This window comes from Marmota monax, unplaced genomic scaffold, assembly GCF_021218885.2.
Source record: "Marmota monax isolate L192 unplaced genomic scaffold, Marmota_monax_Labrador192_F-V1.1 WCK01_AAM20220418_F8-fsc00067, whole genome shotgun sequence".
NCBI classification, from domain to species: domain Eukaryota; kingdom Metazoa; phylum Chordata; class Mammalia; order Rodentia; family Sciuridae; genus Marmota; species Marmota monax.
Window position 1 is genome coordinate 943,462 of NW_026695065.1, and position 288,358 is coordinate 1,231,819.

Here is a 288,358-nt window from a genome sequence, read left to right on the forward strand (position 1 = left end):
AACAATTGAAAAACCAATAATACTTTTTTGTATATTTATTTAGCCAGTCTGTATCTTTAATTTGGAGAATTTGTTTATTTACATTCAAGGTTGGTATATGTATGCAATGACATCTGCTATCATTTTGTTATATTTCTTGTTTTCTTTCAGTTTTGCTTATTCTATTCTTCCTCTCCTGTTCAAGTTTGTGATTTGGTAGTTTATTGCATTTATAAGATTTGATTATTTTTTCTTTCTCTTGTATGTCTACTTTTCCATGGGTTTTACATTTTAATGTTTTTTTTAATGTATTTAATTCAATGTGTTAATTATCTTTCTTTTCTTTTTTAGATGCAAGACTCCCATAAGTATTTAAACATCTTTTGTAAATACGATCTGGTGGTGATGGATTTCCTCGTTTTTGCCTGTCTTGAAAAGTTTTTATTTCTTCCGAATATATGAAGGTTAACTTTACTAATTATAATATTCTTGTTTTAAAGTTATTTTTCAGAACTTGTAATATATCATTCTATTTATTCATGGCCTATAATGTTTCTTCTGAGAAATATTATGGTTAGTATAATAGAGATTACCTTAAATGTGCATTTAACATATTGGGATCTGCAAGTTCAGAAGCAGCACAGGGGCAGAACCATGTTGCTTATTCCTGGAACTGTAAGCAATACTCACAAAAACATATCATGAGGGGAGGAAAGCAGGAACATAGTGGGCACCCTTCTTTAGTCCTGCCATTGTTGTGGGCCCATACGTGGTTGTCCATACCATTGGTTACAGATCAGTCTTGGCAAATGAAAATTCATGTTATTAAGCCCATGCATAACTTTCATTGTAGACATTATGGTCTCTTTGTTCATTATTCCTTCAAATGAAGACAGGCATGTCTTGGAAAATGAAATGAATTTTATTTACATAATGAATCATCTTACCCAATAGGCTATTAAAATATACCTCTACTAGTCACTCTTTGTTGAGTGTGCACATAGGGCCCACATATCATCAATATTTTTAACTATTCAGAGATATCATCCCTCATACACATGCCTCATCCATGATACTACTTATCATTAATTTTCCAATCATATTCATTGTAATCCCTGACTGTCAAGCCAAACTAGTTGACACAGTAAATTATTTTATATATAAAAATGCATATGACTATTTATTCCTTCAAGCAAAGTGAAAAAACAGATTCATTGATCAGAATTTTTCCTAAGGGAATATTTGCCTTTCCAATGTTCTTCAGTGATGTTTCAGAAAAGGACTTTAGTTTTGCAGTTGTCTACTTTTAGATCATAATTCCATATTATGTGGAACCATTAGTAAAATAGGCCTAACTCTTCCTTTCCTCAGTCAACTGACATATACAACCTATATCCTGGTCTGTACAAGATATAGGTACAGTCCCAGAGATAGTCAATACATCATACTTGGAGACTCTGATGGTTAATCTGAGTTGTTAACTTCATGGGATTAAGAGATGGTTAAATGTAAAAGCCTTCTAGGAATCTCAGTGAGGGTATTTTAGGAATGGTTGGCATGTAGGAAAGTGAACTGAAGTGGAGACCCACTCCAAGTATGGGCAGCACAGTCTGATAAATTGAGACTTGGATGTAACAAAAAGTTAGAAGAACAAGGAAGCAGAAACACAAATAACTTCAATTCTTCCTGAGTGAGTTATTGATTGCTGCTGCCATCACCTTAGGACTTCAGATCCCAGGTCCTCACTCTTCCAAAATGGTCAGTGATTCTCCACTGGAAACTCCAGGGTCTGTCCAAGCCTTTGGTCCCATAATAGATGTTTCATCAATGATACCTCTTTTTCTGAGTCTTCAATTTCTTGGACTGAGAAGCTACTGGTTCCTCCAGCTCTACAGCCCACAGAGGGCCATTATAGGGCCATTATATCTATATCTATATCTATATCTATATCTATATCTATATCTATATATATATATATATATATATATATATATATATATATATATCCTGTTGTTTCTGTTCCTCTAGAGAACCCTAATACAGATTTTGGTACCAGAAATGTTTCTACAAAAGTAGAATTATAAACATGAATTTACTTATTTGGTGTTATGGTTCCCAGAGTTGACTGTCCAAATAGGTTAGGCTTAAAGTCACTAAAGTCTTTCATTCTCATATTATCAAGAGCTCTGACAATCCATGGTGTGAACTGTTTAAAGAGATTCATAAAATAAATACATTTGAAGCTACTAATTTGCCAACTGTAAAAAGAAGTTTTGTGATTGTATATATGATATTCTTGAACATTTCTGGAAAATTAAGAAATATGATGATGTTGACTAGTTGTTTCTGGCTTCATTGTACAAAGTAACAAAGGAGAAGGATGAGCTTGCAAATTTAGTTTTTAAGCTGCAGACACTCATTACCCATCTAAAAGCTTCTAAGTGTGCTCTGAGTAGAATTATCTTTTTTTTAGTCATATGAATGAAGTTGCTGAAAACCAAACACAAATCCTCACACTGCACTTGAGTTAAGATGCCAGTCAACTCCCAGCATTAAAAGTTGTCTGTAGTTAAAGTTACAGCACTGCTTGGAAAAAAAATGGGATCCTCTAAATTTTGATAGAGATTTGGGAGGTCTCTAAGGAGGATAGGGATTTTGAATTTCTAAATTCTACTGAATATATTTTTTTCAGAAGGTGTTAAGTCCTGAGCTTTAGGCATCCCTACTCTCATGATCTGTGGTAGTGAACTCTCCATCTCCCCTGGGGGAAACTAATCCCCTTTGCCTATGACAATGGTAAACATCTTTCATGATTCAATTGCTCAGAATGAATCTAAGAATTATGCTATACATGTCTCCACTTGTCTGGGAAGGGAGATTCCTTTAGTAGCATAGGAGCGCTACGGTAACTTCTGACTTTTTACTGACCCAAGTTCCCACATAAACATGGAATCAACCTGTAGATGAAGCCCTCCTAAATAGGAAGGTCAGTATGACAATTCCAGATAGGAACAACTAAGGCCAAAATCTTGACCATTTGACATGAAGGAGTAAACACTTGATTGGCAAAGGTTGCTGAAGGAGGACCAAAGTTTTCAAGTCAACCATAAAAGAGTAATAAATTCGGAGACAGCATTGTCTCCTTTGTCATTCCCTGCTTGGAAATGGCACATTTTCCCTTGAGAATGCTCTATTCTTAAGCCTCACTTTGCTTTTACTTTACTTTCACCTCACTTTCACTTAAAATAAAGTTCTTTTGCATGGATTTTGGTGTGTAATTTTAAATTTTCTTTCTTCAGAACACAAGAACCAAGGTTTAGACTTTGAGCTCTCTGCTTTTCTGTGACACCTTAAATAAAGGGAAGGCCAGGTACCCTTGAGGAAGGGCCCTGGTACTACCAAAATATTTTACTATTAGTTTTCTCCCATTCGTCCCCAAAGGCACCCAAGGCCTTTTACCAGGGTAGCTGCATTGAGGAAAAGTCAATGATCAGAACGTTCAGGTATTACTAGACACAGGGTCTAAATTGACATTGTTTTCAGGAGATCCAAAACATTATTGTGGCCCTCCAATGGGGCTAATGAAGGTCAGATGATCAATTGAGTTTTGGCCAGTGTCTGACTCATACCATTGTGAGTCAGTGTGACCCCAAACTTATCCTGTGATTATTTATTTTCTTAGTCCCAAAATGTGTAATTGGGATAGATATAACTTGGTAAAACAACAACATTGGTTCCCTAATCTGTGAAGTGAGGGCTATTATGGTGGAAAATACCAAATAAAAGCCTCTGAAAACCCTATAATTGAGAAAATAGTAAATCAAAAGAAATGCCATATCTCTGGCAGGATTTCACAGATTAGTGTCACTGTCAAGGTCATGAAGGATGCAGGGGTGGTGATTGCCAAAATATTCCCATTGAATTCTCCTATTTGGCCTGTGCAGAAGATGATTGGATCCTGCTGTTGATTATCATGAGCTTAATAAGGTGGTGATTCCAATTTAAGTTGCTATATCAGATGTTTTCTATTTGTTTTGTTTAAGTAGATTAACACATCTTCTGGTACCTGGTATGTAGTTATTGGTCTGGCAAATATTTTTTTTTCTCCATCCCTGTCTATAAGGACCACCAGAAGCAATTTGCTTTTAGCTGGCAATACCAGCAATATAACTTCACTTTCCTTCCTCAGGGGTATATCAGCTCTCCAGCCCTGTGTCATAATTTAATTCACGAGATCTTGATCATCTTTCTCCTCCACCAGGTATTAATTATACTGGTCTATTCTGTGATGAAATTATGTTGATTTGATATTCTGATCAAGAAGTTAGAAGCTACTCTAAACTTGCTAATGTAACATTTGAATATCAGATGATGGAAAATAAACCCCACTAAAATCCAAGGGTTTTCAATGTCAGTAAAATTTCTAGGAGTCCAGTGCTGTGGGGCCTGCCAAGATAAGACTTCTAAGGTAAAGGATAAGTTGTTGCAACTGTTCCCTCCTATGAACAACAACAAAAAATAGCACAAAATCTGGTTGGCCTATTTGGATTTTGCAGGTAGCACATTTCTCACTTGGGTGTGTTACTCAGGCCCATCTACTAAATGACTCAAAAAGCTTTTTTCCTTTTTTTAATGTGGGGCACAGAATGGAAGAAAACTCTATAAAAGGTCCTGGCTTTTTCTGCACTTTGGGATATATGACCTGGCAGATGCAATGATACTTTGATGTGTCAACAGCATATAGGGGTGCTGTCTGGAGATTTTAGCAGGCATCATAGGTGAATCACACAGCAGACCATTGAGATTTTGGAGTAAGACCTTGCCATCATGTGCAGACAACTATTCTCCTCTTGAGAAGCAGCTTTGGGCCTGTTAATGGGCCTTAGTGGGAATTGAATGCTTGACCATGGGCCACCAAGTTGTTATGCAACCTGAGCTTCCCACCATGAAGTGGGTATTTTCTGACCCACCAAACCATAAAGTTGTATGTGCAACAGCACTCTATCATCAAGTAGAAATGGCACATACCCAATCAGGCCTTGTACCAGAAGGCATAAGTAGTTTGTATGAAGAAGTAGCCTAAATTCTCATAGTTCCTACTCTTCCTGCAGTGACTTCTGTCCCTCAGCATGAACCTATAACCTCATGGTATGTACCTTATAATCAACTGACAGAGGAAGAGAAGTCTAGTACCTACTTTACATATGATTTTGTACAATATGTAGGTATCATCCAGAAGTGGAAATCTGTAGCACTAATGCACCTTTCTGGAACAACCTTGAAGTATATTAGTGAAAAGAATTATTCACAAAGGATAGAACTTCAGGTAGTGTAACTGGTTGTACATTTTTCCTGGAAGGAAAAACGGTCAGATATACCACTCTATACAGATATTTGGGCTGTAGCCAGTGAATGGCTGGTCAGAGACATGGAGAGAACATAACTGGAAAACTAGTTGCAAAGACATAATTGGTTAACTGGTGGCAAAGACATATGAGTATAGACCTCTCTGAATGGGCAGAAAATGTGAAGACATTTGTGTCTCATGTCAATGCTCACCAAAAGGTGACCTCAACAGAGGAGGACCTTAATAATCAAGCAGATAGGATTACCCAGTATGTGGATAGCAGTCAACTTCTTTCCCCAGCACCCCGCCCCCTCCCGTCATTGCTCAATGGGCTCATGAACAAAGTGGTCATGGTGACAGGGATTGTGGTTATGCATTGGTTCAGTAACATGGAATTTCACTCATGAAGACTAACCTAGCTACAACCACTGCTGAGTGCCTAATTTTCCAGCAGCAGACATGAACCCTAGCACTTTATATGGCATCACTCCCCAGGGAGATCAGTCAGTGAACTGGAGGTGGTTGATTGTATTAACCTACTCCCATCAGGGAAGGGACAGTAGTTTTCCTTATTGGAATGGACATTATTCTGGGTATGAATTTGCCTTCCCTGCACATAATATTTCAGTCAAAACTACCATCCATGGACTTACAGAATGCCTTTTCCATCATCATGGTATTCTTCACAACATTGCTTTTGACCAGGAATTCACTTCATAGCCAAAGCAGTGTGATAATGGGCTCATGCTCAGGGATTCACTGTCTTACCATGTTCCGCACCATCCTGAATCAGCTGGCCTGATAGAATGGTGGAATGGACTTTTAAAGATGCAGTTGTAGTGCTAGGTAAGTGGCAATACCTTGCACAGTTGGGGAAAAATTTTCCAGAAGATTGTATATACTCTAAATCAGCATTCATTATATGTATTTTCTCTCTTATCGCTAGGATTCATGGGTCCAGGAATCAAGAGATGGACATGGGAATATTACCACTCACCATTACCCTACGACCCACTAGAAAAAAATTGCTTCTTGTTACCACAACCTTATACTCTGCTGGCCTATAAGTCTTAGTTCCAGAGGGAGGAAAGCTTCTACCAGGTGGTACAACACTTATTTCATTAAACATGAAGTTAAGGGTTTCCCTACTTAGCTACTTTGGGCTCCTCATGCCTCTGAGTTCACAGGCTAAGAAGGGACTTATGTTGTTGGCAGGGGTGATTGATCTACATTACCAAGGAGAGACTGGACTTTACTCCACAATGGAGGTTAGGAAGCATATTCCTGGAGTGCAGGAAATCCCTTAGGGTGTCTCTTGGTATTACCATATCCTGCTATTCAGGTCAATGGGAAAATACAAAAATCCAATCCAGGTTAGATGACAAGTGTCTCAAACCCTTGAGGGATGAAAGTGTAGTTCATCCCTCCAAGTAAAGACTCCAAACCCACTGAGGTGCTTTCTGAGGATACAGGAATACAGAACGGGAGGCAAAGAAAGTAGTTATAAATACAATCTATGGCCACGTGACCAGTTGTAGAAACAAGGATTGTAATTGCCATTAATATTTCTTTCCTATTTTTAAGAATATGTTTTTTTTTCACATTTATACATGTATTAAGTGGAAATGTTTGTTACTCTCCTGTTATTTATTTATCATGTAATATAATGTTGATTTACTTAACATCAGTACTTAAAGGAATATTAAATCTACATTAGAGTATTTAAGTTGTGAGACATCAGAAGGGCAAGAATCACTCAAAAAAAATAATTGGTTTTGTTTTTCTTCCTGTTCTCAGGAAGGGACTAGTGAGTTTTTGGTTGTACAAAGGATAGTTATATCATGGTAGGTGGAATGATGGCCCTAATATTTATTTATTTGGAGATTAAGTGTGATGTAAAAAGTTGTATTTGGTATCAGATTGAGAAGTGGTGGATTTGTGAAGGTCATTCTTAATTGATAACTTAATGAGATTAAGAGATGCCTAAGATTAAGAGGCTTCTAGGTGTCTTAATGAGGGTCTTTCTAGGAAAGATTGGAATGTGAGAAAGGGAACTGAAGTGGAGACCACTGTAGGTTTGGGTAATAATGTCCAATAGGTTGGATATAGGAACAAAAATTTGGAAGGACAAGAAAGCAGCAGCAAATGCAAGCTGTATTCTTCTCTAACAGGTTCTTGATTGCTGTTATAATTTCCTGAGGACATCAGACTCCAGCACCTTTACTCTTCCAAAGCAGTCTCTACTCAGTGATTTCCAGGGAGTTCCAAGGCCTGCAGTCTGGAACTGGGACCACATCATTGATACCTCTTGTTCTGAGATTTTGTATTCTTGGACAGAAAAGCTAATGATTCCTCCGGGTAGCCATCATGGGACTTTTCAGTTTCTGGACATGTAAACCAATTTAATGTTGATTTTGTTCCCCTAGAAAACCCAGGTTCCATTGACACTTGGAATACATTTCATGTAATGTACTGGCCTCTTTAGGCCCTGTATATCCTGATCATGTAATGTAATAATTTAATTTAATTATATAATATAAATGATCATTCCATAATTTTATTGATATAACTCCTTTATAAGTTTATTAAACTTATAACTCTCACATGTTGTTTTAATCAATTTTAAATTTGGATTCCACATTTGTTTTAGTAGATAGAAGTGCAATTAATTTTATCATGTTGATATTGTACCTGGCACATTTGTTGAAATACTTTACATCTATAAACATGTATAAAAATTATAAATTTTTATTAGGATGCATTAATTATAGAATGGTGAATTTTCACATTTGTATATTCAGATAACATAATTTTATCAGTTTAACTAATTCTTCCTCTCACTCTTCTGTCTGTCCTGCTGCTACCCTGCTACTCTACCTCCATGGTCTTCCTTCTACTATTATAACATCTTTTTTTCCCTATTTTTTGCTTAGCTTCTATACTTGAGACAAAACTTGTCTTTCTGAGTTTGACTTAATTTGATTAACAAGATGCTCTTGGGACCCATCAATTTTTCTGAAAATGGCATCATTTTTCTTTGTGGCTGCACACAACACTATTTTGTATATATAGCACATTCTCTACTCATTTGTCTGTTTATGGATATTTAACCTAATTCCACAATTTAACTATTTTGAACTGTGCTGAAAAAGAACATGGATATGCATGTATCTCTAAATTATGGTGACTTTTATTTCTTTTGGATAAATATGAGGTTATGTGGTAGTTCAGTTTTTACTTTTTTTTTAATGCTCCATACAGATGTCCTTAGTGGCTGTACTAATTTACATTCTCACCATCAATGTATAAAGGTTCCCTTTTCCATGCATACTCACCAGCATTTACTTCTATTTGTGTTCTTGATGATTGCAATTTTGACTGCAGATGGATGATTAATGTAGCTTTTTAAATAAATTTTTAAATTGTAGTTGAACATAATACTTTTATTTTAACTATTTTATTTTTTATGTGGTGCTGAGGATCGAACCCAGTGCATTGCATGTGCTAGGCAAGCACTCTACCACTGAGCCACACCCTAGCCCTTAACGTAGTTTTGATCTGCATTTATCTGATGGACAAATATTTTGAACTTTTTTATGTAATTGTTGGTCATTTGTACTTTTTTTAAGTATTTAGCTCATGCATTTGATATGGTAGAATTTTTTGAGCTCTTCATATATTCTGGATATTAATTCTCTGTCAGAAGAGGATCTGGAAAATATTTTTTCCCCATTATATAGGCTGTCTCTTAACTCTGTTGTTTCCTTTCCTGTGAAGAAGACTTAAGATTTTATATCATTCTAATCATCAATTCTTGGTTTTATTTCCTAAAGTAAAGGAATCCTATTCATAAAACCATAGCCTGTACCTATATGTGAGAATGTTTCCTTTATGTTTTCTTCCAGAATTTGCAGTTCTTTTTCTTTGTTTATTTTCTTATAACGAGGTCTTCCATATACATTGAGTTGACTTTTGTATAGGCTTAGAGATAGGAATGTACTTTTATTCTTCTAACTATGAATACCCAGATATCTCATCACCTTTATTAAAAAGGCTGTCTTTCCTCCAATGCATTTTTGAAAGCTTTGTCAATAATCACATGACATAAGCTTTAATTAATATACTCTAACTGATAACCATGCACATGCAAATGGACAGACTTTTTTTTCCCTATCATGGGCTGGTTTATGTAGTTGCTTGTTTCCTTACTATACTGTAATGTCTAAACTATACATTTTCATAATACAAAAAAAATGACAGCAGATATTCTTGCCAAGTTCCTGATCTTCAGAAAACATTCATCCATTTACTTTTTAGTAAACTAACTATGGTTTTATTGTATTTTTTAAATTTTTTTTGAGAGATAATTTTTTAAATATTTATATTTTAGTTTTTGGTGGACACAACATCTTTGTATGTGGTACTGAGAATCAAACCCGGGCCTCACACATGCCAGCCGAGCGTGCTACCACTTGAGCCACACCCCCAGCCCAATTGTATATATTTTCAATATAATTAAATATATTTCTTTATGTTTAGAGATTGCTGAGAATTTCTATAATAAACAAGGTCATGTAAAATGCTATTTCTGAATAACTTGATATTGTTAGCTGCAGGGCAAGATGAATAAATGTTAGCTTCAGGGTGGGCAGAACACTCAATCCCTACCCATCTGGTTCCTTACCATTTGTTTCCCTCAAAGCTGAACACCCAGCCCCCACAGGTCTGGTGCAATGGAAACCCACATCTGGCCCCTGCCCATTCTGCCTGAAGGCAGAAGATGACACCTTTAGCCATTACTGTATGATCCAATTATTGTATGCCAACAAGGCAGCTTGCAGACCCAGAGACCCTGTTAGATTTAAACTGCACCGCAAATGGGATATAAGATCTTTTCCTGTAAGACAACCCCCTCGCTTACCCCCTCCTCCCTCTCTCTCTCTCTCTCTCTCTCTCTCTCTCTCTCTCTCTCTCTCTCTCTCTCTCTCTCTCTCTTCCTTCCCTATCAATCAGAAATAGTTGAGATAAAGATCTCTTGGTCACTTCGAATGGTTGTCACTTTCCTTTCAGATATGATCTCCAGATTTTATTTCTTTGACATTGCTATGATGGATCACACACAAATTTCAATATAGACTCAGTCTTGTAAATCAGGAAATCATGGTGCATAATTCTCTTTATACTTTATGCTTTGCTGTATTCAATTTATACTTTGTTGTATTGAGTTTGTTGGGGTATGTTATATATAAATTTATGGGGTATTGGTGTGGAGAATATTTGTTTATTTGATTTGTTTTGAGATGTTTAATTTTAGATTAGAATAACATCTGCTTAATTAAATTAGTTGTGACTTTTTCTCTTCTCATCTATATTTTGTGTAAAATTCTATTTGAAACACGTTTGAAAAAAGTTTCTAGTTACACAAACAAGAAATAACTTTTTCATATTCTAATTGAAAATTCAATATTTTAATTGGTATAAGATTATTTATATTTTGCATATTTTTGTTTGAGATTTTATAATCTGTAGGTCTTGAGTATGTCACTTCATTTTATTTTATTTTAAGTTGTTCTTCCATTTTCGAATTTACATATATGACATCAGAGTCTACTATTATCAACATATTGCTAGCTGTAGTAAAACCCGAGCATTATATTCATTTAGGTTACTTTACCTAAATGGTTTTATTTTCTTAAATATCATGCTATAATATGTGCTTTAATGATGAAATATGATTTAAAGATTCATGAGAAGGGTAGTCTATTATATTCGTTTCTGTTATTCTCATTTCCAATTCTTCTTAACTTTTTCATGTTCTAAGCCTTTCTCTCACATTATTTTGTTTCTGTCTACAGAATTTCTTTTAGCAATTTTTAAGTGTAAATTCACTACTAACAAATTATCTTCATTTTATTCATCTAAATTATTTTATTTCCTCATACATTGCAAATTTAATTCAGGGACAATTTACCATTGAGTCACACCCCCAGCAATTATTTTATGTTGAGACAGGGTCTCATAAGTTGCCAAGGGCTTTGCTAAGATTCTAAGGCTGGCCTCTAACTTGTGATCCTCCTGCCTCAGGCTCATGAATTGCTAGAATTAGAGGTATACACCACCTCACCCAGCTCCCTCCTGAAAAAAAAGATATATATATATATAATTTTATACCAGGGATTGAACCCAGAGGCACTAAACCACTAAGCCAAATCTCCAGCTCTTTTTTATTATTTTATTTTTATTTTTGAAAAAAAGTTTCAGTAAGTTTTTTAGGGCCTTGCAAAGTTGCTGAGATTGGCTTTGAACTCATAGTCTTTTGCCTCAGCCTCCTGAGTAGATGGGATTATAGGGTCGTGTCACTGAGCCCAGATGAAGTATATTTCTACAGGAAATAAAATTCATTTCATTTTCATGAACTGTGAAAAATACTACTCTACTTCCTTCTAGACTTCATAATTTCAGGTCATAAATCTAGTACCATAAAATTTGTGTTCTCCTAGAAGTTTTACTGTCTTCAGTTACTTTCAAGATTTTTTTTTTGTCTTTTATTTCTGAAAATTTTGTATAAATTTATTTGTGGTTATCCTACTTGGAGTTTGGTCAATTTCTTAGATATGTAGAATTAGGACTATTCCTCACTTGTGGACTTTTCAGCCATTATTTCATTGACTATATTCCTAACATGACTTTCTTCTTTTTCTTGGATTCCAATGGTTTCTCCATTATCTTTGTTGTTATTATCCCATAGCTCAATAATATTCTGTCTAGTTTTGCAGTCTATTTTATCCAATTCACTCACTTAATACTTTTTCATTATAACTTTTGTTTTGAATTTATACAGGTTGTGTTTGTGTGTATATATGTACTGTATAATCATTTTATGAAATCTATTATTTTGTGTGTTTTTATAACTTATTTATAGGCTGAGAGTTTCCATTCTACAATTCTTTCAAATTTTAACTGCCTTTTAACACATTTTTAAAATTTATATTTTATTGGATCTCTTAATTATGCATGGCAGTCAAATCCATTTTGATAAAATATTATAAGCATAGTAAAGTAGGGGGATGGCAAAAGGACAGTGAGGATAGGTAATGGGTCAGGAAGATGGGGCTGATTCAAGAGGGAATACAATTCTAATACCTCCAGAGAACTTCTGTCTTCTCCAACCTGTTGCCAAGGTGGCCTGATTCCAGGGAATTAGTTTTTCCTCCCTTCAAGGAGATGCTAGTGAGTGTCCCTCAACTGCTCCTTTCCTGTCAGTATCCCTGGAAGGCACCTTTCCCACATTTGACCCAACTTTTGGTAACATAGATGATAAGAAGAGGAGGGAGCATGAGACAACATGAAATCTAAAATGTATAAAACCAGGAGGACACCCACACTCCCTTGGGCATCAATTGGACCCTTCTTCTTCAGAGGAGCCTCAGTCCCTCTATCTCTGTTGTATCCTTTAAATAAACACTTTTTGCTTTCTCCTTGGCTTTTCTTGGATTTTCAGTCTTCCAAACTGGGGGAAAAGTACTCACCTCAACAGCAATATCAACAGGCTATATCTTATTCTAATTAGAAACCTATTCTTGTGGGTGGACACCATGGTGGGGTTCACAGGAAAATTATGTTATATTTCTTCTACTGTCTTCTACTGTCTTTTCTATTCCTAATCCTCACCCTTTCCAGCATGTGTTCCCCACCATCCTCAGTAAGGTATGCTACAACTTTATAATATAGCCATGAACTGCATAAAGACATTCCAGACAACAGGCTAAATTTAACATTGAAGGTCCCATAAGGTTAAAATGGAGATGAAATTTCCTATTGCCTATTAAACATACAGCTAAAGAAGAGGCAGGAGGAAAGGAAACTGCAGGGGGAAAAGGTTATAAAAATCCATAGTGAAGTTTAGCAGAAGCTTTTGCAAACCTAAGGGTTTGTATGCTTCTTGAATAATTGATTAAACTGTGTAATGTCTTTTTCCCCAATTTTCTTATTTCTGAGTTCTTCTGTTTGAAATGAATAGACCTATTCCAAGTTAACTATTTCAGTTAGTGTTAATAGAGTATACTTCCCCATACCATAATTTTAAACCCATTTTAATTTAAATGTGTTTTTAGATAATATATAAGTATTTTTTATCCACTCTGACAAGCACTTATCTAGCATTTGATAATTCTCATTTAGTTTCATTGATGTAATTCTATTAAAAGCTACTATATATATAACTGTTCCGTATTCAATGCATTTGTTTCTACTTTTGTTTCTCACATTTTATTCTACTCTGGTTTTGAAACTTCTAATTTATTCCATCATGTCACCCTACTGGCATATAGCATATCATTCATATTTAGAATGTCACTTATTTATATTTAAAATATTTTAATTTTTTCCATAGAGTTTATAAGGCTGACACATTTTGATATAATTTATGCCCACCTTCAAATAATTATATAGTGCATTATTAAGGTATATACAACTGCTTCCTTATGTCTCTGTGAATCTATGCAAATTTATGTGATTTATCCATGTGCCATCATCACTACTATTGCTTTTAACAGTTGTCTTTCATACCATTAAAATTAAGAGGTTTTAACTTATCATTATTCTTCTTTTCCATACACTTTTTTCTTTATGTAGAGTTCTAGCTTCTGATCTATATATTTTTCTTTTGATCTATATATTTTATTACTTCTGAGTGAAGAACTCCTTTTATCATTTTTATAGTGTCTATGCTTAATACTGGCTGTAGGATATACATCAATTACTTCAAATGCATCTAATGTCCTTGTTGTGTCTCTCTTTGCTTTGGATATCTTTTTCTATTGATTCTCAGACAAAGTCTATATCTTGTTCTATTTCAGTTGTAATGCACTGTTGCCATACTAGAGTATTATAGATGTCACAAGAAAATGTAAAGAAGGAAAATAATTATAGAATATGACTAAATATGAATCTATTAATAAGCCTGTGTCTCCAGTTTGTAGTTTTAACAAGATTTCCCCCCCTACACCAGGATGATAGCATTTTCCAGTGTCCCTTACTGTTTAGTATGGCTTCATCATTCTTAATCTCTTTTCATGATGTCTTGTCATTTATCATTGTACATGATACCTCAGATGAAACAGGAGAGAGCTGGAGTGAGATTTAAATCACCTGCCTCAACTAGAATGAAGCTTCAGAGCCACTCTCTGGTGTCATTCTTTTTCAAAAATTGCAGAAACTTGCTATTGAAAAGAAAATTGAAAATCTTTACAACAGATACACGTTCCCCGCTCCTACCAAGTCTAGGAGGGGAATTTTCCACAGATTCTTTGCATTACAACCTGTTGGATTTCCTGGAATGAATATTCATTTTTAAAAAAGGGGATTTCTGCTACTGTTTCCAAGTACTTTTTCAGTCTCATGTTCCCACTTGCCCTAAAGAAATTCATTAAAATTATTATTTAAGTGTTCCTATAGTTTACAGAGTCCAGTGGTTTCTCATCCAGGTAAGCATATCTTAATTGCTTTGTCTCTGTATGAGTCTACCTCTTCAGATTTTATAGAATTTATTTGGCTACATTGTTATTACTTTGATGGGTTCAAGAACCATCACTTATTTTTAGTTGGGCTTGTTCTTGCTGAAAAGTGAGACCAAAACTTCCTAAGTTATATATATATATATATATATATATATATATATATATATATATATATATATATATATATGTATGTCATGGGCTCTCTCTTCCAGCAACAAGGTTCAAGGAACACGGTAGAGGAGTGTGGCTGCAGAATAGCTAATCAAGACCTCCAGAGACCAAGCTAGAAGCAGGTCTGATTTTATTGCACAGTTACCATGTTTATATACTCAGGCAGTAGCTAAGCAGATTACAGGCAGTCACCAATACAATTATTGGCCAACTATCCTTTCAGTGACCAATGGATGAGCAGGCCATGGAGCAAGTGCAGGAACTGTAACACACGGCCTCAGGACTGTGCCTAAGGTGTAAGCAGTTTGCTGCTCACATGTTCACATGCCTAGCATGGGGGAGTGGTTTGCCACTCAGACGCCCTTAATGTATGCCATGTATGCAGTACTCCATGCACTTGTCCCCACATATGTGAGATTTGAATTAAATACATATGTTTATTTATATATATATATATATATATATATATATATATATATATATGATTATGGATCATATATAATTATAATATAAATTTATAAATTCAAATAAAATTATATATAAATAAATGTTTGTGAGTAAAATTCAAATTTAATAGTAACTATAAAATGTATATGGGAAAATAGTGGTTGAATACTAAATAACAGTAGTTTTAAAATTCAGCTCTATAGTCTTTATAAGAATCACAACAAAAATTAGAAAATTTTTAAAATGTAAATGAAAAAAGCATAAAAAACAAAATCACAGAAAAGTAATGCAGAATATAACTTGAATGTTTACTCTAATTAACCGTAGCCATCTATATAACATTCCAAATTTAGTAAGCACAATAGTGAGAAACATGTTCTTTTTTTTTTTTTTTTTTTTTTTTTTAGAGAGAGAGAGAGAGAATTTTAATATTTATTTTTTAGTTTTTGGCGGAACAACATCTTTGTTTGTATGTGGTGCTGAGGATCGAACCCGGGCCGCACACATGCCAGGCAAGCGTGCTACCGCTTGAGCCACATCCCCAGCCCCCGAGAAACATGTTCTTATGGTTGAGAAAAATATATATGTGAAAGAGGTATCAATTATTGCATCTGTTTTTAAATTATCTAGTTAAACATAATGCATTTTATGGAAAGTATATGTATAGGAGGTGAGTTACTTATTATAACACATCAATGATTATTGATTAGAGGTTCATAAACCTATAAAACATGTTACAAATATTTTAATAGATATTTAAAATAAATTCAAAATATGCTCATCCAGTTCTTAGGAGATTACTTTATACTGGATTTATATTAGTATATATGAAATTTAGTAGATAGTATTAAAGAAAATATATAGTGTTAATTCACGTGTGTGTGTTTATACATGTGTATATCTGTGAAAGGGTTTGTTTTTCTTGGAGACATGCCTAGAAACTTTTCTATGAATTATATATTGCATAATGTTGGATTTTCAAAAAAGACATTTTATGATTTTATGATAAAATAACATAGTCACACATCTTGATTTTTTTCCTAAAACAGGCCAGGCAATGATTACAGACTAAGCAATTAATCTTTGTGACTGTCATAATTGTATCTGTCTGTTTATGCAATATTCTGTATCTGTTAATTATAAAAGAGCTACAGCAAAAGGAGAAAATTTTTAACCAGCTTCTTCTTTCAATGATACACAATATTTAGCAAGAAGATTTTATTAATAGTGTGAGCATATGCAGAAAAATTGAGGATTATTATCTGTTGTTTGCACAGGAAATTATTATAGAAAGAAAATATATCCTTCATCCCTTTGAAAAGGCATATTTAAAAATGGATTTTGCATAAAGGAACTCATATGACATAACTTCTTCAGAGTAAAGAAGAGCATATATTTGACCTTTGCAGTAAATATCACCATGTCCTAGGTGAGCACACAAATGGAGAATAACAAAGATAAAGGAATGAAGCCATTTATTTGTGATGGGATATATTTGGATTTTTTTGACAAGTCAAATTATATAGCTCAAAAGGTCTCCAATTTTCAAAAAAAAACCTTTGATAAAGATTATATATATATATATATATATATATATATATATATATATATATATATATATATACATACATATATATATATATATATATATATAGTACTTTGTGAATTAATTAATTTATTTTACTGTGGTAGATTAAAATTGCAGCTCACCAAAATTGTTTTCTTTCTCTCATGTATATGCAGATAGCTTAGATTTATCTGTTTCTTTGAAGTTAAGTAATAAAATCATAAAATAAAATTAAGATCAATGGGGGCTGGGGTTGTGGCTTATCGGTAGAGTGCTTGCCTAACACGTGTGATGCCTTGGGTTCCATCCTCAGTACCACATAAAAATAAATAAGTAAAATAAAGGTATTGTGTCCAACTACAAACTAAAAAATAAATATTTAAAAAAAATTTAGACCAATGGAATGTAGCAAGAAATGATGTGTACAACTTCCAGATAAATAAAAGACTCCATTAAAAACAGTCGTAGTTTCCTTCACTTATTATTCATCCTTCCACAAGTGGGTTCTTGACTTCCAGAATAGCCTTGGAGGCCATATATTAATAATGGCAGAAAATTCTAATTATTATTTCCTGAATGATAGAAAAAAGGCCCTGTCAATATCAAATAATCAGATATTATTTGAGCCAAAAATAAATTTCTTATTTAATAAGTGATCAAATTTTCATGTACATTTGTTTTGTGTAGAATAAGAGAGCTAATAGTTCCATAGTTGGTATATTATATTTATTAATATAAAATCTAAATTTGATAGTCACCAGATTTGTTATTTTAATGCTATTTTCCCTAGCTAAAGACTTGGAAATGCAGTCTGGACTCAGATATTTAAAAGGACTATTCAGATTGTGGAGAATACATAATATACTCATAGAATTTTTCTCCAAAATAAACTTCAGAGTAATAATAAATATGTATTGAGTACGTACTATATTTCAGCTTTGGATTTGCGCATGTTGCATATTTAACCCGTGAGTTCATTCCCCAGTACACTCTCCCACCAAAAAAGAAGCATATTTCTCTTATTATTCTAACACTATCAATTTAGTGTTTGTACTGCTTACTTATTTTAAAATTATTTACAGTAATTAATGTTTTCTTTATGGACATGTGTCATTTAAGCATTTGATTGTTCATGCAGTAAATATATATTATTGATTTGAAATTACATATTGTATCAATAGTGAGTAATGTATGTGATTAAACAGTGTCAATGCAATGTCAATAAGCTTTTAATGTCAAGTACGTAAAACATATTACCACAGCAAGCACAGTATGATTGCTTTTATAGTTGGAAATACATGCTGATTAAATGTATTAAAGACTTTTTTGATCTTTATAAATCCATTATGATATATCAAAAAATTAATTTGTTAAATTTCATTTTAAAGACAATATAATATAATATAATGCCTAACAGGATTAACACTGACCAACCTGACATTGCTCCTCTAATATCCTGTTTCCTTCCAAATCTTCTATGTACATTCCATTTTCAGAAAAGTTAACTTGAAACCATTTTGTCAAAACATGTGGGGCATGCAGTTGCTAGTTTTCTTAATTAGGAGGGAGAATACAGAAAGAAGAGAAGCAGCAGCAGTGGATTAAAAGATGTCCAGTATAGATTTGGATGGGAAAAAACAAAACAAAACATATGTGTCAAAAAATAGGAAGAAGCATTTATAATTTTACAGAAAATTAAGCTTTTAAAAACCTACCACAAAACTAAAAATCTTTGGAAAAAAACTTATTTAATTATATTTAAAAATATAAACACAATAAAGTCTAAAATATAAGAAGCTGGAAAAAATGAGAAAGTGGTACAAAGTATTTGGAATTAATACTGTCAAAGTCTACTTTCCTTAATAAAAAATAATCCACAAATAATTGATAAAGAAGTTTTAATAACCAATGAGAAAAATGCATGAAATTCTAAAAATAAAATTGCAACGAATCAAGAAAAGTATATTTATTTATTTATTTTTAAATTTTTAGTTGTAGATGGACACAATACCTTTATTTATTTTTACGTGGTGCTGAGGATTGAACCCAGTGTCTCATACATGCTAGGAAAGTGCTTTACCACTGAGCCACAGCCCCAGCCCAAGAAAATTATATTTAAAACCAAAATAATAAAACAATTAATTTTGCTGAAAGACTATTCTCCCTCTTTTAGTCTATGAACTTGAAAATGCAAATAAGCTTTCAATGACAAATTTCACTTTTAGGAACTTTCCCCACAAATGTACATGCCTATATTATTAATGACACCCTTGTGCTAAGTCATGTATTTCAGCATGATTTATAATTTTTAAAAATAGTTTGAAAAATTAGAAATAAAATGTTGGGTTATAGCAATCAAGCAAGTATCCAAGAACAACATCACAGCAAAATGAACAAAAACTCAAAATGGTGAAAATTCCATTGCATTTTCATTCCCCAGTCCCCCACCTCTCCCTGAGCACAGGTTGAGGGAAAACTGCTTATTCCCCAATTTTTCCCTCAGGAAAGAATGAAATCAGTAAAACTTGTTTGCTCATTAGTTCATTTTGGTCATAAGTTTGAGAAACTTAGGAAAAAAAAATGCATCGATTATTTGAAAACACCAAACCACACATTACTATGATCCACACAATACTGAAAAACATAATTTGAATGGCTTAAAACTATTAAGGAAATTCAGTCCATAGTTAAAAACTTCCAAAAAAGAAATTCAAGATGTTGATGACTTCACTGGATTTTTTTTTTTTTTTGTAGTTTAAGGTATTATATTTTTAGAGATGTCACCTTTGGAATTAAAAGTATTAGATTCATTTAAGAAATTGTTTTGTTTTACAACACAGGTAGTTTTTAAAACTTCTGTCTTTAAAATGTTCCCCTTTATAAAATATTTTAATTCATGAGGATGAAGGAGCTGAATTATTTTAGGATTTGTAATTGGTGCTTTTATGTTCAGTTTAGTCAGGTAAGAAAAGGTTGATAAGAGAAATGTTTTATGAAATCAAAGTAATAAAATTACTAACTGAGATCATCCCTTTCAATAAAAATAAAGATTAAAGCAAATAACATGTAAAAGGACAATATAATCAAACTATACTCAGAAGACCCTATGCTTGGTAAAAGAAATACATAATATAAAAACAAATAACTCCTCTACCATTTTCTCCAACACTTATTATTTGCCTGTCACTGTGCCTTATGCTTTACAAGCATGATTCCTAATCCTAAATAAAAACATTCTTAGGCAGATGGCTAAAGCTGTTTTTCTTGTTGTTGTGTTTGTTTGTTTAAACAGAAGTAAATGAAGCTTACTGAAGCTCCATGACTCATCCATGGCCGAGTAGCTTTTAAGTGTCAGAAGTGGGATTAGAATCCAAGTTTTCCTTCCATACCATACAGCAGTTACTGTATAAAAAATAGCTTACTAACCTGCACATATTATGTTAGCCAAATGCAGACCTAAAACCTCAGAATGGCCTAATATTCTTATACAGCAATATCTATCTTTGTGATATTAATAAATAACAAAAAAATCCTTTGTGTTCTTACCTGGAGTCTGAAAAACAGCTTTATCACTGTAGAGGTCACAGTGCTGACAAAATTCAACATGATGAAGAAGACTGCATAGATACAGGAAACAAAGCTAGGCAGCCCTTCCACACAGCTGTTAAGTTCTTGCAATGACTTAATTTTAAGTCAATGTCTCTTCATGCTGTACATATTCCCCAATGTCTGCTTGAAGAAATACCGCAATCACTATGGGGTTTTCTTTCCTGCAGTCTTGTGTAGACTTTGACGCTACAGCAAAACCCAAAGGAATTTTTGCCATGGAGTACACCACCACTTCCTGGTATTGAGAAGTGTTTTCAGTGATTTAATCCAGACCATATTTGAACACACAGTTTCTGTACAGAAGGACTGCTCTACTCTGAGCTTTATTCATACTTTATACTTGGTATAGGGTGCAAATACAGGTAATCCAGAGGTGTAATGTATGAATGGAACTTGTGGGTATTAGTGAATTTTTGAAAGCAGGTCCCAGGGATACCAGCTTGTCCCCTGAGATACTGGTGGCCAGCTTCAAAATCTTTTCACTAATGTAGTACACCTGGCTGTTGTGTAGCCTGAAAGAGTAGGTTCTATCTGGCCTGAGGACCAATAGCTGAAGATTCTCCTGGATGTATTTGGCTATCTTCTCAAATGTTACATGGGTCTCCACCTCAATCAAAGGCCGCATTTTCCCACCAAGTTGAAACACTGAATCCTTGTGCCTCAGTAGCCAGAAGTGGAAGTCAACTTCAATGGAAAAATTTAAAAAAATATTTAAGGAACAATAAACAATAATCTTACCTAATCTCATTTAGAGTAAAAGAGGCAGGAGAAGTTCATGAATCACTTTTGTTAAACCAATGCGCTTATACCCAAATCAAACAAAAGAAGCAATACTATATATATATATATATATATATATATATATATATATATATATATATATATACATACATACAAATATATATATATATCCCATATTTCTAAAGATGTTCAAAATAAATGAAAAACATATGTCTATGAATTTGAAGATTCAATATTGTAATGATATTCACTGTCCCCAAACTTATCCCATCAAAATACCAGTAAGGTGGGACTGCAAATTGGTGCAACCACTATGGAAAACAGTATGGAGATTCCATAGAAAACTTGGAATGGAATCACCATGTGACCCAGCTATCCCACTCCTCAGTTTATACCCAAAGGACTTAAAAATCGGCACACTACAATGATGGGTTCACATCAGTGTTGATAACAGCTCAATTCACAATAACCAAGCTATGGAACCAACCTAGGTGTTCTTCAACAGGGAAACGGATAAAGAAAATGTGATATATATATATATATATATATATATATATATATATATATATATATATATATATATATATATATTCATTCAATGGAATATTACTCAGCATAAAGAAAATTAAATTATGGCATTTGATGGAAAATGGATAAGCCAGTCCCCAAAACACAAAGGCTGGATATTCTGATATGTGGATGCTAGCCTACAACAGGAGATGGTGGGGAGGGGAAGAATAGAAGTTTATCAAATTAAATAAACAAAGGGTAATTAAGGGAAGGGAGGGGGTGGGAAATAAGAAAGACAGTAGAATGAATAGGACATGACTTTCCTAATCTTGTATATGAATATACAACCAGGGTAACTCCATATCATGTACAACCACAAGAATAGGATCCTAATTAGAATATGTTATACTCCATGTATGTATAATATGCCAAAATACACTCTATTGTGTATATCAAAAAAGAACAAATAGTTTTAAAAATCATGATATGAACCTAAAAATACAAAAATTAAAAACATGCAAAATGGAGCTGGGCATGGTGGTGCGTACATGTAATCCCAGAAGTTTGGGAGGCTGAGACAGGAGGATTACAAGTTCAAAACTAGCCTCAGCAACATAGTGACACCTTAAAGCAAATTACTGAGACTCTGTCTCAAAATAAATCAAAAAGTGCTGGGGATATAACTCAGTGGTTAAGCACTACTGGGTTCAAACCCTGACACCAAAATAATAATAATAATAATAATAATAATAATAATAATAATAATAATAAGAAGAAGAAGAAGAAGAAGAAGAAGAAGGAATAGAATTTAACTACAATTGTACATATGGAAAAATTACTTTGTAGAATGAAACTTTCAGAAATACCACTTGTAAGGTCAAAGAGATCAGTAAGATCTGTGCACACATTACTTTAGACTGTCCACATTGAAGTCTCATCTCTGCTACTTGCCAATATGGTGTTGGCTGAATTACTCATATCCATAATAAGTTATAACAAATCCTAACTCAAATCACTAAAAACATTAAATATAATACTTTACAAAAAAACAATGTACTTCTTAGTACATACCAAGAACCCAATAAATGTTATTTTATTATGAAAAACCTAAGTTTTTTTTAGACATTGATAATTCTAAAGTTCATATGTAAAGTCACATATCCTAAAACAGCTATGACATTCTTGACAGATAAGAATAACATTAGAGGGATCTTCTTATTCGAGAATAAGGCATACTATATAACTATAGGAATACAAAGAGTATTATTAACAGAGGTATAAATAGAAAAACCAATTAATTCCCTTATAAAGATAGATAACTATTTTTTTTTAACACAGGTAGAAAAGAATGTAATGGAAAACAGCCATCCTCCAAATTGTTGTAGAATATTTGCCAATAATCTAGGTTAAAGAATAAAAAAAGAAAGAAATGACTTATGTGGTATGCATTATACCAAAATGTATGAGTAATAAATTAAAGATTTATATATATACTTTAAAGTTATGAAATTATTAGAAAACCATGAAAAAATCTCTAGGAAATAGGAGCTAAGAAAATAGTTCTTTTCGTTTGTTGTTTTTAGATATATATTACAGTAGGGTGTATTATGATATTTTATACATACATGGGATGCAAACCATAACAATACTGATCCCATTCTTATGGTTGAACATGCTGTGGAGTTACACTGGTCATGTATTCATATATGAGCATAGGAAAGTTATGTCTGATTCATTCTATTACCTTTCCTATTTCCATCCTCCTCCCTTCTATTTATGCCTCATAGACTAATTCAATTAACTTCTATAATTCCCCTCCTCACTCTCCCTTGTTATGGGTTAGCATGTATATATCAAGAAAAGATTTGATCTCTCTCTCTTTTTTTTGGCGGGGTAACTGGTTTATTTCACTTAGTATGATATTTTCCTGTTCCATCCATTTACCAGCAAATGCCATAATTTCATTCTTCTTTATGGCCAAGTAATATTCCATTGTGTATATAAACCACTTTTTCTTTATCCATTCTTCTGTTGAAGGACACCAAGGTTGGTTCCACAGCTTAATTATTGTGAGTTTAACTGCTATAAACATTGATGTGGCTGAATCACTGTAATATACTGATTTTAAGTCCTTTGGGTATAAGCCCAGGAGTGAAATACCTGGGTAAAATGGTGGTTCCCTTCCAAAATTGCTGAGGAATCTCCCTACTGTTTACCATAGTGGTTGCACCAATTTCCAGTCCCACCAGCAGTTTATGATTAAATCTTTTTCCCCACATCCTTACCAACATTTATTGTTACTTGTCTTTTTTATACTTGCCATTCATACTGAAGTAAGATGGAATCTCAGTGCAGTTTTAATTTTCATTTCTCAAATTGCTAGAAATGTTCATATATTTTTTGAAATTCATATTTATTCTTCTATGAAGTGCCTGCTCAGTTCCTTTGCTCATTTATTGATTGAGTTATTTGGTTTTATTTTATAAAGTTTTTTGAGTTCTTTGTATATACTGGAAATTAATACTTTATCTGAAGTGCAGGTGGAAAAGATTTTTCTCCTATTCTATATGATCTCTCTTCATTTTCTTGATTATTTCCTTTGCTGTGAAGAAGATTTTTAGTTTGACGCCATCCCAGTTATTGATTCTTAATTTTACTTCTTGTGCATTAGGGGTCTTCATTAGCAATTAGGAAAATAAAAATTTAAACAATAATATACATTTAGTTATTTATAAGAATGACTAAAATTAAGAAAAATTACTGACTACAAGAAACACTGGGGAATATACAGAGAAAATATAATCCTTATGAAGTGTTGAAGTGAATGTAAAATGTCACAGCCACTTTAAGAAAAATATTTGTTTTCTATAAAATTAAACAACATTTATTTCAACCAAGAAATACTGGTCAGGAAGTTGGTTTTTGTGATGCCATTGCCTAGTTTTGGTATATGTGCTATGATTTAAAAATAGTGATTCACGAACTTCTCTTACCTCTTTTATACACAAATGGAGATTGCATAGAATTGTTGTTCATTGTTCCTTAAGTAGTTTTTACAGATTTTCCAAGGAAGTCATCTACATCTTGAAATTCTTTTTTGGAAGTTTGTAACCATGAAGTGAATTTCCTCAACAGTTTTAGACTATTCAAATTATGGTTTTCAATATTGTGTGTATTATAGTAATAATCAATAAATTACAAAATACCTAAGGAATGAAATAAAAATGAAAATACAAAAAATGAAATTATATTTCAATAAAGATAAAAACTGAAAAGAAAGACAAAAATTCCTTTAAATGGGAGAATCAGTAAATCAAGGTAAAGATTCAGTTGAAAACATTACCAAAAGATTCCACTACAGAGAAGACAGTTTCCTCTTTTAAAAGACAACATATATAATATTGAAAAGAGTTAGCAATTAAGAAAATATGATGAGATCATGACCAGAATATTTGAGATAACCTAGCATTAGAAGATAAACTCTAAGATTGTCCTAGAAGACATTGAAAACTAAAGAATACACTACATTTTCAGAGAAGTACTATCAGAAAATATTACAAACCTTGGGAATAAAATGATAATGCAAATTCAGGAGGCATTTAGATTCACAAATAAGCAAGATCATAAAAAGTATTCTTCAAGATTCATTATAATTAAACTGTCTAATATTCAGAAAAAAAGATTAAATTTTGAAAGCTGCAAGAGAAAAGTGGTGAGACACATTTAAGTATAAGCCAATGAGACCATATTCAGGTCTCTTGGGCCACATTGTAAAAGCCAGGGGAGCTTTATATTCCAAGCCCTGAAAGATGAAGGTTACAAATTAAGATTGCTATACACAGCAAAGCTGTCCATCAGAATGGAAAATGAAATAAAGTTATTCCAAGAAAAGTAGAAATCAAAAACACTGATGTAACACACCACAGAAATAGAAATAAGGACAAAAAACATATAATCGACTTAATAGATGCTGAAAAAGCCTTTGACAAAATTCAACATCCACTCATGTTTAAAAAATTTAGGACTATAGGGATGGAATCAACTTCCCTCAACATCATAAAGGCTATATGTGATAAACTCAAAGCTAATATTAGACTGAATGAAAAAAAACTGAAAATTTTCCTCTATATGAAACTCCATTCAGAGCAATCAGGCAAGGAAAAGTAGTTGAATATTCAAATAAAAAAAGAATAAGTCAAATTATATATGTTTACTGATGACAGGATCCTATATTAGCAGAACCAAAACACTCAACCATAATATTTCTGGAGCTGATAAACAAATTCAGCAAAATAACAGGATATAAGCTTAGCATATGAAAGCAAATAGCTTTCCTATACTCTAATTAGAAATCAATAAAATAATTACAGCCACAATGGCCTCAAAAATTACTTGGGAATAAATCTAACCAAGGATGTGGGAGACCTCTGCAAAGAAAATTATAGAATATTGAATTAAATAATCGAAGAAGACCTCATAAGATGCAATTATCTCCCAGATTATTGCATAGGAAAAATTAATATTGTCAAAAGGGCCATATTTTCAAAAGTGATATGTAGATTAAATGTAATCCCCATGAAAATACCAATGCCATTCTTCACAAAACTAACAAAGTGGTCCTAAAATTTGTGGGGATTAACAAATGACTCAATTCAGAATAGGTTTGGCTATTCTGAGCAGCAAGAAGGATGTGGGTGGTTTCTCAATACCTGATCTCAAATTACACTACAGAATTATATCAACCAAAACAACATGGTATTGGCATCAAAACAGAAATGAAGAACAATGGAATGGAATAGAAGACAGAGACAAATCCACATGGACAAAGTCATTTGATACTAGACAACTATGTAAAAAAAAATGTGTTGGAGAAAAGAGTCTTTTTCACAAACTGTGCTGGGAAAACTGGATATCCATATGTAGAAGAATAAAAGTAGATCCCTCTATTTTACCTTGTATAAAAATAAGTTGAAATCCAATTAAATACTTAGGAATTAGACCAGATACACTGCAATCACTAGAAGAAATTAGGGTCATCTTCCCAACATATTTGCACAGGCACCAACTTCCTTAATAAGACTCCTAAAGCTCAGGATATAAAAACCAACAATCATAAGTGGATGACTTCAAACTGAGAAGTTATTTTTAGTAAAGGAAATAGTTAAAAGTGTGAAGAAAAACAATAGAATTAAAGAAAAATCTTTGTTAGCTTTTCTTCTGAAAGAAGAAAAATATATAGAATGTATGAATGACTCAAAATATTAACACCAAATATAAATATAATAACCCAATCAATAAATGGACAAATGAATTAACAGATATTTTAAATTTTTTTTAGTTGTAGATGGACACAATACCTTTATTTTATTATTTTTTTTATGTGGTGCCCCGGATTGAATCCAGTGCCTCACTCATGCTAGGCAAGCGCTCTACCACTGAGCCATAACCTTGGCCCAACAGATATTGTTTCAAAAAAAGAAAAATGCCTATTACCAAAAAAATATGAAAATATGTTCAACATACTAAGCAACTGGAAAAATGTAAATCAAATTTACCCTGGGATTTTTATCTAACTCCAGTTAGAATGGCAATCATCAAGAGTTCAAATAACAATAAATACTGACAATGATGTTAAGAAAAATTTACACTCATGTAATTTTGGTGGGAATGCAAATTCATGCCATCAGTTTAAAAAGCAATTTAGATTCCTCAAAACACAAGGAATTAACACACTACATAACTCAGCTATTCCACACTTTGGTATTCATTAAACTAACTAAAATCGGCATTCAATAGTGATACATGAATACCAATATTTACACAAATACAATTCACAATAGTAAAGTAATGGAACCATGTCAGGTGCCAGTCAACAAGTAAATATACAAAGAAAATATGGTATGTAAACACAATGGAATTTTATACATCCATAAAAGTGTTGAAATTTTGTCATTTGATGATAAATGGATGAAACTGGAGAATTTCAGGCTAAGTGATATAAGCCAAAATCAGAAATTCAAGAAATGAATTTTCTTTCAGGTGAAGAAACTAAAGAGAAATTAGTAATTTTAAAAAGGTGATCAAAATATAAAAGAAGGGAGAACACTGGAGGAGAAGAGGTGTATAGAGGGGATAGAAGAGGAATTGGAAAGGGGAGAGACTGCAGAACATAACTGATCACACAATGCTAGGTACATATATGAATATATCACAATGAATTCCACTTTTTTGTATAACTATAACATATAGATTTAAAAAGTAAATTAATATTAGGAAAACCAATAGAGTATCAGAAGGGGAACACGAAGAACAAAGAGGGGAGGGAAGGGGACAGTACTGAGAATTGAAATGGAGCAAATTATCTTTTATGCAGTTGTGAAAATGTCAAAATGAGCCTGACAATTATGTATAATTGCAATGCACTAATGCAAAATTTAAAAACAAATATTAAGAATAGCTGTTATTATTACTTTGTTATATTTTCAATATTTGTTTTTAAACTAAAAAATACCCACTTTTTAAGAACAAAACTTCTCTAGTATTTTTGTCAACAAAAAAAGTTATTCTTGCTTATTGTTTTGATTCCTAAGGAAGATGAGCATTTGTCATATTTATTTAGTCATTTCTTTTATTTCTGCTTATTATAATCTATAATATTCATTTTTGTTTTATTCTTTTATAGTTTCTACAGGAGTGCACCCAAATATTATTTTGTTTGTAGCTCTGTCTTACATTTGTAACAAGTAATTTTAACAAGTACATGGCAATTTTTTTTCTAATTGTTCTTTTATTTGGCAGTTACAAAATTATATTGTCTTTACTATAATATATAATGAACATAAATATAGAATCTCCTACTTTTTCATGGTTTCACACATTGCTTTAAACTCACATCTATTTTTGTTTATGATATGATATAAGAAATTAATTTCCTCATGTGAAGACATATTAATTTCCTATAATATTCTTACTGAAAATATTCATTCTTTACTAAATTTTTTTCTCATTTTTTTTGTTAAGTACTAATATTTTTGACTCTTTTTTTCAGTGACCATAAAATTTAAAATTTATGCTGCAAAAATATTTAATATCAAATTAAGTATACATTATTGTCTTTCATTTTCCCTCATATCTCATCCTAAACTTTATCTATTTGAGGGATTATAAGATGTAAATTTCTAAAGATTATATAAGCAATGTGGCTGAAATTTATCTATTAAAATAATTATTTGACATTGAGGTTTTTACCAATTATATATGTAAGTATCTGCAGCTTACACTTAAATATTGTCAGTGTAATTAAGAAGCCAAGGATGAAAGTAACTGGTGAAGAAACATATTACAGTCTGGAATTTCACATCAATAACTGGTTGCCTAAACTCTAACTCACAGAATAATAAAACAGCCAACTAATGCTAAATGTTTTTGCCATTAAAATTTGTAAAAAAAAAAAAAAAACTCTAATATTAACTCTACTGCAATATATACGATTATTTAGGCAACAATTTTAAGTATATATTAGTTATATTTGGTATTTCCAAACCCTTGTTGAATTTTGAAAACCACCATTGGGTCCACTACATCAACACTAAAAATCCAGGTTTTGTCTTTCTTCCACCTTTTCCAAGCCCTTCCTATTTTCTTTTATTTCTTTCTTTTTTTTCTCCTCTATATTCTTAACTTGAAGATCATTCCTCTTTTTTTTTTTTTTTTGGTACTTACTGGGGATTGAACCCAAGGGCCCTTAATCACTGAGCTACATCCCAGCCTTTTTTTTAATATTTATATTTTAGTTGTAGTTGAACACAATACCTTTATTTTATATTTATTTATTTTTATGTTGTGCTGAGGATTGAACCCAGGGCATCACACGTGCTAGGCAATTGCTCTACCACTGAGCCACAACCCCAGCCCCCATCCCAGTGCGTGTGCTCTCTGTCTCTCTGTCTCTCTGTCTCTCTCTCTCTCTCTCTCTCTCTCTCTATATATATATATATATATATATATATATACATATATAATGAAATGATACTTTATCTAAACAGTTTGAGTTTCTTTTTTTACATTCTAATTTTTTTTTAAATTTATTTTTTACATACATTACAATAGTGAAATGTATTACACTCATTATTACTCATTTACAGCACAAGTTTTCATAACTCTGTATAGAAAGTATGTTCACGCTAAATTATGCCAATGTACATGTACTTTTTTTTGTATTATACCACAATTTTTCGTGCTTTTTATATTTTATTTAGAGACAGGATCCCACTAAGTTTCTTAGGGCCTTTGATGTTACTGAGGCTGGCTTTGAATTTGCAATCCTCTTACCTCAGCCTCCTGAGCTGCTGGTATTACAGCTGAGTGCCACTAGCCCAGATAAGATTATTTTTCTTACATAAATTATACTTATTATACTTATATATTTATTCTAAATAAATTAATATTCCAAACAAAGAAAACATAAGTATAACAATGCTATCATATAGTAACTTTTACAGATAAAATATAATGTAAAAGTCCATAATATCTCAGATAAAAAGTGAATTAATGATGACTTGATAATAGTTAATAGAGCCAAATTCAAAGACAAATATATTTTTTTATTTTTAAAAATAATTTGCACAGGTAATCATCTTTTAATGCATTTTTAAACTTTATTTTTTAAATTTATTTTCATGATGCTAAGAATCGAACCCAGTACCTCACACATGCTAGGCAAGCACTCTACCACCAAGCACAAACCACAGCTTTTTTCCGTGTATTTTAAAGATTGGAATCACTGTTAATTTTAAGTGGCATCTAAAATAGCAAAGCATACCTTATTATTTATAATTAGTGATATTAGTCATTAAAAACATGGATTTTTCTTATTTTTATTTTTGAAATGCAATATTTTAATTGATAAATCTTAGACAATTTCTGTAAGCCCATGGAATACTGATGTGGGCCCCTTATTTTCTAGGGAAATTATAAAGTCCTTATTTGTTCAAAGACATTAAAATTTTATTTTTAATGGCTAAAAAATAAGCAGTCTTATCATATTTAAATGTAGTAAATGAAACCATAATTTGTTGAAGTAAAATTTTCCCAAAGTTAAAATAGCAGGAAATCATCAACATATACCTTGAAAGATGATTCAGATAATACTCATATCCATATTAGGTCGGCTAATACCATCAGACTTGAATGAATGTGAATCGTAACCCTCTATGCCAGTAATCCTGTTGCAAGTTATCATTAATTGCATTCATGAGAATATAGTAAGTTTTTCATATTTTTAAATGACTTTTAAGAAGTTGTTACAAGAAGTATATGGGTAATTATTAAATTTTTCTTTTAACTAAAGTACATTTATAGATCTTGGCTAGTAGGGGAAAACTGAGTCTGATCTCAAGAATAATCCTCAAGAATAAATTTTGTCTTCTTTACTGTAACTGAATGATTGCAATATATACTATAAAACTATTCAATGCTCATGATGATTTTATGCAATATATTTTTTACATTTTGAAAGTCTACGGAAAATGTTACCAAATTCTTTTCTTAACTTTCACATTCTAGCCTAGCAAATTATGCAGAATTCATTTTCCAGTATACAGTGATACTTGGTCAGAAACATACCTGAGCTGATATTAATGGAATTATTAGGCACCTTATTACATATTCTAAAATATAATAACACATGATTCTCTTTTTTTAGTTGTAGATTTGCATCACGAAACTAATTTTTGACATCTTTGACATGTTATTTTCCTTTAGAGTCTAATTCTTAGCTATAAGGCTCATATTATGTTTTTTAGCAAAATGTCATCTCCATTTCCTCAAATTGAATGGTGATGTCTTTTAATGCTTCCCAAAGAGAATTTCATGATTCATCTATAATAAACTAAATACCCAGTCAGTAAGCTTCTAGCACTCATTTAATGAAAATCTGGGTAAAGTAGGTAGCATTTACTTTGCATTAGAAATTTTCTCTATTGATATTTATACAAGCAGTATCTAATGTTTTCTGAAGTAATACCATCTAAGATGCAAAAATGTTTTATTGACTCTAGTACTTTAATCAACACCTAAAATATACTGTAATATTTTAAATTAAGAAAAAATATCATTTGTATGCAATATTGAGACAGGAAGGTAGACCATCTCTAGGTGAATAGACATGAGCACTTCAAAGGAGGAAAAGAAACCATGCCATCCTAAAAGGAAACACCTGGACTTGAGAATATCCTGTTGCTGCCCAAGACAGCTTTAGCCAACAGCAGTGGTACCCTCCCTTACAACCCCTCCCATATTGCAAAAGTCCTTTTCTGTTTCAAATAAATATTGTTACTCTACCATCCATCACCCATGGAACTAATTCTTCAGATTCAAGAGACAAAGATCCCACCTGACACCATGCTCCTATACTATATTTTGGTGGGGTTGTCTGGGGTCCATGGAGTGGTGATAAATACAGGCAAGGATGCTCTCTTTCCCCTTTTCTGTGCTCTTTCCTTAATGGATTAACTGGTTTTAAACACTGGACATTTGTCAGCCAGTTAAACGTGACTAGCATCACTGTAAGTCTTAAGAATAAGGTGATAAGCTTTTACTTCCCTTAGAGCCAATCACCCAACATTTATTAAGAATATTGTTTCTGAAGGGAAGCAACTTCCTTTTGTGATTGTTGGCATATTACAAGGGACCAGAATAGGTCTGAGGAGATCTGAAGGTCTCAGATTGGAGCAACTCTCCAATGTGATCTAAGGGCTCAAGGCTAAAAACTAGACCTCATCACCCTGTCGGATGGTGAGCCTGACTTCTGACTTTCTCCTTTTGGTTTTACATTTTCTTGGGAGATAGCAAGCAGATGGTGGAGGGAGTTTTTTATCCATCAATTCCAGATTCCAGTAGGCCTGGTCTGATCTGTGGCTTTGGCTCAAATGGCAACCCATATATCCCCAGAGAAAGGGTCTCAAGTTCCTTCCTTTCACCTAGAATTATGGTTTCATCTAATGCGACCCTCTTTAATGTCCTTATTACTTGGAGATCTCTGCCAAAGGGGACTCTGGGAAGCCTTCTCTTACACCAGACCTGTCTCTGGTGTACCTTTCAACATCCAAATTTTGCCATTCCCCAAAATTGGTGCCAAAATATTATCCCCAGGTTTTCATATCCAAGAAATGCCCTATAAACCTACACCAATAACTGACTTTTCTCTGGGCCCAACAACTTGTTTTTATCTCCAACAGTTTCTGCGTTTAATATTATAGAATACCATATTGAGGTCCTGACCTCTAAAACATGTTTTCTGGAAGATTTTATCTTTGAGTATATGATAAAACTTCTCTCCTGAAAATGAATTATAGAGGTTCCCAGGGACCCCAGCATAAATATAAAGGACCATATGCCCAAAAGGCCAAACTAATAGAACCTGAGAACTGGATAGGACCCTATTGCTCTCCTTTGCACTTGATTTGCTTAAGGAAACTTTTAAGCTACATTTTGAAAGAGTACTAATACCATCTAGAATGATACTCTAACTAGTGGTGGACTTAATACATACCACAGATAAACATCTTCAAACTGATCCAATTAGAGAATTATCTAGTTCACCAGAGACAACCTAACATAGGTCCTCATTGGTAAGCACAAATAGTCCAATGGGCCTATGATTCTGTTCATGGAAAAAGGATCTGCTAATGTGCAGGATCTGCTACTGTACAGAATGAAAACCAGGGAACTCCCTGTCTTATAGGAGATAAGGGATATTGGGGGATAACCTGACTCCTTCCTTTGTTTCACAGATGGGAAACTGAAGTTCCATTCCTCTGGAATGTATTGAAAGGATTTGGAATAAATATGACTCACAAATTTAAGAAAGAAACATCTAAGTTTTTTCTGTACCCAAGCTTGGCCACCATATTAACTGGAGGAAAGAGAAAAATGGCTACCTGAGGGAAGTATTAATTAAATTTCCATTTTACAGTTGAATTTGTTAGCTTACAGACAATTATTCTAATTGTACCAGGACAAATTATCTGTCTGTCATTATTGAGGCAGATATAGACTTTGAAGTCTGAGTTATGCAAGCAAGATAGGGAGGGCCATCAAAGCTAACCCAGCCAAAATTCATCTCAAAGATTCTACATCTTTTCTGCACCCAAAACAATGACCCTTAAAATTGGAGACTAAGAAAGGATTTCAAACCATAATAAACAACCTGAGATCCCAGGGACACCTAATACCTTGAAATAGCACCTGGAATATACCTATTCTGGGAGTACAAACACAAAATAGAGACTGAATGTTTGTTCAGGACTTTTGACCAATAAATGAGGCAGTCATTCACTTGCATGTGATAATCCCTAACCCTTACACTTTTCTCAGATATCTGAAGATTCGGAATGATTCACAGTACTTAAAGGATGTTGTGTATGTGTTTGTGGGGTGTGTGTGTGTGTGTGTGTTTTATTATATTTTGATTACCAGTTTCTATTTGCACTTGAAGACCTCTCAGACTAATTCACCCAATTGATGTGGATTGTTTTACCACAGGGATTCAGAGACAGTCCACACCTTTTTGGAAAAGCCCTGGTTTAAGACTTGTCCAGATTGAATCATCCAATGATGGGAGTCATCCACTATGTGGATGACTTTCTCATCTGTGCCCCCTCAGAGAGAACATCACAAGAGATCACTCAGCCCCTGCTTAACTTTCTGGCATAAAGAGACACAAAATCTCTAGTCTAAAGCCCAACTATGCTATAACAGATTCCTCAGTTATTCTTTCGTTTAAGTACCTAGGGCTAATATTAAATAAGGGGACCTGAATGCTAGGGGAAGAAATAATCAAGCCCATTTATTTTCCTTTCCTCTCCCCAAAACTCTAAGGCAAATAAGGGGATTTCTAAGCATAACTGGATTCTGCAGATTATAAATCCTTGGATGTGGAGAAAGAGAACATCCCCTGTGTCAGTAAATAAGGAATCCTCAACAAGCAAGTACTAACCTATTAGAATGGGAACTAGAATCAAAACAGGCCTTCATTCAATTAATGTGGGCTCTTCTTTAAGAACACTTCTAAGTTTCCTTCTGGTTGAAATTTGAGTGTATATATTTATAAAAGATGGGCAGTGGTCTTAGGAGTGCTAATTCAAGCTCGAGGACTTTCTCAGGGGTCTATAGAGTACTAAAGTAAAGACATAGACCTGGTACCAAAGGGATAGTCAGCCTTCACACAGTCAGGAACAGCTCTGTCTTTCCCAGTTCCAGAGTCCACAAAACTGATGCCTGGATGACTCATAATTGTATTCACTTCCCATGATGTGGTAGAAATTCTAGAGGCTAAAGAAAGCTTCTGACTCTCAGATAACAGATTTCTCAGTTATTCATTGGTTTAAAAATAGGCACTATTTATTACTTGATGGGCCAATTATGCAATTAAAGACTTGCACATCCCTAAACCCTGCCACCATCATCCCTGGGTATCATCCACATCTATACTGCATAGGAAGAACTAGATGACAGAATCCCAGAAAGCTCTGACATAACTCTCTTTATAGATGGAAACTCCTTTATGGAAGACAGGATCTATAAAGTAGGATATAATTATTTCAAGATAGAATCTTGCTAAATTGTTGAAATTAGTCTCAAAATTGAGATCCTCCTGTCCCAGCCTCCAAAGTTTCTGGGATTACAGGTCTGTGCCACTGAACCCAGTTAAAGAAATAGTTTTATGAGCAAATCTAAAGAGAAAAAATTATTAATTCTGGGTTTTATATGCCAGCTAATGAGGTTGCTTCAATAATGTATTATAAAGAATTTCTGGAAATTATCACATAATATATCTTTTCCATTTAAAATAAATATTATAATGGTATAGAAAGTGCAGTACCATTCATATAATAAAGACAAGTGTTGTTTTTTGGAAACAAACAAACAAAACAACCTTTGAGCAGGTGCAGTGGCTCATTACTATAATCCCAGTGGCTCTGGAGGCTAAGACAGAAGGATCACAAATGCAAAGCCAGCTTCAGCAACTTAGCAAGGCTAAGGAATTCAGTGAGACTCTGACTCTAAATAAATAAAGGGGGCTGGGGATGCGGCTCAGTGGTTAAGCACCCCTAGGTTCATTCTTTGGTTAAAAAAAAATAGTAATTGATTGTCTCTCCCAGCAGGCACCATTACCCAGCTGACTGACCTTACAGCTCTCACTGGAGCCTTAGAAATCAGCAAGGGTAAGAAAGTCAACATATATACATACTCGAAATATGCCTTCCTGGTTATATAAGCCCATGCTGCTATACAGAAAGTTAGACATTTCCTGACAGCTAATGGATCTCCAATAAAATAACATAAGGAGATTTATAGGTTTTTATCTGCTGTTTATCTCCCCACTAAAGTTTATGGAATGCATTACAATGCACATCAAAAGGGAACAGACAAAATATCCAAAGACAACAGACTGGCAGACTCAGCTGCTAGGGTAGCCATAATCAGGAATCCCTTGCCCTCAGCAGACTTAGAAGGACCTCTAGTTTGGAAAGATTTCCCTAAAGAATATAATCTCAATACTCTCAATCTGAAAAAAAAAAAAGTAAAGTTCTATTCCAGGAGCATATTTTACAGTCTTCAGAGTGGATTCAAATTCCTGACAAGAGATTACTTACATCAGAAGCTAATCAATGGAGACCTTCTACCTAGGAATAAAAAAAAAAAAATATCAGATGGCACAGACATATTCACAGGAAAAATCCTCTTAAGGACAGTTCAGCAAGTTATCAAAGTATGTGAAATTTGTCAAAGAAACAACCCCCTCAATAAAAGGATGGCTCTGCCCAGTCCATACATAAGGATTCTCTTCCCAGAAAAGACTGTCAACTAGATTTAACCCATATGCCAAGGTCAAGAAGCATATAATATCTATTAGTTTGGTGGACATCTTTACCAGTTGGGTGGAGGCATTAGCCAGTAGAACTGAAAAAAACACAGAGGTGATTAAGACCTTGGTTTGCAAGATTATTCCCAGATTTGAATTTCCTAAAGGTTTACATTGTTCCTGGCAACCCCAATCCTCAGGGAAAATAGAATAGACTAAAACTCTCAAGAGACACTTAAGAAGAATGGCCCAGAATATACCCATCCCAACCTACCTTACTTCCTAATGACATTATTACAAGTTAGCAATACCCCTAAAGCCCTAGGATTAAACCCATATAAAATGTTATACAGGAGGCCATCCCTACCAATTATTTCTTACTTGAAATGAAGACCTCAGCACAGATACAAGACATTATGTCTTTAGCCAGATTCTGATAAATTTTACAAAAAAATTCCAGGATCCTGTAATAGTTTCCAGGGTCCTCAGCTGTTTAATCCTGGGCACCTGCTGTTAGTCAAGTAATTTCCTTCTCTCTTCGCATTCCTAGAACCAGTCTGGAATGGACCATTCATGGTAATTCTGGAAACCCTGACTGTAGTCAAGATTGCTGAGGCTGACACCTGGATTCATCATCCCTGAGTTAAGCCTTGGAAATCAGAAAACAAGCCAAAATGACTGCCTGATTCAGGGAGAAGAAGCTGTCCCATACTTTTGTGAACCTCTAGAGGATCTAGAGCTCCTTTTAAAAAAATAAATTCATCCACTGAGACTCACACATGACAATTAACCCTCAGGTCCTAATATATTCTCTGTTCTAAATAATGATTCTGTTATGGGTAGTTTACATTGTTTTTTTTTTTTCTTTTGTGCTTGCCACTGCATGCTCCCATCAATACGGAATTTTTCAGACTCAACCTTCACATCCATGTTACCTATCCTTTGACTCCCCTTTGACACACCTGACTTGGAGGGAAATATTTCCCAAATCTAAAACATACACTGTCTTATAGCCTGAATTTTACAATTGTGGGATTTGTTATCAACAAATTTAATCAGGTACAACAGTCCCATGGTGGGATATTAGACTGCTGAATGACTGAGAGGCTATGATCTTCCCTCTCAAGGGAAAGCCCTTTCACACCCCAACCCCTCATGCCTCTTGATAACTTATTGTGGAAAGGACAAGTGCCACAATAGCTCTCTGTAAATACCATCTTCTGGAATTACAATGAAGATCCCTCCTTTAATATGGCCAAAACCCCACCTGAAATTACTCAGAGGATGATGAGTACCAAAATGTAATTAATTACTTTACTAAATAGTTCATCAAAAAGGCCACTTTCAGCTGGTCACAGTGGTGCACACCTGTAATCCTAGTGGCTTGGGAGGTTGAGGCTGAAGGATTGCAAATTCAAAGCCAGCCCTCAGCAAATTAGTGAGACCCTGTCTCAAAATAAAATACAGAAAAAGGGCCTGGGATATGGCTCAATGGTTAAGTGTCCCTGGGTTCAATCCCCACCCTCCAAAAAAAAGGCCACTCTCCTCCAGATATAAAACAAAAAGCTTCTTTTTGTACATCCACCCATCTACCTTCCAACATGACATTTTACAAACATCCTAAACCCATTCACCTACCTAAACAAACAACCTTACTAAAACCTAGAGTTAGGGGCTGAAATACTTAAACTCCCAAAACTGCTGAGGGAATTGGAACATTATCCAAATGATTGTTAAACCCCAAAATGTCTTTACCCTAAACTGAACACTGGTTAAAGATTATTATCACCCCAGGCATATAACTAATAACTACAGTGTAAGTTATTCACTCTGATCACATAAGGTGTAACTACCCAAGTAGCAGCCCTAGGAGGCATTATCTATGGGATAATCAGTAATTATCAGGGGACAACCAATTTGACCAATACAGTTGGGGAAAGAAGTGCTCTTAATGATCTAGCCAAAGGATTAAATCCATTAACCTACATGGTAATGCACCACCAACTTGTCCTAAATTATTTCCTTGCCAAGAAAAGTAGAGTCAGTACTACTGCTAACACTTCCTTCTGTGTGTATATAATGCTACGGGTGTAGTGTACGGGTGATGTGGAGATGTTGTGACACACAACTAAACTGGTCAGGGTCACTCCAAGTAAATTTGGGGACTAAATAAAGACACAGACACAGAAAGTACATTTTCTTTGGGTTCAGGGACCGCTGCTCAACTACAGCTCCCACAAGGGGGGGCAAGGCAGGCAAGAAAGAGAGGGAACACACCTTGAATCTGTTTTTTTTTTTGGTGAGAAGCTATTCAAATGAGGCAAGGGGTAGGGTTACAACAAACTAGTGGGTGTAATCCAATCCCATTTGGTGACACCCACTTCTGGAGCTGCACCTTTTTATCCCAGTGGAGGTAAAGTCCAAATTGTATTGTGGGGTGCAATACCTGTTAAGTACTTCTTTACTCAGGACTTTAATGTGTGTACATAGTTCCTGTCCAGAGCGGCACCTGACATGGAGACTTGAACACAGATGATCTCATTTTTAAAAAGCCAGTGAGTAAGGAATCAAGCCCTGTAACATAAACTGACTGAGAATATGGGAACAAGTTAAATCTTGGCTATCATCTATGATATGGCTAGCTTCATTCCTCGGACCTCTCATGGCTTTGTGCTTGCTTCTGGGTTTTGTCCTTGCATACTAAAATTGATAACTAATTAATTTATGCTCATCTAGAGGCCATTAAACTACAAATGATGACAGAAATGCAACCTACTATGGAACTGACTTGTGACTTCTACAAAGGCCCTCAAAACAGACCCTCTGTAAGGTCTCCCTTACTTTCACAGCCAATGACCGCTATTAGCTTGAAGCAGCTAGCACAGGTATTGCCTACTTTAACCTAATGGCAATTTTACCTAATTAGAAGGCATAATGAGAAAAGAAGTTAGACCACCTGTAGGCAGATAGGAATAAGGGCCTAAAAGGAGGAAAGGAGACTATCCCATCATAAAAGGAGACACCTGTTCTTAAGAATACCATGTTGCTGCCCATAATAGCTTTGACCAATAGCCAGTAGTACCATCTTTTGGGATCCCTCCCATACTGTGGGATACTCTTTCTGCTTTGAATAAATCTTGATATTCTACCCTCCAGTGTCTATGGATTTCATTCTTCAAATTCCCAAGACAAAGAAGCCACCTAACACAACGCTTTTGTGCTACAGTGTGTTCTCAAGAGTTTAGTTATCTATAATACAATCTCTGAGCTCTATCTGTATGGAGTAAATGTTATATATGAAGTAAGTGATTTCAATTATAACATTTATCAACATTATTCTGAAATAAAAATTCCTACTTTAAATATTTGTAAAAATAATGCAGACACTATTATCAATGATATATCTTTGTGTAAAACTCAGTGAGTTAAACCATAAAATAAAATTTGGGCTATCCCTTCACAGATAATATTTTTGCTGTTGTTGTCAAATTTAATCCTTAATTTAAAAGCACCATTTGGGCTTATTTATTGCTGATATTATTTCTAAATTCTTTCCATATATTATAGTCTCAAACTGATGTTTCATGAAAGAAACAAAACTTAAAAAATTGGAAGAAAAAACAGCATATATAGGAATAGACACTAGTATGGCCCTATGTATAAACGTGGCTGTGTAACCAATGTTATCCTGCAATCTGTACATGTGGAAAAATAAGATTAAGATTACGTACCCCATTTGAATCAAATGTATGATATGTCAAGATCATTGTAATGTTTTGAGCAACTAATAAAAAATTTTTAAAAAAAGAAAAAACAGCATATATAGGAAGAATGGATAGAAATAATAAATGCATTTTAATTCAAAGATTATATAAAATACTATAAACAATGGTATATTTTACCCATATTCTTTGTGTTGAATAATGTATTAAAATGAATTAAGGTATTAATAATGATAAAATAGAATTTTTGCTAATAATTTTTATTATAGGTAAAATGAATAAAATAAATTACTTGAAAAATTATTTGGCAAATGAGGAAGTATCTTTTTATCAAAAATAGGGTTTGGGGCTATTTACAAATATCATCTTTTTTCATTGCTAGACTTTTAATTGTTTCAGGAATTTTTTTTCTAAATTTTGGTTTATCTTAATTTTTCCAATATATATGCCTGGTGAAGAGGTGCATTCCTGTAATCCCAGCTAGTTAGGGAGCTGAGGATGAAGGACTAAAATTTTGAGGTCAGCTTCTACAAGTTAGCAAGACACTATCTCAAAAATTTTTAAAAGGGGCTGGGAATATAGTTCAGTGGTAAAGTTCCCCTGGGTTCCATCCCAAGTTCTGCATTTTTTTCAATAGATATATGTTTTATCATGTTAAAACTGGGTGAGAACTATGGAAACATCTTAAATTCATGTATTGGAAATTTCTGTGCTGTTAGCGAATCAAGGCTCTGAAATTTATGCTAATTATAAAGCAATATAATATTAGTTCTGGACATTTTAAAGCTATAGTAAGCTAGAATCCACTTGCTACTGATCATTAATAGTAAATTCCAATAATTTTCACATAAAAAATACAAGAAAATCATAAGCTTTCTTTTAGCATTTGTCAGACCATAAAAAAGAGTAGATTATTTTGTAAATTTTTCAAAATTTAGAACTTTATGTTTTGAAAATAACAGAAGGAAAGATGCCTTGTGAATAAAGATACACAAGGAGATTTAACACCAGTAAAGCTCCCAAGCAATAGACAAAGTAAGATAAAATTTCCATTAAGATTCTCAAAGGAAATACAGTTGCAAATTTTGTGTAAGTTGGATAACCGTGAACAGTGGGAGGTTAAGTTTAAAAAATTGTAGTAGGTTTGGTTGTATATATCTCTGCTGCTTGAATTTGTATGGTGATAGTTCTGTGTGGACAGAGCTATTTGGGTAGAATTATTTCATGGTTATAGATTATTCATGTAAAGCAAACCATATTCAACATTTCTGCTTTTGCTCATGAGTACCAGTTATTAGTTACTCTGGCTATATTTTTATGTGTATAATGCTGACCATAGCAGGAATGACATTAAGTCAAACATGAAAATGTTCTAAGAGAGACTTACATATAATTTGAATTAGCTCATTAGAGGTTGTGTTTGTTCTGACAGTTAGCCATTCATCCTCAAGAGTTTCCAACCCTGTACTTGTGAATCTAGACTTAATACTATTCTTTATTTCATCTATTTAGGCCATGCAAGAAGAATAACACTGTTAGTAATTACCACTCAATTAGTGAGAATTATATTTCCTAACTTTTAACACAATGTTTCTTTTCACTATTTATTTATTCCTGTGATACTTTGATACTTTTTTTCTTTTATATGAGTTTTTTGAAATGTGTAGCCCACCTTTTTCTGTCTTTATTTTTTTTTCCATTCTAGTCTTCATATTTCCCCATTCACTGACAAATCTCTGAATATAACACTTAAACTATGTCTTCAAATGATTAGATTCCATAAAACAACCTACATTAAATTTAATTCCAGACTCACATTTCAGTAACAATGCATGATTGCAAAGAGTTATCAACTATCTGATATTAATAGTACCAAACTCCAGAAATAAACTTGACACCAACTTATGAGGTCATTCGTAAAAGAAATTATATTGTGGCTTGTGGGCTAAAACAAAATCACTTAAAGTCATTTTATGTTACTGACTTTTATTTGAATTTCTATAGGGACAATTAATAAATTTATGCACTATTTCAATCACATCTCCTGTGTGACAATGAACTTATAATTTAATTATAGTAAAAGTGTGCATTGATTTTGCAGAATTTAAATAATAAACTAGCAATTATAAGACTAAAATCAAAACTCCTAATGAACCCCTCCAAAAGTGTGGAATAAAATTTCCATATTTTGGATCTGTGTCCCCAAAAGGCCAATGTGTTAAATGAAGGTTTTGTCCACGATTTGGCACTAATGGGTGTTGGCTGCAACTTTGCAAGGTAGGACCTAGTAGGAGGTCATAAGTTCTTTGAGGATATTTCTTGAGTGTAATTATGGGATCCTGCTCTCTTCCTCTCTCTTTTTTTGCTCCTTGGTCATGAGGGGATTCTTCTCTGCTATATATTTTCAGCACAATGTGTTGTTTCACCACAGTCCATAAAGCAATGCAACCTATTGCTTATGAACTGAAACATATAAAACTGTAAGCCAAAATAAACATTTTCTCCTTATAAGATTATTTATCTCAGCATTTGTTATAGCAACAGAAATGTAACAAATAATCAAACCATAGAATCAAACTATCCTCCATACAGTTGAAAGCACAAGCCATGTGGTGAGCCGCTTCTGCCGTTTCTGCAGACTATGGTCGCCATTACAAGATGGCGCTGGCTCTGCTGTGGTCTGTGACAAACAACTCCTTATTTGGGAGAGTTGGTGCATGGTTTTTCACCACCCTATGAGAAAGCTCCACGTGGCAGCTTCGCATTGGGGCTTGAGATGCTTTATTAGGGCTGGGAGGGGCATCCGAGAGAGAGAAGAAGAAATATCAAGGGCCTGAATAAACTGCTGAAAGAAGATTCCTGAGTTGCATCTTCCTTTCGGGCAAGGGGTCGCGACAAAGCCATATGTATATTTTGAAATATTTCTTATCCATAATGATTTTCAAATATATATGAGTGAAAAATATGCTCTTCTGATCATTCCTACCTCTTCATAATTTCTGGTTTACCCAAAACTGTAAACAAATTGCTATAGCAATCATTATGGTGCTTTATTGACCCCTTTTAGATAAGCTGGCAGATAACTATGACTCTCTAACCCCAACACATGAATGTACTGTAGGAGACAAAAGAGATTGTTGTGTAAGGGAGTAGTTGCTAAGAAAGTCAATATTTGAATTATTTCATTTCTCCAATCCTTACCAGAACTCTTTTATTCTATTTTATTCTTTGTTACTTTCTTTCATGTCAATAAACCTATTATCATTATGTAAGCATGATTGTGATATTTAAACTTAGCTTAAAACCTGCAAATTCAACACATAATTCTTTTCTCACTTTGTATTCTGTTAATTAAAATATTTCAAATATATATTGTACTTAAAACATAAAGTAAAATAAAATAGATATATTACTAAATAAAAAATACTTTTTTATTGTTTGCTTTGGTGCCTATCACATACAAGTTAATGCTTATTTTTATATCACCTTAAGTCTTCTAGTTGGCAAGTAGAAACAAGTATCAGAATAGCAAGCAAAAATCTTTTTCCTATAAATGCTAAGCTTTGATTTTGATAAATTATTATCTCTAATTATTTTTAAAAGTATTTTTAGTTTTACTTGGACACAGTATCTTTATTTTGTTTATTTATTTTTATGTTGTGCTGGGGATGGAATCCAGTGCCTCACATCTGAGAGGCAAGAGCTCCAACACTGAAATACAACCCCAGATCCTTACCTCTAATTCTTAAAAAGCTAAGTTGAACAGATGAAGAGATAAGAATGATATGTTAAGTTGCTTATACAGTATGTAGTTCACAAATCTCTTTATGGAAAAGGTCATTAAAATGAGCACCAGTAACCATAAACGAGCAAGTGATTCAGCATAATCAGTTACATCTGAATTACTAAAGAATGAAAGTATTACTATGTATATTCTTTTTATATTACTGTTGGGAAAAGCCAAATGAAAACCTTATTAAGTTCAAGATATGAAGTCTGTGAAGTATTTTTGTTTATTTATTGGTTTGATTATTTTTAATTTCACTTATATTTATTTCCTGTAACCTATTGTGACTAGCATCTTTTATGTAGGATCATAAATGATTATAACTTCAGAGTTCTTATGTATTTCTATGGTTTGATAACTCATTATATTTTAATTGATTAGTAATATTTCATTTTATGAAGAAAAATATTGTCTCTATTTTGTGTATTGTCAATACGGTGTGTTCATATATATAAATTTCTGAGTCCCTGATCCATTTTGAATATCCAATATTGAATTTTAGCAACATCTCTTTTACCCACCTTGGTGAGATGCTGTACACCTGCTGTTTTTGTCTTGAGCCATGTGGCAACTTGGAATACAGTTCTCCTCTACTCTATAATTTTCAAATTCTCTGTGATGTCCTTTATATCTATTTTATATATAATTTGACACAAACATCTAGTTTTTGAGATTTATACTAAACAAAAAACTTTCAAATCATGTAAGTATGTTAATTACCATGTAATAAAAACATAAAGGAATATTACTCAGCCTTAACAATAATGACTTTATGACTTATTTTTTGCTGATAAATGGGTGAATATGGACACTATGATACTAAGTGACAATCCTCAACAAGCAATGGTTTAATGTTATCTTTGATATGTGGTTGCTAACACACAACAAGGTGGGGAGAGGAGAAGAATAGAAGTTAATTGTATTAGACAAAGGAGAATGAAGGGAAGGGAGGGGGGAAAGAAATAGGAAAGACAGTGGAATGAATCAGACATAATTTTCCTGTTCATATATACATACACCAACAGTGAAACTCTAGATAATGTACCACCACAATAATGTATTCTAATTAGGATAAATTTTATTCCATGTATGTATGTCAAAATGTGCTTACTCTCATGTATCTCTAAAAAGAACAAACGAAATATGCATTAAAAAGAATTCATATTCCAGCCATTCAAAGATGAAAGGATATTAATAATTAGCATATTATATGAAAAATTTAAGAGAGCCTTATAATCATTTATTTAATTTGGAAACAGTAGTAAAACCTTCAGTATCACAAGCCTAAACCAGCAATAAACCAAGTTGAAAGAGGAGAATTCATAATTCATTTTTAATTGTTTAAGTAAAAATCAAAATATATTACCAATATTTCCAATATTACATGAACAAAAATGATGCTGAAACCAGAGCAGGTGCCTATAGTTCAGAGTTAAGGACTCCTAAAAATATTTCAGTTAGAGGATAAAACATAGTTTCATGAAAATGTCTTGCTGATAATTTCTTAATACCAAATAAAAGGAATTATAATTAGGATAAGTTGCTGCAGTGTGAATGAGATGTACCATAAGTCTGTTGAATCTTGAAAACTGGAATTCACATGTCAGATGTGTACATTTCAAAAAAGGTTTAGATTATGATCCAATGGACAGAGGGTATGGTAAAATTTGAACACATTTAAAATATGGAAAGAGAATGAACTTGGGAGATGGTACCTTATTTAGGAATGATTATGTTATTTCATGAATCCTTTTTATTAACCTGAAAAATTAATAACCCTAGTATCATTAGTGAATATAAGAAACCAACATATGGGGCTGGGGATGTGGCTCAAGCGGTAGCGCGATCGCCTGGCATGGGTGCAGCCCGGGTTGGATCCTCAGCACCACATACAAACAAAGATGTTGTGTCCGGCGAAAAAACTAAAAAATAAATATTTAAAAAATCTCTCTCTCTCTCTCTCTCTCTCTCTCTCTCTCTCTCTCTCTCTCTCTCTCTCTCTGTCTAAAAAAAAAGAAACCAAATAATATGTGAACTTAAGACATAGGAGACAAAATGCAAGTACAAATGTGTTACAATGAAGTACATCATAGAAAATGCAAAGACATGAAATAATGGAGAATTGCAGGGAAGATAATAACTGCTGGATGGTGACAGAATTTACAAACACTTGTAAGGACTATTTGAAGATTACAAAATTGGTGAGAAGTATAAAAGAAGATTTAACCCAACACTTACTTCCTGCATTAAGTCCTCAATAAATAACATTCATTAATTTAAAGCTGCCAAATGACTTGATATTGAATTTAGTTTCACACATCAAAACTTCAAATTTTCAGCCACGTGCAGTGGTGCATGCCTGTAATTGCAGTGGCTCTTGTGAGGCTGAGGCAGGAGGATTGTGATTTCAAAGTCAGCCTCAGCAATGGCAACTAAGCAACTCACTAAGCAACTCAGTGAGACCCTGTCTCTAAATAAAATCCAAAATAGGGCTGGGGATGTGGCTCAGTGGTCGAGTGCCCATGAGTTCAATCCCTGGTATAAAAAAAAGGAAAATAAAAACTTCAAATCCTCAGTGATATAAATTTTTATCTCATTATGTTCATCTTACCAGAAAAATTAAAATAAAAAATAATGTTAATGTATTCTTAAACCAGAATAGAATATTAATTTAGCTATTTTCTTCTTTCAATACAATGCTATATTTTATAACATTTGAAATGTTTCATTATTTTGCTTATGCTGTTTTATGCAGCTCATTCTGATATGGAGCTCTACATTAATTATTTCTTATTCTCTAATTACATGTCATTCGTCTTCTACACGTGAGCAAATTACAAACTGTTGAACACCTATAATATAAAATAGTATTCAGCAATAAAATAAAATATTAATACAAAAAATAAATGTACTATCTCAAAGACAATATGGTTGATGATAGAAACCATATCAAGTGTGTTGCTTATTTATCCTTGTCTTCATAATTATGTACATAATTATGCAATGATAGCAACAGAAAACAAGCCAAAGTTTATGAGGACTAAATATTGGGAGAAATTGTTGCCTATAAAAGTATAATATATGAGATTTGATATGGAGAGCAAGAGAACTGCTTTATGTACTCATTATGGTAGTGATTAAACACATTTTTGTCAGAACTCATAACTTCTTCATTATCAGATTTATTGTATGATTATCTAAAATGTAATTTTAAAACATCATAGAACCATATACACAAGAAACTTTCATAAATGGAAAAATATTAGAAATACAATGAATTAAATGCCATTCATCAGTTCATTTGATCCTTTATAATTAGTTCTTATTCTTATAGGTGTAATGCCATATGTTTGCCTTCATGACATATAACTGATTCTGAAATGAAAGATTTCTAAGAATCTTAATTCTGTCCATTGAATTACAGTAAAGGTATCATAAGTAATGTCTTGGAGTTCTGTACCCAAAAGAATATTCTTTGAATTCTCAAGAATTTTGTACAGTTTGTATACTTATACATTTAAAAATCTTTAGGAATACTTATGAAAGAAAGAACATACATTCTCATAAAGAGCCCTAATAACTGCAATTAATGCATTACAGTGATCAACAACTTGAGAAAGAGAAAGAAAGGGGTTGCAGGGCATGGCTATCTCCTCCAGTCATGTCCCACCTGCAGTTACCACCCAGTCAGTCCATTCAAACTAGGATAAACTGATTATGTTATAGTTCTAATAATTCAATCAGTCCATCTCTGAATATTCTTGGATTAACACTGGAGTTATTTGGCATAAGCTCATATCCAAAATATAACAGTACATAATTATTATATACTATCATATAAGGTGTTCATCAATGCATCTTCCGAGATTAAAAATATATTAAAAACCATGAGGTCATTAACCAATCTCCAAAGCCTTCTAATAAATTTAATAATATTTGAAGTATTTGTATTAATAATATTTTAGCTAGACAAGCTTTTGCAAATAAAACATTTTCCCCAAGTCATTTCTATATTAATGGTGGACAGATTAATAAACAGGAATATACCACCCATATTATCAATAACCTCAATTAATAAATCTTTGTGATTTTCTGAGGGATCTATGAGAAATCTAAAAGTAGTTTTAGGTATAAAATATATGCAATTAAATCTATTTTACTTGGGTGAATTTATTAAAAACTTTGAATAGCAATTATTTTAAAAAAGTTATCATAGAATATTTCATCATATGCTAAAGATAATATAATTGGTACTTGATAAGCAAGGCTTATTTATTTTAGTTATTTAATGAATGTGACAACACAGACATTCTAAAGTAAGCATTGATTAAAAAAAAAAAAAAAAACATGATTGCAAATAAAACTGTTATTCCAGCTATGGAAAATTCTCATCTTTTCTCACACTTCCCCTGTAATATCTGACATTTGAGAGGAGCTAGATAGAAAACATATTATGTTGTTCTAAGTCTACTTCCCATTATTAAAACTGAGGTAATTTTTTAAATTTTCACACATAGAAAAACAAATTTTATATTTTGCTTTTAAAATCTGTCAGAAAATATTTTATTAGCTCTAAAATAAATAAGTTTTTTTAATTAGCTCACAAAAACTGGGTGCACTTGACCAAATTCTAACACATTTTATAGTTTCTTTTAAGACAAAGGCTTTATAACCTGAGTGAAAGAAAATTCCGTTCCTTTAAACTTGTGTGCATTTTGCTATATTTTCCATCTTTTCTTTCATACTTTAGGCCAAACTTCTCAGTAAAAAACATAAACACATTTATATTTCTTTGTCATATTTGAATTTTACATACTATCAAATATCATCATTTGTTGAGTATTTATTAAGAATAATGTATTTTACAGATAAAGGTGAGAGTAATTAAGAAATATACATAATATATGATTTGAGCATATAAGAAATATGAATATGTAAAATAAAATTATGTTTTGTCACATGGTCTTTTAACACCTTCTGAAGTTATACATATATATATATATATATATATATAGCTGTTTAAAATATTGAATTATGTATTTTTACTAAGTAAATATGTAGGTATCCAATAGTTTTCCTTTAACCAGTCAATTTAATATTGTTTCAGTATACTCTGCAACAACATCTTGATTTAAAAATTTAGTCAGAGAGTAACAAAAACAGCAATGTAGAATAAGAACTTCCAGTACCCATTTTCTCAGAGACACCTCAAAATGACCAAATATACAAATGCAAAAATTCTTCACAAAAGCTAAGAAGTCCTGGTCAAATATTACAGTAACTTATAGAGCAACTAAATAATATAAATGACAGTTTCACATTACCTAGGACACTCATCAACAAATTCCCCAAAACACAGTATGAAGAGTGATTCCATATGCCTGAGGGATAATGTGCAAAGTAAGTATTTAACTTTGTCATGATCCCAATACCAGGTCAGTCTCTGTGAAACCCAGCTCCAGACCTGCCCAGTACTGGGCTTGCACCTAGCCTCAGGCTCCAGGTTGACATCTGTGGACACAATTTAGAGACTTACCATGACAGACTACATTACCCATAATCCTAGGTTCTAGACAAACATGTGACCCACATTCCATGTCTTAGCTTTCAGCTGCAAAACCCAGGATTACTCCAGTTCCAGGCTAGTCTTTGTGACCCCACCCTTAAACTTAGAGTTCCATGGCCCCATGATTCAATTTGGGTCCTGGGGACAAAGAGCCCTTATTTGCCTCAATGGACTAACATTCCAAGACTATTTCTGCAGACCCACACATAAGATCCACCTCAGTTTCAGATTATTATATTACATATTACATACACACACACATATATAACAGTTATGTAATATCTGACTATGCAAAACAAATATTCAATGAATTGAAGGGAAAATAAACTGCAAAAATGCAATAGTACATGGGTTCAGTACTCATTAAACAGGATAGATTCCTAAAATTCTAAAGTAGACAACCTATTTGTACATTACAGACTAAATGGTTTAAAATATATGTAGATAATATTCCACCCCTGCAGCAGTCTAACTGGCTGCAGCAAACTAAGGGTGTGTGTGTAAATAATTGTACACAGCTTATCTTAATTAACATAAACTAGATACAGCAGTCAACCAATAAGGAACCCTCATCATCTTAATTATACACAGCTTAACTTAATTGACATAATCTAGACACAGTAGTCAGTCATTAAGGAAACTCTATCATCTTAATGGCTCCCTGGAGTTACTTCTCAAACCACTCCCTAAGGAAAAATGCCAGGCACCATCTTGACTTGTTTATGGACCCTAACACACCCCAAAGAAGCACAATATATATTCATGTGTACTTAGAAGATTCTTCATAATAAATCATATGTTAACATACAAATTGTCTTGAAAATATGGAAATATTAAGCTAATATAAAATGTCATTTCTGACCAAAATGCCATGAAACTAGAAATCATAAATGAAAAGAAGGTTGGGGGCTGGGGTTGTGATTCAGCAGTAGAATGATCACCTAGCATGTGCAAGGGGCTGGGTTCAATCCTCAGCACCACATAAAAATAAATAAATAAAATAAAGGTATTGTGTCCAACTACAACTATATATATATATATGTGTGTGTATGTGTGTGTGTGTGTATACATATGTAAAAGTTTAAAATTTACAAATATGTGAAAATTTAGCAACATACTTCTAATAGTGAATCATTAAGGAAAAATTCCAAAAGGAAATCAAACTTAAAGAAAATACAAATTACAAAGAAAAAGAAAAGGTACACAAAAATATTTTTTTTGATTGAAAAAGTTTAGTCAGGGCTAAAAGAAAATGAAGAGGACATAAATGAAATTTAAAACAAATAATGCGTCATTACACTTAATGCCACAGAAATGCAAAAGATCATAAAATATCAATATGACTAGTTTTATAACAATAAATTGGCTAAGTAGGAGAGATATACAACCCAACAACACTGAGTTATGAAGAAACAGAAAATCTGAATGGACAGATAATGAGTAAAGAGGTTGATTTGGACTGTCTTTCCCTAGGGAGATGATCATCATTTTCCTTTTAGTGTTTATTTCTTGCTTTAGCCCCCAAACCATGTCTTTTGTTATTTCACCCCACTTCTCATTTTGAGGGTGCATTGATTTTCTAAAATAAATCTCTGTAAACAATGAGAGAGAGATTGATTCAGTAATCCAAAATCTCCTAGGATAAAGCCTGGTATATTCATTTTATCTACAAATCATTTGACAATGAATTAGAAATCAGTTTTTCTAACTTTTAAAATTAAAAAGGAAGAATATTTCCAAATTTATTTGGCATGGCCAGATTTACTATGATACCAACACAAGTCTAGAATATTAAGTGAAAAAGAATATTGCAGGCCAAAATCAATGATGAAAATAGAGGCAAATTTCTACAAAATTCTAAATAACAAAATTTAGGAGCACATTAATAGGTTCATAAACAATCTTCTCATGTAATTGTTCCCTAGGATGCAAGTATGTTTCAACATATCCAAATCAATAAATATTATATGCATTTTACATATACATGATGAAAATCATAGAACCATGTTAATGTGTACAGAAATAGCATTTGTCAAAGAAAGTGTTCATGATAAAAACTTACAAAAATGTTGTATATGATGGATGTGACTCAGCATAATAAAACAAGCCCACAACTAATATTATACTCCAAGAATTGAAGCTTCCATTAGAACAGGAAAAAGACAAGGATACTCATTTTAGCTATTTCTATTCAATCCAGTACAAGATTTCTCACAGAGAAATTAGAAAATAAAAATAGAAAGAAAAAAATCTTTCCCAATTGGAAAAAAAAAGAAAGAAAATTATTTCTGTCTTCAGAGGCAATGATTTTTGTACAGAGAAAACATTCCTCTAAAACTATTAGAAGCAATATAATAATTCTATACAAAATTCATATATAAAATTAAATTGTGCTTCTGTACAATAACAATATATTATCCCAACTAGGAATTTAAAAATAATATAATGTTTAAAAGCATCAAAAGCAGGAAAATACTTTAAAAAAGTCAATGTAACCAAAAAGATATAGACCTATACACTAAAAACTATAGAACATTGGTGAAAGAAATTAGACACAACTTATGTTCATGGTTAGCAATAATCAATATTGTTGAAATGTCTGTCCTACCCAAAGTGATATACACATGTACACTCCTTATCAACATAACAATGGCAGTTATCATAGCAATAAAATATAAAATCCTAAATTTTATATGGAACCAAAAAGGATCCCAAAGAACCAAAAAAATCATAACTGATCATGAAGCTAAAAGCATTACACTATCATTATTCAAAATAAACTAAAAAACCACCATAGTAATTATAGAAACATCTTACTGACAAAAAAATAATATAGACAAACAGAACAGAGTTAAATCTCATGGTTTTATAGTCAATTGAATTTTGATAAAAGTACAAAAATCACTCATTGGTACATTTGTAATTTCTTCAATAAATGGTGTTGATAACCTGGATATTTGTCTGTAGAAAATTAATTTGTAACCTTATTCAATTACATATAAAGAAACCAATTCAAAATTAAGTAAGTACTTGAATGTAATACCTGAGTCTATATAATTTCTAGGGAAAAAAATAGAGAAAAGCTTCCTGACATTAGTCTGGGCAAAGATTTATTTTCCACATAACACCAAAAGCATATGCAAAAAAACATTAAAAAATAGATAATGAAATTATAAAAACCCATAATGCTTCCATAGGGCAAGAAAATAATCAGAGTGAAGTTACAACTTACGGAACAGTAACATTTTTGCCAACCATAAATATGATAAGGGTTAATATCCGTAATACATAAGGGAATTTAATATCAATAAAAGAAAAACACAACAGTTTAGCAGGGCCTAGTGGTGCATGTCTATAACCCCAGCAACTCCAGATGCTGAGTCAGGAGGATCACAAGTTCAAAAACAGCCTCAGCCAATCAGTGAGGCCCAAAGCAACTTAAAATAAGATAAAATAAAAAATGAAAATGGCTGGATATGTGGCTCAGTGGTTAAGTGCCCCTGAGTTCAACCCCCAGGACTTCCCCCCAAAAAGCATACACACATACACACACACACACACACACACACAGTTTAAAAATGAATAAATTACTTGAAGACACATTTTTACAAAGAAGACACAAAAATGGCATATATATATATATATATATATATATATATATATATATATATATATAAACCCTAAACATTTGTAACTGATATGTAAGTTCAAATAAACACCACAATAAGATATCACCTCAGTTATTAGAATGTCTATTACCAAAAATGCAAAAGTAAACAACTGTTGGTGGGGATATATATCGAGCAGACCTCTTATACGCTAAGGGTGGGAATGTAAACTAATATAGTACTAAGAAGTACAACACTGAAATCCCTCAAAAATTAATAACAGGATTACTATATGAAATAACAACTCAAATTTTGAATATATATCCAAAGAAAATAAAATCAATATCTCAAAAATGTATTTGCACTCCCATATTTATTGTTACATTTTTCAAATTATCCAAGATTTAGAATCAACACATGTCCATCAACAGATGAATGGATAAAGAAACACACACACTCACACACACACACATATATAGATCACATTATATTAATATATGTATAATATATATGTGTATATATAGTATATATTTCTATATATAATACAGAAAATGTGTTTTGCATATATTATTGCATAAGTTACATGTGCTATTTATATTTTACTCTACTCGTATATGTTACTTATGTAACTTATAGAGCAATATATGTAACATTTTTGTTTCTATATACAATATATATAAATTATATTTATACAATTGTATATAACTATAAATGTTTTATATGTAATAGCACATTTTCTGTATTATATATATTATGTGTGTATGCATAATATATGATACCACATTTTCTGTTCATATGTTTCTGTGTATATATATATATATATATATGAGTGTGTGTGTGTGTGTGTGTGTGTGAGTATTCATGTGTGTGTGTGTGTGTGTGTATGTGTGTATGTTTTCAGACTTATAAAGGGAAACACTGTAATTTACAGTATGGATGATCCTGGAAGACAATATACTATGTGAAGTAATCTAGTCACAAAAAGAAACAAATGCTGAAGAGTCTCACATGTGAAATCTAAAATGTCAAAGTCATTGAAGCAGAGAAGAGAATGGTGTTTTCTAGTACCTGGGACCTGGAGACATAGGAAAATCTTGAATATAGTTTATAAATTTCAAATTATGTAGGAAGAACAATTCTTGGGTATTTAATGTTCAAACTGGTGACTGTAGTTAATAATAATGTCCTGTCTACTTGAATTTTGCTAAGACAATGGATCTTACATTTTCTCATCCCACATACAAAACACTTAACTACAAAAATGGTAGAAAAGTTTATTAACTTGACTGTGGTTATCAGTTTAAAATGTATATTTATATCAAAGCATCACATTATGTGCCTTAAAGAAATATAGTCATATCTTGGATATATTTGGACCTATACCTTTGCAATAAAGTTTTAATGTAAACAAGATAACAAGTTTTTTTGTTTCCTAAAACATATAGAATTTATGTTTATATTATATTGTAGTATATTAAGTATTAAATTACATTATGGTTCAAAATAAATGTACATATTTCGTTGAAAATAATTTATCACTTGCAAAGGATGGTTTCAAATGCCTATAATCCCAGATACTTGGAAGGCTGAGGCATGCATATCATAATTTTGAGGCCTGTCTAGGCATCTTAGTGAGATATTGTCTCAAAATTAAAAATAAAAAAAGGATTGAAAATGTAGCTCAGTGATACAGTGCTGTTGGGTTCAGTCCCCAGTACTGTAAAACAAATAATTGAGTAAAAGTATCTAATTATCATCTCAGTCTTCATAATGTTATAATCTTTTTCTTAGTGAAGGGTCTTGCCTCAATGTTCATGGCTGCTGATGTATCAGGGTAGTCATTGCTGAAGATTGGAGTAATTGTAGTGATTTCATTTTTTTGTGGGGTGGGGGGGACTAGGGATTAAACTCAGAGTCACTCAGAGCCACATTCACAGTCTTATTTTGTATTATATTTAGAGGACAGGGTCTCACTGAATTGTTTAGTGCTTCTCTTTTGCCAAGGCTGGCTTTGAACTCATGATCCTCCTGCTTTAGCCTACCAAGTCACTGGGATTACAGGCATGTGCCAACACAGTCAGCTGCAGTGATATCCTAAAAGAAGAAAATCATAAAAACTTTTTCTGTAGTATAAGCTTCTTTTTTGATAATATTTTACTCACATTAGAAGTTCTTTCAAAATTGAAGTCAATTCCCTTAAAACCTACTACTGCTTTATTAAATGAATAAGTTTAAGATTCTAAATATTTTGTTCTCATTTCAATAATGTTCACAGTTTCTTCACTGGATTAAATTCCATCTCAAAAAATGACTTTCTTTGATCATTCTTAAGAAGCAAATCCTCATCCATTAAAATTTTATCAGAAGATTGCAACACTTTATTAACATCTTTAGGCTCCACTTCTAATTCTGGCTTTTTCATCACATTTGCATTCTTCCACTAAAGTCTTGAAATCCTCACATTCATCCGTGAGAATTGGATTTCAATTCTTCCAAATTCCTCTTAATATTGAACTCCAGCTATTGTTAGGTAGTAGCTAGCAATGATCTGTAAAATATATACCAACGTTAGAGGTTTACGTTCAAGGTACTTTTAAAGTTTTCTTTAAGTTACTGCCAAAGCAGATGAAGAAATAATTTGTAGCAGATAAACTCTAGAAAAACACTATGTTTTAGTCAGCTTTTTCTACTGCTATGACTAAAAGATCTGACCAGAACAATTTTAGAAGAGGAAAAGTTTATATGAGGGCTCATGGCTTCAGAGGTCTCAATCTATAGACTGTAGACTCCATTCCTTGAAGTTCAACGTGAGGCAGAACATCATGGCAAAAGAGTGTGGAAGAAGGGAGCTCATGGAAGCAGAGCAAGAGATCTCCACTTGCCAGCTACAAAAATATACCCTAGAGCCATGACCACAGTTCCCACCTCCTCAAGCCATACCCTATCTGCCTTCAGCTTTCACTCAGTTAATCCAATCAGGGTATAAATACAGTGATTGGGTTAACACTCACACAAACCAATCACTTCTCCTCTGAACATTCTGGCATTGTCTCACACGTGAGATTTTGAGGGACATCTCATATTCAGATCATAACATTCCAGCCCTGGCCCCCCAAAGCTCACACTCATCTGACAATGTAAATGACATTCACAACAGCCCCCACAGTCTCATCAATTCCAAAATCACTCGAGGTTCAATCCAAAGTCTTCTCTGAGGCTCAAGTCAATCTCACATTGTGAGCTCCTATAAAATTAAAAGAAATTTACAAGTATCCAATAAATAATGATAAAGAGTAAACATTTCCATTCACAAAAATAGGGGCATAGAAAAAGGGATAGGACCAAAGCAAGACTGAAATTCATCTGGGCAAGCACGTTTTGAAGTTCTGGGTCTGACATCTGGAGCACAAGGCATCAAGAAGTTCACTGAAAAGGCTTATGCAGATCAACACGTGAGGCCTTCTTGGTTGAAGCCTAAATGGCCTTTCTGTTGGCTTGTCTCTGCTTGGTTCCTATAGATTTCCTCAATAGACTTTCCATTGTACTGGAAGTTCTTAATCTCAGTGGTCTCCACTGTAGGTTTGACTTACTCCTCACATCTCCATGATTTGCCCTCTCAGGGCTGCCTACAGGCACTCTGAACCTACAGCACCTTGCCTGGACTCCCAGGCCTTCCTTTAAAATCTTGATGGAAGGTTTCACAACCCCCTAAATATGTCATCCAGCACCATGTCAAATTTGTTGCCATCTCAAGTAGTTGTAAAGCCTCCAGGGAACCTGGCTGCAGTAGCCTCTGAGTGTCTGGGTGGCTGAGCATATTGACAAAACTTCCTAAGCCCCATTATGCAAAAATGATTCCCCACTGATCTCTTCTCAAGAGAATTTTTGCTTTTACTCCCTTGAGCCTGAGATGAGTGTGGTCTTGCCAGCTTCTGAGATGCCCACAATCCATCTTTTTTGTAGTCTCTGGGCAAAGTCTTAGCATTGCTTTAGTTGCAGTACTGACTTTAACTGCAACTTCCTTAGCTCCAGTTTTACCCCAAATTTTCCAGTCCATGTTTTTCAAATCTTTCTGCACTGCTTTCTGCTCTTGATTGTCACAACAAATTTAGGTAAAAACCTCCAGCAATATCCATGCCACTGCCTGAATGCTATGTTGCCAGGAAATTTCTTCTGCCAGATTAAGAACATCACTTTTAAAATCAGCCTCACAGACATAAAGTCTCTGGACATAAGCAAAATGAAGACAACTTCCCAGCCAGAACATAACACAAATGGCTTCTAGTTCAAAATTCAATAGTGTCCTCCTTTTCCTTTTGATCCCTGTCTTTGCTGTTCAAGGTCCTATTGGCTTTCTCTGCTTTTGAGCTCCCACCAAAATTATCCACCAAGCTCTGCTTGCAACAATCTAAAACATTTCCAATATGCACTGCTAAGCATCTCAAAATCCCTCCTACCAATTCCTAGAAGCTCAAAAAGCTTCTGAACTACATGGTTGGGTTAGTCACAATGATAATCCAACTTCTTAGAACCAATTTCTGTTTTAGTCACCTTTTTCATTGCTGTGACTAAAAGGAAACAACTAGAACAACCCTTGAGAAGAAAAAGTTTATTTAGGGGCTCATATTTTCAGAGGTCTCAATTCACAGACAGCAGACTCCATTCCTCGGGGCTCAAGGTGAGGCTGAACATCATGGCAGAAGAGTGTGGCAGAAAGAGGCAGCTTACATGATGATCAGGAAAGCAGACAGAGAAATCTCCACTTGCCAGCTACGAATATATACCCCAAATCTACGCATCCAATGCCCCACTTCCTCCGTCCACATTCCACCTAACATCAGTTGTCATTCAATTAATCCCATCAGGGGATTAATGCATTAATTGTATTAAGGCTCTCATAACTCAATCATTTAACCTCTAAACCTTGCTTTGTCTAACATATGAGCTTTTCGGGGACACTACATATCCACACCATAGCACTCTTAGAGAAGTCAGTTTCTACTTCCCTAAATTGTATAGCTTATACAAGCTTATGTTCATTGTTATTTTATTAATAAAAATGTTTTAAGAAGTTCTTCAGATTTAATTAAACAGAAGAACTTAGAGAAACCAAGGATAGACCCGCAAGGATTAAACTTTAAAAAAAAATGATGACATTGTAAATCCCTGATAAATTGCTATCATGTACTGATAATCATATTTGAAACTCGGTTTAAATTTGTCATACTATATATATAAGTGACCTAGTACTGCTCAAATAGTAAACATGGAAAATGTATTTTTAAAAGGGATATGAGATAAGAAAAAATAATACATAATGTGTGGAAAAACTGACACAGCCTTTGTGTACAATGAGTTTCTAATTGGCATTGGTATTTCATCTTTTATATTGACTTGCACCATAACTATCAACAACATCATCATTATCACTAAAACCCTCCATTCGTTGTCAGTTCTAAGCCATCTTTCAAAACAGAAGTCATTTATTTATATCACACTCTAATGACAACTTTATTTAAGTAAATGATTTCATTTCTCAAAATTTACTTGGCTACATAAAAAAAATAAGATTAGAATGGGAGATAAATTTTCTCAGTCTCAAGTCTTGAGATTTATATAATGAAAGTGATTCTACAAAAAATAAATGCAAATATAAGTATTTTTATTAAGACAAAATTGACAATGCCAGCTCAGGTAAATATTATACTCTAGCAAAGATTCAATGTCTTTTTCAACATGGTTTTCCAAATAGTTTCATCATTTATTAAAATCCTGGCTGGTTATTTAGTTAGTAATGGTTAATACTATTTGCATGTAATGCAAAGTCTCCTGTTAACAGTTAAGATTTCCAGAATGTTGCCAATTACTGATATTGCTGAAATGTTAGGAAGTTGAAAAATTTTCCTATGGATAAGTTTAAAAATAATTTTCCCAAAGTAAGTTGGGAAATCATTACCCATGTTTATGATTTAGCTATTCAATATTTAGTGCCCATTTCCTAGATAACTACAATTCATTATTGCCCTTGGTCTTGTATTTATTTTTTTAAAATTTACGGTGAAGTAGAATCAATGTATTTTTTTATTTCTGTATATATCTTTAACAGAATCACTTTTTAAATCTCCAAATGAATTATCTAATAATAACATTTTAAAAAGGAGACACTTGAATATAGATACATATCTTTTTGTTGCACAACCTTTGTCTGATCAGTCAAGTTAAATATAAATTAACAAAACTGTGTATCCCTGCATTTGAAAATCCCTAGTCTCAAATAAAATTTAGTAGCATTGTGGTAGGAAAAAATTATATATATATATATTCCTATAAAGTGGAAAATAGATGTGCAATAAAAAAATCAGCAATAGTTATATATCTACAGTGGCACAATGTCTCAGATTTACTAGGGAATGAGCATGAGCTCCAATTTTATACAGATATAAAATGCTCTAAAACATACAATATACTTGGGAATATTCTCAAACATGCAAAAAACAGGGACTAAATTTTTTATGGTCCTTTAAAAAATAACATTAAAAATTTAAAGCACATTTTCAAAGATAAAGTAAAAATAGGAAAGACAGTTGTCATATATTCCTCAGATATTTCCCCCATTATACATATCTTACATAATATGACCCACATTTCAAAACTACCAAATCAATATTTATATGCTATAGTATATAAAATCAATGTCTTACTCATATTTATTACTTTTTACCTAATGGCCTTTTTATGTTCTATGATCCTATCAAGGATATCACATTTGGACATCTGGACTCTGGACTCCTTTTTTTTGTGATAGTGTCTCACATATTCCTTTTATTTGACAACCTTGACAGCTAGGGGAGATTATTTTCAGATATTTAATTGATTAATCATATTTTAGGAATAGTCTGAAATTTTTCTCAAATTTAACCAATGGTAATATCATTTCGGCAGGAAAAACCAAGAAATAAAATATTATTCTTATGTCATCATGTCAAAGGTACATTGGATGCAGAAAAAAAATTAAATGATTGTGGTTAAACTTTTATCAGTTGGATGAGGTAGTGTTTTCATAGTTTGAAAAATACATGTTGTCATGTATCTATTATTAGTAAAATTAATATTTTCCCCCATTTTGTGTTACCATGTACAGCTCTCGTTTAAAGAATTGGAAATTATGCTCCACCTACTTGAGGGTAGTATGTCTATATGAAATATTTAGGATTATTCTGAATGACAGTTTATCCATTGCTTCCCTTCTGCATTCCTATGCTTCTTCTTTCCTTCCTTCTTTCCATCAGCAATCATTTGTATAAGTAAGGACTCATAGATATTTATTCTGAATTAACATTATATTTCAACACTGTTTTCATGATCAAAGTATTTTGACTTTTGTCAGTGGAAATTGTTGCAGTTGGATCCTATGGCTTTTTAACAGGCTCCATAATTGTGGAATGTATCTATCTATCCATGCTCTGTTTATCACCTGACCCTGATTCATTTCTTTAATTTCAAACACCTTCTTACTGTATAGCACTGAAAGTACTCCAGACTCATGTCATGTATTTCCGGTTAAGTGCTAGAATCAACAACATTTCCAAGGAATCTTATTTCCATTATAAGAAAATTGTATTATAAACCAATAATTTGGGGCTAAGGTCTCTCTTTGTGATTAAAGCATCATTTATTCTAGGATCAGTTGACATTTAGTGTAAATAAATATACGTGTACACTAACTTTTGGGTATAAACACACATATATATATATTTCATTTTTATTAGTATTAGGATAAACATGAATCAACCTTGATGTCTCCAACTTTAATATATTACCACAATCATTATTCTAGATTCTCCCAATATCTGTAGCTTCCCAATTTATAATACCTGTTCCAAAAATTTTAACACTGAAAACAATGGGAAAATTATTTTACACTCAATTATGAATTTTGAAAAATACATGTTGCCATGTATTTATCATTAGGTTTCTTGCAAAATACTGTCATTGACCTGAAGTAACTATGTGCTTCCTCTATCCAACATTACCCGAATCCGTGTGAATTCATTGTCGCTACTGAATTTTTTGATATTATAATTTTGCCTTTTCAATATAATTGGAATAATGCCAATTGTAGACTTTTCTAACAGAATTATTCCAATTAACAATATACAATTATAATTTATCCTCATTTCCTTTTGCCTCTGAATAAAACTTTAGTCTATCAGTGTATTAGAGTTTGTTTATCTCATGATGTTTTAAAAGATATCTTGAAGTAAATGAATTTTGTTAATTATGTATGAAGCTGCTATAAACATTTATATAGAGATTTGTGAGCCTCGATTATAAAACAGTTGGGTAAATATCAGGAAATTAAAAATTTTATGATGTATTAGTCTGGATCTTCTAGAAAAACTATATTATATATATATATATATATATATATATATATATATATATATATATATATATATTATATATATATATAATATATGTATTTGTATATATGTGTACATATACATAAACATATATACATAGATACATACATATATACAAATAAATACACACACACACATATGCAAATACAGATTGTTGTAAGGAATAGTCCCATATAAATCTAAAGCCTAAGAAGTCTAAGCCCACAGTAGATGATGGTATAGAGGTATAGCTCTAATCTGAATCAAAGTGCCTGATAAAAGAACTTATAACATGTTACAGTCCTAGTATGAGGTTAAGAACCAGGAGATCTGCATTCTAAGTCTGCATCTTAAGGCAGAGAAAATTTTTTCTCCAGTAATTTAGTCAACTTTCCAATACTGTGATAGAGTATCTGAGAAAATTAACTTAGAATGAACAAATGTTTATGGTAGCTTATGGTTTCAGAGGTAACATTTCATGTTTGGATGGCTTTGTTGTTTTTTAGGCCTGTGGAAAGGAGAATGTCATGATGATGAGAGTGTAGGAGAACAAAATTAGTCTCCTGTGAAAGACAGCAAAAGTAAAGAGAAGAAGAGTACAGGGGGTCCCAATATCCCACTCAAGGGCATGCCCCCAATGACCTAACTTTATTCCACATGATCTTACTTTATAATAGCTCTACTCGCTTCTGAAGCACCAAACACTAGTGACAAATATTTTAGTATATAAAGTACTGGGGACATTTAACATACAATCCATAATGCAAAGCTTGATGATGATTAGAGAGTGAATTTTTCTTTCTGCCACCATGTTTTAATATTCAGCTTTCAGAGGATTGGATGAGGACCACCCACATTGAGAAACTAATCCAATTTACTCAATCTACTTACTGAACTTTTACCCACACCCACATAATACTTTAACAGCAAATCCAAATATGGATGACTAATGGTTTTGGACCACTTTGAACCACTATAATGACACTACAGAGTCAGGCTATTATTATAAAAAATTATTATTATAAAAATTATATTTAACTCACATCTTTAGAAATTCAAATCTTGCTTTAATCAGAAACTGATCAGGTCCCTCTTAGATACGCTTAGCTACATCATTTGTGTTGGAAGTATGTGCAGAAGTGAAACATTAGCTCTCCATATAGGAGGCAAAAACAACAACAAAAACAACAAAAAACCCTTGTGATTCCACAATCCCTTCAGATGTCATTACCACGTTGACCTTATGATCCCATTAATTCTCAACTCTTAAAGGTTGTAAGTAAGCTTTTTATAATATTGAACAAAATACCTTAAAAGTAAAGCTTATAGATTGAAAATATTATTTTGAGTTTTCAGTTTCAGAGGTTCAGTGTATTCTTCAGTCAACTCCATTGCTCTGGATTTGAGGTAAGGCAGAATATCATGGAGAAAGGGCATGGCAGAGGAAAGCTGTTTGCTTGATTCCCAAACCAGGAAGTGGAGAGAGAGAGAGAGAGAGAGAGAGAGAGAGAGAGAGAGAGAGAGAGAGAGATCACCTAAGAAATTAAACAAAATTTTGTTGAAGATATTTACAGTCTTAAAAGTAAAGAGGGGTTACAAACAGTTTTAAACTCATAAATACAAAACATTAAAAGAAATGAACCAATTCCTTAAAAAGTATTACCAAATACCAAGTAAGACAAAATACATAATCTAGCTAGTTCTAAAAGCACTTAAGAAATTTATTTTGCTTTTTAAAAAATATCATGACAAATTGATTTAATTGCATAATTACACCAAATATTTAAAGTCAGAATTAGTACCCCTTCCATATACAGTTTTCCAGAAAATAAAAAAAAAAAAAGTGAGAATTCCTTACAAATCATTCTATGGTGATGTGTTTCCCGATATAAAAATGATGATATTTTCGAAACTCAAAATACAAAAAAAAGGTAGAAACTATTATTTCTCACAATTAGTCATTATATTTTTCAACAAATTATTAGTTATTTTGATTTCAATAATGCATTAAAATAATTGTACTCGATAACTAAATGAAATTGATTCTACTTAAATTAGAATAATTTCAACATTCAAAAACATATCAGCCTAAACTACCATGCAAAAACCTAAAGGATAAAAATAATATGATGACATCAAGTCTCGCTAAATAACATTTGAAAAATAAGTTCAATACTAATTCAATTTTTTTTAAAAAAAAGGATCATGATTTTGGGAAAAGAGTATGACTTTCTCAACTTGCTAAAAAATATCTAAAAAGTCCTACAGTGGCCGCATAAGCTGAGGAAAAAGGTAAGAACCTCTGTTTTCATACTCAGATTCAAAATAGAATTGCATGTTGGAGCTACTAAAATAATGAGAGAGAATTAAGTAAGCAGCAATTTGAAACAAAGAAAAATTACTAATTTGCACATCATAAATGTCTATATAGAAAATCCTTTTTTCACCTCTAAAACTTATCAAAATAAAATTTATTAGAACTAATAAATGAGTATAAGAGAGACACAGTGTACAGGGTTAACACATAATTATTGACATTTCCATATATTAATAATAAATATATTGAACCAGAAATTTAAAATACAATGCTTTTCACAATTTATGCAAAAAAGTTGTGTTTGGTTCTTAGATGGAAACCAACTGAAATATGGATGAGATTTATATGTTCTAACTTTTAAAATGTTAAAGAAATAAAAGATAAAAGTAAATGGAGAGGCATATCATACCTGCAAGACTCAACTTAGTAAAAATATAAATTGTGCCCAAGCTCATCTAGAGGTTTAAAGAAAGTTCTTTCAAAATGCAAGATGGACATTTTTAGATGTAGATAAGCCAATTTTTTGTAAGTCTATAATCCCAAAATGATTAAAACATTCTCAGAAATAAAAAAAAATCCAAATGATGTTGAGATGGAGTATATAGCTAGAGTAATCACAACTATATTGTCCAGGCAAAAGGAGAGACATAAGAATCAATTCAGGGCCAGGGTTATGGCTCAGTGGTAGGGCGCTGGCTTAGCACGTGGGAGGCCCTGGGTTTGATCCTCAGCACCACATAAAAAAATAAATAAACAAAATAAAGGTATTGTGTCCAACTACAACTAAAATTAATATTAAAAAAGGAATCATGGCTGGGGTTGTGGCTCAGCAGTAGAGCACTTGCCTACCATGGGCGAGGCCCTGGGCTCGATCCTCAGCACCACATAAAAATAAATTAAAGATATTGTATTCCAACTACAACTAAAAAGTAAATTAAAAAAAGAATAAACTCAACAGAATAGAGAATTAATAATTAGACTCATACAAATATAATCAATTTTTTAAAAAATTGAACAAGTTATTCAATTATGAAGATTCACTTTTCAATATGCATTGCTGAAATTATTGAATATTCATAAGAAAATTAAAAACAAGGAAATAAATTGTAAATACTTGAGGAAGTTTATATTAGCTGTGATTTAAAAATCAGCTTACATACCTGGCATGGTATTCTGGATAAAATTTAGAAAAATTGTTTTAAGTTTGTTTTATTTTTTACTTTTTAATACCTCTATTTTATTTATTTATTTTTAAGTGGTACGGAGGATCAAACCCAGAGCCTTGCACTTGCTAGGCGAGCACTCTATCACTGACCCACAATCCCAGCCCCATAGAAAATATTTTCAACTTGTTGATCTCCTCTTATGTTTACCCTGTTTAATTTACTAGTCTTTTAGTAGAAGTCTGGCTAAAACAGAAAAATCTTACCTATCTAAAAATGTGACACCCATGTTCAAATAAAAATATTTAATTTTCCTTTCAAAATAAAATCCCCCAAATTTTTATATATATTTTTTAAAATTATTACAAACTTGGAAGGAATTCAGAATGAAGCAAAACCCAATATCTAGCTCTTTGGTCAATCAAATGCTCAATTTAGAATTACAAAATATTTTACTAAATGATAATAAGTAAATAAAATTCCAGCTATGACTAAGGATGAAGAATAAAAGCATATGTACCACCTGAATTAATTTCATTACAAATGCATTCCCCCAATCTCCCTTTCCCATGGATATTTTTTAATGTATTTATGAAACTTCAATATTATCTACTACTGCAGATAAAGTCAAGTGGAAACTTGTAAAGATTCTCTTGTGTAATGCACTGTTAGAGTTTTCAGCAATTTTTTATGATTAAAATAAGTTTTCAACATGATTATATGCATTTATATATATATATATATATATATATATATATATATATATATATATATATATATACATGTATATGTGTGTGTGTTTGTGTGTGTGTGTGTCTAATAATTTTGTGGTTATAGCTAAAACAGTTTTAAGCAGAATATTATTTACTGAATCAAACATGAAAAAGTTAATGGATCACTTTCTCCTACTTATGGATTGTGCTTGTAATGAACCTTAAAGAATTTACATTTATGTTTTTATTTTTGAAAGTTGTAAATGAAATAAAATTTATATAATTCTGTTACAATTTTTAATATTTTTTATTTGCTAATTCAGAAGAGCACATATTTCTATTCTTAAAAAATCCTAACTTGAATAATATTTGTCTGTAAAATATTTTCAACATGCAATGAAAAAGACAAGAAAGAAATTAAACATTTAATACTGTGTGCATGGATAATAAAGGCTTTGTGTGTAATAATATTCTAAATTTCTGTTATTGCATTTTTATACTTATATTTACATCAATGTTTAGTAATTATATAATTATTTTAATAATTTAGATGTGCTTTATTTTCTGTACTTATGATTTTAAACTGGTCATTCAATGAGATTTCCAAATTATTTTCATATAAACTATAAATAATATATACATATTTTTTATAACTCCCTCACCTTTTATTTTTTGAACCAACAATTGAACCAGAAGTGTTTACCCATTCAGCAACATCCCTTATACTTTTAATTTTTATGTTGAGACAGGGTTTCACTAACTTACTAAATGGCTTAGGAACTTGCTAAGTTGTTGAGGCTGGTCTAGAACTTGCAATCTACCTGACTCAGCCTCCTGAGGTACTGGAATTACAGGTGGGTGCACCATGCTCAGCAAGGTAGAAATATTTTAATGAAAAAATAAAATTCATAGAAAGCAAGAATTAATTTTTATTTTCTTTAACTTAGTAGCATTATATGAAGCATCTTGAAAATTAGTATTGTTTCTTTGATTAGAATGTGACTCTGCAACCTGCACACTCAAAAAATTGAAATTATATCCCATCTGAATCAAATGTATGATATGTCAAGATCATTGTACTGTCATGTGTATCTAATTAAAACAAATTTTTAAAAAATCAATTTAAAAAAAGAATTATAAAGGAAATACACCAATGGTTACTCTAAAGTCTACTGTTTGTATATCATGTTCTCAAAGTCACTGAACAAATATAAACCTTTAAAACAAAACAGAAACTTTTATGGTTGGTTATATTCTTGGAAAGGAAGCAAAAGAGATTTTTTTGAGGGACATATGAAACATCAGCAGAGTCTGCCTAGAGACAGAAAAGGGTGCTACAGGATTTTCAGATCTATGGAATATTCTGACTTAAAACTGAATACAGATATCATAGAACAATTATGTTTAATCCTATGGTTAAAGTTCCAGATATATGTCAATCTTGTTTTCAGTTTTATTTTAGCTGAATGTGGATGGTTTAAATTATATTTTTGGTACAATTTTATTATTGTGGCCACATTAATGTCACATGACTGCCTAAGCTTTATTTGGAATATAAGTATTTTGGCAATATTAGGTTGATATAATTTTCAAATACATTAATGCATTCTCCAAGGAAGGTATTTATATAGTTACATTTGTTAAAAGTGGATGTGAAAAATGAAAGAATAGTACCATTAAGGTATTATATTACTTATTAAATATAATACCAAGTCCATAAGTGATTAAGAGAAGGAAATTACTGAGACTTCAGAAAAATTTCTTAAATTATTTGCACTTCAGGAGCCTCACATATAAAACCAGAATAAAATGAAATTAAGAACAATATTAGAGAGTTGCTGAGATTAAGTGAAGTTTTGATTCTAAAGTGTTAACTGAGTGACTCTCATATATTAAATATGCTATCAATTTTTTTTATTTTTAATGTTATTTTTAAATTAATATTTAACATAATCAATTTAAATTTGTTTAGAATTTAGGGAAAAACCCCTTTTAATTTTTAAGTAATATTTTTTTTTTTAATTTTTTATTGTGGGTTGTTCAAAACATTACAAATTTCTTGACATATCATATTCCACACTTTGATTCATTTTCATACTGAAACTATTAAGGTAAGTATTTTTATTTTGATGAAATTTGTACTAGCCTTATTAACCAGAATATTTTCTTATGAGACACTGGTTGTGATGATTAATTTGTATGTTAACTTGAGTGAACCACATGATGCTCAGTTGTCTGATTAAGTGTTATTTCTGGGTGTCTTTGAGGGTGTTTATGGAGGAGTTCTCCATTTGATTTTGTGAACTCAGTAAATAATTCGAGCTTCTTCAAGGTATGTGGGAAATATACACTGCATTGAACACCTGAATAAGACAAAATGGCAAAGGTAAAGGAAGTTTGTGTTCTCCTTTCTTCTGTCAGACTTCTTGATATGAAACAACAATATTCTCAGGCCCTTGGTACTATTGATTCTTAGGCCTTTAGACTTGGACTATAATCTAAACCATCAGTCATCAGTCTCCAGGGCCTTTTAAATACACTACAGGCATTCTTGGGTTTCTAACCTGCACAGAGATGATCTTGAAAACTTTTATACTCCATAATTATGTGAGCTGATACCTTATAATAATACAATCTTATTATTGTGGGAATTAATCTTGCATTGCCTGAAGAAATAATAATGATAATCCCTAAGGCAATTGCCACACCAGAAAAAAAATTTATTATACTTTGGGCCCCCTTTTAACACCCTATTTACTTCTAGTGTTATAACTAGACTTCAATTCCACCAGGCCCGTATAGATGAAATACAAAGTGTGAACAATGAAGAGGCACTCTGAACACCAAAATAATTACCTGAGTATTCAAATTAATACAAAGAAATCTAGGATGCATATGTGTGAATGGATATTGAGAATGTAGTATAATGGTGGAAGGCACTTTTATTTGAATTAAGTCAAATTTACTGATATGGTCTCCTTTAGCACAGATTATGCAATTAATTTTTTAGTTCAGTGAGTTAGATGGTTTCCTGAGACATGGAATAAAGATTGCTCACCATGTGCAAACTGGTAATGCCTGATTTTTCTTGGTTTCATGTAGATAAGTGAGTTAGACCTTTTGAAAAATAGGTATGCTATAGTTGATTCATCATTTATTATCTACTAATGTACACTGTGAGTATGCAGAATATGTACCTTTTACCAACACTTTTAGAAATCTGTTTGTGAAAGGAATAAGCTAGCATTCTCCAAGAACTGTGTGATTGCTCTTCTCTGTAAGCCAAAAAGTAAATGGGAACTGAAGGCACTCATTTCAAATCTCTAAATGCAATGAGAGTGAGTATATCTTGGATACACAGAGGTCAAAGGTGGCACTCAATCTTAATATGCAAGGCAGTATAGTTTGTTGCAATAGACAACAGAATTAAAGAAACAGAATAGTTTGTATTAGTCAGCATTTTGGCTACTGTAACTAAAAGACCTGAAAATAATAATTTTATGTATGTATGTATGTATGTATTATTTTTTAAAGCAGGAAAAGTTTATTTGGGGCTCATAGTTTAAGAAGTCTTAGTCCATAGAAGGCCAGCTCTATCTTCAGGGTTCAAGGTGGGGCAAAACATCATGGCAGAAGAGCATGGTGGAGGGAAACATCTCACATGATGATCAGAAAGCAGAGAGACTCTACTCACCATATACAAAATTATATATCCCAAAGGCATGCCTAAAGGTATCTACTTCATCCAGCCACACCCTACCCACATTCAGTTATCACTCAGTTAATTCTGCCAGGAGGATTAATTTACTGATTGGGTTAAAACTCTCATAACCTATTCATATCTCCTCTAAGCCTTCTTGCTTTGTCTCATGTATGAGCTTTTGGGGGACAACTCACATCCAAATCATAACATTATGCCCCTGACCCCCAAAGCTAATGACCATCTCACAATGCAAAATACATTTGTCCCCATAGTTGCAATATTTCAAAAATTTCTCAAAATTCTAGTTCCAAAGTCTCCTTTGATACTCAGGGCAAGCTCACATCTTGAGCTTCTATAAAAATCAAACACTATTTACAAATATCCAATATATAAAGTTACAGAGTAAACATTCCCATTCACAAAAATAGGAGCATAGAAAGAAGTAACAGAAATGAAATAAGATTGAAATACAGCTGGACAAACAATTCCCGTAGCTCCACATCCAGCATCTGGGGCACATGGCATGGTGATGTTCTGCCCATAGTACTTGTATGGCTCCATCCCTATGGTCTTGTTTATTGCAGCCCAAGAGGCCTTTATATTGGCTTCTCTCAGCTTGATTGCTGCAGCCTTCCTCAATAGATGATCCACTAGCATTTCTTAATCTTGGGATCTCCATTGCAGCTTGGGCTTCTTCTTCACATCTCCATTCATTGTTCTCTCAGGGAGTGCCCTCAGGGACTCTGAACCTGCTGCATTTTGTCTTGCCTCCCAGGCCTTCCTTTGAAATCTTGGTGGAATTCTCCATGACTGGCATGCAACTCCAGCATCTTGCATTCCTGAAAAATTAGCACCATGGGGTTGACGCCAAGGTCTGCCACCACCTTGAGCAGTAGCCAAGCCTCTGGAGATGTTCATTACAGTAACCTCTGAGTGCTTGTGTAGCTGAGCATATTAAAAACTTTTTAGAACCCTTGTGGAAGAAGGGTGCCACACTGGTCTACCCTCAAGAGAATTTTTACTTTTACTTTCTCAAATCTGAGTTGGATATTGCCTAGCCAGTTCGTGAGATGCTCTCAAGCCGTCTTTCTTACTGTTTCAGGGCAAAGTCTTTGACATTTATTTAGTGGCAGTAATATCTTTAACAACAGCAACTTCCTTAGTACAAGTTTTACTCCTGGATTTCAAGTCTAAGTTTTTCAAATCTTTCTGCTCTGCTTTCTATTCCTGAATATCATAACAAAATTGTCTAAAAGCCAGGAATTTTTTTAAAATTACTTTCCAAGTAGATGAGAAAGCAAAGGGTGGTCATTAATTTGTAGAAAATAAACAGAAGCAAGAATGCTAATTTGAAAATACATCAAAAGAAAAGGATTTATAGGAGTAACTCTTGACAGGATCCATTGAGGTTGGAGTGAAGTTAGGAATCATGGTTATAGGATTTTCCATTTGTCAGGGAAGAAAATTTCCTTTAGTAGCACAGGTGCACTAAGTTAACTTCTGACTTGCTACTGACCCCAATGCCCACATCAATATGGGGTTAACTAATAGATGAAGCCTCTTGAATAAGATGGCTACCATGACAATTCTGGAAAGGATGAACTAAGGTCCAGAACTCCACTGCTGACATGAAGGAGGAGTTGAACCTCTGATTGGCAAGAAATGCAGAAGGTGGTTCCCAGTTCTCCTGGTAAATATCAAACTGTTATAAATTTGGGGACAGCATTGTCTCCTTTGTCATTCTCTGTGAAGAGAAAATCCATTCTCTCTCTTGAGAGGGCTCATTGCTTGAACCTTACTTTGCTTTCACCTGGCTTTCACTTTACAAAGTTGTCTTACATGGCTTTCATTGTCTGACTTTACGTTTTCTTTTCTCAAAACACAATAAATAAGGTTTGAAGTTTCAACACTCTGCTTTTCTGTGATAAGCTCACCAAATATATCTACCAAAGGCACACCCCAAATGACCCACTTCCTCTATACATACCCTATCACCCTGCAGTTGCCACTCTGTTAGTACTATAACAGGATTAATTTGCTAATTGGGTTAAGGCTTTAATAGTCCAATCATTTCACCTGGAATGTTCTTTCATTGTCTTGTGTTGAGGGCCACAGCTGAGTTGGGATGACGCCTGACACTTTTGCCAGAAGTAGTGGTTGAGAGGTGACGCCAGTGAGCCATTAAGATGATGACTTTTGAGGTCTTGCGGAGTTCCCATTGAGTTCTGGTTGAGCTCTCGCAGAGATTCCTGAAGAGTTTGCATTGGTTGGTGAAGTTCCGGTGGTGGGAGTTCCGGTTGGTGTGTGGTGTGTTCCTGGAGGAGCCGCGTGTGTGGCATTCAGGAGAGTTCCTGGGGAGTGTGCTGGTGGAGTTCGGAAATAAATTTTGTTCCTGCTTGAGTGGCTCATGGTTTGTGCCCAGCCAGACTGTGGCATTTGGTGGCCCGTGCGAGGAACGCCTGAAGCTCAGAGGTAAGTGAAATTGCTCACCCCTGAGGGAAGGCGAGATAATAGGTGACCATTTCAAAAAACAATGTGTTCTTATTTTGATTTGTTTTGTTTTTGTTTCAAGCTGCCTATCCCTAGAACTTTCTCAGGCAAACTGGGAAAAATGGTTGGCTCAAGGTTTGAAGTTGTTCGCCCCTGAGGAAGAGATAGAAATAGACCACAAATGCACATGTCAAGAAAATAGGAAAATTGATATAATGAATTTTTTTTCCTTTTTTGTTTCATTCTATTTTGGTTTTGTTTTGTGTTATAGTAGATCAGAAATTAGTAAAAAAACAAACTGAAAGAGTGTTAAGTAAATTGTTAGAGATTCAGACTATGGTAGAAGACATTTTAGATCAAGCAAAAGAGAAGGTCTCTCGAGCTAGTCAGACAGAGGAAGAAAATTTAAAGGAAAAGGAGCTATCAGGGAAAAAGTTACAACAGGAGGCTGCTGCTAACACCTTTCTATCACCAGATGGCGTAAGTGTCCAACCAACAGCTCCAGCTATGGGGCCCCAAACCCCAGTAGTTGATAGATGGGATCCTGAGACAGGACCTCAAAGATTGGCATGCCCTGTACTTGAGCAGGCAGGAGGGCACCTAATTCACCATGCTTTAGATTTCAAAACAGTGAAGCAGTTAAAGGAGGCTGTAACAACCTAGGGCCCCCAAGCACAAAGGAATAAAAGCAGCAAAGGGAGTGTTTGGAATTTCTCCCAATAAAATTATTACTCCATATTCTATGGAACAAATTGATGAGTTAGCTAATGAGTTAAATACTTGGGCAATAATAATGTGTAAATCTAATGTTTCATTTGATAACCACTTACCATCTAATCCTTTATTGTCTTTTTGGTCTTTGCATCCTGTAGTTTTTCCAAAAATGACAAGAAAAACACCTATCATGAATGCTACAAATATATTCACTGATGGGTCAAATAATGGTACAGCAGCAGTAGTTACCCCTGATCAAACGTTTACATTTTTAGTACCCAAACAATTAGCTCAAAAGGTAGAGCTTAATGCATTATTACAAGTTTTTGTGATGTTTAATGATTCTGTATATAATTTATTTTCTGATAGTCAGTATATAGTTAATGCTATAGTATCCCTTGAAGATGCTGGTAGGATTTCCCCTTCCTCTACTGTTTTCTCTTTGCTTCCCACTATATAAAGTCTAATCTGGGACAGAAAAGATCCATTCTTTATAGGACATATCAGAGCACATACAGGATTGCCTGGAGCCCTTAGTTTGGGCAATGATCTAGCAGATAAAACTACACATGACATACATATTTTTTCTACACTACAAGAAGCAACAAATTTTCATAAAAGGTTCCATGTCAATGCTAATACTTTACAAAAGCATTTTTAAATAACTAAGGAACAAGCTAGACAAATAATATAACAATGACAAAATTGTGTGACCTTTTTACCATAAGTTAATCTTGGAGTCAATCCTAGAGGATTGATACCTAGCCATATTTGGCCAATGGATGTCACGCACTTGTCAAAATTTGGAAAATTAAAATATTTGCATGTTACAATTGATACTTTTTCCAGATTTTTGATGGGCTCCCTTCATGCCGGAGAAAAAACTAAAGATATTATAGCTCATTGCTTAAAAATTTTGCCACTGTGGGCATTCAAAAACAGTTAAAAACAGATAATTCCCCTGGCTATACCTCTACCTCTTTTAAACAATTTTGCTCATCATTTGGCATTACTCACATAACAGGAATTCCATACAATCCACAGGGACAGGGCATAGTTGAAAGAGCTCATCAAACTATTAAAATGTACTTATTAAAGCAAAAAGAGGGAAATGGGAAGGGGTATATATCCCCCAAAGATAAACTTAAAATAACCCTTTTTTCTCTAAACTTTTAAAATTTGGATTCTTCAGGGCTTAGTGCTGCGGAAAGACATATGTATCCAAAAAAATGTACATAAGCCCAAGGTACTTTGGAAGGATATTCTAACAGGACAATGGAAAGGTCCTGACCCAGTGATTAACCGGAGTCAGGGTTCTGTTTGTGTGTTTCCACAGGGAGAACAGCAGCCAATTTGAATTCCAGAGAGACTAATCAAAGCAATTTCTACAGACCAAAGAAGATGATTTGACTCAAATCCATAACAAAGCTGATATCCAGAGCTCCAGCTTGCCTATTCTTACATCTGCGACAGTGATTCTCCCACACCTGGAGGCTAATGAATAATGAACACCATTAAGGCCTATTTCAAATGTAAAAAACCTTGACACTTTTTTGTGGGAATACCTTCAGACTTATATGCAAGTTACAGGAAAAAGGATGGATATCCAAATAAGAGTCAAACCCAGGTGGTAACCAGGATGCTTTTTTCAATATCTATTTTATTATTGTCCTTTCCCACATCATGAAGTTCTATTTTATTTTTTGAGCTCATACAGACCTATGTTAATGTTTTTCTGATCAGTTTTATTTTTTGACTGTGGAGTTTTTGAACATTGCAATGGAGATTTCACCTGTGTAAAGCTACAAGGCCTTTACTATTGTCTTATGTGTTGTATGTTATGTGTTGTATGTCTGTATGTGCATATGTCCATATATCATATATGAGGAGCGCTCATGAAAAAATGGATCCAAATATTTTTTTTTATTCACGTGATTTAAATGGTTTAATTTAAACCATTTAAACAGCTGTTGAGGATTGTTTTAATATGTGAACAAAAAAGGAGGTTAACAGATCTGTTTGTTTACTTTCACCTTTCCTTTTCATTATATTTAATAATTCTGTTCAGGATAATGTAAGTTGTTCAGAAAATTGTTTTCTTAGTACCTGTTGAAATGTTACATAATTTTTTTCTTTTTAGCCATCATTGCCAGAATTCCTATCTTCATCCCAGTGCCGGTGAAGACAAAGATAAAACCAAACTACAGCTTCTACTATAGCTATTACAACAAACTGTATAAACTGATGCATCAATGAATAGTAACTCAACAAGTAATGCTCAATCAAGGAGTTGATTAACTTTGGGAGGAAATGGACATATTGATGGATTCCTCTGCTTGGAACTGCTTGAAGAACTTGCCTGGACTATGTATCACTTGTATACATTGTGAACTATCTGTTGGTGCAGCTAATTGTGGTAGTGCTGTCGTATCTTTGCAGATGGTGTCATCGGTGGTACAATTTTTCCAAAAAAACCGTCATTTGGCTAGGTGTCGTGGCATTTTGCATCCTTCTCCCCTCTGCTAGTGATGGTCTAAAATTTGGGGGCCAACAGAGGTGAGTTAAAGAACCTCACCCTCCCACTGGCACCAAGGCCAAATTTGGGGGCCAACAGAGGTGAGGCAAAGAACCTCACCCCCCATTGGTGCAAAGGCCAAATTTGGGGGCCAACAGAGGTGAGGCAAAGAAACTCACCCCCCCCTACTGGTGCATTGGCCTATCCACAAGTATGGCTGTATCCTGGACCGGTATTCAGTGATGGGTAATATCCAATTGCAGTGGTACCAACCTAAGACTGGAGGCTGATGCCTTGAGGTCAGCTCATCCGTAGACGGGTAAGGACCATATGTAGTATTGGACAACCTAACAGGCACGGTCCCTAAGCCACATTGCTTGTTGTTTAATTAAACAGAAGGGGGGAGATGTTGAGGGCCACAGCCGAGTCCGGATGACGCATGGCCTTTTTGCCAGAAGTAGTGGTTGAGAGGTGACGCCAGTCAGCCATTAAGATGATGACTTTTGAGTTCTTGTGGAGTTCCCGTTGAGTTCCAGTTGAGCTCTTGCAGGGATTCCTGAAGAGTTCACGTTGGTTGGTGAAGTTCCAGTGGTGGGAGTTCCGGTTGGTGTGTGGTGTGTTCCTGGAGGAGCTGCGTGGGTGGCATTCGGGAGAGTTTCCAGGGAGTGTGCTGGTGGAGTTCGGAAATAAAGTTTGTTCCTGCTTGAGTGGCTCGTGATTTGTGCCCAGCCAGACTGCGGCAGTCTTGCACAAGAGCTTTTGAGGGACACCTGGTATCTAAACCATAACAGTGTGATTAATGTATACTTATGCTATTTGCTTGTTAATTATAGTATTATTATTAAAAATTAAATAGTTAGGAGAATTATAAAATACTTAGTTGAGCTGTATTAATTAGGAAAAGGTCAAATAAATGTCTAACTTGAATGATAAAAATGGGTTAAGTCATGTTTTTGTCAAATCTTTTGGTTATAACAATGAAAAAGCTGACTAATTAGAGGAGAAAAAAAATCTGAAGGCTCATGGTTTCAGAAGTCTCAGCCCACAGATTGCCAACTCCATTACTCAGAGCCTGAGTAGAGGCAGAAAATCATGGCTGAAGTGTGTGGCAAAGGAAAACAGCTGAGGACATGGTATCAGAAAGCAGAAGTAGCCACTACCCTCATCATGAACAAAATATATGCTCCAAAATCTTGACCCCAATGACCTACCTCCTCCAGACACACACACTACTTGCCAACAGTTAGTACCCAGTTAATCCTTATCAATTCTTGTAACCCAATCATTTAACCTCTAAACCCTCTTGCATTGTTACACACATGAGCATTTGAAAGATACCACACATCAAAACCATAACCAGCCACATTCCCTAAATCAATTTCCAGACTTGAAAGACTTTATGGAGCCTAAATTCCTTGGCCAGATCTCCTTTAGGAAAAACCCTAATACAATACCTATGTTTCATAACATTTCTCTCTCCTAGCCTTGCCAAAACAGTCTACAACTTTTTAAAAGATATTGTTTATCAATAAAAAAGGAATTAATCAGACTTTAATGAAATATTGGACAATGGCTCTGAAACTGATTCCAAGTGTCCCAGAATATTACTGTGGACTTCTATACAGAGTAAGGATCATAGAGATCATAAAACTGATTGCAGATGCTGTATCAGATGTAGTTTCATTGTTTGATGATCAATGAATTTTTTTCTGGTCCACCTCAATAAAATCAGTGGGTGCTAAAACACAGCCTGTGGCTATTTTTTTTTCACTAAATAAATGCATAATTGTGATTGATATGCTTAGCAGCTGCCAAGATCTCTACATTGTACCCAGAACCAGTATAGTAAATGTTATTATGAAGGGAAAATCTAAGTAGAAGACACTAGAAAATAATAAGTTTTATATAGAAAAATAATAAGTTCAAACCACTGTTGTATTTCTAGAGAGATTGCTAAAATTGGTGTGACTATCAAAGATATGAATGTTGCAGGCTAGGTGTGCGCATCCCTTCCATTACTTGCCTATTTGTCCTATGTAGAAGACAGATCTTGGGGAATGACAATTGGTTATCATAACACTAACCATGTGATAACTCTGATTGCAGATACTGTATCAGATGCAGTTTCATTGTTTGAACAAATTAACTAATTATTTGGGATCTGTTGTACAGATACTAATTAAGAAAATGTTTTTTTTCCCCTCAGGGTCTATTAATTAAGACCGACAAGGGCAGTTTGATTTTGGGTGGCATTAGCAGCAATATACTCTTATTTTCCTTCCTTAGTAGTATTTCACCTCTTCAGCCCATTTAATAATTTAATTTTCAGCTAACTAAATTGTTTTCTCCTTTCATAAGATATTACCCTGATTGATTACATTATTAACATTATGCTTATTTGATTTAAAAACACAGGTGAATCTTAGAAATTTCAACCACTCTATACTTATTGTTAAGATATTTGCAAGCAACAGAGTGAGAAATTAATCTGGTAGATATTCATGGGCCTTCTACCTCAGTGAAATTTCAGTGGGTCCACTGTTTTTGAGCATATGAAGACATCACTTCTAAGTTTATAATTTGTTTTATCTATCATCTACAACCACAAAAGAGGCTCAATCAACAGGTGGTCTATTTAGTAAGAGACCAGAAATGCTGCTAGTTTTGAATGGAGCCCAATAGAGTTACAGGCTGACACAGGCTCAAGATGCTCCGCTACAGAAACATGTGATCCAGCAAATTAATAGTGCATAAATTTCCAGTGGTAGATAAAGAGATTGTTTGAAGCAATTGGCAGATTGCTATAGCTGAATCACAGTGCTGACCCTCAGAATTTTAGAGAGAACCCTGCCATGTTCCATAAATACTATCCTCTTGAGAAGTAGTTCTTAACTGATACTGGGCCTTAAAAGAGACAGAATTATGAATCATGGCCTCAAAATTATTATGGGGCATAAGCTGTTCTACATGAAATTAATTTTTAGTAGGCATCAACCAATAAATTAGAATATGTGCAGTAATACTCCATCATCAAACTGATGTTATATTAAAGACAGAAGGAAGTTACATGAAGAAATGACACAAAATATCTGGTACAATTTCTGCTATAATTCATCTTCTCTTCTAACCTGCACCTATGTCACAATGGGGAACACTCTCTTGTCAGTAGGCAGAGGAGGAGAGAACTCAGGAAGGGTTTATTTACAGATGGCTTTGCGTAATAGGGATGCATCACACAAAAGGGGACAGCTGCAGCATTAGAACTTCTAGTTATCATTGAAGGTAAATGTTGCAGTGGGCAGGACTTGAAGCAGTGCAACTGGTCATTCACTTTGATTTGAAGGAGTAATGGCCAGCAGTATGATTATACATTAATTTGTGTCCTGTGGCCAATCATTTGGGTGGATGTTCCAATGTGGAAGGAACATGGCTGGAAAATTTATGACAAGGCCATTTGTTGAAGAGGAATGTGGAGGTCTGGGGTTTGGCTCAGCACTTGCCTAGCATGTGTGAGGCACTAGGATCACTCCTCAGCACTACATAAAGATAAATAAGGAAAATAAAGGTATTGTGTCCATCTACAACTAAAGCAATCATTAAAAAAGAAGAACGTGTGTGGTCTCATTAATATTTTACTACTGTAAAAGATAAAATCACAATTTTAATGATACAAGACAGCTTCTTCGCCCAGGCATACAGTTATTTCCCAAAGGATTAAATTAACAATGTGACCTTTTTGGCAAGGATAGAGCTTATAACTGCACTCAGAAAGATGGAATTTCACTTTGAAAGGTTTACCTAGATTGGGCCAAGGCTGAATGCCCAATATGCCAGCTAAAGAGACAGATACTAAGTCCTCCATGTGCCGTCATTCCTTGATGTGATCAGCAAGCTCATTGATAGAAGGTTGATTACATGAGCCACCTCAATTAAGGAAGAGACAGTGTTTTGTTCTTATTCATTCAATCAGATGCTTTACTGTAAATTTAGATTTGCTTACCATGCCTGCAATCCATTTGCCAAAAAATAATCTTTGGATTTGTAAAATTTCTTATCTACAATCATAATGTTGACATACCATGACATCTGATCAGGGAACTCACTTCACAATAAAAGAAGAGTTGCAACAGGTCATGTTCCCCACTATATTGAAGCAATTGTTTTGATCAAATGGTGAAATGGAGACTTGAAGATTCAGTCATACTGACAACTGTATGATAGTACTTTTCAGGGAAAAAGTTATCCAGAAAACTTTATATGCTATCAACATCCAGCACCTTGAGCCATGGCCAGGATTCACAAATACAGAAATTAAGGCATGGAAATAAGAGTGGCACCACTCATTAATACTACCAGTGACCCATTAGCAATAGTTTCATTTTCTGAACATCTAACATTTTCTGAACATTATAGTTAGATGTTCAGATACAACAAGAATAAAGGTTTTGTTCATTATACCAGGAAAATAGTGATGACAAGCTTAGTTATTTGCTAAGAACACAAGGAAAATGGATTATGTAGTGGAACAAAGTGGTTATAAAAACAAAATGACAATAGGGCAAGTTACTTAAGTAGGATTATTATTGTCGTAATTATTTTCTTCTTAGCTTTGAAAAAGTGCATTTGTGTGTGCATATCTTTGTACATGTACATAGCTGATATTGATAGTATCATAGAAGAAGAGGTACAGTGATGGTAGATCACTATATTTAAGCATTGTTAATTTTAAATCATACAGCTTAAAGTAAAGAATATTAAGGGGAAGAGTGAACAGAATTCAAGGACTTTACTTTCTCTACTGTGGAATAGGTTACTGTATTTTTTATCATATGTAGAACAACTTTATCTCATTAGGTAGGTTATGCCTTTGTTAATTTCTTTGGAAATTAAGTATCATTTGAGAATGTGTATATAATTTTTAAATTGACAAGGGGTAGAATTATGATGCTTAATATTGTTTGTCAACTTCACTTGGCCATGCTATACCAGCATATCTGTTAAAAATTCTCTCTGGATATTATAGTTTGGATGTGAGGTATACCACAAAACTTGTGTGTGAGATATTGCAAAAAGGTTTAGAGGAGAAATGATAGGGTCATGAGATTTTTAACCCAATCAATGAATTAATCCTATAATGGGATTGATTGAGTGATAACTATAGGTGGGTAGCATGTGGCTAGAAAAGGTGGGGCCCTTGGGGATGGAACTTTGAGGTATATATTTTGTATCTGGTGAGTGGAGTCTCTCTCTCTGCTTCTTGATCATCATGTAAAGTTCTTCCCTATGCCACACTCTTAAGCCATGATATTCAGCCTCATCTTGAGCCTGAGTATCAATTTTAAAAAAAAGAAAGGAGATCAATAGCCTAGCTCAAGCCCTCTGTCAAAGGGATTGGTAAGGGGAATAATGATAAAATCTTTCCTTTCCCTGAATGTGTTCCTCTCATAGAAAAGCACAAAGTATCCTTTGGAGAGACTACCATATCTACTATGTTTCTTTTATGTGTCTTTTAGGTAAATCTGTTTCATCAGAATCTAGGTAAATGTTTTTTAACTTGAACAGTGGGACATACACAAGAATAAAATGTATCACTACGAGTCATAATGATTATGACACATCTTAAAGTATATTAACAGATATTTTTGAAAATACCTTTAGGCCTAATGATAAGACTCATATGCCCCACTTTTCAACTATTTCTTTCAGGTCACCAGTCTTCTAGAAGTCCATATAAAATCCACCTAAGTGTTTTTAATCCATGTATTTTTACACTGAGTGCACAAATATTTGATTCTATTTTATTTCTGTTCTGCTGAGAGCCATTGCCAAGTAGGAATGACGCATGGCAATTTCTTTGTCAGCCTACCCAATGTTTCTTAGAGGGAGGACTCTCCATTGTGGAAATGGGCTTGCCTTGGACCCAGGTCATTTGCACTGATATTGCATAAATGTTTGAGAAAGGTGACCCTGCTCAAGGATCAGGGTGGGTCCAGGTTTAGGGTGTATCCTGCTGGGAATAGGGAGTATCCTACTGCCTCAGGCACCTACCTGCTCCTTGGGTTTAGGGAGGTTCCAGGTTTAAGGTGGACCCTGCTGGGAATGGGGCATATCCTGCTGCCTCAGGCACCCGCCCGCTCCTTGAGTTCCCGTTGAGTTCTCATGGGATTCAGAGAATATTTTGGGATGCAGAGCCTGGTGGAGGTGTGGATTTTCCCCAGAACGTGCGTGTAGAGTGCCGGTGAGAGGTCGGGAATAAAGAGTTGCTGTTTGAATCTACAAGGCTTTTGTGGTGGCTCGGTTATTTTGTGCCCAGCCAGACTGCGGCACTGTTCTACTGTAATTCTTACTCAGTTTTATATTACATTGGCTTACCATAATTTAGTTTCATATATTCAGTTTGTATTTTCAAATAAACTAAGTTTCTTAAAAGAGTGGAATTTCTTATCCATCAACTTCCTTAGATCTTAACAGAATGCATTTTGTTAACTTTATTAATATATGATTGTCTCCAAAAGTAGAACTTAGAAGGGGACATACTATTTTCCAATACAGATATGTCAGCCTTTAAAAAAATACTCAAAATATTAAAGTTTAATAAAAGCACTATTTGTACTAATGCACTCAGCTAAATGATGTACTCTTGATAAATTCCTGCTTCTATTTTCATGATAATATTAATTCCTACACCTACAAATCAAGTTGAATATGAGATTAAAGATCAAAATAAAGTAAAACAAACTTTTGATGTTCAGCATCAGAAAAGCTACTTCAGGACTGGAAGCATGGAGAAATGAGTTTGATTATTTCATTTAATAATGACTTAGAAATTTTAAATCAAATTTGTTTAGCCAGGCATATACAATAATTAAATAGAATATATAGACATATATATGATGTTCATGTATATATACGTGTGTGTGTGTGTGTGTGTGTAGATTTAGAAAAGAAAATATGGTCTTTTTATTAGATATCTTAGAAAATTTTAGCTAAAATATAACCCACATGATTGCTCATAGGTGTTTATGGCCAATATTTCCAGAAATCTGTAGTCTGAGACACGAGTTAAAGTCAGTTACTTTTTTATTATAAATAATAGATTTTGACATTAGGTTATAAGGTTGGTAAAGATGATGGGTTAAAAATAAGGGTGAACTTCCCAGCAGTCCCTTAGCTCAAGATTTAAAAGCCAGGAAGACTGTTCTTCAGCAATATTGATAACTAAGAGGATTCACTGAAATCCAATGTTGGACAGTAAAAGAAACCATAAGGACGGCAAAAGTTGGAGACATCAAACATAATATAAGAGATAATATGTTAAAGATATGCCAGCATTGCTGATAGCTTCAGCAGTGGTGGCCACAGTCAAGGCAGCCTCAGTTGTTGAGGGGAGGAGAAGCACAGATATAAAATAAATTGTGGCCAAAAATAAATTGGCTTGTGGAAACTTGTGGAATAAAGTAGATGGCTCATATTAACAAAGAGAAGATGGGTGAAGTTGTTGAGTGAAAAGAGAACCAAATGTTTTAGCACATGGGAGAGTCTCTGGGAAATAGGGTTGGTGGTAGCAAGAATCATTTATATGTGGCTGCACAGAAGTGAGCAGAGGTGGGAAACTGAGGACTCATAAAGGAAGTTGCCAGCCTGACTCAGCAGTTGCCTATATTTGGTCCCAAAATGTATCTGGTCAAGTATAATTGAAAGAGGAGCACAAAGAATCGTGCCAATCTTAGGATTCAGAAAGACAGAGAGAGAGAGAGAGAGAGAGAGAGAGAGAGAGAGAGAGAGAGAGAAGAAGAAGAAGAAGAAGAAGAAGAAGAAGAAGAAGAAGAAGAAGAAGAAAAAGAAGAGAAGAGAGAAGAGGGAGAGAGAGACAGAGAGACAGAGACAGAGACATAGAGTGAGCACAGGCTCTTTGTTGTGGCATCCCATATAAGATATTGGCAAGACTCCAATAACCAGCTACACAGGAACAAATGTACTCCAGGTCATCATCTGATCCTGGGTAACTCAGTTTCATAGGAGAAAATGTGAGATCTGTGGGGGTTAAGTGTGGAATATTTTTCCAGGCCCCTGAGGCTAAGACAATTAGTAGAGATCACCATCTTCCCAACAACAGGAGATGGGGATCAAATCTCAGATATATACTCAGATTCCCAAAGGTCAGCAAAGACTAAACTCCAAATAATATAACTTCTGATTTAGAATTCTGTACCAGTCAGATCATGTGAGTACACAACTAATCAGCATACCACTGTCTATTCCATCCTATACTATAAAACCAGCTTTGATTCCTGGCCAATACAGCTGGCAGCATGACCAACACAAAGACTTTAGACTTAACAACTTTCAGCCTTTGACACAAGGTTTATATGGATTCCAAAAAATAAATATAAAGAATGGCACATCATCATGAGCAATGAAGATCCATCCTTGCCAACAGTTTTGACCACCTCAGTGGAAAAAAGTCCTTTATTTGTCATTAATAATTTTTATCTTTTTTTGTATTCTCTGAATTAATTTTTAATTTTTTATTCTAATTTTTACTATATATTTAATTTAATTTAATATTTTATGTTTACTATATATACTTTACATTTTTCATTACATTTATCATCTGCTACTTCACATCTGTATTCACTTTTTAAATATTTCCAATTTTCTCTTGACTTCCTACCCTATTTTCTATTCACTTAAGGAACTTTAATTCCACAATCTGGTAGAAAGATATGATTTCTGTAATTTTTACCATATTCATGTTGGGATTATCAATATATTGAAAAAATAGTAGACATCAGCTTTTTAAACATTATTCTTCTTATTTTTATTATTATTTAAATACCAGGGTGTGGTGAGCCGCTTCTGCCGTTTCTGCAGACTATGGTCGCCATTACAAGATGACGCTGGCTCCGCTGTGGTCTGTGACAAACAACTCCTTATCTGGGAAAGTTGGCACATGATTTTTCACCACCCTGTGAGAAAGCTCCACGCGGCAGCTTTGCATTGGGGCTTGGGATGCTTTATTAAGGCTGGGAGGGGCATCAGAGAGGAAGAAGAAGAAATATCAAGGGCCTGAATAAACTGTTGAAAGAAGATTGAGAGAAGAAGAAATATCAAGGGCCTGAATAAACTGTTGAAAGAAGATTCCCTAGTTGCGTCTTCCTTGTGGGCAAGGGGTCGCGACACCAGGGATTGAAACTAGGGGTGCTTAACCACTGATCCACATCAACAGCCTTTTTTATTATTTTAAATAATTTAACTTTTATTTTTTATTTATTTGTTTTTATGTGGTTCTGAGGATCAAACCCAGTGCCTCACCTATTCCAGGTAAGCACTCAACTTCTGAGCCACAATTCCAGTCCTCTCCAGCCATTTGTTTTTTGTTATTTTGAGACTGGGTCTAAGTTGCTTAGAACCTTGGTGAATTTCCAAGGCTGGCTTTGAACTTGTCATCCTCCTGCCTTAGCCTCCCAAGTCACTGGGATTCAGGCATGTGCCACCATGCCTGGCTGACACCTGCTTTTTAATGTCTAAATCTCTTTATTGCTTATTGTTTGTGCTGATGTTAAATACTAAAACAACATTCCTATATAGATAATAATTAGTGCTATAGATTCAAATCAGACATTGGACTTTTATTTTAAGTCTATGCATATATTGTTAAAATTATTGCTATTCCTGACTCCCTGCTTCCTGGAAAGTGTTTGGAATACTTCAATGCACAGAATAGAGATCCTGCTGCTGATCAATAGACACATCTCAACTAAGTAATAGTGAACTTCCTTCCAAACACAATCTAGCACCTCTGAAGCCTCAGTAATACCTCAACAAATACAATAGACAAAAAAAAAAAAAAAAGCAGTAAACAGGTCCCAAGTAGAAAGAACTAAAGAGGAACCTCAGGTCCCATGCATGGACACATATTTATGTAGCAAAAACAGAGACTTAGAAAAGTCCCTAGGAAAAAGTTTTTTTTTTTCAATGTATGCAAATAATAAATGTAATTCACTTCATAAGTAGAATTAAGGACAAGACTCACATGATAATCTCAAATAGATACAGAAAAGGCCTTTGATAAAACCCAGAATCATTTCATGTTAAAATCACTGTAGAAACTAGGGAAATAAGAAACTTACCTCAGCATTATAAAGATTATATATGACAAACCCAAAGCTAACATCATACTGAAGATACAAAAATGAAAAGAAATTTCTTTAAAATCAGGATAAGACAAATATGTCCACTTTCACCATTCCTATTTGATATAGTTCTTGAGGTTCTAGCCAGAGCAATCAGGCAATAGAAGGATAGTAAAGGAAAAAAATAGAAAAAAAAATCAAATTATATCTGTTTATTTATTACATGATCCTATATCTAGAACCCTCTCCCCCTAAAAAAAACTTCTACCAGAAAACTTCTATACCTGATAAATAAATTCAGCAAAGGAGCAGGATACAAGATTAATACTCATAAATCAATAGCTTTTGTATATTCCAACAGTCATTTGGCTGAGAATGAAATTATATATATATATATATATATATATATATATATATATATATATATATATATTCCAATCACAATAACTTAAAAAAAACACTTGGGAATTATTCTAACCAAGGAGGTGAAAGATGTTCTTGGATAAGCAGAATTAACATTGTCAAAGTGGCCATATTTTAAAAAGTGTTATGCAAATTCATTCTGACCCCCATCAATATACCAATGATACTTTTTTAAATTATTTATATTAGTCCATTTTATTTATTTTTTATTTATTTTTATTTATATATGACAGCGGAATGCATTACAATTCTTATTACACACATAGAGCACGATTTTTCATATATCTGGTTGTATACAAAGTAAATTCACACCAATTCATGTCTTTATACCTGTACTTTGGATAATAATGATCATCACATTCCAACATCATAAATAACCTCATGCTCCCTCCCTTCCCCTCCAACCCCTCTGCCTTATCTAGAGTTCATCTATTCTTCCCATCCTCCCTCTCTCTATCCCACTATGAATCATCCTCCTTACATCAAAGAAAACATTCAGCATTTGGTTTTTTGGGATTGGCTAACTTCACTTGGCATTATCTTGTGTAACTCCATCCATTTACCTGCAAATGCCATGATTTTATTCTCTTTTATTGCTGAGTAATATATTCCACATTTTTTATACCCTCATCTATTGAAGGGCATCTAGGTTGGTTTCACAGTTTAGCTGTTGTGAATTGTGCTGCTATAAACATTGATGTGGCTGTGTCCCTGTAGTATGCTGTTTTTAAGTCCTTTTAAAATGAAAGGTTTCTTCTAAGCAAAAGAAACATTCTGTGAGGTGAATAGCGAGCCTAAGTCTTAGGAGCCAATCTTTACCCCTCATACATCAGATAGACCACTAATCTCTTGGGTATATAAAGAACTCAAAAAGCTAAGCACCAAAAAAACCAAAAACAAAAACCCAAATAATCCAATCAATAAATGGGCCAAGGACCTGAACAGACACTTCTCAGAAGATGATATACAATCAATCAATAAATATATGAAAAAAATGTTCATCATCACTAGCAATTAGAGAAATGCAAATCAAAACCACTCTAAGATTTCATCTCACTCCATTCAGAATGACAGCTATTAAGATGACAGACAACAATAAGTGCTGGCATGAATGTGCGGAGAAAGGCACACTCATACACTGCTGGTGGGATTGCAAATTACTACAGCCAATATGGAAAGCAGTATGGAGATTTCTTGGAAAATTGGGAATGGACCCACCATTTGACCCTGGTATCCCTCTTCTAGGTCTATACCCAAAGGACTTAAAAACCAATGATATTCTTCACAGAATATATATATATATATATATATATATATATATATATATATATATATAGAGAGAGAGAGAGAGAGAGAGAGAGAGAGAACCAGAACCAGAATAGCCAAAGATATCCTAACCAAATAATGCTAGGCTGGTGACATCAAAATATCTGATTTCAAATTATACTAAAGAGCTATTGTAGTAACAATAACAACATGGTATTGGAATCAAAATAGATAGGAAGTCCAATGAAATAAAAACACACCCATATACCTGCAGTCATCTGATATTTGACAAAGATATCAAAAATATATGTTGGAGGAAAGACAGTCTTTTGTTGTTGTTGTTGTTGTTTTTCAATAAATGGTGCTGGGAAAACTGGATATGTGGAAGTATAAAACTTGATCCCTGTCTCTCTATGTACAAAAGTCAAAACAAAATGGATCAGACTAATAAATTAAATGAGAAATTTGCACCTACTAGAAGTAAAATTAAGATCAACAGCCCAAAGTACTGTTACAGGCACTGACTTCCTTAACAAGACTGATTAAAACCCAAGAAATAAATTCAGAAGTTAGTAAGTGTAATGGCATTAAATTAAACAGCTTCTGCACAGCAGAGCAGACTAATAAGAGCAAGAAGAGACAGCGTACAGAATGGGAGAAAATCTTTGCCAGCTACTCCTCTAATAGGGAATGAATATCCAAAATATATAATGAACACAAAAAGATTAACACCAAAAAAGCAAATAACCCAATAAAAAAAAATGGACAAAAGAACTCAACAAGCAATTCTCAAAAAAAGAAAGAAACAGAAATGAACAATAAATATATGAAAAACGTTAAACATCTCTAGCAATCAGGGAAACACAAATCAAAAACAAAATATTTCACTTTAGTCTAGTAAGAATGGTAATTATCAGAAATTATCAGGAATACAAATAATTGCTGAAGAGCATGTGAGTGAACATGTAAATTCATTCTTTGATGGTGGGAATCTAAACTAGTATAACCATTGTGAAAAGCAGTATGGAAATTCCTCAACAAAATAAGAATAAAATCACTTGTTGGTATTTTTCCAAAAGAACTAAAGTCAGCATACTACAGCAATACATCCACCCCAATGTTTATAGCAGCACAACTCACGATAGCCAAATTATGGAATCAACCCAGATGACCAGCAGTAGATGGATGGATTAAGAATATATGGTATATATACACAATGGAATTTCACTTAGCCACAAAGAAGAATGAAATTCGCTGGTATATGTAGGGAACAATAGAACATCATGCAAAATTTAAAAAGCCATACTCAAGAAGTCAAGGGTGAAATGTTTTCTCAAACATGTGGAAGGTAGAGGAAAGAAAATGGCTGGTCATGCATGGAAAAGTAACACTCTTTAAAAAGACAGTAACAAAGATGAGTTTATAACTAGGGAGAGAGCTGACTGATTTCCTGTGTTTTGGAATGTCTATGGGTGAAAGTTCCATGTGTGGTGGGTTTACTGGTGGGTGGCCTCACTTCTGAGGAGATAAATGTGATTGTGACAGAAAAGGAGAGTGGCAGGAGGAGCTTAAACTGGCTCAGGACAAGGGAGAGAGTGCTTAACTTTGTCCAAATTTCTAAGGTTTATAACTGACAGTTGTAACATGCAGTAGCTTATAGTGAATTCTATGCAGCCCATTAGCTAATTTGGGGCATGAAAAAAAATACCTGAAGAAAAATGTGCAGTACTTGAATTTTTTACATCATCTTTTTTTTTTTTTTAGCAAAAAGATTTTTTTTGTTAGGAATTCTACTCAAGCAGATTTTAAAGAGCCTTGAAAAAAACGGCTTTTGGTTGCCAGAAGTTTCAGTATTCTACTTCATTATCTGTGTCTTTCCCACAGCTTCCTGGACGGCTGACTAATGTTAGCGGAACATTCCTGAAACCAGGGAGCTGACACCTTCTTAGAGCACTTAAAAAAGTTAACCTATTTGTATCTATCTTCATATTATAAATGTTTCATGGGGATGTCAGGTAGCACTTTGACATAGTCTGAGACTGAATATCTTTTTTTTTTTTTTTTGAGTACCAGGGATTGAACTCAGAAGCAATCAGCTACTGAGCCACATCCCCAGCCCTATTTTGTATTTTATTTAGAGACAGGGTCTCACTGAGTTGTGTAGTGCCTTGCAGTTGCTGAGGATGACTTTGAACTAGCAATCCTCCTGCCTCAGCCTCCCGAGCAGCTAGGATTTCAATCATGTGCCACCTCAGTATCTTTTAATTAGCATGTTTAAGCAATTAACATTTCACTGTCATTGTTTTTATATATGGGTCAAATTTGATTTGTTTCTACTAAATTTTTGTTACATTTGTTTCTGGCTTCCTCATTTGATTTCTTCTTGAGTTATGTAATACTTTTTATTAATATTTATTATTTCAAGTACAAACTACTAAATTTGTAGTTGTCTAGTTCTTATTCATTGTTTCTTTTTTTTCTATATATTTTCTAATACTCTCAGTACTCATTCATTTTTCTGTCTATACAAATGATCCATGTTCAAGTAGATTGCATTGTATCTCTTATCCAGAAGTCTCTGCTGAGTTCTAAACACTTCAGCTCAAAGTCTGAACTTGCATGTTGAGTATATAGTATCATATTCAAATATTTTTAAAATGTTATTCTTAATGTTTCCTAACAAATCTGAACTCCTTGCAATTGTCCTCATTTTAATTGATGTTTGGTGTGTTATGCCAAAAATACTTAGATAATTATTGATGTCTGCCTTTTTCTAACACCACATTACATTCTTCAGTAAACCCTGTTAGGCATATATTTAAAATATTTCATAAAATTTCTATAAATTACCTCCATTATTTCAGTGTTAATCTAATTCACAATCCTCTATTCATTGGATTATTGCACTGATCATGTATGGTCTCTCAGTTTCTATGTTTGTCTTTTTTTATTTATAAAACTACAGAGGATAGAGTTAACATGCAATAAGATTACTGTGTTCAAATTATAAAAAAGCATCATATTTTACTTAGAATAAAAACAAAAGAACTGAAAATGATCCATGTAGCCATAAATAGTCTCTCTACCTTTTAACTGTCTGATTTTTACCTATTGGTCACTTTTCTCTAACCACAAATTACTTCTTTATTGTGAGAATATAAAGTAGACTCCAAACTAAGGGTCTTTGTCTATATTCTTTTATACATCTTAATGCTTTCCCTCATATATGTATGTAGCTCTTATCTTTCACATCTTAAATATTTGACCAAAATTATCTCTTAACTAAAGCCTAGCTTGCAGAACAATTTTAAACTTATAAAAATTCTCTCTGAACTCCCAATCTCCCATTCTTCCATGCCCCACACTATGCATTACTTTCAAATGTACTTTGTAGTTTCCTGTCTTTTTTAGATTTCACGATTTTTAATTGTTATATCTTAAGGGTCTTCAGTGGAAATCTTGTGTTTTTGTTTGTTTGTTTTTTGACTATTACATTGACATATCTCGAATTTCTAGAGATACTCTTTGGTATATTTTTATAAGAACACAGTAAATAATTGTTGGATAAATAACCCAAAAGGGAAACTTATTAGTTGAATTTAAACAATTAATTAAGTTGTTGATCTTATCACTAGGTTTATTTCATGCATGCAATATACATTTTCTAGATTTTAATTACTTGCTAAAGCTAATGAAATACTTCCATCTTTTTCTTAGATTTAGAAAGGTGAAAGTGTGTCATTCTAAATTGAATGATGAAATACAAGTAATATTCAAAATCAGAGTTCATAAGTTGATTAGAACAATAAGGTTACAGAACAGTCAATTAGCTTAAAATCTAAGGAAAAAAGAAGGCCCTTAAAGGAGAAAATGGGCAATGAACATTTATATAGTCATACAATGGGAGGTTAACAGGGCTACTAAATAAATAAACAAGAAGAATTCTGCTCTTTTTGCAATAAATTACAACAGGAAAAATAAAATTTAGCACAAAAACTTAGTATGTTTGAAACATTAGTGAAGATTGTAACCACATAGTCTCTTATATTCAGAACTCATAGTATGCTTATGAGAAGGATCATGTGAAGGAGAATCCAAGAGGAAGGGTTCCCTTGTGATGCAGGCCTAGTGTATAAAATCAGTCCCTCCTGCAGAAAAGGCACAAAGGTGTAACTCTCTGCTTTTCTTTTATGTTAAAAAAAAGGCTTAAAGAATTTAGAAATGAAAGGTATATAATATATATATATATATATATATATATATATATATATATATATATATATATATACCATTATCTATCTATCTATCTATCTCTCTCTCTAAACACATACACACAAGGCCCTATAAAAGCAAGGAAAAATAAACACACACACACACACACATTATAATAGCTGCTGGTGGATTAAAGGTAAATAGAAAGCAAAAGCAACTATAAACACATATCCCTCCAATAGATAGGGCATCTAGACATGAACTAAGTAAAGACTATTTAGACCTAAATTTACTATTAATAAATTGGACCTAACAAATGTCTACAGAATATTTCATCTGTAGACAACCAAATCAATTACTTTTCCATTCGAAATGAAATATTCTTTAAATATTGCATACTTTGAAATACAAAAAAAGTCTTTGAAAATAAAAAATGGAGATAATTCTATGCATCTTATCAGATTTATGGAATAAAATTGGAAATAAATAACAAGATAAAAAGCACACCATTTTAACCAAGGAAGATTGAACAACATTCTCTTGAATGAGAAATAGGTCAGAGAAGAAGTCAGGGGAGAAAAAAAAAAACTTATAAACAAATAAGAACATAGATAAGACATGTCAAAATCTGTGAGACAGACAGGTTCCATGGTGTATGCCTATAATTCCAGTGGTTGGAAGGCTGAGGCAGAAGTATTTTAAGTTCAGAGACAGCCTCAGCAACTAAATTAAAAGGGCTTGGGATATAGCACAGTTGTTAAGTACATCTGGATTCAATCCCTAGCCACCAAAAAAAAAAAAAAAAGGAAAAGGAAATATAAATCACTGAGAGAGTGTGAAGGCAGATGAGAAAGAAAAGTTTATAGCATTGTTTATATATTTTAAAAAGAAGAAAAATAATAAATAAGTAATCTAATATTAGCTCTCAAGGCCCTATATAAGCAAGGAAAAATAAATTTCAGAAGTAGTAAAAGATAAGAAATAATTAGATCAAAACTAAAATTAGTAAAATTTAGAGTAAAAAAAATTAAAAGTACCAATGCAATGAAAATGTGGTTCTTTGAAAAGTTAAACAAGATTGATAAGCCCTTGCCCAAAACTAATCAAAAGAGATAAAAGACCCAAATCAATAAAATTAGAAATGAAAAAGAGATATATTCACAGACACTTCTGAAATATAAGCATCATTAGAAACTATTTTGAGGGCTGGGGATGTGGCTCAAGCAGTAATGTGCTCACCTGGCATGCGCGGGGCCCTGGGTTCAATTCTCAGCACCACATAAAAATAAAATAAAGATGTTGTGTCCACCGAAAACTGAAAAATAAATATTAAAATGTTCTCTCTCTCTCTCTCTCTCTCTCTCTCTCTCTCTCTCTCTCTCTCTCTCTCTGTTTAAAAGAAAGAAACTATTTTGAAAACTTATATTCCAAAAAATTGAGAATATCTGGAAAATATAGACAAATTTCTAGACGCATATGAAATAATAATATTAAACATATATTATATAGAAAACCTAAGCACTCCAGTTTTCAGCAATGAGATTAAAAAAATGATTACAATTCTTAACATAAAAAAGCTCAGGACCATATGCATTCTCAGCTGAGTTCTTATAAACTTTCAAAGAGGATCTAATGCCAATTGGCCTCATATTATTTCATTCAATAGGGAGGTAACTCTCCCAAATTCACTCTATGAAGTTAAGATCAACCTGATACCCAAAACAGATAAAAGCCCATGGTGGAACTAGAACTACATAACAATATCCCTGATGAACATAGGTGCAAAAATCCTTAAAATATTAGCAATTCACATTCAAAAACATATTAAGAGAATTATATACCATGGTCAAATTGATTTTATCCCAGGGATGCAGGATGGTTCAACATGAACAAATCAATAAGTGTAATATCTCACAAAAATAGAATCAAGAAAACAGTCACATTTTTATTTCAATTGATGCATAAAAACCTTCAAATATCCCAGTACCTAGTCATTATTTAAAAAATAAAAGAAGAAGAAGAAAATGGGGAATTTATCTCAATATCGTGAAAGCTTCATATGACAAACACAAAGCCCACATCATACTGAATGGAGCAAAGCCAAAAGCATTTTCTCTAAAATCAGAAGGAAAAACAGGGATGTCCACTCTCACCACTGCTCCTTAGTTCTTGTAACACTAGCAAGAGCAATCAGGCCAGAAAAGTGAACTAAATGGATAAAAATAGGAAAAGAAGAAGTCAAAATATCTCTTCTGATGGCATGATAGTATATTTAGATGACCCTCTCTTTCTGCTTGAATAGCAGGAGTGTTAATGTTAGCTGTATAGTAACAAGTATAAGTTGTCATTTTTATCTGGTTATGCAAGAACAGAAAGAGAGATTATTTCTAGGTTAATGGTGTTTAAAGTAATGCTACTTCAATTAGGAGGACTTTTATTTTTTAAATAAATATTGAAAAAGAAGAAGTAGAAGAAAAAAATATTTATATTTTGATAAAGGAGAAAATGAGTCACTTCAACCAAGACCTTTAAGAAATTTATAACAAACAGTTATGAGAAGTTTGAGGATATAGTTCATGGTAAAGCAATTACTTCACATGCAGAGTTCTTGGATTTGATGTTCAGCAACACACACATAAAGTTAAAAATATAACAAAAATAAGTGATGACAGAAAACTGAAATTCATATGTAGCAAAATGAAATTAAACCTCTAGCTCTCACCCTGCACAAAAATCAACTCAACATAGATCAAAGATTTAGGCAATAGAACAGAGACCCTGTGCCTAGTAGAAGAAAAAGTAGGCCCAAATCTTCATCATCTTGGCTTAGGACCTGATTTCCTTAGTAAGACTCCTAAAGCACAATAAGTAAAATTAAGAGTAAATAAATGGAATGGATATAAACTGAAAAGTTTCTTCTCAGCAAAGTAAAAACCAATAATATGAAGAGAGATCCTACAGAATGGGAAAAATATTATTACCACATGTACCTCAGATAGAGCACTAATCTCCAGGATATATAAAATATCTCAAAAACCTTAACACATACACACACAAAAACCAAATAACCCAATCAATAAATGGGCTAAGGAACTGAATAGATACTTCACAGAAGAAGAAATAGAATTGATCAACAAACATATGGAAAAATATTCATCATCTCTAGTAATTAGACAAATGCAAATAAAAACTAAAATTTCATCTCACTCCAGTCAGAATAACAATTATCAAGAATACAAGCAACAATAAGTGTCGGTGAGGATGTGGGGAAATAGGTACACTCATACATTGCTGGTGGGACTACAAATTGCTGCAACCACTTTGGAAAGCAGTATGGAGATTCCTCAGAAAACTTGGAATGAAACCACCACTTGATCCAGTTATCCTACTCCTTGGTTTATACCCAAAGGACTTCTGCATTTTTCTGATCTTATATATGCATTATTATTACAAATACATTTGTTCTTTAATAAATTGGCTGTGAATCCCCAAAAGAGAAATATATATATATATATATATATATATATATATATATATATATATATATATATATATATATATACACAATATACAATGGTAGAGTAAACATTCATATTCAAAAAGGGAGAATAGAAACCAAAAGGGGCATAGAAAGAAGAGATGGGACCAAAACAAGACAAAAAAACATGGTAAGCATGGAATTCTCTTAGATTTGGTATCTTTTTCTGGGGCACATAATGACAAGCTGTTGTCTCCAAAGGTCTGGGACATCTCTTCCTCTTAACCTTGCTAATTGAAGTACATGTGGGATTTATCTTGCAATGACTTTGTACACAGCAATTACCTTCTGTTGGCAGACATTCCTCCTTACTGCTCCCTCTAAATCTCTGGGGTCTCCATTCCAGTTATGACTTCATTCTTACAGCTTCAAACACCACCCATTCAGAGGATGTTATGAGGATTTCTGAACCTACTACATTCCACCTGGCATTCATGTCTTCCTTTGCAATCTCAGTGGAAATACCCCTGTCCCCCTTAGGGTAGCATTCTATATTCCTGAAGAACCAGCACCTTGTGGAAGACACAAAGATATGCCACCAGATTGAGCAATAGCTAGGTTCACTTGGAACCACAGCTGCATCAGCTTGTGAGTATGTAGGTGTATGTATGGTGAAATAAACCTTGAGGAAACTACTTCCTATGCATCCATGTAGGAACACTGAGCACCTGTGATTCATTCTTAAAGGAGTTTTCACTTTTACCTGCCATAGATGTTTTCTTGTTGATTTGTAAGATTCATATTTCCATCTACCTCTGCACAAATTATTTACCTTTTCCTTAGTGTTGATGATTTCTTCAGCAACCACAACTTCCTTAGATCCAATTTGAAATGTTTTTTTTTTTCTTTGCCAAAGTGCAAGTTTTGCAGATATTCTCTGATTATTGTTCCTGATTAACCCCCCAAAAAACTGGCTAAAAACTGACAGCAATATACATTCACTGCCTGCATACTCTGCTATCTTAAAATTTTCTCAACCAAATTATTAAGTCTATCAACTTTAAAAAAATTAGTTGTTGATGGACCTTTATTTTTATTCATTTATTTATATGTGGTGCTGAGAATCAAACTCAGTGCCTCAAACATGTGAGGTAAGTGTTCTACACAACCCCTCAGGATATGAGCAAACTATAGGAAAGCTTTTTGCTAGACTAGAACATGAATAATCTCTATTCCACTTCCCAAGAGAGTCCTTATTCATTCCTGAATCCTCGTGAGACCATATATTTACTATTCACAATCTATCCATATTCTCGTCTTCTGGACTCTCAGCAAAATTGCCAATTTAGTTCTTCTTACAAGACTCTAAAACTTCTCTAGACAGCAACACCAAACTCTTTAAAGTTCCTCCTGTAAATCAGTTTCAAAGACATCTAAACTACATGGTTATTTTAGTTATAGCAAGAATCTTACTTCTTGTTACTCAGCTTTTCCCTCAGTGTACCAAAAATACCTCATAAGAACAACTTAGAGGAGTTGGAGTTTATTTTGGCTCATAAATTCAGAAGATCACTTCATGATCAGCTGATTCCATGGCTCTAGACCTGAGATAAAGCAGCACATGATGGCATGATGGGTGTGGTGGACGAAAGCTGCCCAGATCATGGAAGGTAAGAATCAGAGAGGGAGAGTGAGGAGCCAGCAACAAAATATGATCCCCAAGAGTACATCCTCAGTGACTTACTTTATCCAGTCATGCCCCACCTGTGTACAGTTACTACTCAGTAATACATTTTGATTATTAATGCATCAAATGGAACAATTTGCTAGTTATTTACAGCTCTCATAATCTAATAATTTCATCTCTGAACATTCCTGTATTGCCTAACATAAGCTTTTCAGGTTTCATTTCACATTCAAACCATAACATTCACTTGAAATCAAACAGTGGTCATTGAAATTAAAAAAAGGAAATAATTTTAAAAATTTCAGGAAGGAAAATAGATACAACATTTCAGAATCTGTGGGATATAGAAAAAGAAGTAATGAGAGAGTGATTTGTAAAACACTGAGATTTTAAATAATATAATGACGCTTCTCAAAGTCCTAGGAAAACAACAAAGAAGCAAAACCAAAATGACTATATTGAAAGAAAGCACAAACACCCCATCTGATCTAAGTTAAATAGAGATAAAATAAATGATTCCAAGTATCAATGGAGCTAAGTGTTAGTAATTAAAAAAAAAAAACAGGATTGACACAGTCATAACCAAACTAACCAAAAGAAACAAAGAGAAGTAACATATAACATTAAATTTAAAAATGGGATATTTCATCTGATACCCCTAAAATACAGATGATCATTTGTTATTATTTTTGAGAAATGTTATTCTAATAAAATGGAAAATCTACAAAAAACCCCCAGAATTTTCTAGATATATAATAGCAAATGAAATTGAACCAAGAATATATCAGAAACCCATACAGATCAATAACAAGTAATGGGACTGAAACCATAATAAAAACTCACAATAAAGAAAAGCTTATCAATGCACAAATTTACTGCTCATTTTCAACAATGCTCTGCCAACTATTTTATTAAATAGAAAGGGAAGGAACCTTTCCAAACTCATTCTACAAAGCCAGTATTACCCTGTATTTTAGTCGGCTTTTTTGCCGCTGTGACAAAAAGGACCCAATCAAAACAACTGTAGAGGAGGAAAAGTTTATTTGAGGGTTCACAGTTTCAAGTCTCCATTGCTCAGAAATCAAGGCAAGGCTGAACATCATGGCAGAAGAGTGTGGCAGAGGAAAGCAGCTCACGTGATGACCAGAAAGCAGAGAGAGACTCCACTCTCCAGATACAAAATATATATTCCATAGCCATGGGCACAATGAACCACTTCCTCCAGTCTCACCCTTCCGGCCTCCAGTTACCAGCCAGTTAATCCTATCAGGGATTAATTCACTGATTAGGTCAAGGCTACAACCCAATCATTTCTCCTTTAAATATTTTTACATTTTCTCACCCGTGAGCTTTTGGGGGACCAAACATCTAAACCATAGCACCCCTCTACCAAACTCAATGGTACAACTAATAAACTATTCAAAAATAAATTCATGAACATAAATGCAAAAATCTTCAATGTAATCATTGTAAATTAAACTCAATGACTCTTTGTGAAAATCATAAAACATTGTCAAGTTGATTTTATTCCTGGAATGGAAGACTTATCCAACATATGAAAATTAATAAATGTAATACAACACATAAAGACAATCAAGAACAGCAATCACATGAACACCTCAAGAGTTGTAGAAAAAGCCTTTGATGAAATTTGACATTGCTTAATGATGAAAGTTCTGAATAAAATTCAATAAAATAAAGGGCACTCACACACACACACACACACACACAATAAATAAATAAATAAATAAATAAATAAATAAATAAATAAATAAATAAAACCTATAGGGACATCTTATCAAAATGGGAAAACTTGAAAACATTTCCTCTAAAATCAGTAATGAGACAAGTGGGTCCAAATTCACCAATCTTATTCAATATAGTACTTGAAATTTTATCCAGAGAAATCAGGCAAGATAAGGAAATTAAAAGAATATCAATAGGAAAGAAATAATTCATACCATTCATCTTTACAGATAATATGATTCTATACTTAGAAGACCCTATAGATGTCACCAAAAGATTCTTAGTATAGCTTAACAAATTCAGCAAAATAGCAGGTTAAATATAAAAACTGTGTTCTTTATGTGAAATAAGAATTATAATACATGCTGCTGTCAAGTATAACAAATTAGAATAAAAAAATAAATAAACAAAAGTATCAACATACAAAAATCAGTAACTTTTCTATATACTAATAATAACTCACTGATAAGGAAATCAAGAAGTCAATCAATCCTTTTCACAGTAGTATAAAATTGTTCCTAGAAATAAACATAACCACAGAGGTAAAGGAGTCTAAAATGGAAATTATAAAACACTGAATAAAGAAATAAAAGAACTGGAAAGTTGAATACCTCCCATGTTTATGATCTGGGAAAATTAACATTGTCAAAATGACCATAATCCCACAGTAGCTCAGGAAATTGAAGCAGAAGGATCTTAAGTTCAAAGCCAGCCTCAGCATCTTATTGAGGTCCAAAGCAACTCAGTGAGACCCTGCCTCTAAATGTAAATATACAAAAGGGCTGGAGATGTGGCTTAGTGGTTAAGTGTCCCTGGGTTCAACCTTGGTACCAAATAAAAAAAAATCAAATGACCATAGTATCAAAAACAAATTATAGGTTCAATGAAACTCTCATTAAAATACCAATGTTGTTTTTCACAGTAAAAAAGTAATTCTTAAAATTTGTCAGAACCACAATATTCCTAAAAGATACAAGACAATCCTAAGTACAATGTCCAATTCTGGAGGCATAACATTTCCTGATTTCAATATATATTATCGAGTTCTAATAACAAATTAACATAGTATTGGCATAAAAACAAACTGATGAGTGGATTGGAAAAAATTACCCCCAAATAAGCTCATGTATATACTGTCATCAGCATCTTTTTAAAAAATATTTATTTTTTTGTAGTTGTACACAATAACTTTTATTTATTTATTTATTTATTTTTATGTGGTGCTGAAGATTGAATCCAGGACTTTGCATGTGCCAGACGAACGATCTACCACTGAGCCATAATCCCAGCCCCAGTCATCAGCATCTTTTTTAAAAAAAATATCCATTTAGTTGTAGATGAACACACAGTATCCTTATTTATTTTTATGGTGGTGCTGAGGATTGAATCCAGTGCCTCGGCAATCACTTTACCACTCAGCTCTAGCCTCAGCCTCTGTCATCAGCATCTTGACAAAGGTTCCATAAACTTATGTTGGTGAGAAGACAGTTTCTAAAACAAATAGTTCTCAAAAATCTGGGCATCTGCCTATAAAAGATTGAAGCTATATTGTTATATTTTACCCTGTTAAAATATAACTCAAAATGGATTAAATTCTGGGTGTGGTGGCACACACCTATAATCCCAGAAGCTTTGGAGGATGAGGCAAGAGGATACCAAGTTCAAATCCAGCCTCAGCAATTCAGCGAGGCTCTGAGCAACATAGAAGGACTCTGCCTCAAATTTTTTAAAAATTAAAAAAAAGGTCTGGGGATGTGACTCAGTTTTTAAGTGCCCCTGGATTGAACTACCCTAGTACCAAAGAAAAACAAACAAAAACCAAAAAGGGATCATTTACCTTACATTCAATGTAAGGTTTAAAACTTTAAGGAAACTTAGAGGTAAATATAGGAAAAACATTTCAAGATATAGGTCCTGGTAACTATTTCCTGAATAGAAGTATTAATAGCTCAGAAAATAGGAATGGGGTTGTGGCTCAGTGATCGAGTGCTCGTCTTGCACGTACGGAGCACTGGATTCAATCCCTAGCACCACATTAACAACTAAATAAACAAAATAAAGGTATTGTGTCCATCTACACCTAAAAAAAAGCTCAGAAAATAAAAGTAAGAATAGATAATTGGGATTACATTAAATTATAAAAACATCTGTATTCATCTGACAGGATAAATATCCGGAATATATATCGAACTCAAAATATTTAATATCAAAAGGTGATGTAATAATGAAAAATAGGAAAATAATCTCAAAAGAAACACAAATTGTCAATAAAATATATGAAAAAAATTCAACGGTTTTAGCCATTAGTAAAAGTCACATCAAAAACTTTGAGACTCTACCTGTTAATTATAGAGATAAGAAATATATATGTATGTATGTGTGTGTTTGTGTGTGTGTGTGTGTGTGTGTGTATATATAATCAAGGATATGGAGAAAAAGGAAGTCTTATATATTGTTGGTGAGAATGTAAGTACAGACATTGTGTGAGCAGCATGGATGTTCCACAACAAACAATAAATAGAACTACCATATGATCTAGCTACACTTCTCCTGTGTGTACATACAAAGGAAATGAAGTAAGCATGCAAAGAGATGCATGAATACCTGGTTTTATTGTGGCACTGTTTGCAGTACAGAAGTTGTGACATCAGATTGGGTGGTCATCAATATATGAATGGATAAACAAAATCTGGTACCTATACACTATGGAATATCAGCCATGAAGAACTATCATGCCATTTTCAAAAAAAATGGATGTAACTGGAGGTCATAATGATAAGTGAAATGAATTAAGCCAGACACAGAAAGAAATGTACCATATGTTCTCCATGATATATGTAAACTAAAGTAATAGATAACCTGAAACTAGAAGAAAACTATTAAGGGAGGGGAAGGGTGTTAGGAATTAGGGGGAGAAAGGAGAAGATCAGAGGATAGTAGGAGGGTGGATACAATTAAAACATTATATATGCATGGATACAAATGTCACATTATAACTCATTAAGTTGTGCAATTAATGAGTTAATATTTATATTAAATCACATACATAAATATATATTCAAGAAAAAATAATAAATTATCCAGGGGCCTGAATACATATTTTTCAATAGAATATATGACAAAGTCTAATATATCAATAAAAATAATCAGCATCATTAATCATTAGGGAAATGCAAAATAAAATTACAGTGAAGTAAACTGCACCCCTAGGATAGGCTCAGAATTCTCTCCACCCTCCTGACCTTTATCCTGATTGGCTCCTGTACATTATATTAGCTGTGTGTGTTTTCTCAATAAACTGAGATCCTGCTTTGACTGGTTTCCCTGACACGTCTGATTGTCCTCCGTCGGGGGAGGGCTGGGTGCGGGCAGTCAGGTCAGTAGGCCCTTCCTTTCTTGGCTCATCCTGGTTGGGGCGTGCTCTCCCTATCTCTCCTGCAGGTCAGGAGGGAAGGGGGGGTGCTAAAAACCCTGACAGAAATGACTTATTGAAAAGATGAAAAATTGCAAGTACTGATGAGGTCAAAGTGTCACAAAACAAAAAATAAAAATTAGATAAAAAAATGAGAAAAAAATCAAATGCTAAAATGAAAAAAAGAGAAAAAAATCATACTGAAGTAAAATCAATTAAAAATACATAATGAAATAGGAAAAATGTAATGAAATATATCAAAAATATTGGAAGAAAATAGATGGAGGAAAAGGAAAGAGATAAAAAGAGAAAAGGAAATAACAGAGTTAAAAATCCTTCCTAGTTGATATATTTAGAGTAGAAACACCTCCTTGCAAGCATGTGCACACACTGATTTCAGAGTCATTAGTCTGCATACCCACTGTGTGGTGAGCCGCTTCTGCCGTTTCTGCAGATTATGGTCGCCATTACAAGATGACGCTGGCTCCGTTGTGGTCTGTGATAAACAACTCCTTTTTTGGAGAGTTGGCACGCAATCCCTTACCACCCTATGAGAGAGATCCACGTGGCAGCTTGGGATTGGTATGCGGGAGGCTTTATTAGGCTGTGCTTGGGCGCTCGGCGGGGGGGTCACTAGAAGATGATACATGAATCAAGGCCTGAATAAACTGCTGAAAGAAGAATCCTGTGTCGTGTTTTCCCTTGCCGGCGAGGGGTCGCGACAATTGGTGGCCCGGACGGGGAATTATATTCCTCGAACCCAGGATCCAGAACTTTCAGCAGTCAGGGTGGTGCACCGGTAAGTTCCCAGGTAAAGTGGGAATCCGCAAGCTAATAGCAGGACGCTCCCCTGTAAAAGGAAGAGAGCGGGAAATTCATAAAAAGTGACGCTCCCCTGTAAAAGGAAGAGAGTGGGGATTTTTGTACTTTCACTTTCTTTATAGCTCTAAAAACATTATGGGCGCTACCTCTTCAAGCCCAATTTTGTTGGCCCTAGATGGGTTGTTACATTCAAAAGGATTTGAGATAAAGCAGAGTACTTTGCAGATGTTTTTAAGAGAAGCTGATAGAGCGGCTCCTTGGTTTGCTTTTTCAGGGAGTCTTACGATTCCTAGCTGGGACAAATTAGGGAAAGATCTAGATTTCGCTCGTGAGCAAGGCACCTTAGAGGGTGGTGTTATACCACTTTGGAAGTTAGTTAGAGGATGTATAACAGATGGTAAATGCCAGGAAGCTGTAAGTGAGGGTCAAGCTATTCTTGAGCAGCTGCATGAGGAAAAATCTGAAGGATCATGTAGTGAAGTGGCAGAGAGTATTAAAAGTAACAGTAGTGAGAAGGCAAAAGAGCCTGAAGATAAAAATAGGAGAAGGCTCTACCCAGACTTGACCGAATTAAAAACGCCTGAGAACACAAGCGACTCAGAGAGTTCTGAGGACCTTGATATATTGTTACAACAACTACATAAGATAAAAATGAAAAAGGAGACACAGGGTACGCAGGCCTACTGTAAGAAGGGGAAGGGAGTTAACATTGGTCAACAAAACTCTGAGGAGGAGGAGGTAGAATATCTAGAAGAAGATATGGTGCCGATTGCCCCACCTCCGTATGTGGGGGGGAGCCAAGGTTCCGGGAGATCTTTTCATGCACAAGTTTGGAGGACAGTTAATACAGATATGGGACTTGCATACCCTGTATTTCAGGACAATAACAGGGGAAGATATCATGAGCCTTTAGACTTTAAGATAATTAAAACCTTGGCAGAATCTGTCCGCACTTATGGCATAGATGCCGCTTTCACTCTCACTCAGGTGGAGGGACTTACTAGATTTTGCATGACTCCCTCAGATTGGGCTAGTCTAGTCCGCGCTTGTGTTTCCCCAGGGAAATATTAGGAGTCCAAAGTTGGCTGTTTAATGTTTCTGGCAGTACCCAAGACTCGGAGCGAGGTAGGAGGCTTAAAATTTCTGCAAATAATTCACAATTATCTAATGCTACATTACCCTCCACAGCAGTCCGTCTCCAATCTCCGTTCCTGTTTCTTTTGGCTAATGTTACATTACAGGGGATGCTTAATTGCTCTAATATTACCTGTTATTTGTCTGAGTGTTGGAATGGCTCCTGGACTATGGCAATGGTTATGAAATTTCCAACCTTTGTCCCGATCCCGGTTACTGCAGATCCAGAGTCATTTCCTATTGTTGAACTGATTAGAGCCCGTAGAGATTTTGGAATTACGGCAGCTATAGTGACAGCTGTGGCAGTGTCTGCTGCTGCAGCAGTTACAGCTGGAGTAGCCATGGCCAGTCAAGTAAAAACTGCTGCCACCATTAATCAAGTTGTTCAACAAACTTCCACCATACTTGAGTCCCAAAATTCAATTAATCAACATATTTTGTCAGGGATTTTAGCTGCCAACCAAAGAATAGATTTACTCCAAGCTCAGGTAGAAGAATTGGCTGACTTGATGCTTTTGGGTTGTATTGATCAACGTGCACATTTATGTATAACCTCTGTCAGATTTTATGATTCCAGAAATGCCTCCCGCATCATCGGGGAATATTTATCCGGAACCTGGTCCATGGAAGCAGAAAACTTGATCCAGTCTCAACTAACTCAGATTGCTGTTCTGAATAGCACCCATGTCGAACCAGTGACTTTGGGTCAATTCACCGATTGGATATCTTCTGCTTTTTCCTTCTTCAAAGAATGGGTGGGAGTAGGCATTTTTGGTGCAATGTGTTGCTTCAGTGTTGTACTCTGTTTGTGGCTTCTCTGTCGCCTTAAAACTCGCCATGCACAAGAAAAGGCTATGATCATACAAGCTCTTGCAGCTTTAGAAAATGGCAACTCGCCTCAAGTCTGGCTTGCACATCTTAAGCAGTAAACCTTTGTCATGGTCATTACACCCCAAGTTATTATAACATTGCACTGGGATCGACATGACTTTCCTTGTTATTCTCTTAGTGTTGGAAAGCCCTTGCACTCTGCCGGTCTTACTGCCATTGCACGCAGATGGGTTTCCACACTAGTACTTTTCTATCGCCTTGAAGTTCGTGCCTTTCTTTCAGGGTGCTGTCAACTTGTTTGTCCTTATAAACAGCCACAGTTCAGCCTCAGCTATCCCCCTTCGTCCACCATCGTCACGATACAGGATGCGAGGCAAGGCACTGCACTTGAGTGATCCTTGACGTGGACCTCAAGGAGAGCATGTCCTATTGCATGCGGGTTAGACGCGTCCACGCCCCGCCCCATGAAAAAAGGCTTCGGCTGATATGGCTTCAGATCTGGGGAAGGCGCTTCCTTAGGACTGAGTCATACTATGCATCCACTTCTGCACAGTGGGATAGGACCTCTACTCTCACCTGTATTGTTTTAAGAAAACAGAAAAGGGGGAACTGTGGTGAGCCGCTTCTGCCGTTTCTGCAGATTATGGTCACCATTACAAGATGACGCTGGCTCCGCTGTGGTCTGTGATAAACAACTCCTTTTTTGGAGAGTTGGCACGCAATCCCTTACCACCCTATGAGAGAGATCCACGTGGCAGCTTGGGATTGGTATGCGGGAGGCTTTATTAGGCTGTGCTTGGGCGCTCGGCGGGGGGGTCACTAGAAGATGATACATGAATCAAGGCCTGAATAAACTGCTGAAAGAAGAATCCTGTGTCGTGTTTTCCCTTGCCGGCGAGGGGTCGCGACACCACTGCATTGTCAATGCCTGCACCACAGCAATACTTTCTAAACAGTTTAGCCTCAGCAATATGTGGGCTCTGTAGGGAAGATGCATATTTACTTCTGCAGACTTCAGTTTGTGCACCCACAAATGTGCCAAATGTACAATCTGTGGTATACATCAAGGGTGCCCCAGGATATTTAGACATATCATTCAAACCAGTATGTTTTGTTCTGGATGCTGGTCATGGAAGCTGAGCATTTTGCCAGCCTCAGTCCCAGCATTCTCAGATTTTGCTCCACACCACATCATCGACTTTCCTCACCCCTCATTTTATATGTTGGAATAATCAACCACTGGGTTCTCTTTGTCTCAGGGTGTACTCCTCACTATTCTAAACAATTGGCTATCTTGTGTCCATCTCTGTTCCAGCCATAGCTGTCGTGCATGACCATCTCCCACCAGTCAATGAAGTGCAATGTCCACAGGGAACCCAAACTGATTGTTCTGTGTTTTCTGCCTCTCAGAGAAGTCTTGTCCCTAACAATAAAACCCTAAACAATATGGCTTCTGGTTTTAGCAGTCTGAGAGTTTGCTGAGAAATGTATTGACTTTCTGCTTTAGAGCTAGCTTACTGTTCAGGAGGAGAAAATCTCCAACCAAATTTCCAAACTGTATTTAAAGCTTGCGTTAATCATAGAATCTCAAAGGAGGAATACCGATTGGTCTCTAGCTATTATTAGAAATAAATACACTCTGCATCTTACTTTATGCTTGCTGTGTCTGATTCCCCTTCCCTTACGGGTGAGGTGAGTCACTGTGAGTTGATTTGTAATTTTCTCTATGTTAAATTAATGATTCTCCATGCTGCTCATATTTCCTATGACTTCTATATTGATTCTCAGCAATGTTTCTCCATTCCTCACCTCAAAGTTATTTCTCCTTTTCATCCCGACTCTTCTTTTTCAGTGTCACACAAAGAGAATTTCTATTCTGCAATCTGAACTCATTTTTTAATGGTATATATGATTTCTTTCTATGAAGTTCTTTGAATTCCTTATATATTTTAATCTTTTTCCAGATTAGTTTTTTATATGATTTTTCCTGAGGTACAGATTGTATTTTTATTCAGATATTTTTTCCTTTGTTGTGTTCATATATTCCCATTTGATTTCTTACAAAGTTCCATGCATTTTGGGAGGCAAATCTAAAAACCATCACACAATCCAATGTAGTTTTCACTTGGTTAATTCCAGTTGTTTTATTTTTTAGGTCTTATGTTTAAGTCTTTAATCTATTTGAGTTTATTTTTGTGTATGGTATTAAATTTGTGCCCAATTTCATTTTTTTGCATGTGGATATTAAATTCTTACAACACCATTTATTAAAGATACCTTTTCCCATTTTTTTTCCTTTTATCATGTGTATTATTGGTACTTATGTTGAAAATCAGTTGATTACAGATTAACAGGTTCATTTCTGGAAACTTTTTTCTTTGCTTTTTCCTTTTAATCTTTTTAGGGAGGAAATGTATATTTCACAATCATTATAAAAGTATTTGTTTAACAAGGGGACATAAATATAGTACTTATTTATGAACAACTTATACAATTAAAATATGCTTTTCTTTCTGAACTTTTTGAATCATTTTTTTGAATAGTTGATAACAGTTCAGTCATTTTTATCAGTAGCTATGGGTTGGCTAATTTCCAATGCTTGGATTGAGGAAGGGCAGTGGTGTACCAAACAGAAAACACACTTTGTACTTAACAAGAGGGAGATAATGTGGTTAGAATGCTTGTGTAGTTGTACAATATTTGTGGTTCTTTTTGAAATGTTCAAAAAATAGGAAAGACATCCTCCATGAGTTAGCAGAGATACAGAAAGTTGCATACTTCTAAGAAATGTAAAATATAGAAAAGAAACATAGGGTTCTAAAAAAGTTCACAAAGCATTGGTACACATCTTGCCAACATGAAGAGTGCAATAATTAAATTTGAAAGCCATATTTATAAAATGAATTTTCATAGGTGAAAATCAAACATTTCACTCATGGAGAAGATGGTAGATTAGAGGAAGTGTGCATTCTTCATCTGTTCCTCAGCTAAAGATTTAAAAGGTGAGAAGACTGCTCCTCAGCAAAGTGGAAAAGTGGGTGACTAAGGGAATTCACTGAAATTCATTGTTAGAGAGTAAGATAATCATAAAAATACAGAATGTCAGAAACTTTTAAAATAACAAAAAAGAAATAATACATTAGAGATGCATTAGCTTTGTTGGTGGTGTCAGCACTACCAGGCCGATGTAGAGGGAGTGGTAAGGGTAACACAAATAGCAAGAAAGGAAGGCATGGTAAATAAAATTGGCTTTGGGGAACCTGTAGAATTGAGGGCCCTGAACTTAACTGACACAGGGAGGCATTAAATTAAAAAGGGTGGACTGAGTTTGTGGCTCAGTGGTAGAGCAGTTGCCTAGCATGTGTTAGGCACTAGGTTTGATCCTCTGCACTACATTAAAAAATAAAAATAAAGGCATTGTGTCTACTAAAAAGATAAAACTTATGTACAGCAAATGAAACAATTAAGATGGTGAAATGAGAACTGACAGAATGGGAGAAAATTCTTGCTAGCTACTACAATGGCAAATGATTAATATCAAGAAAATATAAAGAACTCAAAAAACTCAACAACAAAGAATAATCCAATTAATTAATGAGCCAATAAATTAAACAGATGCTTCCCCAAAGAAGACATACAAATGATCAACAATTATATGAAAAAATGTTCAACATCATTAGCACTTAGGGAAATGTGAATCAAAATTGCATTGAAATTTCATCTCACACTAGTCAGAATGGCAGTCATCAAACATATTCACGGAGTTGGGGTTATAGGAAACCAAAACCATGAGACCCTTTTTTATGTAATTGAGACTTTTCATTTTCAGCAATAGAGTACTTGCCTCGCACATGGTAAAGATATTTAAAAAAAGAATACGTGCAATAATGAATGCTGGAGAAGATGTGGAGAAAAAGAAATACTTTTACACCATTTGTGTGATTATAAAATGGTATAATCACTATGCAAATCAGTATGGACATTGTTCCAAAGACTAGGCATAATACTATAGTGATGCATGTATATTCATGTGTATAGCAGCACAATTCACAGCAGCCAAACTATAAAAACAGCCTAGATGCCCATCAATGAAAGAATAGATAAAGAAAATATGGTATACATACAAAAATGAAGTATCTTTATTTTTATTTTTATGTGGTGCTGAGGATTTAACCCAGGGCTTTGCACATGCTAGGCGAATGCTCTACTGCTGAGCCACAACCACAGCCTCCAAAAAAGTAAAATTTAAAATACAAAATAGAACAAAATAAAATTTGACCACACATTAAACTTCTCAGTAATTACTTATGATACGTAAAATAATTTGGTCACTCTAGACTTGTGCATAAATGTGCATAGTATTTTTAATTTTAGTTATCCCACAATGGACACAAAATAATCTTTAAGATGTTAATGGAGGGGCTATTTGTGTAGCTCAATGGTAGAACTTCAGCTTTGCATATGTAAGACCCATAGTTTCATGCTAAATACTAATAAATGAAGAAAAGGTGAGTGGATAAAAAAATTGTAGTTTATTTAGATAAGTCAGTAGTTAAAAGAAATAAACTGACATACAACAAAACATGGATTCATTACACAATAATAATGCTGAGGAAAAGAAGTAAATATACTATATGATTCTATCTATACAAAGTTCTAGAACATGCAAACTAATCTATAGTGCCTAAAAGAAAATCAAAGGTTTGAGAAGTGGAAAGTGTGGAGAGTTTGGGGAATAGAAAGTGACATAAAGAAACTTGCTGTAATGTCCCTTATCTTCATTTGTGTTGAAGGTGCTCCCCCTCCCAATATTTTGACAAGGTCACAGTGAGGATAAGTGCTGGAAAAGCCATGCTGGTGGGAAACCGAAACTATGAGTCCCTTTTTTATGTAATTGGGATTTTCATTTTCATGCTCATGTTCCTGACAGGAGGCATGAGTATGTTTAATGCCAAACCAAATTAAATTTCAGATGGCTAGAATATAACAAGCAGTTCATGCCTTGAAGGCTGTTCTACTACCTTCTCAGCATGTTGAGGACAAAATAGAAGGCTGCTCTTCTATCGAAGCACATTGAGGACAAAACTGAAAATGGACAACTATCATTCTCCTAAAGGTCACAAGAATTTTAGGCACCACATGGATTATATCAACTAAGAACCCAAGCCCATACTTTTGGCCTCTTCAAAACCCTAATCATTATGCTTATTGCACAAACCCAACATATGAATTTTCATTTGATTAAGGTAAAGTTTATAACATAACTTTTACCTCACATAGGGACTTATGATGAGCATATTTAATATTGGCGGTAAGTGGACTAATGTTCAGAACTTGCCTTTCACTGAGAGATATTACAAAGATATAAGAACTAGTGCACCTTGACTAAGAAACAAAGAAACTCTTTGAGAAAGCAGCTCAACCAGTTTTATGAGAATAAATTTAGGAATTAATTAAAGTAGCTTTATAAGACATATTTTTTAGAATAATGTTAGAAATATTATTTGGGTTTAGAATTCTTAAGTTTTTAGCTATATGGGTCCCTAATATGCTTTAAGAATAATTTATAGACTTTAGGATATTTTAAGTATAAGATTTAAGGGGATTTCTTTAGATGAAAATATTAGATTAGAAATAAAGTGCAGGTGTACTTTAAACTTAAAGGCTAATGATTGGTTAGGAGACTTAGAGTCTGGTTACATAGTTTGGCATCTGTTAATAAGAAAATAGTACATCTTGGGAAAATATGAAAAATGTAGATTAGTGACTCATTTTATTAATGATTTTGTACCCATAATAATTGATAAGTAAATGTTACAACATGGAAAAATGTAAATTAATGTCACATTATTCTATACCCCTAATGATTGTTAACAAAATGTCATGTTTTGGCAAAATTTGGAAATTGTATAATCAATGACATATTCTGAATCCATAATGATGAGAAAAATTGCAATAAAAATGACCCAGAAAAAGCTGCATTATAGCTCTCTCTCTGGGGATTGCTCCAACAGAACAACTCTTGTCTCATCCTTTGCCCTGGACGCCACTCATCCTTCAGGATCCCCTGGATGTGGCACATTTGTAATAATGGTATATGAATACATATCAAAATTATCATTATGTAGACTTTAAATATGTGGAGATATTTGTCAATTATAATTTAAATAAAACTGTGGGGGTAATGTAACCACCCAAAATTTTTGAAAATGTTAAAATTAATGTTTTAATGCAAATAGCATTAGCTTGAAATTGCCAAATTAAATGACAACTGTAGTTAAAGAATTGACATATAACTGTAATTTGCTTCGAAAACATTTAGTATTAGATAAACGGTATGAGTAGGACCCAGTGCTATTTTTCTACATATTCTCTGATTTAAAGTTAGGATTCTCCAGATAAACAGACTTAATAAGGTGTGTGGAGAGAGAGAGAGAGAGAGAGAGAGAGAGAGAGAGAGAGAGAGAGAGAGAGAGAGCGCTAAAGAGAAGGAGAGGAGTGTGAGGGAATTTATTTTAAGAAATCGGCTTATTTGATTATGAGGTTGGCAAGTGTGAGATCTGCAAAGTATAATCCGGAAGGCTAGAGACTCAGGGAACACTTGATGTTGTTTGAAATATGAAGATCTTCATTTAGCAGAATTCCTTCTTACCTAGCCAATGATAGTCTTGGTTATATTAAGGCTTTTTAAACAGATTGAGATCCGTCTACCCACGTTATGAACCGACACTTTTTATTTTTAACTGAAAGCCAATCAACTTAAATACTAATGCCATCCAAGAAACTTTTTCCCAGAAACACCTACTTTTTGGGGTGGGGATACTAGAGATTGAATTTAGGGGATTTGACCACTGAGCCACATCCCCAGTCCTATTTTGTATTTTATTTAGAGACAGGGTCTCACTTAGTTGCTTAGCATCTAGCTGTTGCTGCGGCTTGTTTTGAACTCCTGATCAACCTGTAAGCCTCTGGAGCTGCTTGGATTATAGGCATATGCCACCATGCCTGCCTTCAGAAACAGTGATAATAATGTCTGCTCATCATTGTCCAGACAAGTTGACAAATAAAATGAACTATCAGTTTTTATTGTTTTCAAAATTTATTTGCATAAAATGTTTATATATATAAAAAAAGTGTGCTTTACTATTCTAACAAAGATCAACCACAAATAGTAATGATCACAATTGAACAAATGGTTTCAAGATTTCCATTCCAGTGTGTGATCATGGACAGCAGTGGTGTTTCAGATCTGAAAGTGTCATTTGACTAGAACATTTAAGCATAATATTTGTGTGATCATATTTTATCTAACACAACTGTGTAAACTTTTCATTCTGTAACAATGAAATAGCCAACTGATGAAGACGAAATTTCATTTTATCTTTGTTTTGGAGTTTTGGAGCTTTGAGACTATAATCTATTGGTCCCATTGTTTTCGGAACTGTGGCAAGATAGCACATTGTGGCAGCAGTGTATGGCAGAGCACAGTATGCTCACCACTTGAAGAAAAGAGAAAGATATTGGAATACATCAGGGTACCACAGTCTGTTTTGAGGAATACTCTGTGACCCACCACTAGGACATAATTAAGGTTTATTCATCTCCAAATATTATCAAGATGAAGACCAAAATTTTAGCATATTGGGTTTGGGGTAATGATCAAGATCAAATTATAGCAGAAACTTTTCAAAAAATATTAATTTAACATCAGGTAAAATCTTCATTTTTCTTATACTGGATTCAGTATAAATAATCCTTAATGAGGACTGGTTGATATGGTAGCTTTCAGTATACAAGAAAACAAAGATGCCCCATTTTTAATTGGAAAGAGATGAAAATAAGAGCAGATTAAAGTTTAAAAGAATAAAGGAGATTTAGAAATGTGCATTACTTTAAATTCTTAAATTACTGATATATTTCTTGTAGTTTTGAGATATAAACAATTGAATATTTAAGGAGCTGTGAATCTCATGGTTTCTCCTTATGTAGCATATTTCTACTATGAGAAAATTTATAGACAACTTTTTTATACTTAAAGAAAATATTTAAAATTTTGATTTTTTAAAATAAAATTCAATTAAGAATTTTATTATGTACAGGAAGATCTACTTAAAGTAAATTTTATAAAAGTGTTTATACATGTTTATGCATTAATAATTTAAATATGCTTAAGTCTATTGTGTAATCTCTAATAATAGAAAATGTGCTCTATGCAAGATGAATGGAAAATAAATTCAGATGAGTTATTCCAGGTAATTTGTTCTGGGTACAATAATCAACCTGTGAGCTATTTTCTTAAAACCATACTAGAAAGCATACAAGAAATTATCTTGATTTTTTTTCTCCTTCTTTACAATATTATCCATTTTTAAGGAATTATTTTAAAAATACTGTATTGCATTTTGCTTTTAAAGTAAGGATTATCGATACTTAATTTTAATAAAAGTCCCCCTATTGAAAAGGGTACTCTTGTACATTGCTGGTGGGACTGCAAACTGGTGCGGCCAATCTGGAAAACAGTATGGAGACTCCTGGGAAAGCTGGGAATGGAACCACCATTTGACCCAGCTATTGCCCTTCTTGGACTTTTCCCTGAAGACCTTAAAAGAGCGTACTACAGGGATACTGCTACATCGATGTTCATAGCAGCACAATTCACAATTGCTAGACTGTGGAACCAACCCAGATGCCCTTCAATAGATGAATGGATAAAAAAAAATGTGGCATTTATACACCATGGAGTATTACGCAGCACTAAAAAATGACAAAATCATAGAATTTGCAGGGAAATGGATGGCACTAGAGCAGATTATGCTTAGTGAAGCTAGCCAATCCCTAAAAAACATATACCAAATGTCTTCTTTGATATAATGAGAGCAACTAAGAACAGAGCAGGGAGGAAGAGCAGGAAGAAAAGATTAACATTAAACAGATACATGAGGTGGGATGGAAAGGGAGAGAAAAGGGAAATTGCATGGTAATGGAGGGAGACCCTCATTGTTATACAAAATTACATATAAGAGGTTGTGAGGGGAATGGGAAAATAAACAAGGAGAGATATGAATTACAGTGGATGGGGTAGAGAGAGAAGATGGGAGGGGAGGGAGGGGGGATGGTAGAGGATAGGAAAGGTAGCAGAATACAACAGTTACTAATAGGGCATTATGTAAAAATGTGGATGTGTAACCGATGTGATTCTGCAATCTGTATTTGGGGTAAAATTGGGAGTTCATAACCAACTTGAATCTAATGTATGAAATATGATATGTCAAGAGCTTTATAATGTTTTGAACAACCAATAAAAAAATTAAAAAAAATAAAATAAAATAAATTTGCATTGACAAAAAAAAAAAAAAGTCCCCCTATTTATATGTATAATCTTATTGGCTTTCACAAGTATACACAAATGTTTTGCCATTAAAACAAAAAAAAAATTCTCTTCTTTTAGATCTATTGCTTAAAATTCCCCATTTGTACTCAGTAACATTTTTTTTTGCCTGATTATACTAAATATATCATGTTCTTTTAAGATAATTGCTGTAAATAGTGAGGATTGCTTTTGCATATTTTGATTTGAGAATATTATTCTTTAAGGAAAGCATTCATTCAGTTTAAATATATAGTGGTTATAATATACAAATTAGAAATTTAAAGTAAATTATTTTATGCTTATTAGCATATGATAGTTATTCTGTGAACTTTAAATAACCAGAGGATTATTAATATGACCAAATATATCTCAGATGTGAAGGTATTGATGCCAAATATTTTAATCAGTGGAAACTATCTATCACATAAGCCCAGTAGCATCCAATATATCTAATCAATGATCTTCTTTATAGTACATTAGTCAACAATGGTTTTCACCTGAAGGTAGACTCAGAAATACAAAAATGTACATTAGCATTTTTTCCATTTAAAATAAAATATCTGTATCGGGTCCCACATTAAAAAATGTATATTGTTGGGGTTAAGTATGTAGCTCAGTTGGTAGAGTGCTTGCTCCACATGCACAAGGCCCTGGGTTCCATCCCCAGCACACACACACACACACACACACAAAAAAATGTATATTCTTATATTGCATACTTCATGAGTTTTTAAATGTCAATGAGAAAATAACCACTGCTTTATAGTCAAAAATAATAAAATTTGTAGACATAAATGAAAAAGGAAGTGAAAAGATAAAAATAATGCTTAAGAAATAAAGATTCAGTGGGCTGCAGCTGTAGTTCAGTGGCAGAGCACTTGCCCAGCATACGTGAGACACTGGGTTCGATCCTCAGCACCACATAAAAATAAACAAATAAAATAAAGGCATTCTGTCTATCTACAAATACAAAAAAATTAAAAAGAATTAAAGATTAGTGACTTCATCTTTTATATATTTTTGAAATAACTTTTTTTAATGTTAATGATAATTGTTTGCTAGGAAGATTATTATTTTTACAAGTATAATTTTTGTGTCTTAAAGCAAAATTAAAATTGAAATTTTCAAGGAAAGTAAAAGTGAATTCAATATTCTAGCAGGTGCAATATTTTACCCATGAAATAAAATTACACCTTGAAGGAAATGAGTAGTAAAAGAATAAATGCAGGTAACTTATTGTGTTTGTGTCTTTGTGTCGGGGTTGTAAACTGGAAATGTGTATTTCACTGAAAATTCTTTATGTAAAAATTGACAAATTTTCTAGAAAATAAAGAAAATGTTTAAGTGTCTTAATTGGAAGGAAATAAACAAAAGGTTAAGGTTAGCAATCTAGGAGTATCAAATATTTGAATAACAAGAGTTTTAAGGACAGTAGAGAAAACAGATTTGAGAGCATTATTTAAAAATACTATAAGAGTAATATTTTCAGTCGTGAATAGCATAAGTCTGTACAGTAATAGTACACATTTATAACCTAACAAAATAAACTGAAAAATCTCATAAAACAAGACGATCATTATCAACAATCAATACATATCCCCAAATAAAGAAAACTTCACATACTAAGTAATGAAAAGCAGAATAATATGGGATTTCCCTAGATCTACATTAAGTAGGAGAAACCAATGAAGCAAAATCTTCACTTTGTAGTACTTGGAATTTAAAGCATCGACTTTAATAAACACTCTGGAAAGATGGTAAAATATTAATATTTTTAAGCAATCAAAAACTCACCAATTTTGCATTTTGTAAAAATTTTCTTAGTGTCTTGGAAGATGGTATAGCAGTTCTATTCAGCTACCCTACATTCCTCTCCTGCCCAGAAATAAGGTAGTGAACAAACAGCTGACCAAAGAGGTGGGTGACAGGGTGAACACTCTAAAACTCAATATTGGAGTGCTTGAAACTCAGAAGGACTTGGAATTTGCTTGGTGAATTAATAAAAAAGAAAGAAAGAACTTTTGATCCCAAACATTGACCAGGGTGAAGTTGTGAAGGGAATAACAAAAAGAGAAAGAGAGATGAAGCCCATAACCTTACTTCTTTAACAACAGATGGAAAAAAAAAAAAAAAAAAGCAAAGTTGAAACAGGATAGGAGCAGCAAAGACAGAGAAGTAAATTAAGGAGTAATATTCAAATTGTGGGATAAAAACTGTGCTAGGCACAGCTGCCATTTTGTAGAGGCCACAGTTAGTTAGCCTCCAAAAAAGATATTAAATCAATACAGCTTGTTCTCATCTAAAGACTGTAGGAGTTCTGTGCTTAGGATTGAGGTCTCTGATAGCTTCATGACTGTGACATGTTTGTTGGCTAGGAAGTTTCTGTACAAAGACACAGAATGCCTGGCTGATAGGAAGTTTCTGTGCAAGACATAGAATGCCTGGCTGCTGAGAAAACTTGTGCAAAGACACAGGATGCCTGGCTGTTATAGCAATGTTCTTCATGAGTAGTCTCTGTGTTAGAATCTTATCAGCCTCAACCTTGATCTCAGGCACACAGCTCCTGGCAATAAAGGAACTCTCTTGTTAGACAACCACAATGTTTCACTGAGTCTATACCTTCCCACATAACAGTAACTTTATACAATGGGTTTTCTTGAGAGCTTCACAAAGCTCCTAACATTGCACATTGCATCCTAGTATGTAACTGAGAAATAAACTGCATAATGTTGCTAAGTCTGTAACCTAATGTTAAAATGAATAATATGTACTAATTATGCCAATGACCTAAAATAACCTATTGATGTAAATAAAGCTTGGCAGCTTGGCCCCTGTACCATTCTGCAATCTTTCTTTCCTGTCTCTGCATCTTGTCTCTGTGTCTCCTTTTTATTTTCCTTACAAAAGACTGTAACAAATAAAAACAGATCAAACACTCTTGTAATGGATTTTCTTGGTAATATGTCTAGAAGGAACTTGTAGAAGGAAACTGCTTGCTGAAAGTTACTAATACCCGCCCCCAAACAACAGCAGTGGGGTGGAGCTAACCCAATAAAAAATGACTCCTGTGGAATGCTAACCCCAAGAGGTCACTCCCTAAAGCCTCCACAGGAATTGAGGTGAAGACAGACAGTGGACACTTTACACCCCTCAGAGTGACAGGTAAAATTCTGGTGAGGGTGGACGTTTGTTGTGCCACAGCCCACCCACAGAAAACCTGCATTCATGGATGTCACAGTTGCAGTCTTCAAACTCCATGCCACTCTAAAGAAGCCCCTTAAAAGGTGAGTGGGACCTCAGAATTCTACAGCTGTATGCAACATTCCTGAATTCTATAACCTTTGGCACCACACCCAAAATGAACAACCAGCAGATGCAGCAGATGCATACTTGTTCCTCTGGGCTGATAACAAAATGGCCAATGAGAAAACCATAACAACCATAGTAGTAGCTTCTGTGCCCAAACATATAAAGAGAGTCCATAGTGCCAAGTCCCAAAGCTGACAGGTAACTCAATTCTCATTCAGAAACATGGAGCCCCAGAAGGTATTTCCTGAGGATAAGCTGAAACAGGTAACAAAAAATCTCAGTGAAACACAACATAAGAAAACTTCACACAGGTATTATGAAGGAGTATCACAGAAACACCAGCTACTGTCCACTCTGCCCATTACAAGACCAAAGACATGTGACCTGTGCAAGTCAGATGGGAGAGTAGCCCTACATACCCCCAGAGGCCACTCAATGCTGCATCACCCAGACTACAATACCTCTGTATTAGACAACTTCACCATGCAAACAGAAATATACAGGAGGGAGATCACACTGGATATGACAGTTCTTAATATATGGAGCTTTTCTTCAGGAAGGCATATACAAGACTGTAACCTCTGACATGGAGTAACTTTATTGCTACATCACAGAGAATTAAGAACTAACTCTTCTGAACAGTCAAAATCCTGGTAATTACATTAACACACCAAATTAACACACCAAATATCAGAGGGAGCCTCATAGAATTTTCAGAGATAAACTGATGTGATCGCTACTTCCACACCTAGACAAATACAGTGGTAAAGTTGAAGAGTGGTGGGGTTCTTTCAAAAATCTCAAAACATGATGAAATTAAAATCAGAATATTAAGTAAGAAATCTCCCCATCTTGGCATAGAATAACATAAATAGTTCTTTGAATTTTGACCTTAAAGATAATACTTTTCATGTTTAATCAATAGATGTTATCTTATCATTCAATATTGTTGCCCTCAAACCCATGGACTTTATTTTTTATTCTAAAGCTTTAAATAATTAACTGGAATCATTCTCTAAATCTTTGTTTTTCTAAGTCAGGATTACACTTGTGACCATTTGTCTCTTTTTTCTCTATTGTGTTAATGGCTCCTGCTCTCAAATCCCTTCCCTGCCATCTTTTTCTTCTTTTCATGTTATATTGTAGTATTTTTCTATTTTCTTTTCTCTTCTTCACTTTTAAATGCACATAGAGTTTAACAGATTTCAGTATGTTTTATAACTAATTTTTCAACCTAGTTAAGAACATTACTACAATATTATATTTGTACTGGAGGAACTATGGAGAATATTTTAAATATTTCATCTAAGGTATTTTAGCACATGGATTTGTTCTGAGGTGATTTCATTTAACAGGGATTAGAATCTCTAATCCATAATTCCAGTATGGTGCTGCATACTGGAAATAGCAGAGGATACATTTTGAGCAGAAATGGTGATATTTAGATATTTCCCAGTCTGGAGCTCCTAAGAGAATTAATGTCACTAAATAGTTCCTTGCATAAACATAAAAGAGAATCATCCCAGAAGATGGGCAGAAATGTAAACAGGGTGAAAAAGGGACCAATCAAACAAATAGCCAACAATACTTCAACAAGCAATCTCATAAACACTACAGTGGAGGAAATACTGAAAAAAAATATATAAAGTTCATAGTTATAATCTTAAATGAACTAACAGAAGCTGTAAGGAATGAACCAAGGGAGAAAATATAGGAAGTAAAAGATTATTTCACTACAGGAGAAGAGTTCCGAAGCAGAATCAAACAGAAATCTTGGAAATGAAAGATTCAATAAACCAAGTTAAAAATTTACTTGAAACCATTACCAATAGATTAGACCACATAGAAGACAGATTCTTGGGTCCCTCACACAGAGTATATAATCTTTAAAATAAATTCAATAATAAAGAAAAAATGTTAAGAGAACATGGGCGTACTATTCAAGATATCTGGGATAATATTAAAATATTAAATCTAAAAGTCATTGGCATAGAATACACCAAAATACAAAATAAGAGGATGCACTATTTTTTGATGAAATAATATCAGAAAACATTCCAAAGCTCAGAAATAAGATGGATATTCAAATATAAATGGCATTTAGAAGCACAAATAGACAAGGGAAAAAATAATATTCCCCAAGACACATTATATTCAAAAATGTCTAATAATCAGAACAATAATGCAATTTTTAAAGTTTCAAGAGAAAAAAAAGCCAGGTGACACTTACAGGTAAACCAGTTAAACTCTCTACTGATGATTTAGCCCAGACACCAAAAGAAAAGTGGGCTAGGAATAATATATCTGAAATATAATGTATGCTATCCAAGTTGTCTACATCAAGTAAACCAATTCTCCAGAATTAAAGATGAAATAAAAACTTTCAATGAAAAACAGAAAGTAAAAGAATTCATCACAACCAAACCAGAATTACAAAACATACTCCGTGAAATATTTCACAGAGAAGAAAGGAAAAAATATATATCAGAGAGAGCATATAGATAAATCTAACTGAAAGATTGTATCAGAATAGTTAATTTAAGGAAAATTACATCTAAAATGAGCATTTAGAAATCAAAATGACAGGATATAAAAATTATATCTCTATAATAACAATGAATGTAATTGTTTAAAGTTTTTCCAATCAAAGGACACAGATTGTGGCCTAGGGCTGTAGCTCAGTGAAGAATGCTTGTCTGGCATGTGGGAGGCACTGGATTTGATCCTCAGGACCACATAAAAATAAATAAATAAAATAAAGGTTTTGTGTCCCTTTACAACTAAAGATATTTTACAAAAAGAACACCGATTGGAAGAATAGATTTTTAAAAATATCTGACCATATATTGTTTACAAGAGACTCACCTTATAGTCAAAGAAATTTACAGGTTAATGATGAAAAAATGTGAAAAGATATAGCATACAAGTGAGTGTGAAAGCAAGCAGGGATAGCTACTCTTATAGCTTACAAAGTAGAATTCAAGCCAAAATTAATCAGAAGAGATAAAGAAGGTCACTTTATACTGGTTAAGGAAATTATGCAACAAGAAGATGTAAGCATTGTAAGTATTTATGCCCAAAACTTTGGTGTATCTAGGTACATAAAAATACCCTATGCAATATAGTCAAATAGACCCTAATACAATAACATTGGGTGAATTCAATACACATCTCTCAACCATAGAGTAGTCATCCAGATAAAAACTTTGTAAAGACCCTTAAAACTTAAAAAATACTATTAATCAAATGTACCTAACAGACATATATACAATAATTTTTTTAATCCACTCTCTTCTCAGGTATACACGGAACCTTCTGTAAAATAGACCATGTTTTATGATTCAAAGCAAGCTTTATGAAATATGAAAGAGAGATTATTCCTTGCATTGTATCAGATCATTTTGGAATGAAACTAGATATCAATAACAAGATAAAAACAGAAAACTTTTTAAAAATTGAAGATTAGATAATATACTTTTGAATGAGTCATAGAAGAAATAAGGGTAGAAATAAAAAAATATTAGAAACAAATATGAGCAAAGCTCAGCATATGAAAATATCTGGAATAATACAAAAGTACTTCTAAGAAGAAAGTTTTAGCATTGACAGCCCACATACCCCCCTCCCCCCAAAAATAAAAAAAAATTCCAAAGAAATTATATAATTATTTACCTTAAGGTTCTAAAAAATCAAGCAAAAACTAATTCCAAAATTATTAAAAGACAAGGAATAATTAATATCAGAACCCAAATTAGTGAAATTTAGAATGAAAAAAAACACATGAAGTTCAATGCATCAATGTGTCAGTTATTTGAAAAATTAAAAAATGGATGAACCCATATCCAAACTAATCAAAAGAGAGAAGAGACTCCAATCAACAAAATTGCATATGATAAAGAAGATAAAATCACAAACACTTTGAAATTCAGAGAGTTATTAGAAGCTATTTAGAAAATATATACTACAATAAAATGTTAAATATATAATATACTGACACATTTTTAGACACATGGCCTACCCACGCTGAACCATGAAACTATCAAAAACCTAAACTAATATCACACAAGGATATTGATGCAGTAGTAAAAAGACTTCCAATGAAGAAAAATCCACAAACACATGGATTCTCAGCTGAGTTCCAGTGGAATTTTCAGGAAGAATTAATGTCAATCCTCGTCAATTTCTCCCATGAAATGCACAGGAAAGGAATGACCTCAAATTAATTTTATAAATCAGTATCACCCTGAATTCCAAACCAGACAAAGAAACATTAGAAAAAAAATAAAAACAAACAAACTACTGTCTAATGTCCCTGATAAATATAGACATAAATTTCCTAATAAAATGTAAGCAAACTGCATTAAAATCACATTAATAAGATAGTACACTATGATTAAATAAAATTCATTCCAGGGATGTAAGGTTAGTTCAACATATGCAAATAAATACATGCAAGTCACTGCACAAACAGAAATCTGAACAAGAATTAAATGATCATCTCAATAGATATGGAAAAATATTTTGACAAAATTCAGTATCCACTCATGTTTAAAATGCTGGAGAAATTAGAGATAGAAGAAAATATGACAAACCCAAACATAGCCTTGTAATGAAGGGAGAAAAACAGAAAGCGTTACCTCTAAAATCAGGAACAAAACAAGGATGTCTACTCTCACCACTCATATTCAATATAGTTCTTGAAACTCTAGTCAGAGTAATCAGGTAAGAGAAGGAAACTAAAGGGGTATAAATAGTAAAATTTAAAATCATATTATAAACATGTTGACCACATGATTCTATTCATCAAAAATGCAAAAGAAAATCTTCACCAGAAAATGTGTAGAGTTGATATATCAAATCAGCAAAGTAGGAGGATACAAGATTAATAAATACGTTTTCTAAACTTCAGTAATGATTTTCTGAGAAATAAACTGGAAAACTGTCCTGCTCACAATAATCTCAAAAATAGATAAATAAGCAAACAAACTTCTTAGGAAAAATTCAAACTAATCAGTTACAGAGACCTCTCTGTAGAAAACTGGAGAATGGTGAAGAAAAAGACAACTTTCAATAACAAGAATGACTTCCTGTGTTCTTGGATAGGCAAAATTAATATTGTCAAAATGTTCATATTACCAAAACTGTTATATAGACTCAGTGAAATCTCAATTAAAATACCAATGGCATTCCTAAAAGAACTAGAAAAACAGTCCTAAAATTCATTTGGAAAAATAAAAGACCCAAAATAAGCAAAGCAATACTTACCCCCCCCCCCCCAAAAAAAAAGAAAGAAAAAAATGACCCTGGAGGCATCACACCACCAAATCTTAATCATAATACAGAGCTACAGTAACACAAACAGCATGGTATTGGAACCAAACCAGTTATTAAGACCAATAAAAGGGAAGACACACAATCATCTGATACATAATAAAGGTGCCAAAAATGTACATTGGAGAAAACATAGCCTTTTTAACAAGTGGTGCTGGAAAACCTGGATATCCATATGTATCAGAATAAAACTAGATCACTATATTTCACCCTGCATGAAAGTCAACTCAAAGGGGATCAAAAACCTGAGAATTAGACAAGAAACTCTGAAACTTCTACAAAAACAAACAACAAACAAACAAAGAAAAGCCACTAGGCTTGAATTTCAGAGATATTATAACAGACACCAATTTCCTTATCAAGACCACTTAATCCAAGAATCAGTAAGTGATATGGCATCAAATTAAAAAAGCTTCTTCACAACAAAGATAACAAAGAAAAATATGAAAATATTTTCAAGCTACTTGTATAACAGGATATTATTATTCAGAATATAAAATAACTAAAATATCTTGACATCAGAAAAATAATAAATGGGCAGAAGAACTAAACAGACATTTCTCAAAAGCGGAAATACAAATAGACAACAATTATATGGAAAAAAGATCAATATCTCTCATAATCAGATAAATATAAGTCAAAAATATATTGAAATTTCATCTTACTCTAGTTGGAATGCAATCATCAAGAATATCAATAATAGCCGGATGTGATGGTACATGTCTGTAATCCCAGTGGCTCAGGAGGCTGAGTTCAAAGACAGCCTCAGCAACAGTGAGGTGCTAGGCAACTCAGGGAGACCCTGTCTCTAAATAAAATACAAAATAGTGCTGGGGATGTGGCTCAGTGGTTGAATGCCCCTGAGTTAAATCCCTGGTACCAACCCCCCCCAAAAATAAATAATATCAATAACAAAAATTACTGTTATGAAGTGGAAAACAGTGTGCACTCATACATTTTTGATGGGGCTGAAAATGAGTACAATACTTCAGAAAGCAGTATGGTGATTTCCTAAAGGCTAGGAATGGAACCACCATGTGATCCAGTTATTCCACTCTTTCTTATTTATATGGAAACTAAAATAAGCAGACACATGAAATAGGCACATTCATGTATATAACAGTACAATTCACAATAACCTAATTATAGAATCAACCCAGGGGCCTGTCAACAGATGAACAGATAAAAAATGCTTTATATATGCACAATGGAGTTTCACTCAGTCATAAAGAAGATGAAATTATAGAATTTGTTGGTAAATGGAGGGATCTGGAAAGCATCATGCTTAGTGAAAATAGCCAAACTCAGAAAATAAGGGTCAAATGTTTTCTCTCATATACAGAAGCTAGACCAAAATAAAGGGGAAAAAAGAAGGCAAATACCATAAAAACAGAACAATGATAAGTGGAGTGAGGAAAGGAATTGAGTGGGAGAGAGGAGGTTTGGAAAAAAGTGAGAATAAAATGAAAATAACAAAAGTATGCTCTTTTCATATGAATATACCATAGTGAACTCTACCTTTATGTAAATGTATAAAGGACCCATTATATAATAGATAAATAGAAGAAAGACCAGTAAAGTAAAAGAAGGGGAATAGGAGGAGGTGTGAGCAGAGAGACATAAGAAGAACTGGAGACATAAATGGAGCAAACTATATATCTTGGATGTACGACTTATACAAAATGAACTCTGCTATCTATCATGGATAACTACAATGCACTAATAACAATATTTTCTTTAAAAAGACCACTTAAAGATCATATTATTCTAGAACATGCAGGGTAAATGGACACCAGATGTATAAAAGAAATCAGGTAAACACAGCAAGCTTCCAATTGCTCTTTGGAGAATAATTCAAGGAATATAAACTCTGTACTGAAGAATGTAATCTAGCAAAATGAGGGGGAGAAAATCTATATAGAATAGGAGATTCTAGGAAAGTGTTGAGTTAACATCAATGTAACAGTTTTAGAAAGATATTAAAATATATTAGAGAAGAAAGATAGTCATAATTATAAATGAAGTTAAAATCTCATTTCATATAATAGAACATTGTTATAAGCAAGCCATGTGTATATCACAGTTGGATTAATAGTATAAAATATGATCTTCAGTGAACATTTGGAAAAGTATGTAAACCAAAATGGCAATCACATACTTCAGAATAAACAAACTTGTTTAAGACAAGAATACCAATTAGAATACTAGTTGGAACTACCAGGAAAATTTTTTACACAATGATCCCTCCTGTTTCCCTTTTATTTTTCCCTTACTTCTCCCCAACCATTACTAACACTAAAAAACTACCAATCTGTTCTCTATTTCTAAAATGCTGTTTGTAATTTCAAGAATATTATATATATGAGATCATATACAATATAACCATCTGTGATTGGCTTTTTTCATTCAGCACTAATCACTTTATTACAAAATTTCTGATATTTATATTTTGAAGATCATACAATAGTGATATTTTAATATAATTAAATCTTATCCATTATAAAAGGAAAACAATTGATAATGGTTAAAATTGATGTGTCAAGAAAGATCCTACAAAAATTAAAGCATTTCCCTCTGAGGATGAATGATCCCCCCCCTCCCTCCCTCCCTCCTTCTCTCTCTCTCTCCACCTCTCTCTCTCTCTCTCTCTCTCTCTCTCTCTCTCTCTCTCTCTCTCTCTCTCTCTCTCTCTCTCTCATACACACACAATTATATTTAGCATAATAATGTGCTTGTTAACACTTTTTGAGATAACTATAACTCTCAGACAGTTATAAATACCAGAATAGGCCAGGCTCAGTGGTGCACACCTGTAATCCTAGGGACTTGGGATGATGAGGCAGGAGGATCATTAGTTCAAAGCCAGCCTCAGCAAAAGCACAACACTAAGAAACTGAGTGAGACCCCGTCTCAAAATAAAATACAAATTAGAGCTGAGGATGTGGCTCAGTGTTTGAGTGTTCCTAAATTAAACCCAAGGTACCCGCCCCCCCCCCAAAAAAAAAAAGGAAAAGAAAAGAAATAATGCAGAATAGTTCAGTGAGTCATTTATTTAGATGCTGCAATGTTACATTTTCAAAACTACAATAAATTGATATTGATGCAGTCAGGATAAAAATCACTGTCACACAAAGAAGAGATTATATAGAATATAACCATCTGTGATTGGCTTTTTTTCCAATCAGCACATATCTCTGGAGATTCATTAAATTTCTGTATGTATTAGTAGTTCATTCATTATTTTCTTGTTGGACCTTTATAAGATAGCTCTTAAAACTATATATGTGTGTTTTCTCTATTTCTTATTTTTCAAATATATGTTGAAACCATCCTGTTTGTGGTTTCATTTTAAACATTCCAATATATTAGTTTTTTTCAAGATCACAACCTCTGCATTTCTATGTCTGCTGGTAAATAACCATTTTTAATCCATAGATGTTAAATTAAAGTAGCTTAAATAAAATTAAAAGGTAGTAATTCCTGAACTCCATCCATCTTACCCGAAATTTAGCTCTCCAGCATGGACTTTTGGAATGCACTTGCACATAGTAAATAACTGATTATGAATGTCTTTGATGTGTAGACTTGAAAATCACAGATAGGAAAAATTTGTGGTGAAATATAGTCACCATCAGTAAAATGTAAATGCTCAAAATATACGTTTTTTTTTTCACATTAGTAACAAACTATTTATGAGCTTTGAGAGTTTTGAGAATGGCATATATTTTCCCCAGATTCAGACATATGTTTCTGCTTGGAGTTGAGGTTTCCTTTCTACATGATCTGATGAGCTGTGTTGTATCAACTGAATCCTTCAATTTTTTTTCCTGAATATTCTTTCTTTACTTTGAAACAATGAAATTGTCCAGAGCAGATTTTTCTCAGTGTCCTTCTAAAAGTGAAAGTGGTATTTACCTGAGCTTTTCATTAAATTCATACTGTGTTCTTTCTGTGCACTCACCCCCTCCCCAACCAGAGAAGTAATAGTATCATTTAGAATTCAGCTTGTCATATTGTCTAATGTGAGAAAGTGGAAGATTATTTACCACAAGAGTACACATTCAACACAGGAAAAATGGAAAGAGTTGTTAGGACAAATTGATACCTTTGCAAAATAAACTTAACATTTAAAAATAACAAATAGGCAATCTCCCAAAGACTGTAAACTAAGAACACATTTTTCTTTTTTTTTTATTGGTTGTTCAAAACATTACAAAGCTCTTGACATACCATATTTCATGCATCAGATTCAAGTTGGTTATGAACTCCCAATTTTACCCCAAATACAGATTGCAGAATCACATCGGTTACACATCCACATTTTTACATAATGCCCTATTAGTAACTGTTGTAAAATGAATTACAGTAGATGGGGTAGAGAGAGAAGATGGGAGGGGAGGGAGGGGGGATAGTTGAGGATAGGAAAGGTAGCAGAACACATTTTTCAAATGCACCTTAATAAATATTGCTTCAAGTTTCTAGAAATATTTTTTATCTTTATTTTTTTTATTTTTACGTGGTGCTGAGGATTGAACCCAGTGTCTCATGTGTGGTAGGCGAGCGCTCACCTCTGAGCCACAACCCCAGCCCAAGAAACATTTTCCAATTAGAATAACATATCCAAATCTTAGCAATTTAGATAAACCAAATCCTCACCTGTACTGATTATGTGCTCATTGAGAACAAAAGGACTATTAAAATCATAAGTACAGTGGGTCAGAGCAAAGTGGTCAATGAATAAAATCTTCTAATGATCTTTTCCTATAGACACAATCATTTGAATAGCTACCCATGCATAAATCAGGCCTACCACCATAAAACTTAATGTTTGTCAAAGTTCCATGACTGCATCTGCCAAGATAAGAACTTTAGATTTTGCCCCTAGAACTGGGTGGTCCAGGTGGCTTACTGCTTCCATCATCCTTCAAACACAAGTGGCAGAGTAGGGAACAGGACTCCATATGCTGCAGAACATGATACATAACTCCCTTAAATTTTTGTTTGAAATCCCAGTGATGAGCCCAACTGTGAGACAAAGCACAGAAAGACAAATTCACAGGTCAGAGATCACAAGCAGAACACCTAGAACAGTTCAGATGTCAGTATGGGATTTGGGAGACATAGGATTTGGCCTCATCAGTCATATCCATGGATTTGATCTAGGGAATACCAACCCAGATGTTCAGGTTATGAAGGCCCTGACAGCTCTGATATTCATATGCAATCACCCAGCATAGCACCAGCTTTGTTAGCTAAGGGACTCTCTTCATTACCCATTTCTCAAACTTTTCTCATAACAATTACCTCCAGACCAGTGCTCATAAACAGAAAAGTGTGGTCCTTGAGCCTAACACAGTGTTGTACTAATTTGGTGTAGAGTAGGCTCAGAATGTGACACAGCTTGATGGCTTTGGTAAACATGAGTGTGGCAGACTGGATTTGGTCAATTCATGGTAGACTCTCTCTAGAACTATACAAAATCTTGAAGTGTCTGTCCACAGACCAGAGATGAGGCCTCTGGACCCACCTGTAGACAAGGAAAGGCTTGCCTGTCAGAGTACTCTTTCTATGAACCCTTATTTCTGAAAAAATACACCATTAAAATATTTCACACTAACCTGGGTTTAGATTGTTGTCTAGTACTGAAATGGTGTTGTAGCTAGCTTTTTCATCACTGTGACCCAACAACCTGACAAGAACAACATAGAGAAGGAAAATTATATTTTGTCTCATGGCTTCAGAGGTTCGCTACATGACTGGTTAACTCTACAGCTCTGGGTCCAAGTGAGATAGAACATCATGGCAGAATGGCATGGCAAAATAGATCAGTCCAGGTCAGGCAGCCAGGCAGGAGAATAAGAGTTTTGCTTACCAAAGACAAAATATAAAGCCCAAAAGCACATCCCCAGTGACTTACTTCGTCCATCTGCACCTTGCCTGACTAAAGTTACTGCCCAGTTTATCCATATCAGTAAATTAATCCACTGTTTATATTAAATCTCTCATAATCTCATTATATCACCTCTGAAACTTCTTGCATTTTCTCACACATGAGATTTCGGGTGATACCTCATTTCTAAACCATAGCACACAGGAACAATACACTGACACCAGACCCTTGGAAAATTAAGGATTCGGTATCATCCAGTGCTAACATGTTTTAAATGGCTACTGGCACTAGCTTAGAGTTTCTGGAAAGTCAGGCACAAAACTAGATTAAAATTATTATAATAAATATCTTGTCTTTCAAATTTCAGTTCATATTGCAAGCCAACAAGCATGAAGAGCATTCAGGAAAACATGACCTCAACTAGTACTCAAAATAAAATGACAGAAACTGTACGGTCAATAATCAGTATGGACCAATTCTCAAATAATTTAAAACCGTTGTTCTAAAAAAAAAAAAAAACTCAATGAGCTTGAAAAAAACACTGATAAATATGTAAATACTTAGAAACAAAACAAAGAGATGAAAAATACCCTAGAAATAAAACAAAATACTGAAATTAAAAATATAGTCAATTAAAGTAAAAATATGATTAAAATTACCAATAGCAGGATAGAGTAAATAGGAGAAAGAATTTGTAGGCTTGAGAGCAGGATATTTAAAATACACTATTAAAGGTATTAAAGAATAAATAGGAATTAATAAATTTGGGGGGAATTTTGGGACATTATCAGGAGAGCAAATATCCAAGTTATTTAAGTGCAGGAGAATTAGACTAGAGACTTTGCAACTGCTAAAAAAAACACATAGGCTTGAAATTTCAACATTTTGTTCCTGGTACCAACTTCCTTAACAAGATCCATAATGTGCAAGAAATAAATCCAAGAAACAATTACTGGGACATTTATGAAAGTAAAAAGCCTCTCTGCACAGCAAAATAAACAAAAGCATAAAGAGAGAACCAACAAGAGTATCTTTGCCAGTTGCTACTCCAACTGGGGATGAAAATCTAAAATATATAAAGAAGTAAAAAACTTATCACAAATAAAACAAATAACCCAATCAATAAATGGGCAAAATAATTAAAGAGACATTTCTCAAAAGAAGAAATAAAACATGGCCAACAAATTTATGAAAAAATGTTCATCATCTGTAGCAATCTGGGAAATGCAAATCAAAACCACATTGAAATTTCATCTCACTCTAATTAAAATTGCAATCATCAAGAAAAAATAATAATGAATGCTGATAAGATAATTGAGAAGAATGCACATTTGTACATTTTTGGTGAAACATCAATTAGTAGAGCTATTTGGAATGCAGTATGGAGTCTCCTCAAAAGATTAGGAAAGGGAGCAATAATTGACCCAGCTCTCCCACTCCTTTCTATAATAAAATTAGCGTATTACATGAACATCAATGATTATAGCAGCACAATGGACAATAGCCAAGTTATAGAATAAACCCTGTTACCTTTCAACAGAATAATTTATGCAGAAACTATGGTATATGTACACAATAGAGTTTTACCCAGCCATAAAGAAAAAATAAAATTATGACAATTGCTGGTAAATGGATGGAACAGGAAAACATCATGTTAGCCATACTTAGAAAGTCAAGGGTATTTTTCTCATTTGCAGAAACGAGACTGAAATAAGTAAATAGAGAATGGTAGGATTATATGGACAATAGAAAGGAGATCTATAGCATAGAGAAAGGGGATTAATATAGAAGAAGGAAACATAGGATTAGGGAGGGACTGCATAATGAAATTGATGGAGTTATGTTATGTACATACATGAATATAGCACAGTGAATTGTACCTCTATGTAAAGCTATAAAGCAGCAATAAATAAATAAATGAATAAATAAAGAGAAGAAAGACCAATAGAGTACAGCAATTGCAATGGGGAAGGGTGTAGGCAAAGGAAAAGGAAAGCTTTGGAATTTAAATTGAGGAAATTATATTCCATGCATGCAGGATTATCTCAAAATAAATCTCACTATTATGTATAGGTATAATTCATTAATAAACTTATTTTAAAATATGCAATATTAAATATTTGAATTAAATAAAAATAATAATATGTAATATTATTGTTCTCGACAATATTGTAACATATATTATAATCTAGTGTACTCAGAACATTTAACATATTTGACCATACGGTAGTCTTTAAATATGGTTGTACAAATGACAAAGGAATTAAATCATATATGGCCATTCTCTTACCTACAACAATGAAAATTAACAAATCACTCCAAAAGAATAACTAGAAAAATCTTTAATTTTAAACTCAGAAATGGTCCACTAAATAATGTATAAAAGAATAAATTATGATAAATGTTATCAAATATTATAAAAATAAAATCGAACACCTACAGCTTTAAATTTGAGACAGCTAATATTATATGCATAAAGAAAGTTTTTCAAGGCTGAGAACATTTACTTAGAAAACCAGAAAAAGCAAACACAATTATCCAATTTAAAATATTAAACATCATCTTTATGACATTTGAAGCTGAACATGAAATTAAATCCTAACAAAGAATAAAAGATAAATACTAAAATTAATAAACTAGCCCAAAAATATACCAGATATAATCAAGCATGTCAAAATTAATTTTTCCCCTTACAAATGAATAAAAGTGATAATATTGTTGCAAAATTGTTCTGAAAAAATAAAATACAGAACAAGCACATTCAAATTCAGGAACATATCACTGCAGAATTCATAGATACTAAAACACTTTAGTAGTATATTACAAAGATTAAAGCCAATAGATTTAATATTTTATATTAACCATACATGGCTTTTAAAACAATAAAAGATATCCATAATAAACATACAATATATAACATTAATATTGACTAAAATACTTTATTTTAAAATAAATGACATTATCAAGTCAAAATACAATCTATATGGAATATTTTTCTATTCAATAAAACATATAAGAAGTGAAAATAACCAAACCTGAACATTGTCCAATATTAGAAAAATGAAAATAATATATCAAAGATTGTTTCATGAGGTTAATAAAATATTGATACCAAAACTTGCAAATAGTCTTACCACAAAACATATTTAAATTAATAAACTTATCATGTATAGTTGTGTAGACAGGTACATGAAGTACAGCATATATAGCATATGTTAAGGGCGTCTAAGTGGCAAACCATTCCCCTAGTGCTAGGCACCTGAGTGACAGGCTGCTTACCCTGGAGGTGCAGCCCTAGGTGTCAGGCCCCATGTTGCAGTAACTGTGCTTGCTCTACAGTCCAGTTTTTTGCAGTGACCTCGATTGGTCACTGCAAGGACAGTTAGCAGAAATTTTATTTGTGGCTTCCTGTAATCTGCTTAACTACTGCCTCAGTATATATACATGGTAACTGTGCAATAAAATCAGACCTGCTTCCTGCTTGGTCTCTGGAGGTCTTGATTAGCAACTCTGCAGTCACCCTCTCCTCTACCTTGTTCTGTGGACCTCCTTGCTAGAAAAGAGAGAGCCCACGCATATGGTAACGAAAATTTTTAGATAAATTACAGTAAAATAGAATCCAGTAATTTAAAAAGAACAATATAACAAATAAGACTTATTTTCAAAAGCATTATTGGTTTTACATTCATATGTGTCAAGTAACTAACAAATAGAGCAAAAATACATTAACTTTGTGGTCAACCCAATAGATTCGGAAAAGATATTTGGATACTCAATATCATTTATGATATAAAATTAAGTTTTATGACTAGAAATCAAAATCCTTCATAAATGTAAAGTTTCTAATAAAATCATACATCGTGTTTAATAGTAAAGGTTAAATATTTTTATCTATGATAACATGAAGCAGATAAAAATGTCCTTTTGCACATTTCTTAAAAAGTGATTAATTATTTCTGTTAGAGATTGAAAAATGACCCAATACGTGTGGATTTCTGTGCTAATCCTTAGAAAGTACAGCTGAGTTGGTCATCCTAATTTTATCACTTAAAACAGTATTGAAAAATGGAATAAATTTTCAAAAAAAGAATGAAAGAAGAATTTATAAGTGCAATGACATTACTCATAGACAATATACTTATCTTTATAGATTAAAATGGACCTTCTGAATTAAAATGTGAATTTCCCAAGAAGAAACTTTTCAGCTTGACTCCATGCCATTTATTGATCCTTGATTTTATTTCTTGCACTTTAAGGGTCTTGCTAAGAAAGTCAGGACCTAATCCGACATGATGAAGATTTGGGCCTACTTTTTCTTCTATTAAGCATAAGGTTTCTGGTCTAATTCCTAGGTCACTGATCCATTTTTAGTTGATTTTTATTTATAGCGAGAGTTAGGTATTTGGTTTCATTTTGCTGCATATGGATTTCCAGTTTTTCCAGAACCATTTGTTGAAGAGGTAATCTTTTCTCCAAAGTGTATTTTTGGTGCCTTTGTCTAGTATGAGATAACTTTATTAATTTGGATTTTTCTCTCTGTCTTCTATTCTGTACCATTGGACTACAGAATACTAGTCTCCATGATATATAAAGAACTCAAAAAACTTAACACCAAAAAAACAAAGTACTCAATCAATAAATGGGCTAAGGAGCTGAACAGACATTTATCACAAGAAGATATAAAATTGATCAACAATATATGAAAAAATATCCAACATCTCTAGTAATTAGAGATATGCAAATTAAAATGACTCTAAGATTTCATCTCACTTCAATCAGAATGGCAGTTATCAATAATACAAACAACAATAAGTGTTGGCGAGGATGTGGGGAAAAAGGTACATTCAAACATTGCTGGTGGGACTGCAAATTGGTACAATCTGGAAAGCAGTATGGAAATTCCTTAGAAAACTTGGAAGGAAACTCTCATTGAACCAGCTATCCCACTCCTTGGCCTATACACAAAGGACCTAACAGCATATTACAGTGATACAGCCACCTCAATGTTCATAGCAGCACAATTCACAACAGCCAAACTGTGGAACCTACATAGATGCCCTTCAATAGATGCATGGATAAAGAAATTGTGGTATATATACACAATCAAATATTACTCAGCAATAAAAGAGAATGAAATTATGCATTTTCAGGTAAATGGGATGGAGTTAGAAAATATCAAGCTAAGCAAAGTAAGCCAATTCCAAAAAACCAAAGTTTGATTGTTTTTTTTCTGATAAGTGGATGCTAATCCATAATGGGGGGGGGGCATGGGATGAATGAAGGAACTTTTGATGGGTCAAAAAGGAGGGGTGGAGGATATAGGGGTAGGAAAGATGGTGAAATGAGACAGGTATAATTTCCCTAGGTAAATTTATGATTGTACAAATGGTTTGACCCTACTTTGTGTACAACCAGAAAAGTAAAAAATTGTGTTCCAATTGAGTATAATGAATCAAAGATAATTCTGCTGTCATGTGTATTTGATTAGAATACATAAATAAATTAAAATAAACAAAAATGAAAAAAATGTTTAAAAAATGTGGATTTTGTAAATTTTCTTATACCTGATCACAATTCTAAGGCCAATAAACATTTTTAAATATTAAAAGCATTCTCAAAACTGGAAAAGCTTAAAATATCAAAGATTTCTGTACATAGAAGTACAAACCCTAAGTACAGGATATTGATATATGAATAAATGGAAAAGATTGTTAGCTTGTTCATGAAATTGAATGTTTGCTATTAAAATGTTTCACATCTGTCAAACCAATTTCATCATTCAATATAATTTTAAAATAATAACAGAAGAATGTATTTTAAACAAGGTAACAACTCTGAAGTTTAATCCTTCTGATATCAATAATTATTATAAAGCCTCCATTATTAAAACTATATTATCAGTGTTGGAATAGATATCTTGATGAATACAACAGATTAAAATTATTCAGAAGTAACAAGATATACATGCACTCATAAATAATTTGACTTACAAGGAAAATGGCATTAAAAAGTAGTGAGAAATTCAATTCTATCAGTATTTTTTTTCTAAGTAAGATGGTTATTGTTAGTTAAAAATATCTTTCTCAAATACTAAACAGAAAATTATTTGAGGAAGATCAATAATCTAATATGTACAGCACAACAGTAAATATTATTTTATATAAATAAAATATCTGAATCATATTTTTGAGACAGAATAAAATGGAAGAGAGTTATCTATCACCTCTAACTCAAAACCATCAAAGGTTCACACAACTGTTGTATTGAAACCATAAAGCCTAGTAATTCCAATAAAATATTATGTAATCATGGACTCATAGTGACTAGTTTTCTTTAATGACTCACATGTAAGTGAAACATAAAAACCCCAGGCCAAGTAACTTAACGTGGACATTAGGTGTACATATGAACATGACTGCCACAACTACTACAAAATAAGTGGGTTCAAGAGATCCAGAAATAGAAGCATTGCAAAATAGTTGGATAATGAAATAATTTAAAATTTTAAACATTTTATGATTTGTCTATTCCTGAAATAATTAATTTTTTAGGCTTTTCACCTTCTTCCATGCAAAAGACTGTTCTAAATTTTAATTTCTCATTAATCATTTCCCTGATTACCAATGTTGTACATCATCACCTTCTTGACTTACTAGACATTGCATCATGTGAAATGGCTATTCATAACCACTTTCTACTTTTCTACTTATTTTTTTTCATTGAGTTTTGAAAATAACAAAATATTCATGGAGACTGATATTTTGTAGTATTTGTTAAGTGATATTGAAATTCAGAGTATGTTATTATTATTTATGTTATAGTTTTTAAAGTGCAGCCCATTTTCTTCCAGTATTTATGTTGATTTTTGTATTCAACATAATTTTAGATGAAATTTTTCACATGGACACATTAATACTTCTTTATTTTTATGAGAGACCTGTGTATTGGTAATGTTCAGCAAATTCTATCTCATACTGTCATTACTGAAATATTTTCCACTTTATAATTCTAAAATCTTTTGTCTAAATATAGTTTAGTTCCTCAATTCACACATAACAAATTATCATTTTACACAAAATATACAAATTTAATTTTATCTTTTTTTCACAAGGTTAATTTATATCTTTTCAAATATTAAATAATGAAAATATCCTACTTTCTCTTATTTGTAATTTTACAATTGTCATGTATATATGAACTATATTTTTTTCTAATCTTGTATTTAACAATTAATGTAGTATAGCCATAGAGTTTTCATCAATATCTTAAGTCAAGAAACTGCACATTATTCTTATTATTTAACATGTTATTGTTTACTTTGGACCATCTGCCATCCAGGAAATTTTATTTTTATGTTGGATGAGTTTCACAAAAAAATTTCTTGAACTGCTTGCAAATACATTGAATTATGAGGTAACTGTTTGGAGAGAGATTATCTTTAAATTTGGAGTCTTCCCAGTGAAGACTATTTTATTTCTCTTCAATTACATAAGCTATTATTTACTTCCTTAGACATATCCTTCTTTACATTTATTCCGAAGTAATCTTGAGTTCAATTTCTATTGCGTATGCTCTTAATTTATACTACATATTGTATTTTGGAAGTAGCAGTATGCTTACAAAAAAGTTTTTTTTTTTTTTTTTTTTTAAATGAGGGGGAGATGACAGATCAGAGATAAGCAGTGATCGCTACACAGCATTGAAATGAGGCAGTGAATAAACAGCTGACTAGAGGGCCTCTGAGGAAGCCCAGGCATAGATAGAGTGGATGTACATAATACAGAGAAGCAAAAAATAAGAGCATCAGATCCAGGTGAGTAGATAATTTCTGCCCCAGGCCACAAAGGGATATGATTCTTGTGATTTGTTGCAGAGTCAGTGGGAATTTGGACAGAAGCAAAAAGCTCTGCATCAGTCAGCAGAGAAGAACAGCACCCATATTTTAAAACTTTTGTCAATGGAAGCTAAAACCCAGTTGAACTGGCTAGGTCTCTTTTCCAGTAGCAGGGATAGTGATCTGGCAGTCTGCATTGGGAAGGATGGATGCTTTTTCACCAAAGTCCATCTATAATGAACTCACAACCAAAGGTCCCATGCTTAGAGATAGCCACCAGGTTCTATGCCACTTTGAAGAGTACCCGCTGGAGGGTTGTGGGTATGAAGTTACTCATGTGAATCAAAGTAACATCCAGAGCTTTGTACCTTGAAGTATTGAACACACACAAAAAAACAGCCAACAGTCAGAGTATTGCATCCTCTGGTCATCCAGCCTCACACTTTTGCATGACAAACAAGAGCCAGCTTATTGGGATCCCTAATAATGAAGAAATTGGTTCCTGTGCCCTGGCAGCTCTGGGGAGAACCAAAGCTAAAGGTCTAAATATCCCTGCAATAAAAACTTTCTATACTTTCACATGGTTTACATAAATAGCTCTGAATTAAAAAAAAAAAAAAAAAACAGTGAATTTAGTGCTCTTCATTTGTATTTGATACTTCTTACCCTAGTATTTGATATTGTGCCCAAACACATTTGATTATATTTCTTCTAATTTTTGAAAGCACTCATTAGAACCATTTTATCTTTGCTTTCCTAATTCATAATTACACTAGCTCAGCTTTCCCCCTCTTTTCCCTCCTACATTACTTGGAACTGCCTCAAATCCCTCCCATCCATTTTTTACACACACACACACACACACACACACACACACACACACACACACATATATATATATATATATATATATATATATATATATATATAGAGAGAGAGAGAGAGAGAGAGAGTGTGAATGGACACACTATCTTTATTTTGTTTATTTGTTTTAATGTGGTGCTGGGGATTGAACCCAGTGCTTCACACATGCAAAGCAAGAGCTCTACCACTGAGCCACAACCCCAGCCCCATCTTTTACTTCTTTATAACTTGGTATGTAGTATTCATTCGTTCTATCTTTCCTTTTCTTCTCTCTTGCTTTGCCCATTTTTTCTCCTCTTCTTTTGACCCTTATATAATGTTATAGCAATTTTATTATACTTAATAACTAATGTTTAATCTATTCCAGAACATTACTACAGGTTTATACCGGGATTAGAGGAACTGTGGAGAACATTATCAACAAGATTTGGGATTTTAATCAGATAGAATAGTACATGACTTAGCTCTGAAGTGATTTAGAGCCAAAATTTTTGAAAAACTTGTGGATTTCCCAAAAAGTGAAAGTAAAGCTGAGAATAAAGAATGTTTGGTTGTTAAAAAATTTCACTTAATTAAAAAATGCTAAATGTTTACACAAAGAAAACAGGAAAGATGAATTGAAGACTTCTCAGAAATTGACAAGACAACACTCAGCTCAGGCTCAAGGGTATAAGTAAAAATTCATTTAATAAAATATCTGTTAGGCATGCTGCTTGCACAGGGGTGCATAGAAAGTTGTTTCACCATGTGCATCTTTCCAGACATTTAGACACTGCTACAACATGATTCTTGGAGGTTTGGCTCTAGCTCAAGATGGAGAAAGATTTGGCATCAACAACATTGTGCTGATTCTGAAGGAATGCAGGATTCTGAAGTTAGGAGTCATGAATGATTCCATTGAGATTTCAAAGGATGGACTGGGAGGGCAGGAAAAGCCTGGCAGGGTCAGAGTTCCTGTGATTATGAGAAGTGTAACAAAATTGATTGTTTTAAGCCAGGCATGGTGATGCACACCTGTAATCCCAGTGACTTGGAAACTGAGGCAGGAGTACTACTAGTTCAAAGTCAGCCTCAGCAACTTAATGAGGTCCTAGGTAACTTAGTGAGACCATGTCTCAAAACAAAAACAAAAACAAAACAAAAAAATACTGGGATATGGCTCAGAGCTTAATCACAACTGTGTTTAACCACCAGTACCCCAAAAAAACAATTAATGGCTTAATACACTGATATGAATTAAGTGGATATTACCTATAGGCATGTCATGTAGGGTATGGCTAGAGGAGGTAGGTAATTGGGGGCATGATTTTTGCATATATATATATATATTTTTTTTCCTAGTGAACACATTGATGATACATTTTAGGTCTTGATATCAAAATACATCATCTTGGAAATAAAGTAAAAAATAAGAAAAATTTCACAGTTAAAATGTGAAACTGAGAGAAAATACAGAAAATGAAAGTCACATTCTGAAAAATAAACAAAGTGAAATTCTAGAAATGAGGTACTCAATAAATTAAATCAAAATTTATTGGAAAGAATCACCAATAGATTAGACCACTTGGAAACAGATTAATAGACCTGGAAGACAAATAGATAAATTTGATATTAAATTGACAGGAAAGAAAAGATGGTAAGAGACTTTGACCAGAATATTCAAGAAATCTGACATAACCTCAAATAACTGAATTTAAGAATCATTGGCTTATAAGAAAGCTTTAAAACACAAACTAAAGGAATTCACAATATTTTCAATGGAATAATATTAGAAAATTGCCTAAAACTTAGGAACAAGATGGAAATTCAGATATAAAAAGCATATTTATCCCCACATAGGCAAAAGCAAAAAAGATTCTCTGTAAAGCAGATTATAGTGCAAATGCACTATAATTATACAGAATAGGAATGGAATTTTAAAAGCTGCGAGGGGAAAATCAGCAGGTCACATTTTGTGGTAAACTCATTCAAATTTTATCAGATTTCTCAATCAACATCTTATTTGGTGTAAAAATGGGAGTTCATGACCCACTTGAATCTAATGTATGAAATATGATATGTCAAGAGCTTTGTAATGTTTTGAACAACCAATAAAAAAAAACTACTAAAAGAAAAGAAAAAAAAATCAAAGAGGGCTTAGAATAACCTATACCAAGCACTGAAAGAAAATTGGTGCCAACCAAGATTACAATATTAAGCAACATCATCCTTTAAAATTGAATAAAATAAAAAACTTTCATGTGAAACAGAAATTATAAGAATTAATAACCACTAAATCTTCACTATAAAACATATTCTATGAAATATTTCTGCAGAAGAAATAAGGAAAACCCACATAGTGGTGAGTTGCACTAAAAGAATAGTCAATTAAAGGAGAATCAAGTCTGAATTAAACAGTGGGAATAAAATGGCAGGGCATAAAAATTCCATATGTATAACATCATTGGATGTAAGCAGTGTAACCTCTTCAATTAAGATATAATTTGGCGTATTGGATTAAAGAAAAAGATCCAACAATGTGTTATTTAAAAGACACTCTTCTTACAGACTTAAGACATTTGCAGACTAAAGATGAAAGCATGAAAAAAGATATTCCATGTGAATGAAAACCAAAGACAAGCACGGATAGCAACTCTCATAAAAGACAGACTTCAAGCCAAAATTAATCAGAAGACATAAAGAAGGTCACTTCATACTTGTTAAGTGAATCATGCAACAGTAAGATGTAAAGCTTGTAACTCTTTATGCTCTGAAGTATGGTGCATCTATGTACATTAAAAAAAAAAAAGCTCTCAAGATAAATAATCAAATAGAACACCATACAATAATACTTCATGACTTCAACATACCTCTCTCACAATTATACATCTTCCAAACTAAGTAAAGATGCTTCAGTGTTAAAATGAATGCTGTTAATCAAATGGCTCTAATATATGTCTATAGAATATATCATCCATTGACAACTGTATTTATTTTTTCATTAGCAGCACATGGAACTTTCTCTAAAATAGATCTTGATTTAGGGCAGAAAACAAATATTAGCAAAAAGAAAATAAAGATAATTCCTTGAATTCTATTTGATCATATTGGAATAAAATTAAAAATTGATGACTAGATAAAAAACAGAAAACATACCAACATATGGAGACTAAATAATACACTTTTGAATGATGAATGTAAATACCAGGGGAGAAATTTTTTAAATTCTTAAAAACAAATTAGAATAGACATACCACATATTAAAATATTAGAGACAGTATGCAGGCAGTTGTAAGAAGAAATATCATAGCATTGAGCACATAAATCAAAAGAATACAAAGATTCCAAATAAATTATCTAATTTTACACATTTAGGCCCTAGGAAAAGAAGAACAAATTAATACTGAAATCAGAAGAAGTCAGGAAATAATTAAAATCAACACCACAGTTAATGAAATTGAAAATAAAAAATAATAAAAAGGACCAACAAAAAAAGTTGGTTTTATGAAGAGATAAATGAGATCAACAAACTCTTAGGCAAACTAATAAAAAAAAGAGATAACCCAAATTAACAAGGTTAGGCATGAAAAAGGAGAGATCACTACAAACACTACTGAAATCTAGAGAATAATTAGAAACAATATTGAAAACTTTGTACTCTAGTAGTGTAGAAAATGCTGAAGGTACTTCCAGTTTCTGGAGACATATGACATACTCAAATTGAAACATGAGGACAAAGAAAATTTAAATGTACCAATATCATGTAATAAAATCGTAGCAGCTGTTAAATGCCTTCCAACAAAATAAAGACAAGAACCAGATGGATTCTCAGTAAATTTCTACTAGACCTTTAGAGAAAAACTAATGCCAATTCTCATCAAATTGTTCCATGAAATAGAAAAATAGTGAACACTGCCAAATTCAATCTGTGAAGTTGGATCACCTCGATAGCAAAAGCAGACAAAGACACATCAATAACAGAAAACTTCAAACCAATACCCCATCCTGAATAACATAAATCTGAAATTCTAAATAAAATATTGGTAATCCAAATTCAAAAACACATTAAGAGGATAATGCACCAGGATCAGGTGTGTTTCACCCCATGCATGAAAGATTGTGTCAACATATGCAAATCAGTAAATATTTCTCACAAAGTAAATAGAGTTAAGGATAAGATTACATAATTAACTCAATAAATGTAGAAAAAAAAAAACAGTGGACAAATTCCAGCAATGATTCAGGTTAAAGGAACTTAACATTGAAAATGCTGTAAAGGAAAATCCTAACTTGAACTTCATACTGTACAGAAATGAAATGAAAGCATTTCCTCTAAAAAAAGGAAAAACTCAGACAAGACAGCAGATTAGTGGAAAGTGGCTTTTCCACAGATCCATGACTCGTCTCTCAAACACTAAGAAAATTACCACTCTGTGAAGTGCGTGAAAAAAGCACTCCACTGATTGTATATATTAGACATAGAGCCTTGGTACATCAAACAAAGAAAAGGAACAGAATTGAAGCTGAGTTCCTGCCACAAGCAGGGAAAATTAATACACAAATTTAAAAAAATAAAAAGAGAAAAGTGCTTGGAAAGCCTTGGTGTGGAAAATCCCAGGATCCTAGGGGCAGCTCACCTTGGGGAGGACCCAGAGGATATTTGGCTCATTAAAATGGTGAAGGAAATTTACCCTGGTCTGCCTGCTGCCCTTGGGGAAGCTGGAGACATTTTGGTATCTCTGAGCAGCAGCCACACAAAATCACACCAGGAACTTATATCCTTGAGTTTGGGTGAGTCCAATATATGAATCCAGCAGATACCAACTGAGAGATCTAAACTGAGCCTAGCAAATAAGGAGAATCTCTTGGCAGCATAAATTTCTGGCACAGAGACCATTTTTCCTGGGGGTAATACAGGTCAGAGAGGCTGGAGAAAATCCACCATCCCCTGCTCCCTTGAACCTGATGGGGCACAGGACCAGTGGCAATGTGACTGGAGAGTCTGAATGGGTAGAGTGATGGGGCTCAGTGCTTGGAGACAGTCCTTTGCCAGTCCAGAAAGGGCAGTATCCCTGAACAACAGAACTGACATAGGATGGAGTGCCCCTTTGCACAAGTGCCCTGAGGAGGGTAGTGTGGTCTTAGAAGTCTTAGAATTGTGTTGATTTATTAATGCCCAATAACTCCTGATATAATAACATATCTGAGGAACACTAGACCTGAATGCTATGCTTGGGAACTTCACTTCCAGAAACTCATCTTTAGAATCCAATGTCAAGTAAACCCTTGAAGTGAAGCCAAAAGCATCTTTCAGAACTCTTCACACCATCCAACTGAGAAGGAAAACTGAGAAACAACAGTTTGGAATATAGAGCATACATATATTTTATTGGCTGTTCTGTTATTTTGTTTTTGGTTTTGTTTTGTTTTTGAATGTGTACTGAATGGTGCATGATTTTTGTTTCTTCTTTTTCATTTTTAGTATTTCTTTAAAGTAGCTATTTTTCCATGCTCTGTTTTTTTGAGGATTAGGGTTTTTGATTAGTATATTTTGGATTGATTATTTAGTCAATTCCAAAAATCTATTTCCCTTTATTTCTCTTTTTTTTTCTTGCAAGCAGTCAAACTCTATTGTTTCCTTTTGCACTTTTTCTTTAATTTTTTTTTTACTTCTATTTTGTTTTTTCTTCTTTCCCCTCATAGACACATGCCATGTCACCTCTGAGTTGGCCCTATTCACTTTCTGAATCTACAAACACGTTTCTACCACCCCATATCTTCTTTCCTTTTAATAAACACTACCCTTGATGAAATACTTCTACATATTCATACTTTTTCTCATTTCTGTCCTTTTTTAGACAGTTATTATTCACAGATCAGTACTTTGAATAATTAGCTATTTGATTAATATATATCAATTTTATTCTTGTTATTTCTATTTTTACTTTTCTAACAATTTTTATTTTACACATATTTTTCTCTCAATTATGTTTCCCTCTACACACATTTTCTTTTCCTCTGCTAATAGCCATTCTCTATCGATCTATTGATCTTTTTCAGTCTTCCTTGAATTTTAATACCTTTATTTATTTATTTATTTATTTATATGTTATTGTATTTTTATAATTTTATTTTACTTTTTCATGTTTATGTGGTGCTGAGTATCAAACCTAGGGCCTCACATGTCCCAGGCAAGCACTCTGCAGATGAGCCACAACCCCATCCCTCTTTAATTTTGTGCTTTTATTTTTGCTCCTCCTCCTTCGTAATGATTATATCCTACATCAGTTCTGTACTATCCCTGTACCCCTGTTTACCACATGAAACTGTATACACTTTTGTAAACCTACTGTTTTTACTGTGGACAATAACTGATCATATAATTACTGATTATTGTGAAAATCAATGTTGCAGATGTCATAGCCAGAAATATTTGGTTTAATGCTGTATGTTGTTAACATTGGTTGTTGTTACTGTCTCCCCCTAAATTGTGAGGTCCTGGAAACCTTTAGGAAAATTATAAGTCCACAGGGTAGAATTTATGCTACCAAAAGCAAACAAACAAACAAACAAAAAAATCTGTTAGGCAGACACACAGACAACATGAAAAAGCAAGGAAACAAATCACAATAAACAAACAAACCAAAATACTTTAATAACAGAATCCATTGACACCACAACGGAAGAAATGTCAGAGAAGGAGTTTAGAATGTGCATATCCAATTTTTTGCAAGGTAAAAAATGATATATGGGATAAAATACAATAAGTAAAAAAAAACTTAAAAAAGGAGATATAGATTCTAGAAAAATCAAGCAGAAATCCTTTAAATGAAAAAAAAATTATAAACCAAATTAAAAATTCGTTGGAATGCATCACCCAGCTGACTAGACCACTTGGAATATGGAGTTTTGGGCAATGAAGAAAAAATATATAATCTTGAATATAAAGTTGACCATGGATAAAAGATGTTAAGAGACCATGAACATGACTGTGAAATTCCATGAAAAATGGGATAACATGAAAAGTTCAAACTTAAGATTTATTGGGATAGATGAAGGCTCAGAGACACAAATCAAAGGAATGCACAACATTTCGAGAGAACATGGCGGCGAGAGGGGAGGCAGCACTTTCAGTACCTCCTCAACAACGGGGTCAGAGAGACGCATGGATACGCTTAGATACGACCTGCTGAGAAACTCCTAGCAAAATTCCACTAAACAGAGATCGGCCGGGAATCCGTAGGATTTTTGGAGGTGACAGTCTGCGCTAGACGAGTGAATCTCCGCCACGCAGCGCAGAGGTCCAGACCCGCCAGCCGCTGCCCGCGCGACTCGGCGACTGTCGGCTGCCTGCACCGGCCCCCGCGTCAGGGCGGATAGCCTCCGAGGCGCAGCGCAGCAGGAGCGGTGCAGGGACTCTAGGAAGAGGTCTCTCGCCAAGCCTTCATGAAATAGCAAACCAGGAGCTGAAACCAACCAGAAACAGACCAGTCCCACCCTCCCTTCGGACACTCCGGCAAGGAGCCTGGGGCCTGCCATAGCAGAGTGGTGACATCACCAGAGTTCCGCGGACAGAATTCCTAACCAGCAGAATCCACATTAGCAGGTCTGTGACTCCCACCCCCTCCAGATACAAGCAGCCAGGAAACCACCGGGGGCGTGTCTGTAGGGAAGCAGAGGGGATTCCAGATCCCCACCTCCCCTTAACACCAGCGGCGACACCCAAGATCTTAGCCGCTAGTTTCTGGGGGCGTGCCCACCAAAGGGGTCCAGAAAAATTAAACTGTTGGTTCCCAGATCACCCCACCACAGCACTGGGGCTTAGATGAATGACAGAGAGGGTGTTCATCGTTCGGGATATAGGACACGCAGTGGGGCTGCAAGTGTAATCAGATCCTTGGGGAACCGCCTCTGGTGAACAGGACCTGGCTGGCTGGCTGGGAGGAGGAACAGGGGGAGGGGCCGGATAAGTGAAAGGGCTCTGGACTAACAGGATTGAGAGACTCCCAGGAGCCACCGTACAGGGATTTCTGTCAGCACATAGAGGGCAGACACTTGGCTCAGAGGGCACAGCTCCACCTATTGGAAGAGAAGAAAATGGGATTCAGCCATTGAACAGGGGATGCCAGCATGGCAGAGATCTGATGTCATCGGAGAGTGGCCGAGGAGAAAACTTCATCGGTGCCAGCGGCAACGGAAACAGTTGGTCCCCTGGTAGGGAGGGTGAGTCACAGATACCAGAGTCTCTCTCGCTTTGTTGTCGAGCCAGAGGGGAGGAGCGGGGCCGCCGCCCGCGCCCGCAAGGTAGGCAGACCTGCGACCAACATGCAGATCAGGCCCAGTGGTCTGCAGGCGTGGTAGGAGGGGCAGGGCAGAGCCACCGCCCGCGCCGGCAAGGTAAGCAGACTGGCGACAGACTGGCGGATCAGGCCCAGGGGCCTGCCAGCGTGGTACACACGTCACCCCAACTGGAGTAGGGGCGGGGCAGAGCAGAGCCTTCGCCCGCGCCCAGATAAAGCCCAGTGGCCCACCTGTGTGGTGGTCAAGTGACCCCAATTGGAGTGGCGGCGGAGTGGAACTGACACCCGTGCCCGCAAGGTGGGCAGACCTGCGACCAACCTGCAGATCAGGCCTAGCGGTCCCCGGGCATGGTAGGAGGAGCAGGGCAGAGCCTTCGCCCCCACCTGCAAGGTAGGCAGACCTGCGACAGAACGGCGGATCAGGCCCAGGGGTCCACGGGCGTGGTAGACACCTCACACCAATTGGAGGAGGGGCAGAGCAGAGCCCCCGCCCGCACCTGCAAGGGAGACTTTTCAACTATACAAGAGCAATATAAATATATAGGGGGGGGGGGAATTTCAAAAACACAACAGTTTCACCAAGAAGAAAGAAACGCAAACAGTATGAAAAGACAAGGAAAGAAAGGACTACAAGCAATGCAGGTCAGCTCAACTTTAGAAGAGGTAACAGCTGCAGCAGATGGAATGTCAGATAAAGAATTCAGGATATATATGCTTCAGATGATCTGGAGTATCAAGGAAGAAATTAGACAGCAAAATCAGACAATGAAAGATCACTTCAACAAGGAATTACACAAACAAATCCAGGAAGCAAAGGATCAACTATACAGGGAGATAGAGGTTATAAAAAACAAACAAACAGAAATCATAGATATGCAGGAAGCAATAAACCAACTTAAAAACTCAATTGAGAATACTACCAGCAGAGTAGAACACTTAGAAGATAGAACATCAGACAATGAAGACGAAGTATTTCAACTGGAAAAGAACATAGACAGCTCAGCAAGACTCTTAAGAAACCGTGAGCAGAACATCCAAGAAATATGGGATAACATTAAGAGACCAAACTTAAGAGTCATTGGGATACAGGAAGGTATAGAACTCCATACCAAAGGAATGAGCAATTTATTCAATGAAATAATACGAGAAAACTTCCCAGACTTGAAGAATGAGACAGAATCCCAAATTCTAGAAGCCTACAGGACGCCGAATGTGCAAAATTATAAGAGATCCACACCTATACACATTATAATGAAGATGCCCAACATACAGAATAAGGAGAGAATTTTAAAAGCTACAAGAGAAAGGAAGCAGATTACATTTAGGGGCAAGCCAATCAGGATAACAGCTGATCTTTCAACACAGACTCTGAAAGCTAGAAGATCCTGGAATAACATATTTCAAACACTGAAAGAAAATGGGATCCAACCAAGAATTGTGTATCCAGCAAAATTAAGCTTCAGGATGGAAGATGAAATTAAAACCTTCCATGATAAACAAAAGTTAAAAGAATATGCAGCTAGAAAACCATCTCTTCAAAACATCCTCGGCAAAACATTACAGGAAGAGGAAATGGAAAATAACAATGAAAACAAACAGTGGGAGGTAGGACAGTAAAGGGGGGGGGAATAATCAAAGAGGAAAACAAACCATGTTTAGTAACATAAATAAACAAATATGGCTGGAACAACAACCCATATCTCAATAATAACCCTAAATGTTAATGGCTTAAACTCACCAATTAAGAGACACAGGCTAGTAGAATGGATCTCAAAACAAGACCCAACAATATGCTGCCTACAGGAGATTCATTTGATAGGAAAAGACATACATAGGCTGAAGGTGAAAGGTTGGGAAAAATCATATCACTCATATGGACTTCGGAAACAAGCAGGTGTATCCATACTCATATCAAATAAAATAGATTTCAAGCCAAAGTTAATCAAAAGGGATAAAGAGGGACACTACATACTGCTTAAGGGAACCATACACCAACAAGACATAACAATCATAAATATATATGCCCCAAACAATGGTGCACCTATGTTCATCAAACAAACTCTTCTCAAGTTCAAGAGTCTAATAGACCACCATACAATAATCATGGGAGACTTCAACACACCTCTCTCGCCACTGGACAGACCTTCCAAACAAAAGTTGAATAAGGAAACTATAGAACTCAATAACACAATTAATAACCTAGACTTAATTGACATATATAGAATATACCACCCAACATCAAGCAGTTACACTTTTTTCTCAGCAGCACATGGATCCTTCTCAAAAATAGATCATAAATTATGTCACAGGACAACTCTTAGACAATATAAAAGAGTAGAGATAATACCGTGCATCCTATCTGATCATAATGGAATGGAACTGAAAATCAATGATAAAAGAAGGAAGGAAAAAGAATACATCACTTGGAGAATGAACAATAGGTTACTGAATGATCAATGGGTTATAGAAGACATCAAGGAAGAAATTAAAAAATTCTTAGAGATTAATGAAAACACAGACACAATATATCGGAATCTATGGGACACATTGAAAGCAGTTCTAAGAGGAAAATTCATTGCTTGGAGTTCATTCCTTAAAAAAAGAAAAAAACAACAAATGATCTCTGTGTTTCTTTTGTTGTGTCATTTCGCTTTTGTTTTTTGTGCTTCTTTTGTTGTTGTGTCATAGATGCCGCCTTCACTCTCACTCAGGTGAAGGGACTTACTAGATTTTGCATGACTCCCTCAGATTGGGCTAGTCTAGTCCCCGCTTGTGTTTCCCCAGGGAAATATTAGGAGTCCAAAGTTGGCTGTTTAATGTTTCTGGCAGTACCCAAGACTCGGAGCGAGGTAGGAGACTTAAAATTACTTCACACAATTCACAATTGTTTAATGCTACATTACCCTCCGCAGCAGTCTGTCTCCAATCTCCATTTCTGTTCCTTTTGGCTAATGTTACATCACAGGGGAAGATAGTGAAGGCATCGATGAATTTCTTAAGTCATATGATCTGCCCAGATTGAGTCAGGAGGATGTAGACAACCTAAACAGACCAATATCAATTGAGGAAATAGAAGAAACCATCAAAAGACTACCAACTAAGAAAAGCCCAGGACCGGATGGGTATACAGCAGAGTTTTACAAAACCTTTAAAGAGGAACTAATACCAATACTTTTCAAGCTACTTCAGGAAATAGAAAAAGAGGGAGAACTTCCAAATTCATTCTACGAGGCCAACATCACCCTGATACCTAAACCAGACAAAGACACCTCAAAGAAAGAAAACTACAGACCAATATCTCTAATGAACCTAGATGCAAAAATCCTCAATAAAATTCTGGCAAATCGGATACAAAAACATATCAAAAAAATTGTGCACCATGATCAAGTAGGATTCATCCCTGGGATGCAAGGCTGGTTCAATATAAGGAAATCAATAAATGTTATTCACCACATCAATAGACTTAAAAATAAGAACCATATGATCATCTCGATAGATGCGGAAAAAGCATTCGACAAAGTACAGCATCTCTTTATGTTCAAAACTCTAGAAAAACTAGGGATAACAGGAACATACCTCAATATTGTAAAAGCAATCTATGCTAAGCCTCAGGCTAGCATCATTCTGAATGGAGAAAAATTGAAGGCATTCCCTCTAAAATCTGGAACAAGACAGGGATGCCCTCTCTCACCACTTCTGTTCAACATAGTTCTTGAAACACTGGCCAGAGCAATTAGACAGATGAAAGAAATTAAAGGCATCAAAATAGGAAAAGAAGAACTTAAATTATCACTATTTGCAGATGATATGATTCTATACCTAGCAGACCCAAAAGGCTCTACAAAGAAACTATTAGAGCTAATAAATGAATTCAGCAAAGTGGCAGGATATAAAATCAACACGCATAAATCAAAGGCATTCCTGTATATCAGCGACAAATCCTCTGAAATGGAAGTGAGGACAACCACTCCATTCAAAATATCTTCAAATAAAATAAAATACTTGGGAATCAACCTAACAAAAGAGATGAAAGACTTATACAATGAAAACTACAGAACCCTAAAGAGAGAAATAGAAGAAGATCTTAGAAGATGGAAAAATATACCCTGTTCATGGATAGGCAGAACTAACATCATCAAAATGGCGATATTACCAAAAGTTCTCTATAGATTTAATGCAATGCCAATCAAAATCCCAACGGCATTTCTTGTAGAAATAGAGAAAGCAATCATGAAATTCATATGGAAAAATAAAAGACCTAGAATAGCAGAAACAATGCTAAGCAGGAAGTGTGAATCAGGCGGTATAGCGATACCAGACTTCAAACTATACTACAGAGCAATAGTAACAAAAACAGCATGGTACTGGTACCAAAACAGGCAGGTGGACCAATGGTACAGAATAGAGGACACAGAAACCAATCCACAAAACTACAACTATCTTATATTTGATAAAGGGGCTAAAAGCATGCAATGGAGGAAGGATAGCATCTTCAACAAATGGTGCTGGGAAAACTGGAAATCCATATGCAACAAAATGAAACTGAATCCCTTTCTCTCGCCATGCACAAAAGTTAATTCAAAATGGATCAAGGAGCTTGATATCAAATCAGAGACACGCCGTCTGATAGAAGAAAAAGTTGGCTACGATCTACATTCTGTGGGGTCGGGCTCCAAATTCCTCAATAGGACACCCATAGCACAAAAGTTAATAACTAGAATCAACAAATGGGACTTACTCAAACTAAAAAGTTTTTTCTCAGCTAAAGAAACAATAAGAGAGGTAAATAGGGAGCCTACATCCTGGGAACAAATCTTTACTCCTCACACTTCAGATAGAGCCCTAATATCCAGAGTATACAAAGAACTCAAAAAATTAGACAATAAGAGAACAAACAACCCAATCAACAAATGGGCCAAGGACCTGAACAGACACTTCTCAGAGGAGGACATACAATCAATCAACAAGTACATGAAAAAACACTCACCATCTCTAGCAGTCAGAGAAATGCAAATCAAAACCACCCTAAGATACCATCTCACTCCAGTAAGATTGGCAGCCATTATGAAGTCAAACAACAACAAGTGCTGGCGAGGATGTGGGGAAAAGGGTACACTTGTACATTGCTGGTGGGACTGCAAATTGGTGCAGCCAATTTGGAAAGCAGTATGGAGATTTCTTGGAAAGCTGGGAATGGAGCCACCATTTGACCCAGCTATTCCCCTTCTTGGTCTATTCCCTAAAGACCTAAAAAGAGCATGCTACAGGGACACTGCTACATCGATGTTCATAGCAGCTCAATTCACAATAGCAAGACTGTGGAACCAACCCAGATGCCCTTCAATAGACGAATGGATTAAAAAAATGTGGCATTTATACACAATGGTGTATTACTCTGCATTAAAAAATGACAAAATCATAGAATTTGCAGGGAAATGGATGACACTAGAGCAGATTATGCTAAGTGAAGCTAGCCAATCCCTAAAAAACAAATGCCAAATGTCTTCTTTGATATAAGGAGAGTAACTAAGAACAGAGTAGGGACGAAGAGCATGAGAAGAAGATTAACATTAAACAGAGATGAGAGGTGGGAGGGAAAGGGAGAGAAAAGGGAAATTGCATGGAAATGGAAGGAGACCCTCAGGGTTATACAAAAGAACATACAAGAGGAAATGAGGGGAAAGGGAAAAATAATACAAGGGGGAGAAATGAAGGTCAGTAGAGGGGTTAGAGAGAGAAGACGGGTGGGGTGGGGAGGGGAGGGGAGGGGGGATAGCAGAGGATAGGAAACATACCAGAACATGACAGTCACTAGTATGGCAATATATAAATCAATGGATGTGTAATTGATGTGATTCTGCAATCTGTATATGGGCTAAAAAAGGGAGTTCATAACCCACTTGAAGCAAAGTGTGAAAGATGATATATCAAGAACTATGTAATGTTTTGAACAACCAACAATAAAAAAAAAAATTAAAAAAAAGGAATGCACAAACTGTTCGATGAAATAATATCTAAAAAGTTCCCATTTCTTAAGAATAAAATGGAAAGTCAAACTGGGGAGGCATGTAGGACCCCAAATATAAAAAATTAAAACAGACCCACACCAAGGCACATAATTAAGTAAATACCTAACATACAGAATAAGAATAAAAATTTAAAGGGTAACAGAGAAAAATGACCAGTCACATTTAGAGGGAAATCAGTCTTCATCTCAATTGATTTTTCAACCCAGTCCCTCAAAGCTTGGAAGTCTTAGAATAATATATACCGAGCTCTGAACAAAGGTTGATGTCAACTAAGAATACCATACCCTGCAGAATAAGCTTCAGTATTGACAAGGAAATAAAAACCCTCCATCATAAAGAAAACGTAAAAATTCACAACTAGAAGTCTGGGCATATAGCTCAGTTGGTAGAGTGCTTGCCTCACATGCACAAGGCCCTGTATTCAATTGCCAACACCACCGAGAGAGAGAGAGAGAGAGAGAGAGAGAGAGAGAGAGAGAGAATTCACAGCCAAAAAGCCTCTTGTAATAAAAAAACATACTCAATAAAATAAAATATTTCATAAAGAAGAGATGAAAACTATAACTGAAAATAAGCAAAGAGAGGAACTACATTGGACAAATAAGAAAAGGAGAAAAAAATTCAAACTAAAAACCAAACTAAATCAAAATGGCAGGTTATATAAATATTATCTCAATAATAAGATTGAATATAGTGGCCTAAACTCATTAATCAAAAGTCAGAGAATGAATTTATATACAAAGATATGACAAAATGTGCTCTATATGTGTAATAAGAATTGTAATGCATTCTGCTGTCATGTATTTAAAAAAATAAAATCAATTAAAAAATATATATATAATCTAAAAAAAGTCAGAGAATAAAAGACTGAATTAAAAACATGGCCCCAAAATATACTGTCTCCAAGGGACTTACCTTATAGACAAAGAAATCCACTGACTGAACATAAAAGGATGAGAAAAATCATCCTTCTCATGGATCTTGTAAACAAGAAGGGGTTTCTATCCTTATATCAAATAAAGTGGACTTCAAGCAAAAGTTAATCAGAAAGGACAAAGAAAGATATTTCATAGTGCTTAAGGGAACTACATATCAATAAAAAATAAAAATCTTAAATAGTCTTGGCACAAAAACAGAGCATCTACACACATCAAATACATACTTCACAATTTCAACAATCAAATAGATCAAAGCACAATAATTCTGGGTGACTTTAACATGGCTGTCTCAAAACTGGATAGATCCTCAAGGCAAAAGCTAAATAAAAAAGCTATAGAACTAAAAATACTATTAATTATTTAGCCTTAACAGGTATATATAGAATATTTCCTTCATCAATGACTGAATACAATTTTTCTCAGCAGCACACAGATTCTCCTCTAAAATAGAGCAAATTATAGACCACCAAGCAACTCTTAGCAAATAAAAAATAGGAATAATACTTTGAATTTTATCAGATAATAACACAATAAATTTAGAAATTAACAATAAAATTTAAAAAAATAGAATCTACTCTAACATATGGAGACTAAATATATGCATTTGAATGAACAATGGATAACGGAAGAAATCAGGGATGAAATAAAATATGCTTATAGGTAAATGAGAATAGCAACACAACATATAAAAATCTCTGGGACACTATGAAGGCAATTCTATGAAGAAATTTCATAGCATTGCACTAATACATTAAAAGAATAGAAAGTCACCAATTAAGTAACCTAACTTTACATCTTAAAGCCCTAAGACAAGACGAACAAGTCAACACCAAAAGCAGTAGAAAATAAGAATTAAAATCAAACTTAAAATTAATGAAATTAAAACAAAAAAAACCCCAACAAAACAAAAAGTTGGTTCTTTAAAAAAATAAATAATTTTGATAAACACTTAGCCAAGCTAATGAAGAAAAAAGAAAAGAAAACTCAAATTATCAAAATTTGTGATGAAAAATGAAATATTACCAAGGACACTACTGAAATATAGATGATAATCAGAAAATACATTGAAAATCTATACTCCAGTAAAATGAAAAATCTTAAATGCATTAACAAATTTCTAGAGATATACAACCTACACAAATTAAATCAGGATTAAATAGAAAATTTAATCAGATAAGTTTTAAGCTATAAAATTGAAAAAGACATCAAAAATCTAACAAAAAAAGAGAAGCCACAAACCAGATAAATTCTAAGCAGAATACTACCAGACCTTCAAAGAAGAACTAAAACCAATCCTCCTCAAAATTTTCCATGAACTAGAAAGGAGAAAAACCTTCTAAACTCATTATATGAAGCTAGTATCAACCTGATAACAAAACCAGGCAAAGACACATCAAGGAAAGAAAGCTTCCAAACAATATTCTTGATGAATATAGATGTAAAAATTCCTAATAAAATACTGTCAAATTGTATAAATATATTAAAAAGATAGTGCACCATAATCAACTATGGTTTATCCCAGATATGCAAGGTTGCTTCAACATATGAAAATCAATAATTGTCATTCATCCCATCAATAGACTTAAAGATAAGAATCACATAATTATATCAATAGATTCAGAAAAAGCATTTGACAAAATACAGCATTTAGTCATGTTCAAAACATTAGAAAAGGGGTTGGAGTTGTGGCTCAGTGGTAGTGTGCTTGCCTAGCATGCATGAGGCACTGGGTTCAATCCTCAGCACCACATGAAAATAAAATAAAGATTTTGTGTCCACCTAAAAGTAAAATAGGAAACAAAAAAATAGAAAAATTAGGGATAGTAGAATCATACCTCAACACTGGAAAACTTAAATATGTTAAACCCAAGGCCAACATCCATCTAAATGGAGAAAAAGTGAGAGGATACCCTCTAAAAACTGGAAAAAGACAAGGATACCCTCTTTCACCACTTCTATTCAACATGGTTATGGAAATTCTTGCCAGAAAAATTAGCATAAAGAAATTAAAGAGATACAAATAGGAAAAGAAGAACTCAAAATATCCCTATTTTCTGATGTTATGATTCTACATTTAGAAGACCCCAAAATCTCTACCAGAAAACATCTAGAACTCATAAACAAATCCAGCAAAGTAGAATTATATAAAATTAACACCCATAAGTTAATTGCATTTGTATACATCAGTGATGAATGAACTGAAAGAGAAATTAGGAAAACTGTCCCATTCATGGTAGCCTGAAAAAAACAAAATAATTGGAGTCAATATAACAAAAGATTAAAAGATCCCTATAATTATAACTACAAAGCACTAAAAAAAGAAAATTAGGAGGACCTTGGAAGATTTAAAGATCTCTCATATTCTTGGAAAGGCAGAATTAATATTGTAAAAATGGCCATAAAACAAAAAGTGCCATACAAATATAATGTGATTCCTATTAAAATTCCAATGATGTTCTTCATGGAAATAGAAAAAGTAGTCATGAAATTCATTTGGAAATATAAGAATCCCCCACTAGTCAAAGCAATCTATATTGAGACAAGTGAAGTAGGAGGTATCACAATACCAGACCTTAAATTATACTACAGTACTATAGTAACAAAAATGGCATGGTATTAGCTAAAATACAGATATGAAGACCAATGGAACAGAATAGAAGATACAGTCATGAACCCTCATAAATGCAGTTAGGTCATATTATACAAAGGTGCCATCAATTTTTGCCTGTATGTGCTTATATAGGTCATTCTTTAATTCACAGATCACTTTAATTATGAACTTTCTGAACTCTTTCTCTGACATTTCAGATCCACCCACAGAACTTCACTGTCCATGTGTTCTGTTATTATAGTGTTCTGGTTTGTGTGAGGCACTTTCATCCCTGTTTTTTCAAGTTGTCTATGTGTCTTCCTTTCTTGCAGTATGGATCTGAGATATTACAGTTTCTTCCCTATATTTTTGTAGTACCTCTGCAGATTGTCTGTACCTCACCTTGATGTTGGGCTTTCAGACCCTGCTGGTGTCCCTCAATGAATGCTACTTCATCCTGGACCTTATACCTGCATAAGTTAAAGTGAGTGGATCTGGGCTGCTGGGCTTGACCTCCCTTGGTAGTCTGCTGGTTGGAAGGGGCAGTCCTGTGCCAAAGGCCAGGCTCTGGCGGTGTCTGCCCTGACAGGGGAGGGGTGAACTGAGCCTACTGAGAACCTGAATCCCATGTGGGCTAGTGTGGGTGGTCTGGGCTGGATCTCAGATCCCTTGGTAGTCCACTGGTCAGAAGGGGTGATCTTGCACCAGAAGCTAGGCTCTGTGGAGAGTCTGCCTCCACCCCTCCTGGAAGGGGTGGACCAGACCTGCTGTGTGCCTGGGCCCTGTAGAGGCTGCTGTGGGTGGATCTGTATTTATTCTTTTGAGACGAGTGTGTTTAGTTCTTTTGCCTGATTATTAGTTGGAATTTTTTATATTAAGTTTTTTTTTTTTTTTTTTTTGCAAATTCTCTATTTTGGTATATTCTAATTAGTTTTTATTGGTATATATGGATAAAATTGTTTTGTTTTCTTGCATTGATCACATATTCAGCAACAAACATTATTGAATTTCTATTTATGATTTCCACATACCCTTTGGTTTCCCTGTTTAAGTAGTTATATCATCTTAAGAATAGTGACAGAATTTATCTCACTTTCCAAATACTTCAGATTTTTGTGTGCTGTGCATAGATTGTTAGGATAACCAGGTTACTTTTGTATGTTTGTGAATAATAGACATTCTCCTCTTATTCCTTATATGTACTATGTTATAGCAAATTGAATCATTGGCTATCTTTGGGGAAATTGTATTTGTTATATTTGAAGAGAATTTTTAAAAAATTTCCTAGAATGGCTTAATAACATGTACATAAAATTTTTAAAATGACTTAAGTGTAAAAATTATCTATGCAAACCAACTTAAATTTTGGTATTTTTATTTTTACTAACACATTTTCTAAAATGTAGATATCCATTAATTCTCTGAACTATATGGAAACACATTTTATAAATTTTAATCTGTGTTCATAAGTGTTATTTATCTAATATTTCTCACATTTATATTTCACAGTTCTGTTTTTGCTACCACTTTTATATTAACTTCATAATTAAATTATACACTGGGACTACAGCTTGGTGAAAAAGAAATTGCCTAACGTGCTCGAGTTCCTGATTTCAATCCATAGCAACACATGTACACAAATAGAATTATAAATTGTTTCTTATAGTTTTCATTTTCTGATATAATTCATGTAAGATTAAATATATTCTCCATTAAAATTTATTAAAATTTTCTTTTTAAAATGTTCAGGAATATTGTTTGAAATATAAAGAGATAGTGTTATCTCCTTAATTAATCTATTAGATGAATAATTTTATATTTCCACACATTTCCTGAGAAACTTTTTAAATTCTACATTCATTTTAGAAAATTATACATTTTATTTACCAATGTATGTGCTATTCATAATATTTTTTTCCATGTCTAAAGAATATGTTCTGAATTAATGTTTGTATTCTTCTATTTTGCAACCAGTGCATTCTTCTTTTGTCTTTATGCAGCTTTGAGCATAAATAGTAGGATTTATTCATATGAAAAGAAAAGAGACAGAAATCCTCCAGGGTGTTAGGGGACTCAATAAGTGTTGCTCTCTTTCTGTATTTTAATGAAGTGATTTTTAAATATTTTTTTTAGTTGTAGATGAACACAATATCTTTATTTATTTATTTTTATTTTACTTTATTTTATGCTGAGGATTGAACCCAGTGCCTCACATGTGCAAGGCAGTTGCTATACCACTGAGGTACAGCCCCAGCCCATTAACAAAGTAATTTTAATTGAATGTTTTATTAGTTTGTTAAAACCATCAATGCTGGGCCTTTTTTTAATCTCCTTATTGTTTCTTTTATTTTCCTTTATTTCTTGCCTTAAAATTATTGAGCATTTTTTAATTTCCTTTGAATTATGTCATTATCCTCTACCATCTTGAAATACATGTGAAATTTATTTCTCATTTTCTATTACAAACGTTTGTACATACATTTTACATTGGTACATTATTGGCTATTCTCTACAAATCTTATGTGCATTAATTCATTATCATTTAATCTAAAGTATTTTAATCTTTCTACTAGGTTCATTTGACTCATGTTTTTATATTTATTTATTTGTCTCATGTAACTTGAAAATGTTTTTATAAATTTATTTTTAAAAGCTATTTAATTTATACATTTTATATTTATTTCTCTCAAAATGGCACTAGTAAGAGGACAAACTATGTGGGACATACAAACAAAAATACCAGACTCATGTGACTTAATAGAAATTCTTATTTGTGTATTATAGGTGCTTCTTACTCTCTACTTCCAAGACAATGTCTTATTTCTTCATCCTCATAAGCAGGAAGAGCTTAAAACCTGTACAAAATGCTCCTTCCATCTCTTTTACAAGCACACTAATCCTATTCTTCAGGGTAGAGTCCATATGAGCAAATTACTGCTTAAAAACCCTACCTCTTAATACCATTGTATTAGGAATTAATTTTAACCATGTGTTTTGGGGGAACACATACCTTCAAACTATAGTAGTTTCTTAGATTAAACCCCCCAAGAAGGCAAGGAATATCATATACAATAGTAAGATTCTAACATGTTTTAATACATTTCAATAAATTCCAACATTTTTCAATATGAATGAACAGTCAAGACATTATGTTATAAAGAGTTATGTAGTCACAAAAAAACAAACATTATTATTTTATTTGTGGCTCATAGAGTGGATAATTTCATAGAGACAGCCAGGTGCATTGGAGCATGCCTGTAATCCCAGCAGTTTGGGAAGCTAAAGCAGGAGGATCATGAGTTCAAAGCCATCCCCAGAAACATACTGAGGCCTTAAGCAACTCAGTGAGAACCCTGTCTCTAAATAAAATATTAAAAAGGGCTAGGGTGTAGGTCAGTAGTTAAGTACCCCTGGGTTCAATCATTGGTACAAACAAATAAATAAATAAATAAGATCAGAAACAGAAGGTAAAATGGTGATTGCCATATGCCAGATGGAAGAAGAAATGAGGGATATAATTTATATATCAAATTTCATTTAAAATTGGAAAGACAGAAAAGTTTCAGAAATGGATAATGGTACTGGATACACAACTTTTGGTATATCCAAATTGTATCCTTAAAATTATTAAAATGGAAATGTTATTTTATGCATAATTTTCCACAAAGTATGTCAATCAGTTGTATTAGTTGTTTACATTTAAAATATCCTTAGCTATTATTTCAAACTAATTTTCCAGGATATTTATAATACTTATTTTATGTTTTTCCACTTTATGTAGAAAAAAAAATTTAAAAACATTCTCTTCTAATGACCCCTTACTTTAAATAATGTTGATTTTAGAGTACTGGACTCTAGAAGTATAAGACAATGAATGTCTGTATTAAGCCACCTACTGCTATCATTTGTTTCAACAGCCACACTGAAATAACATAGGTATTGGTAACTGAAATTGTTGTGCTGCTCAAAAAAGTTACTGCAAATATGAAAGCAATCACAAAATTAAAATATTGAGGCTTGGAAAATTTTGAAAACACAATAGATAAGCTTTTCTTCTTTTAAACAGATTGTAATATGGTTATTTATATTAAAGGTGGTGATGATGAAGAGTTAGAAGGAAATAACAAGCATGGAACCAAAACTACATATTATCTTAGAGAATACATATATCATATATGCATTGGTTGTTACAATATAAATGTTGACACTTTTGATGTTGTATTAGTAGTAAATGCACTGTTATGGAAACTGAAATAAAGGAAAACCTTGTTATATTGTGAAATAATGCTCTGCTAAATTTGTCATAATGTAAGGGTCCGGCGAAGCGTCAGAGGAAGAGACCACCAAGAGAATGACTCATGCAATTGCAGAAGGGGATTTATTGGGGATCCATTCCAGCACGCTGGGGCTCTGTGCACACTCAAGAAGGGAGAGCAGCCCAGAGCCCCGAGCAGGGGCTGAGCACTGCTTAAGTACACTTTTTGGGGAGGGCGGAGGCTTTGCATACATCAGGACAAATCATCATGAGGCACGGGAAAATCAAACAACAATTCTTAAACTTGATTAGTACATTCATTGCGGGAACAGGTCGGGCAGGGGTGATTGGTAACAGGTCGGGCAGGGGTGATTGGTCACTCCTAAGGGGGGGGGGGTGTACACATTCAAACTGATTGGTTCGGGCCCTGTATGCCTACGTGACAAGCTGCACAGGGACCTAGGCTATTAATCAACTAAATGGCCAGTAGGGCGTTGTCTTAACTGCCTCAGGAATTTCAGGTTCTGGGTGTAGCAGAGGAACTTAACAATACCTAGTCCTTCACTTTTTAACTCAGGCCTTGCAGCTTAGGAACTTTACAATGCCCGGTCTTTTACATTTTAACTCAGGCTTTGCAGTTTAGAAGCAGCTTAGAAACTTTACCCTTTCAATATAACCATGCAAAAAGCAGAACTCATAATCAATGAAATTGGAGATTTGGCTGAGATTTCCAAGCAGTATATTGAAGGACTGGCCTGGTTGTTTTTTTCTTCCTTTGCTGACAGATGGAAGGGATAAATTGAAGAAAGATCTGTTAAGAAAATAGAAATTAGAACTCTGTGATTTGGGATATTCTTCCATTCACATTGGAAAAGATGCTAAAGTTAGGACAATCAGTGTTAAGCATATGTTTATCTAGAAAGAAGGAAAATGTCAAGGCTTGAAATCACTTTTCTAGTGCTGAAGAAAATAGGCATCTAATATATGAATCTCTTTAGGCATTTCAGCATAAGTTAGTACTAAATATGGGATTACCCAGGAAATATGTGTGGAAGACCTTCTTGTTTAATGGCATAAATCACTGTTTTGAATACAAGAGATACACAAGACTTAATTATACTTTTTAAGAAATATTTTTTAGTTGTAGATGGACACAATATCTTTATTTATGTATGTATTTATTTATTTTAATGTGGTGCTGAGGATTGAACCCAATGCCTTCCAAAAGCAAGGTGAGCACTCTACCACTGACCTACAACCCCAGTGCTAATTATACTTTTCTATCAGCAGAATATTTAATTATTCTTTTCTATCAGCAAAAATATTCTCCACTTCTCCAAAAGGGACAAAGAGAAGAGGAAATAAGACATGTCTTCAGAATGGTGAAAGATAGCAGAGTAGAAGCAGGTTGCAGGTTCTATATCCTTCAAAACTTAGAATAAAATCAGCAAGAGAATAGCAACTCAGTATGGTGTCAGAGGTTATGCAGTTGACACCCTTACCCTTAGACTATCAGAGATTGCCACAGTCTGGCTGGGCACAAATAACCAAGCCACCACGAAGCACTTGTAGCTTCAAACAGCAACTCTTTTATTGCCCGGAACTCCACCAGCACTCCATACACGCTCCCCCGGGAACACTCTCACCCTCCACGGGGCTCCACGTGCACTGTCTTGGAACCCTGCTAGAACTCAACGGGAACTCCAAAGTAGCGGGTGCCTGAGGCAGCAAGAGCAGCCCTAATGCGGCACAGCAAAGGTCTATATACAACTGAATACACAGCTTAACTTAACCATCATCATCATCTCAATGGCTCACTGGCATCACCTCTCAACCACTCCCTTCTGGCAAAATGCCATGGTCATTCCGACTCAGCTGTGGCCCTCAACAAGAGATAACATTCAGAAATTCTGGTACTTGAAAAGAAAGAATAACAAATTCATTAACCCTAAACCTCCCACAATATTTGGCCAAGTCTTGGAGAAGGGGTAAAAAACAGAAGAGAAAAAGAAAAAGACAGGCAAAACTGAAAAACTCCTTAAAAATAATGGTAAAAGAGAAATACAGGCTCAATTAAGTTGGGGACACACACATAAAATTAGTTGATATGTGAGAAATAGTCTCCTTTCCCATTTTTTTTGGTTAAAAACTGTTAAACAATGATTTTGATCTGACTGAGCTGGCAAATCTAAAAATGATTAAATTACTACAGGTTCATTCCACATAAAGATGCTGACAAATGTTTTCATGGGGAACACATTCAAACTAGGCAATCTAATACACTTCTGTACTAGAATCATTGTGAACTAAAGCTGCCAAGCCCTGCTGCCACTGACAATGGAAGAATGTAGCAGGGGTAGAAGAACAGGGTGTGGTGAAAGGGAACCCAGAAATGACATTTATTAGAGTGGGATTCTGAAATTGTATTGTTGTGGTGTCTTTTCCCTATACATATCCACCAAGGCAAAAAAATATTTTAATATCCCTGGAAATTGAGGGAAATCAAGTCACAGGATTTATCACATAACTAATTGTCCCAGGCACAGCCTTTACCACCAAGCACAAAAAACATCAACGTGAGCCAGATAAAACTGAGTCCACTAGGTAATATATAATCTAGGACCATTTCTTTGGACACTCCAGAAAACTCCCAGGAAGCCAGGGATGCCACAGAACTACCATAAATATCTAAGATCATGCTAAGGTGGTCAAATAATTTTTGAATGAAGAAATTCCAGACTCTAAATTCTGCAATTTTTTTAAAGAACGCTGAACTAGGTTGGGGAAAAACTAAACAAATAGCTTCCCAACCTAGCTCAGAGATGGCTAGTATGGTCACTACCTCCATTCCCAGAGATACTCAGAGATCATGCAGCTGAGGGATAGAATTTAATTTCACTTCTCAGCATCTGGAAGAATTGAAATCTGGAAGACCTAGTAAGAAATATCTCCATCTCAAATACCTCAGCAAGGAATAATTTTAGACTTTGTATGGTTGTTTTATGTTTCATGGGTAGCATCTCTTGTATTTATTCCATATTTTCCACCACCGTTATATAACAAAGCATACTTTAATCCAACTTTACATGTTATCGATGTTTTAATGTGTTAATTGGATCTATTCTTTCAATTTTTTGTATGTTTAAGATGTAATTTTCTCTTTTATCTTTCCATTTCTTTTCTATTTTTTGTTTTCATTTGGACACTATAAGTATACATAATAATGGAACTATTTTTATATATTTGTACATAATTCCATCAACTCACATTTCAGTACTTTCTTTTGCACTCCTCACTTAACTTCCCCTGATCCCCTTCACCTATTCTGCTGATCTATGTATTATTATTTTTTATTTGTACACTACACTTTTACATATAAGTGAGATTTACTGAGTTATGTTCATACATGCTCATAGAATAATTTGGTTGATTTCATTTTCCAGAACCATCCCTTTTCTTCCCTCTCAATTTTCCCCCTGTACTCTACAGTTATTCCTTCTATTTTTATGGTATTTCATTTTAATTCTTTTTTCTCTCTAGGCTCCATTGAATTGGACCCTTTATTTCTGAATCTGGTTTATTTTGCTTAGCAAGATATTCTCCATTTCCATCAATTTAACATCAAAAGACATGATTTCTTTCTTTTTGTGGCTGAGTAAAATTCCACTGTGTATATAGAACACATTTTTTTTTATCCACTCATCTATTGACAAACACCTAGGCTGTTTTCCTGACTTGGCTATTGTGAATTGTACCAATATAAACATTAGTATGAATGTATCTCAATAGTATGCTGATTTTCAATCTTTTGGATAAATATCAAGGGGTGGAATAGCTTGAGAAGATGACGAAGAGACAAATCCATAAAGATTCATTCACCTGATCCTTGAAAGACTTTCATAACCCTCCAATAACTAAAGCCATATATGTTGAAGTTGGGAAAATATTGAACAGAGAATATAAAATTGATTGTTAAATGATCAATGAATTGAATGAAAATATATGGAATAAACTAAGGGAGAAAATACAGGATTTTAAGGAGCATTTCAATAAATAGAAATTCTGAATAAGAACCAAACAAGAATTATGAAAATAAACTACAGTTAATAAAATAAAAGTTCAGTGAAATCTCCATACCAAACTAAACCAAGCAAAACAGATTATCAGAGATTTAAGATAGGGTAGAGAACACTTAGACAGGAAAAGAAAAGAAATAAGAAACTATGAAAAGAACAGAGAAGAGATTTTGCAAAACATTCAGAAGCCAAATTTCAGTATCACTGGACTTGAGGTGGGAGAGGAGATATAGAATACTAGCATAGAAAAGTTCTTCAGTAAAAATATTGCAGGACAATTCTCAAATCCTAGATATTATGTGCATATACATTATTGTAAGCATTTAGAACTCCAAAAGGACAGAGCCAGAAAATAATTTCTCCTTGACATGTTATAACCAAACACTCCAAAAATTTAGAAGAGAGAAAGATTTTTTAAAACTACAAGGGAGAATCACATCCAAATCACTGATGAGAATAACAGCATATTTCTTAGAAGGAATTCTAAAGTTCAGGATGCCAAAGAATTAGAAATTGCAATTGCTGAAAGAAAATAACCACCAATCTAGATTACTATATCCAGAAAAGTTATTATTCAAAGGAATCAAAGGAGACGTAAAATTCTTTCAAGGTAATATAAACTAAAGAATTTTACGATGATTACGTGGCATCACAGAAGGTTCTTTTAAAAATATTTTTAGATGTTGATAGACCTTTATTTTATTCATTTATTTATATGTTGTGCTGACAATCCAACCCAGTGCCTCACACATGCTAGGCAAGTGCTCTACCACTGAGCCACAAATTCAACTCCCAAAAGATTATTAATGGAACCTAAACAAATAAGGGGAAAATAAAAATAACCAAGAGAGCAGAGGAAGAGAATAAATCTTATTAAAAGAAGAGGTAAGAAAATTATAATTAGGAATTATAGAAATTGACAAATAATACAAATCACAATAACAAATACTTCTCTTTAATAACAGTATTCGTAATTCCTAATTAAGGCACAGAGTGGCAGATTGCATTAAAAAACGTAACCCAGTCTTTTCCTCTGAAAGAAAAACAACTCAGAGGCAAAGATGTTCAGACTTAAAGAATGAAAGTTAACATTCACTGCAAATAAAATTTGAAATCAAGCAGTAGTAACCATTCTCAATATCAAGCAAAATGGATTTCAAGTTGAAAGAGTCAGAAAAGGTCACATTTTCTAGGGAACAATTCAAGAAAACAATATAATGTAAATTAATACTTATTATTTGAAACTTGGTTCACCTAATTTCATATAATTAACATTACTCAATTGAAAGAGACTTATAGGCCCAACTACAACAATAATGGGAAACTTCAATAAACTGCTCTCACTAACAGAATATACAGACGGAAAATCAACAAATACAAATCAGATTTAAACATTGCTATAGATCAATTTGACTTAACAGACATCTGTAGAATACATTATCAAACATCATCAGAATACACTTTATTTTCAGCTGTTCATGAAACCTGAAAAAAATCATCATATAGTAAGGCCATAAATCATGTTATAGCAAATGCAAAACAATGAAATAATCTGTTGAATCTTTACATGTCATTTAATGAAATTAAATATTAATAACAGGAAAAAAACATAAAAATACTTGGATATTAAAAAATACACTTTTGAAAAATGATTGGGTCATTGAAGTAATCAAGGGGAGGTATCTAAAAATGCTCATAATAAAATTAAAGTGGAAATACAACATACCAGAATATCTATAACATAGCAAAGACAGTTCTAATGATTATGGGTGCCTACATAAGAAAACTAACAAAGGGACCTCAAATATACAATCTAATGATACATCTTAAAGTCTAAGAAAAATAAGAACAAACCAATCCCAAAATTGGTAGAAGAAAAAATAATAATAAAAACTAAAAAATGTTAGGGTCTATAAACAAGTCAGGATGGCGCCTGGCATTTTGCCAGAGGGAGTAGTTTGTGAAGTAACGCCAGCGAGCCATTAAGTGTGGAGATTCCTTATTGGTTGACTGCTGTATCTACTTTATAGTAATTAAGATAAGCTGTGTGGAATGTATATATACCCATCCTGTCCTACAATAAATGGCTCCCACTCCTGCTGTATCAATGTACACAAGTTGCTCGTCACCCCCCTCCCCCGGTTAGTTTGCCCAGCCAGCCGGGCTGTGGCAAAAAAATACTGATAAAATTAATAAAATATAAACTGAAAGGATAATACAAAATATCAATGAAATCTGGAGTCAGTTCTTTGAAACTACAAACAAAAAAAATTGATAAAACCCTGGCCAAACTAACCAAAAGAAAGAGAATACTAAAAATTACAAATCTTAGAGAAGAAATATTAGAACATACACAACCAAAATCCAGAAAATCGTTAGGGACAATTTTGAAAACATATTCCAATAAATTGGAAACTTGCAAAACATGAGTGAATGTCTAGGAACATATCTACTAATAAAACTGAACCAAGAAAATATAGAAAATTTAAACAGACCAATAATAAGCAATGAGATTGAATCAGTAATAAAAAAGTTCTCATAAAGTTAAAGCACAGGACCTTAAGTAAAAACAACTGAAATTTATTATATATTTAAATAAATAATACCAATGCTTCTCACATTATTCCATAAAACTGAAAGGTAGAGTATACTTTCAAACTTATTTTGTGAAGCCTGTATTATCCTGGTAAAAAAAAAAAAAATTATATAAGTATTCTTAAAGAAAGAAGACCACAGACCAATGTACTGATCAATATAGATGCAATAAAATATAAAAAAAATACAATTCAACCATAAATTAAAAAGATTATATCCCATGACATAGTTGTTTTCATCCAAGAAATCAAGGATAGTCCAATATATGCAAAAAGGTAAATGTAATACACCATGTAAATAGAATCAAAGAAAAAAATTGCATAATCCTCTCAATAAATGAAGAAAAATCCTATCACTAAATACAACAGTCCTTCATTATAAAATCTCTGAATAAAGTAAGGACACAAGTAATTTCTCTCAACATAATAAAAGATATATATGGCAAACGCAAAGCCATCACCATGGGGAAATCTGAAAACATTTCTTCAAATATTATGTACATGACAAGTATGTCCACCCTCATTACTACTATTTAATATGATACTAAAAATAATATTCCGAGATTTAGGGAAATGAAAGAAATAAAATGATACAAATAGGAAAGGAACAAGTCAAATTTTCTTATTTGAATGTTGTATAATGATGGTCTATGATTCACTATTCTAGTAGTCTTTGGCTTTGAGAGAAGGATAATTCTGGCCTATGGGTTCCCTTCTTTTCAATGTTTTGGAAGAAATTAAGTAGTCATTGGGAAAATAATTCCATTCACAATCACTTAAAAATTAATATAGTATGTAAGAACTAAGGTACTGAGAGACTTGTATGAATAATTAAAACTATAGAACACTGAAGAAAGAAATTAAAGAAAACACTTCATATAATATATATATATATATATATATATATATATATATATATATATATATATTATATATATATATATATATTCTCCTATATAAAATTTAAAAAATTCTAGAACCAAGAATAAATATATGTGACCTTGAATTTGTTTATATGTTTCTATATATAAAACCCAAGTATAATCCATTAAAAATAATAATACATAAAATATTTGTTAATCAGTTTTCCAGTACTATAAAAGATGAGATAAATCAACTTATACCAAGAAGATGTTTCATTTGCCTTATATTTTTGGAGTATTCCATTTTAATTATTTGACCATGTTATTTCAGTCCTGTGGTGAGCCAGTGAATCATACCAAGAGCATATGGAGATGAAATATATTTATCTCCTTGCCAAGAACAAAAAGAAGAGAAGAAGGGACTAATATCACCCATTTTCAAGGCACAACCTGAATGATCAGAAGAGCTCCAATTAGGCAACACCACATTCCAATTGTATCAAGATGAATACCAAGCCTTTAACACATGTGACTTTGGAGGAGATTCTATACATCTAAACTAAAGCATTGTTCCCTTGGTCTCCAAAGGCTTATGCAAATTTCACAAGGCAAAATATATTAAATCCATGTTCATGTGTCACACATTCTTAAATGTTCTGGTGTTGTTCAAATTTTAAGTCCAAAACCTCCTTTAAGACTAAAGACAAACAGAGCTATGGATTCTATGAAAATTTTTAAAAAGTACAGTTCTATGATAGAGTGGCACAACATAAACCTTCCTATTTCAAAAGGAAGGAACAGGGAAATAATAAGGAGACATAAATCCAAGGAAAACCAAAACCCAGAAGGGAAAACATTAAATCTGAATTATCCACATCTATCCACATCTAGCATTCCTGGCACACTTTGGCAGAATGGTGGCTCTCAAGAACTTTGGCAGTCTTAAGCCCTATATCCTTGCTGGTTGCATTTCACAAACCAACTTTGTTGCACTGAATTTGCTACATGATGATGGCTTCCATCAGTAGACAGTACATGTTCCTGGCATTTCTAATTTTCCTGGATCTTCATTCTAAATTTAGGTTCTCTTTCACAGTTTCAGTATGAACTTCCATGTCAGAGTCTGTGTGCATGGGCTCTGTTCCTGCCACATACTTCTTAGCCTTTTATGCTTTCCTTTAGTTGAAAGTTCCATGAACTTACAACACTTGCGTTATTCATATGTTCAAAATCAGCTATCATTTAGTCAGTTTCATGAGGTACCACCAGAAAACTCTGTAGCTAGTGTCCTTTGAACAACGGCTGGATGTAGTGATCTCTGAATGCCTTCTAATTTGAGGCTGTTATGAATGTTCAGGGTATCACTGTGCTCTCTTGTCAAAAAACTCTGTCCTTAAATGTAGTTACGGATATGAAGTATCTCGCAACAGTTCACATGTGAAACAATGAAAGAAAGTTTGGAGGACAACTGATAGGCTTTAAACCTTAACCTAATCAGTGAATTACTCTCTGAAGGGATTAACTCTCTGAAGTGATAACTGGAGGAAAGTGGGTTGTGGTTAGAGAAGGTGGGCATTGGGAGCATGGCTCAAACTTTGTATTTCATCTATACAGGCCTACTGAAACTTAAGTCTAGTTATAGCACTAGAAGCAAATAGGGTTTTAAGAGGGGGCCCAAAGAATAATAAATTTTATCTGGTATGGCAATTGATTTAGGGATGATCATTATTGTTTCTTCAGGCAATGCAAGATTGATTCCCACATTGAGGGATGATAAGAAGGCTAATATCACTGGGGTTGTTGACATAATTACTAGTGATAGGTATCTACTTTCACTAAATGTGAAGTAAGTGTTTCTGCTTGGAGTACGAAAGTCACTTCTGTGGGAACTAATGAGAGCCCTTCTGCTATTCATACAAAACAAAACAAAATTTAAACAAAATTTAGTGGCTTAATGTCCCCACCACCATGAACATCTTTGTATGTTTTTTTTTTTTTTTTTTTTTTTGTACCAGGGATTGAACTCACAAGAACTGGACCACTGAGTCACATCCCCACCCCTATTTTGCATTTTCCTCAGTGACAGGGTCTCAGTGAGTTACTTATCACCTTGCTTTTGCTGATGCTGGCTTTGAACTTGTGATCCTCCTGCCTCAGCCTACTGAGCTGTTGGGATTACAGACAGGCATCACCATGCCAGGCTGTGTGTTCCCATTCTTACTTAGAAGATGATGTTCTCTTCCAATAATGTTCTCATATTAATAGTAGGCACACAACAAGACTGATTCATTGGCATTTCGATTTATTTAGCAATTAATACCATTGCAGAATGAGATGCCGCAACTTGAGCACTGTGGCTATAAGAGATAAAATTCTCTGGTATAAAAAGTATTATTCAGTTATTCATGTAGGACTTAATATCATGATTTTAATCCCTGAAATACCCTTTCTTTCCAACTCTTTGTCAAATGACACTTGAACAACCAGCCAATTTCATATTTTCCCAAAATATTTAAAGCATAATAAGCATAGTTACCTGTCTCCTTGCTTCTTATAAGTAAGTAGGACTTTCATAGAAAATATTTTGTATATTATCATTTCATGTTATAGATATTTCTGGAACATTTCATGTTCCAGTAAACATATACAGGAAGTAGAGTCAATAGCATCCTAGGATATAAAACCCAATTATATTAACCCCAAATCTAATTCAGAAAACACATCCTCAGAATTTGGTTCCTATAAAACTACTCCCAGTATCACATCTGCATCTATAGTAGTTCTCCAGATAAACATAACTAATATAAAAATAAGATTGGATCATTATAAGGTATCAGCTCACATAATTATGGAGCATAAAAGTTTTTATGATATTCTGTGTGCAGGTTAGAAATCCCAGAATGCCTGTAGTGTATTTAAAAGACCTTGGTGACTGATGACTGATGGTTTAGATTATAGTCTAAGTCTAATCTTAAGAATCCAAGGCCTAAGTAGAACCAAGGGCTACAGAATATTGTTGTTTCATAAGAAGCAGTCTGAAAGAAGAAAGGAGGACACAAACTTCCTATACCTTTGCCACTTTGTCTTATTCAAGTGTTCAATGCAGTGTATATTTCCCACAGACGTTGAAGAAGCTCTAATTCTTTACTGAGTTCACAAAATCAAATGGTGAACTCCTCCATGAACACCCTCAAAGACACCCAGAAATAACACTTAATCAGGCAACTGAGCATCATGTGCTCCATTCAAGTTGACAAATAAATTAATCGTTACAACCAGTATCCTATAATAAAATATTCTGTTTAATACAAATTCCATCAAAATACAAATATCAATCTTAATAGCTTCAGTGTGAAAATTATTACTTAAGAATTAAAAGATTTTTCCTAAATTCTAAACAAAGTTAAAATTGATTATTTTAAATATTAATTTAAAAATAAAGTTAAAAATAAAAATATGGATATTATATTTAATATATGAGAGTCACTCATTTAACACTTTGGTTTCAATAGTTCACTTAATCATGACAACTCTCTTATACTGTTCTTAATTTCATTTCATTCCAATTTTATATGTATGGATACTGAAGTACAAGTAATTTAAATAATTTTTCTGAAGTTTCAGTGTTAGTAATTCTCTTCTCTTAATCACTCTGCAAGTCAGCTAGACTCTATACTTATGGACTTGATATAATCATGTTCAAAGTTTAATAAGGAATATAATACCTTAATGGTACTATCCTTTCATTTTCACATCCCCTTCTAACAAATTTTACTGTATAAATACCTTCCTTGGAGAATGCATTAATGTGTTTGAAAAATTATATCAACCTATATTGTTAAAATACTTATATTCCAAATAAAACTTAGGAAGTCATGTGACATTAATGTGGCCACAATAATAAAATTGTACCAAAAGTATAATTTAAACCATCCACATTCAGCTAAACTAATACTGAAAACAAGATTGACATATATCTGGAATTTTAACCATAGGATTAACCATAAGTGTTCTATGATATCTGTATTCAGTTTTAAGTCAGAATATGCCATAGACCTGAAAATCCTGTAGCACCCTTTTCTGTCTCTAGGCAGACTCTGCTGATGTTTCATATGTCCCTCAAAAAAATCTCTTTTGCTTCCTTTCTGAGAATATAACCAACCATAAAAGTTTCTGTTTTGTTTTAAAGTTTTATATTTGTTCAGTGACTTTGAGAACATGATATACAAACAGTAGACTTTAGAGTAACCATTGGATATTTCCTTTAGAATTCTAATAGAAGAAACAATATTAATTTTCAAGATGCTTCATATAATGCTACTAAGTTAAAGAAAATAAAAATTAATTCTGGCTTTCTATGAATTTTATTTTTTATTAAAATATTTCTACCTTGCTGGGCATGGTGCCTGTAATTCCAGTAACTCAGGAGGCTGAGGCAAGAGGATTGCAAGTTCTAGAACAGCCTCAACAACTTAGCAAGGTCCTAAGCCCTTTAGTAAATTAGTGAAACCCTGTCTCAAAATAAAAAAAAAATTAAAGGGTTATGGGATGTTGCTCAGTGTATAAGTACTTCTGGTTCAATTGTTGGTCCAAAAAAAAAAGTGTGGGGGGAAGAAAATATATATATTTCATTATATTTTATATGCAGATGATTTGGAAATCTCATTAAATGAGCAATTTAAAAATCATAAGTACAGAAAAGGAAGCACAGCTCTGAATTTTTAGTAATGTAAATATAAGTATAAAAATGCAATAACAGACATTAGAATATTATTTCAACAAAGCTTTTATTATCCATGCACACAGTATGAAATGTTTGATTTCTTTCTTTTTCTTTTCATTGCATGATGGATAGATTTTAACAACCAAATATTATTCAAGTTATGATTTTTTAAGAATGTAAATATGTGTTTTCTGAATTAGCAAACAAAAATATGAAAAATGATAACAGAATTCTATAAATTTTATTTCATTTACAAATTTCAAGAAATAAAAACATAAATTGAAATTAGTTAAGGTTCATTACAAACACAATCCATATAGTGGGAGAAAGTGATCCATTAACTTTTTCACTTGTGATTCAGTGAATAATATTCTCCTTAAAACTTTTTCTAGGTATAACCACAAAATTATAAGACACACACACACACACACACACACATCCATGCATACACTCATGTTGAAAAGTTATTTTAATCTGAAAAATAATGCTGAAAACTTTATCAGTGCATTACACAAGACAATCTTTACAAGGTTCCACTTGACTTTATCTGAAGTACTGGATCATATTGAAGTTTCTTAAATATATCAAAAAATATCAATGGGAAAGGAAGATTTGGGGGATGCATTTTAAATGAAACTAACTCAGGTGGTATATATGCTTTTATTCTTCATCTTTAGTAGTAGCTAGAATTTTATTTACTTGGCGTCATTTAATCAAATATTTTGTAATTCTAAATTGAGCATTTGATTGACAAAAGAGCTAAGTATTTGGTTTTGCTTCATTCTGAATTCTTTCAAAGTTTGTAATAATCTTAAAACATATATATCAAAATTTGGGGGATTTTATTTTGAAAGGAAATTAAATTTCTTTATTTGAATATGGGTCTCACACTTTTAGATAGGTAAGATTTTTCTGTTTAAGCTAGATTGCTATTAAAATACTAACAAATCAAAGAGGGTAAACATAAGAGAAGATCAACCGGTTACAAATATTTTCTAAACTTTATCCAGAATACCATGGTATGTAAGTTAATTTTTACAATACAGTTATGTAAGCTGATTTTTAAATTACAGCTAATGTAAATTTCTTCAAGTATAATTTTACCAAATTATTCTATTCAAAAATTTACAGTTATTTCCTTATTTTTTATTTTTATGGATATTCAATAATTTCTGCAACACGTATTGAAAACTACATCCTTTCATAATTGAATAACTTATTCAAGTTTTTTTAAAAATGAATATATTTCTGTCAGTCTAATTATTAATTCTCTATTCCAACAGATTGATTCTTATATCTCTCCTTCTGCCTGTACAATATAGTTGTGATTACTCTAGCTATACAGTCCACCTAAATATGAACTGCAATTTTTTTTTTCATTTCTGAGAATGTTTTAATCATTTTGAGATTACAAATTTACAAAAAAAATTAAATATTGGTTTATCTACATCTAAAAACGTCCAACTTGCATTTTGAAAGAGTTTCCTTTAAACCTCTAGATGAGCTTGGGAACATTTTATATCTTTACTAAATTGAGTCTTCTGCAGGCATGATATGCCCCTCCATTTACTTAGGTCATCTTTCATTTATTTTTTTAGCATTTTAGTAGTTAGCACATATAAATACAATTCATATTTTAGTTGGTTTACATCTAAGAAAACAACTTTTTTTGAATAAATTGTGAATAACATATCATATGTGAAATATCTTGTTTAAGATATTCAATACTAATATATGGAAATTACAATATTTATATGCTAATCATGTACACTATGTCTCTGTTAAGCTCATTTAGTAGTTCTACTAAATTTTATTTTGGTAAATTTTGTAGAAGAAAGAATGATTTTCTATGTAGATATTAATGATGTACAAAGTAGCAATTTTTCTTTGTTTCAAACTGCCTCATCTAATTCTTTTTCCTTAACACAGTGGCTCCAACATGAAGTTCTATTTTGACTCTCAGTGATAAAAACAGAGGTCCTTATCCTTTTCCTCAGCCTAGGATTTTTAAAGATATTTTTTAGCCAGTTGAGAACGTCATCCTCTCTTCCCAAAATCATGATCCATTTTTTATTGAATTAGTATTGGATTTATTTTTGCTATAATTGATATCATCATTTGATTTTTCTCCTTTAGGTTTTTGGCATGGTAGTTTATGCTGATGTACTACTTTTTTATTTTTTTAATCCGTAGATGGACACAATACCTTTATTTTATTTTTATGTGGTCCTGAGGATCTAACCTAGTGCCTCACACATAACAGGCAAGTGTTCTACCACTGAGCCACAACCCCAGCCCCGATGCTGATATACTTTGAATGTTAAAATTACCCTAATTTAAGAACAAACAATTTCATTTAGTTATAGAGTACAATTATTATAATGCATTATTGGATTCAAAATAGTTAAAAATTTGTTGAAAAATATCATGACTAATTGTGAAAAATAATAGTTTCTACATTTTTTTATGAATTTTAAAAATATCTTCATTTATATATCAGGAAACATACCACCATAAAATTATTTGAAAGGAATTCTGACTTTTTTTATTTTCTGGAAAACAGTATATGGAAGGGGTAATATTTCTGACCTTAAATGTTTGGTATTATTATGCAATTAAATCAATTGGTCATGGAGATTTTTTTAAAAGCAAAATAAATTTCTTAAGTGATTTTAAAATGAGCTAGATTTTGTATTTTATCTTACTTGTTATTTTATAATAGTTTTTAAGGAATTGGTTCATTTCTTTTAATGTTTTGGATTTATGAGTTTAAAACCATTCATAACTTCTCTTTACGTTCAAGACTGTAAATATCTTCAACACAATTTTGTTTTCTTAGATAAGTGATTTGTATCCCTCTCTCTCTTACTCTCTCTCTTTCACTCCCTCCCTCCCTTCCTCTCCCTCTCCCTTTCCTTCTCCATCCCCCTCTCTCTATTCCTTTGGTAGAGTTTTATCAACTTTATCACCTTTATTCTTTAAATACAATAATATATTCTTTAGTATAATTTATTTTCTCATCTATTTAAATTTTACTGTTTTAAATTATCTTCTTCTCTCTTGCTTTGGGTTTATTTTGTTCTTATTTTCTAGATTCTTAAAATTAGAAAAATGATTTGAGACATTTTGTAGTTTCTAATTAAACATTTAATATTATAAATTTTCCTCTCATATATTTTATATTTAATCCCATGTATTTTAAAACTTACATTTTATGTTAATTACATTCTATTATTTAAAAATATTTTGATACTTATGCATTGACCCATGGATTTTATTTACAAACATTTGAGTATTTTCCTAGTCCTTTTGCTGACTTTTGGTTTTATTGAATTTTAGTAATAATATATATTTGTTTGAATTCAATGCTATTACATTTGTTGTGATTTATTTTGTGCCCCTGGACATAGTCTATCCTAGTGAATGATCTTTGTACATTTGAAAGAAGCATATTCTTAGGTAGAGTTTTCTGAACATTTGGATCATGTGGTTACTTTCAGATTTCCCACATTCTTTATGATATTCTATGAGCTTTAATAATTGTTCAAATAAGGGTGTTGAAGTCATCCACTACAATTTTGTGTATTTCTATCAAGTTTTATTAGAATTCATTTCCTATATTTTGAAGCAATTTTGTTTGGTGTCATGTAATACCTCTCTGAAATTTCAATAAATTTTTTTGCTCAAAATTTTACTTTATCTGATACTTATCAAATTATTATTGTGTTTTAGAATATATTTATTTCTCATGTAATTTTATAAATTTAGTTTAAACTTATATATTTCAATTAAGTTTATAATATAATATAGTACAATGATTTTTAATATGCTCTGCCAACCTCTTCTTTTTAATTTATGTATACACATTCATATTTAAGGAAATTTGTGTTAGTCAGTTTTTCATTGCTCTGACCAAAATATCTGACAAAAACAACTTACAGGAAGAAAACTTTATTTCGGAGGTTCAGTCTGTGGTCCACAAATTCCATTTCTGTGGACTCATGGTGAGGTGGAGAATTATGGCAGAAGTGTATGGTTAAAGAGAGCTGCATGGTTCATGGCAATAAGGAAACAGAATTAATGAGACAGTGAGGCACTAGGGATGAAATATAAACCCCAGTCATGTCCCTAATTGCCTTCTTCCACCTGCCACACCATACCTGTCAACAGTTATCACCCAATTAATCCATTCATCAATTAGGCCACAGTTCTCATAATTCAGTCATTTTACACATGTACATCCCTGCATGAATATAGGTGCTTTTCAAAGTTACCCCATATTCAAACCATAACATAAATAGTTTTGACATTTCTATTTTGTTTCTTTCTTCTAGAACTTTGGCTTCTTGCCTTCTAAAATATTTTTTGGATCACATGTTTTTATGTATGCTTTGCTTGAATGTGTATATATATATATATATATATATCATATTCTTTGGGTATTACAACATATATACCTAACTTATCACAGTCTTATAATGTTAATGTTTTCCACTTTATGTGCAGCGTAGAAACCTCAGTTTCATTTAGTTCATTTTAGTCTCCCTACTTTGATTATTAAATGGACTTTATTATTTCTTTTATTTAAATTCATCACTGTACCAGAGGTGGTTATAATTTCTGCTTCTTACATTATAAAATATTTTTAAATTCATGAGGATATATTTTTGTAATTATTACTTTTTTTTACTCTTTTTGTTGTTCCTCCAAGATTTATTTTTAAATTGTTTTCTGTTGTTTTGAAGAAATTGATGGAACTATTATTTGATGGTGGAATTGCAGCTATTATTTGATGGAATTACAAACTACAAATTCTTTTAAGGTTTCTTTCATCTAAAAATATATTCACTTTTTATTTTTTATAAAAAAATACATAATATTTATCATTTTTACCAGTTATAAGCATATAATTAAGTAGATTTAATATATTCAAAATTTGGTATATCTGTCACCAATATCCTGATCTAAAACTTTATTATTATCCCAAACAAAAATTTCTGTACCCAATGAACAGCAGTACAATGTCTTATTCAACATCCAAAATGATATAATAATTGCACACATGTAAACACACATATACACACACACTTCCAATCAAAAATTAATCAAAAGAAAAACTTCCTATTTTATTTGAAAGTTTTACTATGGTATCAGAAGTCTATTAGAGAAATAAATATTTATTTTGTGATCATATTACATGTGTACTGAATATATGCTGAGGATCTGCTGAGTCTTTTTTTTATTTCCACATGTCATCTCATTCTGAAACTCAGTTTGATGAAGCAAATGTTTCCTGGTATATTTTTTTTCTCAAGGCATGAAACAGAAATATAAGGGACTATATCAAACCAAATTAGAATGCTTTCCTCTAAATAGGTTGATTTTCATATTTAGTTCTATTATATTTATCAAATATATTTACATTTCCAGGCCTTGCAATGTGGCACCAACAAAAACTCTACCTGTGGGGATTTGCAAAAAATTAAAAGAAAATGATGGAGAAATATTATATATATATATATATATATATATATATATATATATATATATATATATATATTACATATATTATATATAAGGTCACATATTAATATGTAAATATTTAATGTTGAGAAGAAATGATTAATATTTGAAAACAATTTTTCATTCTACAACACTAATTATTTTAGAATACTGATAAGATAAAAATATGATTGGTTTTCATTTTAAAGAATGATCATGGGAATTAGACACAATAGAAAAAGGATACTTGCAATTTTACATTCACATGGTAGATTTGATAGGAAACAGAAGTGGGTGGTATAAACATGAGATTCAGGGAGGAATGCTATAAACTGGACTGCACATGTTTTTGTTTTTATTTTTTGAAAAGAGCAATTTACTGGTAGCCTTGCGTCGCGACCCCTTGCCCGCAAGGAAGACGCAACTCGAGAATCTTCTTTCAACAGTTTATTCAGGCCCTGGATATTTCTTCCTCTCTCCTCTCGGATGCCCCTCCCAGCCTTAATAAAGCATCCCAAGCCCCAATGCAAAGCTGCCGCGTGGAGCTTTCTCACAGGGTGATGTACAGGGTGGTGAAAAATCATGTGCCAACTCTCCCAGATAAGGAGTTGTTTGTCACAGACCACAGCGGAGCCAGCGTCATCTTGTAATGGCGACCATAATCTGCAGAAACGGCAGAAGCGGCTCACCACAGTTCCCCCTTTCTGTTTTCTTAAAACAATACAGGCGAGAGTAGAGGTCCTATCCCACTGTGCAGAAGTGGCTGCATAGTATGGCTCAGTCCTAAGGAGGGCCCTTCCCCAGATCTGAGGCCATATCAGCCGACGCCTTTTTTCGTGGGGCGGGGCGTGGACGCGTCTAACCCGCATGCAATAGGACATGTTCTCCTTGAGGTCCTCGTCAAGGATCACTCAAGTGCAGTGCCTTGCCTCGCATCCTGTATCATGACGATGGTGGATGAAGGGGGATAGCTGAGGCTGAACTGTGGCTGTTTATAACGACAAACAAGTTGACAGCACCCTGAAAGAAAGGCACGGACGTTAAGATGATAGAAAAGTACTAGTGTGGAAACCCATCTGCGTGCAATGGCAGTAAGACCGGCAGAGTGCAAGGGCTTTCCAACACTAAGAGAATAACAAGGAAAGTCATGTCGATCCCAGTGCAATGTTATAATAACTTGGGGTGTAACGACCATGACAAAGGTTTACTGCTTAAGATGCGCAAGCCAGACTTGAGGCGAGTTGCCATTTTCTAAAGCCGCAAGAGCTTGTATGATCATAGCCTTTTCTTGTGCACTGCGAGTTTTAAGGCGACAGAGAAGCCACAAACAGAGTACAACACTGAAGCAACACATTGCACCAAAAATGCCTACTCCCACCCATTCTTTGAAGAAGGAAAAAGCAGAAGATATCCAATCGGTGAATTGACCCAAAGTCACTGGTTCAACACGGGTACTATTCAAAACAGCAATCTGAGTTAGTTGAGACTGGATCAAGTTTTCTGCTTCCATGGACCAATTTCCGGCCAAATATTCGCCAATGATGCGGGAGGCATTCCTGGAATCATTAAATCTGACAGAGGTTATGCATAAATGTGCACGTTGGTCAACACAACCCAAAAGCACCAAGTCTGCCAATTCTTCTACCTGAGCTTGGAGTAAATCTATTCTTTGGTTGGCAGCTAAAATCCCTGACAAAATATGTTGATTAATTGAATTTTGGGACTCAAGTATGGTGGAAGTTTGTTGAACAACTTGATTAATGGTGGCAGCAGTTTGTACTTGACTGGCCATGGCCACTCCGGCCGTAACCGCTGCAGCAGCAGACACTGCCACAGCTGTCACTATAGCTGCCGTAATTCCAAAATCCCTGCGGACTCTAAGTAGCTCAACAATGGGGAATTTATCTGGGTCCGCAGTGACTGGGATTGGGACAAAGGTTGGAATTTTCATAACCACTGCTACAGTCCAAGAACCATTCCAACACTCAGATAAGAGACAGGTAACACTAGAACAATCCAGCATCCCCGACGAGGTGTCATTAGCCAAAAGGAGCAAGAATGGGGATTGGACGCAGACCATCGCAGGGGGCAATGTGGCATTATATAGCAAAGAGTTGAACGAAACAGATGTAAGTCTATTACCCCGTTCACTCTCCCTAACAGTGCCAGAAACATTAGCCAGCCAACTTCTGACTCCCAGCAATTGAGCGAATGCAGAAATATCAGCTGAAGCCCCCTTCTCATTGGAAATCAGCCATTGAAACCAGGACCAACCTACTCCTGTAGAGGAGTTGGCACTATGGTTAAAGTTATAAACATACCTCTTAAGAGAGGGGGAAAAGGAGAAACCCTTAGCAACTTGAAGTCTCTCCCAAGAATGATCCTGACAAGGCGTAAATGTTGGGGGGAAACCAAGATTAGGGGTACAGTAAGGAGAGGCCTTGAAATGAGTGGCATTGTAAGTACTATTAGAAGAAGGAGCTGTTGAGAGCCACAGCCAAAGGCGCCCCAGCAAACTTCCAGCTGCCAGCAGCTGGAAGTTTGCTGGCAGCTGGAAGTTTGCTGGGGCGCCTTTGGCTGTGGCTCTCAACATCTCCCCCTCTCTGTTTAAACAACAAGCATGTGGCTTAGGGACCGTGCCTGTTAGGCAGTCCAATTCAACATATGGTCCTTACCCGTCCTCTTGCCCTGCCCTCAGGGGCGAGCAGTTTCACTTACCCTCAGTCGCTCCCCGTACGGGCCACCAAATGCCGCAGTCTGGCTGGGCACAATCAGGAGCCACTTGTCAAAAGAAACTAACTTTATTTTTAGAACCACACACGACAAACAAAATAGTCTCTCAGGAAAAACCCTCAGAGCCTCAACTGACACCACCGGCTTTCCCCAAGCCTCTCTCTCCCACACAAGCTTCTCTCTACCTCCCACAATCCTCCTGCTCTTGAGGCCGATTGGCTGGGTCACGTGGGCGGAGCCAAAAAAGTCCCCCAATGAGCAGCTCCGTGGTCTGAAAGGGCAGGGAAACAGCCCAATGAGCATCACCGCAGAGGAGCCAATCAGCTAGATGTTGCTGGGGCCGAGGAGCCAATCAGCTAGATGTTGCTGGAGCCGCTGTGAGCCAATCATCAGCCAGCAGCTGGAAGTTAGGTAGATTGGTTTTATCTTTCACTTCACCAGCACTGGGATGAAGATAGGAATTCTGGCAATAATGGCTAAAGAAAAAATTATGTAACATTCCAGAAGGCACTAAAAGAAAACAATTTTCTTAACAATTTACATTGTCTTCACCGGCACTGGGATGAAGATAGGAATTCTGGCAATAATGGCTAAAGAAAAAATTATGTAACACTACAGAAGGCACTAAAAGAAAACAATTTTCTTAACAATTTACATTATCTTTAAGAGAATTATTAAATATAATGAAAAGGAAAGGTAAAAGTAAACAAACAGATCTGTTAACCTTCTTTTTTGTTTACATATTAAAACAATCCTCAACAGTTGTTTACCCAATTTAAATTAAACCATATAAATCACGTGAAAAAAAATATTTGGATCCATTTTATCATGAGCGCTCATCATATATGATATATGGACATACGTACATTCAAACATATAACACAAAACACAAGTGTGCACACATAATATAATACATACAACACATAACATTATAGTAAAGGCCTTATAACTTTTTACAGGTGAAATCTCCATTGCAATGTTTAAAAACTCTATAGTCAAAAAATAGAACTGATCAGCAAAACATTAACCTAGGTCTGTATGAGCTCAAAAAACAAAATAGAACTTCATGATATGGCAAAGGGCAATAATAAAATAGATATTGAAAAAAGCATCCTGGTTCTGTTGCAGATGTAAGAATAGCCAAACTGGAGTTTTGGATATCAGTTGTTATGGATTTGAGCCAAATCATCTTCTTTTTGGTCTGTAGAAATCGCTTTAGTTAATCTTTCTGGAATCCAAATCGGCTGCTGTTCTCCCTGTGGAAACACATAAACAGACCCCTGACTCCAGACAATCACTGGGTCAGGACCTTGGTTAATCTCTCTGGAATCCAAATCGGCTGCTGTTCTCCCTGTGGAAACACACAAACAGACCCCCGACTCCAGACAATTACTGGGTCAGGACCTTTCCATTGTCCTGTTAGAATATCCTTCCAAAGTACCTTGGGCTTATGTACATTTTTTGGACACATATGCCTTTCCGCAGCACTAAGTCCTGATGAATCCAAATTTAAAAAGTTTAGAATAAAAAGGGTTATTTTAAGTTTATCTTTGGGGAATATATACCCCTTCCCAATTCCTTCTTTTTGCTTTAATAAGTACATTTTAATAGTTTGATGAGCTCTTTCAACTATGCCTTGTCCCTGTGGATTGTATGGGATTCCTGTTATATGAGTAATGCCAAATGTTGAGCAAAATTGTTTAAAAGAGGTAGAAGTATAACCAGGGGCATTATCTGTTTTTAACTGTTTTGGAACACCCACAGTGGCAAAATTTTGTAAGCAATGAGCTATAACATCTTTAGTTTTTTCTCCGGCATGAAGGGAGCCCATCAAAAATCCAGAAGAAGTATCAACTGTAACATGCAAATATTTTAATTTTCCAAATTCTGGCAAGTGTGTGACGTCCATCTGCCAAATATGGTTAGGTATCAATCCTCTAGGATTGACTCCAAGATTAACTTGTGGTAAAAAAGTCCCCCAATGAGCAGCTCCGTGGTCTGAAAGGGCAGGGAAACAGCCCAATGAGCATCACCGCAGAGGAGCCAATCAGCTAGATGTTGCTGGGGCCGAGGAGCCAATCAGCTAGATGTTGCTGGAGCCGCTGTGAGCCAATCATCAGCCAGCAGCTGGAAGTTTGCTGGCAGCTGGAAGTTTGCTGGGGCGCCTTTGGCTGTGGCTCTCAACATCTCCCCCTCTCTGTTTAAACAACAAGCATGTGGCTTAGGGACCGTGCCTGTTAGGCAGTCCAATTCAACATATGGTCCTTACCCGTCCTCTTGCCCTGCCCTCAGGGGCGAGCAGTTTCACTTACCCTCAGTCGCTCCCCGTGCGAGCCACCAAATGCCGCAGTCTGGCTGGGCACAATCAGGAGCCACTTGTCAAAAGAAACTAACTTTATTTTTAGAACCACACACGACAAACAAAATAGTCTCTCAGGAAAAACCCTCAGAGCCTCAACTGACACCACCGGCTTTCCCCAAGCCTCTCTCTCCCACACAAGCTTCTCTCTACCTCCCACAATCCTCCTGCTCTTGAGGCCGATTGGCTGGGTCACGTGGGCGGAGCCAAAAAAGTCCCCCAATGAGCAGCTCCGTGGTCTGAAAGGGCAGGGAAACAGCCCAATGAGCATCACCGCAGAGGAGCCAATCAGCTAGATGTTGCTGGGGCCGAGGAGCCAATCAGCTAGATGTTGCTGGAGCCGCTGTGAGCCAATCATCAGCCAGCAGCTGGAAGTTTGCTGGCAGCTGGAAGTTTGCTGGGGCGCCTTTGGCTGTGGCTCTCAACATCTCCCCCTCTCTGTTTAAATGGCTCTCAACAAGGAGCCACTGGGATTAGTACCTTGGAGATCATAGCCAAGGTAGTTATGTTTAAAGCAGAGCTATTTACAGGGGTCCCTGAACCTGATTGCTTCCCTGAAACTACTTGGCTCAGTACGGCATTAATAATACTCCCTGAGACCTGATTGGACCGCAATGGGTCCTCCCAATTAGTCAAATTTTTGGTCTTAAGGCTGATGCAATTAGCGTTTCCAAGGCTGAAACAAAAAACTCCTGTGAGATTAACCTGAGATTGATTAAAAATGCTCTCCATGTCCCCTCTAGGAGAGGCACAGGGAGCAGACATCTCACATGAGGTAGAGAAAAGAGTGGGGAGGACACTAGAACTACCATGAACCGGCATCGGCATTGGCCAAGCCCGTGCCACTGCCCACCACTGCATTGGTGTCGTCTGTGCCATCGGCACCAGCACCAGAACCAGAGCACGTAGCAGAGTGAAGATCCTCATCACAGGGTTGCTGTGGTATCTCTTGTTGTTGGTCGGTTGATGTCAAGACTCTTCATGTCAGGCGTTCAGGGACCCACAACGGCTCCGTGCGATCCTGGGGAAAAACACATACAGATCCTCGTGCCCATGTCAGCACGGGGTCGGGGCCGTTCCATTGGCCTGTAAGAACATCCTTCCACTTAACATAGCCAATCACAGAGGGCTGAGGGGACACATGTCTATCGGCCACAGAGTGACCATGAATATCCAAATTCAAAAAATTAATGGTAAAGAGAGCTAAGGACAGGCGTTCTTTAGGAGTGTGTTCAGCTCCTATTCCCCCTTTTTGTTTTTGTAAAGTTTCCTTTAAGGTGAGATGAGCACGCTCAACAATGCCTTGTCCTTGAGGATTGTAAGGCAGACCATGAGTAAGTTGCACTCCCATGGTAGAACAAAAGGATGTAAATTGTCTGCCAGTATAAGCAGGTCCATTATCAGTCTTAAGGGATGCAGGAGCACCCCATGCTGCCCATGCTTCTAGGCAATGAGTAATAACATTACGTGCCTTCTCTCCCGACAAAGCAGAGGCATGAATAACTCCAGAGCACGTATCAACAGAAACATGTACATACTTGAGGTTACCAAAGTCAGGTATGTGCGTCACATCCATTTGCCAGACAACCAATGGCTTCAATCCCCGTGGGTTCACTCCATAAGTAGGGGGATGAAGAAATGTGACGCAATGGGGACATTGTAATAGTATCTGAGGAGCATCCGCTCTTGAAATGGAAAAACGCCTGCGCAGCGTTAAAGCATTAACATGGAAATTCTGGTGAAATAATTTAGCCCCCTCTAAGGAGGAAGCCAAGCATATCAACTGGCCTCTAGTGGCTGAGTCCGCACAGGCATTAACCTGTGATAACGGACCAGGAAGAGAGGTGTGAGCCCGTATGTGCATTGGATAAAAAGGAGCAGTGCGGCTACAGATAAGTTGTTGAAGCTGATTAAAGTAAGCAGATACATTATGGGCATTACTAATAGCTCCCACGGCCTCCAGGACTTTGAGTGCTTGTACCACATAAATGGAGTCCGAGATAAGATTAAAAGGAAAAGAACATTGTTTAAAAACCTCAATAACAATTTGCAGTTCAACCCATTGTGGATTACCAGGAGCAAATTGATGCTGAACAGGGGGAGAATCATTAATTACATAAGCTCCCATTCCAGACTTGGAACCATCAGTGAAAATATTAATAGCCCCTGGAATTGGATTGGGTGAAGTTACCTTAGGGAAAATGATGGGATGTTCTTTAACAAAATGGAGTAATGGATGGGAAGGGTAATGATTATCAATATCCCCTTGAAATGAGCAACATAGAATAGCCCAGTTGTCTAGAGTAGCGCACAAAACATTAAGTTGAGCCTTAGTATAGGGTATAATAAGAGAAGAAGGTGATTGTCCGAAAAATTGAATGCTTTGGCGGATCCCTTTAAGTGCTAACGCTGCAACAGCATCAGGATAATATTCTAAAGATTTTCCTGGGGATATATGTGGGTGGATCCATAGTAAAGGCCCATCTTGCCACAGTACTCCAGTAGGCTGCCGCATAGTGGCAAGCACACATAACTGGAAAGGTTTATCACTGTGGAGCCTGCATAGAGTAGCATGTTGTATAGCTTCTTCTACTGTTATAAGGGCTGCCCTAGCCTCTTTGGTGAGGTTACGAGGAGAAGCAAGATCTGGATCACCCTTAAGGGTAGCATACAAAGGCTGGAGCACACCATTAGGAATATGTAAATATCCCCTTATCCAATTAATATCTCCCAGCAGTTTTTGAAAATCATTCAGAGTTTAGAGATCCTGAGTTCTTATGGTGATTTTTTGTGGTTTCAATTTGTCATGCCCAATGATTGCTCCCAAATACTCAACAGAATTCCCCGTTTGAACCTTTTCAGGTGCGACATGTAGCCCATATTGAGCTAACAGCTTTACTAAGTCTCTATAGGCCTCATTAACTGTCTGCTCTAACTTAGCGGCCAATAACACATCATCCATATAATGAATGATCTTGATGGAGGAATACTTATGTCTGAGAGGTGCGAGTGCCTTCCCCACATACATCTGGCACATTGTGGGACTATTAGCCATTCCCTGCGGCAACACTACCCACTCAAACCTAAGATCTGGCTCCTCGTGGTTACACGAGGGAAGGGTGAAAGCAAAACGTTGTGAGTCTTTAGGATGCAAAGGAATAGAAAAGAAACAGTCTTTAATGTCAATAGCAATAATATGCCAGTCCTGAGGAATAGAGGAGAGCAGAGGCAGCCCTCTTTGAATGGGCCCCATAAGTTGAATTTGAGCATTAACTGCTCGTAAATCATGCAGTAGGCGCCACTTTCCTGATTTTTTCCTAATAACAAATATGGGAGTATTCCATGGAGAAGTAGAAGGTTGGATGTGACCCAAGTCCAGTTGTTCTTTGATTAAATTATGGGCTGCTGCCAATTTAACCGAGGGAATAGGCCACTGAGGCACCCAAACAGGCTCCTCGGTGAGCCATGTTATGGGTATTTGAGCCCCAGTGGCCCCTAGGAAAAACCCAGACCAAATCTGTTAAGCTTTTGATGACCTTGCACAGGATGCCTATGCCCCTGTAGATGTTTTCCTAGTCCTAGACCTGGCTTATACCCCATATTTTGCATAATCTGTTGAGACACCGGGGAATAGTCATTACTAAGAGTGAACCCCATGTCTTTCATCAGATCACGACCCCATAAAGAGATAGGTAAATCAAGTACATAAGGCTGAAAGGTGCCATTGTGTCCTTCTGGGTCCTTCCAAGATAGATGTCTACAGCTGATTTGAGGGGCTTGGGCATATCCCAAATCTCTCAGTGATTGATCTGAGAGCTGCACCGGCCACCCCTTTGACCAGTCCTTTTGTGCAATTATACTACGATCTGCTCCAGTATCCAGCAATCCCAAAATTGATTTGCCTTCTATGGTTAAGTTTAAAGTAGGACGGTCATTCATATCTAAGGACAAATAAACAGAATTCCCTCCAGTAACTCCAATCTCATCACTTGTCCTTGAAAAGGAACCAGCAGGAAAGCGGGTATGCAGACTGGGTAGAAGTAGCAATTGGGCAATCCGGTCTCCTGGGAAAATAGATACAATGCCCCTTGGAGCTTCCACCATAACTTTTATTGTCCCTACAGTATCAGGGCTAATGACTCCAGGAAAGACATGAAGACCTTGTAAAGTAGAGGATGCACGTCCAATTAGCAAACCTACAGTGCCAGGCGGTAAAGGCCCTTTGAACTCAGTTTCCACCAATTGGACTCCCATCTTAGGTGTTAATACGAGTCTGGAGGTGGAACAGTGGTCCAATCCCGCGGCACCTGTAGTGGCTCTCCGCGTCTCATGGGATGGCGTAGAGATGGCCATGTCTCAGGTTCGGGTGTGACATTCTCCACTGCCCCATATATTTGTGGGCCCTGGGTTCAATCCTCAGCACCACATAAAAATAAACAAAAATATCACTCTAACATACAACATACTTTCTCATGTGGAAACATTTCTTACTGTAAGGGTAAAAGAAATTGAAGTTAAAGTATAAAAGTTAAAGTGTAAAAGACCGGGCATTGTAAAGTTTCTAAGCTGCAAGGCCTGAGTTAAAAGGTAAAGGACCAGGTATTGTTAAGTTCCTATGCTACACGCAAAACCTGAAATTCCTGTAGCTGTTAGGACAATTCCCGGAACTGCCCAGTAAATATTTCCCCTGACCGCCTGGTTGTTTAATAACCTAGGACCCTGTGTGGCCTGGCACGTAGGCATTGTAGGACCTAAACCAATGAGTTTGAATGTGTACTCCGCTTTAGAACTGACCTATCACCCCCGCCCAACCTGTTCCCACCAAGGAATGAACTAATCATGTTTAGGAATTGTTGTTTGATTTTCCCATGGTGTATGATGATTTGTTAAAGGAGACTGTGATGTATGTAAAGTCCCCGCCCTCCCCAAAAAGTGTACTTAAGCACTGTTCAACCCCTGCTCGGGGCTCTGGGCTGCTCTCCCTTCTTGAGTGAGCACGGAGCCCCAGCGCACTGGATTGGATCCTCAATAAACCCCACTTGCTTTTGCATGAGCCGATCTCTTGGTGGTCTCTTCCTCCGACGTTCGCTGGACCCTTACATTACCTTGTAATTTTCCTTACCAAAACATATTTCCATATATGTAACATTTTTATGTAGTTTTTACCAGTTGATGATACTTTCTTAAATTTAAATTCTGAAAAATTTTTTATGAATTTTCTAATTAATAAAAAGGAATAATTGTAAGTGATATTTTTGTCCTTGAGTCCAAGATAAAAAAGAGAGGACAAAACTAAGAATGTAAACAAGTTGTAGAATGTCTGTCATTTACAAAATGTTTGTTGAAGTTAAATCTTAAAATGTTTGCATATATGTGATTAAGTTGGATGTAATTAACATAGTCAATTTAAGATATGTATAGATTTCTCTAAGGTCAAATTTTAATCTACTGATATAAAACCACAAACTAATTCCTTAACATTATAAACAAGAAGGATTTCTGAAAATATTGACCTTCTCTTGTTTACCAAAGTAATTTCTTCTGTGTGTTATGCTTCATTATTTAAGAACACCGGGGAAACTAATTTTTAAAAGAATGAGGATTTATATCTGTCTTTTATGTGACTGCTTTTTAATTCTGGTTGAACAAATACACCATGGATTCTAAATTTTACTTTAAAATTGAAATTAAGTTAACATAAGTACATCTGTGTAATTATAATGCTAATTACTATTGACTTATTTGTACATTAGCTATATTCATGTTATCCAAGTATAAATATCTTTTAAAGTATTAACTTTATGAGAGCAATTTCCCCAGCTTGTATTTTCAAAACTAAAAATTGTAATGATAGCCACTTTAAGAATTATATAAAAATAGCAAATTTATTTGGGGATAAATTAAGAATCAAATGTACTTTTGAAAGGGCATAAGAATAGCCTTATTTGAATAAAAGGTTAACAGTATGAAACATGAAAATATCTTGCCACTTTTTTCACAAAAAGTAAGTTAAGAGCTCTCTCAAACTTTCTGTTTCATTTTTGTTTTAGATGTATTGTTATATTAACTAATATTCAGAGAGACTTGGGCTGGGAATATAGCTCAGTGGTAGAGTGTTTGTCTAACATGCATGAGGTCCTGAGTTCAATCCCCAGCACCACCCCCCCACCAAAAACAAAAAAGAAAAAAAGAAAGAAAAAAAAAGTGTGTGCATAGAGACTCAGAAAATAGTATATTAAAACTTTGTAGAATGATATTTTTTTTTAAAAAAAGCAAAGATCAGCTTCAAAAATAAAACACATTGACTGGGTGTTGTGGTGCATCTGTCTAATCCCAGTGGCTTGGTAGGCTGAAGCAGGAGAATTGCAAGTTCAAAGCCAGCCTCAACAAAAATGCTAAGCATCTCAGTGACACCCTATCTTTAAATAAAATACAAAAACAGGCCTGGAGATGTGGCTCAGTAAGCAAGTTCCCCTGAGTTCAATGCCCAGTATCTCCTCCCCCCCACACACACACACACAAAAGAAAAAAAAAGTAAAAATAAAACACATTAACAAGATTTGTCAGAAGGCCAGTCTAACTGAAGTATGGCTCTCCCTCTCAACCTACTCCATTTTAGGATGGCTCCAAAGTGTTAAAAAGAAATCCTACACATAGAAGAAAACAACCAACCCAGATAGCTTGGGAAAGATAAGTAGAATTTATAGTTAAACTATTAGTTTAACTAATAGTATTGGTAGAATTAATGGCTAAACTGCAATCCCCCACAAAATGCCAATGATATTCTTCATGTAACAAAAACTTAATCCTAAAATTCATATGGAAGCACAAAAGATACAGAACAATCAAAGCAATCCATTGCAAAATGGGTAAACCTGGAGTCATCACAATGCTCAAAGTCAAGTTAAACTACAAATCCATATTTACAAAACTGCATCATACTGAATAAAAATGAATTCATTGATCAATAGAACAGAAAAGAAGACCCACAGATAAACATAAACAACTATAGTCAGCATATTCTTGGAAATATTGCAAAAAACATACATTGAATTAAAGACAGCCTCTTTTAAAATAATGCTGGGAAAAGTGAATACCTATATAAGAAATATTGAAGCTAGAAGCCTGTCACTCACCCTGCAGGAAAGTCAGCTCAAAGTGTATCTAAGACCTAGGAATTAAATTGGAAAATTTGCAATTGTTAGGGGGGGATAAAAGGAGAAACCAGCATTTAAGCACAAGCAACAAATTCCTCAATAAGTTTTTTTTTTTTTTTTACAGGTCAGGAAATAATAACAAAATGAAAAAATGGAAGAGTATAAAACTTAAAAGTGTCTGCTCAGCAAAGGAAAATATTAAGGTAATAAAAAGAGAGTCTACAGAATGGGAGAAAATCTTTGCCATCTAGTATTCTAACAGATGATTATTCAAAATATGTTAAAGCTCAAAAGACTCAACATCAAAAAGTTAAATAACAATTTAATTACATAGGCAAAAAACTAAACATCAATTCTTAAAAGAAATATTGAAAGACAGTGATTATATTCATAAATGTTAAACATCTTTAGACATATAAATGAAAATCAAAACTATGCTGAGATTTCAATTCCAGTCATATCTATATCTGTGTATATATACATACATATATATATATATATATATATATATATATATATATATATATATATATATATATATATATATAAAGAATTGGAATGCATTCCACTTCTGTCATATATTTAAAAAAATAAAATCAATAAAAGATTAAAAAAAATGATATTATTAAAACTTTTAAAAAAACTGGGGCTTTAATTTAACTTGACTACTTAAAGGCAACTAAATTTTATGTTTAATTGAAGGCTAAAATCTTTCTTTATAAAAGAATGTTATCAGAAATGTGTAAAAGAAAGGGTAGAAATAGAAAAGTCACCCCCTGGGAAAATTTTAAAAGACCTGATGTTAGGTAGCTTCAGGATATTGTTGTTACTTTCTTGGGTAACATAATAACATTGTGCTATGTAGGTGAGTGTTCTTATTTTTAGGAGATGCATGTTAAGCTATTTAAGGATGAAGGGCCATAATGATGCAACTTATATTGAAAAGGCTCAACAAATGAGATGGTTGACAGAGGATATATGAAGTTAATCAGGAGAAATATTAACAACTATAGAAACAAGGCAGTGGGTATGTGGCTCCTATTTTATTCTTCCTGAAAATTTCTTTACTGTTTGAAATTTTTATAATAAATATTTGTAGAAAAAATCCCAGTTTTTGAACATTTGGGGTATTGGGCAAGAAAATATTAATGCAATTTTAATGTCTAGGGGAGAAATTAGGGTTTGTGTGGATATTCTAATGTAGACACTGATACTAGACTATTTCAAAGAAAAAAAGTTCAGATTTGTTATAGAAATGAGATTATAAATCAGTACAAACAGGAATGTTTCAAATTAGTGTCACAAATTATCTCAATCCAACTTAATTCAAGTAAACTGAAACTTCTTTGCAGATTTGGTTTATTTAATCTTTTGCATATGTAGCTGTATGTATGAGTAATATAACCATGTCATTATATTGTTTAAATATAATTCATTATACAAAGTATAATTAAGTGTTTCTGATCTTCTGTGTATTGTGGTTAAAAGTAGAATTAATATTTGCAGCAAAAACAAGCAAACAATTGGCATATTCATTAAGTAGAATCTTGCTATCAGCTTTAACCACTAGATTATAAGTTTCTTAAGAAATCCATTTAAAACATTGATCTCTCATTAAATTCTTTAGTTTTAATATATACTTTTTGTTTCTGTTATTTTTTCTCTATATTCCCTTTTTTAATATTTTTTTTCAAAATAATTCCATTATATTTTATTCTTCATTTTTTATTATGTATGATTTTGTGTGCATGTGATATTAATGTGAATGTGTGGTTTTGTATACTCTCACTGCATGGATAAATTGTGTGTGTGTGTGTATTCATATAATTTTATTTGCATATCAATAATTCTCTCCTGTAATTGTTTAGTATTTAGCCTTGGTTAGACTTAGGTGGAGTGCAATTACATAAGGGTTTGACTTCTTTATATCTTACATTTGCTCACTCATTCATACCTAGGTTTGGGACCCTTTTATCTCCCGTTATTCACTCTCTTCTCCCAGTAACAACCAAAATTTCCTGTTCACACCTCCTCTTTTTTTTTCTTTTTTTATTACTTTCAGTTAATGTTTATCCCTTCTTCTTACAGCTGATTTCTGCTATCCTCTACCTCTCTTCTGATCATTTTTTTAAACACTGTGAAATTTTTCTCATCTTCCTAACCTATTTTCTCATACTTAAGAAATTGGAATCCCATTAAGTAATAAATATTATATGGTTTATGTAATTCCTACCCCAATTTGTTGCAATTATTAATAAAGAGGACATCATAGAAAACATCTGTAGTTGAATGTCTGATATAGTTTACATCATTTATTATTGGTACTGTTGTTAAATGCTGACCCCACCATTACTACATAGCTGGTATTTGGTGTTATAAATGTGAAAGTAGGCACTAGACATTTATCTAAATTAAGTACATTTATTGCTAATATTACTGGCTACCCCTCACTCAAAGAGGGGCTAGAAAGGGATTGGGACACTTTGAGATCACTGAGTAGGGAGCATGCAGCTGAGAAATGTTCATAACTCAACTAAGAAACAGTGAATCTCACCCCATCCATGAACTAGCCCCACCTAACCTTTAAAATTATATCAACTCATAGAATTGGGAAGACAGAAACCCCAAACAAGAACCAGGATCCAAGGAGAAACAATTAGAAAGGTACCTTAGGTCCCATCATCTGCTCATATATCAAAAACAACTAGAAATATCAAAACCAATAACATAACAACACACAAATGAACACATGTGTAAATGAAGAAGGGGAATCTATCTCAATTGATGTACAAGTTGAAAACTTCTAAAAGCATAAGTAAACAGGCAAACAAATCTCTCTACAAAATTCTCAATTTTCCCCCAGAAGAAATCAACTGATATGGAAGTGGAGATAACTCAAGAGAAATGTTATTTTTTTTTTTTTAAAGAAAACTACCAACATATTCAATGAACTAAAAGAGAAGATCTAAGCAATGAATTAAGGGACAAAATGCTAGAGATTAAAGACTACATCAATAAAGAACTACAAAGAGTGTAAAGTAACCAATCAGAAAGCTTCACTAACAGATTAGATTGCATAGAAAGTGGAGTGTCAGGCCTTGAAGACAGGGCATGTGAACTCTAGTATACAGAATATAACAAAGGGGAAGAAATTATAGAACATGATCAGAACGTATAAGAAACTCTGAGGCAACCTAAAGAGACCAAACATGAGAATCGGGAATAGAAGATAACAGAGAGCTAAAATCTAAAGGCATTAAAAACACTTTTAATGAGATAGTTTGAGAAAAAAAAATTCTATGTGAGAAATACGATAGACATCCACACAGGAGTAATAAAGACTCCCAAATAAATCTGATCAAAAGATAAATTCTCAGCTGAGCATTGTGTTGCATGCCTGTAATGCCAGCAGCTTGGGAGTCAGAAACAGGAAGATAGCGAGTTCAAGGCTGGCTTTGGGCAATGGTGAGGCACTAAACAACTCAGTGAGACCCTGTCTTTAAATAAAATACAAAATAGGGCTGGGAATGTGGTTCAGTGGTCAAGTACCCCCAAGTTCAATCCCTGATACCTCCTCCCACCAAAAGAAGATAAATTCTCTAAGACACATTATAATAAAAATGTTTAACATAGAAAATACAAAAATAAATAAATAAATAAATAAATAAAAGCTGAAAGAAAGAAACATCAGGTAACATTTAATGGAAAACTGATAAACCTCATATCTGATTTCCCACTTCAGACAGCATAATCAAGGTGATTCTGGGATGGATATTCTAAACTCTTAAAAAAAGCAATTTTTACCAGAGGTTGTATATGCAGCAAGGCTCACTTTCAAATTTGAGAGGGAAATAAAAAACTTTCCATGACAACAATTAACTAAAAGAATGTATGACCACCAAGCTAACACTAAAAAGAATAATCAAAGAAAAACTGTTCACAGAGAAACCAAAAAACAAAACCCAAAGCTCCCAAACAGAGGAATATCAAAAAAAGAGTAATCCACTAAACAAGAATCAACAGTGTTAAACAGAGCAAAAAATTAAAATGGCAGGAAAACATAAAACATATTCTTACTAACACTGAAAGTTAATGGTCTCAACTTCACTAATAAAATACATAGATTAACAATATGAATAATAAAAAAATCCCCAAGATCCAACTATATGCTATTTACAAGGGACTCATCTCAAAAACAAACACAATCACAGGCTGAGGGTAAAAGAATGAGAAAAAAAATTCCACACAGAGTCTGAAAACAATCAGGAGTAGCTATTCTTATCTGACAGCAGATTTCAAGCAAAAAATAATTATAAGAGACAAAGAAACTACATTATGGAAAAAGGAAAAATCCAACAGGAAGATGTAATCATTGTAAATATTTATGGCCAAAATGTCAGCACATTCAATTACATAAAAGCATTCTCCATGATATTAAACCATGAATAGACACAAAAACAATAACACTGAGACAATATGTCACAATAGGTCATCAAAAAATAAAACTAGGGATCCAAGATAGTGGGCTAGAGGGAGGCTGCATTCTGTGTTGCTCAATGACCTGGGATTCAAGTAGTGGGAATACTGTTTCTCTGCAAGTGATTACAGGACCCCTGACAGCTGCTCCCATGCAGGCCACCAGGCCTCAGCATCAGCATGGGACTCCTGGTGCCAGAGCAGGAACACTGGCATCAGCACCCATGCAGGACTCCTGGCTGCCATGAAATCACAGCCATTGCTCCCATGCATGACAGTCAGCTGCTACCTACATGCAGGAATTATGGACACCACTCCCATGTGGACCCCCATCTACCAAACTGGGGTTCCCACAATTGCCTCCAACTTGGGATACTGAAACCAATTCCATAGTTCCCTACATGCAGTAGCCTGCACCTGGAGATACTACACAGTGTCTCGAGACAACTGCCAACCATGACACTGCATACCACAGAGCTTCATCTCTGAACACACCACCATCCACCACTGCCTGGCCACACCCCACTCAACACTCCATTGCTGAAAGCAGCTGCCTCAATCTTGAGACACCTTCTTCTCCATATTTAGTTGGGGCAACTCCTGATTAGAACCACATGGTGCTTAAAAGCAATATCAAGGTATCTTTAGCCCCCAGTGCCCTACTCTCCCCGGCATCCGATAACCCTGAACAGTGCTTGTGGTTATGTGGCTGGTCTATAGCTTGCAAAACCTGGTCCTGATCTGTCCAATACAAAACAGCTCTCCATAACAGGTGTGCAGCCCTCACCTCAGAGCACAGCCCACAAGACTCCCAGAGAGAGAAGATGCTGATTGGGAATTAGAAAGGGACGGGTGGTGAGATACAGTTTAGAGACTAAATTAGAGACCAGGAATTGAAAGGCCTACAGGTGATTTAAGGAGATAAGACTAGGTGCCTACATTACATGATCAGGACCCAAAGGAAATCCTTGGAGTGCCATCTTCCATTGGGAACAGGTAAGTACTATACCCCACCTCCAGGAGCCACGCCCCCAAGAACAATCCTTCCACCCTAAAAACCATCACATTCCTGAGGGTGGAGATCAGCAAACAACAGACAACCCCCCCTATTGGATGAAAAATGAGGCAGGAAAGATACTGATCTCCTACAAAAAAAAAAAAAATCCTTGTATCTTCCTTCAAGATTTTTTTCTCTCTTTTCTGCCCTCACATCTCCAAAATTTGTGAATTAGGGTATCAAGTACTAGGATGTCGAATAGTATATTACAGTTGTATTGTATATTCTTTTATCTCCTATTTTTACATTTTTATTTTTCTTAATATTTATGTTTGTTTGTTTTTGTACTCTATTGTCTTCCCACTTAATTGTCTTCCCCCAAATCACTTGCTCTCTCTTCTTCTGCTACTAGCCAACTTCTTTAGATACCTCTTTCATGCTTTATAAGACCTAACACCTCTATATCCACACTTCCTACCCCCTCAACATTTCATTGTACACCTCACCCCTGGTTTTTTTCCACCACCAGAAACTCTATAGACGTTTTGCAAACCTACTATTTATATTATAAATAATAATAGAACTCATCATTTCTGTATATTGTGACAAAACTATAAGCATATTAATAGAAGCTATTTGGTATAAGTTTTTATATTGTTTGCATTGGGACCTGTTGATATTGTTATCCTCCTTCAAGGAGAGCTATTGGAACCCTGCAGGGACACTATAAGCATATAGGGTAAAAATTGTTTTTACCCTATATGCTTATAGGGTAAAATCATACCACTCACATGGACTGAGGAAGCAGTCAGAAATACATAAGATAATTAAAGTTATTTTGAAAAATTTTACTCCAATAAAATAGAAAATATCGAAGGCATAGAGAAATATCTAGAGTCATATGATTTGCCCAAATTGAATCAGGATGATATACACAATTCAAACAGATCAGTTTCAGGTGATAAAAGAACAGATGCCATCAAAAGTCTACCAACCAAGAAAAGCCCAGGACTGGATGGATACACAGCCGAGTTCTGCAAGATCATTAAAGAAGAACTAATACCAATATTCTCCAATTTATTTCAGTAAATAGAAAAAGAGACAGCACTTTCAAACTCATTCTATGAGGCCAATAACACCCTGATTCCAAAACCAGGCATAGAACCATCAAAGAAAGAAAACTTCAGACCCATATCTGTAATAAATATACATGCAAAAATTCTCAATAAAATTCTGGAAAACCAAATACAAAAACATCAAAGATAGTGTCCCAAGATCAAGTGTTATTCATCCCAGGGATGCATAGTTGGTTCAACATATAAAAATCAATAAAGGTAATTAATCACATCAATAGATGTAAAGATAAAATATATTTGATCATCTCAATAGATTCATAAAAAGCATTTGACAAAAAAATTATGCTCAAAACACTAGAAAAACTAGGAATAACAGGGACATCTCAATATTGTAAAAGCTATCTACACTAACCTCCACACCAACATCATTCTAAATGAGGAAAATTTGAAGGCATTTCCTCTAAAAACTGGAACAAGACAGGGATGCCCTCTTTCAACACTTCTATTTAACATAGTTCTTGAAAATCTAGCCAGACTAATTACATGAAAGAAATTAAAGGGATACAGATAGGAAAAGAAGAACTCAAAACTATCACTATTTGTGGATGATATGATTCTATACCTAAAAAATCCAAAAATTCCATCAAAAAACTTTTAGAACTAGTAAATGAATTCAGCAAAGTAGCAGGATATAAAATCAACACCCAAAAATCAAAAGCATTTCTGTACATCTGTGACAAATATCCTCTGATAGCGAAATGAGGGAAACTACCCCATTTCCAATAGCCTCAAAATAAATTAAAATACTTGGGAATCAACTTCCCTGAAAGAATTAAAAGACCTCTACAATGAAAACTACAGGACACTAAAGGAAGAAATTAAAGAAGATCTTAGAAAATGGAAAGCTCTCCTTTGTTCTTGGATAGACAGAATCAATTTTGTCAAAATGACCATATTACCAAGAAGCAATATACAGATTTAGTGCAATTCCAGCAAAATCCCTATGACATTACTTATAGAAATAGAAAAAGTGGTCACGAAATTCATTTGGAATATTTATGAGACCCAGAGTAGCTAAAGCTATCCTTAGCAAGAATAGTGAAGCAGGTAGCATCACTATACTAGACCTTAAACTATACTACAGAGCAATAGTAATTAAAATGACATGATATCGGCACCAAAACACATTTGTAGACCAATGGTACAAAAGAGAGGACACAGAGACAAACCCACATAAATATAATTATCTCATATTAGACAAAAGTGCCAAAAACATATATTGGATTAAAAATAGCCTCTTCAACAAAGGGTGCTGGAAAAACTGGAAATCCATATGCCACAAAATGAAATTAAGACCCCCATCTCTCACCAAGCACAAAACTCAACTATAAATGGATCAAGGACCTAGGAATTAAACTAGGTACACTGTGTCTAATAGAAGAAAAAGTAGGCCATAATCTTCATTATGTTGAATTATGCCCTGACTACCTGAATAAGACTCTATAGCAGAAGAAATAAAATAAAAAAAATCAACAAATGGGATAAATTCAAACTAAAAAGCTTCCTGACAGCAAAGGAAACAATCAATCAGTGAGGTGAATAGAGAGCCTACATAATGGGAGCAAATTTTATCATATGCAAATCAGATTGAGCACTAATCTCTAGAGTATATAAGGAATTCAATAATATTAACACCAAAAAACAAACAAACAAACAACAATAATAAAAAAACACCAAATAACCCAATGAATAAATGGGCCAAGGAATTGAACAGACACTTCTCAGAAAATGATATACAATCAATCAACAAAAATATGAAAAAATGTTCAACATCTCTAGCAATTAGAGAAATGCAAATCAAGACTATTCTAAGATTTCATTTCACCTCCATCAGAATGGGAGCTAGTAAGGATACAAACAACAATAAGTGTTGGCAAGGATGTGGGGGAAAAGCCACACTCATACATTGCTGGGGCACTGCAAATTGGTGCAACCAAAATGGAAAGCAATATGGATATTTCTTAGAAAACTTGGAATGGAACCACCATTTTACCCAGCTATCCCACTCCTTGGTTTTTACCCATAGTACTTAGAAATAGCATACTACAGTGACACAGCCACATTAATGTTTATAGCAGCACAATTCACAATAGCTAAATTGTGAAACCAAGCTAGATGCCCTTCAGTAGAGGAATGGATAAAGAAATTGTGGTGTATATATACACAACAAAATACTACTCAGCAGTATAAGAGAATAAAATTATGACATTTGCAGGAGTTGGAGAATATTATGCTAAGTGATGTAAACCAATCCTCAAAACCAAAAGTCAAATGCTGTCTTTGATATATGGATGCTGATCCATATTGGGGATGGGGGGGGCATGGGAGGAATGAAGGAACTCTAGATAGAGTAAATGGGAGGGTGAGGAAGGGAGGGGGGTATGAGGGTAAGAAAGAGGGTGGAATGAGATAGACATCATTACCTACCCTAGGTACATGAATGAAGACATGAATGATATGACTCTAGTTTGTGTACAACCAGAGACATGAAATATTGTGCTCTATATGTGTATTATGAATTGAAATGCATTCTGCTGTCATGTATAATAAATTAGAATAAATAAATAAGTTAAACATTTAAAAGAAAGCCTAGAAAAAATACACTGTTAAATGAACAAACCCAGAAAAAATAAAACTAATAAAGTATTTTCACCCTAAATAAAACTATCAATCAAAAGAACATAACAGGCATTTATAGAACATTTGACTTCAACACAACTAAATTTAACTACTTCTGGGCAGTTCATTGAACTGTTTTTTCCAAAATAGACTATATTCTAAGTCAGAAAGTAAATATTAGCAAATATAAAAAAAATTAATACAGTTTTATACATTAAAACTAAGAAATACCTCAAATTATAAACTAAATTTACTTCTTGAATATATAGAATAAGAAGAGGAAGCTAAACACAAAATTAGAAGAAGGAAGAAATAAAATTTCAAGTAAAGATATAATACAGAATAAAGAGTAAAAATTAATAAAATCACAAATGGAACATCAACATAATTAGTAAACCTTTACCTACACTGATGCATTAGCTTTGTGTCACAGTGACCAAAATGTGAGATAAGAACAACTTATGAGAGGAAAAGTTTATTTTAGCTCACATTTCCAGAGATTTTAGTCCACATATGGCCCATTCCACTGTTTGAGACCCTAGGTGAGATAAAACATCATGGCAGTATGGTAATGGTAGAAGTGCTCTGTTCAATTTATAACAGCCAGGACAGAGAGAGAAAGTGTGTGTAGGAAGAGCTGTAGAAAAAATGTATCCTTCTAAGGCATATACCCAGTGACCTACCTTCTCTAGTCATGTCTCACCTGCCTACAGTTAACAGTCCATTCAAACTTGTTTGAACTGAGTAGGTTATAACTCTGACAATCCAACTCCACTTTCTAACATACCTGAATTAACACAGAAACTTTGAGGGAGACACCACATATCCAAATTATAACATTCACTGCCTAGCCTCCAATTTCACAAGGCAAATTGAAATCAGTCCATTTTCAATAATCTCATAGCTTAACAGTTGCAGTATTGCATCACATCCAAATCCAATATCTCTATTGAAGGCAAATTCTTGACTGTGGGCCCCTTAAAAATTAAAGCATGTTACATATATCCAATATATATTGGCATAGAATAAGATTCCTATTTTAAAATGGAGAAGGAGAGTTGGGGCCAAAGCAAGACAAAAAATTCAGCCAGGCAAAACAGATACCATAACTCTTTGGGACAAATGACAAGGAAATGTTTTCCCTAAAGGGCTTCAACAATCCCACATATTTGTCCTTGCCACCTACAGTACACATTAGCTTTCTTTAGCCTGGCTGTCTCTGTGGCCAGTAGCTTTTCTCAGCAGAAAGTTCATAATATTGGTATCTCTTAATTCCTATGGTCTCCATTTTAGTTTCACTTTCACAGCTTTTTGCATTTATCATTCAGAGTGAATTCACTTTTCTGGTTCTCCCAGGCCTTCCTTTGAAATTTTGGTGGAAAGTTCCATGTTCACTTAAATCCAACAACTTGCATTCCATCAAAACCAGAACCTTTTAGAAGATGCCAATGTCTGCTGCCAGCTTGTGCTGTACCCAAGCCTCTTGATCATCACTGCCATGGTCTTTGAGTTCCTGGGGAAACTGAGTGTGGCAAAACAATTTCTTAGGCTACTCTTAGAAGGAGGGTGCTCACATAAATTTTTCCAATTCATTTTGTCTTCTACATCTTAGAGCTTGTAATGAGTTTGGTCTTGCAATTTCCTGGGATGTGCTCAGGGAATCTTTCCTATTGTTTCTTTGTAAAGCACTTAGTATCTTTATACTGGCTGAAATCTCTTTAACAATCACATCTTCCATGGCCCCAGTTTTACACACAACTTTCTGGTCAAATCCAAGTTCTTAAAATCAACTCTGCTTTCTGTCACAAATTCTCACAGTAAACCTGGCCAAAAGTTGCCAGCAATATCAGTTCCACTGGCTGATTATTTTGTCTTGAATTTTCTTTACTAGATTAATTAGTCTATCACCATTAAAGTCACCTTCACACAAAGTATCATGGCCTCAAGTCCAATTCCCAATAGAGTCATTTTTCCCCCACTTTAAAACCTTATGAGCAGACATTACTGTCCATGTTCCAAACACAATTTTGTTCTTCTGAGCTCCCAGCAGAATCACCCACTAAGCTCTGTTTAATTTTTTTTTTAAGATTTCTACTGTACATGCTGGCATACAGCTGTAATCTCAGCAACTCAGTGGATGGAGGCAAGAAGATTGCCAGTGTAAGGGAAAATTGCTGAAAATTTCAGAAATTTAATGATACTATGTCTCAATATGAAAAAAATAAAAAGGACTGGCTATATAGCTCAATTGTAAAACACCCCTGAGTTCAATTTACAGGGAGAGAGAGAGAGAGAGAGAGAGAGAGAAGAATTTTTTACTTGCATTCCCAATCTTTTCCAAATTTCTCCCACAAATTATTTTCAAACTCTTTTAAACCATATGGTCAGGTTAGTCATAGCAAGAGTCCCACTCCCTGTACCAAATTCTGCATTACACAGCTTTACTTTGTTGTGGCCAAAGAACAACCCAGGGGAGGAAATGATCACTGTGCCTCAAAGTTCTAGAAGTTTTAGTCCTTAGAGGGCTGATTCCATTATTTTGGACCAAAAGGTTAGGCATTACATCATGACAGAAGGGCATGATTAAATTGTGCAGCTCCATTCATTGCAGCTAGGAAGCAGAGAGAAAGGGAGGGGGCTAAAGGGAAAATAAAGACTTCCTGGGAAAACCCCCAAATTGCCACCTCATTCAAACATGCCCACCTGCCTACTCAGTCCATTCAAATTAGGATAGACTGATTAGGTTACAGCCATCACAATCTAATTAATTCATTCCAAAATATTCTTGCAATAACACAGGAGCTTTTCTTTGGGGAGGGGACACCTCATATCCAGACTATAGTACCTGAAAAACAACAAAAACAGACACAAAACACTAAAATTTGAAATGTCATCCTTACATAGATAAAATCATAAGAAAATTATATAAACAAATATAAGCAAATTAGATAACCATGATGAAATGGACTAATTCCTTGCAACATGTAATTTTCATAAAGGCTCATTTTTTTCAATACATCATGTATCCTATTATAGGGATGTATATGTTAAGACAAATAAATTTAATATCCAAATTCCACAAGATAGCCTAGCAGCCAGTTATCCTCTTTTCATTATTCTAGTATCAAGAATCTAATTTTATTTGGGAAGCCCATTATTTTTCCATATTTAGTTGATGTGGATCAATTCAGGCTGACTTCTCTCTAGTCCTAATTATGAATTATTAAGAGGACTTTGTCCATTAGTGTCTGTTTTAGTCAGCCACTGTAACTTAAAAACCTGGAAAAAATAATTTTAAAGGAGGGAAAGTTTATTTGGGGGCTCGTGGTTTCAGAGGTCTCAGAACATAGACAGCTGGCTCTATTCCTTGGGGCATAAGGTGATACAAAGCACCATGGGAGAAGGGTGTGATGAAAGAAAGCAGCTTGAATGATGATCAGAAAGCAGAGAGAGAAACACCTCTCACCAGATACAAATATATACCCCAAAGGCATTCCCCCAATGACACACCCCCTCCAGCCACACCCTTCCCACTCTCAGCCACCACTCAGTTAATCCAATCACCATATTAGTTCACCAATTGGGTTAAGTCTTGTATAACCCAATCATTTCTCCTCAACCTTCTTATGTTTGTCTCACTTATGTGCTTTTAGGGGACATCTCATATCCAAAACATAACAGTGTGTCTTTTAATATTATTTCAGCTGTGAGTCTGTTATGCAAATAAGGAAAATTCAGAATGCACTAAGAATGTTTATTGGCACATTAGGAAATAAAAGAATTCCATTTCAGTACATTTTTAATAATACGTAACATTTGAGTTGAATTTTTTTTAATTTGACCACCAATTGGAAAAAAAATATTCCTGAGAATAAAACCAATAAAAGCATATGTTGAACCTACAATCCACAGAACAAATTGAGTATAAACTCATCTATTGGACTTTACTAGAAAGTAAATACACCTATTTGTGGAGATATCTTTTATAATATATTCCATTTTGTTTTTAAGCAATATAATTTTTCTTAATGTTACTTGAGAATTGAGGGACCCTGTCTAAGAAATAACACAGCTTTGGCATCCGTCTTTTCAGTCAAATCTTAACTTCACTGTGAATGATACTTTTGTATGGCTTATCTTGCTGCTTTTGACAAAGTAAATAAAATAAAACAAATTGATTAAATTAAAACAAGTAAATCCATGCCTCTTTTACTTCATGGTACTCTTCAATTAATTTAGAGACATAAGTAGATCTTGATAAAAATCACTTTCCAATGTTATTTTAACATTCTATCAACAATTTTGAACTGCATGAAAAATTTTAATTGTGGATTTAGTCATTCATTGTTATCTATTTTCTTCAAATGGAAAATACTAATGCTATAATAGTAAAATATCAGTATAGACATTTTGATTATAGTCACAATATCACTGGGATTAAAAATAATTATTTTTTACTCTCTTCTTTTAAAAAAATTCATATTGTTTCTAAACCCACATCTTCAACATCACAATTTTCTTCTATGCTGTTCATAACTATTCTGTTTCTGCTCAGTGTAATTATTAACTTTATGATAGGATGAAGTTTGCCTATCCTAATCATAGTAACCTAATTAAGACCAAGCACTTGAAAAATGGCAGACATTTAATTAAATATTTGTCCAATAATTATATTAAATATATATTTCTAAATGCCTATTGTGTTAGTCAAATTTTCTCCACTTTGACTAAATACATAATAAGAACAACTAAGAGGAGGAAAAAATTATTTTGGGCTCATGTATTCAGAGGCTCAGTTCATGGTCAGCTGATTCTATTACTCTGAGGCTGACTTGAGGCAGAACATCAAGGTGGAAGGGTATGATGGGAAAAAGTGGCTTAGATCATAGTACCTAGGAAGCAAATTGAAGGAAATGAGGCAAGGACAAACTATAACACGAAAGGCACACTCCCAGGGAGCTATTTCCTTCAGCCATAACATAAGAGACATTTGTGTGAATAGCATTCTTCCTTTGGCTCCGCAAACTTATATCCATTTCATATTGAAAAATGCATTAAATACATCTCTAAGAGTCTCCATTGTGTTATAGTTATAGCATTGCCCAAAAGTTCAAAACTAAAATCTCCTCTGAGATTCTAGGCAAACTCTTGGCTGTGAGCCTCTGTAATAATCAAGACAATTTATATGTATTCAATTGTATGAAGTAAACATTTCCATTCTAAAATAAAGGAGGCATAGAAATAAGAGATGGACAAATATATCCTTTATTTTTATTTCTGGCACCTGGACAAATTGCTGTAAGTTATGATATACAATGGACTAGGGCAGATCCACCCTTATGACCTTTCTTGTTGCAGCCCACATAGCCTCTGTCTTAGGTTGTCTCTGCCTAGAGCTAGCACTGTATTTGGTTCATGGTTTATGTTACTGGCTTATCATAATTCCTGGGATTTCCAGTCCAACTTCAGCTTCATACCCAAAGCTTTGTGTGTCACCCTTTCATTTTCTACAAAAGGTATTTTGACCTTTACACAAGCCATCTGGCATTACGGGTCTTCTTTGGCAATGCTGATGGAAATCTCCATGACCCCCTAACTTCAGCATCATGTATTTCTGCAAAATCAGCACCATGTGGTATATTAATAAGGTCTGTTGCCAGCTAGAACAGTATCTGGAGCCCCTGATAGCATAGCTGAGGGAACTCTGAGTGCCTAAATGGCTGAACACTAAAAAACAAATCCTGGAGAAACAAATTTCTAAGCAGTGCTGTGTGAACAGGTGCACCCACTATCTTTTAAAAAAACTTTTCACTTTTACAACCTTGAGCCTGCCAAGAGCATGGTATTGCTATTATCTATACAAATCACTTCTCTTTAGTGGTAGCTATCCCTTCAACAACTATACCTTCTGCCCCTGTCCTGTGTAGGGAGGGAGTGGGTAACAGTCTGAGGTGTGCACTGGCTGGAAATAAAAGCTAGGGAATAATATTAAGAAAATAGTTGAAAAACGTAGGAAATTAATTGAAGCAGAGGCTTTACAGGTAGATAGACCTGATGGGTCTGATCCTAACAAAGAGAAAAACCCACGAATGTTCTTATATTTACAGTGATACACACCAAAGGGAATCAGAAAGAGGTAGTTCAGGCAAACAGGATGTTTGGTGCTTGGCAGGTTAGCACATCTCCAGGCGAGGATGTTTGATCCTAGGACTATGAGCTAAGTCAGGGCACCAGTGTGATCTGGGCCTCCTTAAAAAGGTAATTTCACCCTGGAGTTTCCAGAAAAGCATCTTCCCTTCCTTATGTTGACTCAAACACATAATTTATACACAGCTTCCAACATATGCCTTCCTTGGCCATAATTTTGAATGTACATTTTTAGCTATACTGAAAGTTTTAAAATATTCTCTGTTTTATGTTTCTGATTGTCTCAGTAAACGTGAATAACAGCTTCCAACAGTACCCATATCACCATCTGAATGCTACCCTCTCTTGAAATTTCTACTACCATAGTGATTAGTCCATCACTAACAAGTTCAGCTTCACACAAATTCTGAAGACAGAGACCAAATGTGGACAAGTGCTTTGCCAGTAGGTAACAAAAATGGCCTCTAATTCAACTCCCAGTAGTGTCCTTATTCTCCTCTGAAACCTCAGGAGCACAGTCATTACTCTATGCATTCCTATAAACATTCTGGCCTTCTGAGGTTCCAGCAGAATTGTTCATTAAAATCTGCTTATAACATTCTAAGATTTCTTCAGCCTACGTCTGCAAATTTTTCCAAACTCCTCCCACAAACAAGTTCCAAATACCATGATCTCACATCTCACTATCAATTTTTGTGATAGTTACCTTTTCAAAATATCTGTGAAGCACATCTTATAGCAGGGTAGTATATTTTGGGCACTTGTCTTCAGAGAATCAATACATGGTGAGCTGACTCCATTGCTTTGGGCCTGAAGGGAAGCAAAATGTCATGGAAGAATGGCATGTTGAAGGAATTCTGATCAGCTGTGGATATCCAAAAAAGCAAAGAGAAAGATACAGAGAGGAACCAAGGACAAAATATATTCCTCAAAATCATGATCCCAAGGACCTACTTCCTCCAGGCATGACCCACTTGCCAAATGACAAACCGATATTTCTTTCAAATCATTAACTCATTAAATGGATTAATTTCCTGATTAGATTACAGTTTTATAATCTAATCATTTCACATCTGTGCATTCACATGTGTGGTCTTTCAGGGTACACCTCTTACTCAAACAATAACATCTATTATAGTGCATGTCCCATGTTAGATGATAATAATATAGTAAATTAGAAAACACACAGTTCTAATGAATCTCACAGGAGAAATATGTGTAAAACAAATATTGTATATGTAATTAATTTGAATGTTTATGGGTGCTTCAAATAAGAAATAGAGTGACATATGATGGTGCTCATGTTCAAAGCACATACAATGTGTTTTGAATTGATTTATATAAGATGTCCCCCAACCGTTAATGTGTGTGACAATGCAAGAAATTTTAGAGGTGAAACCATTGGTCTATCAGAGTATCAGCATAATTAATGCATTAATTCCATAAAGTATTAACTGGGTGGTAACTGTAAGCATGTAGGGTGTGGCTGGGGAAAGTACTTCTTGGGGGCATGCCTTTGGAGCATATATTTTGTGAGCTGAGCTGTGTCTCTCTCTCCATTCCCTGGTAGGATGTCTTGAGCTGCTTTCCTCTGCCAAGCCCCTCTGCTATAATGTTCTTTCTCACCTCTGGCCCAACGGAGTTTGCCACCTATCGGTTGAGACATCTGAAACTGTGAGAACCAAATAAACTTTCCTCCTCTAAAACTGTTTTCAGGTTCTTAGGTCTCAGAATGAAAAAAAAAACTGACTAAAACATATAGATTTTGCCTCTAAAACTTATGTTAAAATGTAACTGCCATTATAATATTATGAGGTTAAATAGTTAATAAATGACTATGTATATTATGATGGCTCTATCATCATGAATGAATTAATGCTGTTATGATAGTATTGGATTAATAATTTAGAAAGGATTCATTTAGGAAAAAAGCAGGGAAGATGGCGGCGAGGGGAGTGCATTACCCCCGTGTGCTGCTTCACTGTGTGGGAGTATGACAAGTCAGGACGGCTAAAGGATATCTTGTTAGGAATTTCCAGCAATAGTGGGGTGCGCCGGAACCTGGAGGAAGGATTTCCATCGCATGAGGATCGGCTACGGGGACTCAAACGCGAGAGGTTTGTCTCACGGAGGGTAAAACTGCTTATTCAGCAAATCGCCCCGCGGCTAGAGTCTGCAAGGCGCGCTGGGATAGAGACGCAGGGTTACAGCGCTGCAGTTTCTGCCAGACGCGCAAGCACCGCACTCAGGGCTGAATTCTGGGTTCGAGACGGGGAAGGAAGCGGTCCATCTCGGTTCTCCACACCGGTCAGACCACAGAGGAGGCCAGCAGCCACCATGTTGGTAAACTGACGTCACCACACCTGTTTTTGACTGACCGCAGCTCATTCAGCCATAGAACAGGTAATTTCAGGCTGCAATTCGCCTACGGCTTGCAGACAAATTGCTAGGGTTCAGCGCCTGGGGGCTTCTTAAAATCTGATCTTATCGGAGTGAACACGGAGCGCGGGGCGGCCAAGTCCCGGCTCCCGGAACCGTCCCGGAACCGCCCTGGCTCCGGGCTGCGGAGCCTGCGGAGGCTGCTTCTTGGACCCTGCTAATATCAGAGCAAACACGAAACACCAAGAAGCCGAATTCCAGCTCCCGGAACTGAGCCCGCGGGGACTGCTTCTTGGAGCTTACACTTATAGGAGCTTACACCGAGCACAGAGCGGCCGAGTTCCGGCTCCCGGAACCGTCCCGGAACCGCCCTGGCTCAGGGCTGCGGAGCCCGCGGAGGCTGCTTCTTGGACCCTGCTACTATCAGAGCATACACCAAACACTAAGCGGCCGAATTCCGGCTCCCGGAACTGAGCCCGCGGGGGCTGCTTCTTGGAGCCTACACTTATAGGAGCTTACACCGAGCACGGAGCGGCCGAGTTCCGGCTCCCGGAACTTCCCTGTACCGGGGCTAGGAGCCCGCGGAAACTGTGTCTCGGTCCGGGTCCTGCTGAGGGCAGGTCAGGACTCACCCATTGCTTGGGTTGCCTGGCAAGGGGAACGAAATGCTGCCATTCGCATAGGATACCAACATGGCAGAGATCTGATGTCAGCAGAAAGCGGTGGAGGAGAGATCTTCATCAATACCAGCGGTGACATAAGCAGTTGGTCTTCTGGTAAGGGGGGTGAGGCTCAGTCACCCGAGTCTCCTCAATTTGTCCTCGAGCCGGAGGGAAGGAGCCGGGCCGCCGCCAGCCCCCGGAGCAGGCCCAGCGGCTCGCCAGCGTGGTGACCGCGTGACCCCAATTGGAGAGGGGGCGGAGCGGAGCCGCCACCCACACCCGCCAGGTGGGCAGACCCACGACCCAGTAGTACATGGGCGTGGTAGGAGGGGCAGGGCAGAGCCGCCCTTCGCGCTTGCAAGGTAAACAGACCTGTGACAGCCTGGCGGGTCAGGCCCAGTGGCCTGCCAGTGTGGTACACACGTCACCCCAACTCGAGTAGGGGCAGAGCAGATCCTTATCCCACGCCCGGATCAGGCCCTGCCGGTGTGGTGGTCACGTGACCCCAATTGGAGTGGGGGTGGAGCGGAACCGCCACCCGTGCCCGCAGGGTGAGCAGACCAGTGATCAACCTGCAGATCAGGCCCAGGGGTCCGCAGGCGTGGTAGGAGGGGCAGGGCAGATCCGCCGCCAGCGCCTTCAAGGTAGGCAGACCTACAACAGACCGGCGGATCAGGCCCAGGAGCCTGCCGGCGGGGTACAAACACCACCCTAATTGGAGTAGGGACAGAGCAGAGTCGCCTCCCTTGCCAGGAACAGACCCAGCATCCTGCAGGCGGGGTAGTCACGACACCCCAATTGGAGTAGGGGCAAAGCAGAGCCTCCACTCGTGCCCGAAAGGTGGGCAGATCTGCGACCGACCAGCAGGACAGGCCCAGTGGCCTGCTGGTACGACAGACACGACACCCCAATTGGAGTAGGGGCAGAACAGAGCCGCCACCAGCTCCCAGAACAGGCCCAGTGACCTGCCGGCGTGGTAGCCACGACACCCCAATTGGAATAAGGAGAGAGCAGAGCCGCCGCCCGCACCTGCAGGAAAGATACGCAAGCAGTATGAAAAGACAAGGAAAGAAAGGACCACAAGCAATGCAGGTCAACGCAACTTTAGAAGAGGTAACAGCTGCAGCAGATGGAATGTCAGATAAAGAATTCAGGATATACATGCTTCAGATGATCTGGAGTATCAAGGAAGACATTAAACAGCAAAATCAGACAATGAAAGATCACTTCGACAACGAATTACGCAAACAAATCCAGGAAGCAAAGGATCAACTATACAGGGAGATAGAGGTTATAAAAAACAAGCAATCAGAAATCCTAGAAATGCAGGAAGCAATAAACCAACTTAAAAACTCAATGGAGAATACTACCAACAGAGTAGAACACTTAGAAGATAGAACATCAGACAATGAAGACAAAGTATTTCAACTGGAAAAGAACATAGACAGCTCAGCAAGACTGTTAAGAAACCATGAGCAGAACATCCAAGAAATATGGGATAACATTAAGAGACCAAACTTAAGAGTCATTGGGATACAGGAAGGTACAGAGCTCCAAACCAAAGGAATGAGCAGTCTATTCCATGAAATAATACAAGAAAACTTCCCAGACTTGAAGAATGAGACAGAATCCCAAATCCTAGAAGCCTACAGGACGCCGAATGTGCAAAATCATAAGAGATCCACACCTAGACACATTATAATGAAGATGCCCAACATACAGAATAAGGAGAGAATTTTAAAAGCTACAAGAGAAAGGAAGCAGATTACATTTAGGGGCAAGCCAATCAGGATAACAGCTGATCTTTCAACACAGACTCTGAAAGCTAGAAGATCCTGGAATAACATATTTCAAACACTGAAAGATAATGGGTTCCAACCAAGAATTGTGTATCCAGCGAAATTAAGCTTCAGGATGGAGAATGAAATTAAAACCTTCCACGATAAACAAAAGTTTAAAGAATTCGCAGCTAGAAAACCATCTCTTCAAAACATCCTAGCCAAAGTATTACAGGAAGAGGAAATGGAAAATAACAATGAAAACCAACAGTGGGAGGTAGGACAGTAAAGGGGGGGGGGAAACAATCAAAGAGGAAAACAAACAATGTTTAGTAACAGAAATAAACAAATATGGCTGGAAGAACAACCCATATCTCAATAATAACCCTAAATGTTAATGGCTTAAACTCACCAATTAAGAGACACAGGCTAGTAGAATGGATCACAAAACAAGACCCAACAATATGCTGCCTACAGGAGACGCATTTGATAGGAAAAGACATACATAGGCTGAAGGTGAAAGGTTGGGAAAAATCATATCACTCATATGGACTTCGGAAACAAGCAGGCGTGTCCATACTCATATCAAATAAAATAGATTTCAAGCCAAAGTTAATCAAAAGAGATAAAGAGGGACACTACATACTGCTTAAGGGAACCATACACCAACAAGACATAACAATCATAAATATTTATGCCCCAAACAATGGTGCAGCTATGTTCGTCAAACAAACTCTTCTCAAGTTCAAGAGTCTAATAGACCACCACACCATAATCATGGGAGACTTCAACACACCTCTCTCGCCACTGGACAGATCTTCCAAACAAAAGTTGAATAAGGAAACTATAGAACTCAATAACACTATTAATAACCTAGACCTAATTGACATATATAGAGTATACCACCCAACATCAAGCAGTTACACTTTTTTCTCAGCAGCACATGGATCCTTCTCAAAAATAGATCATATATTATGTCACAGGGCAACTCTTAGACAATATAAAGGAGTAGAGATATTACCATGCATCTTATCTGATCATAATGGAATGAAACTGAAAATCAACGATAAAAGAAGGAAGGAAAAAGCATACATCAATTGGAGAATGAACAATAGGTTACTGAATGATCAATGGGTTATAGAAGACATCAAGGAGGAAATTAAAAAATTCTTAGAGATAAATGAAAACACAGACACAACATATCGGAATCTATGGGACACATTGAAAGCAGTTCTAAGAGGAAAATTCATTGCTTGGAGTTCATTCCTTAAAAAAAGAAAAAACCAACAAATAAATGATCTCATACTTCATCTCAAAATCCTTGAAAAAGAAGAGCAAAACAACAGCAAAAGAAGTAGAAGGCAAGAAATAATTAAAATCAGAGCTGAAATTAATGAAATCGAAACAAAAGAAACAATTGAAAAAATTGACAAAACTAAAAGTTGGTTCTTTGAAAAAATAAACAAAATCGACAGACCCTTAGCGATGCTAGTGAAGAGAAGAAGAGAGAGAACTCAAATTACTAGCATACGGGATGAAAAAGGCAATATCACAACAGACACTTCAGAAATACAGAAGATAATCAAAAACTATTTTGAATCCTTATACTCCAATAAATTAGAAGATAGTGAAGGCATAGATAAATTTCTTAAGTCATATGATCTGCCCAGATTGAGTCAGGAGGATATAGAAAACCTAAACAGACCAATATCAATTGAGGAGATAGAAGAAACCATCAAAAGACTACCAACTAAGAAAAGCCCAGGTCCCGATGGGTATACAGCAGAATTTTACAAAACCTTTAAAGAAGAACTAATACCAATACTTTTCAAGCTACTTCAGGAAATAGAAAAGGAGGGAGAACTTCCAAATTCATTCTATGAGGCCAACATCACCCTGATACCTAAACCAGACAAAGACACTTCAAAGAAAGAAAACTACAGACCAATATCTCTAATGAACCTAGATGCAAAAATCCTCAATAAAATTCTGGCGAATCGGATACAAAAACATATAAAAAAAATTGTACACCATGATCAAGTAGGATTCATCCCTGGGATGCAAGGCTGGTTCAATATACGGAAATCAATAAATGTTATTCACCACATCAATAGACTTAAAAATAAGAACCATATGATCATCTCGATAGATGCGGAAAAAGCATTTGACAAAGTACAGCATCCCTTTATGTTCAAAACTCTAGAAAAACTAGGGATAACAGGAACATACCTCAATATTGTAAAAGCAATCTATGCTAAGCCTCAGGCTAGCATTATTCTGAATGGAGAAAAACTGAAGGCATTCCCTCTAAAATCTGGAACAAGACAGGGATGCCCTCTCTCTCCACTTCTCTTCAACATAGTTCTCGAAACACTGGCCAGAGCAATTAGACAGACGAAAGAAATTAAAGGCATAAAAATAGGAAAAGAAGAAATTAAATTATCACTATTTGCAGATGATATGATTCTATATCTAGCAGACCCAAAAGGCTCTACAAAGAAACTATTAGAGCTAATAAATGAATTCAGCAAAGTGGCAGGATTTAAAATCAACACGCATAAATCAAAGGCATTCCTGTATATCAGCGACAAATCCTCTGAAATGGAAATGAGGACAACCACTCCATTCAAAATATCTTCAAAAAAAATAAAATACTTGGGAATCAACCTAACAAAAGAGGTGAAAGACTTATACAATGAAAACTACAGAACCCTAAAGAGAGAAATAGAAGAAGATCTTAGAAGATGGAAAAATATACCCTGTTCATGGATAGGCAGAACTAACATCATCAAAATGGCGATATTACCAAAAGTTCTCTATAGGTTTAATGCAATGCCAATCAAAATCCCAATGGCATTTCTTGTAGAAATAGAGAAAGCAATCATGAAATTCATATGGAAAAATAAAAGACCCAGAATAGCAAAAACAATGCTAAGCAAGAAGTGTGAATCAGGCGGTATAGCGATACCAGACTTCAAACTATACTACAGAGCAATAGTAACAAAAACAGCATGGTACTGGTACCAAAACAGGCGTGTGGACCAATGGTACAGAATAGAGGACACAGAAACCAATCCACAAAACTACAACTATCTTATATTTGATAAAGGGGCTAAAAGCATGCAATGGAGGAAGGATAGCATCTTCAACAAATGGTGCTGGGAAAACTGGAAATCCATATGCAACAAAATGAAACTGAATCCCTTTCTCTCGCCATGCACAAAAGTGAATTCAAAATGGATCAAGGAACTTGATATCAAATCAGAGACGCGCCGTCTGATAGAAGAAAAAGTTGGCTACGATCTACAGTCGGTGGGGTCGGGCTCCAAATTCCTCAATAGGACACCCATAGCACAAAAGTTAATAACTAGAATCAACAAATGGGACTTACTCAAACTAAGAAGTTTTTTCTCAGCAAAAGAAACAATAAGAGAGGTAAATAGGGAGCCTACATCCTGGGAACAAATCTTTACTCCTCACACTTCAGATAGAGCCCTAATATCCAGAGTATACAAAGAACTCAAAAAATTAGACAATAAGAGAACAAACAACCCAATCAACAAATGGGCCAAGGACCTGAACAGACACTTCACAGAGGAGGACATACAGTCAATCAACAAGTACATGAAAAAATGCTCAACATCTCTAGCTGTCAGAGAAATGCAAATCAAAACCACCCTAAGATACCATCTCACTCCAGTAAGATTGGCAGCCATTAGGAAGTCAAACAACAACAAGTGCTGGCGAGGATGTGGGGAAAAGGGTACACTTGTACATTGCTGGTGGGACTGCAGATTGGTGCAGCCAATTTGGAAAGCAGTATGGAGATTTCTTGGAAAGCTGGGAATGGAGCCACCATTTGACCCAGCTATTCCCCTTCTTGGTCTATTCCCTAAAGACCTAAAAAGAGCATGCTACAGGGACACTGCTACATCGATGTTCATAGCAGCACAGTTCACAATAGCAAGACTGTGGAACCAACCTAGATGCCCTTCAATAGACGAATGGATAAAAAAAATGTGGCATTTATACACAATGGAATATTACTCTGCATTAAAAAATGACAAAATCATAGAATTTACAGGGAAATGGATGGAATTAGAGCAGATTATGCTAAGTGAAGCTAGCCAATCCCTAAAAAACAAATGCCAAATGTCTTCTTTGATATAAGGAAAGTAACTAAGAACAGAGTAGGGACGAAGAACAGGAGAAGAAGATTAACATTTAACAGGGATGAGAGGTGGGAGGGAAAGGGAGAGAGAAGGTAAATTGCACGGTAATGGAAGGAGACCCTCAGGGTTATACAGTGGAGGGGGTAGAGAGAGAGGAGGGGAGGGGAGGGGAGAGGTGGGGAGGGGCGAGGGTGGATGATGGGAAAGGCAGCGGAGCACAACAGACACTAGTATGGCAATTTGTAAATCAATGGATGTGTAACTGATGTGAATCTGCAATCTGTGTATGGGGTGAAGGTGGGAGTTCATAACCCACTAGAATCAAAGTGTGGAATATGATATGTCAAGAAATTTGTAATGTTTTGAACAACCCACAATAAAAAATTAAAAAAAAAATAATAATAATTTAGAAAGTAATTTTGTTATAAGTGTGAGTTCTTTCCCTCTCATATTTATAGAGACATAATGTATTTTTTTTTATTGGTTGTTCAAAACATTACAAAGCTCATGACATATCATCTTCCATACATTTGATTCAAGTGGGTTATGAACTCCCATTTTTCACCCCAAATGCAAGTTGCAGAATCACATTGGTTACACATCCACATTTTTACATAATACCATATTAATGACTGTTGTATTCTGCTACCTTTCCTATCCCCTACTATCCCCCCTCCCCTTCCCTCTCATCTTCCCTCTCTACCCCATCTGCTGTTGTTTAATACTCTCCCTTGTTTTTTTCCCCTTTCCCCTCACAAACTCTTATATGTAATTTTGTGTAACAATGAGGGTCTCCTTCCATTTCCATAGTTTCCCTTCTCTCTCCCTTTCTCTCCCCCCACTCATCTCTGTTTAATGTTAATCTTTTCCTCATGCTCTTCTTCCCTGTTCTGATCTTAGTTGCTCTCTTTATATCAAAGAAGACATTTGGCATTTGTTTTTTAAGGATTGACTAGCTTCACTTAGCATAATCTGCTCTAATGCCATCCATTTCCCTGCAAAATCCATGATTTTGTCATTTTTTAGTGCTGCGTAATACTCCATTGTGTATAAATGCCACAGTTTTTTTTAATCCATTCATCTATTGAAGGGCATCTAGGTTGATTCCAAAGTCCAGATATTGTGAATTGTGCTGCCATGATCATTGATGTGGCAGTATCCCTATAGTATGCTCTTTTAAGGTCCTCAGGGAATAGACCGAGAAGGGTGATAGCTGGGTCAAATGGTGGTTCCATTCCCAGCTTTCCTAGGAATCTCCATACTGCTTTCCATATTGGCCGCACCAGTTTGCAGTTCCACCAGCAATGTACAAGTGTACCCTTTTCCCCACATCCTCGCCAGCACTTATTGTTGCTTGACTTCATAATGGCTGCCAATCTTACTGGAGTGAGATGGTATCTTAGGGTGGTTTTGATTTCCATTTCTCTGACTGCTAGAGATGGTGAGCATTTTTTCATGTACTTATTGATAGATTGTATGTCCTCCACTGAGAAGTGTCTGTTCAGGTCCTTGGCCCATTTGTTGATTGGGTTGTTTGTTATCTTGTTGTTTAATTTTTTGAGTTCTTTGTATACTCTGGATATTAGGGCTCTATCTGAAGTGTGAGGAGTAAAAATTTGTTCCCAGGATGTAGGTTCCCTATTTACCTCTCTTATTGTTTCTCTTGCTGAGAAAAAACTTTTTAGTTTAAGTAAGTCCCATTTGTTTATTCTTGTATTTAACTCTTGGGCTATGGGCGTCCTATTAAGGAATTTGGAGCCCGACCCCACAATGTGTAGATAGGAGCCAACTTTTTCTTCTGTCAGACAGCGTGTCTCTGATTTGATATCTAGCTCCTTGATCCATTTTGAATTAACTTTTGTGCATGGCGAGAGAAAGGGGTTCAGCTTCATTTTGTTGCATATGGATTTCCAGTTTTCCCAGCACCATTTGTTGAAGATGCTATCCTTTCTCCATTGCATGCTTTTAGCGCCTTTATCAAATATAAGAAAGTTGTAATTTTGTGGATTGGTCTCTGTGTCCTCTATTTTGTACCATTGGTCCACCTGCCTGTTTTGGTACCAGTACCATGCTGTTTTTGTTACTATTGCTCTGTAGTATAGTTTGAAGTCTGGTATCGCTATACCTCCCGACTCACACTTCCTGCTTAGAATTGCTTTTGCTATTCTGGGTCTTTTGTTTTTCCATATGAATTTCATGATAGCTTTATCTATTTCTACAAGAAATGCCGTTGGGATTTTGACTGGCATTGCATTGAACCTGTAGAGAACTTTGGGTAATATCGCCATTTTGATGATGTTGGTTCTGCCTATCCATGAACAGGGTACATTTTTCCATCTTCTAAGATCTTCTTCTATCTCTCTCTTTAGGGTTCTGTAGTTTTCATTGTATAAATCTTTCACCTCTTTTGTTAGGTTGATTCCCAAGTATTTTATTTTTTTTGAGGATATTGTGAATGGGGTGGTTTTCCTCATTTCCATTTCAGAAGTTTTGTTGCTGATATACAGGAATGCCTTTGATTTATGCGTGTTGATTTTATATCCTGCCACTTTGCTGAATTCATTTATTAGTTCTAGTAGTTTCTTTGTAGACCCTTTTGAGTCTTCTAAGTATAGGATCATATCATCCACAAATAGTGATATTTTAAGTTCTTCTTTTCCTATTTTTATGCCTTTAATTTCTTTTGTCTGTCTAATTGCTCTGGCTAGTATTTCAAGGGACTAAATTAAATAGAAGTGGTGAGAGAGGGCATCCCTGTCTTGTTCCAGATTTTAGCGGGAATGCCTTCAGTTTTTCTCCATTTAGAATGATGCTAGCCTGAGGCTTAGCATATATAGCTTTTACAATGTTGAGGTAAGTTCCTGTTATCCCCAGGTTTTCTAGTGTTTTGAACATAAAAGGATGCTGTACTTTGTCGAATGCTTTTTCTGCATCTATCGAGACGATCATATGGTTCTTATCTTTAAGTCTATTGATGTGGTGAATAATATTTATTGATTTCCGTATATTGAACCAACCTTGCATCCCAGGGATGAATCCTACTTGATCATGGTGCACAATTTTTTTGATATGCTTTTGTATTCCATTCGCCAGGATTTTATTGAGAATTTTTGCATCTATGTTCATTAGAGATATTGGTCTATAGTTTTCTTTCTTTGAAGTGTCTTTGTCTGGTTTCGGGATCAGGGTGATGTTGGCCTCATAGAATGAATTTGGAAGAGCTCCTTCTTTTTCTATTTCTTGAAATAGCTTGAAAAGTATTGGTATTAATTCTTCTTTGAAGGTTTTGTAAAACTCCGCTGTATACCCATCTGGTCCAGGGCTTTTCTTGGTTGGTAGTCTTTTGATGGCTTCTTCTATTTCTTCCTTTGTTATTGGTCTGTTTAAATTGTGTGTGTCTTCCTGACTCAATCTGGGCAGCTCATATGACTTAAGAAATTTATTGATGTCTTCACTGTCTTCTATTTTATTAGAATATAGGGTTTCAAAATACTTTCTAATTATCTTCTGTATTTCTGTAGTGTCTGTTGTGATATTGCCTTTTTCATCCCGTATGTTAGTGATTTGAGTTTTCTCTCTTCTTCTCTTCGTTAGCATGGCTAAGGGTCTGTCGATCTTATTTATTTTTTCAAAGAACCAACTTTTAGTTTCATCAATTTTTTTAAATGGTTTTTTTTGTTTCAATTTCGTTGATTTCCGCTCTGATTTTAATTATTTCTTGTCTTCTGCTATATTTGCTGTTGTTTTGCTCTTCCTTTTCTAGGGTTTTGAGATGTAGTGTGAGTTCGTTTATTTGTTGTTTTTTTCTTTTTTTGAGGAATGAACTCCAGGAAATGAATTTCCCTCTTAAAACTGCTTTCATTGTGTCCCATAGATTCCGGTATGTTGTGTCTGAATTGTCGTTTATCTCTAAGAATTTTTTGATTTCCTCCTTTATGTCTTCTGTAACCCATTGATCATTCAGTAACATATTGTTTATTTTCCATGTGATGCAGGATTTTTCCTTCCTTCTTTTTTCATTGATTTCCAGTTTCATTCCATTATGATCAGATATGGTGCATGGTATTATCTCCACTCCTTTATATTTACTAAGAGTTGCCCTATGGCATAATATATGATCTATCTTTGAGTAAGATCCATGTGCTGCTGAGAAGAACGTGTATCCACTTGATGATGGTTGATATATTCTATATATGTCGGTTAAGTCTAGGTTATTGATTGTGTCATTGAGTTCTATAGTTTCTTTATTCAGCTTTTGTCTGGAGGATCTGTCTAATGGCGAGAGCGGTGTGTTGAAGTCACCCATAATTATTGTGTTGTGGTCAATTTGACTCTTGAACTTGAGGAGAGTTTGTTTTATGAACGTTGCTGCACCATTATTTGGTGCATATAAATTGATAATTGTTATGTCTTGTTGGTGAATAGTTCCTTTTAACAGGATATAGTGTCCTTCTTTATCCCTTTTGATTAACTTAGGTTTGAAGTTGATTTTATTCGATATGAGTATGGCCACTCCTGCTTGCTTCCGAGGGCCATGTGAGTGTATGATTTTTCCCAACCTTTCACCTTCAGCCTGCGTATGTCTTTTCCTATCATATGAGTCTCCTGAAGGCAGCATATTGTTGGATTTGTTTTTTTGATCCAGGTTACCAGCCTGTGTCTCTTGATTGGTGAGTTTAGTCCATTAACATTTAAGGTTACAATTGAAATATGATTTGTACTTCCAGTCATGTTTATTTATTTATTTATTTTATTTTGGCTAGTTTTTACTTTTTGGTTGTTTTCCTCCCCCTTTACTGAGATTCTTCCTGCTGTTGGTTTTGGGCACTGTTTTTCCATTCCTCTTCTTGTAGAATTTTGCCCAAAATGCTTTGCAGTGCTGGTTTTCTGGCTGCGAAATCTTTTAGCTTTTGTTTATCATGAAAGATTTTAATTTCATTGTCAAATCTGAAGCTTAATTTTGCTGGATACAGTATTCTTGGTTGGAATCCATTATTTTTCAGTGTTTGAAATACATTGTTCCAGGATCTTCTTGCTTTCAAAGTCTGTGATGAAAAATCAGCCGTTAACCTAATTGGTTTACCCCTGAATGTAATCTGCCTCCTTTCCCTCGTAGCTTTTAATATTCTCTCCTTGTTCTGTATGTTGGCTATCTTCATAATTATATGTCTTGGAGTTGGCCTATTACAGTTTTGGATGTTTGGGGTCCTGTAGGCTTCCAGGATTTGGCAATCCATTCCATCTTTCATCTCTGGGAAGTTTTCTAGGATTATTTCATTCAATAGGTTGTCCATTCCTTTGGCTTGAAACTCTGTGCCTTCTTCTATCCCAATGACTCTCAAATTTGGTTTTTTGATGAGATCCCATATCTCTTGGATAGATTGCTCATGAGATTTAAGCATCTTTTCAGTATTGACTATATTCTTTTCAAGTTGATAAACTTTGTCTTCATTATCTGATGTTCTGACTTCTACTTGATCTAGTCTATTTGTAATATTCTCGTTAGCATTTTTAATCTGGTTTATGGTTTCTTGCATTTCTAAAATCACTGTTTGGTTTTTTTTTAAGATCTCTATCTCCTGGTAAAGCTCATTCTTTGCAGTTTGAATTTGTTTGTTTAGTTGGTTTTCAAAATATACTTTCAATTCTTGGATTTGCTGTCTCATGTCTTCTCTAAAATTCAGTTCCATCTGAGTTAGGTATGCCTTGATTTCTTTCCCTGTCCATGTTTCTGATGCTTCTAGGTCCTCCTGTAGATTTAAGTTGTCCTGCATTATCTGTACTCCTTTTTTCCCTGGTTTTTTCATGTTGTTCACGTTACTTTCCAGCTCTGTTTGACTGCTTTGTAACTGCTTTCTCCTATACATTTGTTTTGGCTTTGTATATCTCTGTTGTCTCTACTTTGTGGTGGGAGATTATGCCTATAGATGTTGGGTTTTATTGTACTTTAGAGCTGATTCATTCAATTTATAAAGGGCTTCCAGATTTTGTACGCATATAGTGATTTGTTTTTTGTTCTTAGGACTTTAGTTTAGGTGCTATGAAGGTATAAGTGTTAGTATGTCTTGGCTACTTTAGAAGATTGCTCTACTGAAGGGGGATGCTAACCGTCAATTGGATCAGGGTGTTGGTAGTAGCTAGGTATTAAGGAGCACTATAGACGGCCTCGAAACATTCACCTGTTTGCATTTAGACAGTTACACGAAATGGAGGATGTAATGCTTGGGATGAAATTTGGGGGGAAGGGGAAGGTAGGTGCTCTTGAAAAGAAAGAAGGAGGGGGAGTTAGATAGCATAGAGGAGAATGGAAATAACAATAAAACTTGGAAGGGGAGAGAAAGAGGGAAAAAGGGAGAGAAAAAATAAAATAAAATAAGAAATAAAATTAGGTCTTAGAGATCCATTTTCTTTTCTTCCCATAGGCAAAGCTGTGCTCTCCGGGCTGAGATTTGCCCTCAATGTGTCAACAGCAATCCCTGTAAGGCGGCTCCTGGGAGCCTCTCAATCCTGTTGGTCCAGAGCTGTTTCACTTCTACAGCCCCTCCTCCCCTTCCTCCTGCCAGCCAGCCAGGTCCTGTGCACCGGAGGAGGTTCTCCACGGATTTGGTTACACTTTCAGCCCCTCTGAGTGCTCTATTTCCCTAATGACTGAGCACTCTCTCTGTCATTCATCTAAGCCCCAGTGCTGTGGAGCTGTGTTCTGGGAGTCAATAGTTTAATTTTTCCGGACCCCTTTGTTGGGCACACCTTCGGAGTCTGGCGGCTAAGACCATTGGTGTCGCCACTGGTGTTAATGGGAGTTGGGGGTCGAGGATCCCCTCTGCTTCCCTCAGCCCCTACAATCACTACCACTCCGCTGGCGATAGGAGGAGTTAGGGGTCTGGAGTGTCCTCTGTTTCCCTCCGCCCCTACCGTCATGCCCTCTCAGTTGGCGGTTGGGGGAGTTGGGGGTGGGGAGTCTTCTCTGCTTCCCTCCACCCCTACAGTCACGCCCACGTCACTGGCAGTATTGGGAGTTGGGGGTCGAGAGTCCTTTGGCCCTTACGGTCACACCCATGGAGAGATTTTGAAGTTTCCCGGTTGTTTGTATCTGATGCGGGTGGGAGTCACACACCTGCTAAAGTAGATTCCGCTGGGAAGGAATCTCTTTGGCCAAACTTTGGTGACTTCCCCTCTCTGCTATGGCAGGCCCCTGCCTCCTTGCTGGAGTGTCCGAAGGGAGGGGTGGAACTGGCATGTCTCTGGTCTGACACAATCTCTGGTTTTAGTTCCCAGTTCGCTATTTCATAAAGGCTTGGTTAGATTCCCTTCACGTCGTCTCAGGGGGGGAGCCGTTTACCGGGTGGGCGGGGCCTTTTGCAGAGCCAGGCGTGCAGGGGGCCGTTAGCCGTGGGGCCGCCTGCAGAGCCGGGAGGGTGGGGGGGCCGTTTGCCGGGTTGGCTTCGCCGTTAGCAGAGCCAGGAGGGCGCAGGCCATCTGCCAGGCCAGGCTGGGACCCTTCTTGCCGCGCCGGCCGCCGGGGGCCGCTTGTAGAACCGGGCAGGCAGCGGCCTCATGGCTAAGAGCCGGGCGGGCGGGGTGGCCGATCACAGAGAGAGCGGGGCCGCCAGGAGAGCCGGGATGGCGGGGGCCATCTGCCGGGCCAGGCGGGGACCCTTCTCGCTGCCCCGGGCCGCCGGGGGCCGCTTGCAGAGCCTGTCGAGCGGTGGCTGCGGGATTGGACCTCTGCGCTCGCGTGGCTGGCCAAGATTCACTTTTCTGGGGCAAACTGTCACCTCTAATAAACTTACTAATTCCTGGCAGGTCTCCTTTCAGCGGAATTTTGCTAGAAGTTCCTCAGTAGGTAGAATGTAGCTGTTTTAATGGGTGTTTCTGATCCGGTTAATGTGGAGATACTGAAAGTGCTGCTTCCTTGCCGGCCGCCATGTTGGATGCATTCGAGACATAATGTTAGGTAATTTTAGAAGCATTTTAATTAACAATAGAAAGTAAAATTTTAAATTTATTAAAAAAATACTGAAATGAATATTCCATTTTCTGCTGCTAAAAAAAGAAGTACTGAGCATCTTATCTTTGTAAGTTTCTGTTATGTGGTGCCCTTTGCCAAGTTTTGACACTGCAAGAAGGTCTTCACTAGATGATGTACGATGCAGTTGACTTGTAGTCTCCAGAGCTGTGATAAAGAAATTATTTTATGGATCACCCAGTCCATGGTATTCTATCATAGTACCAAACACAGTCTAGTACACTGTGTGTATATTATTTTTAATATACATTTAAAATTAATTCTCTACTTGTTAAATATAAATGGACATTGACTTATAATAGTGATGTGACCCAGTAAAACAATCAGGAGTTCAAAATACTGTAAATTGAAAACATATGTAATATAACTAAATTTTAATCTTATAGCTTAATATCACAGTACCCTGTAAAGTTTCAATTGTCTGTCCTTCTAATTACATGATATACTAGGAGCTGGATATCATTATTGCTACCAAGCATCAGGAAAGAATGTATAGAGTGTCATGCCACACAGCCATACTATATGTCACTAATCTACAAGTGCATATCACTTTTAAACAATCTTAGAGTCAAATAATCATCTGTCAAACCATCATAAGTAAAAGATGGTATGAAGCATCAAAAACTAGCTCTGGGTTATCATTTTATTCTGTTACTAATTTTATAATTTGTTATGTACCAATAACATAAGAGTCTCACTTTACCTCAAACTTACCATATATATAACTTCTCACAATAAGTTCCATTAGAAATCACTTTCTTTGTCTGATATATGAATAATAATTCTTCAAGACCCATTTTAGATATTACATGAAATTCCCCTTAATTGCACACACCTCTACTGGCTCAATGCCTATAAAAATTAGATATTATGATTATTGCTAAATATACAAATATTACTACTATATACTCCTTTATAAATTGATGGAGTTATGGTGAGAGAAATATGTGAAGCAATGAAGACATTTGTAATATAATAACTCATACATATGCTTAAGGTGCAATAGGAGAATGAAGCACTGGCATATAAATAAAATTGAATAATGAGGAAATTCTTTCAGAGGATGTAAAGTGAGCTTAGTTTTTAAGGATGTGAATCAATTCACTTAAGCTTATTGTATTATTTATTTACTTATTCACCATATGCCATTGCTAAACTATGAATTATTTGGGGATAGTTCTTACATATTATTCACCAAGAAATATTATTATAAATATCTGTACATAATGATATTTTTAAAAATTTTTTTGAAGGAGGATTTTTTAATGAACTCACATGAAGACTAGTTCAAAATGCAGTGTGTTACGTTACTGCTTGATGAACAATACACCAATCATCCCAGAAACCTAATTTTTAAAAATACTTTTATATCCGTTTAATCCTTCCAATTTTGCTTAGAATTACTACATCATTTAAAAGGCATTGTCATTTCACTGAATTGTGTACTATGGTATTTACATTTTCACTTCTAGCTTAGTTATTCATCTCCTTATAATTACCAAAGTAAATATTACATGTAGATTTAGTAAATCCTCAATGACAGACAAACAAAATCACATACAAATACATGATTGGGGATGGACTGCTGAAAAAAATATGTAGTTTAAAAATATAATTAAAGGTGCTCTAACAGCCTATCAAGTTTGTATGGTGCTAACAAAAATTCTAGAATATCTTAAAATATAAAATGTATATCATTAGTTTTAAATATGCCTTCTTTAGTATTTTAAGTCATGTAAAATGTCACCATATGACCATGACAATCAAGTAGTTAAGATTTGAATTAATGTAAGAATTAATACTGCTTCTGATGAAAAAATAAGAGAAAAAATAAATTGAAATACAGAGAGCACCATTTTGAAAAACCTGAAAGACATTGCTGACAAAAAATATTCTTTTCTCTTTTAGATCTTATTGTTCAAAATAAGACGGATATGTAACTAACTACCAAATACAATACAAAAACCCTTCATAAGAGCTCTATAAACTAATTAACAAGTTATGGTATCCCAAACAAATTCAGGATCAAGAACAGTATGGGAGTTAGCTTTTTTGCTATGACTGAAATACTGGAAAAAGAGCAATTTACAGGAGAAAGGATTTGTTTTGGCACATGGTTTTGGTGAATGCAATCTCTGGTTGACTACCTCCATGTGTTTGGATCTGACATTAGACAGAATATCATGGCAGAAGGCAAGAGAGGAAAGCTGCTCAGCTCATAACAGTTGGCAAGCAGAGAGAGAGAGAAAAAGGAAGGACTTGAGAAGATTAAATCCTTCCAGGCTACACTCCCAATAACATACTCTTCCAACTAGGTCTCAGTTTCCATTATTCCATTCAGCTATCAGTGGATTGATCCACTTATCAGATCAGAGTACTCGTAATCTAATCATTTTCTAAAAGCCCTCCCTCTGAATCCTGCTACCATGTGGGTCATCATTTCAATATATTAGCTTTTGGGGGAACATCCCAGATACAAGCAATAACAAACAGCCAAATTAAAATGAAAAATAAAAGCTATTCAATTTCAAATATTATAGCCCTTAATCCAAACCAACACAGGTTAGTGAAATATGGTGAAAACCCCCAATCTTGGCTTAGTCATTGGGAAACTAAATAAAATAGCAAAACATGTTCAACACTCAGGCTTTTCATAGGGTTCTGTTAGAGACTGTATTCTGTCTACCCTGACTCAAAACACTTATAGGGAATGTACATAGTTTGGAAGCCTGAGGGCTGCTGAGAAGAAAAGCCTTTAATATATTGTACAACATCACAGGAAGATGGTATCTTTACCCCTTTGAACCCCCCCCCCGCCTTTTTCATACTGGTCCCTCCCTTATCCTCAATCTATAAGCCTTGAGGGGAAAACAGTAGATGCTCTAGAAGTACCTAAGCAATGAATTAAATAAAGAATTATATGAAAAGGATGAGTGAACACAATATTTTTATATCAATGTACACTAGCAATGTAACCAAAATATTCAAAGATTATACTCACAGTGTCTTACAAACCCATGCCTGAAAGGACTTAGATTTATTGGATGATATTCTCATCATTCAGTGAAAGTTTATGTTAACCTTGTAGTTGTATCATTTACAATCCACAGACAATATTAACTCTGTAAATGTTCTTAAATCTTTAAGTCTGTACATCTAATTATGTAACTAACCAAAATGGGACAAACTGTCCCTGTAATATTCTGTTGTTCACCAAATATTTCCATTTCCCCTCTTTTTAGTAATATGAGATTATTGCAATTCATATTGCAACTTCATTTCCTGCTTGTGATAATGCAAGAGCATAAGACCATCTGGAGAGAGAATTAGTGTGTGTCATTTACCAGCTGAAATATTTAATTGCCATCTTAAGGTCCTACAGAGCTCTCTCCATAAATCAAATGCATATGTATACATTGGTGATGAATCCTTTATATAGAAACTATTGATATGGTTAGTAATGTGTAGGCCAAGATACCTGAATGATTAAAATAATTACAGGCACTTTGCTGAATCAAGTTAAACAAGTACTAGAAGCAAGAGGTAAGCAGTTGTTGAGTAAACTATATATATATATATATATATATATACCAATAGAACCTAGTCTATAATGTCTCTCTCTTAAGGATAATGAAATGTCCTCCAATGGTGACAAAACATCTATCAAAAGATGCATCAAGTACCGAAAATGTTAATAATACTAACAGGTACCAGAGATATGTAACTTTGATAAATACACTTAATTTCCATGAACATGTTCCAATCTCTATAAAATTATAACAATACTTAACTCTTAAAAAAGGTGGACATGTTAAATGTGGTCATACTAATATCTAAACATTAGATTTGAAAATACCCTTTAGTGTTTCTAGGATGGCTCCCAGCTGTGGATAAAGACTATGCATAAGATTAGATTCACTGGGAATGGAATATAGTAAATTAATTCTATTATAACAGAGGATTTCTCAGCATTGGCCAATAAAAAGAATAATTAAAATTGACAGATTTGTACAGAAGTAGAAAAATGGCAGTTTAGAGAATCCCATAGTATCATAGCAGCTCACTGAGAGTGAATTAAAACACAGTTCTGCATTGGCAAATTTAGGGGTGAAGATGGTGGGGGAAATATTATTAGGCAAATCAATGAACTAACAACCAGATGAAAATCAAAAATATCAGTTTCTAGAATAAAAAAGATAATTAATAGAGGTAACAGACAGTGGAGGGATTGAATGTGCTATAGCTCAGTGAGGGAGGGGAATATCAAATCCAATGAGCCAAAAATATTCTACCATGGAGCTTAAGAAAAGCACATTGGCCAACATATTTGCTATCAGAGCAGAAAGTAAGCTCACAGTGAGTTAAATCTATAAGGGAGAAAGTCCTAATGCTCTTTTGGAGAAAGAGCATCCTGGCATACCACAGCAGAGGTGGCTAGAGCAAGGAAGCAGCAACTTAAAGTCTAAAGAAAGAACTTAGGAGATGGAAAGATCTCCCATGCTCTTGGATAGGCCAAATTAATATTGTCAAAATGGCCATACTGCCAAAACTGTTATACAGATATAATACAATTTCTATTAAACTCCCAGTGACATTCTTCATAAAAATATAAAAAGCAATTATTTTCATTTGGAAAAATAAGAGATCCAGAATAGTCAAGGCAATCTTTAGCAAAAATAGTGACACAGGAGGCATCACAATACCTTAAACTATACTATAGATCAATAATAACAAAAATGGCATGGTATTGATGTCAAAGTAGACATGTAGACAAATGGTAAAGACAGAAGACACAGAAATAAACCTGCATAAATACATTTATCTCATACTAGACAAAGGTGCCATAAACATAATCTATTCAAAAGATAACCTATTTAACAAATGGTGCTGGGAAAACTGGAAATACACATGTAGCAAAATGAAATTAAACCTCTGTCTCTCACCATGCACAAAACTCAATTCAAAGTGGATCAAAGATGTAGGCACTAGAACACAGACCTTCTACCCAACAGAAGAAAAAGTAGACCCAAATCCACATCATGTTGGCTTAGGAACTGAGTTCCTTAACAAGACTCCTAGAGAACAACAAGTAAAATTAAGAATAAATAAATGGGATGAATTCAACCTAAAAGCTTCTTCTCAGCAAAGAAAACAATAATGTAAAGAGAGAGCCTACAGAAAGGGAGAAAATCTTTACCGCATGTACCTCAGATAGAGCACTAATCTCCAGGATATATAAAGAACTCAACACCAAAAAATCAAATAATCCAATCAGTAAATGGGCTAAGGAACTGAACAAACACTTCACAGAAGAATAAATACAAAATCAACAAAATGAAAAAAAATGATGAGAAAATGGCCATTATATATAGTGATTAGAGAAATGCAAATCAAAACTACTCTAAGGTTTTATCTCATTTCAGTCAGAATGGTAATTATCAAGAACACAAGCAGCAACAAGTGTTGGTGAGGATGTGGGGGAAAAGGTACACTCATACATTGCTGGTGGCACTGCAAATTGATGCAACTACTATGGAAAGCAGCATGGAGATTCCTTAGAAAATTTGGAATTGAACAACCAGTTGACTCAGCTATCCCACTTCTCATTTTATACCCAAAGGACTTAAAATAAGCATACTACATTGATGCAGCCTCATCAATGTTTATAGCAGCTCAACTCACAACAGCGAAACTACAGAACCAACATGAATGCCTTTCAATAGATGAATGGATAAAGAAAACGTGGTACATATACTCAGCAGAGTATTACTCAGCCTTAAAGAAGAATGAAATTGTGGCATTTGCATGTAAGTGGATAGAACTATAGAACATCATGCTAACTGAAATAAACTGATCCCAGAAAACCAAAGGCTAAATATTTTCTGTGATAAACAGATGCTGATCCTTAGTGGGGGGTGAGGAAAGTGCAAAAATTTTGATTGTACAGATATGAGTAAGGGGAGGGGTGGGGCTGTGGGGATGAGAGGATGGTAGAATGAGACAGACATTATAAACCTATAAACATGTATGATTATAATACTGCTGTGACTCTGTACCATGTACAGCCATAGGAATGAGAAGTTGTGCTCCATTTGTGTACAATGTGTCAAAATTCATTCTACTATTATCTATAACTAATTAGAATGGATTTTTTAAAATTATAAAATAAAAATGAAAAATAAATTAAAAAATAAAATGTTTTAATAATCACTTTATGGCCAAGTGTGGTGGCACACACCTGTAATCCCAGCAGTTTGGAGGACTGAGTCAAGAGGATCAAGAGTTCAAAGCCAGCCTCAGCAGAAGGAAGGTGTTAAGCAACTCAGTGAGACCCTGTTATTAAATAAAAATATAAAATAGGGATGAGGATGTGGCTCAGCGTCCAGTGCCCCTGAGTTCAGTCCCCAGTACCCCTCCTCAAAAAAGAAAGACTTTTTAGAAAAATTCTTCAAGGCAGAGAGAGCAGCAACTTTGAAAGCTTTAAATAGGAAGTATGAGGTTGCATTAATATTTGGAGTTTTATGGAAAATTAGGGCTAATGATAAAATTTTAAGAGATGCAGTTTTTTGAATGACTATTCTGGAATCTCTTTTGGCCACTGATCTTGAGGTAAAAGCTCATGTGTGAGACAATGCCAGAAAGTTAAGAGGTGAAATGATTGAGCTATCAGAGGTTTAACTTACTTAATTGTCTATAAGGATAAATTTGGTGATACTTGTAAGCATGAATGATGAGCAGGAGTTGGTTCCCTTGAGGCATGCCTTGGGGATTCATATTTTGTCACTGTTGAGCGGAATTCTCTCTGCTTCCTGAAGCCATCTCCTGAGATGTTTCCCTCCACTACACTCTTCTGCCTTGTACTTCCTTACCTTGGTCCGCAAAGAATAAAGTCAACTGTCTAGGGACTAAAACCTCTGAAATTGTGGGCCCACAAATAATTTTCCTCCTCTAATTTTTATTGTTAGGCCTTTGGTCACACCAGCAAAAAAGCTGACTAAAATAATCTGGCATATAATTAATGACATTTTTAGAAGTTATTTGAATTCTTATACTTCTTCACATCTAATAATTGTTGATAAGTTCCAAAAGGAAATGAAGACAGTGAAGCTATTCATAATGTCAGATTCTTTATGTTAAAAACCCTACCTATCTTTTAGTTGACAAACAATATATTCACCTAAAACATTTTGGACTGGAGACTATCAGGAAAAAATCCACATCCAGAAGGATAACACTTCATCTTATATTTTAAAGGCCAGATCCATTGATATAATATTGATAGTGAAAATTACATCTTTATTCTAGAGTCTGATATACTTATCTTTCCTTCAGCACCTGGGTCCATTCTCCTCAGCTTCTTGTTTCTCTTGTGGGAAGAAAGGCCATTTTAAAAAGGAATTCCCCAAGAGGCATAAATCTCCCACACCACTTCCTGGACCTTGTTCACTATGTGGGGGGAACCATTGGAAGGCTCAATGTCCTCAGAATCTGTCAAGATCAAGGCTGTTCCCTACAAGTTCCCAACAATTGGTCCCAGATGTTTCCTTCATGAGTCCCTTGACTGAAGTACAACCTGAGGATACCCAGTGAACTTGATAATGCACAGACACCAGATAAATTTTCTTCCTGATATGGGAGCTTGATGCTCAGTCCTGCTCTTCTCTTCTGCACCTTTTTCCCAAAATAAAGTACCTGTTCTGTGCATATCAAGCCAGCCCCTTGAGTAGTATTTTATTAGACATCTTGCTTGTTCAGGGGATGAATTCCACTTTTGTCACTCTTTTCTCATTATTCCAGAGACTCCAGCCCCTATCTTAGGGAGAGACCTATTTCTCAATTAAATGTCAAATTATTTCACCACCTGGGGATATAATTTTATGCCTCTAATGGAAATGGATACAGATCATGGTCTGGTCTGACAATAGTATTGTGGGAAGAGCATGAACTGAAACCCCTTTTGCAATATATCTTAAGGATCCCTAATACTTCCCTCATCAGAAGCAATAACCCTTAAGACTAGAGATCAAATAGGAATTAATAACTACTATAATATATTTGAAATGACAGGGACTTTGGGTAGAGTGTTCTATCTGCTATTATGTTCTTACATTGGGGGGGGGTCCCAAAGTGTCTCAAAAAATGGAAATTAGTTCAGGAACTTTAGAAAATCAAGGAAGCACTAGTCTCTTTGCATTCAGTGGATCCATATAAATGTATTCTCCTTACCCAGATTCCCAAAGGAACTGATTATTATATTGTCTTAGACTTAAAGGTTGCATTTTTCTGCATTTTCTACACATCTAAAAAGGCAACCTCTATTCACTTTTGAGGATTCTACTTGTAATGAAGGAAAAGTTAGCCGGACAGTCCTTCCACAGGAATTTAGAGACAGTCCCCATCTGTTTGGATGAGCACTGGCACAAGGCCTCATGTATTGATAATATCCTGAAACTGTTACTTCAATATGTATATTTCCTCCTTTTGTGTTGAACTTCAGAAAAAATAATTTATATGAGCATTATCTCTCTTTTCAATTTCCTGGTCACTAGGAGATATAAAATATACTGAGCAAAGACTCAATTGTGCCTACCTGGAGTTACCTGGAGTTACCTATTTAGGCATGATACTGGAAAGTGGTCCAGAAAGAATTCAATGCATATTTTTATATCCCCTTCTTGGAACAGCTGGATATTGCAAATTTTGGCTACTTCGATCTGTTCAGAAGGCAGTACCCCTCTATGAACACCTTAAGGAAGCAAAGGAACATTCACATGCAATCATTAATTGGACTCCATAGATGAGGAAAGTCTTCATTGTATTAAAAACAGTTGTTAATGAGACCTGAGCTCTGGTCCTGCCCATTCAGTCAACTTTTCAAAACATAGTGGCACTGGAAATAATTACTCAATAATTGGGGAGGGGGCACTCCACATTCAGTGAGATACCTAACTAAAGAATTAGAAACGGTGGCCAAGAGGTTGCCTGGATGTTCTAGAGCTGTGGTAGCAGTAGACTTATTGGTACCTGAGGCAAGTAAACTTACTAGGAAGGCCCTTAAATGAACTTACTTCCTATGACATAGGAGATATTCTAAATTGTAAAGGAAGTCTGTGGCTAACACACATATATATATACTCAAATATAGGCCCTTTTTCTGGAAGGACCTAAAATTAAAGACATGCTATAACCTCAATCTAAAGTTTTAGTAACAGAACTAGAGGAGAAACTTTTCCACCCCTGTGAAGAAGATTTAATGGAAATTTACTCTGCCAGGTTTAATTTACCTTATCCTCCTATAGATAATCCCAATCTCACTGTATTCACTGATGGGAGTTCTCTAGTGATTGGTTGGATTTGGCGATCTGGATATGCAGTAGTCAGAGATGTTGAAGTCCTTGGATTGGGTTCAATTCCTAGAAATACCAGCACTCAGCTGGCAAAATTAGTTGCCCTCACCAGGGCACTATAATTCTCCAAAAATAAGAGGGAAACATATATACTGAATATAACCATGTCTTTCTTATACTTTATGCTCATGCAGGATTTGAAAAGAGTAAGAATTGCCTACTTCAACAGGAACTCCTGTTAAGCATGCCAAGGAGATTCTTTGCCTTTTGGAGGTAATCTTCGGGTAGCAGTTATCCATGTTTCTAGACATCGGAAGGGAAAGAAACCAATAGATGAAGAAAATAAGGCTGTGGATGCAGCAGCAAAGGCAGCTGCTTTACATGGCTCCAAGTTGCCCCCTTCTATGGAAAAATTATTTTCTTTCATCTGAATATCCCCCAGTACTCACAAAAAAGGCTAAAGAGGCTATAACACAAGGATACAACTATATTACAGAGCATGGTGGATTTCTCCTGAGTGCATTTTATTACTTCCCAAGAATTCCAAATGGAACGTTTTAAAGTCTCTTCATCATCTCTACCATTTAGAAATAGAGAATACTCTGAAATACAGAAAACCTTTTTAGGAAAAAGCTTGAAGGTCACAGTCCAACAGATAATCCAATGCCATGAAATCCGCCAATAGGTGTATCCCTCTAATAAATGTCTCCATCCTCCCAGGCACCAAAGAATAGGTTGTTGACCAGGAGTGGACTGACAGATTTTACTCATATTTAGTAGCTCTGGTGATATATTCACTGGATAAGTGGAAGCCTTTCATTGCAGATCTAAAAAGGTGATCAAAGTTTTAAAAGTTCTAATTCAGGAGATCATTCCTCAGTTTGGTCTCCCTTAGAATCTTCAAAGTGAAAAGAACCTGCTTGATGGCAGAAAAAACACAAAGGCTTTCTTAAGTGTTAGGAATTGAATTTCATCTTCATTGTTCATGTAGATTTCAATCCTCAGAATAGGTTAAAAATGAGCTTTTTAAGAGGCACTTAACAAAACTGCATCAGGAGACTAGGAAGTCCTTGGTTAAACTTCTTCCCTTGACCCTGATAAGGCTTAAAAATACTCTTGACCTACAGGGTCTAACTCCATTTGAGTCCCTCTATGGATGGCCATTTTGTTCAATAATTTTATTTTGGATTCTGAGATTTTATTTTTGGATTCTTCCATTTGTTTCCCATGTAATTCATTTGGATAAATTTCAACAAATTTTCACAGAGATCAGACAAAGTCTTCTGACAGAAGACTGTCAAAGACCTCCGCTCTTCTGTCCAGGTGATCTTGTATTAGTAAATACAATATACCCAAACAAAGGATTACATCTTCCCAACTGGGAGGGCCCCTATCCTGTAATTATGCCCACTCCTCTAGCAGCTCATGTAAGAATCTTAGATTCATCATACCCATCTCAAGCTCTGGAAACCTCTATCAAGATCACTACAGAGAGTCTTACAAACCATTATACCTGTGAGCTGGTAGAAAATCTCCAGTTCCTTTTCAAATGAGCTAAGTGATATGTTTTATTCTGTTTATCCTTTAATAATAATGTCAGTAGCCTTATGCTTGCTATAAGGTTGATAGTAGCAGTTCTAAAAGATTGGAGCCTTATACATACAATATTCCTAGCTCTAACCTGTCTAGGCATAGTAACCTGTTCTACATGCTAATCTTTGCATATGCTTAAATCTACTCCTACCAAATTTTACCAATCTGAGTTCTATTCCTGCACAATAGTTTTGCCTGTCACCTACTAGTGCCCAACCTATTTAGACTTTCCCAGTTATCCAATAGTGGAAAGTACTGAATTTGTCCCAGAGTTAAACACCATGATGTGGAGAACAATTCATTGATAGCCTTACTTATATCAATTGAGACACTCATAAATATGACAGTCCAAAATCACAGATTTCATGCTCAGTTTTTTAATAAATCTGATCCAACTAAACCTCCTTGGATTAGAAGAAACACACCCTTGGATCAGAAGAAACAATAACTTATGGAAGGGGCATCAATACTTGAAGAAAAAAAAACCTCTCTATCTTTCTATAATGAGGAAGGAATTGGACCTGGCTTAGACTTATTTATTTATTTATTTATTTTGGTACTGGGGATTGAATGCAGAGGCACTCCACAACTGAGCCACATGCCCAGCCCTATTTTGTATTTTATTTAGAAACAGAGCCTTGCTGAGTTGCTTAGCAGTTCACTTTTGCTGAGGCTGGCTTTGAACTTGCGATCCTCTTGCCTAAACCTCCTGGGCCTTTGGGATTACAGGCATGTGCCACTGCACTAGGCCACCTTGGGCTTTTAAAATGAGACCTTTTGTAATTATACATTATTTAATGCTTCCATTGTTACTTATTTAATTCTTTGTCCTAACTGGGTGGTTAGGACAAAGAATGATATATACCTTGATGGCTCTGATTTCTAGAACAAGTTAACTCTCTCCTGGGATGGAGGAAATCACCAAAAAAAAGCAGTAGGGAATATGAGATATTCATCCCCATCAATAGTTCCTATATTGTACAAAAATTTGTAGGCATTAAGCAGTCTACTAGTTCATGCATCAATATTACTAACACTTCCAACTGAATAATATAGAGCACACAGAAATTATATTATTCAGATCATGTTTAGAAATTCAATCCATCAAATCAATGCCATTGGTTCCCTTTGTGTATGGAGCCAAAGGACAGCAAGGGAAATACCTGACTTTGAGGAAAATATGTGAAACATGGATGGCTTACTCCAGAATGTCAAACAGCAATTCCAATATACCCCAAAGATTTGCAATTTGAAACTTCATACACCTGAGTCAAAGTTTGTGGACTTACTCTGACAATAAACCTATTGGAACAGGATTTAGCTCTTTATGTGGTAAACAATTATATTTTGTCCTCCCCCAGTACTGGAAGGTCAATTATGTTATAGTAGCTACTCTCCCTGATGTCAGTGACTATACTATTTCTGAAATGGCTGACTCAGGACAAATTCCCAATCTAGGGTCATTTTTTGAATTATGACTTACTAAATTAGGGAAGAGGAGGCAACATGATCTTTTATCCATGGCTGATTTGAGGCAAAAAGATGGGGGGGAGAACATAGACATGATGACCCTCTTTCAAAAAGTCCTACAAAAACTTACTTTATAGAGGACTCTGTTGGTTTGTTGATATTCCTCTTCTGGAGAAATTAGTACTAAATCTAACAATAATGGTCCACAAATCTTTAAAAACTAGTATAAATGCTATCAACGCTCAACAAAGGAGCATAAATTCACTGGCTCAAGTGGTGTTATAAAATAGGTCTAGATATTCTCATGATAGCCAAGGGAGGCCTGTCTGCCATGTTGAATGAAACCTGTTGTATGTATTTCAACTCACATGGAATAAAGAAGGCTCAAAAAATATATACAATCATAATCAACAAACTCAAGTAACAATCAAGGGTACAAGGGAGTTGGTTATACACCTATTTTCCTTCTTGGGTAATAATCTGCTTATCTCGACACTCCCTTTTTTGTACCTATCATCATGACCTTATTAATTGAATGCTTTGGACCACACCACTTTAATAGTCTTGTCCATTTTGTTTTCTCACCAAAAGAGGCAACAAAATTTCAAATGGTGTTACAGATGGACATCCCTTCAGACTTCTACCATGGACATATTGACAGACCCATAGATATATATCATTACTCTCGGACTCTAGGTCAGCCTGCTGCTTCTCACTTGCCCTAGACCTTCCTCAGAAGGATATCCCAGTAATTCTGATGATGCTTCTTTTAAGCCTTGAGTAGCTAGAGCAGTCATAGACCAACTCCCAACAATGGTTGGGGTATCCTCTGAGAGAAGGGATTGAGAGTGATGTGAAAGGGCATAGGCAAGCCAGGTCAAGATGGTGAGTAAGAAAGTCAGGGGCAGGTCCAGACTAAAGGAACATGGAGAGGTCTTCCAATGAGGTCAACTGCTCAGTTGACAAAAGTCGTGGTGGACAAAAAGCAAGGCACCCAATCAGAACCTTGTTCTCCTAAATGGGGGATCTAATAGAAAAACTAAAATAGATATATGGACACAGGGAACACAGATAAATAATACTAAACAGAGAGTGGACAGGGGAAGAGATAAGAAAAGGAAGAAATTCTGTAGACCATAAAAAAAAAAGAAAAGCTACAAGCCACAACTTCCCCACCGGTCTCCCAGCTCCTGGGTCCCTTCTCTTTGTCAAAGTCCTTTACAGTCCCTATTGCATAAATCTGCTGCTTGTTTGCTATCTTTGTGTCCCATTCTTCAATTCTTTGTTGAGTGGAGAAAACAAACCCAACAACCCTAGATGGTAACACCCTTTACTCATCTTTGGAGTAATATTTTACTCCCCATGAGTAGCACAAACAGATTTTTGCATGATACTGTTTTCATCACTTTTAGGAAGAACTTCCTCTCAAAATCTTAGTAGCTTTCTCATCTATCTGATTCTAATTTCTCCCAAATATCCATAACTACATTAAAAGATTCCCTGGATATAAGTGTCAATGGATATTTATTTATTTTTTTGTTTGTTTTCTATTTCTTATTCCTTTGCATCTCTCTTATCTTGATTTAAACCTTACTCACATCTGAAGTACAATACTGGAATAAAAAAGAAACACATTAATATTACCTATTTGGGGTTCATAAAAAAATTGGTATGGATCTTTATTATACAAAGCTCATTGCAGTTTTATCATCTATTTTCGGGTACAAAAGCACTCATTTCTTCTAACCCAATAAAAACTCAAATTAATGTAATGTTTATTAATACTTCTGCAAGCAGGCTGAGAGAAATATTTCAGACTCATAGTTAAGAGAAGTTTATATACTAAGAGAGATTATATAAAATATCTGATATATTTACTCATAATAGGTAGCTATACTACATATATTATTTTAGGGAGGCATTACCCTTCCATTTTGTGGCCTCAGCATACCTCAGGGCCTACGGATAGTCTCTTTCCAGCTGATTGAATTGGAAAGACACACTGGCATCTTAACTGCCTTTGCCCTAAAGTGACATATATCATTTTGGCTCACATTCCTTTATAAGAATTAGTTATATTTCTCTGCATATATCCACAAGCATCTAAGAAATATAGTTCATGACTTAGTAGTCACTTCACAATGACAATTCTACCAGAGAAAAATCATGAAATTTGGTTAAAATGTATCTGTCTGCAACAAGATAAATAAGGGACATGAGCTTCTCTTTATCTAGGTATGGTATAATGATGCCTGTAAGCCAAGTTTATCTGTAGCTGAAATTTGCCTAACTGCTCTAGATATTCAAAAATTAGTAAATACTAATGTATTTATTAGAAAAATAATTATGTGTTACAAAATACAAAGTTACCTACTAAGGCCTTTGCAACAATGAATGGAAAACTAAGCAAATATGTAGAAGCTATGTACTCTCTATAAATACCACTGAATTATCTAGATTTTGTGGGTGAGTTATAAGGAGAGATTATTGTTAAATTATATAACAATAGCATTGATACACTAGAGCTATCATTGCTGATACTCTTATAAAAATTGGAATGATTAATATCTCTCTACACAGTTGGAAAGATATAAAAGCAAACTTATTAGACACTTTCACTAAGACATATCACTTAAGATTACAGGCACATGCCTTTAATCCAAGCAGCTCAGGAGGCTGAGACAGGAGGATGGCAAATTCAAAACCAGCTTCCGCAACTTAGTGAGGTACTAAGCAACTCAGTGAGACCTTGTCTCTAAATAAAATACAAAATAGAACTGGGGATATAGCTCAGTGGTTGGGTGCCCCTGAGTTCAATCCCCGGTACCCACAAAAAATAAATAAAATAAAATATTATATATAATAAACTGTTAATTTAGAATAATTGCTTTATCCTTAACTAAATTATATTTCTCTTTCCTATGTTATATAATTTTGGAATTTGAAACAAAAATACTAATAATAATTTCACTCATCTAAAGATATGTTAACAAATATTTCAAAGAATATATCAATATCTGCTACTACTAACAGCTTGAGACACAAATAGTATATTCACTGAAAATGTACTTAAAATCAGGAAAGAAACAAGAACATTTCACACTGTGATACTTTTAAAGTGTATTAACTTCATGTTGTTAATAGATATTTCATTACTTAAATGAAGATTAATCTAAATGTTAAGATTCGGTCTAGGTATACAAACTAAAGTGGAAACTGGAAGCAATTATTTAGTTCTTGGTGAGGAGTGCAACTCCTCACTAAATCCTTTCTATTAAGAGGAAATTCTTAGAAAATCATTTGTTACTAACAAATTTAATGAATTTAGAAAGAATAAACACATTTTTTTTGCCACATAAAGATAAAATTAATGTTTTATTTGGGAATAATGAATGCCCAAATGTATAAATGTTGATCACCAAATTATGCAATTTGTCAAATTTTTCACTTTTTTATTAAGCCAAATACATTTTTGATTACTTAATAAGATTCTCTCTCTTTTACATTTAATCAGTAACAAAATAATAACACACACATAGTAGTATATGTGGTAGTTTCTTGAAAATATAACTAAATTTATTTCACAGATGAAAATTACATACACATGGGAAATTTTTCTCCATTCCTCTTTTTTCCTCATGTGTGAGAATTGTTAATTTATTTTCTTCTTCTATAGATTTGCCTATTCTGAAAATTTCATATAAATGGAATCTTATATATTTTTTTGAATGCCAATATGAAGCTTCTGTATTGGAGTAATGTCTTTAAGATTTATTCATGTTATAGCATATATCAGAACTTCATTCTTTTTTTTATCATTGAATAACATCTCATCTATAAATGTGTCACATTTATTCATTAACTTCTGGGTATTTCAGTTTTATTCATTTCCAAATCAAATTTATTTTTAAATTGATATGTAAAAGCATAGGAATTATACATATCAATGGGGTGGCATGTATTATTTCAAAATATGTGTACATTGTGTAGTGTTTCATCAGCTTAAACATGTGTATCTCCTCAATTATTATTTATTTATGGAGAAAATTTCAAAATATTTTCTTTTTACTTTAGTTCTTTCCAAAAGTATAGACAGCAATTTGTTTAAGAAAGTTGATTCATATTCAAGGGAGAATTGGGGTAGTCTCAAGAGGAGATGTCTTTGGGGTAAAGCAAGGAATATGTATTTAAGAAAAAATGCAGGATATCTCCAGAGAACAATCACTTTTTGCTTTTTAAAATATACATTATTGTTTCTTATCATCACTCTAGTGTAGGGCTTCTATAAACAATCACAACAAGTTTTCCTGTCAAAGTAAATTCTCAGTTCTCTGGTACAAGTATTTAAATTAGTAGAATTGCTGGTTAAATTAGTAAAATTGCTGTTTAACACTTAGAGAAACTGGCAAGTGGTTTTCCAAAGTATCTATTTTTACTATGTCAACAGCAATGTAGAGAGCTCCAATTTTTTATTGCCTGTTTTTTTTTTTAAGTTACATTATCTTAGTACATGGGAAATATTATTTTATTATGGTTCAATTTTAATTTTCCTAATGATTTAAGATTCTGAGCATTCTTTTTTCATATTTGCTGGCCTTTATATACCTTTGAAGAAATATATATGCATCTTTTTATTTTTTTTTTTTTTTGCAACAAGTATTTGAATCCAGGGCCACTTAACCAATGACCCCTGCTGTAGCAATAGGGTGGCTCCTGCTGCCTCAGGCGCCCGCTACTTTTGAGTTCTCCTCTTGAGACTACCCCAATTATCCCTTGAATACTCTTGTGGCTCAGAACTCATGCAACAATAAAGTAGAAATACACAATATATTCAAGGTTGATATCCTTTCCTGATTCATAATGACTCTTGTTAAGCAACCAGTGCCATATTTAATTCTTATTATGAAGATGGTCTCCTTCCTTTCTACAAATCTCTCAATGGGCTATTACTGGTTCTGTCCCAAGGGTGCCAAATTATAACACTGTCTGTATGGCTAACCCAAGCAGCCAAAGGTAGTCATCAAGATAAAAATATTTGACCAGAAAGCTATAGTCTGACACTTAGAAATCAAAACTTAATTGCTAGTCAGTTTTAATTTTACTTTGTTGTCACCTCCCCAGGTGGTAGTCTTAGAGGTGAGCTAATAAAACACAGGTCAAACCCCAAAACACACCATGTTGGGGATTATATTTATTTAATCAAAATTATTTTCTTTGGAATGAGAGTATTTTAGGGAAAAGAAAATGGCAACACTGAACAGGGAGACAATAAAATATTTTCCCTATTTTCTTAATAAAATATGATGTAAAATATAAGAACAAGACCAACAGCAATGGGAATTTCTGTCCAAGGGAGCCTTCCCTTATTATGGAACCAGTTAGTAAGTCAATTGCAGTTAATTGACACTGACAAGTTATGCACATTAAGTTTGAACCATCCCATTCATGAGAGCAATGGTTATAATTATCTTATATTCTATCTGTTGATGAGGGAGGAATTCTCATTATATAATTATAGGAATGGCCAAGCACACAACACATCACTGGAAGGATGAGTTTAGTAATCACATAAACACAGTGTCCTGGGAGAGAAAGTTCTACCATGCATAGTCACAGAGAGGGTACAAAAAGAAATAGAGTGGCTGTGGAAGTTAGACTTTTAGTAATAAGAATATGAAATGACATATGATTCCCAAATGAAGTTGGTTGGTTAATTTGAATAATTCTGCAAGCTAGCAGTGAACTGAAATTTGTTTATCAGTAATAAGAATGAACTGCATTGGCTCTACTTCATAAGGAGGGTTATTTGTTCAGAATACCTTACATTTGTATAAAATGTGGGGATGGTGGGGCACTTATAGCTATGTCACTTAGGCTCTCTTTATTTCACCAGATGTCAAGTAAAAAAAAATAACATTAGGCTTGAATTTTATGTCTTACATGGCAAGTTTTCATCTTCTTTTTTTTTATATTTATTTTCTAGTTGTAGTAGGGCACGATACCTTTATTTCACTTATTTATTGTTATGTGGCACTGAGGATGGAACCCAGGGTCCCACACATGTGAGGCAAGTGCTCTACCGCTGAGCCACAACCCCAGCTCTAAGTTTTCATCTTCTTAATGGTTTCATTTAAAGTATAATATTTTTTTTAATTTTGAGGGAGCCCAAATTGCACATTTTTCTCATTTTTACTTTTAGCATCACATCTGAAAAATAATTATTTAAACCAGAGTCATAAATTCACAATTACATTTTCTTTAAGAGTTTTAGAATGTTAATAGAAATACATAGGCCTTTGATTCATATAAAATTATTTTTTATTGGGCTGGGGATGTGGCTCAAGTGGTAGCGTGCTTGCCTGGCATGCGCAGGGGGCTGCATTCGATCCTCAGCACCACATAAAAATAAAATAAAGATGTGTGTCCACCTAAAACTAAAACATAAATATTAAAATATTCCCTCTCTCTCTCTCTCTTTAAAAAATTATTTTTTGTAAATGTGTGAGTCAGGAATCCAAATTCATTCTTTTGCATGTGGTTACCTACTGGTCCCAGCATCACTTGTGGTAAATATTATTATTTCATTGAATTATTTAGGCACCAATTTTGAATTAATTCACTATAAATGTATTCATTTATTTCTAGACTTTCAATTTTATTTCATTAAACATTATATCTCTCCATGGACAATACTACATGATCTTGATTACATTCTATTGATCAGAATTGTTGAAATCAGGAAGTGAGTATTTCAATTTAAAAAAAATGGTTTTGACTGTCCTTGTTCCCTTGCATTTCTACCTAAATTCTATAGTAAGGTTGTCAGTTTATAAAAAGAAATTTATTAATTTAATTAATTCAGATTAATTTAGAAAACTTTGCTTTAAATAATAAATAGTAATTAATAAATAATTAATAATTAATAAAATTAATTTAGGAAATTTTACTGGATGTTGTCTACATAAATGATGCCATGTGCAAATAGTAGGCTTCTTGTTTTTTTCTCAAATTTATTTTTTAATTCATTTTTCTTGCCTGATTTATTTGGCAACAAACTACCAGTTAATGACAAATAGAAGTGATGACAAGATAAATCCATGTCATGTGCCTGATTTATGGGGAAAGAACTCATTCTTTCATGATTTGGTATGAGGTTAGCTGTGGAATTTAATATATGTCCTTAACGAAATTGAGTCATTTTCATTCTCAATCTAAATTTTCATGTTTTAATTATTAATTTGTGTTTATTTGCCAAAACCTTGTCTACATATGTTGTGAGGAAACACTTTTTGTTTTGCATTCTATTATGATATAGAATATTGTACTGACATATGTTGAATATTAAATTAACCTTGTATTTCTCAGGTAACTTTTTCTTTTACTTGTTTGATTTGGCTGAATTATAATTTTTGAAAAATTTTGTGTGTAGATTCATAAAACATATTCATCTGTAATTTTCTTTTGATGTCTTTGCCTGGTTCTGGTTTCATGCAGTGGGTTAAAACATTGCTCTCTTCTCTGTTTTTTATTTTTATTTTTTATTTTTTGTGGGAAGAATTTGTGTTAATTCTTCTTTACAGGTTTGATAGAATTCACCAAAGGAGCCATCTGATGCTGTACTTCATTCATAGGATTTTAGTATTATTAATTTAATCCATTTAGATATAACTGACATGTTCAAAATTCTTTTTTCTTGAGTCTGTTACAGCATGAGTTTCTTCTACACTTTTGTTTATTTCATCTAAATAATCTAAATTTGGGGATGCGTTTTTTCATACTAGTCCCTTCTAACCTACTTATTTTTATTGCATCAATGCTGAGGTCTTTTTTATAACTCACTTTTGTAATTTTTGCTTTCATTTCTTGTAATTAAAGATTAAAGTTCAAATTTGTTGATAGTTTAAAGAATGAAGACATATGACTCATAAAAATATTCTCTTAGTGTTTGACTTGTTTCTTCAGTCTCATACAAGTCATTCTTACACAATATTGGTCTTTGCACCTATGTAAAATGTGAGTTGATTACATTTTGAGGGTTTGTTTCTGGATTTTATTTTGTTGATTCCTGGTTGTACTGATTTGGGTATGTGGAATATCAACACATAAGTTTTAAATTTTTCTACAGAGATGATTTGTCTCTTCCTGTTTTGTTATTTTTCAGTATTTTTTTCTTATCTTAGATCCATGTTCTTAAAAGATATATGACTCATAAAAGTATTCTCCTAGTGTTTGACTTGTTTCTTCAGTCTCATACAAGTCATTCTTACACAATAATGTCTTTGCACCTATGTAAAATGTAAATTGATTACATTTTGACTGTTTGTTTCTGGATTCTATTTTGTTGATTCCTGGTTATACTGATTTGGGTATGATGTGTACCCCAAAAGCTTATGTGTAAGACAATGCAAGAAAATTTAGAGATAACATCATTGAGTTTATTCTTAACATGCTGAGAATTTTTATCTTGAATAAGTGCTGAATTTTGACAAATATTTTTGGCATCTGTTCATATGAGTATGCATTTTTCTTCTTTAATTGATTGATGCATTATATTATATTAATATTTAATTATCAAATGTTAAACTATCCTTCTATATCTTGAATAAATTCCATTTAGCTATGGTGTAATAATATTTTTACACATTGTTGAATTCAGTTTATTAATATTTTGTCATAATGTTTGCATTTATGTTCACAGATATATTGGCTCTTTTCCTCTGTATGTAATATCTTTGGTTTCAGTGTTATAGTAATTCTTCATAGAGTTACATGAAAATTTCCATCCATATCTATCTTTAATAGATATTAAAGTTAATAAATAGCATTTCTACCTTAAATATTAGGTAGAATTAAAAAATCATGGCATTTGGGCTTTTTATTTCACCATTTTAGAAGATTTTTGACTAATGATTAAAATTATTTCTTTGGTTATATTAATTTTTAATCTTTTACTAAATTTCCCATTATTTAAACCAAATTATTAGATTCCTTGGCCTCCATCCTTTTGGTTGATTATTATAGATATTTTGTGCTTCTAAACCAATAACCATTGTTTCATGGTTGTGAAATTTTTATAAACCTGTAGATTGTCATGCAAATTATGTGTTTTTCTATAACAATGACATGTTGTATATTTTCCTGTTGGGTGCAGAGCAGGCTGAACTGTGTTGTCTGCAGGGCAGGCTGAACAGATGTTGGCTGCAAGATAGCCCACGCACTCAAACCCCCCTCTATCTGGTCCTTTATCACCTGTTTGCCTCAAGTCTGAACATTCAACCCTGCTTAAGGCTGAACACTTAACTCCCCCCTTGGGCCAACAAGGCAGCTTCCAGACCCAGAGGTCCCATTAGATTTGGGCTATAAAAACTCCCTCCTGCCAGCCCCCCCTCTCTCTTGCTCTTTCTCTCTTGCTCTCTCTCTCTTGCTGTTTATTTTTCTTATGCACACTCTCTGTCTCTCTCTTGCTCTTGCTCTCTCCCTGTTCATCTCTTCTCTTTTCTCTCTCTCTCTTTCCTTCTTTCCTTTCTCTTTGTTGCACTGCTGCAATAAAGATCTTTTGGTTGCTCTGAGTGTTGTGGTCACTTTCCTTTCATTGGTGCCGAAACCCGGGACAGGGTTAAAACCCACTTTTGGGTCCCTCTTCCTTCGGAAGTGCCACTCACCGGATGGCCTGAACCCAGGCCTGAACCCATTTTCTCGACTGCCAGAACTCCATCCACCAGCAGCCTTCGATTGGTGAGTTTCCCCTTCCTGGAGTCCTAAACCCAATGGTGGTGTCAGGAGGATTTGGCCATTGATTGTCCGGCAAACCTCTTTGCCCACCTGCGGGGAGGAAAACACCCCACCACAGCCTTTAAGGCTATGGTGGCCCTCAGGGACTCCTTCCTGAGGCAGAATAGACTCCTGGGTTCAAAATCATTCCCTTCCCTTCCCAGCTGTTAGTTACCAGCATAGGCTTTGTAGGTCTCCCTCAAAGGACTGTGTAACCTCCAGGGACACATAACAGAGAACTGGACATCACAGTCCACCCAGACCTTCACCATCTCTGTGGCTCTCCTAAAATACTAGTCCTCACACCTTCAAGACTCGGCTGCTAGAGAGAACCTTACCCTCCCCTTCCTCCCTCTTCCCCTGTCTCTCTCTTTCCCCTCTTTCCAGCCCTGCAAGTCTCCGGCCTCTCCAGGAGGGGTCCTGAAAAGAAAAGCCTTGGCCAAGTTCTCCCACAGCTCCAGCTCTGTCCAGGACGAGAGCTTCGACTGTCAGGATTCGGTGACGACCAATCTCTGCAGCTCGAACCTGCCACTAAGGCACTCCTGATTTTTGGCTCTAGCAGGGACACCCCTTTTGCCAATAAATCACTTTCCTCCTTCTCTCTTATACTACAGTTGCGTCTCCTTCCTTCTCCTCTATACCAAGTTTGCATCCCCTTCCCTCCTCCTTATACTACTTTGCGACATGGGTAATGTGTCCTCTCTGCCGGTCGACTCTCCCCTACAATGCCTCTTGGATAACCTCAAAACCCTCTCCTTGACACCAGACATCAAACCCCCAAAATTGATCAAATATAGCACCCAGGCCTGGCCCACTTATCCCTTAGACAACCAAAGCAGATGGCCCTCCTTTTGGGTCCCTGGATCCCTCCATTCTAAGGGATCTCTACAATTACTGTGAGCATTCGAAAAAATGGGTAAAAAGATGCTATATCAAAGTTTCTTCTTGCTTGTGCTCTCTGCACCTTTTGCAGACCTCTGCAAATTTTTCTAGCTTGCAAACCAACACCCACAACCACTGATCCCCAATCTTCTCCTCCTCCGGACTCATCCACTACTTTTGACCCTACTGATGAATTTCCACCCTATTGCCCAGCTCAAATAGGTCCTCACCCTCAACCTTCTGCCCCAGCCCCTCCAGTATCTCCCCCACCTGAACAACCTGACTTCTCCTCTCCACTCACTAGATCAAAAACCTAAACAACCATCTTTCCTCAAAACATTGCCTCTTTTCTGAGGTAGCAAGTACTGAAGGAATCCCTCTACCCACTCACTCCTCTCTTCTCCTGTCAGTGCCCACACCGGGTCCCACCAGGTCTTCTTACCAGCTAACCCAAAGCTCAAACAAGCTGAGGAGGGACCTGGGACCCCTATCAGAGATCTGGTGAAAGTGGCCTTTAAAGTTGCTTTGTCATCACTGAAAACAGGTTACTAAGAATTGTCCCTTACAGGCTTTTTTGGGATATTCACTCCCATCCTCCCCTCTGCTCTACCTGTTCTACTGCTCAAGTTTTCCTTGCTAGGGAAAATCCTATTCTTTTACATCACTCCTTCCTCATTCTTAGATCCACTGACCTGCTCTCAGCCCCACATTCCCGTCTTCCCCTCCTTACCCAGGCCCACAGAAAAGGCTTAACTGACCTTCTCCAGAAATCTTCACCATGGCTGATATTAGGACTTTCAGCAAAAGAATCTCTACAAAAAGTTCAATGTAGATAAACTTCCTATTTTCCTGTTGCCCTGTTTTACTTGGTCACTGGCTGGAAAAATCAGCACTCCAGGCGCTGGACACCCCCTTACTAGTTTTTCACAAAATATGTAAAACAAGGCCACTGGCTTTGAGCTGGGGCTTCACGGAGAAGGCTACATGTCTAAGATAAGGAGGTTACCAACTGGTCTCCATGATAACAGCTGGCAGAGGTGGGGAGGGTGGGGGGAAGAGGAGAGAAAGGGAAGAAAAAGCTCTCCCCCTCCCAAGTGTCCTTGAAGGGTTAACTTGCCCAGAACAGAGGGGAAAAAAAAAACTGCTTTTTGTGAACTTCTGCAGACTGCAAACTTCTGAGCTCCTTCCCTTACATGTTGGGTATAAAATTCTGAAACAACCTAAACTTGGGGTTCAGGGGATTAATTGATTACAGCATAAGATGTGCCCTCTAAATCTGGCTGCAACCAAATAAAACTATTTCCCTATCTTCAGTGCTATCTTAGGTGCCTTGCCTTGTCTGTTCCTACAACAGTATAATTCTATACACTTAAACATTGTTCATGATTTCATGAAATGGTCAACAGATGTAATTAATTGTGTACTGCAAATAACAAAATATCTCTTATTAAAATGAAATAATTTGCCTAAATTCAGAAATTTACAAGGATTATTTTAAAATGTAAAAAAAAGAAAGAGTTAACAAATAGGAAAGAGAAATTAGAAGGTTCTAGGTATGGATTTAATAGAAGGAAAATGTGTTTCTGGATAAGAGAGTCTGTTAAGTAAATAAGAGGGTTTAAGTAAGTGCTAAAGAAGGTCTGTATATACAACTATGGTTAAACAACAACTGTTATTTTGCAATATTGTAATATGTTATTTCTCTAAAAGCTAAACTTGACTAATATAAAAACTTCAATAATAATTGTGGTACTATTACTCTTCTTTGTATATCAAATGTGTTCATATTTTCCAGGTATATGTCATTAAGATAAAAGCTTTAAAAAACTATATCAAGCTAGTGTTCTCCAAAAGGTTGCATGGTTATTTTAGGCTTATAAAAATAACATATCAGAGATTTATTTATGTCATTTAATGTTTTATAACTGGGCCTGTTATCAATAAGATTAATATAAAGTTCTATACACTGGGTACAATTTAAATGTAATATACTGTATTACCTAGTATTCATGTGACATCAAGCAACAATATATGTAAATTTTATAAAATAATATTAAAAAATATCAGCTTCAATACTAGAACACTTTACCTAAGATTTATAAATCTTAGCCTTACCTGAGATAAGGCTGTGCTTTGCTGGATGTTTATGATCAAGACTTAAAGTTAAATTAAAATGGCCAAGAAAACCAATATTTGGCTCTGGCCCTCTGAGTCAGTCTGAATCCAGGGAACAGGGAACTTCTCTAAAGAGCTTTGCAACTCTGGGCCATATAACCTCCTGATCAGGGAGATTAATGAGACCACTGGAGAATGAAAAGCCAATCAGTGCATTTGCTGTGAATAGGAGGGTCATTGGAGACAGGAGACATACCTGATGCTTCCAAGGGAAGCCACATGGTCAAGCAAGACCTGGACCCATCCTAGTGCAAATGGCACTAGCAGAACTAAGAAGCTGCTCTCAGGTTCCCCCATGAGCGACCCCTATGGGAACTCGGCTGACTCTTAACAATAGATAGAAACAAAGTCAATTTTGACCAACTTGATCTTAAACACCTACCAAAAACAGTTAAGCCAAAACACAGTTATTCCTGGGAGTAATAAAGGACAAGAACAGCTAGAAAAGAGGAGACAGCAACTAAGCCAACAGGCTCCATGGGGAATGTTCAGTTAAGTATGGCCTTGGCTCCTCCCCCTCACAGGACCCCTATTAGTCCTCTCTATGTTTCTCCTAATAGAACCATGTCTATTAAATTGCCTACAGAAGTTCCTGCAAGATCAGATACACAAATTCACCAACAAGCTGGTCAATCAATGACTTCTTTAAGACTACCAGCCCTGATGCCCAGGATGAACACCTACGACTCATGACCAACTCCTCTGGCTCCAGAGAATCTGTGCCCACCTAAAACCCTCTCTAACCCCTTTTTCCAATTTTCACAACCCCTCTTTCACTTCCTAGGAATGAGAACTACTCTCCAGCACGTCCACTCTGCTTATTCTGTATGCTCTACAGTATCCCCACAAGAAAGCATCAAACCTAAACTCCCCCTGGTACCACCATGTCTCCCACCTTAAAAAGGCACTTGTTCCAAATGTCCAGTCCTGGACTTCCACCACGCCCACCAAACTCAAAATTTCTCTCCAACCCTCTTCTTCTTTTACTAATCATTATTCTCTCTCAAGTTTTTATCTCAAACCACATATATCGCTTCTACATCCAAGCAACATGACACCAGGATGACACCACCCACTCTCAGTTTATGGGTCAAGGCGATTGCCCTTCCACTGGCTGCAATCAGGCTGTCACCCTTAACATTACTGTATTCAACCAAGCCACCTCCAATACTTCCTAGAGTCCCTGCTACAGGACCAGTGGCTGATACCAAGAATCTCCTCCATCTAGGACTGGTTTGATGTCATCGAGGACTTGTGGCTTCAAGGAACTTTTATGGACTTTACCCCTACCACAGTAGTTGTCTGTAGCCACTGAGTGTTATTTCTGGCTGCCCTGGTGTTCTCAGACCTGTCCCCTGAACATTCCTCCACTTCCCCTTCTAGGTCTAATGCCGCCCACCATTAAGCAGGAAGAAGCCAGAGGACTTTACGCCATCCCCCATGTCACTTAGAAAAACAAAAAGGGAGGAATGTTGGGTGCAGAGCAGGCTGAACTGTGTTGTCTGCAGGGCAGGCTGAACAGATGTTGGCTGCAAGATAGCCCACGCACTCAAACCCCCCTCTATCTGGTCCTTTATCACCTGTTTGCCTCAAGTCTGAACATTCAACCCTGCTTAAGACTGAACACTTAACCCCCCCCCCTTGGGCCAACAAGGCAGCTTCCAGACCCAGAGGCCCCATTAGATTTGGGCTATAAAATCTCCCTCCTGCCAGGCCCCCCTCTCTCTTGCTCTTTCTCTCTTGCTCTCTCTCTCTTGCTCTTTATCTTTCTTACACGCGCTCTCTGTCTCTCTCTTGCTCTCTCCCTGTTCATCTCTTCTCTTTTCTCTCTCTCTCTCTTTCCTTCTTTCCTTTCTCTTTGTTGCACTGCTGCAGTAAAGATCTTTTGGTTGCTCTGAGTGTTGTGGTCACTTTCCTTTCATTCCCATCCTTCAAGAATCTGTCTTCTTATCGGAAACCATGTGTGTGTTACTGGCTTCAACTACTGGTATTCTAAATAAATAAAATCCCAAGAGTTTGACAAACACTTTTATCATTTTGGCTGTAGTAACCTATATTCTCTTAGCTGCCTCTCCAAGTCTTAAGAACATGTCTTCTGACAGGGCTGCATTTTTATTACTTTTTCAAACATTGGCATTTCAGCTTATAGGAGGGCTATACAATGTTAGACTTTAAGATCATCTCTGAAGCCTCATCTGCCAACAAAAGCCCTACCTTCTAATATACAGGATCTTTATGTATTCACATATTTCTCTTGCTGTTTTGCACAATCTCTCTCAAAAACTGCTCCTATAAAGGTACTCTTCAGAACAAAATAGACTCTACTTTCTACAGATATTTGCTTCTGTCTTAGTTGAACAAGTAGACTTTAATAATTTTTAAACTTACCTACTCTATAATTAATATACCTCTTATAATAAATGTATTCTCTGTTATTATTATCACTTTTTAAGCATTGTAAACACAAGGTATAATTTTTTTTGTGTGTGTAAAATTAAAATGTTTAATTCCTAAAATCATACAGTGATCATTTGCACACTTTTTCCAAATAAAATAATCACCAGGCCAAAATTAAAAATAACAATTCTAATATAAGTAGTAATTCTTGGAAAATAGAACAGAGATTTAACTTTGCATTTGAGAAACATAGTGAGAAGAAAAATCTTCAGGTGAGATGGTTTCCTGACTTTTACCTATCATCTGCCATTTGCCCATTTGCCTGACTGTTGCTGGCCTTTCACCTATCAAACACGCTCCACCCACTGTTCACCTGCTAATTGCCTGCCATTAGCCTACAGACTGCCCACAGACTGAAAGCAGATCACCAACTGCATGGAAGTCCATTGTCAAAGTACCCAAAGATTTGGTTACACATGGCTGCTGACATCTTGGGACACTGGCCAGGGCCTGCAAGTTTGCTTCTGCTACCAATGCCATCTAGGGGTGCAGCCACTTCAGTCTAGAGCCACCAACCAGGGCCTGTAGATATATTGTCTGGGTACCTACAGGTATGGTTGTACCTGAGGTATTTCTACTGGGTGAGCTAGCAGCCACCATCTGACTGGTTAGAAGCATTGCTCCAACACAACCCTGGTGGTCTCTCTACAAGTTGGAAGAGCACTGAGATCCTGGGACTGCAGAAATTCAGAGCCTGGGGAATTTGAAACCCAGAATCATCAGATTTCAGCTGGGTCTGTGTGGGCCAGTCTGTTCCTGGCAAGCCTGTGAAAAAGTTGGAGACCAGGGATGGTTCTCCAGGGGAAGCACAGGTTGGAGAAACTGGAGAAAACTGGATTCTCTTCAACTCAGTGAGTCCTGAATTGTGTGGCGGGGGGGGAAGGAAGGGGCCAGCTACAAAGGATGGAAAGACTGGAAGAGGGTGTGAGAGCATTTTGCTTTACACTCACCCACATTACTGGTCCAGGACCCACCATACTGGAGCTACCATCAAACTTCAGATAACCCCACCTATGGGCAGAGAAGGGAAGCTGAGAGTTTTTTGAAAACTAATGGAAGCCAGAATTTAATTTTCCAATGAGACTTCCTTTTCCCTTCTCTCTCTCTCTCTCTCTCTCTCTCTCTCTCTCTCACATTGCTACCATCGTTGAATCCAAATATTTCTCATGCATCAATTTATTGAATAAATTACAGTTTTGTATTCTTATAATATATTTTGTTGTTGTTTTTATTTTTTTTATTTTTTTTATTGGTTGTTCAAAACATTACAAAGCTCTTGACGTATCATATTTCATACATTAGATTCAAGTTGGTTATGAATTCCCAATTTTACCCCAAATACAGATTGCAGAATCACATCAGTTACACATCCACATTTTTACATAATGCCCTATTAGTAACTGTTGTATTCTGCAACCTTTCCTATCCTCTACTATCCCCCCTCCCTCCCCTCCCATCTTCTCTCTCTACCCCATCCACTGTAATTCATTTCTCTCCTTGTTTATTTTCCCATTCCCCTCACAACCTCTTATATGTAATTTTGTATAACAATGAGGATCTCCCTCCATTACCATGCAATTTCCCTTTTCTCTCCCTTTCCATCCCACCTCATGTATCTGTTTAATGTTAATCTTTTCTTCCTGCTCTTCCTCCCTGCTCTGTTCTTAGTTGATCTCATTATATCAAAGAAGACATTTGATATATGTTTTTTAGGGATTGGCTAGCTTCACTAAGCATGATCTGCACTAGTGCCATCCATTTCCCTGCAAATTCCATGATTTTGTCATTTTTTAGTGCTGCGTAATACTCCATGGTGTATAAATGCCACATTTTTTTTTATCCATTCATCTATTGAAGGGCATCTGGGTTGGTTCCACAGTCTAGCAATTGTGAATTGTGCTGCTATGAACATCAATGTAGCAGTATCCCTGTAGTACGCTCTTTTAAGGTCTTCAGGGAATAGTCCAAGAAGGGCAATAGCTGGGTCAAATGGTGTTTCCATTTCCAGCTTCCCAGGAATCTCCATACTGCTTTCCAGATTGGCCGCACCAGTTTGCAGTCCCACCAGCAATGTACAAGAGTACCCTTTTCCCCACATCCTCTCCAGCACTTGTTGTTGTTTGACTTCATAATGGCTGCCAATCTTACTGGAGTGAGATGGTATCTTAGGGTGGTTTTGATTTGCATTTCTCTGACTGCTAGAGATGGTGAGCATTTTTTCATGTACTTGTTGATTGATTGTATGTCCTTCTCTGAGAAGTGTCTGTTCAGGTCTTTGGCCCATTTGTTGATTGGGTTATTTGTTTTCTTATTGTTTAATTTTTTGAGTTCTTTGTATACTCTGGATATTAGGGCTCTATCTGAAGTGTGAGGAGTAAAAATTTGTTCCCATGATGTAGGCTCCTTATTTACCTCTTTTATTGTTTCTCTTGATGAGAGAAAACTTTTAATTTAAGTAAGCCCCATTTGTTGATTCTTGTTATCAACTTTTGTGCTATGGGTGTCCTATTAAGGAATTTGGAGCCCGACCCTACAATATGTAGATCGGCGCCAACTTTTTCTTCTATCAGACGCAGAGTCTCTGATTTGATATCTAGCTCCTTGATCCACTTTGAGTTAACTTTTGTGCATGGCGAGAGGAGGGGATTCAGTTTCATTTTGTTGCATATGGATTTCCAGTTTTCCCAGCACCATTTGTTGAAGATGCTATCCTCCCTCCATTGCATGCTTTTAGCTCCTTTATCAAATATAAGATAGTTGTAGCTTTGTGGATTAGTCTCTGTGTCCTCTATTCTGTACCATTGGTCCACCCTCCTGTTTTGGTACCAGTACCATGCTGTTTTTGTTACTATTGCTCTGTAATATAGTTTTAAGTCTGGTATCGCTATACCGCCTGATTCACACTTCCTGCTTAGAATTGCTTTTGCTATTCTGGGTCTTTTATTTTTCCATATGAATTTCATGATTGCTTTATCCATTTCTACAAGAAATGCCGTTGGGATTTTGATTGGCATTGCATTAAACCTATAGAGAACTTTTGGTAATATCGCCATTTTGATGATGTTAGTTCTGCCTATCCATGAACAGGGTATATTTTTCCATCTTCTAAGATCTTCTTCTACTTCTCTTTTTAGGGTTTTGTAGTTTTCATTGTATAAATCTTTCACCTCTTTTGTTAGGTTGATTCCCAAGTATTTTATTTTTTTTTGAGGATATTGTGAATGGAGTGTTTTTCCTCATTTCCGTTTCAGAAGTTTTGTCGCTGATATACAGGAATGCCTTTGATTTATGCGTGTTGATTTTATATCCTGCCACATTGCTGAATTAATTTATTAGTTCTAGTAGTTTTTTTGTAGACCCTTTTGGGTCTTCTGGTATAGAATCATGTCATCTGCAAATAGTGATAATTTAAGTTCTTCCTTTCCTATTTTTATGCCTTTAATTTCTTTCGTCTGTCTAATTGCTCTGGCCAGTGTTTCGAGAACTATATTGAATAGAAGTGGTGATAGAGGGCATCCCTGTCTTGTTCCAGATTTTAGGGGGAATGCCTTCAATTTTTCTCCATTGAGAATGGTGCTAGCCTGAGGCTTAGCATAGATAGCTTTTAAAATGTCGAGGTAAGTTCCTGTTATCCCTAGTTTTTCTAATGTTTTGAACATAAAGGGATGCTGTACTTTGTCGAATGCTTTTTCTGCATCTATTGAGATGATCATATGGTTCTTATTTTTAAGTCTATTGATGTGGTGAATAACATTTATTGATTTCCGTATATTGAACCATCCTTGCATCCCAGGGATGAATCCTACTTGATCATGGTGCACAATTTTTTTGATGTGCCTTTGTATCCGATTCGCCAGAATTTTATTGAGGATTTTTGTATCTAGGTTCATCAGAGATACTGGTCTGTAGTTTTCTTTCTTTGAGGTGTCTTTGTCTGGTTTCAGAATCAGGGTGATGTTGGCCTCATAGAATGAATTTGGCAGAGCTCCTTCTTTTTCTATTTCCTGAAATAACTTGAAAAGTATTGGTATTAATTCTTCCTTAAAGGTTTTGTAAAACTCTGCTGTATACCCATCCGGTCCTGGGCTTTTCTTGGTTGGAAGTCTTTTGGTTGCTTCTTCTATTTCATCTATTGTTATTGGTCTGTTTAAGTTGTGTGTATCCTCCTGACTCAGTCTGGGCAAATCATATGACTTAAGGAATTTATCTATGTCTTCACTATCTTCTATTTTATTGGGATATAGGTTTTCAAAATAATTTCTAATTGTCTTCTGTATTTCTGTAGCGTCTGTTGTGATATTGCCTTTTTCATCCCGTATGTTAGTAATTTGAGTTCTCTCTCTTCTTCTCTTCGTTAGCATGGCTAAGGGTCTGTCGATCTTATTTATTTTTTCAAAGAACCAACTTTTAGTTTTGTTAATTTTTTCAATGGTTTCTTTTGTTTCAATTTCGTTGATTTCCGCTCTGATTTTAATTATTTCTTGCCTTCTGCTACATTTGCTGTTGTTTTGCTCTTCCTTTTCTAGGGCTTTGAGATGAAGTGTGAGCTCATTTATTTGTTGGTTTTTCCTTTTTTTGAGGAATGACCTCCAGGCGATGAATTTCCCTCTTAAAACTGCTTTCATTGTGTCCCATAGATTCCGATATGTTGTGTCTGTATTTTCATTTATCTCTAAGAATTTTTTGATTTCCTCCTTTATGTCTTCTGTAACCCATTGATCATTCAGTAACATATTGTTCATTTTCCATGTGATGTAGGATTTTTCCTTCCTTCTTTTAACATTGATTTCCAGTTTCATTCCATTATGATCAGATAAAATGCATGGTATTATCTCCTCCCCTGTATATTTACTGAGGGTTGCCCTATGGCATAATATATGGTCTATTTTTGAGAAGGATCCATGTGCTGCTGAGAAAAAAAGTATATCCACTTGAAGATGGTTGATATATTCTATATATGTCAGTTAAGTCTAGGTTGTTGATTGTGATATTGAGTTCTATAGTTTCTTTATTCAGCTTTTGTTTGGAGGATCTGTCCAATTGTGAGAGAGGTGTGTTGAAGTCACCCATAATTATTGTGTTGTGGTCTATTTGATTCTTGAACTTGAGGAGAATTTGTTTTATGAACGTCGCAGCACCATTATTTGGTGCATATAAATTGATAATTGTTATGTCTTCTGGTGAATGGTTCCTTTTAACTGTATATAATGTCCTTCCTTATCCCTTTTGATTAATTTAGTCTTGAAGTCAATTTTACTCGATATGAGGATGGCCACCCCTGCTTGCTTATGAGGACCATGTGCGTGGTATATTGTTTCCCAACCTTTCACCTTCAGCCTGTGTATGTCTTTTCCAATCAGATGTGTCTCCTGGAGGCAGCATATTGTTGGATTTGTTTTTTTAATCCATATTACCAGCCTATGTCGCTTTATTGGAGAGTTTAAGCCATTAACGTTTAGAGTTACTATTGATATATGGTTTGTACTTCCAGCCATGTTTGATTATTTATCTTCTTTTTTTTTTTTTTTTAATTTAGTTTGTTTCTCCATGGTTAGCTTCCCCCCCGCCCTCTGTCTTTATAGAGGCACTTCCCACTGATGGTTTTGGTTATTGTTTTTCATTTCTTCCTCGTGTAGTGTTTTGCTCAAGATGCTTTGCAATGCTGGTTTTCTGGCTGCAAATTCTTTTAGCTTTTGTTTATCATGAAAGATTTTTATTTCGTTGTCGTACCTGAGGCTTAGTTTTGCTGGATACAGAATTCTTGGTTGGCATCCATTGTCTTTCAGTGTTTGAAATACGTTGTTCCAGGATCTTCTCGCTTTCAGCGTCTGTGATGAAAAATCCATTGTTAACCTTATTGGTTTACCCCTGAATGTAATCTGCCTCCTTTCTCTTGTAGCTTTTAATATTTTCTCTTTGTTCTGTATATTGGATATCTTCATAACAATGTGTCTTGGCATTGGTCTACTGTGATTTTGTGTGCTCGGTGTCCTGTATGCATCTACAATTTGTATATCCGTTTCCTTTTTTATTTCTGGAAAGTTTTCTGTAATTATTTCATTCAGCAGGCTACTCATTCCCTTGGTTTGAGTCTCTGTACCTTCTTCTATCCCGATGACTCGTAGGTTTGGTTTTTTTATGTTATCCCATATCTCTTGGATGTTTCTCTTGTGATTTTTAACCAGCCTTTCTGAGTTGGCTAGGCTCTTTTCAAGATGATATATTTTGTCTTCATTATCTGATGTTCTGGCTTCTACTTGCTCCACTCTGTTGGTGATACTCTCAATTGAGTTTTTAATTTGGTTTATCATTTCTTTCATTTCTAGAATTATTGTTTTTTGTTTTTTTTGTTTTTTTTTATAATCTCTATCTCCTGATAAAGATGCTTAACTTCTTCTTTTATCTGTTTATGTAATTCATTTTCAAAGTGTTCTTTCACTGTTTGGATTTGCTGTCTCGTATCTTCTTTAAGGTTCCATTCCATTTGTCTAAGGTATTCCTTGAGTTCTTTATATGACCATTTTTCTGCTGACTCTAGGTCCTCCTGAATATTTAGGCTGTCCTTCATTGTTTGTACTCCTTTTCTTCCTTGCTTTTTTATGCTGCTCATGTTACTTCTTGTTCTGTTTGACTGCTGAGTTTCTGTTTACTCTTATAGATTTATTTGATGCTTGGGAGGAATGATATTAGAAGGGGAGGGAAGTAGTCACTAAAGAGAATGAGAGTAGGCAGGTAGAATTCAAGGAAGGGGGAATAAGAAAATTGAAAAGAAATGAAAAGACAAAAGAAACAAAAATAACAAAGATTAGATAATAAAGAAAGAAAAGATGAGAAAAAAAATTTAACAAAAATAATAATGATAATAAAAAAATGAAAATTAAAATTAAAAAAAATAATAATAATAAAATAAAAAAAATTAAAAAAAAATTAGAAACATTGAAAAAAAGTTAAAGAACAACAACAAATAAAAATTGAAAATGAAAGAAAAAGAAGAAAGAAAAAAAATGATAATAATAATAATAATAAATGCAGTCCTAGAGTTCTATTAACTTCTCTTCCAGTAGGTGGAGCTGTGCCCACTGGGCCAAGCTTCTCCTCTCAATAGGTGGGAACCATTCACTGTGCAGCAGCTCTTTCTCCTAGACTGGGCGGGTCTCCAATCCTGAGTGTCTAGGGCCTTGTCTTGTGTTTCCTCAAGCCAGGCCATGCTCACCTGTGGCGCTCACCACAATCCTGGCTACACGCCAGGTCTGCTTCTCCTGGGAGCCCTGTTTTCATGAACTCCTGGGCTCACTCTCCCTGTTTGCCTCCCTCAGACCCTAAGTTTGTAGAGCTTGGGGCTGAGATCCCCCAGCGAATTTGCTTGCCCTCCTGTAGCCACGCCCCCGGTAGCTGGTGCAACAGACCTCAGTTGTCAGCACTGGTGGGAGCGGTAGCCGGGAGTTCCGCGCAGCGAGTCCCACGCCACTCCTGATTCCCTCGGTCTGGTTATTGCGTTCACAGGAGAGCTGGGAGTGGCCCTTAAGGTTTCCCTGCTGTGTGGAGAGAGATGACTAGGGGATTACACACCTGTCGCGCTGGTTTCAATGCAGTTATCTCCTCCGCCCGTGACGCCAATTCTCTGCCATGGTGGTTTCCCATGAAAATGGTGACCGTTTGTTCCCTTTGCCGGGTGACCAATGCAACGGGTGGGTCCTGACTGTCTCTCCCAATCCCCGTTTCAGTCCTGTGGCCACTGCCTATGAAGGCTCCTTGGCTTTTACCTCTGTAATTTCCTAAGGGCCAACCAATTATTTCAGTGGGATCGTTAGTGCTGAGTCACACGAAGCAGGTGAACTGAAGCTTAATTGCCTCTGATTCGGGCTCTGTGTGTGTGTTCTGAGGGGCCCAGCCTGTACACCCCAGATCCACGTCAGCTCAGCATTGCCTAGTGATCCTGAGCAAGCAGCATTTAGACAGTTTACGGCTCCCTATGCCCATGCAGTTGAAGATGTCGGAGACTTGATCTCTCTGCGCCTGCCACCATGTTAGATCTCCTCAGTGATATTCATGTTGCCCTTACAGCTTCCTGGCATAAGCAAGTTCTTGGGATTATACAAACTGCTGCTTCTGTTTCCAGTCCAGATTTCTAGAAATGAAACCCTGCCGCATTCGCCTCCGTCTCTGGGCCACGCTCGTCTGCGACCGTAGCAGAGCCGCCCTGGCCTCCGCTCTCTTCAGCCCGGTGCCCGGCCCCTGGGGCCCAAGCGGCTGCTGCCGCGGCTCTCCATCCCCCTCCTCCGGAGCACGGGTCCCCTGGCAGGGGGGAGCAGAACGACCCCAGAGCAGGCTCTGCCGGAAGGTGCAGCGGTGAACAGGCCACCGAGGCGCTCGAGGCTGCAGTCCAGCCTTCGGAGGACAGGGCTCGGCACGCAGCCCAGCTCCAACCTCTAGGTGCGGCTGCCGGACAATGTATACAGAGCCATCAAGACAGCAAGCAGAAAGCAAATGGCGGCTCCCGCGGAGTGGATTTTCGGCACAGAAACCACAGCCCCGCCAGCAATCCCAATCCACAAACTCTCCCTGTATAAAAAATATTCAAAAAAAAAAAAAAAAGAAGAAAAGGCGGGGTGCACTGAGCTTTCTTTGCCTCGGGTACTTACAATCCACTGCTGATTACACATTCAGCTTCTCTGCCCGGAGCGAAGCGAAAGAGGAAGCAGATGAGAGCAAAGCGCCCGCGGCTCTGAGCAGCCAAGCGTCCGGGAGCCAAGCATCTCTTTTTCGATCTCTTTGTTCTTCCTGCTGCTTGGCAAAGTGGTCCACTACAAATTAACGGTGAAAGGAGCTCTAACAGACTGTTCAAAATCTCTATTAAAGCCGCTGTTCTGAGCACCACGCTCAGCACTTCAGCAACCCCCGTACGCAGCGGCCATCTTCCGAGCTTTGTTGTTGTTGTTTTTAAATCTGTATGGATTCTCTTCTCACTTCTCTCATACTATCAGCAAAACTCTATTAATTCCTCCCTCACACTCACTATAAATTTTTACCTCTATCTGCTCTCCTTTTCCCTCAAAAACATCACATTTTACACTACTTCTATTCCCTCAATGTCCATCATTTAAAACAGTAAACCTTTTTTACATACTTACTGTTTATATTGTAGACAATAATAGAACACAGCATTTCTGTCTTTTATGACAAAACTCTAGATGCCTTAAAAGCAACTATTTTGTTTACAGGTGTATATTGTTTGCATTGGGTGCTGTTAATTTTGGTCCCCTCCTTAAAAGTGAGGTACTGTAAGCCTTTTGGCACATTATAAGGTGACAGAAGCTTTACTGCCTCAGGTCCATACTTCTAGATGAGAAGACACACAAACAACATAAAAAAAGGGAATAAAGCACCACAAATAATCTAAAATGTTCCAACAATAGAATCCACAAATGGCACAGTAGAAAAAAATGTCAAAAATGTTAAGCTGATCTTTGAAATGAAGGATGGTATTGGAGATAAAATACAGGAAGTGAAAGATCACTTCAATAAAGAGGCAGATGTTATAAAAAGAAATCAAGCAGAAATCCTCAAAATAAAGGAAACAATAAATCAAATTAAAAATTCAAGAGAAATTATCACCAACAAACCTCAGAAAATGAAGGCAAACTATATACTCTGGAAATTAAAGTGGACCACACAGAGAGGACAGTAAATATTCATGAAATATGGGATAACATAAGAAGACCAAATTTAAGATTTATTGCAATAGATGAAGGTGTGGAGATACAACTAAAGAAATGTGCAATCTTTTCAATGACATAACATCAGAAAAATTCCCAAATCTAAAGAATAAAATGAAAAATCAACTACAAGAGGCTTACAGGACCCAAGATGCATAAAATTACAGCAAATCCACCCAGAGTACATTATAATGAGAATGATTAACATACAGAATAAGGATAGAATTTTAAAGGCTGTGAGAGAAAAGGATCAAGTTACATATAGGGAGAATCAAATTGGATTTCAGCTCATTTCTCAGCCCAGACCCTCCAAGCCAGGACGTTCTGGAAAAACATATATCAAGCTCTGAAAGAAAATGGATATCAACAGAGAATTTTATATCCAGCAAAATTAAGTCATATTTGAAGATTAAATAAAAGTTAAAATAATTCATAACTAGAAAGCTTGCACTATTAGAACAGTCTCAGCAAAATATTCCATGAGGAGAAAATTAAAAAAAAAAATGAAAACCAGCAAATGGAGGAACTACACTAAAGGAAAGGTCAATCAAAGAAGAAACAAAATCAAGTTAAAAAACAAAAATAAACCAAATTGACTGGGAATACAAATCATATCTCAATAATAACACTGGATGTTAATGGCCTAAACTCATCAATCAAAAGACATAGACTAGGACTAGTAGATTGGATTAATAAAAAAAAAGACCCACCAATATGCTGTCTTCAAGAGATTCACCTCCTAGGGAAAGACATCCACAGGCCTAAGGTGAAAGATTTGGAAAAAAATATATCACTTACATGGCCAGCAAACAGAAACAGGGGATTCTATCCTCATATCAGACAATGTGGAATTCAAACCAAAGTTAGTCAGAAGGGGTAAGTGTGTACGTTCTTGTCACTGGTGTGGTCAATTAGTTGCTCCGCTACCTCAGTCTCAGGGAGAAGCAGAATCAACACCAAGACTCCAGGAGCTGGTGAGAGAACTAGCTGGTGACAATCTCAGAAGACATCTAGTAGCTCAGTTTATTTTTGAAATGCACAAAACTGTTATAAGGTTCGAGTGTGGCATATCCGTCAATCATACATAAGCAAAACAATATTCATAAGCCAATCATCTTCTGTCTAATGTAACCTTACTGTGAGGAAACTCTAAATATTGCTGTCATGGTGGAAAGCAGTCTGGAAGTGTCTTTGTCCCTAAGAGAGGGTGCTTACTGAGTCAGGGATTTCATGCCCTGAAGCCCCTGACTCTCCATTGCCTGGCCTGGCAGTTTGGCAATGCTAACCACAAGTGCTGAGGATATGGTTTCACCCCATCCTGCAGGTGCTCCTGTCAGGCTGAACCAATGTGGATTCTTCAAGCACTCGGAGCTTCTCGTAGATGCTAGCTGCAACTGAAAGTTATTCCAACATTTCCTCCCCTTTTATTAAATTTGTTGCCAAAGGTGAACCATGATGAGAGAAGAAAGAAAAAGGGAAAAGCATAGAAAAAGGGGGAAGAAGCAAGAAAGAGAAAAGGGGAAACATGGAGACATGACAATTTCCTGTAGCTGCAGTTGTTTCCTTCTGTGGCGAGCGGGTGGTTGCTGTTGACTAGGTCTCTGTCTGTCACTTGGGTCCCAATCTGAGCTGGATGTGGGGAGCAGCCATGGGGGCAGGAGACCTCTCTCAGATGGGGTGAAGAATTAGGCCTTTTCACAGGTGTGGGGGGGTGAGGTTCTGTGCCTAACCTCTGTTGGCCCACAAGTTTTCTCCTGATGGCCCCTCTGTGAGTGTGTGTGTCTATCTTGGGTTGTACCTCTCTTTGAGGAATCTTACCCGTCTTTCACTAATCAGTCATTCTCTGGAGCCAAACACAGTGATGTGGAGTATGCAGGGCATTGCCCCCAAGAGGGCTCTCTGTCTCCTTGATAGATAATGCCCCCATGGGCTCCATGCCAGCATTTACCTTAGGACCAGGAAACTAAGGTTTCTTCTCCATGGAGGGCCCAGCTCACAGCACTGGGCTGGTGAGGCTGCATTCAGAAAGGAAGGAGAAAGGCCATAGACAGACAAACAGTAATATTGTGACAGAGCTGAGAGAAACAGATAGATGAAGAGGAAAGCAGTGCTAAGACTCAGGGCATGATCCCTCATAGAAAACTGGCCCTTATTTGGTACTACTTAGATCCGAACCATAGCTGTCATCCATAGAGATGTGGGAGAATCATTATTTTCTTTTTGACTTTCCTTACATGCATGAACTAACATAGCTTGTTTTGTTTCTACTTTGTTGAGCCCTTTTTGGAAGCACCTTAGAAGAACATATACTAAAACAAGAAAAACTATGCCAATACCAGCGAGAATCCAATTAGAAGGGTCAATTAAAGATGACAATTTATCCCATAGCTACTGTAAGATTGAAGGGTTAAAAATTAGCTCTGCTCTGGTTTCATTTGGGCTGAGAATCTGAGCATGCAGCATCATAGTGAAGTTTCTAAAAGTCATACCCCAAGGTCCCTTAAGTTTATTTGCCAGTTCAAGCTGAGCTTCTGTTACATTTTTTACTGAGACAGGGGTTTGACAAACATACAGAAATTGAGGACTGCAGGGTACTCTGACATTCAATTGAAGCATATCAACTTTTTTCATCAATAAGGTCAATCTGTTGTTGTAACATGAAGATACCTCCTTGCAAGTGCAGGTTTAGTTGCTCCTGGGTAGTCAGGGCTTTAGTGGAGCACTGCACTACCTGATTAATGGTTGCAGCATTTTCTGTGGACTGGGTCAGAGCTACACCAGCTTTGGTAGCTGCTACAACTGCAGTGAGGGAGGCAGCTATAAAGGCAGCAGTAATCCCAAAATCTCACCTAACTCTGGGAGGGAAAACATCTTTTGTAAAATGAACCTCTTGAATGGAGGAGTCATCCTCCATTGGAAACCATAACATGGGGGGGTATTCTCATTAGCATTACTGTCTTAACAGAGGAATTTCAGCAATTGGTTAACTCACATTGGGAATCATCACAATTAAGACGACCATTTTTGTGATTTTGAGTGGAAGTTACAAAGAAGAAGGGTTGCTTAACACATACATGGCCTTTAGTAGCACATTTAGCTGAGGGTTTTCGAAAGAACAGTTAAACCAAATGGCATCCATGGTGACAATAGGACTGATATATATACATTTGTAAGCACCACATAAAAATTGTTTGCCTAATTGCAAAAAGTCTCCTGTCTTTCTTTTGTATTGAGCATTTGTTATCCAATCTGCATGATATTTAAATATTAATGTATTTGTTTCTGTTGAAAATTCCATGGATGGAGATCCACCTTTTGTATAAGGTCTGGACCAACTAATAAGCTCATCAGAAATGAAATAGGGGGCTGGGGATGTGGCTCAAGCTGTAGCATGCTCAACTGGCATGCACGGGGCGCTGGGTTCGATCCTCAGAACCACATAAAAATAAAATAAAGATGTTGTGTCCACCGAAAACTAAAAAATAAATATTAAAAATTTTCTCTCTCCCCCACCTCTCTCTCAAAAAAAAAAGAAGAAATGAAATAGGGTCTGGAATGGGAGAGACAGTTTCTCCAAGATATAGCTCTTAGAGGTATACCTTCACTGATATTTTTAAATTTTCTCCATGGACATCTCTTCAGAAAGGTTTGAGGCCAATAATGTGAGTCTTTAGCATGAAGGGGCATGGTCATGCCACTAGGCACACCACTGACAGTGACTACTTTTGCTTCTCCTTCTAAGGAAAGTAGCTGAAAACCTATAATGCCTCCTATTCCTGGCTCCCAAAGAATATCATTATGAAGGCAAATTGTAGACTGACATAACCTCTGTGTCCTAGATACAATTCCTTAATATAGTAAAGGTCCATGAATGATCAAGTGAGAGTGACATATTGGGTCAGATATAACAGGGCATCGTGAGGAAACATCAGTAGCAAACAAGAAAGGCAATACAGTATCATCCAAACCAACAGGTAAAAGAATCCCGGGAGATGGAACCCCCACCCACCAAGCATGTACTTGCTGGCTGAATGACAGAATGAAGCACAATAGCATAAACGGGGTCCTTTTATTCGTTGATGCAAAAGAAGAGGATAGTCCAATTAAAGTCCCAGCAACAACATGAGTTGTTTCCAATCGGTTAGATGTGGTCCTTCCGGTTGGATGCAGGAGAGCAGAGAGAGCGACACTTGCAATTGTGGCTGTGAGGACCACGAGCCTTATGATATGTTGATCCGGGGGGCTTCTGTTGTCCTCCTGAGTTTTGTCCTTGGGATGCATTCTGCAAGATTTGAGAGAGAAATATGTACAACATCCTGATCATAATTAATTGAGCGTGGATTGCTCTTATGGTTTTTTGATTGCAGTAGCATGAGTATTTTGCTCACTGAAGGGTTTTTGCCGCTAGGTGGTGTTAGATGCTTTCCACTACAGGAGAACTGTCCTGCAGACAGCTGTTTGTGAGTGATAACTGTCTGCAAAGCAATTTTTCCCTCATGGAACATACTTTGAAGTGTGTCCATTTTGCTTGGACAGGTCAGCATAGGGCCTTGAGTTATCAGACAGAGGCCTTTCTTCCTACATATTACCTGTAGTGCACTTACCTATGAGTTACAGGTTATAATTGCACACATAAGCAAGAAGAGAGTACCAGGGCTCTGGTCTCTGGCAGGTGACATGTTCTGAGCTTGATCTGATAGGACTTTGATATAACCCCAGGTTATCTTATGAGCCCTCCGGTGGGGAGGTCATGATGGTCTCTTTCTTTCTTTCTTCTAGGCTCAATTTCCAGAGCTTGGCAATTGGTGGCTGGTGTGACATTTAAGAGGGGCCCCCCAAATCCCATGCATTTGTTATAGGATCCTTTCATGAGATCATAGGTAGATGGGAGGGCTCCGAGAGGGGAGGCCAATGCTTATGGGCTGCTATTTTAGTAGAAAATTTTGAAATTGAAAGAAAATTTAAAGCAAATAAGATTCTTTTCAAGGCATCATGAGGGGACTTAGTATAGTCTCTTGTGTATTCTTTCTATAATGCCTTGAGTCTAAGGGCTATAGAGAATCCCAATTAAGTGATGTATATGCCAACCATTGCAAATAACTTGAAATGCCTTGTTAGTACAGGTTGGCCCTTTGTCAATTTTAACAGACATGGAAAAATTCATAATTTTAAAACATTTAAGTAGATGGAAGATGACCAGTTTTTGCACCTAGGGCAGGGTGTCTTGGGGCCAGGAGACTGCCTTCCTTAGGACAGTACCATTTAATGTGGCCAGGCTGGTTACAGCCCTAGCAAATGGGATAAGATCTTGATTGGGAAAGCCCATCATTTTTGTTAACTGATAGTTTGTTAATGGCAGCTGTTAATGCCTGAATGGGCCCTGAAGAGAGGACTATTTCCTTTGTAGCAGAGATCCATTTCAAAAGGGATTCACTGCATACTGGGGCAATTGCAGCCCTAGTTCCTGCAGTTGCACCTTCCTTCCCATGACAGCTGTTTAACTAATGAGTCTTGAGTAGGGCCAGGTTGAATGAGCTTCCTGAATGCCAAGATTACTCTAGATAAGAAGTCAGGAAACCATTCATGAGGGCCTTGGATCATATTCCTGAACAATTCCTCATATTTTTTAAGAGTTCTTAAAGCATTGTCTTTGACTTGACAAGATGCGTAATATAGGGGCCTAAGATGTTGACATGGAGGGCCCTGACTAAGACAAACAAAAGATGTGTTTAGGGTCCAATGTCTTGTGCTTAGTGGGGGACTTCCTTGACTTGTTAGATCAAGACCCTATGCCTACACATTGTCTCTGGAGCGGAGTTCCCTTTAACAGAGAAAACCATGGTTCAGAATTCTGGGAGGACCAGGTCCTTATATGAATTCGCTGGGTGAACTAGGGGGAAGGAGGGGTCATAAGGTGATGTCGGCCCTTATGACGGTGGGTGCCTCAACTCGGGGTACCAATGGTATGACAAGGAAAGGGGGTAGAGGAGGGGGTTCCTTGCTCACCTTCAAGGAACCGACAGCACACAGAACACAAATGTTGTCTACTACCTGAAATCAATGGGGTGATCATCCTGAGGTGTGAGGGTGAGAGCAAACATGTTGGGGTACCAAATTGCATATGTGTGTTCAATTAGTTGCTGGTGTGGTCAATTAGTTGCATGGCTACCTCAGTTGTGAGGGAGTAGAGATGGGAAATCAACACACCAACTCCCAGAGCTGGTAAGAAAACTGGCTGGTGACAAACCTCAAGTTGATGTCCAGTAGCTCAGTTTATTTTTGAAATGCACAAAACTGTTATAGGGTTCAAGTGGGGCATGACTGTCTATCATAGATAAGCAAGACAATATCCATAAGCCAATCATCTTCTGCCTAATTTAACCATACTATGAAGAAACTCTAAATATTGCTGTTGTGGTGGAAAGCAATCTGGAAGGGTCCTTGCCCTAAGGGAGGGAGCTTACTGAGTCAGGGATTTCATGCCCTGAAGCCCCTCCCTTTCGTTTTCCTAGCCGGGTAGTTTGGCAATGCTAACCACAGGCTGAGGATGTGGTTTCACTAATGGCTTGCTAGAGCAGAGCACCCCATCCTGCAGGCATTCCTGTCAGGTCTGAATGAACATGGATTCTTCAAGCACTCCGGGCTGCTGGTAGCTGCTGGTTGCAATTGAAAGTTATTCCAACAGGTAAGGAAGGACATTTCATACTGCTTAAGAGAATTATAAATCAACAAGACAGAAGAATTGTAAATATAGATGCCCCAAATAATGAAGCTTCTATGTATATCAAACAAACCCTTCTAAATTTCAAGAATCAAATAGACCACAACACAATAATATTGGATGACTTTAACATGCCTCTTTCACCATTGGATAGATCCTCCAAACAAAAACTAATTAAATAAATAAATAAATATAGAACTAAATAATACAATAAATAATTTAGACTTAATGAACATATATAGAATATTTCATCTATTACCCAACAAATACAGTGTCTTCTCAGCAGCACATGGATCCTTTTCTAAAATAGACCATTTGTTATGCCACAAAGTAACTCTCAACTAATAAAAATAAATAAATACTACCCTGCATTTTATCAGATCATAAGAGAATGAAACTAGCAAATCAAAGACAAAATAAAAAATAGAAGATACTCCAACACTTTGAGACTATATAGCATGCTATTAAATGTTGAATGGATAGCAGCAGACATCAGGGAGGAAATACAAAATTTCCTAGAGGTAAATGAGAACACTTATACAACACAACAAAATCTCAGGGACACTATGAAGGAAGTGCTAAGAGAAAAGTTCATTGCATTGACCTCATTTATTAAAGAATTTTAAAAATCAACAAATAAATGACTTAACATCACATCTCAAAGTCCTGGAAACAGAAGAACATATAAACATCAAAAGCAGCAGGAGACAGGAAATAATTAAAATCAGAGCTGAAATCAATTAAATTGAAACAAAAGAAACAATTAAAAAATGACAACACAAAAAGTTGATTTTTGAAAAAACAAAAAAAATAATTGATTAACCCTTACCTACACTAATAAAGAGAAAGAGAAAATTCAAATTAATAAAATTCATGATAAAAAAGAAAATATCACAATGGACATTACTAAAATAAAGAAGGTTATTAGAAACTATTTTGAAAGTTTATAGTATAATAAAATAGAAAATCTTGAAGACATCAACAAATTTCAGTAGGCATATGACCTACCCAAACTGAATCAGGAGGACGTACATAATTTAAACAAAACAATTTCAAGCAATGGATTCTCAGTTGAGTTCTACAAGACTCTTAAAGAAGAGTTAACACCAATATTCTTCAAATTATTCCATGAAAGAGGAAAGGTGGAATCCCTTCCAAACTCATTCAATGAGGCTAGTATCAACCTGATACCAAAACCAGAAAAAGACACATCAAGGAAAGAAAACTTCAAACCAATAAACTGGGAACAAGACAGGGATGTCCTCTTTCAACACTCTGTTCAACATATTCCTTGAAACTCTAGCCAGAACAATAATACAGATGAAAAAGTTAAAGGGACATAAATAGAAAAAGAAAAACACAAACTATCACTTTTTGCTGATGACATGATTGTATATTTATAATATCAAAAAAAAATCTGACCAGAAAACTCCTAGAACTGATAAATGAATTCAGCCAAGTAGCAGGAAACAAAATCAATGCCCATAAATCAAATGAATTTCTATAAATAAGTGAAGAATACACTGAAAGAGAAATTAGAAAAACTACTTCATTCACAATTCCCTCAAAAATAAAATAAAATACATGAAAATCAATCCAATAAAATAGGTGAAAGACTTCTACACTGAAAACTACAGAATACTAAAGAAAAAACCTGAATAAGACCTTAGAATATGGAAAAAAAATCACATGCTTTTGGATAGGTCAAATTAATATTGTCAAAATGGCTGTACTACCAAAACTGTTAAACAGATTTAAGGCAACCTATTAAAATCCCAGTGACATTATTCATAAAAATAGGAAAAGAAATCATGACATTCATATGGAAAAATAAGAGAACCAGAATATCCAGCGCAATCCTTAGCAAGAAGAATGAAGCAGAAGGCATCACAATACCAGACCTTAAACTATACTACAAAGCTATAGTAACAAAAATGTCATGGCATTGGAACCAAAATAGACATATACACCAGTGGTACAAAATAGAAGTCAGAGAGACAAACACACATAAATATGGTTATCTCATACTAGATAAATGTGCCAAAAACACACATTGGAGAAAAGATAGGCTCTTCAACAAATGGTGTTGGAAAAACTAGAAATTCATATGTATTAAAATGAAAGTAAACTTCAATCTCTTATTTGTACAAAAATTAACTCAAAGTAGATCAAAGACTTAGGCACTAGAACAGAGACCCTCCAATTAATAGAAGAAAATGCAGGCCCAGATATTCATTGTGGCAGCTTGTAGGCCCAGATATTCATTGTGTGGGCTTAGGACCTGACTTCCTTAACAAGACTCCTAAGGCACAAGAAGTAAAGTTAAGTTAAATAAATGGGATGGATTTAGACTAAAAAGGTTCTTCTCAGCAAAGGAAACAATCAATGACATGAAGTGAGAGCCTACAGAACGGAAGAAAATCTTTACCACATGAACCTCAGATAGAGCACTAATCTCCAGGACATATAAAAAACTCAAACACCACCAAAAAAACTAAATAATCCAATCAATAAATGGGCTAAGGAATTGAACAGACACTTCACAGAAAAAGAAAGAAACATAATTGATCAACAAACATGAAAAAATGTTCATCATCTATAGTGATTAGATAAATGCAAATCAAAACTACTCTAAGGTTTCATTTCACTCCAGTCAGAATGGAAATAATCAAGAATACAAGCAACAATAAGTGTTGCTGAGGATGTGAGAAAAAAGGTACACTTGTACTTTGCTGGTGGGACTGCAAATTTGTGCAACCACTATGCAAATCAGTATAGAGATTCCTTAGAAAACTTGGAATGGAATCACCACTTGACCCAGCTATCCCACTCCTTGGTTTATACCCAAAGGACTTAAAATCAATATACTACAGTGATGCAACCTCATCAATGTTTATAGCAGCAGAATTCACAATAACAAAATTATGGAATTGACCTACATGCCCCTCAACAGAAGAATGGATAAAGAAAATGTGATATATGTACACAGTGGAATATTATTCAGGCTTAAAGAAGAATGAAATTATGGCATTTGCAGGTAAATGGATAGAACTAGAGAATATCACGTTAAGTAAAATAAGCCAGTCCCAGAAAACTAAAGGCTGAATGTTTTCTGTGATAAGCAGATGCTGATCCATAGTGGGGTGGGGATAGGGAAGAATGAAGGAACTTTGGATTTTGCAGAGGGGAGTGAGAGGAGACGTGAGGCTGTGGGGATGCAAAGGACAGTGGAATAAGACACACATTATTACCTTATATACATTTATGATTACAATACTGGTGTTACTCTTCACCATGTACAGCCAAAGGAATGAGAAGTTGTGCTCCAATTGTGTACAAGTAGTCAAAATGCATTCTACTATTATGTATAACTAATTAGAATAAAATAAAAAGGAAAATAAAAGAAAAATCTCCAGCCAATAATTATAGTGTAAGGATATATGGCCATGTGTATCTCAGATAAGTGTTTAAATTCTCAATTTTAATAAAATAGATAATATGGGGTAATATTTCTTGTGAATGCATATATAAATCATTTTATGAATATCTGTGAGTTATCCAAGTTTGAAAAATAAACCTGCATTGCTCAGTACTTTCGAGGTTAGAAAAACTCTCAACACAATTTACATTTTAAAGTAAATGTCTATATTTAATTGTTGATAGTTTCAAATATTATTCTTGTTTTGCAAATGCACCATGAGAGAAAAAAAAACACCTATTATCATTGTAGCTATGCACCTAACACTAGAAAAAAAGCAGTTTAATTAATTAAGTGTGCAATACTCCAACTCCCCAGGTATTTAATACGTATACAGATAGAACACTGAAGAAATGCTTACATTTAATTGCCATTTTTGATATTCAAAATGGAAATTTATACTCTGCTTCTCACAATGAGAGAGTAATAGGGGTAAAATATGTCCCCCAACATTTAAAGTAGACATTTAAACTAGACAAAATAGGTAAAACAAGTCTTTGCACAGATTAGACATTTAGCATAGTTTGGAGAGGAAAAAAATTGCAGAGTCCTTAAAAGACTCTTGGCTTCTCTTCTAGAAGGTAATTTTATGACCAAGAAACAATAATTCAGTTGGCTGACAGAAAATTGTATTTTAAAAAGTGTGTGGTGCTTGATGAGTTGGAAAGAGAAATATTAGAATTGAGAGTGTGGTATCAGAAAGTTGAAAGAAAGAGTTTCACAGAGGAGTGTCGGGGTTTTTAGTCCTCTGTTCCCTCCTGACCTGCGGGAAAGATTGGGGGAGCACGCCCCAACCAGGACAAGAACCAAGAAAGGTAAAGGTCGACTGGCCGCCCACACCCAGCCCTCCCTCCCCGGAGGACAATCAGATGCACCAGGGAGAACAGTCAAAGCAGGATCTCCTTTATTGAGAAAACACACACAGCTAATATAATGTACAGGAGCCAATCAGGATAAAGGTCAGCAGGGTGGGGAGAGTTCATGTGTACACCCATCCTACAGGCAGTAATGGGAGACCCGAGCTGTCCACGAGGGCAGAAGGGTTCTGAGCCTATCCTAGAGGTGGTCCAATTCTTCATCACAACCCAAGGCAATGCCTTCTGGCTAATCGCCAGGTGCTCTCTTAGCCACATGTGGCCCCAGGACTGGGAAGCGATAGCAGTCAGCAAGTTAAGTTCCCTCTTTTCTGATGCAACATGTCCCACGTTACATCATGCCCTACAGAGGAGAGGATTCCATTCAGACTTTAATTTGACTCAAATAAATAAATAAATATTTTAATCTGTTGGCTCATTTTTGGTTAAAGGAGAAGAAATTTTTCATCAGAATTTTGTTCATAAACAAAATAAAATATGTGGGATAAAATTTGGTTAGTCTTTTGTGGGCACAGTGGAGCACATCTATAATCCCAGTGGCTCAGAAGGCTAAGGCAGGAGAATGAAGAGTTCAAAGTCAGCAGCAACTTAATGAGACTTTGTCTCTAAATAAAATGGTTTTTAAAAGGGATGGGGATGTGTCTTGGTAGTTAAACACCCCTAGGTTCAAGTCCTGTTAACAACAACAAAAAAAAAAATGGTGAGATTTTAACTGATGTTGTACATTAGATAGTTTTTTAGCCATTGGGGAATTTAATTCCTTTATATGATATATTTATTTTTTGAGGTGAAAGAATGTTTATATTGATTACCTATATTCCAGAATTACAATAAAAATATTAACTCATTTATTTGGTTCTTTACATTGAGTTAAAGATTTTACATTTTCACAAAAATCTTATCATATAAGCAAATGATTTTTAGCAGATGATAAAATTGTGACTTATAAAACCAAGATTAGGAGATGCATAATTAGAATGATAATATAATACTTTTAAGATAATATGTAAAGTAGGAGAACCATACACAGATGGACCCATTAACACAAATACATATGCACATATTATTTACTACTCATTAAGTAAAATACACAAATGATAAACAAGTGTATAAAATTGTGCTACAATTCATGTTTAAGAAACTGCAGTTTGGGGCTTGGGTTGTGGCTCAGCAGTAGAGCACTTGCTTAGCATGTGTGATGCCCTGGGTTTGATCCTCAGTACCACATAAAAATAAATAAATAAAATAAAGGTATTGTGTCCAACTACAACTAAAATATAACTATTAAAAAAAGGAAAAAAGAAACTGCAGTTTAAAACATGAAATACTGTTATATACCTATTAGATTGGCTAAGAGTAGAATATAAAACCTGCATGTACACAAACAAAATCCTGCCTGCAAATATTTTTTAAATATTTTTTTTTTAGTTGTAGATGAACACAATACTGTTATTTATTTATTTTATGTGGTGCTGAAGATTGAACCCAGTGCCTCAAGTGTGCAAAGTAAGCGCTCTTCCACTGAGCCACAACCCCAGCCCCTGCCTGCAAATATTTATGATAGCTTTATACATAAATACCAAAAAATGGAAGCAAGTAAGATATCATTGAGTAGATGAATGTAGAAATTTGGGTATAGTTATGAAATATAATATAGTTCAAGAATTAAATAAATTAAATATCAAGGCACAAAATCACATACATGAATCTTAAATGCATATTTCTACATGAAAGAAGATGATCTATAAAATTTAAATATTGTGTGATTCCAGTCATGAGATTGAAGGGCAAAACTACAGACATAACAAATGCATTAAATAGATTATTGGTTGCCAGGTATACAGAGGATGAGAGGATATTTGAATAGGTAAGACAGAGGAAAATTTTTTAAGAAGTGAAGCTAATATTTATGTGTCACATCCACAGCCTGGTAGTGCCAGAGCAGTGAGATAGGGTTTTAGGATGACCAAAGAAAGTCTGCAGTCACAGCATGGGAGATACATCATCTATTGCAGTAAGTTTACAAGAAATTAGTAACTGCTTCAGTATTTCAGTGGTAGTAAGCTGAACAGATAGCACCTCTGTCTCTCAAGTAGCTATACAAAGAAATACCCCAGTTCCTCATGGCATCCTGTTCAGTGGTGGCCAGCTGTATGAGTGACACTTATACTTTCCACAGTGCCCTCAGGTCTGTGACCATCTATATACAGATAGGGGTTGTATATGTTACACTACTGAAGCAGTAACTTCATTGGTATTGGTTTGCTTAGTTTGTTTTATGACCAGGATCCCAAGGAGCTACTGTTCTAATGTATATATGCAGGAAAGTAGCTTTTTACTGATAACACCAACTTTCTCTAATTCCCAGTGTATATGAGTGAAAGCCATTATCCTTCAAGATAGTATATATCTTAACTTTCTAGTTCAGGCTTGCTCTCATTATTCCCTTAATTTGACTAGGTTTTTTGGAACAAAAGGGGACATTCAGGGACATGTTGTGTTACTGTTCTCTTTTTCTTTAAGAGTGATACAGTATATCATTGTAACAATGAAAATAATATATTAAATATTTGCCCAAACTCATATGATTTTAGAAAAAAAATATTTAATTCATGTATTTTATTGGTTCATTATGCCATATTTGTATAAGTACATAATTTGATCAATCTCATCCCCTTGTACCCTCCTTTCCCTCTCTTCCTGCCTCCCTCTGATGTGATTAGCCTAATCTACTAATTCTCATTATATTTTTATTTTGATTCATGTAGAATTACACACACACACACACACACAAACACACCCTCTTCCTCCCTCTTATTGGTTTCCTTTTTATTTTCATGAGATTCCTTTTCATTTTTTTTCTTTCTAGTTTCCAAAAATGAGAGAAAATATTTGACCCTTGACTTTATGAGTCTGGTTTATTTCAGTTAGCATGATGTTTTTCATGCATTTACCAACAAATGATAAAATTTCAGACTTATTTTTGGCTGAGTAAAACTCCATTATGTATATATACCACATTTTCTTCATTTACTTGTCTGTGGATGGACACCTATAGAAATTTATAGCAGGAAGAGTACACTTAAGTGTGTTCAGCATTTAAAAAAAAATTAGAATGTTTGGGGTTCCAGGAATGGAATGTAGAATATGACAGAAGAATCCAAATGTGCTAAGATATATAACAGGTATGAAATAACTTCACTAAAGGAGATAAAATGTGTATAGGACTCAGACAAAAGTAGCTGTGCAAAAAGCATTATATAAATTGGGAAAAAAAAATGCCATTGTCACTTTCAGTGAGACTGTTTGTTCATTTTCCTCAAATTGGGCTGATGAAGGGATTGGAAAAAAGACCAACAAACAGAAATAAAGAAAGCAGGCTGAATGATTCAGCAGACCTCTGATGGAGGAAGACTAACAATCAGTAGGCTTCACAGGTTTATTATATAGGTTTTTACATCAACAGGATTCATTGTGAGAATGTCATTTGAAAACAGAACAAAGGTCAAAAGTTTGTACAGCCCAATTACTGTCATCAGTTTTCACCCACAATTATCCACCCCCAGGCAGCTGGCCTTTGAACCTTAGGTCATGAACTGATAAACTCCATGGCAACCATGGAATTTCCCTTTAAAAAAGGCATTACTGGATACCCAGGGAAGACTTCTCTGCACCTTTCCATGGAGAAATTAACAAGGGGGGTGTCAGCCTCTGTCTGGGGGCAGTTCAAAGACCCATAATTTATTCGCTGCTCCCCACATGCCATGTGAGTAGAGATTAGCCATTCTGAAACCATTGTGTATGTCTACTGGAAATGAGTAATTATTAAATGGATGGCAGAATGTGGGAGACAGGTTACATAAAAATAAGGAGAGAAGTTTGGAATTCAGCAAATGGTAGTGGAGTTACATTGGAGACATCAGTATGAATTAATATTTACCTAACTATAAAGGTGGATATATTTTAACTATTTAGAGATTCATCTATATAAAACAACAGTTAATAATCATAACTATTTCTCTTCACTATCACATGCAAAAGCCTATAAGCAATGATATTCCACTAACAAAAACCATCCCAAGCATCCACTATTTGTGTTCTAATGTAATTTTCCAATAAAATAGACATGGCTCTATTCATGAATAATTCATTCTAAGGATGGGGTCAGGAAATACACAAGATAAACTTGGTGCCTCTTGTAGCACAAGAAAGTAAGAAAGTTATCTTAGAAAACCCGGCAATATGGGGGATATAGTGGCAAATTAAAAGAACCTCCAGGGGCTAAAGCTGGAGAAATTCAGCAATAAAACAAGTGAACTAGCTTTGCAAAGCATGAAATAAATCTAATAAATATTTATTAGTTCCTCTTATATATACACTATTGAGTAAATAAGTGAATGAAGAGTAATCAATGAATATTCCACATACAAGTATACTAAATAATTTATATAGATAATTTGCCCTTAAGTAGGTGGTGTATTACTCCTTATTATTTTTTACATGTGAGCTGTACAGTGTGAGTTTTTATAAAGAGTACAATACATGAAATGAGAAAAATGCTGATTTTATGGAAGATAAAACAGAAAATCACTACCTATAGCAGGTGACCAATGTGAATACGAAAGATCATATCATGAGAGTATATGTAGTTGAATGATGTATAAAATAGTGGATGAACTATTTTTTCCCTACAATATTCTCATAAAATTAAGAGCAAAACATCACACAAATGCCAGCAAAGAGACTTTCTGCAAAAAATATGACCAATATTCCACAAAACTGTCAAGAAAAAAGAAAAAGAAACACCTGAAAAACTGTAAAACTGTCACAGCTTAGCAAAAACTGTGAAGCCAGGGCAACAAAATGATGTGATATAGTAGATGTCTCAGATGGTATTCTGCAACAAAAACCAAAGTCATTAGAGAGAAACTGAGAAATTCAAAATAAAGTAAGAGTTTCAGTTAATAGTAATGCATCAATATCGGTTTATTGTGACAAATGTATCAAACTAAAGTAAATTACTAATTTGGCAGTCAGGGCATGGGATATAGGATCTTCGCATTATCTTCACAATAATTCTGTAAATCTGCCAAAGACTGGGGAGTGTAGGAAGGAGGCATCAACACAGAAAGATTATCTATGGTACTAAGTAACATATTTAATAAGTACTAGTATGAAGTCAGTTCTAGAAGAGAGCACAAGGAGAAAGAGAGCAGCTGGCTCCACAGGATCCATGCCCCTGGGTAAGGTGAGTAAACTGGAAGAGCTTGAGCACAGGCCACAGCCTCTGCACTGCAAAAAGCTGGAGCACCACGGTGGCTGCACAATGGCCTAAATGTGCCCTCACAACACTGGGAAACCTCTCCCAGTCTGCCTCCATGATCTGTAGGCTGGACCCCATGGGCTGCCAGGTCTCCCAACATAACCTGTTGGACTGGGTGAAACCCCAGCTAGGCAGCAGAGGAGGTAGAGCCTGTGAATGGTGACATGGCATGGCAAGAAGATTTGCCACTGACTCAATGCCTCTAGGGGATTAATTAGGGGAATCCTGGGCCCAAGAAGGTGGTTGAATGCCCAAAATCTTGGCCACTGTGTTGCACATCAGGCCCTGGTTTTACTGCCCCCTGAAGGTCAGAGGAGACGTTGTTGTGGTGACAGATAAAGCAAGGCACTGAAGATAGCTGGAAACAGTTTTATTTGGCTACAGCCAGGTTCAGAGGGCACATCATTAGCTGTAATCAATCAATCCCTGAACCCCAAGTTCAAGTAGTTTCAGATTTTTATATCCAGCATGTAAGGGGAGGGGCTCAGAAGTTCACAGTCCAAAAAAGTTCACATAAAAGCAGCTTTTTCTTTTACTGTTCTGGGCAAGTTAAGACTTCAAGGACAATACCTGAGAATAGGAGAGCTTCTTCCTCCCCTTTCTTTCCTCCCCCTGCCAGCTGTTACCATGGAGCCCAATTGTTAACTTCTTTTATCTTAAAAATGTAGACATCTCTGTGAAGCCCCAGCTCAAGGCCAGATGCCTTGTTTGCACATTTCTACAAACTACTATACTGGATATGTTTGTGAAAAACTAGTAAAGGGGTGTCCAGCACTTGGAGTGCTGATATCTTCATGGACAGTGGCCAAGTAAAACAGGGCAACATGAAAATAGGAAGCTTATCTACATTGAACTCTTGCAGAGACTCTTTTGCTGACAGTCCTAAAATCAGCCATGGTGACGATTTCTGAAGAAGCCCAGTTAAGACTTTTCTGTGGAGAAAGGGAGTGCTACTTCAATGTCACCTGTTTCTCAGAGAAGCCAAGGCCTTAAATGTTCTAGAAGTAAGCCAACATAATGACAATGACAACCTGTGGAACATTAGAGGCCATCCAGTAGTTTGTATCCATCCTATCAAAGAGAGGAACTGTAGAATAGCACTACATTTGGCCAACTGGAGATGCCTAGTGTCCTTTGGAAAGATTTACTGGCCTTTTGTAGTAGGCCTATGTATATCATACAAAAAAGTTTCTCTCAACATCTGCCCCTGAGTTTTTATAAAATAAAATTTTGCTACATTTGGACATGCTATATCAAGAGGTTTCTGAAATATGACAGTTAAAAGATACCATATCTTGGGGCTAGGGCTGGGGCTCAGCAATAGCACACTTGCCTTGCATGTGTGAGGCACTGGGTTTAATTCTCAGCACCACATATAAATAAATAAAATAAAGGTCCATCAACAACTAAAAAAAAAAGGTAACATTTTGAAAATGCTCATTTGGCTTTAAAAAATGTTAGAAATGTCTTCTGAAAGAGATTTTTTGAAATGGAGTTTTTAGATCACCTCTTGGAGTGAAATTCATCCATGTTTGTTTACAGTGAATGAGAGGACATGGAGCAGAAGACAAATAGAAGGAAGACAAGGTCGTATGATGGGCTGCTCATATGTAAAAGACATTTTTCTTATTATAACCATTGCTTTGGGGGCTGGGGTTGTGGCTCAGTGGTATAGCACTTGCCTAATATACGTGAGGCCCTGGGTGCAATCCTCAGCACCACATATAAATAAAGTTAAAACTTTTATCCATTCAGCATATCTCATTATGCTAAATGGAGAGGTTTTTATAATGAATCAATTTTGAGTTTTATTGAAAGCTGTTTCTGCATCTATCAAGAAAATCATGTGGGATTTTTTTCCATTCATTGTGATATATCATGTTTATTGATTTGCTTATGTTGAATCACCCTTGCATCACTTGGATATATCCACCTGATCATGGCGTATGATCTTTTTGATGTGATGTTAGATTTTGTGTACAGTATTTTGTTGACAATTTTTGTACATATATTTATCAGGGATATTGACCAGTAATATCTTTTATGTTCATATTCATTTCATTTTGGTATTAAGGTAATGCTAGCCTCACAGAATGAGTTTGGCACAGTCTCTTCTTTTTCAATATATTGAAATTGTTTGAGATGCATTGGAATTAATTTTTCTTTAAGTGTTTTGTAGAACTCAGCACTGAAGCTGTCAGGTCTTAGGCTTTTCTTTGTCAAGATACTTTTTAAGTGAGATATACCCACACTGGCCTGTGTGGGAACCAGGCTTACAGTAGGCCTGGGTCCACCCCTCCACCAGCAGGCACCCACCAGAGCCCAGCCTCCAGCACAGGACTGCCTCTTCCAACAAGCAGACTACCTTGGGAGCCCAGACCCAGCACAGACCACCCACACCAGCCCATGTGGGACCCAGTCTCACTGTAGGCCTGGGCCCACCCTTCACCCACAGGGCAGACACCCACCAGAGCCTAGTCTCTGGCACAGGACCCCTTCCAACCAGCAGACTACCGCTGGAAGTCTAGCCCAGCAGCCCATATCCTCCCACACTGGCCATATGCAGGACCCAGGCTCACAGTAGCCTTAGGTCTAACTCTCTACAGGCAGGCACCCTTCTGAGCCCAGCCTCTAGCACAGGACCAACTCTTCTGACCAGGAGACTACTGCGGGAGCCCAGGCCCAGCCCAGATCCTTCTACACCTACTTGCAGAGGACTCAGGTCCAGAGTAGTTCCAAGTTGCCCCCCCCCCACACACACACCTGGGAGCCTAAGCCTAACGCTCTTCAATCTTGGGACAGTGCAGTCATCTCCATAGCTTTCCCCTCGCAGAAGCCCCTAACTTTTTGAAAACAGACAGGTCCTAGAAGCAGCTGCATTGCACAGCAGGCAAACCAAAAGGAGTGTGAGGCCTACCCTTTTAGCCCCATCTCTGTAAGACATTGCTTCCATCTTGGGGTACCTTAACAATTATCTCGAGTTATCTTGACTATTGCCGCCACCACCTTTAGATGCAGTAGCATCCATTGAGGGACACCAGCAGAGACTGAAAACCAAACATCAAAGTGAGGTATAGGCAATCTGCATGGGTACTATAAAAATATAGGGAAGAAACAATAATATCTCAGATCCACACTGCAAGAAAGGAAGAAACATAGACAACATGAAAAAACAAGGAAATAAATTGCCCCAATTAAACCAGGATAGTATAATAACAGAACACATGAACAGCAAAGTTGATAAAATGTCAGAGAAAGAGTTCAGAAGGTTTATAATTAAAATGATCTGTGAAATAAAGAATAACCTAAACAAGCAAATATAAGCAAAAATTTATCACTCCAACAAAGAGATAAGAGAACAAATACAAGTAGCAAAAGATTACTTCAAGAGAGAGACTTTGGAGAAAAAAAAAAAACAGACAGAAATCCTTAAAATGAAGGATACAATAAACCAATAAAAAACTCAATATAAAGCACAACCAACAGGCTAGATCACTTGGAAGAAAGAATGTCAGATAATGAAACAAACTATACAAAAACTGGAAAATAAAGATGATCACCCAGTGAAGTTAGTAAGAAACCATGAGCAGAACATCCAAAAATTATGGGACAGCATCAGAAGATCAAATCTAAGAGTTGTTGGGATAGAAGAAGGCACAGAGTTTCAAACCATAGGAATGCACAGTCTCTTCAATGAGGTAATATCAGAAAATTTCCCAAGCATGAAGAACAAATTGGAAAACCAAATACAAAAGGCTTACAGGATACCAAATGTACAAAATTACAACAGATCTACACCAAGACACATTATAATGAAAATGCCTAGCATACAGAGTAAGGATAGAATCTTAAAAGCCAAAACATAGAGAAATCAGATCACATATAGGGGAACACGAATTTGTATCCCAGCAGATTTTCCAACCCAGACCCTCAAAGCCAAGAGATCATGGAACAACATATACCAAGCTCTAAAAGAAAATGGAAGCCAACCAAGAATCTTATATCCAGCAAAACTAAGCTTTAGATTTGATGATGACATAAAAACCTTCCACGATAAACAAAAGTTAAAAGAATTTACAACTAGAAAGCCTGCACTACAGAACATCCTCAGCAAAATATTCCTCAAAGAGGAAATAAAAAACAAGGATGAAACTCAGCAGAATGAGGAATTATACTAAAGGAAAATCTAATCAGAGGAGAAACCAAGTCATGTTAAATACCAAAAATACACAAAAAATGTCTGGGAATACAAATCATTTCTCAATAATAACCCTTAATATTGATGACCTAAACTCACCAATCAAAAGACAGAGACTGGAAGATTGGACCAAAAAAAAAAAAAAAAGACCCAACCCAACAATATCCTGCCTCCAAGAAAAAAAAGAAAACAAAAATTTCTGAACAATATCTCATAGAGAAAGACATCCACAGACTGAAGGAGAAGGGTTGGGAAAAATCATACCACTCACATGGACTCCAGAAGCAAGCAGGGATTTACATCTTCATATCAAGTAAAATACACATCAAACTAAAGTCAATCAAAAGTAATAAAGAAGGACACTATATACTGCTCAAGGGAACCATACACCAACAAAACTTAACAATTATAAATATATATATATATATATATATATATATATATATATATCCCCCAAATAATGGATCATCTATGTTCATCAAACAAACTCAAGTTCAAGAGTAAAATAAACTACAACACAGTAATTTTGGGTGACTTTAACACACCTCTTTCATCACTAGATAGATATTCCAAACAAAAGCTGAAAAAAGAAACGATAGAATTCAATAATATAATCAATAACTTAGACTTGATTGACATGTATACAGTGTTTCATACTTCAATGAGAGAATACACTTTCTTCTCAGCAGCACATGGATCCTTCTCTAAAATACACCATATAGTATAACACAAATCAACTCTTAGCAAATATATATAAAAAGAGATACTACCCTGCATTCTATCAGATCATAATGGAATTAAATTAGAAATAAATGATAAAGTAAGAATTAAAATCCACTCCAACACCTGGATGCTAAATAATATGCTACTAAGTGAACAATGGGTTGAGAAGACATCAAGGAAGAGATTAAAAAAATTTTAGAGGTGAATGAGAACATAGATACAACATATCAAAATTTCTGGGATGCTATGAAAGCAGTTCTAAGAGGAAAGTTCATTGCATGGAGTTTATTCCTTAAATGAACAAAAAGTCAATAAATAAATAACTTAACATTACATATAAAAGCCATAGAAGAAGAAGAACAAATCAACACAAAAAGCAGCAGAAGACAGGGAATAACTAAAATCGGAGCGCAAATCAATGACATTGAAACAAACAGATAAACAAACAAAAATTGAAAAAATTGACAGAACAAAAAGTTGGTTCTTTGAAAAAATAAATAAAATTGTCAGATCCTTAGCCATGTTAATGAAGAGAAGGAGAGAGAACACTCAAATCACTAACATACTGATGAAAAAGGAAACATCACAACAGACAATACAGAAATACAGAAGATAATTAGAAATTATTTTGAAAACTTATACTCCAATAAAACAGAAAATATTGAAGGCATCAACAAATTTCTAGAGTCATATAATTTGCCCAAATTGAATCAGGATGATATACACAAGTTAAACAGATCAATTTCAAGTGACAAAATAGAAGACTCCATCAAAAGTTGACCAATAAAGAAAAGTCCAGGACTGGATGAATACACAGCCCAGTTCTACAAGACCTTTAAAGAATAACTAATACCAATACTCTTCAATTTATTTCAGGAACTAGAAAAATAAGTAGCACTTCCAAACTCATTCTATGAGACCAATGTCACTCTGATTCCAAACATCAGGCAAAAACACATCAAAAGAAAAAAAAAAAAAAAACTCCTGAACAATATCTCTACTGAACATAGTTGCAAAAATTCTCAATCAAATTCTGGCAAATCAAATACAAAAACATATCAAAAAGATTGTGCACCATGATAAAGTGGGGTTCATCCCAAGGATGAAAGTTTGGTTCAACTTAGGAAAATCAATAAATGTAATTCATCACATCAATAGACTTAAAAATAAGAATCATACGATCATCTCAATAGATGCAGAAAAAGCATTTGACAAAATACAGCACCCTTTTAGGTTCAAAATACTCGAAAAACTTGGGATAACAGGAACATATCTCAGAATCATAAAGACTATCTATGCTAAGCCCCAGGCCAACATCATTCTAAATGGAGAAAAATTGAAGGCATTCCCTCTAAAAACTGTAACAAGACAGAGGTGCCCTCTTTCACAACTTCTATTTAACATAGTTCTTAAAACACTGGCCAGAGCAATTAGACAGACAAAATAAATTAAAGGGGTACACATAGGAAAAGAAGAACTCAAATTGGCACTATTTGCTGATGATATGACTCTATACCTAGAAGACCCAAAAAATTCCACTAGAAAACTTCTAAAACTGGTAAATGAATTCAGCAAAGTAGCAGGATATAAAATCAACACCCATAAATCAAAGGCATTTCTGTATATCAGTGACAAATGATCAGAAAGGGAAATGAGGAAAACTACCCCATTTACAACAACCTCACAAAAAATAAAATAAAATACTTGGGAATCAACGTAACAAAAGAGGTGAAAGGTCTATATAATGAAAATTACAGAACCCTAAAAAAAGAAGTAAAAGAAGATCTTATAAGATGGAAAGATATACTTGGATCTTGGATAGGCAGAATTAATATTATCAAATGACCATACTTCCAAAATATTTAATGCATTTATTATCAAAATCCCAATGGCATTCCTCATAGAAATAGAAAATGCAATCATAAAATTTATCTGGAAAAATAAGAGACCCAGAATAGCTAAAACAATATTTACCAGGAAGAGTGAAGCGCTATACCACACCTTAAACTATACTACAGAGCAATAGTGGAAAAAAAAGCATGGTATTGGCACCAAAACAGGTGGTAGACCAACGGTACAGAATAGAGGACACAGAGACTAACCCACAAAATTACAATTATCTTATATCAGACAAAGGTGGCAAAAGCATGCACTGGAAAAAAGATAGCCTCTTCAACAAATGGTGCTGGGAAAACTGGAAATCCATATGCAACCAAATGAAACTAAAACCCTGTGTCTCACCATGCACAAAACTCAACCAAAAATGGATCGAGGACTTAGGAATAAAACCAGAGACCCTGCATCTAATAGAAATAAAAGTAAGCCCTAATCTCTATCATGTGGAATTAGGCTCCAACTTACTTAATAAGACTTCTTTGGCACAAGAATTAAAATCAAGAATCAATAAATGTGATAGACTCAAACTAAAAAGTTTCTTCTCAGCAAAAGAAACAATATGTGAGATGAATAGAGAGCCTACATCTTGGGAGCAAATATTTACTCCTCACACATCAAATAAAGCACTAAATTCTAGGGAATAGAAAGAACACAAAAAGCTAAGCACCAAGGATAAACGGGCCAAGGACCTGAAGAGACACTTCTCAGAAGATGATATACAATCAATCAACAAATATATGAAAAAATGTTCACCATTGCTAGTAATTAGAGAAATGCAAATCAAAACCACTCTAAAATTTCATTTCACTCCAGTCAGAATTTGTATTATGAGTACAAACAACCATAAGTGTTGGTGAGGATGTGGGAAAAAAAAGTACACTCATACACTGCTGGTGGGATTGAAAATTGGTGCAGTCAATATGGAAAGCAGTATGGAGATTTCTTGGAAAATTGGGAATGGAACCACAATTTGACCCAGCTATCCCTCTTTGATCTATACCTGAAGGACTTAAAAATAAAATACTACAGGAACAAACCCACAACAATGTTTATAGCAGCACAATTCATAACAGCTAAACTTTGGAACAAATCTAGATGGCCTTCAATAAATGAATGAATAAAAAATATGGTATATATATATATATATATATATATATATATATATATATATATATATATATATATATATATACAATGGAATATTACTCAGCAATAAAAGAGAATAAAATCATGGCATTTGCAGGTCAATGGATAGAGTTAGAGAAGATAATGCTAAGTGAAGATAGCCAATACCCCCCCAAAAAAAAATAGATGCCGAATATTTTCTGTGATATAAGGAGGATGAATTATAGTGGGTTATGGAGGGCGAGCATGGGAGGAATAGACAAACTCTAGATAGGGCAGATGGGTTGGAGGGGAAGGGATGGAGCATGGGGTTAGAAATGATGGTGGAAAGTGATGGTCATTATTATCCAAAGTACAGGTATGAAGACACAAATTGGTATGAATATACTATGTATACAACCATAGATATGAAAAATTGTGCTCTATATGTATAATATGAATTGTAATGCATTCTGCCATCATATATAAATAAAAAAATAATTTAGAAAAAGATACTTTTAATTACTGATTTCATTGCCTAACTCTTTTTTTCCATATTCATGAATTGTGTTTAATAAATTAAACTACCTATATTTAGGGCATACATATGATGTTTTGACAAAAAATAACTACCATTTGATATAGCAATTACTGTGTACACAGCCAAAGAAAATAAAATCTCTGATCAAGTTGATTTTAAATAATTCTTCTAATCAAACAGGATGATCTTTAATGTGCTATCTTCAAACCAACTGAATCTTTCTTTTGCCAAGAAAAACTGCAGTTGATATTCTCCAAAGTCTATTTAATTTCAGGTATTTAATTTTTGAACTATAAAATATAAATATATAATTTTTGAACTATAAAATTTCTATTTGTACCTTTAAAATAATTTCTCTCTCTTTCTTAATATCCTTCTAGTTTCTGACAGTACCAGAGGAGCACTCCTTCAATTTTACAGTTTGTAATGCTGCCTATTTTAGACTCTCTAAATAAGGACAATTAGTTCTTTAAATTCAATTTCTTATAATTTCATCTTTTGTGTAGCTTGCAAATATAACTAATATTACTAAAATCATATAGTTAGAAGGGCCCATTTTTTAAACTCCCAATGAAAATATAACAAATTTTATTGAAATTAAAAAATTAAAGACCCCATCTCAAAATAGCCAATGAATTAATGTTGCACTTCGATGAAAGATAACAATGCAAAATGTGGCGGATATAATGACATAATATCCAGTTCTTTCAGAAGAAAAAATAGATTAGTAAATATAGTTTTATTAGAGATATAGCATTAGTTTGAACAGATTTGGTGTTTCATGGGAAAAATGATAAAAACACTAAAATAAAGATGTTTTGAGCTGTATTTTGGGTAGAAAATCAGAAAAAAATATGTTCTATGGTCAAAAGTGGAGAAATTTTTTGGAAATGAAAGGAATGATAATTAAAAATATGAATAAAGAGCTATATATGATAGATATAATTTGTGTATATTTAATTGTAAGGGAGAAAAAAACCTATAAGGATGAATACATATAAAAATACTCTAAAAAGTGATTTTTAAATGTCAGGATATAGAGAGATGACCAAAGCACACTGCAACTTTGAACCAATCACTCTGTCTATAGGATACCTTTACAATTCCAGCTATATCCTTCATAGCAGTAGATCTTCAGTCATAAATACAGGAAAATCCACACTCTTCAAAGGCATTAATTGCAGTTTGGGGAAACACCTGGGGTCAGCACAACTGTAAAGAAAAGAAATATCTGACATTGGGACCACCAAAATCCAAGCTTGCTACAGTACCCACTGTTAAAGTCCATCCTCTCAAAGGGCCAATAGTACATTCACTGATGCTGCCAGAGGTTTTGTGTCAGTGCAAAACTCATAAGATATAGAATAAGTCTTTCAGATTTATGTGATTGTGGAATAATTATTGCTGGTACCACAAGCCATAGTGTCATTTTTGCTTATCCTACAGAACCTAGGATTAGTCACTCTGCAGTCCACAGCCCTAAAACTATGGCTGCTAGTGCCCAAAATATCCTTATTATCCGTGCTCTCACCATGAGACCTGAATAATGTCCACTCTGGTTCCTGTAGTTACAGCTCCATGGATCCCAGTACCCCAAGTCTCAGTGCTACCCACACTTGCCCCATGGCACCTAGAAATGATACACTAAGAATTACAAAGCTTTGGGACCACATCTTCCAGTTCTACAAATCCTGACATGACTTGCAGTTGCCCCATGGGAACTGGGGAAGGTTTTTTTTGTGATCCATAGACTCAGGACCAAGACTATCATTGCCATAGACCTAACATCCTTAATCTTATGAGACCTGGGGAAGAACATTTTCAAGTTTTGTGGAACTAGGTCCTTGGCTATTAGCAAAATAATCCCCAATATCACAATGTTTGCCCCTTATGACTGGAGGAGTTCTCTGCACCGCACAGCACCAGGACTTTGGCTGCCATTACATGACCCAGTGCCATTGGTGCTTGACTCCACAGAGCATGAGAAAATGTACACTGAAAAGTGACATCAATACCTTCACAAACTTATTCACTATAGACTAATGAGGCACTTAAAGACATTGCTGACATTGGTTACAAGTGAAGAAATCACAGACCTACACTTATTTGCTTACCTAGTGTGGTGAGCCGCTTCTGCCGTTTCTGCAGATTATGGTCGCCATTACAAGATGGCGCTGGCTCCGCTGTGGTCTGTGACAAACAACTTCTTATCTGGGAAAGTTGGCACATGATTTTTCACCACCCTGTGAGAAAGTTCCACGCGGCAGCTTTGCATTGGGGCTTGGGATGCTTTATTAAGGCTGGGAGGGGCATCCAAGAGAGAGAAGAAGAAATATCAAGGGCCTGAATAAACTGCTGAAAGAAGATTCCTGAGTTGCGTCTTCCTTGCGGGCAAGGGGTCGCGACAAGTGGTGCCGAGACCCGGGAACCAGAACTTTCAGCAGTCAGGGGTGGTGCACCGGTTAGTCCCAGGTAAGTGGGATCCGCGATCAAAGCGGGGTTAGTCCCAGGTAAGTGGGATCCGCGACCAAAGCGGGGCAGCTCCTCTGTAATGAAAGAGAGAGCCTTACATTTTATTGCAGCTGCACTGTGTACTTTCGCTCCTACTTTCGCTTTCTTTTTTTTGTGCTTCCTTTGTTGTTGTGTCATGGGTGCCGCATCTTCAAGTCCGCTTCTCCTGGCCCTAGATGGCCTGTTACGTTCCAAGGGACTGGAAGTGAAACATAGTACTTTACAGAGATTTTTACAGAAGATAGATATCGCTGCACCGTGGTTTGCATTTTCGGGCAGCCTTACTGTGCCTAGTTGGGATAAATTAGGCAAAGATCTTGACTTTGCTTCTGAGCAGGGCATATTAGAGGGTGGGGTGATACCCCTTTGGAAAATGGTCCGTGGTTGCCTTACAGATGGTAAATGCCAGGAAGCTGTGAGAGAGGGTCAAGCTATTCTTGAGCAATTGCATGAGGAAAAATCTGAAGGATCATGTAGTGAAGTGGCAGAGAGTATTAAAAGTAACAGTAGTGACAAGGCAAAAGAGCCTGAAGATAAAAATAGGAGAAGGCTCTACCCAGACTTGACCGAATTAAAAACGCCTGAGAACACAAGCGACTCAGAGAGTTCTGAGGACCTTGATATATTGTTACAACAACTACATAAGATAAAAATGAAAAAGAAGAAAAAGGAGACACAGGGCACGCAGGCCTACTGTAAGAAGGGGAAGGGAGTTAACATCGGTCAACAAAACTCTGAGGAGGAGGAGGTAGAATATCTAGAAGAAGATATGGTGCCGATTGCCCCACCTCCGTATGTGGGGGGAGCCAAGGTTCCGGGAGATCTTTTCATGCACAAGTTTGGAGGACAGTTAATACAGATATGGGACTTGCATACCCTGTATTTCAGGACAATAACAGGGGAAGATATCATGAGCCTTTAGACTTTAAGATAATTAAAACCTTGGCAGAATCTGTCCGCACTTATGGCATAGATGCCGCTTTCACTCTCACTCAGGTGGAGGGACTTACTAGATTTTGCATGACTCCCTCAGATTGGGCTAGTCTAGTCCGCGCTTGTGTTTCCCCAGGGAAATATTAGGAGTCCAAAGTTGGCTGTTTAATGTTTCTGGCAGTACCCAAGACTCGGAGCGAGGTAGGAGGCTTAAAATTTCTGCAAATAATTCACAATTATCTAATGCTACATTACCCTCCGCAGCAGTCCGTCTCCAATCTCCGTTCCTGTTTCTTTTGGCTAATGTTACATTACAGGGGATGCTTAATTGTTCTAATATTACCTGTTATTTGTCTGAGTGTTGGAATGGCTCCTGGACTACGGCAATGGTTATGAAAATTCCAACTTTTGTCCCAATCCCGGTTACTGCAGATCCAGAGTCATTTCCTATTGTTGAACTGATTAGAGCCCGTAGAGATTTTGGAATTACGGCAGCCATAGTGACAGCTGTGGCGGTATCTGCTGCTGCAACAGTTATAGCTGGAGTAGCCATGGCCAGCCAGGTACAAACTGCTGCCACTATTAATCAGGTTATTCAACAAACATCCACCATACTTGAATCTCAAAGTAGAATTAATCAACACATTTTATCTGGGATTCTGGCTGCTAATCAAAGGATAGATCTGCTTCAAGCTCAAGTTGAGGAATTGTCTGACCTAGTACATTTGGGTTGTGTTGATCAACGTGCACATTTATGTATAACCTCTGTCAGATTTTATGATTCCAGAAATGCCTCCCACATCATCGGGGAGTATCCATCCGGAACCTGGTCCATGGAAGCAGAAAACTTGATCCAGTCTCAACTAACTCAGATTGCTGTTCTGAATAGCACCCGTGTCGAACCAGTGACTTTGGGTCAATTCACCAGTTGGCTATCCTCTGTCTTTTCCTTTT

General features: G+C 35.4%; 1 pseudogene; it reads right to left on the reverse strand.

Moving 5' to 3' along the window:
- Positions 1-20,717: 20,717 nt before the first annotated feature.
- On the reverse strand, positions 20,718-21,263 carry LOC124081610 (60S ribosome subunit biogenesis protein NIP7 homolog; annotated as a pseudogene).
- Between the last annotated feature and the right edge of the window lie 267,095 nt (positions 21,264-288,358).